At 53.0% G+C, this 273768-nt stretch overlaps 2 protein-coding genes across 2 annotated transcripts; both read left to right on the top strand.

Moving 5' to 3' along the window:
* The first annotated feature begins 80550 nt into the window (after positions 1-80550).
* IGF1R (insulin like growth factor 1 receptor) lies at positions 80551-225952 on the top strand. Its single transcript, XM_055143455.1, has 21 exons — positions 80551-81208; positions 105594-106139; positions 192133-192445; positions 193450-193598; positions 195560-195704; positions 197235-197449; positions 198286-198412; positions 199017-199255; positions 201320-201488; positions 201711-201923; positions 203502-203779; positions 204945-205081; positions 205973-206132; positions 206899-207001; positions 207841-207902; positions 210386-210615; positions 210864-210974; positions 211895-212054; positions 212660-212789; positions 213919-214053; positions 218813-225952. Exons 1-21 carry the CDS (start codon positions 81118-81120, stop codon positions 219294-219296), a joined length of 4197 nt encoding a protein of 1398 aa, XP_054999430.1. The 5' UTR covers positions 80551-81117; the 3' UTR covers positions 219297-225952.
* A 4874-nt stretch (positions 225953-230826) lies between these two features.
* Positions 230827-262403, top strand: FAM169BP (Protein FAM169B). Its single transcript, XM_055143539.1, has 9 exons — positions 230827-230862; positions 242967-243097; positions 252766-252865; positions 253350-253435; positions 256299-256482; positions 258322-258504; positions 259004-259135; positions 261108-261193; positions 262287-262403. Exons 1-9 carry the CDS (start codon positions 230832-230834, stop codon positions 262401-262403), a joined length of 1050 nt encoding a protein of 349 aa, XP_054999514.1. The 5' UTR covers positions 230827-230831.
* Positions 262404-273768: the final 11365 nt, after the last annotated feature.

The raw sequence follows: 273768 nt of genomic DNA, 5'->3' as shown, positions 1-273768 counted from the left end.
CAGTGGGGAGGGGGCTTCCCTTGCACGCAGACGACCCAGGTTCGATTCCCGGCATCCCACAGGGTCTCCTGAGTCTGCCAGAAGTGATCCCTGAGTGCAGAGCCAGGAGTACTGACTCCTGAGCATTGCCGGGTGTGGCCCCCAAACCAGAACTAAATAAAAATTTAAAAAATAGAATAAAATAAAAACCCATGCTCAAAGCGTCTGAACCCCTGCCTGAGAGTCGGTCTGGTGACCTGTGAAGCTATTTTTGCTCTTTCCCCCTTTCACCACTAGAGGGAGGATTGTTCAAGAGGCACCAATTCATCACCCTGGTTTTTGCAGGATTTGTAGGTGACTGAAGGAGGAAACTGAAGAAGCAGGAGTTAGTGGAATGGTCTGGGACCATCTGGGGCTCGTCCAGGACCATCTGGAATCATCCCAGGGCCCATCCAGGACCATCCAGGAGCCATCCCACTGCACTTATCGGCCAACCTACAACCTTATGTCCCAACAAGATGGTTTTCTGCTCTTTGATGCCCGATTCAGATCACAGAGGCACAATCCTGATTATTTCCCCCTGGCGATGTCTTCTCTTGGACATGAAAGTGCAGGACTGTGTTCTTTGTGGAAAGGCGCTGCTGTTTGGGTGCAGGTTAAGCTGGCTGGAGACTCTTTGGAAGTCTCTTTATTGAAAGTACATGACCAAGGGCTGGGGCGATAGTTCAGTGGGGAGGGCACTCGCCCTGCACAGAGCTGACCCAGCACCCCATAACGTCCCCGAGAACCACCAGGAGTGACCCCCACACAAAGCCAGGAGTCAGCCCTTGCCCCCCCCCCACTGTGTACTCCCAGACAAAAACACCAAAAAGTACATTATCAGCTGTGTCTTAAGTAGACTGAGACCTATTTATAGATTCAGAATAGTGCTGGGAGGAAATAGGACAATGCGGAGGAAAATGTGACACCAAGGAGACTCTTGTCCTCTTAAACACTGTGTGACCCCCCCCCTACACACCCCACCGCACAAGTACCTCCGGCTTCATTTTTCTCCCTTTGATCTCAAAATAAACAACAGCCTCCGCACTTCTTGGTCATGCCCTGTTGTTGATTCATTAGAGAACCATATGCTAATTTCCTGCAAGCGCCGAGCTGGTAATGATTCTGGGCAAAGTCAAAAACATGGTTTAAGGGAGAAAAAAATTGCAATAAAATTAGCCTCTGAACAAGGGTAATTACTGTATCACTGTTTCTACTATTTGGACTTTTCCCCCTCCAGTTCTGTAAACAATGTTTGTAGTGAATGGGTAATTTACATGTTTCCTGGAGCCAAGAGCCCAATTCTGGAGAAAGAACTTGGTGGCTAGATCCCAAAGAAAGGAGGTATGGGTGGGGGGGATAGATTCAGGCTGGGGGTCCCCGCTACTGATCCGGAAATAAATGTAGTCCTGACAAAAATTTGCTGTCAGGGGCCGGAGCGATAGGACACTGGGTAGGGTGTTGTGCCTTGTACATAGTCAGCCGACCTGGGTTCGAGCCCCGGAAGCCCATAGGATCCCCCAAACAAGACCAGGAGTAGTTCATGAGCCAGGAATAACCCCTAAGCATCACTGCATGTGACCCAAAAAGTCAAAGAAAAAAAAAGAATGAAAAAGGAGATGGAAGGACAAGACAGAATCTACTTACCCTGGTGACATCTGGGCGTCGGGGGATGGGGGAGGGTGTGCTCGGGCCGCTGCCCTCCCTGTCACGCTCTTGGCCAGCCCTTCCCTCTATTCGACTTCATTTCTACCCGATTTCCAAGCCTCCTTCTGGGGGTCTTCAAGTCTATTCACTTCAGAGGTGTCTGCTGTGAAGAATCAAGAATCCTCTCTCTCTCCCCTCTGTCCCTCTCTCTCCCTCTCCCTCTCTTCCTCCCTCCCTCCCTCCCTCCCTCCCTCCCTCTCTCTCTCTCTCTCTCTCTCTCTCTCTCTCTCTCTCTCTCTCTTATTGGTGGGGCTGGAGCAATAGGACTGCAGATTGGGTGTTTGCCTTGCACACGACTGACCCTGGTCCAATCCCTGGCACCCCAAAGTGTCCCCTGATCACTGCTAGGAGTGATCCCCAAGTGCAGAGCCAGGGGTAAGCCCTGAGCACCGCCGGGTGTGGCCCTAAAACAGAACAAAGCAAAAGTCTCTCTTGCTGGCTTCTTAAGTGTAAAAATCACTTGAGCTAGAACAACCCTGAGCCTTGTCCCTGCACTGTGGGCGCCTCTCACCGTGCGGGGCAGGACCAGGAGCTGACACGCCCCGTCTTTATCCCGCGTGATTCCTTCTCCCGGATCCATCCTTTCCTGTGGATTTACACCCGCCCCTGGGCACGCGCTGGGTCTCTGTGCTCCTTAGTCTGCTGTACAAGACGCGTGGCGAGAAGGACGAATTCCTCACTTAGCGCGTGGCCTCGGGAGGTGCTCCCGGGGCTGAGTGCCCTGTCTGACACAAGTTCTCACTCGCCGCCCGGAGAGAGGGCACCGCACGAGTGCTGCAGACCCCCTGCAAAGACGGCCAGGACCTTCCCCGGGCCGCTTCCTGTCTCATAATTGCTAACTCTGATTGTTGGTTTTGGGTCACACCCAGAGATGCTCGGAGCTTACGCCGGGCTCTGCACTCAGGAGTCACTCCTGGCGTGCTCAGGGACCATATGGGATGCCGGGGGAAGGGACCCCGCCACGTGAAAGGCACACGCCCTCCCCCCTGTCCTATAGCTCAGGCATAATCGCTATTTTTAAAGTTAGAAAGCAGTGTATAGGGGCTGGAGCGATAGCACAGCGGGGAGGGCATTTGCCTTGTACGCGGCCCACCCGGGTTCGGTTCCCAGCATCCCATATGGTCCCCTGAGCACCGCCAGAGGTGATTCCTGAGTGCAGAGCCAGGAGTGACCCCTATGCATCACCCGGTGTGACCCAGAAAGTTTTTTTAAAAAAAAGAAAGCAATGTATAGCGCTAGCCACTCCCAGAAGGGTTTTCAGTCAATAAGAGAGCAAAGAATACCTAGTGACCCCCACCCCCACCCCCACCCACCAGGGCAGGCTTAGAGATGCCCCCAGCCAGCTCCAGGGGGTTGTAAACGCAGTGTCTGGAACCCCCCTATGAGCAGAGATTCAGGTTGTGGGGCGGGGAGGGCTGCCCGTGGAAACCCCATCAGTGTAGGGGTGAGTGATGCCAAGTCTGACGCCGCTGGAGGCCGGGTCTCTCTCACATGCCGGGGCCCCTGTCTAGCACGCGTCCTTCTGTCTAAAGAGACGTTGGCCTCGCAGGGGGAAAGTGAGGCGCAGGCTGCGAAAGGGCAAAGGGCATGGAGAGGTGAAACCCTCCTCATGTCCCCGTTTACTCTCCTGAGATTCTGGGGTGCAGGGGGACGGGTTGCCCGTAACTGGAAGGACCTCAGGGGTGGTCCCCAAATACAGCAGTGTGGGAGGTGGCTGGGGGGCTCCTTCTGGGGGGCATCTCGACCCTGAGGTGTGAAGAGATGGAGAGCACCCCCAGACTCCGGTTTGGGGCTCCATGTCCCGTCCGAGACCCCCTGGACTGGCAGGCCTCAGCACCACACCCGGGTTCCCAGTTAGAGCCCGGTTAGATCCTCCGGCTGGGCGCATGCGCCTGGCCCTGCAGCTTTGGGAAGGTGCTGCACGGAGGGATATGGGTGCAAGGTTGTGGGGGCGCGCTCGCTGCCCCAAGGGCTCTGCATGGGGGGGGGGGCGCAGCACCAGGGGCTCAGCATGGGGGGTCGTGGGCTGGAGTGCTGCACCAGGGCACAGCGTGGGAGGGTGTTGGGGGCTCTGCACCAAGGTGCAGCACGCAGGGGCGCAGGCTGGGGGGGGCTGCAGAGGGTACAGGTGCGGGGTTGCATAAGGGCGTTGCAGGGAGGGGTGCTGCAGCGATGTGAGGCAAGGGAGGGGTTGCGGTGCGTGGTGCTGGGGTGCTGCACCGGGCCGGACCTGGGCACCCCACTCTCTACTCCCTGCGTGGGGGACAGATAGCAGCTCTGCCTCAGGGGTGGGCACTGGGCAGGGTGAGCTCCAGGGGCCGTGCCCAGCCCGACCTGGGAGGCGGCGGCCGCCCGCGCTCAACAATGCGGTCGCTTGTTTGGGCCTGGCTCGCGGCTGCCCCTCGCCTCCCCCAGGCCGGGCCCGCGGAGCCCCCTTATTTGGTCTTGGAAAGAGACGCGAGAGGTCACCCAGATGCCTGCAGCCTTGGCTCATCCCGCCCGGCCCGCACGCGGCGCACCGCCGCCAGGCGCCACCAGGTGGCAGCACCGAGCCGCGGCGCCCCCGCACCGCCACCACCCGCCACCAGATGGCAGCACTGCGTCGCGGCGCTCCCAGGACCTGGCCGCCCGCGGCCACACACGCACGCACGCACGGGACCTGGTGGGCGCGCGTGACTTTCCCTGGTCGCGGTCCCTAGCGGCCCGTGGCCAGTCCTCGCTTAGGGAGAATACATTCCAGCGCGGGGATGGCGGGGGGGGGGATAGTGGGAAACGGGGGTCTCTGGCCCCCTTCCTCTCTGCCAGGTGGGCTAGCAGCTTGTCCTGGCAGTGGGGTTCGAGGCCACCCCCCCGTGAAGGTCCAGGTGGGGACCCAACCCCGCGGCTCACGAGAGCAGGTACCGAGAAATAGACCCGGCCCCCATGCACTTGTGTGGCCCCAGCTGGGCGGCAGGTTTGCTCAACCCTAACGGGGCAGCTGCTGGCCCTCGCGTTTCTTTACCACCCTCCTGACCCCCCGAGCCAGGCTGGCATCCGAGCCCCCATCCTGCACCCAGTTCTTGTTTGTTTGTTTGGAGGTCACACCTGGCGATGCTCAGGGCTTACTCCTGGCTCTGCACTCAGGAATCACTCCTGGCGGTGCTCAGGGGACCCCGTGGGATGCCAGGGATTGTACCTGGGTCAGCCACCAGCAAGGCAGACGCCCACCCCGCTGTCCTATCACTCCACGCCCCCCTGTGCCCACTCCAAGGCCTAAAATAGACAAACAACCCCAGCCCACCCCCATTATCAATGTGATTTGAGTTAGCAGAACAGAGTAAAGCTTTACATTACAAGGCAGGCGCCTTCCCCACCGCCCCCTCCCTCTGGCCCCAGAGCAAAGCTTCATTATTGCGGGGAGAGTCTGACAGTCCACATGCTCCCCAGAGGAGGGATCTACCTTAGGAAAGGTTTCGCCAGAATCTCCTCTAAGACGGTCTTCCTGGCAGGGACCGTCCTCATTTATTTTCTGCCTTAGGTTAAGTTACATGCAGCCCCTTCGCCAGCCTGGGCACCCCCGCCCCCACCCACCCTCACCCCCCCACCACCCTTATTCCATCTACATTCTGGGGGCAGGATCGGTGAGGGGGGGGTCTTGGTGATTTTCACCCAGCAGACATCTTTCCAATTTCTTCATCTGGGTGGAAACTAGTCTTCCAAGATGCACAATTTTACGGCCCTTTGACAAGAGTTTCCGAGATGACAGTTTCATGCACGGATGAAACGGAGCCAACTTTTCCTGTGGAGGTTTGTGTGAACAAAGTCACATCCAAGAAATGTGGCTTTTCTCTCCTGCGTGAAAAAGAAGGTTCTTTAAAAGCTGCTTATTCCACCAGTTTTAGGGAAGGCGGGGGGGGGGGTCTCTTGGTTTCTGGGAATGAATTCACTTGCTACTGTAGCAGAAATCTGGACAGGGTTGGATTTGTCTTTGTGTTTGGGTTGCAGGGACTGTCAGCTTCCAGCCATTGTTTTATTAGCTCCTGGCTCCCCTGCTCCATGCCCCGGGTCGGCCCTGGCGCCCCCAGCCCAGGGTCTCCCTCTCCGGGCGCCCGAGAAGAGCACTGTGAGTGGGATGGGACAGTGGCCACCACGGCCATTTCTCTGTCTCTTCCAGGCAAGTCCTAAGTTCTTACTTGACGTTGTGTTTCTCCCCACTGAACCCGGTGTATCCTGCACCCAGGGGACCAGGGTTGGCCCCTGTGAGCAGAGGGCCTGCCCGCCCAGGGAACTCCATGCCCAGAGCAGAGCCACCCGCCTGGCCGTGAATGAACCCACCAACAAGAAGGACTTAAGCTAGTGGACTCAACCCCTTGCCCAGCGTTCCAGGACCCCAGGAAGCAACGCCTGTAAAAGCCTTTGAAGGGCGCCTGGTACCCCCCAGGGCTGATAAATGTCTGCTGAGAAGTAGAATCAATGTCTGCCTCTTTCATTGGTGCGGGGGAGTTTGAGTCTCACCGGCCCTGCTCCAGGCTCCTCCTGGCTGTGCGGGTGCAGCCGGCCGTCGGGCGGGCAGCATCAGCCGCTGCCTGTTGAGCGTTGGCTCGGCCCAGAGCACCCAAGTCCAGAGGGGAAAGGGGGCCGGAGGGAGAGTGCTGGGGAGAGGCGCCGCCCGGGTACACGGCTGGCCCTGGTTTGATCCCCAGGCTTATGTCTGGTCCCCGGAGCACCACCAGCGGTGAGCACTGAGTCAGAACCGCCCCAGGTGTGGCCACAGCCTCGGGCTGCTTCAGCTATTGGGTCACGCTGGTGTGTTTGTGTCTGGGACTCTGTCTGGCTCCCCGGGGGCGTCTGTCCTGACTCTGGCCACCACATTGAGTGCCCCACCCCCCATCCCCGGCCTCTGGCTCTTATTGATCAGACCTGGGTGTCCTGCTGAAGTCCTGGGTGCGGGGGGGGGGGGGCGCGGGATATACATGGGGCTCCCGGGAGGGGCAGACCAGGCTAGAACCTGCCATGGGTCAACTCAGAGCCACGTGTCACCCATTGCTTCTAATTAGGTCCCACGTGGACCGTTGCATTGTGCAGACTCCTGTAATGGGTGAGTTTCTGCTGACTCCTGGATCGAGCCATGCCTGAAGGGTCTTCTTGACCCCAAGAGCAGACTGGAGGGCCACTCAGGAGAGAGAGAGAGAGAGAGAGAGAGAGAGAGAGAGAGAGAGAGAGAGAGAGAGAGAGAGAGAGAGAGAGAGAGAGAGAGAGAGAGAGAGAGAGAGAGAGAGAGAGAGAGAGAGAGAGAGAGGGAGAGGAATGTGGAGCTGAGAGGGGCAAGGAAGCCATGGGAAACTACATAACCTTGACCCTGAGGACTGGAGCCCTGAGGTCAGGGAGGGCATGGTCCCACCCCCAGGATGCTCTCAGAAGGGATGTGGGGGTCCGGCACCTCCAGCCTGCACCCACCCTCACCTGCACGTGGCACATGTTTTTGTCTGTTCAACTTTGGGTCACACCGGGTGATGCTCAGGGCTGACTCCTGGTGGTGCCCGGGGGCCCCTATGGGATGCTGGGGGCTGAGCCCGGGTCGGCCGTATGCGAGGCAAGCGCCCTCCCCGCTGTGCTGTTGCCTCGTCCCCGTCTACTGCCCTTCGCAGGCAGGTGCTACAGACTTTCCCACCAACCTTTCCTCCATTCGGAGTCCGGAGTGGCTCCTCAGACACTCACCATCAAGAGGGTGCCGAGGTGAGAAGCACAGCCCCTGGATAGCCAGGGTGGTGGTGGGGGATCCCTCGGGTGCTGAGCGGCTGGGTGTGGTGGGGTCCAGAGTGAGAGCCCAGTGGGCCCGGGTTTGTCCCCAGCATCCCATAGGTCCCTCGAGTGACCCCCAAGCACAGAGCCAGGAGCAAGCCCTGAGCACCGTCGGGTGTGGCCCCAACACTGAAAAAAGGGAAGGCAAGGCTTGGGGTGCCCTGGGCTGCAGCAGGGAGAAGACTCCCCTCCAGGGAGAGTGTGGGAGGGGACGAAGCTGTCCGGGAGAGAGGGGGCCCTCTTGACTTGGGGGATGCTGAAAGTTGGTGGACTCTCCCCCAGTAATCTCTTCATACGCATCTCCAGTGTGTTGTGACCATTTGTGTCTTTTTTGGCTGGGTAACAAAATCAAAATCACAACATGTTGGAGACCTTTAAAAATATCTGTTTGGGCAGGATCTGTCTTCCAGAAAAGCAGCTCACCTCTCACTCACCGTTCTCTGCCGCTTCTTCCCCAGGAGGGGCAGGTGAAAGTGTTTATTTCATCTGTTTTAAAAGTATAACCCCATGGGCCGGAGGGATAGCACAGCGGGAAGGGCGTTTGCCTTGCACGCGGCCGACCCAGGTTCCATCCCTGGTATCCCATATGGTCCCTGAGCACCACTAGGAGTAATTCCTGAGTGCAGAACCAGGAGTAACTCCCGAGTATCGCCAGGTAGGACCCAAAGAGCCAAAATAAATAAACAAATAACCCCATGATTTACCAAGTGGTTCATAATACAGTTGTTTCAGGCATTCGATGTTCTAACATCATCCCACCACCAGTGTGGCCTTCCCTCCCCCCATGTCCCCAGGTTCCGCCCCCCCCCGCCCCGCCCCTTCAGCCTGCACCCTGCAGGCACGGACAAATTCACTTCGTAGGGTTACAACACAAAGGCAAATGGAGTTATCAAAACTTAGCCTATGAAAGCTCATTTGTGGGGCCGGAGAGATAGGACAGTGGCGAGGGCATTTGCCTTGCATGCAGCTGACCAGCTCCATCCCTGGCATCCCATAGGGTCCCCCAAGCACCACCAGGAGTGATTCCTGAGTGCAGAGTCAGGAGGAATGCCTGAGTATTGCCAGGTGTGGCCAAAATTTTTTTTTACATCAATTTGTTATAATTGTTATTATATCTCACAGTGGGGTTACTGAAGCCTTTGTCTGAGGTTTGCTGGCTGGCTAGTGGGCACCGTGTGGCTGTTTTTACTCACTGAGCTTGGGGGTCTTCTACGCAGATTTCCCCTCAGATTTGCTGTGGTCCTCCGGGGCTAACAGTACTTGGAAATTTGGAAACACAATGCAAACAATTCTACTGCACAATAATGTCCCATGATACATGTTTCTCTAATATGCCCTGTCTTTTGGCAGTGTTTGCTGAGAAGAGGCATTTGTGTTTGGCTTTATCTTTTTCTTCTCTCTTTTTCTCCCTGGGAGTGGGGTACTCAGGGCTCACTCCTGGTTCTGTCCTCTGGGATCACTCCTAGCCGACTCAGGGGACCCTACGTGGTTCTGGGGGTGAAACCTGGGTCAGCCAAGTGCAAGACAAATGCCCTCACACTACTGTTGCTTCACTCTGGTCCTTCCCCCGCCCCTTTGCATTGTTTTGAGTTTGCCCACCCTCCACAAATTCATAAAACATGAAGAAACAAATGTCCAGGGTCTATGAGTTTAGTCACTTGCTCCAAAAGTCTCCCAAGGGATTTCTAGACATTATTAATCAATGCCGAGAGCAACATTTAACATCTGGATTAAGTGTTTTGTTGCAGGTGGCTGGGGAAATGGTGGAGGACCCTCAGGTTCTAGATGTTTGTTCTCTAACCTACAAGTCTGATGTACACGGGACGAGAGTTTTCTCCTTCTGCCTCCACGCATGTAAACAGATCAAGGTATCAAATATTTAGTGAGTCTCAAACGGCTCCTGTTTCCAGCGTGAAGCCACAATTCCGACCTTCGTCATGAGGGATTTGTTTTTCCTGACTTTTTTGTTTGTGTGTGTATGTTTGGGAGGGCTGAGGGTTCCTTTACTTTCAGATCACTGACAGATTAAGAAATTATCCTTTTGGGGGGCAATGGGAGTGATAGTCCACCCAGAGTCCGTCCCCTGAGCATCTCCAGGAGTGATCTCCAAGCACGAAGTCAGGAGTCAGCCGTGAGCTTTGCTGGGTGGCCTGAAAATTAAAAATATAAAAGGCAGTATCCCTGGGGTTGGAGCAATAGCACAGTGGGTAGGGCGTTTGCCGACCCAGGTTCGATTCCCAGCATCCCATATGGTCCCCTGAGCACTGCCAGGAGTAATTCCTGAGTGCAGAGTCAGGAGTAACCCCTGTGCATCGCCAGGTGTGACCCACAAAGCAAAAAAAAAGGCAGTATCCCTTTGAAGCTCTGGTTTATTTGAGAGAGGATTTGTTTTTGTTTTTAATCTTTAATTATTTTTTGGTTTGGGGGCCCCACCTAGTAGTACTCAGGGTGGACTGATTGTGCTCAGGGCTGACTCCTGGCTCTGTGCTCAGGGCTGACTCCTGGCTCTGTGCTCATCATTCACTCCTGGTTCTGTGCTCAGGGCTCACTCCTGGCTCTGTGGTCAGGGTTCACTCCTGGCTCTGTGCTCAGGTCTGACTCCTGGCTCTGTGCTCAGGGCTGACTCCTGGCTCTGTGCTCAGCATTCACTCCTGGCTCTGTGCTCAGGGCTCACTCCTGGCCCGCTGGGTTGATGCAAGAGCCCAGGGATGTGGTCCTTTGGGTCCTGCGGGGCCAGGGGTTAGCCAGGTCGCCCCACCAGGGCCTGGAGAGCTCTGAGGGTGCCCCCGGGAAGCTCAGGAGACCGCATGTGCTGAGGCTCCAATGACACCTGGGCACGTGCTGCCCCGGCCCTGGCCACTATTCCGGGGTCTCGACGGAGCAGCCCCAGGCCACCTCTTGGCCGAGCACTGGCCCCTGCCCATGGTGACTTGCAGACCCCCCTGGGTACTGGGTCCACCTCTGAAACCCGAGGGGAGCGGCCGGCCAGAGGCTTTGGAGGACTCCAGCCCGACAGCAGCGCTGGGTTCCGAACCCCCCTTCTCTGCTGCCCGCTGAGGGTCTCTGGAGGCCCGAGGTGGGCGGGAACTGCAGCGCCCGACAGCATCTCCCAGGCCGTCGCCTTCCCGGCAGACTGTACGTGATCCAGACAGAAACCTGTCAGCGGCTGACGGCGGAGGCCGCTCCCCGGGGACAGGGGACAGAGACATCACGTCTCACGTCTAGTCGAGGGGAAGAGGCTGTCAGCGCGCCCAGGCTAGACCCAGCCACCCTGGATTTACTCGTTTTGAGTTTCAGAAATTTGGAATCATTTAGCCCACATGGCGGTGAGGCCATCTTTATGCTTAGCCGCCCGGAGTGACCCTTTAAGGTTTAAGCTATTTCCTTCTCTCCCAAAAAGATAGCCACATTTTGGGGGGGTATACTCCCAAACGGTGCTCAGAAGACCTCCCCGGCTACTCCTGACAGTTCTGGGTCAAGCGGGCCTATGGTTCAGTGTGAGGGTCCGAGGGTTCGGGGGGCTACTCAGGACCTGTGAAACTGGGGGGTCTCTGGGGTAACCTGGTAGAATTCTGAGACCGCAGGGCCGCACCCAGTGATGCTCAGGGCGGGGCGGGGGGGTGGCTCAGGGTTCCAGGCATGAGAATCAGGGTCTTTCATTTGCACTGCATCTGCCCTAACCACTGGGCTATCTCTCTGGCCCCTGTAAGTGTCTTCTCCTCTCCACCTGATTTCAACTGAGACACTGAGACACTGTCTCTTACGATGTGGTGGAATTTCCTTTGATTCCCCCAGATTTTATTTTATGAAAGCCCTGGGATTTACAAAATTATTCCCAGCTGGTTTTTAGGCATCCAATGCTCCAACCCATCCCGCCAACAGTGCTCCCAGGCCCCGCCCCTTCCCCACCCCTGCCTGGCCCCAGGCTGCCGCACCAACAGGCACCTTTTTACGTTTGGCTGTTCGAGTGTGGGTGCCATGACTCAGTGTTGCTGGCTCTGTGTGTTGGACATTGGGCTCTGCTGAGGCACTGACCCCGTGGCTGCCTCTTCCCCGCCTCCACTCACTGTCAGCTTCTCCCCATACTCTGGGGCCTTCGGTGATCTGGGCACCCCCTTCTAGGCCCCGGCCTTTCCTCACCCAGTCACTCCCGATACCGCGTGTCAGCGAGGTCCTCCTGCTGGCCCTTCTTCCGCAGTGAAATTCCTGCTTTCTAGTTTTGTCCTGGGAACACACCTCACAACGCTCAGGGCTTACTCCTGGCTCTGCACTCAGGAATCAGGCCTGGTGGTGCTCAGGGGAGTGTACGGGATGCTGAGGACCAAACGTAGGTCAGTCGTGTGTAAGGCAAATACCCTTCCTGTTGTCCTCTGGTTCTGGCCCTCCGGGATGGAATTTCTTTTCTTCTTCTTCTTTTTTTTTAATTCTTAAAATTTTTTTTTTGGGGGGGTCATTCCCGGTGATGCTCAGGGGTTACTTCTGGCTCTGATTAACTCCTGGTGGTGCACTGGTGGGCCAAATGGGATGCATGCAAGGCAAATGCCCTTCCTACTGTACTATCACTCTGGCCCCCAGGATGGAATTTCTTTTTTTTTTTTGAATAAGAAATAAAAATATGTATATCCTTGATTTGCACCAATCTCACAGGGAACATTTTCAGCTTTTCAAAATTTAGAATGATATTGCCTTTGGGCTGGAGCGATAGCACAGTGGTTGGGCATTCGCCTTTCACAAGGCCGACCCAAGTTTGATTCCTCCGCCCCTCTCGGAGAGCCCGGCAAGCTACCGAGAGTATTGAGCCCGCTCAGCAGAGCCTGGAAACCTACCCGTGCATATTGGATATGCCAAAAATAGTAAAAATAAGTCTCTCAATGAGAGACGTTACTGGTGCCCGCTCGAACAAATCGATGACCAATGGGGATTGCCTTTGGATTTGTTGTACATGGCCATTACAATCTTTTTATTTTTAAATTTTTTTTATTGAATCACCATGTGGAAAGTTACAAAGCTTTCAGGTTTAAGTCCCAGTTATACAATGCTTGAACACCCATCCCTTCACCAGTGCACATATTCCACCACCAAGAATCACAGTATACCTCCCCGCTAAGGATGGAATTTCTTTCTTTTTTTTTTTTTTTTTTTTTGCTTTTCAGGTCACACCCAGCGATGCACAGGGCTTACTCCTGGCTCTACAGTCAGGAATTACTCCTGGCGGTGCTGGGGGACCATATGGAATGCTGGGAATCGAACCCGGGTCGGCCACGTGCAAGGCAAACGCCCTACCCGCTGTGCTATCGCTCCAGTCCCAAGGATGGAATTTCTTAAGCTCTGGCACCACACCGACTGTCAGCTCCCTCGGTGCTGTCCCATGGTCCCCTCCCACCCACCCCATCCTTGGAGGGAAACCAGTTCCCCCATTCTGTGGTCCTTGGCCATGCATGTTACCTTACTCCATTTCTAAGAGATGGTTGGGTTCGAGTTCTTCCTCCTCCCCCTCCTCCCTCTCCTTTTTCTTTCTCTTTCCTTTAATACGTCCTATGAAGGAGCCAGGAAGAAAGTGCCTTTCTTCATTTTCAGAAACTCTAGGTCTGGAGTGTGCCAGGATCTCAAAAACAAGTAAGGGCAGGGGCTGGAGAGATAGTACCGGGGGTGGTCACTGGCCTTGCATGGGGCCGACCTGGGTTCGATCCCAGCAACCCACAAGGACCCCTGAGGCCCCCTTCCCCGAGTGATCCTTGAGCACAGAGTAGGAGTCAGCCCCGAGCCATGCCGGGTACAAAAACAATCAAGATGTCAGGGCCCGTGTTGCCTCAGTTTCCATTCCCAGCCTGAGTGTTCATTCCCCATTTCCCATCCGGCTCTCCCCGCTGCTGCCTCCACTCGGAACCTGGACAGAATCCTATCACTCCACAGCACCCTGGGAATCCTGGGGACAGGCCCGCACTCTGCCACCCGCTGTGGGCCCAAGGGTGGGGACAGCAGCCCACACACGCTCGGGAGAGTCTCCCCTTTCATACCTCAGCGAGCAAACTGGTGGGTTTCCAGGCCCCCGAGAAAGGTGTCGGCCACCGTCTGTCCTGTTGCTTTGCGGCTTGGGAGCACGAGGACTTCTGCGCAGTGACAGCAGAAAAGGGCGGGGCCCCACTCAGTGTGTCCCTGGCCTGTGTCCTCCTCTCTTGGGCTGTGTCCTCTGAGGTGGCCAGGAGATCTGCACCTCCCCCCACTGGAGAAAAATAGTGCATGTGTTTGTGTGTGTATGCATGCATGTATGTGTGTGCATGTATGTAGGATTGTGTGATCATGTGTGGATTGTGAGTGTGTGTATGTGTGCACAAGTACATACGTGCTTGTGCGTATATGTATATGCATGTGTGTATAACTATATGAGTGTGCGTGGTTGTGTGTGTGCATAAGTGAGCATGTGTGTGTATGTGTGCTTATATGACTATGTGCATAAGTGTGCATATGTCATGTACATGAATATATGCATGTGTGTGCATGTGTGTGCACGTGTGTCTGAGTCTGTGTGTATGCTTGTGTGTGCACTCACGTGCTCATCCAGTGAGTCCCTTGACTGGCCAGAGCTTTGCCCTCAAGCTCCTCTGAGTGTGTTTGTGAAGTGCTTTCTGCTTGGTTCCTGGTTTCAGAGGTCACCCTGGCGGTGTTTGGGGACCCCTGCGCGGTGCTGGGGGTCAGGCTTGGGGGTGCAGACAAGGCAAGAGTAGAGACCCTGTTCTTTGCAGCCCCCGTGAGGCTCTTTCTGGGCCCAACCAACCCCAGAGGCCCGAGTGAGACAGGACAGCGGGGAGGGACCCGGCCCTGCACGTAGCCAGCCCTGGTTCCATCCGGCACCTACAGAGTCCCCTGAGTATTACCAGGAGTGATCCCCGAGCACTGCCAGGTGCTTTGGCGTGGGGAGGCCAAAGGAAGCACACAGCCCCACCACCCAGAGTGGGGCGGGACCCAGTCGGGCCTTGGAAGGCTTGTACAGAACAAACCCTCAAACCCTGAGCACTGCCAAGTAGGTTCTCGCGCTGAACCACCATCCGGGTCGGCCAGGAATTGCCAAGAAGGGGAAGCTCCTCAGGACTGCCTGGGAGCCCCCCAAACAGGTGCGCATCAGCGCCCCCTGCTGGGAGCAGCGGGGAATTCTCCCCGGAGCTGTTCCTGGTGCTTCCCCAGCCCTGGGTCCATCAAAGCATCGCCCTTGCTGTACTGGACCCACACTGTCACCGAGTCTCCGGGGTGGGCACTGGGCATCTGGCATGCATCAGCTTCATCTCCTATGATCCACTCCCTTATCACACGCACACACGTGTGAGATCAGGCCACATATACACAGATATTTAACATAGCCATACACATGCATTTTGTAGGCCCATGTTTCTGGAGAGACTTGGAAACATGCCAAGAATCTTGCGTGTTTCAGAGGTTTGGAACCCTTCCCCGGCATGGGCCACGCACAGATATACAGTGCTCTGTAGTATTGCACGCTTAGGGGCATGGGGGACCTTAGGGGCCTCGTAGAACAGGTACCCGGGGTGCTGGAAGCCTTTGGAGGTGTTGCTGGGTGTGGCCACGAGCTCAGAGATGTACAGGTCCAGCTCAGGGGAGGGCAGGTAGGACGTGAGCTGCTCTGGCAGTACTGTACAGTGGGCAGGGTGCTTGCCTTACACACAGCCGACTTGGATTCGATCCCCAGCACCACAGAGGGCCCCCATGCACTGCTAGGAGGGACACCTGAGTACAGAGCCAGGAGTGAGCTCTGAGCACCGCCAGGTGTGGCCTCAAAGCAGAAAAGAATCAACAATGCAACTTCCTGGGTGAAAGGGCGCATATCCCAGAAGCCCTTTCTTTGGTGGTGGTGGGTTGCTGGGCTCTATCGGCAGTGCTTGGGGGGACTGTGGCCAACTCTGTGATCAGTCCCAGATGCTTCTTGGGGTCCTAATGGTCTTGGGGATCAACCACACACAAGGCAAATGCCTTAACTTCTGTACTAAGTCTCTGACCTATCATGTAGGTCTTTTGTTTTTATTTTGTCCCCCTGGTGGTGGGACCTTGACACGGCAGCCGACTGGGGACCCCTGGTGGTGTAACTTTGTCATGGACGCTGACTGCAGACCCCCCCCACCCCAATGGTGGGACCTTATCATGGCATCTGAGGACCCCTGGTGGGGGGGCATTGAGATGGCAGCTGGCTGAGGACCCCTGGTGGTGAGACCTTGACATGGCAGTTGACTGAGGACCCCTAGTGGTGGAATCTTGACATGGCAGTTGACTGAGGACCCGGGTGGTAGAACCTTGTCATGGCAGCCTGAACAGAGGCGTTACACTGTCCTGGTTCCTACTCCCCAAGTCCTGTTCCTGTCTAAATCTGAGCCTCTTTCCCTGGTCCCAGCCCTGGGCCCCATTTCCTACTTGGCTCCCCCCACTGCAGGCTCCACTGGGCTCACCTCCCACCCATGCACCTGCCACCCTCGTGAAATCCTGTCTCTGCCACACACTTCACCTCCCTCAAAACTGCCCACAACCGGTGCCAGAGGAAACTCACCTCCCGCGCGGTCTGTCTGCAACACATAATGAAAGCGGCTGGAGTGTGGCCTGGTGCCCTCAGCAGGCGGGAGACCTGGGTGCCATGCCTGGTACCGCATGGTCCCCTGAGCACTAAGGGGGAAGGAGCCACCGAACATCGCCGGGTTTGGGTGAAAAACCAGTGACCAAAGAAAAAAGGATGCCATACAGGAAATGCGAAAAGTTCCAAAGGTCGGGCACCAGGGGACAGTGGCTATGAGTGCCTCACTCTGCTGCTAAGTGTATGTGGGAGAACCCCCAGGTCAGGGAGAACAGGTCAGCAGGAACAGCGAGGGCGGGCCTGGGGGATAAGGTGATGGCTCTGGGGACAGGCCCTGACTGTCTCCTGGCCTGACCCTGCTGTGGGAAGCAGAGAAAGACCCCCTAGACCAGGGACTGCATCATCCTGATCTGCCCCAGCCTGGGTTCCCCAGGAATCCCCCAGATTCCCAGGTGATCTCGGAGCGTGTGGAGACCAGGGTGCATAGAGCAGGGGGCCCGACTGAGGTGGAGGAAATCCAGTTCATGCTGTCTGCCGTTGGTGTCTTGTGGAGGGTTTTTTTTTTGGTTGTTTTTAATTTCCAGATGAATAATTCAGTGGCTATGCCAAGGTTGCAATATTTTTCTGTTTTCAGTAAGACGCGAGAAAAGGAAATGAATTTTAATGAAATGTTTGGGTTTACGTTATCGGAGCCTTGCAGTGCGGGGGATTCCCACGGCCTGAACAGATCAATGTCAGCTGTTTGCCTCGCCTGGCCTGGAAAAGGCACTGGGGGACTACCGCCTCCCCTGCCCCCACCAGTTTCTATTTTATCTTTTTGTTCTGGGGCCATCCATGGCTGTGCTCAGGGCTTACTCTTGGCTCTGCACCCAGAAATCCTGGTGGGGCTCAGGAGACTGTGTGTATGCGAGGGATCAAACCTGGGTTAGCGGCATGCAAGGCAAGCACCCTCCCCACTTCAGCCCTACTCACCACCCACCCCCAATTTCTGGAACAGGTAAAAGCACACAGGACCCCGAACACTACAGAACTTAAAAGCTAGAGTGACATAAACTTCCAAAAACTCAAATTCCAAGTGCTTATTCTAGCCTCTCTCTTCACACAATAACAGACCTTCCTGGGGGCAGAGCTAGGCACCTGTCCCCTTCTAAGGTCTGTGTGTCCCTGAGCCCCGGGCTGGCCCCTGGCAGCTGGCCTAGCCTCTCCTGGGGAGGCCCTCAGCATCACCTGATTCTGAAAATGGGAGGCAGAGAGACATAGCAAGGCCTGTGAGGCAGAGGCGAGGTCACAGACAGCTAAGAAAATGCCAGAACATGAGCTAACCTCTCGCTGCAGACGATGGACACGGCAGATGCCCTCGGCCGCTGTTTCTGAGTTAAATCAACAAGGAACAGATGCACGTCTCCTCCTGGCTCAAAGACACCTGGGTATCAGGACGCATCTCAGGAAGATGGGCTGGCTTGCAGGGCCCCCAGCAGGGGCTGCTTTGGGGAGCGGTGGGGCCGCTGCATCCTGCCGCACGGGCTTATGAGAACAGGCTTGTCCAGGCAACGCTGATGGCAGAAACAGAAGAATGCAAAGCTACGTTTGTAACCAAATCTCTGTGCTCCTGTGCTCATTCTCACCTGCCACCCACCCTGGGGTGGGCCTGATCTGCAGAGACCCAAGTGGAGAGCTAAAGAGAGGAGAAGAGGGGGTGCTGGGGTGCACGGCCAGACAAACAGCCGTTGCCAAAAGGATCTGACCGTTTTCCCCCCGGGCCCACGAGTGGTGGCGCCCGGGGGACCCTCCTAGGGATTGGTGTTGTTGGGGTGGAGAAATCCCAGCAGAGTGAAGATCAAACTTGGGGGTCCCCACATGCACGTGCTCAAGCCTGTGAGATTCTGGAACACAGACTCTTTTGTTTGTTTGGGGGCCACACCCGGCGGTGCTCAGGGCTGACTCCGGGCTCTGTGCTCAGGGGTCATTCCTGGCGGGGCCCTTCGGCCTCTGTGGGACGGCAGGGACTGATGTAAGCGAGGCAACAGCTTCTCTGCAGTACTTCTCCTCTGCCCTGCGGATTCTGTATCTTATTTGGGGGCCACACTTGCTGGTGCCCAGGGCTCTGTGCTCAGGGGTCGCTCCTGGCAGGGTGTGATGCGAGTCCCTCTGCTGTACTCTCTCTCCAGGGCCCACAGAATCTTCTCAGGATTCCCAGGCACGTTCTGAGCCTGGGCAGCTGTGCCCCCAGGACAGGGTGGGGGGAACTGGGAGGCCTGGGGATCGAGCAGGCTGCTGGAATTGGAATGTTCTTGTTGGGATTTAGGGGGACCCTGGGCTTCACAATGCCCTTGCTCTGGCCACCTACTTCGGGGTGCAGGAAGACAGTGTTTTCTAGAAGGCACAGAGCTGAATGAGCCGCTGCTATTGGATGCCAGGTCACAGGCTACTTTTCTCTCGCTTTCTGCCCAGGTCAGGCTCCCCGAAAGAGGAAAGCGCCCGAGACCCATGAGGGGAACGTGCCCTCATCCTCGCCTTCCTCTTCTTGGGCCACACGCCTCAGCAGCTTATAGTTTCCTCCACCGTGAACCTCAAGTGCAGCAACAGACTCTGTGCAGGAGATCAAGACTCAGTGCCCGAGTCCGAGGGAGCAGCCGTCGCCGTGTCCCCTCCCGACCGGAGGCCGACAGCTCCCCAGTGGATGCAGGAAGCTTAAGAGGGTCAGTTCCCGTGACCCGCAGGCTCTGCAGAAAGCCTGGAGTGTGATCTGAGCTTAGCTGGAGTTTCAGAACCACGTCAACAACGGACAAGACGCAGGGGCGGCTGGCCAGAGGTCGGTCACAGCGTGCGTCGCTCTGAGCCCCAGCCAACGCCAGCCAGCGCCAGAGGGGGTGAAGTTCTCACCATCCCAGACGCCAGGATTCAATGAGAATGCTAGAAACAAAGTTAGTTGCGTCTGGTTTTTCATTTTGTTTTGGTCCGATTATTTTAGCCACACCAAGTTGTGCTCAGGGCTGACTCCTGGCTCTGCACTCAGGGATCACTCCTGGCGGTGCTCAGGGGACCGATTGGGATGCCGGGGATCAAACCCGAGTTGGCTGTGCGCAGGCAGATGCTCTTCCCGTCGTGCTATCACTTTGGCAGCATGAATTCATTGGGAAGAAAGAAAGGGGCAATGATCATTCTGTCTCTGCGCCTCTAGTCACTCTTGGCGGGGACTGGAAGAGCATAAGCAGTCGCAGGGATCGAACCCTAGTTAGCTGGGTGCGAGGCAAGCATCTGGCCTCCTGTACACGCACACTCTCTCTCTGTCTCTCTGTTTCTCTCTGTCTGTCTCTCTCTCTCTTTCTCACTCATATTGAGTCTGTTGAGTCACAGAGGAACAAGGAACTGGTATGGGTCCAGCTCAAGGACTAAATTTGGGGGCCAGAGACATAGATCAGTGCATCAGTGCTTGCCTTGCCCGCGGTAGACACTGGCTGTATCTCCTGCAGAGCATAGAGGGACCCCTGAGGACTGAGCAGCTCTGCCTTTCTGGCCTGCCTCTGTAAATGATGGTTCCTGAGATGTACACACAGCAAAAATTGTCACAAAAAAAAATCAAAACTTCCCTTGTAGCCCTCCCCCCCCAAAAAAATAAAAGAACAACTAAACCTAAGAAACCCAAAGAAAGGGCAGAGTGATAGGACAGCAGGGAGGGCACTTGCCTTACAAATGGCCAACCAGGGTTCCATCCCTGGCATCCCATATGGTTCCCTGAGCACTGCCAGGAGTAATTCCTGAGCACAGAGCCAGGACTAAGCCCTGAGCAATGCTAGGTGTGACCCCCCCCAAAAGAAACCCCCCAAAACCAAATCAACCAAAAACTTCCCTTGCAATATGAAAAAATAAAAAGTTTGATAGAGAAAAATCTTTCTGACAAAGAACCTAAAGAAATACACAAAGGTAATCAACCAGTGACCCAGAGGAAGAGGGTCATCAACCAGTGACCCAGAGTGACAAGAGGAAGAAGCCATGGCCAGGCTGGACACACAACACTTTAAAATAAATAAATAATAAAGAGACAGAGTCAAAACACACAAAATAAATTACAGAGGGCAAGAAAGCTGGCTCAAAAATCTAGTGTGCATGTGGGAGCCCCAGGTTAATCCCTGATACCACATGTTTCCTTGAGCACTGAGCCAGGAGATGCTTTCAAATAACACTGGTCTTAATTTGGGAGCATGAAACCAGACCAAAGTTAAAAGGTTCCAGAAAGGACTCTCTCAGGAATTGAAGTGATAGTATAGCAAGTGGGCGCTTGCCTTGCATGCGTCTGACCCGGTTTTGATCCCCAGCACCCTATAGGGTCCCCCGAGCACTATCAAGAATGATTCCTAAGTGCAGAGCCAGGAGCAACCCTGAGTATCACCTATCTATGTCAAAAGACTAATAAGAAACGGGGGGAAAATGCTTACATTTATGCCACTGGTTTGAAGGCTGAGTTCCAAAAGATGAAAGAAGGATCTTCTGGTGTTCTGAAAAGGGGATAAGATCTGAGAGTTAACACATTCACACACACACTATCATACCAATACACACTCACACACTCACACACATACACTTACACGTGCTCACACATTCCCACACACTACACACACACACACCACACACACATGCTCACACACACGATCATACCAACACACACTCACACACACCACACACACTCACACATACTCATACACAACAGTCTTTCCCTCATACACACACACTACAAACGGCTCTTGTGTGAGACGCAGAGAAGCTGTCTAAAGAAGGAACCGAGGGACACAGCCCCACTGACACAGCTCGTTCCACTTGGCATCAGTTTGGAAAAACCTCAAGTCTGAGAATCTCACAGTCTTAGTGTGGGACATGGTGCAAACAGGCCAGACTGTGGGGGCCGACAGAGGCCAGGTTCCACTCTGCACGCCATCAGGGAATGCCTCATGGAGAGGATGGCAGTCTTTGTTTTGTTTCGTTTCAATTTTGGGGCCACACCTGGCGGTGCTCAGGGCTGACTCTTGGCTCTGTGCTCAGGGATCACTCCTGGTGGGGGCCGGGGGACCATACGTGGTGCTGGAAATTGACCGTGTGCAAGGCCAGTGTCCTGTCCACTGTACCAGCCAGCCCGGGTTGAAACCTGTTTACATCTGCGACTGGTGAAAACAGGACAGAGATATTGTGGACAACTAAGGCAGGAAAGCACACAGACACACACACACATCACTTACACACATACACACAGACACACATATGTACACATACACACATGTACACACATACATACCCACGTATACACATGTACACACATATATACACACATCACACGCACACACACATATACATCACATTACTTAATTGGGCCAGAGACAGTATGGTGCTATCCTTGCACACACCTGACCCAGGTTCCGTCCTTGGCATCCCAATATAATTCCCCAAGTCCACCCAGGAAGTGATCCCCGAGTACAGCCAGGAGTCAGCCCTGACACACCTGCTGGGTGTGGCCCCCAAACCAAAACAACAATAAAACCAAAGTTGTCAGAGTATTTCTAGATCGCAGGGGCCTAAGAGCAAGGGTCAGGAGTGTGCCTTGGACCCCTGCTGCTGCGTGACCCCTGTGTGTGTGGGTCACTCTGAAGGTCCCCAAGTACCTCCGGAGGTGACCCTGCTGATCCCCAATGCCACAGGGCCTGAGCATCCAACTGTCCAGCCTGGCTGGTGAGAATTACCCTGAGCAGGGGTGGAGTGTGAGAGCAGCAGGTGAGGCATTTGCCCTCACGCAACCAGCTTGGGATCTGCTCAATCCCTGGCACCCCATAGGGTCCCTCGAGCACACCAGGTATTGGTGTTGGTGTGACCCCTGAGTGCAGAGCCAGGAGTCAGCCCTGAGCACTGCTGGGTGTGGCCCAAACAGACAAAAAGAATTACCTGGAATATGACAATGATGGAAATGATCACTCTGGACAAGAACTGAGTGTTGAAAGTAGGTAAAGGGATGTAAGTAAAGGGATATACAAGATAATCTTTCAGTATCTGTGCTGCAAACCATAATGCCCAATGCCCAAAAGCGGGGAGGGGGGGGAGAGGGAGAGGGAGAGAGAGAGAGGGAGAGGGGGAGAAGGAGAGGGAGAGAGAGAGGGAGAGGGAGAGGGAGGAGAGAGGTAGGTGCTCCTTGGGGCTTCCTTTTATCTGCTCCCAAATTCCTCCCCCCCCCCCATCCTGCTATCTATTCTGATTGGCCACCTGTGCCATAGGTGGAGATTTAAAGTGTCCTAGTGCTCCACACCTGTGCTCCTGCTGTATCACTGGGAAGGAATGGGCTCTGGGGGTGCCCACCCCTCTCAAATGAGGGGTGGCTACACCCTCCCAGGGGAACTCAAACAATGACCCCATTTCTTGGTCCACAGGAAGGAAATGGAATGAAGGAACTTGCCTGAAATCTCCACCCACTCCCCATCTTCCGTCTGGGTGCCCCCTAGGCTCTGTCCAAACCCCAGCAAGCCCAAGTTGAGTTGGCTTGAGAAGGGAGGTTAGAGCCAGTTTCCCAGAAGTTGATGAGATGCTGCAATTTTTTTCCCCCTTTTTAAGTCACACTCCGTGATGCTCAGGGGTTATTCCTGGTTCTGCACTCAGGAATTACTGCTGGCGGGGTTCAGGGAGGACAATGGGACAATGGAGATCGAACCTGGGTCAGCCACATGCAAGGCAGAAACAACCCAGAGAGATACTTGGCTCTTGTCATTCTGCAGAACCCTTGAGTTTTTATTTGTTTTGAAATTTAAAAAACGAAGCGAGGAAGTACTAGATGTAACTTTCCCTTTGGGAAAATTGTGTACAGGATGTAATATTTTTCACTGGGGGAATCCCTCTGTGCAAATTTGAGTTCATATGTGAAATACTTTACCAAATCTGCATTAAAATATATTCTTCTGGGGCTGGAGAGATAGCACAGCGGGTAGGGTGTTTGTTTGCCTTGCGTGCGGCCAGCCCAGGTTCAATTCCCAGCATGCCATATGGTCCCCTGAGCACCACCGGGAGTAATTCCTGAATGTATGAACCAGGAGAAACCCCTGTGCAATGCCGGGTGTGATCCAAAGAGCAAATAATAATAATAATAATAATAATAATAATAATAATATATAATATATATTCTTCTTTTCTAATGTTTGTTTGAAACCCAAGAATAAACCAACATGGATTTCCATGGTTCCAAAGATAGGTGTCTAATTATTACTTTTACAGACATTTTAGTCTTATTAAAACTTGTGACTCGAAAAATACTTGACATAAAATAATGTTACATGAGCACAGAACCAAAAGATCAAAGTTTAACCTGAAATCTCACAAATATTCATATCTCATTTTTCCCTCTCTTGCATAGTAAGATCTACTTTTTATTTTTTATTGGCAAGGTTTCATAAATAATAACTCAATACAAAGAAATTTTCCATTTGCACTTTTTTTCTGCCCATTTACTTATTGATTTCAATTTGCAATTATTGCTTAAAATCAATGTCATGTAGTGAATTTGTTCTCAAATCCTCCCTCCTCTGATTCAATTAAAGTCATCTTCACGAATAATGTGTTTGTGGCAAGTGTTTTCTTCAATAGATTTTTAATATTTTGAATGCAAACTGAATATTTCATAAGGATGCAAATTTCTGATTCACATTCAATCCATTGTAAATATTCTGTAAAAGTATTCCTCAAGGGCTGGAGTGATAGCACAGGGGGTAGGGCGTTTGCCTTGCACATGGCCAACCCAGGTTCGATTCCCAGCATACCGTATGGTCCCCTGAGCACTGCCAGGGGTGATTCCTGAATGCATGAGCCAGGAGTAACCCCTGTGCAACACCAGGTGTGACTCCAAAAAGGAAAAAAAAAAAAGCATTCCTCGATGAGTTTGGTGTTTCCTCACAGTGCTTGTGCTTTTCACTTTACTAGATTAAGAAAGGTTTGTTTAGGACCTGGTGCCTTAGGACAGTGGGGAGAGTGCTGGCCTTGCATGTGGCCAACTGGGATTCCATCCCCGATATCCCATAGGGTCCCCCAAGTTCTGCCAGTAGTAACTCCTGAGAGCAGAGCCGGGGTAAGCCCTGAGCATTGCTGGGTTGTAGCCCCAAAACCAAGAAAGAAAACAAAGAGTTTGCTCATATAGTGCTAAGGGATTTTAAATATCCTCAATAACAAACCAGCAATTCATTCAATATGTAATATTTAACAACATCCAGTATGTAATATTGGGGGCTGGAGTGATAGCACAGCGGGTAGGGCATTTGCCTTGCACATGGCCAACCCGGGTTCGAATCCCAGCATCCCATATGGTCTCCTGAGCACTGCCAGGAGTAATTCCTGAGTACAGAGCCAGGAATAACCCCTGTGCATCGCCGGGTGTGACCCCCCCAAAAAAAAGCAAAAAAAAAAAACAGTATGTAATATTGAATGTTACATATCTGATCAGTTTTTTCGGTGAATGTCCACAGATACTTTTAATACAATCTTTTACTTATTAATGCAGACACTTGAGCAGTATGTATAATATTTTCTAACATAAATCCAATATTTCTTTTCTTTCTTTTTGCTTTTTGGGTCACACCCAGCAATGCTCAGGGGTTACTCCTGGCTCTGCACTCAGGAATTACTCCTGAAGGTGCTCGGGGGACCATATGGGACGTTGGGGATCGAACCCGGGTCAGTGTGTGCAAGGCCTACCCGCTGTGCTATTGCTCCAGCCCCAAATCCAATATTTCTCAGGATAAAACACAATATTACATTTCTATAGGCCTGTTCAGAGTCTCCCATAAAATTTTCCTCAAACCTCCTCACTCTTACTAAATTTTACATTTGTAGGGATTTCTTTTGCATGTAAATGTGTAGGGATTGACTATTGCACATAAATCTTAAAATGTATTAGCCCAGAATTAATATTGACTAAAATACTGATATACCCAGGGGCTAGCGTGATAGCAGAGTGGGTAGGGAATTTGCTTTGCAGGCGGCTTACTTGAGTTCAATCTCTGGCACCCCATCTGGGTCCCGGGTCCTGCCAAGAGTGATACCTGAGGGCAGAGCCAGGAGTAAGCCCTGAGCATAGCTGGGTGTGGCCCCAAATTTAAAAACATAAATATGTATAAAACACATATACCATATGTATAAACCATGTATCTGTATAAAAATATATTACCTATATCTGTATAAAAACAATAGTGTTTTCAGAAAAATTTTACTTTATCAATTTATCATTGATCTATAATTTTTTGGAATTCCAGATTAACTCCATTTAAGCAAATATCAACCACCTCCATAAAAAGAAAAAAAATCAATGTGAGGTTTTAGTTAATTGTGACATTTGGAGATTATCTGGTGACAGTCCCTTCACCCCTGCTCCATTTCTTTTTTCTTTCTTTTTTTTTTTTTTTGCCCCATTTCTTGATCTGGCTGGGGAAACCAAGGTGGTCATTGATCTGTCCATGTCAGAGCTGGGAGCTGAACCAGATCCCGTAGAGAGCACTGTCCCCTGAGTCTTCATTCTCTGCCATTGCTTACACTCACACACACACACACACACACACACACACACTCAATCCCAAAGCTGCCTGTGGGGTGCTATCTGACTGTGCTGGATACCCAGTAGAAATACTCCCCCCATTGCCCAGAGTTTCAAGACCTGAGTTTAGACCCCGGTGAAGCCAACACTTTTCAGCTCAAGATCAACCTGCAAAAAGGCAGCGCCTCCAAGTCAAAGGATTTGTTTTCAGGTGAGCTTTAGCGTCCAACACCTGCCCAGGATCCTTGCCCTGATTTTGCTCAGGGCTGGCTCCTAGCTCTGTGCTCAGGGATCACTACCGGTGAGGCTCAAGGGACCCTGTATGGTGCTAGGGATCGAACCTGGACGGGCCACATTCAAGGTATGTGCCATCCTCGCTGTCCTGTCTCTCAGGCCTGTCCACCAGCAAACAAAGGACAACTCGATGAAGGCTCCGAGTGTGGCCAGCGTTTTTCAGCAATCAAGCCTTGCTCCAGGGCTGGCGAGAGCACAGTGGGAAAGGCTCTTGCCTTGCACGGGGCTGGGTTCAAGACTTGGCACCACATACGGTCCCCCTTGAAGCCCTGCTAGGAGTCAGCCCTGAGCACGTTAGGTATAGGCCCCCCCCCCCCAATCAAAAAAAGAATCTTAACCAAGGTAGACACTGGAATATTTAAAAGCCATCAGCCCTCACATATTGAATAGACTATAAGCTCAGTTTAAATATCATTCAGAAAGCAAAAAAAAAAAAAGTGAGGCTGGAGTGATAGTACAGTGGGTAGGGTGTTTGCCTTGCAGGCAACCAACCCAGGTTCGATTCCCAGCATCCCATGTGGTCCCCTGAGCACCGCCAGGAGTGATTCCTGAGTGCAGAGCCAGGAGTAACCCCTGTGCATCACCAGGTGTGACCCAAAAAGCAAAAACACAAAACAAAACAAAACAAAATAACCATATAAATATCATTGAGGGGGCTACTCCCAGCTCTCTGTGGAGGGCAGGGGTCATTCTCGGTGCTCAGGGGACCCTGGGGTTCTGCTCAGCCACAGACAAGGTGGGCAACTCTGTCCCTGTCCGTGACCTCTGGTGGCCGAGGAAGTGGAATTTCCTGTGCCGGCGGCTTCTTGAGGGGTGTGTGAAAGACCCGCAGACAGAACTGGGCGGGTGAGAAGCTCGAGTTTATCGCCCATGTAAGCCGATGGGCCTGGGTGCCTCCCCAGCGTCCAGGCCCTCTCGTTCGACCCACAGATGACGTTCACTCCTCCTGTCCCTCCTCCGGGCAGCCACGGCCCGGCCCTGTGCCCGGCGCTGTTCCCTATCTGCCGTGCCCTTTCCTGGTCTGGAATCTTATCGCTGGGCTTCTCTGGGGCCACTGTCCCAGCTGATCGTGATGTCCTGTCCGGCCTCCCTAAGTCTCCAGCCTGCGGACATCTCGGCAAAGGCGCCTGCTGGCTCCTGCCCCTATGTGGGTGGACCACCCCTGGGTGAAGAGAGGAAAGAGGGAGAGAGAGGAAAAAAAGGGGGGCTTCCTTTTATCTGCTCTCACCTCCCACCTCCAGCCACCCCATCATCTATTTTGATTGGAGACCTCCTCACTGGACCAGATTTTAAGTGACCCAATTCACCTCTCTCTCTCTTTCTCTCCTGCTCTCTTGCTCTCTCTCGCTCGCTCGCTCTCTCTCGCTCTTGTTCTCCTGTCCTTAACCCTAATTTGTGCGTGCCCTGGGAACCTGGGAACCCCCCAACTCGCCAATTGTGGAACTCACTTTATTGTGGTTCTCGCCTTACCCCGGTGGCTTGGAATCCATCCACAAAGGATTTACAAAGGTCATTGGGGGAACCCAAGGGGGAAAGCCAAGAGGGAAAGTGACATGATATTGGCAGGATATTGACATCCTGTCTATCCAGGGGCTGCAGCCCTGGGAACCAACACACACCTCCAAAGAGGCCGGAGGAGCTGGTGCACTTCCTGGGCACCCAACCAGGGGCTAGAGCACAGAATTCTCTCTTTCTCTGGACGCAGACAGTGGGTCCACGCGTGGGGAACACGGGGGCCCTCCTGGCGCTCTTGGCAAGTGGCTTTGAAGGGGATTGGAGAGCAAGCGAGTGCCACCAGCCCTGGAGCACGGAAGGACGGTGGACGCTGGTCGAGTGGCACCGCCTGGTTCAGCTGGTGAAGGGCCAACCCGGTTTGCTTCTCAGCTTCCGACGGGGCGGGAGGCTCCCAGGGCTCAGGGTTCAGCAAGAAACGGCTTCCGGGTGTGCCCAGCCAGAGGCTCCCTGCGCGAGACTCAGGGGACGGGAGAAACTGGCTTCCTCGTCATTAGCCCGACTGACACCAACAGGCTTTATCAAAAAATCGTGTTCCCTAAGTGGCGATACAGAATCATTATCTCAGCAGGCCATCAGCAGGCAATGATCTTCTTCAAAGCAATTTGTGGTGAGGATATGCATTTTTTAAAAATAGATTAAACTTTCAAAAGCTGGCCTTTCAAACCTGGTCAGAATGTACTTACAACTCACCCCGGTGAGTTGATACATATCTCCAAGGTGGAATTTTCTTTCATGAGGCCTGGCTTAATTGAATCAAGCAAAGTCATTTTGGGACTGCCCCCACAGAAAACCTTTTATCTCCAGGCAAATGTGTCCTTACAAGGGCCCTCCAGGTAAATAATGCCAGATCTCCTCGCAGAGACCTCTCCCGACTTCATTAGGAAATGGCTTTTATGGAGTTAACTGCTGCCAAGGAAAACAACCCCCCCTCACTTTCCCTTTCTTTTGACTAGTAAGACGCAGCTGCCTTCTCCCTTCCTTCCTTCCTTCCTTCCTTCCTTCCTTCCTTCCTTCCTTCCTTCCTTCCTTCCTTCCTTCCTTCCTTCCTTCCTTCCTTCCTTCCTTCCTTCCTTCCTTCCTTCCTTCCTTCCTTCCTTCCTTCCTTCCTTCCTTCCTTCCTTCCTTCCTTCCTTCCTTCCTTCCTTCCCAGCTCAGGAGTCCTGCAGAATGGAAGGTGCGTTTTGTCCTTTGCAGGACTGTCAGATTAAGCTCCCGAGGGCTGGATTTTCTCTGCTTGGTTAGGGCGGCCCAGGAGGAGAGATTTGGAGAAAACCCCATCGAATTTAAAGAAACGGCCAGGGGTCTGGAGTGATAGCACAGTGGATAGGGCGTTTCCTTGCACGCAGCCAACCCGGGTTCGATTCCCAGCATCCCATATGGTCCCCCAGCACTGCCAGGAATAATTCCTGAGTGCAGAGCCAGGAGTAACCCCTGAACAACGCCAGGTGTGACCCCCCCCACAAAAAAAATGAAGAAAGAACCAGCCAAGGGCAGGACTCAGCTCCCCCACCCGGCCATGGCTTGAAGGAGCAATGAGCTACACCCTCTGATGGGTGCCAATTCTGCAGGCCTGTCCCAGCCCCACCCCTAGCTGCCGGAAGTCAGGAGGGACAGTGAGGACAGTGACAGGACATTGACAGGGGCTACAGCGGGGACACCAACACTCCTTTCCAGAGGCTGGAGGGGTCGGCCCTGAACCCCAGGATCACCTTCTCCTGGTCTCTCGGCACCCCCTTGCCCAGAAGATTCTAGAATGTCTGGAGCGGGGCACTGGCTCTGACCCTAGGATCCCTTGGGTGGGGAGGAGCAGCCCGCAGAGGGTGGTGACAGCCCCCTCAACCTGCACACTTAGGCCAGTCCCCACCCCCCCAGTCAGCGGGGGTCCCTAAACCCTCTACTGCCATCCCAGACCCCACAGCCTGAGTGTGCCGACCCCCAACACCTCCACCCTTGCAGACTCACAGGCCCCGAGAGACGCCCCACCCCGCCCCAGGGGTCCAAGAATTGTCTCCTGCTGGAGGATGGTCCAGGCAGAATTTTTCCGACACCACCCGGAGCCCTCAGGAACAAAGTTTCAGGGAAGAATCTCACAAACCCCAAGAACCGGGCGGATGCAAGACACCACACGCATTTTGGGGTAATACATACGTGCAGTCTCAAGCAATTGTCAGAGATTTCAATTGTCAGAGGTGTTGGGGAAATGACCCTGCACCCAGCAACCGTTCCCCATCCCTAGAGCAAAAGTACCCCTAGAAGGGATGTGCCTTTGAGGGGGTCCCGGGCCATGGGACAGTGGGGAGAGCGTTTGCCTTGCACAAGGCCGACCTGGAACCCCATAAGTTCCCCCAAGTCTGCCAGGAGTGACCCTGAGCACTGCCAGGGATGGTCTGAATCCCTCCCCCACAAAAAATGAGCCTTTGAGAAAGTCAGCCTGGAACTTGATATTGTTCCTCCTGGACCCCTGAATAGGGCACATTTGTCCCTCTGTCCCTGCTATATTTCTGAGTGTCTTCCCCCACCACCCACTTTGGGGAGGGTGTAACCTGCTTCAGTGATGGGGTGGGGGGGGTTGGAAACCCAAAACCACAGCCCTCAATCCTTGTGTGCAAGTAGGTGGGATTCCCAGCCTCCTGGGAGAGCTGAGAAGTCAGATTGTCAACAGCCCCCCTAAGGGGTTCAGTTCCTGCCCATTCATCCAAGTTCAAATGCATTAAGAGGTCTCAGGACAGCAGAGGGTGTTTGCCTTGCATGCATCCCACCGGGGTTCCATCAGCCGTATCCTATAGGGTTCCCCCCACACCCCATCCCACCAGGAGTGATCCCTGAGCACAGAGCCAGGAGTCAGTCCTGAGCACTGCCAGATGTCACCCTCAAACAAAGAGACAGACAGAGATCAACTAAGTCAAACATGCTAATTGGAATATTTATTCTGAGTTTTCCCATGTTTCTGCCCTGGAGAAGTCACTATTAAATCTCTCCCTTTTTGGTGGGGGTGGACACACACACCTGCTCCTGCTGCAGGAGTTACTCCTAGCTCCGTGCTCAGGGATCATTCATGGTGGTGTTTAAGGGGACCCTATGCAGTGCCAGGGATCAAACTGGGTTATGTGCCTGCAAGGCAAGTGCATCACCTATATGACTGTCTGTGTATCTGTCTGGCCCTTCATTTCCCGTGTGTAGCTTAGGAACCCGAATAGAAAGATTTTGATGAATGGAGCTTTTGTTTTCCCCTCCCACAAGTTCAATAGCAGGGCTCATGTTTCTTTATGTTGCAAGAAAAGTTTAAATTGTTTTCGTGACCATTCTAGCTGTGTGTAAAGTCTACCTAGACCCATCATTTGTTTCCCGATGCCACAGAAAAGGGGGGCGGGGCTGTCAGGAAATAGGGGGGAAAATGACTTTGGCTTCATTTCAAAGGTTAAGCTCCTGTGGGCTTCCTCCTCCGGCAGGCACGGTGCAAACCTATTGTGCCAAACCCAGTGCTCCCTGGGGGAACCCTGGAGAGTGGCCAGATGAGAAAAAATGTGGTTGACTGCCAGGGTGCGGAGTACTGCCAGGAGCTCAGCAATCCCCAGCAGGGCATCCGACCCACCTTGGGGAGGGCAAACGGTTGCCAAGGAGAGGTGGCGGCTCAGCTGAATGGTACAGGAAATCAGCAGTTTGACTTTTTTTCTGTAAAAAAATCAGACACCCCTTCCCCACAGAAAAAGAAGTGGTTGAAATAAGGCAGAACTTCGTTTCTCTCACCACCCCCCCCAAACAGAGGTGACTTGGGAGTTCTCTGGATGACCTCCTGGTCCCAAACAGCTGCAGGAGCTCCAGCCATACCAACTTCATTCCAGCAGGGCATTAAAGAAGAGGTAGAAGGGAATTCCTTTTATTTTATTTTATTTTATTTATTTTATTTCATTTTATTTTTTTAATGAGGGGCCCACACCAAGTGTGGCTCAGGCTCTGCACTTGAAGGTTCGGCGGACCAACATGGGGTGCCAGGGATGATGAAACTGGGAACAGCAGTATGCAAGACTCACCCCACCCACTGTGCCATGTGTAGAGGATGGAAGGGAATTCTGTAAAAGCAGCACTGGCCCATGCTTTCGTCAGTGATCCAGCACGTGGCAAGGCTCCTTAGGAGCTGAGGGGACGGCGGGATCTATCCGGTAACTGGCCCAGTAAAATGAGGCTTGGGATTAAGGAAGAAGGGACGCTGGTGATAGGGAAGCAGCCAGCTTCCTCTGCCCTCGGGTGATGGCTTCTGTGAAGAAGGAGCTTATCTTGTTTCGGGGAACAGATAAAGATAAGTAGGCCAGGGACTCTCAGCGCAGAGATAAGGCTTCGGGGGCTAAGCAGATGCTAGGTTCTGGGAGACCTTGTGAGCTCGGCCTGTGGCAAGAGATGCAGATTCTCCAGAGGGTCTTGGCGAGCCTTTTCCTGGAGCTCAGAGAAGCTCAGAAGGCATATGCGGACCAGAGCCAGAGGCCGCCGATCCTGGAGATGGGTCAACACAGAGGCAACTGGGCACATCTGACCCTGCTCTCCAGAGAGCAGGGATGCAGTGAGAGCTCCATTTGGACATTTTTGTTTAAGTTAACAGTAACGATATGTCTCTCAATGAGAGATGTTACTGGCGCCCGCTCGAACAAATCGATGAGCAACGGGATGACAGTGATGTGATACACCCAGCCAGTGCTCAGGGTGACTCCTGGCCCTGCTCTCAGGGATCAGTACTGGCAGGGCTCAAGGGACAAATAGGATGCCGGGGCTCAAACCCAGGTGGGCTGCGTGCAAGGCCAGCACCCAACAGCAGGGGTGTCTCTCTGGCCCCTCCTTCCCTGGTTGTGAGGGTGGTGGTGGAGCCACACCTGGCAGTGCTCAGGGTTTACCCTCCGGGGCCAAGTGATAGCACTTGGCTTTGCACACAGACTATGGGGTTGGATCCCGGCCTCTCACTGGGTCTCCCCAACCCCGCCAGGAGGAGGCCCTGAGCAACACCGGGTATGGTTCCAAAACAAATAAAGACAGACTCAGGCTCTGAGGCGGGGAGGACAGAGGGAGGGGTGGGGACGGAGGGCACAGGACACAGGTTCAGGAGAGGCACCAGGAAGGCCTTCGGGGGAGGTAGGATTGATGCTGAGCTCCAAAGGGCGCAGAGGGGTGGGCTGTGGGGAGAGAGACAGTAGATTTGCCTCCAGGAGCAGCCAGGAACAACGGGGTGCCCCAGGGGGCCGGACATCGGCAGAGATGGGGCGACTTCCCAGTTAATAAGCTCCCCGGGATTCACTGTGTGAGGTCGCGGGGTTGCGGCTTAGGTTTGAGGTGGGTGAGCAGCTCTGTCTGTGCGTTTGGGAAGGCAGGAGGTGAGGTTTGGGCCACCTTTATTTTGGGGGGAGCACACCCAGTGATGCTCTGCTCTCAGGATCACTCCTGGTGATGCTCGGGGTATGGATGCTGGGATTGAGCAGGGGTCAGCCATGTTCAAGGCTGTCAGCCTCCCCACTGTCCTGCTGCTCCTCTCTGGGGCCACAGCTTTGCAGCCCCGGGACAGAGAGGTTATGTGGGGTGGGCAGGGAGGAGAGGAATCTATTGACTTGGACCTTACTTCTGGGGAGGGGAGGAGGGTCATGGCCTTTGGAGGGGGTGGGGGTTGAGAGAAGTTGGCATCTGTTGACCACAAGTGTTGATTCACCCACTCATTCATTCAGTCATCCACCCACTCATTCATCCATTCACACACTTTTGGGGTAACAGACACTGGGTTCTGGGCACCGCATACCTGGTTGAGGATCATGAAGATCTCACCAGGCCCCAGTTGGCTTCCGGAAGCAGACCGGGTCACACGGGGCAGGGGTTAAGGATCCTTAGCACCCCACAAAGGCAAGATAGAGTCTCTTGGGGTCGGGGGAGGACGCAGGAGGGTTCGATGGGAGCACTTTGAACTGAGTCTTGAGGGAACAATGCCAGCAGCTGGTACTTCGTGGGCACCAGGCATCGCTCAGCCCTCCCAACCCTGCAGAGAGGAGTGGGAAAGAGCATCAGCCCCAAGAAAAGCCACAGGCTCAGAGTTAGCACAGAGGCTAAGGCCTAGCCCTCAGCAGAACCCAGTCTCATCCCCACCACCGCATCTGCTCCTTCAAGCACCACCAGGAGTGAGTGACCCCTGAGCACCGAGCCAGGAAGACGCCTTGAGCACCACTGGGTGTGCACCCCCTGCCCCAGCCAGAGAAAAAAATCCAAACCAAAAAACAAAGAGGTTGAAACTGGATAGTTAGTGCTGTGGATAAGACACTTACCTTACACCTGGCTGACCTGGGTTTGATCTCTGGCACCCCATACAGCCCCCCCCCCCCAAAGCCCCTCCAGGAGTTCTCCCTGAGCGGAGTCGGAAGTGAGCCCTAAGCACAGCGGGGTGTGGCCCAGAACAAACAAAAAAGGAAGCAGTTCCATTGTGAAGGGTTCAATGAACGTATTTGCGCAGAAAGAAATCAATGTAACTTATTCTTGTACCTCTAGCTTCAAAGTCATCCAATTTTATCTCTAGCTAACCTCTAATTTTGGACCCAATATTTGATAATCTAGGCCTTTTAAAAATTTCTATCAATAGTCTAAGATGACTTAAAATCTTTCATTCCATGCCTAGAAGAACTGCTGATTCTTAGTAAAAGTTGCTCAGGGGACCAAATGGGATGCCAGGAACTGAACCCTGGTCGGCCAAGTGCAATGCAAGCGCCCTACCTGCTATACTATAACTCCAGCCCCGCCATGGTTCTCTTGAGGATGAAAAGAACTGGTAGCAATGATGATTATTATTTTTATTGTTTTTTGCGGGGAGAGGGGTCATAGCTGGAAGTGCTCAGGGCTTATTCCTGACTCTGCCCTCAGGAATCACTCCTGGTGGTTCTCAGGGGGCTGATGGGATGCCAGGAATGAAACCAGGTTAGCTGCATGCAAGGCAGATGCCTTAACCCTTGACCTCTCTCTTTAGCCCCTATACTGATATTGTCACAAATCCAAATAAGTTCAACATTGAAGGCAAAATTATTTGTTTTTTACAATGATAATAGGATTATAAATTTTAGTGGTATGTAAAAATAAAGTTAAAATATAGCATCCCTAGAGCGATAGTACAATATGTAAGGCACTTGCCTTACACTCGGTCAATGGGGTTCGATCCTCAGTATCCCATATGGTTCCCCCAGCACCACTAGGAGTGATTCCTGACTGCAGAGCCAGGAGTAACCCCCAAGCACTGCCGGGTATGGCCCCAAAGAAAAACAAACAAAATATCATATCCCTAATGAATGTTATGGCTCAGAAATACATTTGGCATTGGTTGTGATAGGCAGATAATTTATAATCTGAACAAGGTTTTCATTTCTCAAATAGAAGTGTTGGTTTTCTATTTACCTGTCTATTAGAAATTGAACTACAAAATGTTTGCAAGTGAGATAATGTTGGGTACAATAGCAGATCTTAATATGGTAACGTGGATTTAGGCTTTTTGTTTTGTTTGTGCTGGTTAGTCATGAATAAAAATTTTAGACATGCGAGAGCCTTTAAAGAAATGTTTTCTAAATCAACCAAAATATCCTGTGATAGAATTAAGCTTTTTTATTTTATTTTTTTAGAGATGAGTCATCGAAACATTGGTTGGATTTCGGTTACAGTTTGTTCCAAACAAATGATTCCAGCAAATCCGTCGGAAACATTCAACCAAGTAAGTATTTGACAAATGGAGCTAAAGTGGCAACCTCAAAAAAAGGATATATTAATTACAAATCAGCTTTTGAAGCTTTTTCAGTGAATGGGAAGGATGGAAAAATCTCGCCACTTTGTATGCTCTAGGAAAATTACAATAATAAGCAAAGAAATGCATGGCAAATTGGCCTTAGTGAGAACATGAGACAGTCACACACTTTCCTGGTGCTTCTGCTCAGTGGAAAAACAGTTGGCCACTTTCTTGAAAGGTAGCTAGAGAATTAACACATGATGCGGAAGGCCTGGTCTTAGATGAACCAAATTGAAACCAGGTGCCCCCAACACACACTGGCACAAAAATATTCTGAGAGCATTGTGCACCTGTGCCCAGCAGTAGACCAGGAAGGTCAAAGGCAGCTGGATCTGTAAACTGGAATAGTATGCAGCCAGGAGAAAGGATCTCAGTCCATAGGCATGCAGCCGCTTGGATAAATCTTGAAGAGATGGTCGCAGGGCACACGTTTCTGTTCTGCAAAATAGTCAACCCATGGAGATGGGAAAGAGCCTCTGTCTGCCTCTGCTGCACTCTCTCTTCTTCAGCTTTGCTGTTGGTGGCCTCAGGTGGAGAGTGAAGGAGAAGCGAGGAAGGGAACCTAGTTTGTCTGGAATCTGTGCCTCCCTGGTGTTGTAATCATTCTCCTGTGGGTTCTTCAACTCATTCATCCTCGAGCTCTGTGGATGGGTCCAATAAGGGGGGAATCAGAAGTCCCGGAAAGGACCCCACTGCTCCCTACCCCTACCCACTACTGTTGGAGCCGTGCCAGCTCCTTGTGGGCTCACTGGATTGAGGACAGGACTAAAATGGTCCCAGAAATAATACAGATACTCGCCCCGCCTCGCCTACTCCTCTCCCTAGTAGGATCCATGGTAGAGTGTAAAGAAGGAGATGGCCGTGCGGAGACGCTTGGATGTGACCTGGCCCTTGAAAAATAACAGCCTTGGGCTTCATCGCACACCACTAGCCAGACAAAGCCAGGACTCTGCTCCAGAGCCTTGGCGGCAGGGAACGGGGTGAATATCAGCAGTGTTACCATCAGAGCATGACTGGCAAAAACCATTAAATGGGGGCCAGGGACTCCCCAAGAGTCAACGGACAGAACCACAGATGCAGCAATTGTGGTCCGGCAGGTGAACTAACCCTGGGATGTCATGTAGCTTGAACAGGGAAGGAAACTTGTTTTGTTTGGAGGCCACACCTAAGTGGCCCTCAGAACTGACTCCTGGCAGTGTGCTCAGGGGTCACTCCAGGAGGCACCTGTGGGGACCCTGTGTGCTGCTGGGAATGGACCTGTGGTTGGCCACGTGTACGACAAGCACCTTCACCCCTGTATTATCTCTCTGGTCCAGGCAGGAAGTTCCTTTATTCCCCCCCTTTAGCTTTCGGGCCATACCTGGTGGTGCACAGAGGTTATTCCTAGCCCTGGCTGTGTTCAGGGTACCTATGTGGTGCTGAGGGTCGAGTCTGGACCCCACGAGGCGAGTGCTCTGCTCACTGCGCTTTCCCTCTGGCCCCAAGGAGGGAAATTTCTAGATTGGTTAAGATGTGGAGAAACTGTCTGATTATATCTTGTCAAGTAAAACAAACATCCCCAACAGAGAGATCTTGCCTATTGCCACAAATAGGAAGTTTGTAGATCCCTGCCCAGATTCACAAATATTCAAACGAAGAGTCATTGCCTTGGTTTGAGAGCAAGAAATAAGGGGGATTAACGTATATATACATCATCATCATCATCATCATCATCATCATCATGACTGTCATCCCATTGTTCGTTCATTTACTTGAGCGGGCACCAGTAACATCTCTATTACACTCAGCCCTGAGATTTTAGCAGCCTCTCCTTACTCGTCTTTCCCAGTGATTGGAGGCTCTTTCAGGGTCAAGAAATGAGACCTATTGTTACTGTTTTTGGCATATCAAATACACCATAGGTAGCTTGCCAGGTTCTGCCTGTGCGGGTGGGATACTCTTGGTAGCTTGCCAGGATCTCTGAGAGGTATGTATGTATGTATGTATGTATATATATGTATATATGCATATATATACATATATATATGTATGACTCTCTATGATTTGTTGCCTACTGTCTGAACTCCATCAAATATGCTGTGGTAATTTTGGAAAATGGGTAGGAAGTGTCTTATAATGTGTCCGGAAAGCGGCCTGGAGCGTGGTGGTGGTTGGGTAGTGGAGGTCGGCTGCCGGGGCTGGGTCCCTTGGGGCAGGGAGGGCTCTCACCTGCCCCCCTCTGGGGTGACTCGAGTGAAAACAGCCTGGCACAGAGTCTATATATACATATATATATATACATATATATCAACATATATATATATATATCAACATCACATACAACTTTCAGTGTTTTTTTATTTGATACATCTGGGGGAAAAAAACTGCTCCCAAAGAATAAAACCTCCAAACCTGGGGCAATAGTACAGTGGGTAGGGTGTTTGCCTTGCACGCCGCTGACCCAGGCTCAATCCCTGGCATCCCTTAAGGGGTCTGGGGCCAACAATCTGTGTATCAAAGAGACACCAGGATGCCACGGCAGCACAGGGGAAGCCTGAGGCGCCCTGGGTGTTCTCCCAAGTCTGAAGCTCAGTCACTTCAGCCCTAACCGTCAGTCTGCAGGAAGTCCAGGGGCCAGGACATGCAGCAGCTGAGAAGCACTCCACCAGTCAAGTCCCCGAGAAAGATTGACCAACTGATAGTGGCGACTGGCGCCAAGGGAGAGAGGATTAGAGGAGAATAAGCACGTGCTTAAGAGACTTGGAGATGGAAAACATCCAAGGGGCCTGTGGAGCTCATGTGGGATGCGGGACTTGTCTGGCTCCTGATAGAACAACCCTCACGAGAGCTAACAGGGGCCTGAGGGAGAAGCGCGGGGTGGGCGCCTGCCTGTCTCGCCCTGATGAGGTTCCATCCCAGCACCCGCCCTTTTGGGCTGAGCCTCCGAGTAATTTTCTCAGGGAATCCCAAGAATGGATGGACAGGGGGACACATTACTTGCGAGTACCCTACCCATCCCCACCCCTTCCAACACCTCCCCTCAAGAGAGCAAGCTCTGTAAGGGTGGGGTCATGAGGTCAGTGGAGAGGGGAGAGAGTCCAGGAGGTAAGGCTCTTGCCTTGCATGTGGCAACTCGAGTTTGATTCTTGAACCCTGCCAGGAGTGAGCCCCGAGCACAGAGCCAGGAGTGAGCCCCGAGCACAGAGCCAGGAGTGATCCCCGAGCACAGAGTCAGGAGTGATCCCCGAGCACAGAGCCAGGAGTGAACCCCGAGCACAGAGCCAGGAGTGATCCCCGAGCACAGAGCCAGGAGTGAGCCCTGAGCACAGAGCCAGGAGTGATCCCCGAGCACAGAGCCAGGAGTAAGCCCTGAGCACAGAGCCAGGAGTGATCCCCGAGCACAGAGCCAGGAGTGAGCCCCGAGCACAGAGCCAGGAGTGATCCCCAAGCACAGAGCCAGGAGTGATCCCCGAGCACAGAGGCAGGAGTGAGCTCTGAGCACAGAGTCAGGAGTGAGCCCCGAGCACAGAGTCAGGAGTGATCCCGAGCACAGAGCCAGGAGTGAGTCCTGAGCACAGAGTCAGGAGTGATCCCGAGCACAGAGCCAGGAGTGAGTCCTGAGCACAGAGCCGGGAGTGATCCCCGAGCACAGAGCCAGGAGTGAGCCCGAGCACAGAGCCAGGAGTGAGCCCTGAGCACAGAGTCAGGAGTGAGTCCTGAGCACAGCTGGATGTGCCCCCCCCCCACCAAAATACCTTACTTTGTCACCATTCTGCTTGATGCTTTATTTCTGCTCCAATTCTGCCTCTTTCACCCCATTCTTGTGCTATCTCCTTAATGCACTGGGGGCGTTTGGAGGACGGGGAGACAGCTGATGTGGGGTTAGTGGAATATTCCACGGAGCAGGTTTCGGACACCTCCACGTGTATGCAGTTACAGGCCAGTGTTCTGACAGAGGAGTGTCCTCTCCCCTCCCTGACCCCCTGCCTCATTACAGAGCAGGGTGAGAGGTCAGGGTGACAGTCAGGGCCTGCAATATCCAGTATCGAAGATGCTTTGGTAGGACAAGAGCAGAAAGGTCGGAAGAAGTCTAGTTCTAATCCCGAACCTTTGGGATTTGATGGCCCATTCCCTGAGGTCGCCATTCGGCATACCCTAAAGAGAGCTATAAAGCCAACGGAAACGTTTCACAACTCCCAGGGATGCCAACTGGTTGTCAACGCCAGAATAACATCGTGAGAGTAATGGCCGTGTTCTTTCAAGGTCTGTTGGAAAAGATGTCCCTCGATTATTCCTGTCTGAGATTATGATTAAGGGCTGTGATAGAAAGGGGAGGGTGTTTGCCTCGAACATGGCTGACCTGGATTTGAGCCCTGGTATCCCATAGGGTCCCCCAAGCACAGGACTAATTCCACCGGGGGTGGCCCCTGAGTCCTAGAGCCAAAAATAACCACTGACCATCGCAGGATGTGGCCCCCAAACAAATACAAAATTATGATTAAGGAAGAGACAAAGGTGTGATAAAGGGGGCCAGAGTGGGCACAGCTGGGAGGGCACTCGCCTTGCATGCAGCAAGACCTGGGTTTAATCCCTGGCATCCTATAGAACCACCAGGAGGGGTTCTACAACAACCACCCAAGAACCCAAGAACCACCAGGAATAAGCCCCGAATGCCACTGAGTGTGGCCCAAAACCAAACCATTCCAAAATAAAGGTGTTTTAGAGGCAGGTCAGGAAGGAAGTTAATAAAACTAAGCGTTTTATGTTTATTTTTCCGAGAGGGGAGATGTTATATTACAGCATTTGTAGTTTTTTTTTAAAAAAAAGTATAATTGCGGGGGCTGGAGCGATAGCACAGTGGGTAGGGCATTTGCCTTGCATGCGGTCGACCCGGGTTCAATTCCCAGCATCCCATATGGTCCCCTGAGCACCAGCAGGAGTAATTCCTGAGTGCAGAGCCAAGAATAACCCCTGTGCATTGCCAGGTGTGACCCAAAAAGCAAATAAAAAGAATTGTATAATTGTGGTCCAGAGAGATAATTCAATGCTCAGGGCACTTGCCTTGCACACACACACCATCTGGGTTTAACCCTTAGTTTCCCATGTTGTCCCCTGAACACCGCCAGGAGTAATTCCTGAGTGCATAGCCAGGAGTGAAGCAACTAAACAATAAACAAATAAATAAAATTTTAAATGTATACTTTGGACTGGAGCAATAGCACAGTGGGTAGGATGTCTGCCTTGCATGCAGCCGATCCAGGTTCGATCCTCGACAGGTCCCCTGAGCACTGCCAGGAGTAATCCTGAGCGCAGAGTCAGAAGTCAGCCCTGAGCACTATCTGGTGGGTGATCCAAAATCCAGTGGGGGGGGGAAGCATAATTTATGGGGCTGAACAAAAATACAGTGGGGAAGGTGCTTACCTTGCATATGGCCAATGCAGGGGTCCCTGACACCCCATAAAATCCCTGGGGATCCCTGGTGCCCTCAGGGGTCCCCTGAGCACAAGCCCTGAGGGTCTCTGGGAGTGGCCCCCCCAAAAATATAAGGGTTTAATTAGTGACATTTCCTTTCCCTTCACGTTAGCACTAGTGCTCTCTGGAGCCCCACTTTTCCTTGTGTTCCAGTACTTTTTCAGCCCTTGGTCACGCATCTCCCCGAGTGAGGCTGGTTGCTGAAGTGTGAATATTTCACAGTCTCCTGTTTTTCTCAGGAATAAGGCACACAGAGGAAGAATTCACATTTCTCATCAATCCCCAAATTAAAACGACTACAAACCGCATCCCAGGCATGGCGACTGCCCATTGGAGCATCAGCCTCTTCAGGCTTAGTTTTCCAAGCACGTAGATAAATAATAGTTACCATTTTCAGATGGGTCGCCGGTCTGACTTGTCTCTGCTTTCCTCCTACACTTTGCAAGTGGTATTACATGTCTTTAAATAATATCTGAAACATGATGTTTATTATTATTATTATTTAGTTGTGGGGGCCATATCCAACAGTGCTTAGGGCTTATTCCTGGCTCTGTGCTCAGGAATCACTTTTTTCCCCCTCCTGTTTTCTTTCTGTTTGTTTTGGGACCAAACCCAGCTCTGCGTGAAGGAATTACTCGTGGTTGTGCTCAGGGGACTATATGGTATGTTGGGGATCGAACCCAGGTTGACTGCATGCAAAGCATGTGCCCTCCCCGCTATACTATCTCTCTAGATTCTGTGATCACTCTGGATGTGTTTGGAAGGACCCTATGTGGTGCTGGAGCTCAAACTGGGGGGTCTTCCTCATGCCTTAACCCTATAGTATCTCTCTGGCCCCTGAAACACCATGTTTTAAGCCACTTCTTTTTCTCTCTGGTGCTGGGGATTGGACCCAGGGTCTCCGATGTGGGCGACCATGAAGCTGGTATCTGGAGGTTTTTGTATAAAATTGCAAACAAAGGTTTTCCTGTACTCGGGCTACGTTCTAAGAGCAGAATTTCCAGAACAAAGACTGGCTGTGTTTTGAAAAGCCTTTTTGGAAATCATTTTTTAAATACTTCCTAGAAAACATCAAATCATTTAAAATCCTGATGGCCTTGCCAGCATTTCTGGTATTAAAGAGACAGACTGGAAGACAAGGATATTAAGCCATTCACTTAACTTGCCTGTTTGGATATGAGTGGGTTTTGATTTTTAAAATATGTTGAGGGGTCAGAGTGATAGGACAGCAGGGAGGGCATTTGTCTTGCACATGGCTGATCCGAGTTCGACCCTCTGCATCCCATAGGGTGCCCTGAGCACCACCAGGAGTAATTTCTGAGCACAGAGCCAGGACTAACCCCTGAGCATCACCAGGTGTGGCCCCCCAAAACTGACATATATATACATATATATGTATAATGTATTTATTGATGCCATTACAGTGTGTTTGTGTGAGTACATGTGTGCATGTCTGTTTATGTGCATTTATGCATATAGATGTGTGTGTGCATGTATGTTTAAGGGTATAGATGTGTGTGTTTGTGTATGTAGATATTTCTGTGCACAGATGTGGATATGTGTGCGTGTTTATGTGTACATGACTGCGTGTGTGTTTGTGTTTGTAGATGTACGTGTATGTGTGTTTCTGTGCATATTGATTTTGTTTTGCTTTGGGGGCCACACCCAGCTGTGCTCGGGGCTTACTCCTAGCTCTGCCTCAGGAATCACTCCTGGTGGTGCTGGGGGTGCAGGAGGACCCTCTGTGATGCTGGGGATCGAAACCGGGCTGGTCTTGTGCAATGTTTGTGCCCTCCCTGCTCTGCTACCCTCCAGCCCTGCCATGGGTGTCTTTGCTAGTCCTCTGGAGCATTTTGCAGTGAGCCACCACTCAGAGGCTGAGGGGCACAGTGCTTAGCGGCTGATCCAGCTGCCTCCTGCTGCAGGCCTCGCTGTTCTCAGTCCAGAGCCATCCTTCCGGCTGCAGAGGCAGGATGGCTCAGCAGCTGCTCGGGGGCTGGCCAGCGTTGATGCCAAGTCCAAAGGCCAGCATGCCCTCCTCTTCCACTTTGTTTGTTTGTTTGCTGTGGGGTACAACCCAGTGATGCGCGAGTCTCACTCCTGTCTCTGCACTCAGGAGTCACTCCTGGTGGTGCTCGGGGCGACCCTGTGGGATGCCAGGAATTGAATCCGACTTGGCTGTGTGCAAGGCAAGTAGCTTACCCTCTGTACTCCAGCCCCTTCTGTTTCCTTTTGGGGGGCGGGGTGAGGGGTGAGGAGCCACACCTGACTCTGTTCAAGGCTTAATACTGGCTCTGTGCTCAAGGATAACTCTGGGTGGGGGGTTCAGGGGAGCCTGTGGAGTGTTGGGGACAAGCTGTGGCTGTCCTATTATTGCTCCAGCCCTGTCCTTTCTCATGCGATGTTCCCCAAGGGCTCGGGGAGAAAGCTCGAAGGAGAGGCCCACATGCCTGGCATGTTTGGTGCCACATGGCACTGTTTGGCTTCCAGAGCACTACCAGGGGAAGCCCTGGTGCCCCAGCACTACCGAGAAGATCACCCCCCTGAAATCACTCCCGAAGGGGCTGGAGAGATAGTGCCGTAGACCGGGAGCTTGCCTTGCATGCAGCAGACGCAGACCAGGTTGATCCCCAGCACCCGAGGTGGTCCCCGAACCCCCGCTATGAATCACACCTGGGCACAAAGCGCTCAACCCAGCTTGATGTGGCCCCCAAACCACACACACACACACACACACACACACACAGAGCATAAAAGGCATTGTTGAATTCTATTACTGTGGACAGGGCTGGCAGGGAAGGAAGGAGAGAGAGGAGGGTTAGCCAGGAGAAGGGGCTAAGACCTGGGTCTCCGGAAGCACCATTTTGGCTCAGCTATGGGGGTGATACCGTCACAACCCCCTTCCCCCTCGCCCCCCCCCCGCCTCCCCCACAACTACCCAGGCCACCTCCACTGAGATGGAAAACGCCCAGAAGCCTGTTTCCTAAGTAATCTGAGTGATTGCAACCTCCACCACGGGCCCCCAAAGCTCTGTTCCTTGTGTCCTGCACACTGTTGCCCCATGGCCACACCACAGGGGACAGAGGAGCTGGAGGCCACATCCGCCGCCACAATGCAGCAGCCCTCCAGCCAGGCAGAAGCCTGTTGGCTTTGAGAGACCCAAGTTTCTCTGAGGAGTGGAAGGAATTTGGAGGGTTCTGGGCTTTTGGTCTTCCAGGCACTGATGTCCCCTTGTCCTGGCCTGTCTCGACGATGATGCTACGTGGTCGGCCCCTCCCCAGTGCACCCGACAACACTAATAAAAATAGAGAACGTATTTTTAAAACCGACAGCAGATTGTCATGGCAATAAATCATTGAATCAGGGGGTTGGCGTAGCAACGGGACCCGTGTCAGAGCGGCACATCGAGTCTATATGGGGCGTTTTCTAAACGGGGGTGTTTGAAAGGAGTTAAGTTCTGAAATTTCATGGGAAGAAAATAATCCTTCTTGGAAAATTGGATTGCTTGTGTTATCTTGTTCCATTTGATTCTAATGATAAACTCAACTTCTCTTATCATGTGTACATACATATTTTGGTTTTTTTTTTTTTTTTGCCACATCCTGTGTGCTCAGGGATCATTCCTGGCGAGCTTGGAGGACCATGTGGGATTCCAAGGAATGAAACCTGGTCAGTGGTGTGCAAGGCAAAACTCTACCTGCTGTACTATTGCGCCAGCCCTTCATCGTGTATATTATGGAAGAATCTATATTTAGATATATTTTTGCATTCTGTTTTCAAATTTGATTTGGGGGTTGCATATGGCAGTGCTCAGGGCATACTCCTAGCTCTGCAATCTGGGATCACTCCTGGTGGTTCTTGGGGGAACTTACGGGGTACTGGGTTGGCCATATTCAAGGCAAGCATTCTGCCCATTTTATTAATGCATTCTTAAGAGTTTTCATGGACAGTTGAAAATAGAATTCTGTCTGTCTGTCTCTCTTCTTGCAAAATACAAGGGCAGAACAGCCTAATTCTTGTACTTTTCCCTAGCAGTGAATGGCACAGTAGTAATGGAGTAACAAGTGACATTAACTAAAGCATGCTAATTTTTCATTAGCAGCTACTTTCCATACTCCTGACTCCAGCTTTTAAAACATTTATTACTACGTGTTATCCAGCATGTATTAACAGTTGCAGACTCGGGGCCAGAGCAATAGTACAAAGGAGAAGGCATTTGCCTTGCAAGCGGCCAACCCAGGTTCGACACCCGGCATCCATTGGGTCCCCTGTGCACTTTCAGGAGTGATTCCTGAGTGCAGAACAAGGAGTAAGACTGGGCATGGCCCCCAAACAGCAACAAAATAAAGAATTTCAGGCTGAAACACTATCACTGCTTGCTCCTCTACAGAAACTTCCTCTCATAATTTCACCAAAGTGCTGCTGAAATGACAAATGGGTGACATTTTCCCAGAAGGGAAACAGCATTTTCCCTACAGATATGTAATTATTGGGCCATTAAGAGCAATTGCCTAGTTACAAGGAGGGGAAAAAATTGTTGGAGTGTTGGTTTTAGGGCAAAACACGAGCCCCGTGAGCTGGAGTTCTTGCCTCTCGTTTCGGTGGAGTATAAAAAGCTTCTTGCTCTTGAGGCTGCAACGAAAGTACAGTGGGGAGGGAGGGCATTAGCCTTGCACAAGGCTGACCCAGGTTCAATCCCCGGCACCCCACAGGGTCCCCTGAACCTACCAGGAGTGATCCCTGAGTACTGGCTGGTGTGATCCCAGCTCCACACCCATCTCAAAGAGAGTTCTTTCTCTTCTTTTCAGAGGGCACCCACACCCAGTGGTGCTCAAGACTTGCACCTGGCTCTGTGCTCAGGGATCACTCCTGATGGGGCCTGTGGGACCCAATGGGGTTCTGGGAGTGGAACCCAGGTCAGCTGCATGTGGGGCAAACATTGTATCCCCAGGACTATCTTTGTGGCCCTGAAAGTGTCTTTATTTGCAAGCTGCCTCTCTCTCTCTCTCTCTCTCTCTCTCTCTCTCTGCTTGTTTTTGTTGCCCAGGCCGTGTAATCTCTCTTTTTAAAAACCAAAATAGGAAATAGAAAAACACTAACAGTTGGCGTCCCCGAGGAGAGCTCTTTCTTCCTGTGTTGAGGGTTGAGGGTCCGGAACTGAAGCCCCTGCTTCCTCGACTCGAGGCCATCGCCAATCCCATCGCTGCATTCTGTTCCCTTCAGGTTACCTGGGGTGTTAGTGCTTTGACATTTTGTCTTGAAGTGACTCAGAAGTAAGTAGGCCCCAACACTGAAAATAAACACACAAAGAAAAGGGTTTGGTTACCAAAACAGAACACGCAAATGGTTCTTTCATGAAGACATAAACAAGCCCGAGTATAGAAAATACGAAAATCCAACTTTTGCCTCCGCCCAATCCTGTACCCAAGAGGTAACTCAGGTTTGGCCTTTTCATGTCCATGAATGGACAAACTTTTATTTTTCTTTCAAAAAAAGGAGAAAGACACTGCAACATTGGTGTTTAATACTGAGTTTATCACAGCCACGGGTGCAAATAGCATGGACGAGGGCCAGAAAGATAGCGGGGCACGTGCATGCAACTGACTCGGGTTCGAGGCCTGGAGACTCATATGATCCCCCCAGGCCTGTTAGGAGTGATTCCTGATCACAGAGGCAGGGGTCAGCCCTAAAACATAGCTGGGTGCGGTGTGGCCCAAAAGCAAAATCAAAAGTAGCATTTATGGGCGCTGGTATGAAACTAGGGGTCAACCAGTAGGATGTGGGGGTATGGGAAGGAAACCAGCTGGGTCTTCCCATGTGGGAAGGGGCACAGATGGTTTCTGGGGTGGGTTGGGAAGGAGCTACTAGATTCGGGAACGCTTTCCCCGTTCATTTGCAAGCCACAGTTGTATTACTTGAACCCTTGAACACTCATCCATGGAAGTTGGAGCATAGCGCAGTGGGGAGGGCATTTACCTTGCATACAGTGGGCCCCGTTTCAATCCCTGGCATCGCTTATGGTCCCCCAAGCACCACCAGGAGTAATTCCTGAGTGCAGAGCCAGGAGTAATTCTTGAGCATCGCTGGATGTGACCCAAAAACCAAAAAAGAAAAACAAAACCCCAAACCCCTCATCTGTGCTTCTTATAACAGGGGCCAGGAGGACTGGTCAGTGGTTGGAAGCTTTTCACATATGTGTGTGTGTTGGGGGGAGGGAAGGTTGAAGGACAAAGAAGGGACCAGTATGACAAAAATTGTTGGAAATGATCACTCTGGACAAGAACCAAGTGTTGCAGGGCTGGAGTGATAGCACAGCGGGTAGGGCGTTTGCCTTGCACGCGGCCGACCTGGGTTCAATTCCCAGCATCCCATATGGTCCTCTGAGCACCACCAGGAGTAATTCCTGAGTGCAAATTCCTGAGTGCAAAGTCGGGAGTAAGCCCTGTGCATTGCTGGGGTTTTTCTTTTTTTCCAAAAAGAAAAAAAAAAAAGCAACAACAACAACAAAAAGACAAGTGTTGCAAGTAGGTAAAGGAATATACAAGATAACCTTTCAGTATCTGTATTGCAAACCATAATACAGAGAGAGAGAGAGAGAGAGAGAGAGAGAGAGAGAGAGAGAGAGAGAGAGAGAGAGAGAGAGAGAGAGAGAGAGAGAGAGAGAGAGAGAGAGAGGTGTCTGTCATAGAGGCGGGGGGCTGGAGGGAATCTGGGGACATCATTGGTTGGAAGTGTACCCTGGGGAAGGGGATGGGTGTTGGAACATTGTATGACTAAAACCCAATCATGACAACTTTGTAACTGTGTATTTCACTGATTCAATTTAAAAATAAACTTGTTTCTGGTTTTGACCCACAGGCCCCCCACCTGCTGTAGTGCACATGCCAACCGGGAGATCTCGCTGGAGAAACTAAGAATTCTCTGAACAGAGACTGACCTGGAACTTCTGCTGAGTTTGGACACGGATGGGGATAGGGCTGACCACAGTGGGATAAAGTGCTCCAAGGATTGTTCTTAATCCTGTTTGCACTACGAGACATGCGGAAGGCTCGGCCTCTCAGTTTATAAACCCTCTCTCCTCTGATCTTACAATCACTCAGGAGATAGCAAGCTTTCCCCCAATTTCCTGGTTCCAGAGACCAGCATGAAGCTCTCCCAAACCCACACCGCTCCTAAGGGCCTTGGGTAGGTGGATGATTTGCTTTTTGCGTCCCCACTGGAGAAAAATCAATGAATCTCTTGTTTGTTGTATGTTGACGGAGCTGGGACTCCAACCCAACACTACAAGGCAAGTGCCCTTATCTCTAGTTTTAGCCCTGGCCAGTAACTCTATGATTCTATTCTGGTTCTGTGGTGACACTTTTTTTTTTTAAGAGTTTTATTTTATTGAATCACCATATGGAAAATTACAATGCTTTCAGGCTTAAGTCTCAGTTATACAATGCTGAAGCAACCATCCCTTCACCAGTGCCCATATTCCACCACCAAAAAAAAAAAAAAACACAAAAATAGTACACGTCCCATCCTGTCCCCCCCTCCCGCCTAGTAACTGATAAACTTCACTTTACTTTCTATTTACTTTGGTTACATTCAATATTTCAACACAAACCTCACTATTATTGTTAGGAGCACCCCACTAGAGTCAGACCTGTTGTGAAGAGATATGAGTTTTGGATTTCTGTACTTTAGCAACTAAGTCCAGGGAGATTTCTTCCAGATATTGGATCATTGCAAGCTTGTAAACCCCATCTGTGGTCATCATAATATGGCGGTCACCATGCCCTTCACCCCACCCCCACCCCGCCCCCGGCAAGGAAGAGGAGAGAGAGAGAGAGAGAGAGAGAGAGAGAGAGAGAGAGAGAGAGAGAGAGAGAGAGAGAGAGAGAGAGAGAGAGAGAGAAATACCTTTCCCCTCCTGGGCGGGCATGGGGCCGCAGCTTAGTTCTCAGTCTGGAGACATTCTACGAGGAGCTGCCCATGCCGAAAAATTTAGCTGGCGTCTGGAGTCATGCTCATGCAGCTGCAGAGAGGCCGCACACACGTGCGGCCCCCAGGATCACACCTTGGTGGCAGGCTGTGGTGACACTTTTTGCGGGGACCACAGCCACATCTGGCTGTACCCAGGTATCGTCCTAGCTCTGTGCTCGGAAAACTGTATGCCATGCTGGGAACTGAACCCTGTTCTGACGTTGCAAGACAAACGCCTTAACCCCATACAATCTCACCAGCCTTCTCAGTGACTCTTTAAAGTTCATGGTGCCCTAGACAGGGGAGCTGGGGTGGGTTCTTTAGATATATTCCCACCCAGATGATGCTGGAGGAGGTAACTGGTATTCAGGTGCATGGTTTCTGGCATCTTATAGACGGTGCGTGTGTGTGTGTATGTGTGTGTGTGTGTGTGTGTGTATGTGTGTGTGTGTGTGTGAGTGTGTGTGGTGGGGGTGGGGGGTGATGAAATCTCCTTATGCTACATCCTGAGGGTGCTTGTACAATTGTGAATCCATCACCGCACTGAACTGTGCCCCTCCAATGGCTGAGTTCTCCACTGTGCAAATTTTATTTCAATAAATACGTCTAAAACATAAAGTTAATTCCATGTTAACATTTTGTAGCGCGGTGCTAAACACCTTAATTCATCATACTGTTCACCACACACCTTAGCACACCTGTCAGACTATTTCTATCCCACGTGGGGGAAAAATTACATGTTTTGACATTAACATTTGAAAGAAATGACAATGGTTAGGAGCGAAACCTTTCCACTCTTCCCAGTGTCAGAAGCAGGAAATGCGATCTTCCGAGAGAAGAATTCGTTTCCACGGGTTAGCAACAAAAGGTGAAAACATCAAGGTCTCCCCCATGGAAGAGGCTACGTTTTTTTGTTTTGAAGACCATTGTTTTGAAAATTACAAACGCCACCGGGGTGTTTCCCCACAGGTTTCAAATAAATGCACCCTATTGATGATGTTGTTTTCGCAGACATCTGGGGAAAATCTTCAGTGGGGGTGTCATTTATACTAGTTCCCACCCTTGAGTCAATTCCTGAGCCCTTCTGGAACCCTCTCTTGGGACCAGCCTGTCCACTTCGAGAAACACTGATTGGCCAAATTTGGGGGCAATTGTGGTCTTTGTTTACCTTATTTGTGGGGGCAGGGAGATTGGGCCACACTCAACTGTGCTCAGGGCTTTCTCCTGGCTCTGTGCGCAGGGATCACTACTGGCGGTGCCCGTGAGGGTGGTTGCTAGGGTTGGCCACATGCGAGACAAACTATCTGTTGGTCCAGGAGGTGTTTAGATGGTGCCTGGTGCAGTCTTGCGGGCAGACCAAAGATCACGTTCTAGTCATTTGAATGCCCACAGCCTCCCTGTGAGTCACAGGTTATGGTCGTTAATGCTCCCATCACACAGGGAAATATTTATGGGAGTGAATAGCTCTGATCATACGTGTGAATGAACCAAAATGAGATGCATTGAAATATTTACATGCCACGCGGGCTCTATTTCTAGATTCTCCATTTACAAGGTGAGACCGTCAGAAACGCCCGTTCTCTCAGCATTCCGTGAGAACGCCTGTGTATTGCAGGCTGCAAACCGGGACAGTGGAGGTGTTGAGCAGTGGCTTCCGGTGCTGGCTGAAGGCTGAGTTTTGGGTGTCACATGCAAATGATCGATGACAGACCTCCCAAGGGGGCGTTTCCCTCTGTCTCCAACATAGTGAGTGGTGTCCACAGAAATAGTGACAGTCTGGGGCCACTTTTCTCCAGTAATGATGCACACGCTTTGCATGCCTGCAGGAGAGGGGTTTGGAGAACTCTGAGTTCCAAAGGATGGAGATTTCATTCTCCTTTCTGTCCCCAGCCTGTTTATTTAAGGCTCAAAGAGGCCACTTGGGGTCTTCAGGGGAATTGGAAGTGTCACCGGTACAATTGCACTAAGCAGGAAATCCTGCCACACTCTCTACACACAGTTAGGAAGGGACCCCACCATCCGTTCGTGGGAAGGAGGTAGAGAGCCCCATCAGAGGTCTGGGCCAAAGGCATGGACAGAGGGAAGGTCATCCAGTCAAATCCATTTCCAAGTTCACTGTTCAAGTGAGATACTGCTCTGTTCTGGTGGTGGTTGGTAGTTTCCCCCCATCACACCCTCCGGTCCCCCAATACTAGATTTTGGAATGATCTTTCTGTTGAAAGATTCTAAGAAGCTCTATAAAAGAGAGAGTTCGCCCCTGGATGGAGCTGTGTTTTATTTTATTTGTTTGGGGGCCACATTTTGCGGTGCTCGGGGCTTATTCTGGTTCTGCGTCCAGGGATCACTCCTGGTGGGCTCAGGGACTGGGTGTGCTGTGTTGCAAGGCAACGCACCCCGTCCCCCCCAGACTGTGCTATCACAGGGCCCACTTATTTCATTCTTTGACCCCTGTGATCTTGGCATTGGCCAAAGAAACCCAATTTTGGTCTGAGATGTGTCGGATTTTTGAAGTTTGACCTTCTATGACTAATTATTCAAACACAATTTTGGGGGAATAGTACAGCAGATGGGGTGTTTGCCTTGTAATACCCAGCACCCCACATGGCCCCTGGCTCCTCCAGGAGTAATCCCTGAGCACCACCAGATGTGGCACGCTCCCAAGGAAAAAAGAATGAAATAAGTTCTCACATCTATCCACCCTTGTAATAACTAAGAATGTTTAGTTGTGTTTATAGTCAAGGTTGTTCACTGTCATCCCACTGCTCACCCATTTGCTCGAGCAGGCACCAGTAACATCTCCATTGTGAGACTTATTGTTACTGTTTTTGGCATATCAAATACACCATGGGTAGCTTGCCAGGCTCTGCTGTGCGGGTGGGATACTCTAGGTAGCTTGCCGGGCTCTCCGAGGAATCGAACCCAGATTCGAGTCAAGGTTGTTACAGTGATAAAATTTGTTATTTGTTGACTGATCATTTTACCCCCACCCCAAGCCTGTTGGCAAAATTGAATCATTTTCAGAGAGCACTGTTCTCGGCAGATGATTGAACAGGACATTCTATAGTAACCTCTGTCTGTTAAGAATAGCGATAGTACAGCAGGTAGGGAGTTTGCCTTGCACACGGCTGACCCGGGTTCGATTTCTCCATCCTTCTCGGAGAGCCTGGCAAGCTACTGAGAGTATCCCGCCTACACGCCAGAGCCTGGCAAGCTACCTGTGGCGTATTCAATACGCCAAAAACAGTAACAACAAGTCTCACAATGGAGATGTTACTGGTGCTTGCTCGAGCAAATCGATAAACAACAGGACAACAGTGTTACAGTGTAACAATTACAATAAAAATATAATAAATATAGGCCAGGGAGCTAACTCAAAGAGGCAAAGCATGTGTTTTACATGTGGGAGTTCTGGGTTCAATCCTTATAACCACATGGTCTCCTGAGCACTGTCGGGAGTGACCCCCTGGCCAAAGGCTCTGAGAACCTTCGGGTGTTGCTCAATCCCCCTCTACTGTCCAAAATATAATAACTCTAGAAATTCTCCAGTGAATCCATAAAAGCCTGAGAGAGCTAAAGAAATGAGTCTTTCACTCTATGAAAGGAAACATAAATGCTTGAAAAGTGAGAGCCTTATTTAATATACCAATATTACCAGAAAAACAAGGTTGTCGTTCCTTCTAAACAGAACCAAAAGAATCAAGACATAAATGATTTTCTGGGACTGGAGTGATAGTAGAGCAGGTAAGTTCTTGCCTTGCACACAGTTGACCTGGATTCAACCCCTTGCATCCCATAGGGTGTCCAGAGCAATGCCAAGAGAGAACCCTGAGCCAGGAATAATCCTTGAGCACTGGCATATGTGCCCCCAGAGAGAGAGAGAGAGAGAGAGAGAGAGAGAGAGAGAGAGAGAGAGAGAGAGATGATTTAGGTGATTTTCTTTAAAACAAAAAATGGACGGGCTGAGCAACTTACAAATCTGCTGGAATTTTTAAAACATAAATAAATATAGGGACTGCTGAAGCAGATGAATCTAGAACAAACTAGAAGAACTAGAAGAGACAGAAGCAACATTTAAGATCAGGGCATCAAGGAGGATTGCCCCACAGCTGGAAGACTGCTTCATGAGCAGAGGGGAGAAGGCAGATGGAATAGACAAGGGATCGCTAAGAAAATGATGACTGGAAGAATCAGGCGGGATGGGAGATGCATGCCGAAAGTAGATAACGGACCAAACATGATGACCTCTCAGTGTCTGTGTTGCAAGCCATAATGCCCAAAAGTAGAGAGAGAGTATGGGGAATATTGTCTGCCATGGAGGCAGGGGGAGGGTGGGAAAGGGGAGGGTATACCGGGGACATTGGTGGTGGGGAATATGCACTGGTGGAGATACGGGTGTTTGATCATTGTGTGATAGTAACCCAAACATAAAAGCTTGTAACTATCTCATGGTGATTCAATAAAATTAAAAAAAAAAAGATTAGGACATCATTAAAATAAAGGAAAAAATGATTTTTTTTCTTTTTGGCTTCTTGGGTCACACCTGGTGATGCTCAGAGGTTAATCCTGGCTCTGCACTCAGGAATCACCCCTGACAGTGCTCAGGGGATGGCACGGAAATGAACGTGGGTCAGTCGTGTGCAAGGCAAACGCCCTCCCCGCTGTACTGTCACTCCAGCCCTAGCAAGGACATCTTAAGCCTCATGAAAGAAAAGCAAATTCCAAGACACAAGCAGTGTTTTAAAGACCAGAGTGAAAGGCCACTTCCAGCTAGGAAAACTCAGGGTGGGGACTGACTACCCCTTAAAACACCATTGGTGCTCCTAGAGCACTAAAGTGTCAGAAGTGGAATTTCCAGAACTGATTCAAGAGCCTAGGTGGGCAGCTGAAATGGATGATGGTGGGGCTGGAGCAATAGCACAGCGGGTAGGGCGTTTGCCTTGTACGTGGCCCTCCCAAGTTCGATTCCCAGCATCCCATATGGTCCCCTGAGCACCTCAAGGAGTAATTCTTGAGTGCAGAGCCAGGAGTAGTCCCTGCACATCACTGGGTGTGACCAAAAAACAAGCAAACAAAGAAAGGACAATGACGAAAAATGCCCTTGATTTTGAGAGGGATTTTCAATTTTTACACGTCATTCCAAAAAAGAACCTTCAAGGTGTGGGGTCGTAACGTTGCAGAAAGGAGATCACTGGGTTGTGTAAGCACAGGAACGGGCGTCCCAGACAACAGAAGTCTCCGACCTACCCAGCAGTGGCCTTCGGGCGACTCCCAGCCAGTGGCTGGATTCTGTGTGAATGAGGCCACCGGACACGCACTCCCTGGGCTCTGGGGAGCTGAATAGGAGCCTTTGGCCCGGTTCTGCCTGTCCTATTCACGTTCTTATTTAAGGTGGAATAAAGACGGGTCATGTTCTGCTTCGAAAAAAGTACTTTAGACCAGGAGGAGATGAAACAAAACCCCTGCCTGTGGCCCTGGGAAACTCGTGTTTTCAAAAGGAGAGCAGAGACGTGGGGGAGGAGAAGGAGTTAAGGGTGTTCCTTGGGATTGTAGCACTGCACACCCCCTTTACCCCCCGGAATAGATGCCCTGACTATGCACCTTGCATCCCATTAACGTTTCTGGAGTCAGTACAATAAGACAAGGTACCCCAAAATGCTTACGAATGATTGACCTCAGATAATACAAGGCTTGAAGTCTGCAAGAGGAATCAAAACTGGAGAAGAAATGGTTCGGTAAGAGTGCAAAATTCCAGGGGCTGGAGCGATAGCACAGTGGGTAGGGCGTCCGCCTTGCACGCGGTCAAGCTGGGTTCGATCCCCAACATCCCATATAGTCCCCTGAACACTGCCAGGAGTAATTCCTGAGTGCAAAGCCAGGAGTAACCCCTGTGCGTCGCAAGGTGTGACCCAAAAAAGGCAAGAAAAAAAGAAGTGCAACATTGTAAGTGATTTTTTTTCAACAGTTACAACTATGCATTTATGTAACCAACTACAGGCATTCATTTTCCAATGCTATTTAGAATTCCGTGTAAGAAAAGAAATTTCAATGAAAATCCTTTTCAAGAAACAGAAAAGAAATGGAGGGGAAACCTCCCTCACCCAGAGAATAATAGAAATGAATAAGGAAGAATAAAAGTGGGGGAAAAAACAAAAAAAACAAAAGGATAATAAAAGTAAAATATGGTCACAGTGCTTTAAATATAATAATAAATTTTAATTAATAATTAAATTTTAAATAATAATTGTTAAGAATATTAAGTTAAATGATTAAATGCTCCTGTTTAAAAAATTGCAGATTATATTTAAGAAAAGAGAGACCCCAAAATACTCAACTTCAAAGAAAAAAACAAGTATTAAAAAAACAAGTAAAAATAATTGGTTATGTCAGGAAATATCAGTTAAACATATTGTGATACCAAAGCAGAATTTAAAGCTAAAAGAGAGAAGCATAAATATTGTTTATGTGACAATAAAAGGCAAACATCATTCAAAGCAAAAAAGTATTAGATTTAAATAACTGTTTTGCAACAAAGTGCAAAAAAAAATAAAACTTAAGTCAAAATTGAAAGAAACAAAATTGTGGCAGAAATTCTCATCTCATTCTAAAAATCCAATAGACAAAGCAGGGGAAAAATCTTAATTTGCAAAACTGAAAATTACTAGTAAGGTTGAAGGAATAGTTATTTTGGAGTAGATTTAAAGGTAAAACAACCTTATTGAAAACTTGCACAGAAAAAAATTTAATAAAAATTGCCAATAAAGACAAAAATACCCAAAATTATTTATACACAGAATGGAAGGTGATTGAAAAAAGTTGCTATTCTATTTCTTTTTTTATTTTTAATTAATTTTATTATTTTATTTTTTTGCTATTCTATTTAAAATCTCAGCACATGACTAATAGTGAAACAAAGACTCCAGCTATCACTGGTCAGGGAAGAAATGAAAACATCCAATAAAAATATTTTAAAATATGTAAAACAAAATTATAATAACAATCATCAAAATTTGAGTTCAAAGAAAAGTTGGAGTGAAAATGTACTGTAACAGAAAATTTCCCCAAAATTTATTTGAGAAGAATTGCAATTATTGGGGCTAGAGAGATAGCACATTGAAGAGGGCACTTACCTTGCACATGGCCACCCCGAGTTTGATCCCCAGCATTCCATAGGATTCCCTGAGCATCACCAGGGTGATCCCTGAGTGCAGAGTCAGGAGTAACTCCTAAGCATAAAGGACGTGGCCCCACATCCAAAAAGTCAATTCTAGAAAAATAACCCGGTTAAAATCTTCTTTTGGTGGAAAGGATAATATGCAGAAGAAAACAATGAGGAAGAACAAGACAGATTTTTGCAAGTGGAAAGCAGAGATCTCTTCAAAAAGTAACCACAAAAGAAGCTCAGCTTATAGGAAAGTTAATGAGAAAAACAAAATTAAAGCAGAAAAAAAAGGAACGAATTGAAATGAACTAGAAATCATGAGGAAATATGCACTTCACTATGCAGTGACTTCTTTGGAGTGGAGTATAAGGGTTGATTTGTGATTTATGAAATATTTAAAATATAGGAATGGGAACCAAGTGGAAGGGAAGGATAGAAGCTGGTTAAGAAGTTGTTTTCCTTGCCACAATGAGGTGTTTTCTTTTTGGGTCACACCTGGCAATGCTCAGGAGTTGTTCCAGACTCTGCACTCAGGAATTACTTCTGATGGTGCTCAGGGGACCATATGGGATGCTGGGTATCCATCCCAGGTCAGCTGCATGCAAAGCAAGTGCCCTCCCCGATATATTATCACTCTAGCCCCTTAACTGGATTTTTTTCTTCAATTGAATAAAAATTGAATAAAAAATTTAATTTTTATTGAATTTTTAATTGAAATTTTTAATTTTAATTTTTTAAAAAAATACTTTAAATTTTTTAAAATTTTTAAATTTAAAAAAAAATTTAAAAAAATTTAATTTAAATTTAAATTTTTTAAATTGAATTACAACCAGAAAAGAAAAAAGTTAGACATTTCCTAGAATACAAAGGAAAAATGAGTCTGGTCCTAAATCTGGTTCAAGAAAAAAAAAATCTATAAAAATCTCTCAAAAAAGTTTTTCTGGGCCGGAGCAATAGGACAGCAGGGAGGGTGTTTGCCTTCCTCGTGGCCAACCTGGGTTGGATCTCCAGCATCCCATAGGGTCCCCAGAGCACCACCAGGAGTGATTCCTGAGTGCAGACCCTAGAGTAACTACTGAGCACTGCCAAGTGTGACCCAAAAAAGAAAAAGAAAGGGAAAATAGTGCTTTTATAAAACTGAAAAATCCAATTATAGAAAATGACCCTACTTATAAATATATTGTTTCCTGTGAACAAGTAGAGTTAATCATCACAACATATTTGCTACAAATAAAACATGGGAAGCACAAAATTTAAGTAAATTCAGCAATTACATTTATAGGATAATATGAAAATATTAAATTCGTTGATAAAATTCAATATTCACTTTTGTTAAAAATTTACAAATAAAAATAGGAAAATAGTTTTTATGAAATTGATAAAATCTGCCTGTCTGTAATAGAGAAACTTTGAACTATTGTTAAAGAAAAAAAAAAGGAGAAGAAGAATTTGAAGTTACATTATTTAGCATTTACTTGGCCATTCTTAGGTTAACAATACTTCAAAAATGTAATAATCAGTATTATAAAATAAAAAACAGAATGATTGCTTTAACTTGAACCTGAAAAAACAGAATTTCAATTAAAAAAGTATTAGCAGAAAAATGTGTCCAGAGAAAGGGGAAGTGCACAAAACTCTAAACATTTCTTGTGGAAACCAGCAAATAATGGGTAATTGGTTTGAGACAGTTTACCTTAGAATATCAACAACAACAACAAAAATATTGTAGGATTGTCCCATTTCAAGATGTAGAAATAAAACTAGAAAATTCTAAACTTTAACAGGAGCAAATGTCAGTAGGAAATGAAGTAGAAACAAGAATATCATTTTCTACATATTAATTTGTAAATCAGATTTATTTTCCATTTAATGTCTAAAACCCTGATACTTACAAAATCCTGATAAAATTATTTCAACAGGATGTTTTCAGAATAACCATGTAGGAATGGTAAACACAATTTGCAAAGATTTTCCCTAAGAAGAAAGTGCCCAAAATTAATTAGATCAAACACATGCTTATTAAGCTTTTTCAAAAACTAAGAACAGTGTAAATTTAAAAAATTACAAATGTTATAGTTTGTTTGAAAAACTGCAACAAATATAAACACAATTGAGAACGCAAAAGTCAACAAATTTAGAAAACCTCAAAAAGTGACAAATACCATACAACAAACAGGTGGGTAATTGTTAATCCATGAATGATATGAAAAGTTAGAAATCAAAATAAACAAAAAAGTTAGCTTAGATACAGACTTCAACTTTACTAACATAATAAACAAAGAGAGGACTAAATGACAAATAATAATAATGATATTAGGGAAACTAGGAAAAATAAATCTATGTTTGAAGTAGATCACTGGAATACAATTTCTAAAAGTCATAGGCAAAAATAAAATATTTGAAATAAATATGTTTATTTTCTAGATGATTATTATCCAGCTTTGTTAATTAAGTGTTCATTTTTAAAAACAAAGGATTTTTACATATTCCTTAGAAAGGAAACAAATATCAGTGCCGAAGAAACGAATGTTTAAAAAAGATAAATACGACAGTAGTCTGAAATAAACCTGATAAGACAATCATCTTTCCTAAAACTTCAAAAAATTCAAATTGAATTAGTGCTTCATGCCATAAAATAAAAGTTTAGTGACAGCAAATTCGAAGCTAGCTGAGCTTTAGGTTAATAAAGGGCTCATTTGTCCTTTGCAATGAACACCGCTTTATTTTTTCTGGAAAGAAATATTGCAATATACACTGTCACTGTCACTGTCATCCCGTTGCTCATCAATTTGTTCGAGCGGGCACCAGTAACGTCTCTCATTGAGAGACTTATTGTTACTGTTTTTGGCATATCCAATACGCACGGGTAGCTTGCCAGGCTCTGCCGTGCGGGCTCCATACTCTCGGTAGCTTGCCGGGCTCTCCGAGAGGGGCGGAGGAATCGAACACGGGTCGGCCGCGTGAAAGGCGAAAGCCCAACCGCCGCTCCAGCCCTGCAATATACAATGCAAGAAAATAAAAAAATTTCACTCAGAAAAATCTGCATCTCAGAATCTGTCCTAGTGAAATTCATTTTAAAATTATGTGCAAAAGGGGGCTTGAGAGATAGTACTCAGGTAGTGAGTGAGTGCTCTTGCCTTGCACACGGCTGACCTGGGTTTGATTCCCCAGCACCCGATATAGGGTCCCCGGAGCCTGCCAGGGGTGATCTCTGAGAGCAGAGCTGGAAGTAAGCCCTGAGACCACCAGATGTAGCCCCAAAACAAAACAACTTTAAAAATAATAAAAATTAAAAATTACATGCAAAAATACTTATTACAGCATTGTTTAAAAGGTCAAAGATTGAAAAACCATTTTAATTGTATCAGGGAGAGGAAATGTTGAATTATTCTGTTAGTCCTAACTAGGCTGCATGACAGAAAATTTATTGATGAAAATTGTACTAATATGATTTTAAAAACTACGTCTTTTCAAGGGGCTGGAGCAATAGCACAGCGGGTAGGGTGTTTGCCTTGCACGTGGCTGACTTGGTTTCGAGTCCCAGCATCTCATATGGTCCCCTGAGCACCGCCAGGGGTAATTCCTGAGTTCAGAGCCAAGAGTAACTTCTGAGCATCGCCCAGTGTGACCCCCCAAAAGCAAAAAAAAAAAAAAAAAAAAAAAAAACCCAAACAAACAAAAACAAAAAAATCTACTTCTTTTCAGGGGAAGTAGGTTTTAGAATGTTGCAGATATATTGGGAAAAAAAGTGGGGGGCAGAAAGAAAGGACAATCTGGGTTCAATCCGTAGCACCCTCTATGGTCCCCAAGTGAGACAGGAGTGATCCCCTGAGAGCAGAGCCAGGAGTAAGCCCTGAGCACAACCAGGTATGGCTCAAAAACAAACAAAAGTGTAAAAAAATTCATTTTTACTGAATTTTTAATTGAAAGTTTTAAATTTAAAATTTAAAAAAAATTTTAAATTTAAAAAAATATTTAAATTTAAAAAATTTTTAAATTTAATTTAAATTTAAATTTTTCAAATCGAATTACAACCAGAAAAAAAAAGTTAGACATTTCCTAGAATACAAAGGAAAAATGAGTCTAGAATACAAACAAAAATGTAGAAAAGTGCATAATAGTATAGATGAAACGGATAGGAAATTCACTAATATATGGAAAAACCAAAGGCTTCAAATCATATCTATTGATGCTTTAATTCAAGAATACAATATTTGCTTAGAAGCAAATAAATGAAAATCCCAAACTAAAAAATAGGTAAGAATCAGTGTCCCCTTCAAGGCAGATATTATGTGCTCTTTGGTTTTGGGTGGTGGTGGTTTTTGGTTTGTTTTATTTAGCTCTTTCAGTCACACCTAGTGGTGCTAAGTGAGTACTCCTGATGGGATTTGGGTTGGCTTTGTGCAAGGCAAGTGCCATTCATGCTGTACTATCCCTCCAGCTCCTCCTGTATTTTTTTTTGCGGGGGAGGGGTGTATGCATTTCTTAAAACACACCTGCCAGAACCACCCGCTGAAAAAAGAAATTAATTGACTTCACTTCAGGAAGCAAAAGAGAGGGCAATGTGTGTGGAGCAAGTCACCTTTGACCTCTTCTCACATCCATTTCCTAAAGATATTTTTCTCTTGGACAATGGAAACACTCAGCAGAAAAGTACATGTCTCAAGTACATGAGCTCTGGCTTTGATCCATGGCACCAGGAAAAAAAATACAACTTTTTTTTTTTTATCAAAACACTTCGACAGTGTCCAGTCTATCTATGAGTCACTCGTGAGTCCCAAATCTTTGAGCACAGAACACGAATTTTTAAGCACTATTCCTATTATTAAATGCGGGGAAAGGCTACACCAAGCAGTGCTCAGGAGTTACTCTTGACTTAGTGCTCAGGAACTACTCTTGACTCAGTGTTCAGGGGGTCATACAAAGCCAGGGATTAGTCCAGGCTTCCTGCATGCAAAGCCCTTGGAACAAATTCCCTGTTCTCAGGTATTTTTTCTGGCTTGAGGGCCACACCTAATGGTGCTTGGGGGCTACTCAGAGATGCTTAAGGGACCCTGTGGTGCTGAGGATTGAACTCAAGTCTCCTGCATACAAAGCATGTGTTTAACCCGCTGAGCTCCTGGAAAAAAATTTTTTTTAAAGAAAGAAAAAGTGACTTTCCCTTTGAACAAAATTTTTCAGTTTTTCAAGTAAAGGAAGACCAAATCTATGCATTAAAGAATACTAGAGCTTGAAAACACTTTAAAAAAATCTCAATTTATTTAAAAAATTTATTTCTGCAGCTGTTTGTTTATGTTTGGGGCCACACCCAGTATGCTCATGAGTTACTCCTGGCTCTGTATTCAGGAATCACTTCTGACGGTGCTCAGGGGACCAATTGCAATACTGGGGCTCCAACCTGAATCCACTGCATACAAGGAGAGCACCCTACCTTCTGTGCTATCTCTCCAGCCCCTTGAAAACATAATTTTCAGTTTTAAAAGGTGAAATACACAGCTGGGGATATAACTCAGTGGTAGAGGATATGCTTCTCATGAGTGAGGAAGACAGGGTTTGGTCCTGGGCTCCTTTTTCTGCCCCAAAAGACATAAAATGGGAAAAGGAAGAAAGAAGAAGGAGAAGGAGAAGGAGAGGAAGAAGAGGAAGGAGGAGGAGGAGAGAGGAAGAAGAGGAAGGGGAGGAGGAGAGAGGAAGAAGAGGAAGGGGAGGAGGAGGAGGGAGGGAAAGAAGGAAGAAGAGAAAAGGAAAGAAAAAGGAAGAAAGAAAAGGAAGGATCGAGGTACAGAATATACAGAATTTATTAAATTAGGTAAAAGTACTAAGAATTAACTATAATTAACCATAATAAACATGAATAACTACAGATAGAGCACATTAGTGAACATAGTTTGCTCTGCCATGTGCAGGAGGGGAAAGCAGAGAATCAAGCCATCTGTAAATTTTTTTTCTGCAAAAATCTAAGGGAGAGAGAGAGAGAGAGAGAGAGAGAGAGAGGGAGGGAGGGAGGGAGAGGGAGAGGGAGAGAGGAGATATTGCTGTCCTTTGCTAAGTCTGGCTCATCTTTAATGTAATGTGTCTCATCAATACTTTTTCCTTCTTTTCTCAGCATTAAAATTTCCTTCAATTACCAAAGGAGGAATATGACACCATTTCACAGACACAGGAAGCTTGAGAGGCGAAGTCTGCTATTAAGGACAGCTGGGAAAAGAAGTGACCTGGCTTTATTTTTTCCTTTAAGACATCATTTTCAGTGGGTGCAGATGGACCAAAGGGGTGTGCGGGAATGGAAAAGAAAATGATGACTCCTTCTTGGAAACCATGGCTGTTCCCTTCTTTGCTCAGAGCAAGCTACGTGGAGCAAAAGAGGATACAGTGTCCAATGGGGAAGTTATCTTTGAGGTCTAACAATGTGCAGGAATCCAAGGGTTGTTGAGTTTTCATTTTCTTCCTCTACTTCTCCCCCCCCCCACACACACACCCTTTTCGCTGTACTATCTCTCTAGACTTAAAAGTCTCTTATTTTGAATGAGACTGAATTCAAGCTCAATAAACATTGGTAAATAAATGCTTCAGGTAAACAACATGGACTGGAGTGATGGCTCAGTGGGTAGAGCATTTGCCTTGCATGAGGCCGACCTGGGTTTGATTCCTCTGTCCCTCTCAGAGAGCCCGGCAATCTCGGTATCTCAGGATACCGAGAGTATTCTGCCTGCACAGCAGAGCCTGGCAAGCTCCCTGTGGCGTATTCGATATGCCAAAAACAGTAAGAACAAATCTCACAATGGAGACATTACTGGTGCCCGCTCAAGCAAATCGATGAGCAACGGGACAACAGTGCTACAGTGCTACAGGTAAACAACATAAAAATGTTCTGTGGGATGTTGGAGAGAGTATAGAGGGTAGGGCACTTGCCTTGCAAGCGACCCACCGGAGTTCGATCCCCAGCATCCCATCTGGTCCCCTGAACACCTCCAGGAATGATCCCTGGGTGTAGAGCTAGGAGTAGCTCCTGAGCACTGCCAGGTATGACCCTCCCAAACCAAAACAATGTTGTCTCTGTGTTGAAGGCAGTTTTCACATGGTCCCTGAAAGTGTCCGTGTGGTCATCTCTGACCATTGAGGTGAGCAGAGGAGCACAGGTGCTGTGTCTGGTGAGCTTTCCCTCACCTGGCAGACCCTCCAGACAAGCAGGCAGTGAGTGGGATCCTACTTACACTGTTGACCAATAATCATTGCCTGTTCTTCAATGCAGACCCTCTCTTCCACTGCTATTGGCTGTTCTAGTAAGACTTGTTTCTATACTTTTTTTAAAAAGGTACAAGGTACCAGGTATGTGAAGAGTATTCTTTCCCTTTCTCGTGCTTTTCTTAGAATAAGGGACAATCACCCTGGGGTTCAGAGAAAGTTCATGGGAAGCTGTAGGATACCCTTTTTGTTTAGAGGCAACACCCAGCAGTGCTCAGGGCTTAGTCCTGGCTCTGCACTCAGAAATTTCTTCTGGCATGCTCAGAGGACCATGGGGGCTGCCAGGGATTGAACCTGGGTGTCAGCCGCATGCAAGGCAAACCCCCTCCCCGCCCCATTCTATCTCTCTGACCCATCTTCATGGATACTTGAATCCTGGAAATTGTTTGCAAAATTGTGTATCTGAACAAAGTCTGATTTTGGGTGGGTGGGGCACAGTTGGGTCACATGATCTCCCCGCCCCCCCCCCAGCACCAACAAGACAAACTTCCATTGTGTGTCTTTTGCTATAACCTAGTTTTAAAATTAAAACAAAATTTAAAATCCCTGTCCACCTTTGTAAAAACTAAAAATAAAAAAATGGAGGGGAGTGGAAATGCGGCCAGGAAAGAAAAGAAAGAAATCAGCAGGAGATGCGCTGGGCAGAGATTTGAAATTGTTACTTGTGACTCATAGAAAGCAGGATGACACGGATGACACGGCCTTCATTGCAGCTGAACTGTGATCAACAGGTGAGCGGGGCATTCCTTGTTTTTTTTGGAAGTGGGCTTGTTTGTTAGGGGGGGTGCCACATAGTAGATTTTAACAATAATAGGGTTCTAGAAAGGATCACATGTTATCTAAGACCATCTCTTTTATTTGGACTCATTTTTCCCCCCAATTTTTATTTTATTAAAGTACCCCGAGTTACTGCATCACTACCCGTGGCATATTCGATATGCCAAAAACAGTAACAACAAGTCTCACAATGAAGACGTTACTGGTGCTGCTCGAACAAATCGATGAACAATGGGAGGACAGTGCTACAGTGCTACAGTGCTACCGCGAATTACAAAATTATTAATAGTTGGGCTTTTGACATACAATGTTCCATCACCCATCCCATCGCAGTGTTAGCTTCCCTCCACCAGTGCTCCCGGGTTCCCTCTCCTAGACTCCGCCCCAGCCCAGCCAGCCTTTAAATAGGAACCTTTCAAGTTTGGTTATTAAATTTTGGGTCTTGCGATCTCAGTGCTGTTGGCTCTGTGATTTGGATGTTTAGGTCTATCATTCCTCAACACCATCGATGTACCTGAGCCCCCTTGGCCCCTGTCCCCATTGCTTCTCATCTGTTTTTTCTCCGTCCCCTTCACTCTGTTTCTTTCCTTCTCCCTATACTTTGAGGCCACGGGTCATGTGGATTATCCACCCTTTAAACCACTGCACATCCTCATCCTGTTTTTTGTCCTTCTTCTGGGTGACTTTATTTAACATGGTAAAAATAAATGGTAAAATTCCAGTTCCATCCATGTTGCTGCAAATTGCATTATTTCATCCTTCCTTATAGCTGCCTAGTACTCCATTGTGCGTATCTACTACATCTTCATGACCCATTGACCTTTGTTGGACATCGAGGGTGATTCCAGATCTTAGCTAGGATACTGAGTACTGCAGTGAATAACGGTGTGTGCATGTCCTTATGTGCTGAAGATCTACGATTAGACCATCTAGACTATTATTTCGAGATCTAGAAAAGTTCAGGGACTACTCCCGACTTGGTCCGTGGAGGCTGGTTGGGAATCGTGCAGTTCCAGGGGTTGAACCCGGGGCTCCAACATGCAACGCTCATCTACAGCCTTTGCTCTGGAGCACTTTGCATGTGGCCTCAAGTGTTTTTTGTAAGACTTAGCGTGGCGGGGCTAGAGAGATAGTACAGTGGGGAGAGGCACTGGCTTTGCACATGGCTGACCTGGATTTAATTCCCAGTGTCCCCTAGGCCCTGTTGGGAATGATCTCTGAGCACAGGGCCAGGAGGAAGCCCGAGCTCAGCTGAGTAACTCCAAAATGGCTCCAAAATAAAACAAAGATATAAAAAAAATTCATGTGTAATATCTGATTGGGGAAACATGTCAGTCCATTTGCTTTTATTTGACACCTGGGTCATATGCACAGAGCGTGAGCTACTTGGTATACGATCCAAACAGGACTAAATGTTTTATTTCTTCCCACCGTGAGGGGAAACAACCAGGACAAGGTTATTGGGTTTTCTGTCATCCCCACTCTAGCTAGGCTTCAGCCCAACTCCATGGAGGGGACACTCCCCCTGAGGCTGCTGGCTGGTCCATGTCGCTTTGTCATGGCTCTGGTCCCTATTTTAGTGGATGCGCTGATTCGGCTTGGACAAGTCATGTCAACACAATTGTCAGTTCTGAGACTGGAGGACTGTTCCCCCTAGATCCCAGTCTTCTGTGGTCACTGAAGAGCTTCTTTAAAGATCTTTCCAGAATCTTCTTCACCACTTTTCCCCCCCCTTCTACTTGTGAGTCAAGAGGAAATAGTGAATGGAAATGGAATATCTCTATTGCAGTTGTCAGTGGGGAGCGAGGGAACATCGCCAGCTCTACGTTCCAAGGGCTGCTGACTGCAGGGCGGCTGGGGGTCCCACGGAAGGGTTGAGATCTCTATCTTTAGCTTCACCCCGACTCCCAGGTGCTCTGAGTCTAAGGAAAGCCCCGGGTGCCTTTCCTACCCTTAGGTCCTTTGGTAATTATTTCGGTTCTGTTTTCTCGGCTCAGTTCTTGGGGTCTTCTCCAGACATTCCTACTTCCTGCCTTCCCCAGGAGGCTTTTCGAGGTGCCGCCCGGGGCCAGCCTCTTCAGCCCGCCCTTTTCCCCTTTCTCCCTTCTTCCACGTGGTCCTGGGTAGTCATTTCTGGAGCGAGCAGATGGTGATGTTTCAGAGGCTGGGAAGTGGAGGCAAGGGGGGCAGCAAGGGTTTTGCTTCTGTAATGAGGGTCTTGACTGCCCACCTTCAGGGACCTTTACAGGTGGTCTCACCCCTCCTGAATGCAACCTTGCCGAGGCTCCTTGCTCTCCCCACCACCAGGGTGCCTTATAACATGTAGGTTTTTAAACTAAAACCAAAAATCTGAATGAATGAAGAAAACAGGGATTGGGGCTGGAGTGATAGCATAGTGGGTAGGGCGTTTGCCTTGCACGTGGCCAACCCGGGTTCAAATCACAGCATCCCATATGGTCCCCTGAGCACCGCCAGGAGTAATTCCTGAGTGCAGAGCCAGGAGTAACCCCTGTGCATCGCCAGGTGTGACCCAAAAACCAAAAAAAGAAAAAAAAAGAAAGCAAACAGGGATTCAACAGGGTTGTAGAGACCTCAAAGAAAGATAGAGTCAGACTCAGGAAAAGGGTGCGATGGGGCCAGAGAGGGAGTCCAGTCAGCAGTGCGTTTGCCTTGCTTGCAGCTGAGCTGGTTCAATCTCCGACACCACATAGGAGCCCCTGAACCCTCCTAGGAATGATTTGAGTGCAGAACCAGGGGGATGCCCTGAGCACTGCCAGGTGTGGCCCCAAATCCAAAAAGATAAAAGAAAAGGGAGGTGAGGGGCTGGGGAGTGGCTCATGGGATTGGATGCATGCTTGGCATGTAGGAAGCCAGGTTTGATCCCTAGATCTTGCTGGTTCCTTGAGTACTGTTGGGGATTGAAGAAGGAAGGAAGGAAGGAAGGAAGGAAGGAAGGAAGGAAGGAAGGAAGGAAGGAAGGAAGGAAGGAAGGAAGGAAGGAAAGGAGGAAGGGAGGGAGGGAGGGAGGGAGGGAGGGAGGAAGGGAAGGAAGGAAGGAAGGAAGGAAGGAAGGGAGGGAGGGAGGGAGGGAGGGAGGGAGGAAGGAAGGGAGGAGAGAGGGAGGGAGGGAGGGAGGGAGGAAGGGAGAGAAAGGCCAGAGAGAAGTAGGTAGGTGCTTGCCCTGCACACAGCTAGCCTGGATTCAATTCCCTGCACACACAGTGTCCCTCAAACACTGCCGGAATTGATCTCTCCGTGAAGAGAAAGGGATATGTTCTGAGCACCTCCAGGTATGGCCCTGGCACCCCCCTCCCCACCTCAAAAAAAATAAAGAGAAAAGGTAAGAAGTGAATGAGAGAAGATGGGAGGGAAGAACGGAAGGAGGAGAGAAGGTGAGAAGAAGGAAGGAAGGAAGGAAGGAAGGAAGGAAGGAAGGAAGGAAGGAAGGAAGGAAGGAAGGAAGGAAGGAAGGAAGGAAGGAAGGAAGTGCTGATTACCCAATGAGTGCAGTGTACAACCTTCACAACTGTCCAGGGCAGCCCTCAGCAGGCCACCCCTCCCAAAGGAGGAGTTGCTCCAGTCTGGGAGACCTGAATGACATTGCCCTTTCTGTGCAAATCCACAGATCATCGGACTCATCCCTGGGGCTCCTTGCTAACAGGCACTGCTCAGCTTTGGCAATGATTGTCCCTGATGATGACCCTGTTCCGGGTGGTGGTCTGGACATGGCATTTCATCGGCTCCCCCACCACTCGCCATGGGGGTGGTGCAGGAAACTTGCCCAGGAAATTTAACACATTTAACACAGCCCGTAAAGCCACATTGCATTAGTGACATTTAACAGACGGCAAGGCTGTGTTTGCCCAAGAGCATGCGGCTGGCAGTCGGCAAAGAAGGGTTTCAATCTAGCCTTCTGGGGTCCATAGCTGCACACACACCCCCACCCCCATCCCGGAAGCATCTCTTTGTACCTGCTTTGGCTCGTCAGCTCCCCGCCATCCCACATGTCACTTCATCTGCTTCTTCAACGGACTGTCTTAAAAATAGCTTCTTTGAAGAGAAGACATTGTTTATGGTTTCCGGAAATAGAACGCCAGGGCCATTCACTTCTCCCTCTCAATGGAAGGTGATTCCAGAACACAGAGAGGCAGCTTCGGACTCATACTCTGAGACAGGAACGGATTCGGACCCATACCTGAAAAGCAGTTTGCTCATCCTGCAAATGAGGAGAGGCACATAGCAGCCTGAGGCTGGCCACACCTGAGGTCAGCATTGAGTGGACTCTGAGGAGACCCCCAAACAATAACCATTTTTTCACTTTCTGCCATCTGCGGGATTATGTTCTGGGCTGGGGGTGTGCCCTCTGACTCTCACCTGGGTGGGGGTTTTGGGGGGTGGGCGGGGGAGGGGTAGTGTTGGCTCACACCTGGCTGTGCTCAGGGCTCTCCTGGTGGGGCTCAGGAGGGCATAGGTGGTGCCAGAGATCAAACTGGCGTCTTTGACATGCAAAATAAGTGTCTTACCGGCTGTCAGTTGATCTCTCTAGCCCATCTCATCTGGGTCTTTGTTTGTTTGGGGGTCACACAGTGGTGCTAGTGGTGCTCAGGCCTTTCTCCTGGCTCTGTGCTCAGAGATCACTTCTAGTGGGGCTTGGGGCACCCTAAGTTGTGCCGGAGATTGAACTGGGGTCTTCCAAATGGTAGACAAGTGCCTTCACCTCTGTTCTATCTCCCCAGAACATCTCTGCTCTTAACTGGTCCTGTCCTTGCCAAGTAGCTAAGAGTTGCTACTAGGGATGGATGTGACCCAATTCAGCTTTCTCTCTAGCTCCCAGAACTATCTCTTCCCTTCAGGGCTGCAGTGCTCATTCTCCTCATTCCCACCTGGATCACAGACTCCCCGGGAGAGCATTTGGCCCCTGTTTTGTGAATGGCTGCAGGTAGAGGGGCCAGATGTCCTGGTTCCCAAGAAGGGTGCCCGCATTCTGACCAGTACCATGTCCTCCCTTCAGTGACTGCTCTGTCAAGAGTCCACACTTTTGGTCCAGAAGCTGCCATCGGTTCAGATATCTCCCTCTAGTTTGTTTTCCCTTCTTACAAAACGATAAATGGAGCAAGAAATTATGAGATGGCACGTGGTAAGAATCAGCGTCTTCCTGCTGGAGTTGGGGAGGTGGGGAGTTCCTGGGACCCTGGGGTGGGGACTGTGAGCTATTTTGTGGAGCAGGCACTTCAGTCAGAGAGTCAGCATGAGCCCATGTTTAGTTAAATCTAGGTGAGTGTATTTAATTTTTTTTTTGCCTTTTGGGTCACACCTGGTGATGCTCAGGGCTTACTCCTGGCTCTGCACTCAGGAATTACTCTTAGTGGTGCTCAGGGGACCAAATGCAATCCAGGGATCAAACCTGGTTGGCCGCTTGCAAGACTAACACCATATCCACTTTACTATGCTCCAACCCCAAATCTAGGTGAGTTTAACCTGTGTGAGTATCTTTTTTTTTATTTTTGGGTCACACCTGGTAATGCACAGGGGTTATTCCTGGCTTTGCACTCGGGATCAGGAATTACTCCTGGTGGTGCTCAGGGACCATATGGGATGCTGGGAATCGAACCCAGGTCGGCCGCGTGCAAGGCAAACTCCCTACCCGCTGTGCTATCGCTCAGCCCTTGTGTGAGTATCTGAGCACACACACACACACACACACACAAACACACACACACCCATGCACTCACCGCTCTCCCTCCCCGCCATGCACACTTCCTTAACAGGTGAGAAAGTCTGCAAGTGAGAACATTTCAGAGACAACAAACACATACACCTTAATACTCAGATTTGGTTGGTTGATTGTTTTTTATTTGGGGACCACACCTGGCAGTGCTCCAGGCTTACTCCTGGCTGGGACCATTCCTGTTGGGGTTCAGGGAACCCTATTAGGTACCAGGGATCAAACTCAGGTCAGGCATCTGCAAGTCAAGTGCCCTACCTTCTGTTCTATCTATCAGGACCTAATCTATCAGTCGCTAATCAAACTTTTCAGTAGAAGGGACCATGGAAAAAATACTTTATTTTACTCTGTCATCATTGTAGATTTTATACCCATTTTCTTTCCTGCAAAAAAGTAGAATGTGCATCTTAAAAATATTGTGCTTTGGGGGGCTGAAGAGATACTACAGGGGTAGGGCACTTACCTTGCCCATGACTGACCCGTATTCCATCCCTGGTATCCCATATGGTTCCCTGAGCATTGCCAGGGGTGGATTCCCAGAGTCCAGTGCCAGGAGTAAGCCCTGAGCACAGCCAGGTGTGGCCTAAAAACAAAACAAAACAAAATTTGTGCTTTCCTTACTGGGATGTTACTGTAGGGAAAACTGGATCTGTAGAAACCCTCTGAATTGCTGACTGTTTTTGCAATAAATCTGTAACTCTTCAACTGTTCCAAATTAAAAGTCAATTCCAAAGATACAAAAATTATAGAATAGCCCAAACATACGAAGAAAAGGAACAGAAAAGAATTGCAGATACATATATCAATGATGAGGCAGTAAAATACAGTAATTTTCCCATGGTTCCTTCTACAGATACATTATAACTGGTCTAATAGATACTTACGCTTTGCTTCTTTTGTTTCTAAAGTAAGTATCTTTTTGTGTCTAAAACACAATTAAATGTTACCTGCAAGGTTCAAAAGATGCCTTATTTCTTTCTCCTCCTTTCACTCCAGAGATAGTATCTGACTTTGTTTATCATGTCCACAGTATTTTATACTTGGGTTCCACAAGGGTGTTTCCATGAATAATATGGGCTCGTTGCTTTTGTGTTGAACACCAACTGTAGAGTGTAGTCAGACAACATTGCAAATTGCTTCTTCATATAATACAGCTCGTTAAATTTATCTACATTGATTCACTTAGATCTTGTTCATTCAGTTTAACCTCTGGATATTTTCTACTCTATGAACAACGTGACTGTTATTCATCCTTCCACTGAGGGACAAATAGATTATTTCCAGTTGCTGTTGTGTTTTTAATGGTTGAGAACGATGTTCCGATTAGCACTCTTGTGCTAATGTGCACACATGTGCACTGTCTTCCTGGTGCACATATCAAGAGCGTTTAGCTGTCTGAGTGGAATTGGGCGGTGGGGCATCTGTAATCCAACAGACAGTGTTAGGTGCTTTTCCAAAGCAGGTAATCTATCTTCTCAGTGCCCGTGAATAAGCATTCAGTTCCCTCAGTCAGCCCGTGAAAAGTTGGTGCTCTTAATTTTGCTGAGTATAGGGCATGCCATTCTTATGAGCTGTCTTGGATTTTTCTTTTGCAGCTCACCTGCTTGTGACTACGAATATTTTCTGAACCGAGGTGTGCATGCATCTCTGCCTGAATCGCTATTTCAATGGGTTACAGACACCTCCAGGTTCTTCTACATGAAGATTAGGAATCCAGGATGGAGAGGGGAGAATCCTCTGGGTGTAGCCTAATGGACATCTCTCCAGAACTATTTCCAGAACCCTGGGCCAACTCCTATCGGCAGTCTGAACAGGTCGCTGGGGAAATATTTACACCAGGGAAATTAGCCAGTCACGCAAATCTACTCTTACCCCATTGCCTGTAATCAAGCATTTACCAGCTCCTATTCTCTGAACCACCAGTAGAGACCTCTTGATTTTTTTTTTTAACTCCACAGCCAGAAATACTTAGGAATTACTCCTGGTTCTGTGCTCTTGGCAGTGCTCAGGGGACCCTCTTGGAAAGCCAGGGATCAAACCTGGGTCAGCCACATGCAAGACAAGTGCCCTGTATGCTGGAATCTCACTCCACACCCTCCTCCTACCCCCAATATGGTTGCTTTAAAGCATTCCTGACCTCCAGCCTCAACTCTTCAGTCTTGGAACTTTCCACCTCGGACTGCCTGCAATCCATTTCATCAGGGGTTCGATCCTGTAAATGTTTTTCCCTACTCGATTACTGCATCTTGGACATGGAAACCACTCACTATTCATTTCACGCCATGCCAGTTTCTTCCCTGCAGACCCAGCAATCTGGGAGAGAAGTGGTTCAAGCATGGTGGCAGAATGGAAATGTGCAGTCACACCATCTTCCTAGTCCATCCTGTGCTCCTTGGCTCCACTTCTGCTGCCTGAAGACAATCCCAGTGTTTTGGAGTGGGAGGAAGCACAGGAGGGAAGGAAGTTGCATTGCATGCGGCTGACCTGGGTTTGATCCTCAGTACCACACAGGGGCCCTGGGGGGCGTGGAGTACCACCAGGAGTGAGCCTTAGCACAGAGCCAGGAGTGAGTCTTAAGCACCAATGGATATTGCCCCCTATCCCTCAAATATTAACTAAAGAAACATATGGTGTTTCCATTAAATTTATTTTTTATTTTTTTAATTATTTTTTTGGTTTTTGGGTCACACCCGGCGATGCACAGGGGTTACTCCTGGCTCTTCACTCAGGAATTACCCCTGGCGGTGCTCAGGGAACCATATGGGATGCTGGGATTAGAACCCGGGTCGGCTGCGTGCAAGGCAAACGCCCTACCCGCTGTGCTATCGCTCCAGCCCCAGTAAATTTATTTTTTGAGGTGGGGGTGTGTTTGGGCCAGCCCTGGTGGTGCTCAGGGCTTATTCCTGGCTCTGAGCTCAGAGATTATTCCTGGTACACTCAGGAGACCATATGGGATGCTGGGGGTAGAACTCAGGTTAACTGCATGCCCTCCCCACTGTCCTATCACTCCAGCCCACCAAGAACTCTTGCGGAAATGTTCTCAATGTTTAGGGGAGTGGGGGAGCTGCCATTCCTTAAGTGATGACTTCTTTTTTTTTTCTTTTTGGTCACACCCGGCGATGCACAGGGGTTACTCCTGACTCTGCACTCAGGAATAATTCCTGGCAGTGCTCAGGGGACCATATAGGATGCTGGGAATCGAACCTGGGTCAGCCGCATGCAAGGCAAACACCTTACTCGCTGTGCTATCACTCCAGCCCCAACTGATCACTTCTTTCATCTACTCTTTAGTAAGAGAACAGGGGTGCAAAGGGTGCGACCTCACCACAGGCTTGTGAAGACTTTGAGGGTTTTCTGAGCAGTGGTAGCTGGGGAGTCTTCTGTGTCACTGTTTTTGTTGGGTAAGTTTAGTTGGCTTCTATGTTACTTTCCCCTCTAAGTTGGGGTGTTCCTACTGGAATTTCCAAGGAAACTTTTTTTTATTTCCAGAAGCAGCGTGGCTCCCAGAAGAATCAAGAAGGTGGTCGCATCTCAGAGACTGGCCTCTGTATGCCCATGCAGAGGTGGAGGCTCCAGCGGGCTGGGCTGGGCTGGGCTGGGCTGGGGTCCTTTCTCCCAATGAGATGCCCCCCAAGGCCCCCTAGTCAGGGCTCAGTTTGGGAAAGGCTGAGCTCAGGGCACTGGCCCCTTCCCACTCTGCCTCTATGACCATTCCCGTGGGGCTGTCTGTCCTGCCTCAGGCCTGGATTTTCTAGAAACTTTTCATATTGACATTCCGCCCCAACATAGTTCTCTAGGCAGGCAAAACTAGCAATCAACAGTCTGTTCTGATGCTCTTGAAAATCCCCCTTAAGCATTTTTTTTTTGCAAGGGAAGAGGATTGGGTCACACCTGGCAGTGTGTAGGGCTTACTCCTGGCTCTATGCTCAGGTGTCACACAGGGCAGTGCTTGGGGGAACCCCGTGTGGTGTTGGGTATCAAACCAAGTTTGGCTGCATGCAAGGCCAGGGTCTTCACCCCTCTGCTACCTCTTGGATTCTCCATGGGGCTGTTGTTTTATTTACATATTTTGATTTGGGGGGGTCACACCTGGCTGTAAGATCAGGGCTTCCTCTTGGATCTGTACACAGGGATCACTCCTGGTGAAAGGCTTGGGGGACCCTGTAGGATGCTGGGGATCAAACCCAGGTCAGCTGCGTGCAAGACAAGTGCCTTCCCTGCTGTCTGATCTCTCTGGCCCTCCACATGGCTTTTAACATGTCATGGATTCTCTACTGCCCTTTCTGTTTTTTTTTCTTTTAAAAAATTATTTTTATTAAAACAAAAAACAACAACTGTGTGATTTACAAAGTTGTTCATGATACAGCTGTCTCAAGCATGTAGTGTTCCAGTATCAGTGTGACCTTCCCTCTGCCAATGTCCCCAGTTTCCTTCTCATCCCCAACCTGCCCCCTTAGGCATATAAAAATTTTACATTATATTACCTGTTCCAATAAAACTTTAAGAAATAGCAAATCAAATGATCAGAAACTAAATCAGTAAGAGCCAAGTTGAGATTGATATATGATTTTAATCTATGTCAACCAGGAAAATAAAACCCTTTAAAACAATATAATATAATGCTTCTACTCATTTACAGAAGTAAGTTTTCAACTCTGGAATTTAAGATACGTTGCATCAAATTTTATTTTGTATTTGGATCTCATTATGGTAACAATCATGCCTTATCTGTCATTTATGGATTTTTTTTGGGGGGGGTTAATATCTGGCAATGCTCAAGGGTTACTCTTGGCTCTGTACCCAAGAATTACTCCTGGCAGTGCTCGAGGGACCATATGAGATTGAATTTGGCTGCATAAGAGGCAAAAGTCCTCCCCACTGTACTGGCACTTCAGCCTCAGAACTTTTAATTATGTACTCATATACTTTGGAGTTTACAAGAAATACATAAGGCCTTTTCATATAATGGTCTGCTCTTTGGAGATGCCCCTTCCAAGCAAAAACTCCATGCAAGGAGTGAGGGGGCTTGGCATAAGTAATCAAAATTACATTATTTATTTATTATTATTCATCTGTCAAGGTGAGTCTGGGCATGGGATTAGAGTTCATCACCTCTCCTCAGTTCCTAATAGCCAACATGGCAAGCATCATTCTGACCTTCCTGAGAGCAGCGGTCAATGTTGACATGACATAATACTTACCTTTATTTACTCTTTAATATTTATCACAATGTCAGATGTGACTCCACACAACAAGACACCCCCCTGGGCAGACTGTTACAAAGGCTGATCTTACCATAGCCAGTTCCCTCATCAAGATCCAGAAAGTTCTGGGTGTCACTCCAGGAAGTTCTGGGTGCTTCTCCCTAGTCCCCGACATGAGTGGAATTGAGTATCTTTTTTGGGTTGGTTTTGTTTGTGTGTGGGGGAGGCATGTCCAGCAGTGCTCAGGTTTTTCTCTTGGCTCTGAGCTCTGGGATCACTCCTGGTGGGCTTGGGGAACCTTGTATGGTGCCAGGGATTGAACCTGGGTCAGCCACATGCAAGTCCAGCGCTCTCCTCTACTATTCTCTCTCCGGACCGTGATTGTGATCTCTAACTCAAGGGGCTTCATTCAACATTCTACTTTTGAGATTCAGCTGTTTTTGTTTGCATTAACTCCCTGTTCCCTGCTTATCCATCCCCCTTCTGATGTATCTCTGAGTGGTTTCCATCACTCGATATTATTAATAAAGTCACACAACCAACATTTTCAGAAGGTCTTGGAGGAAACACATCTTTTTCATTGCTTTTTCTTTAGCAATTTCTAGCAACAAATTGCTAAATTCAAACCCTGATTGGAAGCATAAACTTTTCGTCATCTACCAGTTTCCTTAATCAAGCTGATTACTTAGGAAGTGATTTCTTTTATTGTTTGTTCTAAGATTCATGTCTTCAGTTGCATTGACCTGATATAGGGTATCTGTTCTGAAATGCAGTGTATGTTGAAGTAGTTCTTTAGTGCTGAGTTGTTTATACACTTGGAATCAGAAAAATCTTTCGAAAACTGGAATGAGCACTTTTGTGGAGCGCTCCCTTATTTTTCTTTCTCTTCTCTCATTAATATTTTATACATACAAAGTATAACATGTTATTACACAGTGGAATTCTAGATAATATTCATATATCCACCGCCTTTTATTTCACCACCTTTTTTAAAATGCACAAAAAGGATTATAACCAATTCATTGCAGTATCCAGTCCTAATTTTTAATTTTTATTATTAAAGCGTTCAGTTTGGGGGGATTATCCCCAGCAGTGCTGAGGGGGCGCACTTTCACCAATAATCAGAGCAAAGGGCCCAATTATTCTGCCTGGGGCCTGAGTGGATGTGATTCAGGTACAGCTTTCCTGGGTGCCACTTCTGCAGTAGCATGCAGTGCTTGGCACCGCCCTTTTTGTGAAGGTTCCTTCTGTCCACGAACAATGCCTGGACCTCGCTCCTTCTAGAGGCAACCCAGATCTTGTTGGTTCTTCTTTGGTTCTTCTTTGAACTTCTTTAAAAGTGCTTTTTAAAAATCCCTACACTAAAGCAACATTTTGTGCACTTCAGTTTCTTGCTTTAAAAGAATCTGCCACTGTTTTGGTTTTTCCTTGCTTTTCAGAGTTTTATCAAAGTGGTATGGAGTTAACTTGTTTGCTTTTTTCCCCCCTCTTTTCCTGAAATTGTATTTTTAAAGCTGCTTGCTGTGTTTTAAAGATTGGAGAGAAAGAGAGAGAGAAGGGAAGAGAAAGAGACAGAGACAGAGACAAAGACTGAGAAGAAAGCATCTGGTATAACGACAGGCTGGGGTCGGAGTTGGCAGGAGGACAACTGAAGACATTGGTGGTCGGAAATGTACTGATGTTGAAACATTGCATGACTAAAACTTAATCATGAACAATTCTGTAACTGTGTATCTCACAGTGATTCAATTAAAGAATTTTTTTTTTAAAGTTCAACATGCCAACAAAAAGATTTGTATTAAAATTGCTACAGAAAAATGTGACATTTTCTGCTGACACCCTGACTCGAAGAAGCAGAAACTGTTTTTTTATGATTTATGGAATTTCACAGGCATTTGTGCTACACCAGTGGTACTCAGAAGCTACTCAGGGTAGCCCACTGCGCCTGGGTCTCGCCCTGCATCATTCAGGGAAACATGTAGCGCTGGAGAGAGGGCCTGTGCCTGGCAGGACCTGAGCTAGGGTCACAGAGTCGCTTCTCTGACCCACCTCTATTTTAACATTGGATTTGTACAGAAAACACATACATGTGAAGATATATGTATGCTAAACTATGCAGCAAGATATAGAAGGCATGCTAAAATTATTTAAACATACATGTATTTCAATAAATTTATGCAATAAAAAGAAAGAGAAAGATTGGCTCCTTTCAACTAGGGTATAAAGATGGTCATTCCTTTTCACTCTCTGATGTCCTTCCTTGCTGGGAATTTATCCCCACATGTTGTAATGTGACAATTAGCTTTAAAAAAATTTTTTTTACCTTTTATCTATTTCATTTGGGGTGGCAGGGGAATTTAGTGCATTAAATGGAGTACTTTGAGAGAGCACTGTTCTCAAGCAAACTTAAGCACACACACACACACACACACACACACACACACACACACCCCACATGACCAGTAAACTTCTTCCAAAGAAGGGAATTTAATAAACTACCTGGGGAAAATTGCAAAAAACAAAACAAAAAAACCCCTTATGGTTTACAAAGAGTGAGTTTGTAAAACAAAGATTCGGATTAATGTCTTATTACATGGTCTTAATTCCCATGTTGAGAAAGTAAGCCTGGCTTTGGTGTGTAGCATGTAATAAGGCAAATAAATAAAAACCACTGTTTTCCATGTGATCAAGGCAAGGGTGTACAGTTAAGTTTTGAGTTTGTTTCCTAAATTTGAACTACACAGTCAGAAATAATCTAATCATGTGGAGAATCTTAGTGGTATGCACTCTTTTCAAGAAAAGATACTTAAAAATTTCCTAAATGAAAAACCACCGCAGCAACTCTCTCCAAAGGAAACAATTGTAAGCATTTCTGTGTTCTCTTTAACCCCCTGTGTTCTCAGGAACAATGGAATGGACATTTAGTATGGTTGGGACTGAAAGTACATTGTGCAGTATCTAAACATCTTTAGATTAGCATTTGCCTTTTAAAATCAGATCTAAAAGTTTGCCTTCATTTACAAGTACGTATCAAAAACAAAACTGTGAACACTAAAACACGTGAAAATTTAACTTGAAAATCTCTTAGATGTTCCTGAAGAATCGACCTGTCCTAATAAGACCAGCCCCTAGGTCTTTTTAAAGAACCCCTTTCTGATCAGTGACACAACGTACTTATTTCCACGAAGTGCCTAATTTTTCAGTGAGAAGATGCAAAATTCTGCCGAGATTCTTCTCCTACCACCCCCCTTGCTAACGTCCAGTCCAGTAGTAGCTAAAAAAAAAAAAATGCTAGTTTGGATGGTACATTCTGAATTTCAGTTCAACAAAAGCGCGGAGAACACGCCTCTTAAGTTAAATAAAAATAATTTTCCTTCTGGACAACTGACTCGGGGAACTATGCTACGTATTTCCAAGGGTGGGGGTAAACGATGGTTAGGAGTCAGTGTAGGGGGTGGGGTGGGAGGCGCGGTTTCCATTATGATAGCGTGGAATTTGCTTGCAGCTCTCCATTTGAAAAACTAAAGATTGACGAAGGACGATACGGTTCGGCATGGAGACCTTTTACACTCGGACGGCAGCGAAAGCAAAAAGCAAGCGACCCGCGGCACCGGTCCGCCAGCCGCGCGCGGCCCGCAGTGTAACTCATTAGCATCTTCTTATTTATTATTGACATCAATTAGCCTGAGTCATGAGCCCGGGCCCCATTAAAGGCGACACGTGGCCCAATCGCTATTTTTAAAAGTCCACGTCTTGCGGGCTCCTCTCCCGGCCGTGGCGCGGCTGCTGGCTGCGTCGGGAAAGGGGGTGCGCGCAGCCCGGCTTCTGAGCCGAGCCCTCCGGGCAGCCCGGATCGGGGGAAGCCTCCCTGGCGGCATGTTTAAGAAAAGCCGAGGCGGCGATTTGGGGTGCGCGCGGGTTTCTGGACACTTACGTAGCCGGCGGAGCGGGAGGAACGTGCCCGGGGGAGCCCGAGGCAGGTGCGGGCGCGACAGTGGCGCAGTCTCCGCCGAGCCCGCGTCGACGCGGCGCGTTCCCAGGCTCCCCGCCCCCCACCCCGCCCCCCGCCTCACGGAGCTAGGACCTGCATGGGTGCGCTCTACGCCTTGCACCGGAGCCCCCTCGGACACCTCGTCGGCGCCCCTTCCACTCCTACCCAGCTCCCCGATTCTGGGCCCGACCAAGTGCGCGCGCCCCGGCCGCATCCCGCAGCCGCCCACGTGGTGGGCTCCGGGGCTCTGGGGCGCGCTCGGCGCCGGCCGAGGGTCGCCCCTTGGAGGCCCCCACGGCCGCACCCCACCGGCCCCTCGACCGGGCCCCCAGGTTTCCTCTCGGGAGGGAGGCGGCCCCCGACCGGCTGGCCAGTCCTCCCGGCGCCTTCCGCGCCCTCTGGCGGCCGTCGCGGGACGGCGCCCTGGGCACCGGGGCCGCCAGCCCTGGCCCCTCTTTCCCAAGCGGCAGGCGGTCTTCCCTCGGACCCCCCACCTCCCTGGCCGGCCGCTCCCTGCTGCCTCGGCTTCCCCACGAGCCCCGCAGCTCCTCCATGGCGCCCCGAGAGGGCGTGCAAGTGGCCGTTTCGGATGCCGGGGTGCGGTGGGCGGGGACGGTGCGCGCACGCGCGCGCGCGCGTGTGTTTGTGTGTATGTGTGTTTGTGTGTGTATGGGGGGGTGGTGGGTGCAGGTCGCCTTTCTCCCAGGTGCGCCCCTCTCGGTGGCCACGTTCCGGCCCGCCGGCGCGCGGCGGAGAAAACGCCGCCTGCGTACCCTTATTTCTTTATTTTGCAACAACTGCTGCCAGAAACAATGAAGCTTTTCAAGAACCCGGGAAGCGTGCGGCCCAGCCCGGCCGTGGTTGTTTGCAATGAAGCTCCCCGGGTCCCCGGCCGCTCGGGGTCCCCGCCCTCTCCCCGCTGTCCCACTCTCCCCCACCCTCCGCCCCCCGTCCGTGCACCCGCGCGCGGCCCGGCGCCGCCGGGGGCATTGTTTTTGGAGTCTTTTGCGGGCGGCCGCGGCGCGCGCAGGGCGGCCGGCGCAGTGCGGGTGGGGGCGCGAGCGTGGGGGTGCGCGTGGGGGGCGGTGCCTGTGCACCCTCGCGCTCCACGCTGGAGCTCCCGCTCCGTACGTCCCTGCGATCCGGGGCTCCGGCTCTTAGCGCGCTCCGGCTGGGCCGGGCTCCGGGCGCGCGGCGGCGGCGGCGGCGGCGGCGGCGGCGGGGGGCGCGCGGGGGTGCGCGGAGCGCGCGCGCGCACGGCCGCGCCAGCCCCCGATGTGTGGCAGCGGCGGCGGCGAGGCTCTTGTTTACCAGCCTGAACTCCACTGAGCGGAGAAAGGGAAAAAAAAAAAAAAGGGAACCCCCCCCTCCTTTCCCCCCCTCTCCTCCCGGAGGAGCTCGGGAGCGCACCGGGCGAAGTCGGGAGAGGCCAGCGAGCGCCAGGGACGCTGCCAACCTGCCTGCCCTCGGCGGCGCGCCCGTGCCCGGCGCTGGCAGCCCCTCGGCCCCGCTGCCCCGGCCCTCCACGCCCCAGCCGTGCGGGGGTCGCCCCCCGACGCGCCGCGCGCCCCGACTTTGACCTTCAGCCGAGCCCCCGCGCGCGGAGCCGGCGCGGGACGGCGGGAGTGCGGGGCGGCCCGGAGCTTTGTGTGTGTCCTGGATTCGGGAAGGAGCTCACGGCGGCGGCGGTGAGGGAGTCCGAGGAGGAGGAGGAGGAGGAGGAGGAGGAGGAGGAGGAGGAGGAGGAGGAGGAGGAGGAGGTGGAGGTGGAGGTGGAGGAGGAGGAGGAGGAGGAGGAGGAGGAGGAGGAGGAGGAGGAGGAGGAGGAGGAGTAGCCGCTCATTCATTTCTACTCCGCATTCCGGCCCCTCGCCGGCCTCGCCCGCCACCCGGACTTCGGGGGCCGACCGTGCCAACTGCGTCGCGCCCTCCCGCCGCCGGGGTTGGGGCGTCGCATTGCCGCCCCCCGCCCCCCCCCCCCCCGCTCCCTCCTCCTCCTCGACCCGGGAGCGGCTTGCTCGTCCCTTCGCTGGACGGGGCTGGGCTGGCCCACCCACCACCCCCTTTTTGGGGCCGCCCCCCACCCCCCCCCCTCTCTGGGCTTGAAAATGGAGGCCGACGACGCTGACAGCCCGCCCCGACGCGCCTCGGGTGCCCCAGTCCGCCGAGCTCTGCGCAGCGGCTGCCGGAGCTGAGCGGCCGCCCCGCGCCCCTCCCGCCGTCCGCGCCGCCTTCGGAGCCGCGGCGCCGGCGCCCTGGGTCTGGCTGGAGGGCGGACCCCGGACTGAGTGCGAGACTTTTTTTTTTTACCCCCCCTTCTTTTTCCTATTATTTTTGATTTTTCGGAGAAAGGGCAGTTGCGTCCCAAAGCAAAGGAATGAAGTCTGGCTTCGGAGTGCCCTGGACCTCGGCGTGGGGGCTCCTGTTTCTCTGCGCCGCGCTCTCGCTCTGGCCGACGACGGGAGAAAGTGAGTGTGGTGCCCGCGGCCTCTGCGGGAACTTTTCTTCCGAGGGGGGCTTCGCCCGGGGTGCGCCACCCGAAGGGGCCCTCGACGCTCGGGACCTGCGGAGCCGCCCAGGCCCTGGGGAGGTGGAAGGCTCTCGGGGTGGGTTGGTTCGGAGCCCCGCGGACCGGGGTACCCCCACACCTCGGTGCGCGCGGGGAGGTTCGGAGGAGGGGGGGCTGTTTGTCGCCGTCTCTCCTTGGCGGTCTGGGGCCACCGTCGGGGAAGTTTGCACCCGGCGGGGCCCCGCGCCTTCTCTCTCCCGGGGCGCGGGACTCCTGTCTAGGCAGAGACGGCGGGGACAGTTCCCCGCGGCCGCGCGCAGCCTTCGCAGCTCTTGGGGCTGTTTAGGTGCGGGGTGGTGAGGCGCCTCGAGGCCTGAGGTGCGAATTGTCTTCGAAGGGGCGGCGCCCGGCCTCGAGGCCCCGAGCCCCAGGACACGTTTACAGTCCCCCCCCACCCCCCCCACCCCGCGGGCGCGCGCCGCTCTGGCCGCCCTACTGGCGTCGCGCGCCCCCCACCCCCACCTCCGCGCGCCACAGGACTTTTGGGGTGCTTGGCATTGCCCTCTTCGCTTTTGCCGAGTTACCTTGCCTGGGACTCTGGAGCTGCTTTGTGTGGCCTGGGGAATCCGGAGAGCGCACCTTTTGGCATCAACCGAGGGCCCTCCCTTGTCCCGAAGTCTGTGGGAAAGTGCAGGGCTAGGGGGCCAGACTTGGGTTTCCCCAGTTTAGAGGGTCTTGGGAACCTTCCCCCAGTTGCTACCCTGTCTCGGGCCGTCTGCCTGACCAGTGCGGACCGGGGATGGGGGGCCGCCTGCGAGGGTGCGGGCGTGGGTGCGCGGTGGGCGCCCTAGGTGCCCGGCCACGCACGTGCTCCCGACTCGGGAGTGTCGCCGCCGCTGCCCGGTCGCTCTGGGACCCCCATCGCTGGCTCGGGGGGTCGTGCGCCCGGGGCTGCGGCGACGCGGAGTGAGAAAGGAGGGTGCTTGGCGAGCGCACAGTCGGGTCCCGGGACCCGCGGCCGAGCTGGGGCGCGCGCGCGCTCTTCTCACCGGCCCGCACCTCTTTGGTACCCCGTCCAGAAGAGACGTCGCCCTGAGCGCGTCTCCCCCCCCCCCCCCACAGTCTGATCGCTTTTGTTTTGTTCTTGTTGGATTCGGGCCCCGGGGTGGGGGTGCCACGAGGGAGCGCGCACTCCCCGCCCCGGGGCGTCGGGAGGGAGGAGGCGCTGAACAGGGGTGCCCCGCGTCTCCCCAAAACACCCCAATGTGCCCCCCCTCGTGTGTTCGCACTGGGAGGATAATGGGAACCCACGAAAGTTTGGAGGCAGCCGGAGACCCGGGGCGGGAACGGGGAGGGCGGACCGTGAGTAACGTTTGCCCGGGGTGTGCGGGCAGGTGGTGCCAACTCACTCGGAAAAATCACGACGGAGCCTGGAGTGGGGGCCCGTCCCCGGGGCGCTGCAGAAAGACCGTGTACAGAAGCAAATCTTTTCATAATGATAAAAAAAATTTCTTTGGGGCCCCCGCGTGCCCGACGGATCGGGTTGGAATGCGCGTGTAGCGGCGCGCGTCCCCCACCTCGGAGCCGTCCTGTTCTTTGTGTGTTGAACTTGGAGAGCGCTGGGCTGGGAGAGAGGAAGGTTGTTTTGTTTTGTTATGGTTTTCTCCCCCCCCTCCCTTCGCTTCTCTTCTGGGCTTACCCAAACTAATGTCTGGGGCCAAGGGGATGGTGGGGGGTGGCACACTAACAGGATTTGCAGCCCCCACCCCAACTAAACCTAGTTTGGAAGACAACTCCTAGTTGAGGAGTGTTCAGCCACTTGATGGCCGCAAGCGACTCCAGTCCTGTTGTTCCTCTTGATTTTACTCTTTTCCATTAAGTGCTGGTGGGCTCCAGAACTGTGGGGTTGATGAGAGCAGGGAGGGAGTCAGACATTTAAGAAAAAAAAAAGTGGGGGGTGCCTTCTTGTTGGGGCCCCCTGGGAAAACTTTCTGGCCAAATGGGGCATGACCAGCCAGCTTACTCTTAACTGCACTGTCTTTTGGGACTGGCGGGTTCCTGAAAAGCTGGTGGCCATGCAGAATTTGCCCCACTCCCTGGCGCTGGTCAAGTCTGACTGTAATGGCCGCCCCGCCCTGATGAAGTTCTCAGTTGCAAATGGTGTCTCCTTCGTGGACGTGGCCAAGACCACTTGGCTGGGATGGCGGCCTCAATCCCATCCCACATTTTCTTCCTGCCTGAGGAACTCTGGGGCGGTGTTGGGACCCGGCTGTGTTTGCGTGGCAGTTGTGGGGGGGGCTGGCGGTGGATTCCCCCCCCCTTCTTTCTCTCTTTCCAATTTTTTTGCCTAGAAAATGTTGAAGCTTGGTTCTCCCGAGGTCAGAGAGTGAGGAGCTGGAGGAAAAGTGTCGAGGGCTTTGTTTTGCTTCTCCTCGGGCTCTGAAAGCCTCCCTCTAGGGCTGGAGAGATAGCAGAGATAGGGAAGGCGTTTGCCTTACTGGAGGCCACCCTGGCTTCCATCCCCAGCACCCCCTGGTCTACCAGCACAGCCAGGAGTGAACTCGGGGTGCAGGGTTGGGAGTAAGCCCTGAGCACCCCAAAGTGTTCCTCAACACCCCTTAAGTCCCTTAAGGGACTCCCCCCTCCTCAAAAAAAAAAAACCAACAACCCAAAAAACTTCTCTTTGTTCTACCAACATAGCCAGGAGTGATCCCAGAGTGTGGGGCTGGAAGAAGCCCTGAACAGCCCTCACCCCCTCCCACCAAAAACAAAAAAACAAAAAAACAACCAAAAAACAAAAAGCAACAGAAGCCCCCTCCCTTCTGGTTATCTGGGGGTCAAAGAACCTTCCATTTTCCCCTCCACACACAATCTTGCTCTATTTTACAGCAGGGAAAAGAGTAGGTACTTGTCTTACTTCCAGTGGCTTGGGAAGCACCAAGAGATAAAATTTGAGTTGTTTTCTAGACGCTGGGAGTTGGTGAGGGGAGCCAGAGGCCCTCGGAGAGGGCCTGGGCGTGGGTCAGCATGCAAAGTCGAGAGGCCTGTGTTCTGGACTCCGGGGAGGAGGTGATGTGTCCATTTTGAAGCAGGCGGCGTAAAACTCCATGAGTCTGTGAGGGGCCGGGAGGGAGACGGTTTTTTTTTGTAAGGGTGGTTGAGAAGGAGGGGTAAAGTTTCTGTTAGTGGGTACCCGTTTCTTTCTAAAAGTAGAGCGTACTGCTTGGTGGCACACGGTGGACAGTATACATTAGGGTTGCCTGTCTGCTATCCCCAGAAAAGTGGCTTTGGTTTTGGGGTGTTGGAGACTTTTTTTTTCTTTTATGCATGAAACTTGGAAAGAATGCTCTCTGTCGCCTTGAACTTAGAAATCAGTTTGTACCCATGCCTCAGTCTCTCTGGAGTCTGTCGGGTGACTTCCGAAACCACAGCCAGACACAGGGAGGCGTAAACACGGGGCGTGGAAGGGACACGCGGTCTGCCACGAGGGCAGTGCAGGGAGACAGATGGGGGCTGCGGAAACAGTTCCCGGGGCTGGATTTAAAAAAAAAAAAACAACCAAAAAACGCAAATTCTGGAACAGGTCGGTTGGTGACAGGCTTATAGCCCACCGAATCTTTCCGAGATTAAAGTCTAGATGAGTTTTTGTATTTCCATTTCCCCTTATGTACATTTTCCAGAAAAGAAAGTCTTAAGATGGTAAAGAATTTTCACTCTCCCTTAAAAAAAAAATTAAGGGGCACACACACACACACACACACACACACACTCACTCACTCACTCACACATGATGTGCCGTATTAGTCCTTCATGGAGAATGTGTTGTTCATTTTAATTTTGCCTCTGCTAACTATTCTCTTTTTTCACTTGCTCTAGGACAAATAACAGTTTGCTCTGTGGAATATTGTGGTATTTTCGGGGCTTGACTTTTAATTTTTTTGGTTGTTTGTTTAATAATTAAAGTTGGGGGTCAGAAGAGCTCTGAATCCAGCAGAGATGTATTTGTTTTAACCCGTTGGGCCTTTATCTGCATTTACCTGAGCCTCTTCCATGCCTCTCACTTGGAAAAGGCAGAAAGGAGGTGCAATTTACATGCATTTCAGATTTTTTGGGTGCAAGGCCTCCAAATAAAACTGTTCTGTCCCCTGCCGGTGGTCTGATAACGCAGAGACAGGAGTCACATCGGTATCACTTTTCCTGGTCCCAGCCGAGTTTTCCCGAGTCCTCAGACCCTGATTTCCTTTTCGGTCTGGTTGGTTTTGTAAGAATGTGTGAGAGACGCCACCAGGGCTTGCCAGCACCTTGGGGCCACCTGCTGGATCCAGCGCCCGGGTCACGTGCCTTCCCTGCCCAGAGGAATTTGCTTTTGTCCCTGGGGCCCATCAGAGCCTCCTGACCGCCAGAGACAGAGGGGCTTGAAAATGCTGATCCTTCCCAGACAACCTTTCCTTTAAAGGGCTGGGCCGGGCGGGGAGAGGCAGCTGCCCGGGTCAGCGACTGTCTGCAGGTCCCAGCAGACCATCACCTGCCGTCTCCATGGTCCAGGGCTCTTTGGGTTGTTGTTTCGGGGAGCACCCCCTGTGTTGTTCAAGGACCAGTCCTGGTGGGGTGCAGGAATCACTCCTGAGGGTGCTCAGGGATCACTCCCGGTGGGGCTCAGGTGGGACTCAGGGGACCGTAGGAGCGGATCTTCACATGTGTCCTGTCTCCAAAGCCCCTAACACTCTTATCAATTGTGATCCAGTCGTGCACGCATGGGAAGCCGTTCTCAGCTCCCAAACTTGGGGTCCTTGTCCTGTATGGGTGCCAGGAGGTCGCTGCCCCCCCCCTTTCCGCAAGGCTGTGCAGCCGACTCCTGTCTCGGTCTCTGCACTTCCCCCGTGCTAGAAACTCCCAGGAGCCTTCCCCGGCCTTCATGCTGAGCGCCGCAAAAGGTGGCCTGTGTCAAGTGTGAGGGCGAGAGGGAGAGGAGGGAAGGATCAGGGGTGACCTTTTATCTGATGGCAAAACAGACAGGTCCCAAAGGGGTGGTGGTGGCAGCGCGATGGGCGCCCCTTGACACCTCCCAGCTCCATGGGATTTTGCCGGCCAGCTCCTGGCAAGTGCTCTGAGCACCCCTCCATGCCTTGCCTGCTCTCTGCCCCACCATGTGAGACCCCTACAGCACCTCCACAGTTTTTTTGGGGGGAGCTTGCAGAATGAGTCAGCAGACCCTTCCCCTGGAAAACGGGGTGTGGTCCCAGATAGACAGGATGTGTAAAACTTGGGTCTGGCATACATGAAGGGCTGGGGAGGGGCCAGCTGTCCCAGGGTGAGTGATGTGACAGGCATCCCAGGGGACCTAGGGACATGATGGTGTGGGGGAGATCTCCAGGTGTTTTCCAAACAGAGGGTGGGGGGGGGAGGGTGTCACTATCCCAGGGGGTGAGCTTTCTCCTCACCTCTCTTTGGTGTTGGGGAGGCCAGGTTGGGGGAGGGGTGCTCTAGCTCGGAGCAGGGGCTTTGATTTTTAAGGTGCCACTTAGGAAATGCATTTTCACCCTGGGGAGGAAATAATGAAAATGGTCCTGCAGTGAGAATTCTTTGACTTACCTCACCTCCTCCCCAACACCCCTTGTAGCCCCCCCCCCCAGTTTTTCCTCTCACCTCAATAAATACAACCTAGGAAGGAGCTGGGCTTGAGTCTTAGGAAGCTCACGTTGGGGGAGGGCCAGAGAGAGAGTGCAGGGCTCCGAGCACTTGCCTTGCAAGCGCTTGGCTCACCCAGGTTGGGGCCCCAGCATGGCCGGGAGTGAGCCCGGAGCACAGCCCTGTGTGGCCCCAAAGCAAAGGAAACTAAAGCAACCCACTGGTGCTCCTTATCAAAGGGCTCAAAGGAAGACACCAATTAGCAGTGTTTTCCTGGCCTTTTCCTGCCGCGTGTTAGCTGCTTGGAGGTCCTTCGCAGGCTGGGACATCACATCGCTGTGGCTTTTCTGCTCCTGCTGTGGCGACTTGCACTTGTCTCATGCTCTTCTTCATTTACGTATGGGAAGAGAGGGTGGGGGCGCTCAGGACCCTAGTGCGTGTTGAGGGACATCTCTGGGTGAGCGCTGGCCCTTGAGGGAGGGCTGGGAGGTTTTGAGGCCTCTGATGGTTTCTCTGAAACAGTTTGGGGACCAGCCTTCTGGGGATCAGACAGTCTAGGCAGTCCTTCGTCCCAGAGTCTCCTGCCTTTATTTACCCACAGTACATGAGCTTGAAAGTTTTTTAGTGGTGTTAAAGGGCCAGAGAGCAGCCCAGAGGATTAAGGCACATCGGTGGGTTTGGTCCCTGGCAATGCAACAATGCAAGGACTTGGATCTGCTTAGTGTGACACTCCCCCGCCCTGAACAAGTACACCCCCACCCCCACCAAATTCTCTTACCAGGCTAGAAAGTTATTTGGGGGAAATTATTTTTGTTTGGAGTTTTGGGGCCACACCTGGCAGTGCTCAGGACTCATTCCTGGCTCTGCACTCAGGGGTCACTCTGGTGGGGCTTTGGAAACCGTATGGAGAGCCAGGGATCAAACCTGTGCTGGCCCCATGCAAGGCAAGCACCTTCCCCCCGAACTCTCTCTCCAACCTGGGGAATCGAAATGTTCTTTTCTCTCTTTTTCCCTTAATAAGAAGGGCATCTACTTCAGCAATAAAATATAATTACGCAGGCTGGGGAGATGGTCTAGTGGGGAGGACACTGGTCTTGCACACAGCCAGCCGGGTTCAATCCCTCGTGCCCTGTATGGCCTCCTAGACCCGTGCTCCCTGACACAGAGCCAGGAGTAAGCCCTGAGCATTGCTGGGTGTGGCCTCCCAAATTAAAAACAAAAACCCAAAGCAATTAGGTAACAAAATGTGTTAATGATGAGGAAATGTAAGATGCCATTTTCTCAGCATTAGGGGGTGTGGAGGATCCTTCAGGGGATCAGCCAAACTTGGGGTTTTTCAGCACCTGCAGGCTTGGGTGTCGACTGTGTACTTGGGGTGATTTTTTTCATCAGCTTTGGGGTGACTGGTGCTCACACTTGTGTGGGTAGCCCTTGGGATATGCCAGTTTTCTAGAGCTGGACTGGAGAGAGTGGCCCAGGGTATTGACCCCTGCAAGCTCCTGCGACCTGCTGGGGGCGGGGGTTGCTGAGGGGAGGGGAGGATTGGGCATTCTGAAGCAGGGAACTGCAGGGGTGAGTTGGAGTCGCTTCTCTCAGCTGGCCCAGCTGCAGTGAACTCACCTGTGGCCACCCACAGCCAAGGAGCGAGCCGGTGTCTGCGCTTCCCCCAGATTGGAACCAGGTGGGTAAGCGGCGTTCTGGGTTGCAAAACACGCAGGAGGAAGCAGAGGAAAAAGCCCGGCCGGAGAGCAGAGAGGGAGGTCTGGGGCCCCCGACGCTGCAGCCGGTAAGTGATTTCCTTAAACCTAGCTGTGCCTCACGGTTGCGCCCTGTGTGTGGTTCATGTGCTGCCACGGCCCCGTGTCCCTGGCCCCTTGGCCCTCTCCCCACTCTGGGGCACCCAGAAACACACCACGCTTGCAGGGCTTTGGACGTGGAAGTCCCAGATCTGAGTCCTATCACCTGCTTGATTTATTGATTGAACTTTGGGGCGCCAAGGGCTTGAACCAGGCCTAGCAGTGCTTCTGCCCGTGTCTGGTCATTTGCCAGGGAGCAAAGCGGGGTATGCCATGTGCAAGGCAAATGCCCTCCATGCTATCCTATTGCTATGGTCCCATTTTTTTTTGGGGGGGGGGAGGCCCACATCTGGTGGTGTTCAGGGCTTACTCTTGGCTCTGCACTCAGGCATTACCCCTGGCTGTGCTCAGGGGACCATATGGGACATCAGGAATTTTTTTTTTTGGGTCATACCTGGTGATGCACAGGGGCTACTCCTGGCTTATGCACTCAGGAATTACTCCTGGCAGTGCTTGGAGGACCATATGGGACATCAGGAATTGAACCCTGGTCACAAGTGCAAAGCAAACATCCTACTTGCTGTACTATCTCTCCTCCCCTGCCAGCCCATTTGCCATATTTTGGACCCGTACGGAGGTCCTGTAAGGAGGCCCTGGAGATCTGTGGCAACAGAGACCCAGCTGTGCCCACCAGGTTCCCAATCTCAACACCTTCTGGGAAGAACTGTGCCCTGGTTTCCTCCCCTGGCCATTCCCATGTTCACACATTGACCCCTGTGCTACTGGTGACTCACTTTGGCATGTTTAGCAAATTACTACAAATGGCCAAGTCAATGCCAGCATCTTAGAGACTCTCCTTCTTTCCAGAAAGAGGACATGAGTGACTTCTGCTGGGCATCAACTTCTCACAGCAGAGACTGGCATGGACTGTGCGTCAGCTTGTGTTGACTGCTAAGGGTCTCGCAGCCTTGAATGAGATGGTTCTTGGGGCAGGATCAGACTTGGAGAACGCGCTTGTCGTATACATGCACCCCAGAGCCAGCACGTAGTAGGTGCTCAGTAAATGCGCTCTGGTAACGCTGCCCTTTGCTCAGTGCTTATTTCATACCGGGTTGCATCTTGTGGCACACAGCGGGCGTGATTTCACCTTGACTCCAGTCAACAGCGGCCAGCCCCTGCAGTTTACCTTCCATTTCAGACGTGTTTGCTCTGCGTTCTGCCCCAGTCTGGTCATTTGTCAGTTGTTGAGCCCCCAGGGTGTGCGTTGCCTGATGCATTAAAGCCGAAGTGCCCTCTAGTGGCCGACGGGGAACTGCAGTCCCTTCTGTGAGACTCCCAAGATGCCGGGAACACCGCCCCCCCCCAAACACACACACACACACACACACACACACACACACACACACACACACACACACACACACACACACACACACACACACACACACACACACACACACACACACACACACACACACACACACACACACACACACACACACACACACACACACACACACACACACACACACACACACACACACACACACACACACACACCCCCCTTTACACCTGCCCCTTGATTTTGCTTTCTGACTTGGCTCCTGGAAATCGATTGCAGGAAAACCTTGACTGCAGGCTTCTGTGGACACACAGGGCGGGCAGGGGTGGGATTAAGGCTCTGCTGTGTCAGGCAGCCTCGTCCCGTCCTTAGTGGAGGGATTTCTGGCGTGTTTGCCTGGTAGAGTGAAGGAATGCAGGTTCCTTTTTCTTCTCTTTTAAAGAAATATAACTATGAATGAGAATCTCTCCTGTATTTCTTTTGAGATAAGCATTTCAGAAATTACCCATTTGTTTTTTTTAAATTGCTTTTTATTAAAAACACTGATTTACAAGGTTGTTCATGGACAGTTGTCTCAGACATTAAGTGTTCTAACACCCTCCTGTGGACTTTCCCTCCACCAGTGTGCCCGGTTTCCCTCCCAGTCCCAACCTGCCCCCTTTGATACGTCAAAAATTTACTTTCTATTGCTTATTCCAACAAAACTTTAAGAACTGACAAATAGAATTATTACCATTATGAGATCCAAGTGTAAAATAAAATTTGATGTAATTTATTTTATTTATTTATTTAAATTTTTTTTTTTTTTTGCTTTTTGGGTCACACCCTGTGATGCACAGAGGTTACTCCTGGCTCATGCACTCAGGAATTACTCCTGGCGATGCTCAGGGGACCATATGGGATGCTGGGAATCGAACCCAGGTTGGCCGTGTGCAAGGCAAACGCCCTCCCCTCTGTGCCATTGCTCCAGCCCCCGATGTAATTTATTTTAGATTCTGGGCTGGGGCCATTGCGCAGCGGGCAAGGCGTTCACCTTGCACACGGCCAACCTGGCTTCAATCCTCCACCCCTCTCGGAGAGCCCGGCAAGCTACCGAGAGTATCCCCCCACATGGCAGAGTCTGGCAAGCTACCCATGGCGTATTCATATACCAAAAACAGTAACAACAAGTCTCACAATGGAGACGTTACTGATGCCCACTCGAGCAAATCGATGAGCAATGGGATGACAGTGATACTTTAGATTCCAGAGTTGAAACGTATGTATGTAAATGAGAATAGGCATTTAAAAAAATTTTTTTAAAAATTTTATAAACCATTCATGTAAATGATTTTAATTTTCTTATTTATATAGGCCAAAATCACATAGTACTTACTAATTGCCCTTGCTGATTTAGTTTTTTCATCATTCTATATACCCATTTATTTCGAAGAGCAAAGTAAGCTAGGCTTCCTCTGCCTGATTTTAATCGATTCTGATGCTGTTTGTTGCCCTGTGTAGCCCCCAGGCAGGGGTGCATGGTTAAGAGGTTAAGACAGGGGTCCCCTCACTCCCCCCGAGCCCTCTCCTGCATTGTTTTCATCCTTGTCTATGTCTTACACGTTTCCCTTAGTTTTCCAGCAGAAATGCTAACACTTGCACCTCTCTTAGCTAGGAGGTGGGGGGTTCACGGGCATGGGAGATTGGGGTCTCCCTTCATCTTTTCTTATCCACCCCTGGTGGCTCCAGTGATAGAACAGCAGGGAGGGCACTTGCCTCACCCACGGCTGACCCAAATTCGACCCTGGTGCCCCATTTAGGGTCCCCTAAGTCTCCCCCCGCTCCCTCGGGAGTGATCCCTGAGCACAGAACCAGTAAGCCAGAGCACTGCTGGGTGTGGCCCCCAAATAAAGACTCAGCGATGTTGTGTTGGGTATGGCATTGGGCCACAGCTCTGCAGCCACAGGTGAGACTATCTGTGTAGGTAGAGGCCACTGTGGGGCTTCCCCTTTTGGAACGGCGAGGGACGGGGGCTCTCCAAGAGCCTGTGTCACTGACCCGCAGGGAGCCTCATTCTGCCCCTCTCTGCCTTGCTGTCCCCTGTTGGACCCCAAGTCTGGGCTTTGTTTGGGAAGGGGGGGTACCCACGCCCGGCCGTGCTCAGAGTGGACTCCTGGCTCTGTGCTCAGGAATCACTGCTGCCAGGGCTCTGTCCCCCGCCTTCCCACCCTGTACCATACCTCTAGCCCTGGAACCCAAATCTGGCACCCACAGAACATTGGGGACCCGGCATGTACGGAGGCTGGGGTGGGGACAGGACACTTGGGTCTGGCATCTGGGGTCAAGACAAGGGAGGGTGAAGTTGAGCCACCTGCTTGCACCCCCCCTCCCAGTACCTGGAGCGGGCGGCGGGTAAACACTGGCGGTGGAGCCTGGCACGGTGCCGTGGGGCAGAGCAGTGAGTGCCCGGGGGTGGGTGTGCAGGCACCGACAGGCCAGCACTGCACCCTTTCATCTGCCCTGGGCCAGGCCAGCCTGTGCTTCCTTACCCTTTGAAGCCCCTGTCTCTCACCCTCCCCCTCACTCCCCCAGATGGGGGCGGGTGGGAGGGAGGGGCAGGGCAGTGTCCCCCCCCCCCGGAGGTGTGTAGTTCCGAGGCAGACAGCATAGAGCCAGGTTGGAGGGGGACTCTGAGGTTTTTTTTTTGGGGGGGGGCCTTGCTCCTGTCCTGCTGGTCTCTCTCTGGCAGTACCAGGAGCCCCTTACGTAAAGGTGACCCCCCCCCCCCGTCCCAAAGGAAAGATGGCCAGTTATGGGGTTATGGCTCTGGCTGCTTCTGGTGATGGGGACTCCCAGGTTCTTGGGGGGAGGGAGACAAGCCCATGTCTAGTCCCTCTCGATGGAGTTATGTGCCCCGAGAGGCTCCTCATCACCAGGATGCTGTTGATGGTCGGTGGGAGAAGAAAGGTTCGATCAGGGATTACATGGCAAAGATAGGAGCAGAAACAGACTTATTGATCTGGGTTCCATCACGGTGGCCAATCAGCTCTGTGTCTAGATCCTATTAACAACGATCAGTTATTTGTCTAGATACCAGAGGTGTCAACCTCCCACATTCCAAACCCGGCCATGGTGGTTGCCAATTATTAATTTATCTGGGAAATGCCAGCCACGCCCCCTCCCCCCTCTCCCCTCCCCCCTCCCCCCCTCCGGGTTCCACTCCGTCACCCCTTGTGCGTTCTCTCACCTACTTTAAGAAAAAATCCTGGGGCTGGAGTGATAGCACAGTGGGTAGGGCGTTTGCCTTGCACTCGGCCGACCCGGGTTCAAATCCCAGCATCCCATATGGTCCCCTGAGCACCACCGGGGTGATTCCTGAGTGCATGAGCCAGGAGTGACCCCTGTGCATCGCCAGGTGTGACCCAAAAAGAAAAAAAAAAAAAAGAAAAAAGAAAAAAAGTCCTGAAGAGACTCAGTTCCCACTTGGTTCTGGGGCTTTGCCAGCAGGGACTCCAACACCCTGGGCCCATTTTTAAGATCTGATTCCCTGTCGGTTTGGAGCACTGTTGGTATCACCAAACCTGGCCACTCTGGTTCCCCCGCAGCCTCGGGCTGGGAAATGGGTCTCTTCGGGACTTTTTCTTAAAGTCGGTGCAGGGTGGAGGACAGCAGCTAGGGGGGCCTGTGCCAGTGGACCCAGGAGGTGCTTTTCAGTTTGGTGTGCGTGATCACCCAGGGCAGCTTAGAGGACGGGATGGAGGAAGTGGGGGCATCCCCAGGATGGAGTCCGTTCAGCTCTAGGCAAGATGGAAGGGGGTCCGGTGAAGCGAATCAGGTCACGTGGAGCAAGACCAGAGGGACTGAGAGAAATCATCTAAGACCAAAAAGCTGTTTGACCACAAGGAAAACCAGCCCGCTGATGCAATTTCGGAAGTTGAATAATACTAAAGTGGAAATTCGCCAGTGTTCATTCAGGGTTTTTTTTTTTTTTAATTGCATCACGCATATTACAAAGCCATTCACGTTTGGGTTTTAGACACACAATGTTCCAACGCCAGTCTCTTTACCAGTGTCCACTTCCCGCCACCAGTGTCCCCAGCCTGTCTTTGTGGTGGGCACGTTTTTCCTTTTCTTTTTCTTTTTCCTTCAGTGTTTTAATTTGGGGGCATTTGGTGGAGGAAGGAAAAATAACTTGTTTCCCTTCTCCCAATCTGAGCTGAACGTAGATCACAGAAAGTGTCTTCTTGTTTTTGTCATGCCCTCAAAAGTCAGTTAACAAAACACAAAATTTGTTTAAACAAGTGAGAGAAAGAAAAGTATTGGCCAGTTGCACCAACATGGGTGATAGGACAGTGGGGAGGGTGTTTGCCTTGCATGAGGCAGACCTGGGTTCAATCCCCAGCATCCCATAGAGCCCCCCAAGCACTGCCAGGAGTAATCCCTGAGCGTTGCTGGGTGTGACACCACAACCTAAACAGCACATGATGAGACCGTAGAAAAATCAATGGGCATCAAGTCAGGAAGGGGAGAAGAGAGTGGGACATGGGCAAGGTGGGTGGGAGGGGATTGAGTAGTGCTGGGGGGTGACAAGGAGAGACGTCTAGGGCTGAGGGCAGAGCTGGAAAATGGAGTTTAATACACTGAACAACTCGGCTCAAAACTCAGATGATGGAATGAAAAAAAAAAAGAATAAAATGAAAAAATAACCTGTAGCCACTTCCCACTCGGGAACTCCCGGAAATTCTCATTGCTCTTTGCTCAGCCCTGCACGAGGGCTCGGAGCTGGGGGCTTCAGTGCAGAAACCCTCTTTGTAAACCTTCAAGGTGGCCACTATTCTGGGCCACGGGAAGCTGGGGAGACTGAGGCCCCTTTGGGTTTAATAAGGAGACGGCAGGAGATAGCCAGAGTGTGGGAGGGGATGGACAGCGGGTGGACAGCATTCGCCCCTTCTCCCGAGCAGCCTGGTCTGTGGATCCCTGGGTGCAGGGGTGAAACCTGGTTTTCGGGGTGGGAGGCAGGGAATCCTCATTTGCAGGGCTGAGTGCCCATGGAACTCCCAGGGCTCAGTGCTCCCAGTGGACGGGGTGGAGGGTGGGGCGTGGGGGCAGGCGGGGCCCAGGGCTTTGGGTCATGGCGACTCTTTCAAAGTTCAGAAAATCATGTAGAATGCTGAGATTTCTGAAATTCCTGGCCTTGGAGACAGGCTTGGAAGAGCCGGCATTGCAGGCTGGCTGTGAGTGCAGGGCTGGTAGGCACTGCCCCCCTCTCTCTCTCCTCTCTCTCCCGCCCCCGCCCCCTCTCTCTCCTCTCCCTCTCTTCTCTTTCCTTCTCCTCCTTTCTCCTCTCTCCCTCATCCTCTCTTCCCCCTTTTTCTCTTCTCTTCCTCTCTCCCTCCCCCTTTCTCTTTTCCTTCCTCCTCTACTCTTTTCTCCCTTTCTCTTCTCTCTCCTCTCCTTCTCCCTCTTTCTTCTCTCTCCCTCCCTCTCTCCTTCTCTTTCTCTTTTCTCTCTCTATCCTCATTCTCCCTCCCCCTCTCTTTCTCCTCTCTCCCTGTCCCTCTCTCCCTCTCTCTCTTTCCCTCTCCTCTCCTGTCCTCCCTTCCTATCTCCCTTTTCTCCTTCCCTCCCTCTCCCCTCCTCTCCTTCCTCCTTTCCTCTCTTCTTCCCTTCTTTCCTTCCTTCCTTCCCTTGCCCCTTTTTCCTTTGCCTTCCTCCCTCTTTCCGTCCTTTTCTTGCCCTCCCTCTCTCCTCTCTTTCTCCTTTCTCCACTGTCCCTCTTCTCTCTCCTCCCCCCCATCCCTCTTTCTTCAGAGGAGTTCTGGGCCCAATGAAGATGGTGCAAGGAAAAGGAACTTCCATTGACGTGTAGCTGTGATGGTGACAGTGCGCTCCGGGTCGTCACGCCCAGTAACTGACCTAGGAGTGGGAATAGTTCTGCCTTAGCTCCCCAGAGTTAGAGGAAGAGAATGTGGGGGCCAGAGAGATGGTACAGGAGGTAGTGCTCACCTTGCGTGTGGCTGACCCTGGTCTGATCCCTAGTCCCACCAGGTGTGACTTGACTACCTTTTTCTAGCTGAGGAGAGTTATCAGTGACCTCTGAGTGTCCAGAAGCCCGAAATGTCAATGCGATCTACAGGTTTGAGCAAGTCTGGATGTTCAAAAGGATCCACGGTGGCTAAGAGGGCAGCACTGGGCCTTTTATCCTCAAGGCCCTGCGTTGGGTTCCCAGGCACCTCCTGGCCCCAGCAGCCCCTGTCCTCGCCTTGAACTGCTGGGGTGATCTGTGTTGGAGAGCCCTCCCCAGCACCCCCGATGGAGCAATAAGCAAGCAGTAGCTTTCTGAACTTCTTATTTCTTAGGGCACAGAGTGGATTTGAGATGTGCTTGCGAATCATTCCTGGAGAATGCCTCGCGTTCTGTCACAGATCTGGGATTCCCCACGGTCCCCTGAACATGGGTTGGAGGGGGTGGGTGGTCTCCCCTCTGCCCCCCCCCCAAAAGACCCAGAGTTGCAGGAAAGTTCTGGATCGTGGTGAGGCTCATTTTAGCTCCTGCACCTCTCTGCCTTTGACGGCAGGGGGGGGGGGAATAGATGGGCCTGGGGTGCTGTGTGGAACTTGGGGCTGAGCTGAACCCAGGCCAAACCTGAACTGTGTCTGGGGATCTTGGCTTTGATATGCAGATGGCAGGAGCCGGCTCTGGTGGGGGTGGGGGCAGCCTTCTGAGGGGCCAGCAAGGCTCAGCCAGCAGCACTTCCTGGCGGTAGGAGTGGGGGTGGGGCGGGGAGGGAATGGGAAATCAAAAGCACCCTAGGTCTTCTATCTGGTGGGTGGGTGGGTGTGGCTTTGGTTTTGGGGCCACACCCGCAGGGCTGTCTCCTGGGTCTGATCACTCCTGGCGCTTGGGAACCCTATAGGGTGCCTGGGATTAAACCCTGGATGGGCACATGCAAGGGAAGAGTGCTGCCCATTGTACTCTCTGGCCAGTCTGTTAGATCTTTTTTTTTTTTTTTTTTTTTTGGCCAGGGACCGGGGCAGTGGGCACACCTGGCAATGCTCAGGGCTTACTCCTGGCGGTGCTCAAGGGATCCTATGAAATGCCGGGGACTGAACCCAGGTCATCCATGTGCAGGGAAATGCCCTCCCCACTATACTATCACTCCGGCCCCCATTGGATCTGAAGGCAGCCTGTGTTATATTTTTGTTGGTTGTTTTATTTGGGGGTGGAGGAGCCACCTCTGGCATTGCTCAGGGTTCCTCTAGAGTCTGAGCTCAGGAATCGCTCCTGGTGGGGCTCGAGGGACCATACGGGGTGATGGGGATCAAACTAGGTGGGCTGTGTGCAAGGCAACCCCTTCCCCCGTACTCCCCTGCCCCACACACCCTGTGCTCCGCTTTTGCATTTTCCCTAGGTCTCTTTCCACTGTGCCCCACCATGTAAGCGCGTTATCTACACACAGTTGAAAATGAACTAACTGGGTGTCACACTCTGGATACTGGTAGTTTTCTCCTGTTTCTTTCTTATGTTCACCCTTTTACTTTCACAGTGAGAACTGCGGTCTCAGATATTTCCATCAACTGGTGATTCCCAGTATTGTGCGATGGCTGCTAAATGTAATAAGCATTTTGGCCATGGTTTGTGGCAAAAATCATACTCTAAAAAGATAACGACAGAGTTGCTAACCAATCTGGATGTTGCCCTGCTCCCAAGGTTTCTTTGGGTGAGAAATAGGAAGTTTAGGGGGCCCGAGAGATAGCACAGTGGGTGGGGCACTTGCCTTGCACACAGCTGACCTGGGGCCAGTCCCTGGTATCCCAGCCGGTCCCCTGAGCCCTGCCAGGAGCATCACGGGGTATGGTCCAGTCCCCGAACCGCCAGAGAAAAGACGGGTTCTTTATTTCTCCCCATTTTCACTGTAGTTAAAGGGCCCTGGTGGGTCTTAACAGATGAATGCAGATGTTTCTAGTTAGAGGCATTTTCTCTGCCCTGTGATCTCCGAGTTGCAACTGTTTCTTCTGGTTGCTCCTTTGCTGCTTTGGTGGAGAGAGGCGATATTTCATTCTGCTCTAGAGTAACAGTCTCCGGCCTTTTTTCTTTTTTGGTTTTTGGGCCACCCTGGCTTCAGGACTTACTCCTGGCTCTGTAGTCAGGAATCACTCCTGACGGTGCTCCGGGACCATCTGGGATGCGGGAATTGAGCCTGGGTTGGCCTTGTGCAAGGCAAATGCCTTACCCACTCTCTTTGGTTCTTTTTTTTTTTTCCTTTCCCCCCTTTCCTTGCTCTCCTCTCCCCTTTTCCCCCCTCCCTTCCCTTCCCCTTTTCTGTTTTTTGGGTCATGTCTGGTGATGCTCAGGCATTGCTCCTTTCTATGTGCTCAGAAATTACTCCTGGCAGTGCTTGGGGGACGATAAATGTGATAACAGGGATTGAACTCGGGGTATGCAAGGCTATTGCTTTTGCTCTGGTTTTCACTTATTTATTTTTTCCTTTCAAATCCTTACTGCTCCCAGGATTTATTCTGTATTTCAAGTGAAATTCCCTCCCTCGTTATTCACATTTCTCTACATGGTGCTGTTTCATTTTCGTTTTTTTTCTTCATTGGGGTTTCTGTTATATTTTATATTCCACACACCACTTAGAGTTCTTTTCCTCCACTGATCCACCCATTTGCGGCCAAGAATCACGCCATCTTAGCCCCGAGTAACTTCCTTGCATGTATTAGCATCTATCAGGATGGACCAACTTCTCCCAGTTCAAACCTTTTGAAGACACAGTCTTCGAAATTCAGTTTTGCCCGTGTATCTTATTTTTATACATCTTCTATACCACTCTCCAAAAAAAAGAAAAAAGAAAGAAAACCGTTTTTATTTTTAAAACCATGATCATTAATTAATTTGGGAGAAAATCAGATTCCTCAATATTTCAATTTCTCACTCAAGGACTGCTTGTCTCTGTTAGTCAACTTTGATGCATGATGGTTCAGTCAGTTTTGAGACCCCTTCCTGGCAGTACCCGGGACGTGCTCCTGTCTCTGGGCTCTGGGATGGCTCTTTGGGGGAGGGGACCACATGGGGTCAGCCTAGCAAGACCAGTGCCCTCCCTGCTGTACTGTCTTTCTGGTCCCCACTTAAAAAAAAAATTTTTTTTTTAAAAAAGGCCAGGCAGTGATATCCCTCAGAGATAACCTGGGCTTAAAACAAATGTTCAAGCAAATTCACTCCACCAGCCCATGTTTGTGAGTACGGCAGATTCCAGCGCTGCAGGCACTGGTGGGTCTTAAGTGTTGGTCACCACTGGAATCATTGTTATCCTGGGCAGTCACCTCCCCCAGAGGTGTTGTCCCGCTCTAGCTCTGCATGTCTTACCTTTCTATTGGTGGGGTGCAAAGGGCTGGCTGGCTGGAAATGGAAGCAGACAGGGGGCCAGCCTGGGTGCCTTTAGGGGTGACAGAAAAGTCTGTTGGGGTTCTTGGAATCACACGTATGGCCCATCGCACCCCTGGGGAAGGGCTTTTATGGGACAGCGAGTCAGGCACTTACGTTACAACATGAGGGCTGGATTTCTCTAACATTGCTGAGGTTTTGGTTTTCTGGGTTTTTTTTTATTTGTTTGTTTTGCCTTTTGGGTCATACCTGGTGGTGCACAGGGGTCCCTCCTGGCTCTGCACTCAGGAATTACCCCTGGCGGTGCTCAGGGGACCATATAGGATGCTGGGAATCGAACCCAGCCTCAGTGTTGCAGCTGCAGACCCACGTGAAGTGAAGCCTGAGCCCAGTGCTCTGTCTGCCCACGTGGCAGCCCCGTTCCAGGCCTTTGGGGGTGTGGGGGACAGGTAGATTCATCCCTGGGGTGCTGTCTGTTTCTCCAAAACCTCGGCTCACCCACCTCTGGAAGTTCCTTGTCACCGTGTTTCCCTGCCTCAATGTCCCCAGAATTCCAGGCCTAGGCTCCTGAGCTCATGCCTTACGGTGTGAAGCGTTCTCAGAGCTATGGGCATTGGGGCAGCAGCGGGTCACATTCCGTCTCTGTGCACCAGCCCCGAGTCCTTCTGGTTGCCGTGGGTTACGGAATGTGTGAGGTGGCAGGGCGCGAGATCAGTGTACATACCCAATGTCAACATGGCCTCATCCACACGGGAACACACAAAGCTTCACACGCCTTGTGTGTTTGCACTGACACGGAAAATGCCCCTTCAGTGAACGGCGATCTGTCGTGTTCCTTAGAACATTGTTTTCCTCTCAGCCCCTTTTTGGGGGGATGCTCTCCAGTCTGGGGGATGTTGACGGGAAGGTGTCTGTGTCTCCCCACTCAGCACCCAGGGAGGTTGTGACTCAGGTCTTACACCACACAGGGTAAGGAGCTAAAAGCTCAGCCACTGGAGAACCATGAGGGGGCTCCCTGGTAAGGGGGGAATCAAATTGAGAAAGGACGGGGCATCCAGAGGGGACTGTTGTGTAATCCAAGAAACCCTGTGCTAGTTGATGAGATGGAGGTTCCCGTATGACATTATGTCGGAATTGGGTTTTGAGGAGCAAATAGGAGTCAGCCAGAAAAGTAGAGGGAAGGTGTGGATGGAAGGAAGAAATAAACACCAGGGAAGCCTGTGAGAACATGGGTTTCTACTTCCAGACGTATTAACATTTGAACTCTTCCAAAACCACTCAAAAAAGAGGAAAAATCAGAGAACCCCAAAACTTCCAGGGACAGATATGAGAGAATGTTCCTCAGGGGGCAATGCTGAGGGTCTGTTATCGCCCACTCTCAAAGTCATCATGGGGTCTCGTTAAGGCCGGGGGTAGCCCAGACCCTGTGTGAGCCCCCAGATTCCTTCCTGTCTTGTGGCTCAAACTTGTTCTTCAATTAGTCTCTCTCCCTTTCTCCCTCCCCAGCCCGGGGAAACCTCTCTCTCTCTCTCTCTCTCTCTCTCTCTCTCTCTTTCTCCCTCCCTCTCTCACTAACCTTCCCTCTCTCTATCTGTCTTCCTCCTTTCCCCCTCTCTCTTTTTCTCACTCTCCTCTCTCTCTTTTCTTGCCTTCTTTTTCTCCTCTCTCTTTCGGTCCCCCCTCCCCACTCTCTCCCCTTTCTCCCTCTCTCTTTCTCTCTTTTCTCTCTCTCTTTCTCCCTCTCTCCCTCCCCTCTCCCTACCACTCTCTCTCTTTCTCACTTGTTTTATGTGTTTAGCTTTGCCGTTTAAAACTTGTCTTTAAAGTGTTTATGGAAGGGGCCTGAGCGATAGGACAGCAAGGAGGGCGTTTGCCTTGCATGTGGTCATCCTGGGTTCAATCCCCAGATGCCCCCCCCCAGCACTACCAGTAATAATCCCTGAACACAGAGCCAGGAGTCAGCCCTGAGCATTGCTGAATATGACCCAGAACAACACCTTCTCCCCGAAAAAAAAACCCGTCTTTATGGAAGGAGCATCGAGTGTGAAACTGTACCTGTGCATACCCTGACAAGTCATCGTCCTGCGGGCTGCCCTCGGTCCCCGCAGTCAGCCTCAGGCATACTCTTGCTCCTCCCTTTGGCCCGACCCCTCCTCCCCATCCCTTTCTCATTTGTTCTCCTGCTCTCCAGGCCTTTTTTTTTTTTGGTTTCTTTCTGTTGATCCCCCCCGCCCCCCCACACACACATGTTACCCAAGAGCGAATCCTCGTGGCGTCTGGTCTGTCTGGCTAACTGGCTTATTTCACAGGCAGGGACCCCCCCCCCCCCCCCCGCAATAGGCCCGTGTACTCGCAGGTGGCAGGATTTCATCTTCCAGAGCTCCCGAGGCCTGGGGACCCCTCTGAATGGTCGCCGACCAGCTGGGCCGACAGTTCAATGCCCAGTCCAAGGTGTGGTTCCGCTCAGGCCTGGTGGTGCCAGGGACTAGCCAGGCAACCCCCATGGTGCTCAAGCCCTGTCCTATCTCTGCGGCCCCGAGACCACATTTTTATCCGCTCATCATCTATGGACATTTCGGTGCTTTCCAGTTCTCGGCTGTAGTAGATAAAGCTGCCGGGCACAGCCGTGCGCGTCCCATCTTTCCGGAGGAGTGGGGTTTGGTTTAGTTCTGTTGTCTGGTCCAACCCCCAGGCAGTGAGATCCTTTAATATTCCGCAGACTCTCTGTCCTCCCTTATTTCCGTAATAGCTCGGCCAAGTGCGCCCCTACCTTCAAGGCACAAATGTCCCCTCCCCTCCACGTCCTCCCCACGTGCTGCGGTCTGGTCTGTGGATAACAGTCACGCTCCCCGTGCGGGAGGGGGATAGTATCTCCTGGCAGTTTGGACTCGCATCTTGAGTTTATCAGTGAGACCACCCAGTTGTCCTTTATCTCCCTATCGGTGAGCACGGTGGGCCAGAGTCTGCACTGCCCCACTCAGCGTGGGGGAGAGTTGGGAATGGCTTTTGCTTCTTGAATGGTTGTTGACGTGAGTCCTTCATGGGAGTGACCATGAACAAGAGGTAGAAGCCGTGGGCGGGTGGGGGGGACAGGAAGGGATTGTCAGACAGATGGTGATATGGCGTGGAGAGGTGCCAGTGACATACTTTCAAGACTCTTCCAGGGTGGGGGCCGGAGTGATAGCACAGTGGGTAGGGCGTTTGCCTTGCACGTGGCCGACCCGGGTTCGATCCCCGGCATCCCATATAGTCCCCCAAGCACTGCCAGGAGTAATTCCTGAGTGCAAAGCCAGGAGTAACCCCTGAGCATCGCTGGGTGTGACCCAAAAACCAAAAAAAAAGAAAAGACTCTTCCAGGGTGGTGGGAGGGAAACTGGGAACACCGGTGCTAGGAAATGTCCATTGGTGGAGGGATGAGTGTTGGAGCACTGTGTGACTGAAGCCCAATCATGAGCAGCTTTGTAATGGGCTATCTCATGGTCATTCAATTAAAAAATTTAGAAAACAATAAGAAATGATATTATTAGATGGCCACATGGCTTTGTATATGAGGAAGACTCCTCCGTGTGTGGCTCAGGAGGACAGAGGACAGATGGACAGGGGCCAGCACTCAGCGGTCAAGTGGAAGAGGAAGGACTGTCCGGATCCACTGCTTTGGGTCCTGAGAGGCCCCGAGAAGAAGGCCGTGTCCTGACGAGCTAGGGGTCAAGTCATAAGAGGGCCAGGAATTGTCATAAACTTGTACTGTGTCCCTGGGGACTTGGCTAAGAGCTCTTGCATTAGGCTGGTCAGCAGGAGCTGGTTAGAGGTCCCGGCTGGTGGGGGGATGGTGCTGTGAGCTGAGTGACCCCACAAAGCCTTGAAGGTGCGACTCGATGGGGGACTGTCCCTCCCCTGCAGCCAGGTGGCAGGTCAGTGGTGGAGTGTCTGATGAGAGGGCACGGGAAGGAGCCAGGGTGCAGGCAGAGGTCCTGCAAGGCCGGGAATTCCAGTCTGATCTGCCTTTCTCATTAGTGAAAGGAGGAATTGGGCCCACTTGATGCTCCGTGTTCTAGATTCTCAGGCTCTGCCGACCCTCAGCCCTGGTCCCCACACCCGCTCTCCCGGCCACTGTGTATCTCCCCAACCCCAAGAGGCTTCTCTCACCCTTTCTTCTCTCATCTGCTCTTCTGCTTCAATTCTCTTGTCCTGGGCCACCCTGTTTATCCTGCTCAAGGCCTTGATGGCCTCCCAAGCCCCCGAGTTTTGAAAGAGGCTCCATCCCAACATGCATGTCCTACTCTCTCCCAGCAGCCCCTTGGGCTTCTTGGTCCCCGACGGCCAGATCGGTGGCCTGGCCCTGGCTTACTCCTGCTTCTGCTGTGAGACTTCAGAGTTTCTAGAATGTTCCACCATGGTTTAAAGCCCTTCTACTCCTGGCGCAGCAGTAGAGCGGTACTTCTCTGCAGGCCCTTCTGTACCTTCCTCTGGTTTGCCCAGCTTGGTTGAGGGCACCTCTGGACAAGCTGACCACATGCGTGCTTGCCACTGGTCACCTCCTGACCTTTGACTTCTGCACAACTACCTTGCCTGCTCTTTCTGGGGCCCAAGCGACTGGACAGTGGGGAGGGCATTTGCCTTGCACCTGGCCTACCTTGCACATCCTCCCCTGAGCACCACCAGGAGTGATTCCTGAGTGCAGAGCCAGGACCAAGCCCTGAATATTGCTGGGTGTGGCTCAAAAACAAACCAAAAGGAACAACAAAAGTAAATGTCTCAAATCTCTGCTCTTTCTGAGAGACTTGCAGGCTGGTATAGGGATTATCTGACCCGAAGAAACCCCATTAGCTAAGGGGTTGATCTGTGAGTGTCAAGTCTAGAATTTTTTTTTTTTGAGCCACATCCAGCTGTGCTCAGGTCTGACTCCTGGCTCTGAGCTCAGGGATCACTCCTGGCAGGCTTGGGGGACCCTATGGGATGCCAGGGATCAAACTTGGGTTGGCTTCATGCAAGGCAAAATGCCCTACCCACTGCACTATCACTCTGGCACCAAGATTTTAATTTTATTTCATTTGGGGGCCACACCTGGCTCTCCTTGAGGCTGCCTTCTGGCCCTGTGCTAAGGGATCACTCCTAGCAGTGCTTAGGAGTACCAGGAATTGAACCTGGGTCAGCTGCATGCAAGACAAGTGCCTTCCCTGCTGTCTGTCTCTCAGAATGTTAAAACGGAAACTTCCAATCTTGAGTCCCTTGGAAATCTGCACATGCCTTGGCCCAGCAAATCCTACTTAATAGGAATGCCGCCCCCGCCCCAGCCATTCCCCTGATCAGATCGTCTTGGTTCTCTGCTGAGATGAAACAGTGGGTTCTCATGTAGGATCTGACAAACTAGAAACACCCCAGGTGTCTAACCCAAGATGACTGGAGGCAAAAACCAAATCCAAAGGGTGCCGTTCTTTGGAATTCTTGCGCCAGAACACTTAGCATGATGCGGAGCTCAGGGACGCACGGTAGCCGCGTCTGCTACACGCAGGAAGTGAGTGCCTTTGAAAGCATTGAGCTGGAAGTCGGATTTCCTGTAGCTTAATTGCTTCCCGAGAGAGGCCCCGGTGGCTGTTGCTGACTGCTGTCCGTGGCTCTCGGCACTTAACTGCTCGCGCCGTCCTGACCCTCTGACCGAAGGCTCTCAGGCTTCAGTCCTGCTCTGAAGTTGGACTTGGACACGTGGGGGTTCACGGGAGCTGCCGGCCCTCACCTTGCCATTAGTTTTGAATTGATCCATACAGCGCATTCCCTCAGCATTGGGGAGATGATGGGACCCCCCCCCAGCCCGGGTGTGGGGGAAGAATGGGCACCGTCTTCTCTGGGCTGGACACAGACCAAGGTTGGCACCGCCAGTTGGACATTCCAGAAAGGATGTGGGGGATTGAATGGTGTCCAGGTGGGCTCTGGACTCGCCTGTGTTTCTGCCTGTGGGATCCCGTGTACCAGTGGCGGGGTGGGGGGGGTGCTTCCTGCTCACCTGTGACAGAGCAGGTGGCACTTTCCCTCCTGCCCTGAGTTCTGCCTCACACACTGCTGGTGAAGAATCCTGTCTCGGGGCCGGGGAGCTGGTACAACAGGGAGTACCTCTCACAGCTTCTGGGGGAAAGGGCCACGGCGGCTGGGTGGGTGGGAGAGACCGTGTGCATGCCGGGTCCCCAGTGCTGACGGCTGACACCTCTTGTCCCCCACAGTCTGCGGGCCGGGCATCGACATCCGCAATGACTACCAGCAGCTGCGGCGCCTGGAGAACTGCACGGTCATCGAGGGCTACCTGCACATCCTGCTCATCTCCAAGGCCGAAGACTACCGCAGCTACCGCTTCCCCAAGCTCACCGTCATCACCGAGTACCTGCTGCTCTTCCGCGTGGCCGGCCTCGAGAGCCTGGGCGACCTCTTCCCGAACCTGACGGTCATCCGCGGCTGGAAGCTCTTCTACAACTATGCGCTGGTCATCTTCGAGATGACCAACCTCAAGGACATTGGCCTGCACAATCTGCGGAACATCACGCGCGGCGCCATCCGCATCGAGAAGAACGCGGACCTCTGCTACCTGTCCACGGTCGACTGGTCCCTCATCCTGGATGCCGTGTCCAACAACTACATCGTGGGCAACAAGCCGCCCAAGGAGTGTGGCGACCTGTGTCCACGCACGGCCGAGGAGAAGCCGCTGTGTGAGAAAACGAGCATCAACAACGAGTACAACTACCGCTGCTGGACCCCCACGAGCTGCCAAAAAAGTAAGGGGCGCGGGGCGGGCGCGCTGCTGGTCCCCGCTTCAGGGAACCCTGGGGCGGGAATGGGGGGCTTCACGTTCAGGCTCTGGGCTGCCTGCCACTTTGAAGTGGGGGAGGGGGGCTGGTCTTAGGAAGTTTTCTGCTCTGGCTGGGGTGCAGGACATGGTGGGGGGTCGGCTCAGCGGGTGGGGGGAGGCTCGGCTGGCTGCTCTGCTTGGCTGCGCGGGTTGGGGTGATGTTGGCTGAAGAGCTCTGGTCCTTTGCATGGGGAGGGGTTTGGGGGTCCGACGGGCCATCATCATCTTTTGTGTGGATTCACGTGGAGACGGCCGAGCCTGAGGACAGGCACCAGGTTGTTCTGGGCTGACGACCTCCCTGCTTTGAGTGACACACCACCGTGTCCCCGAGGAGGGGGCCCAGGCCGGGTGGCCAGGCATCCACGTTCATGCTGGCCTGGGAGCTCCCTGCGTAGTGGGGTGCACGTGGGTCTGAAAATGGAGCCCCGGCGGTATTTGGGTTCCACTGGCCCCCACACACTTGTAGCTCGTATGGCAGATCGAGCCCCAAACCATCAGCACTGGCTGGTCAGGAAGAACCAAGGGATCCCTGTGGAGGCCCCAGGGGAGCCCCAAGACCTGAGACCCAGTGCGCCCTTCCGTGAGGACCTGGGTTTGATCAGTCGATCACGTAGTCCTTCCCTTCCTCCAGGCTGGCCTCAGGCGGGCCAGGGCCTCTACCCACCACTCCCTTTGGAGCTGGACTCTGCCTGCCACTGGAGTTCCCCGTGGACCTGGCTGGGAGCCCCCGTTTCTGCCCTCTGCTGATTCTACCCCCTGGGGTGGGGGTGGGGGGTCATAGAGCAGAACACAATTTTGGTGCTCACGACACACCCAGTTTTGCCCCCTTTTTCTTTGGTGGTGGTGGGGGGAGATAGTGTTGGGATCGAACCCAGGACCTCACCGAAGGAGAGCAGCATTCTGCTGCTGGGCCACCCCAGGTCCGTCCTTTCACTCTCCTGATTCTGAGGTCACTCTGAGTGAAGCTTTGGGACCGCCTGGTACTCAGGATTGCACCCAGAACCTTACACATGCAAATATCCTGGGGCCTGCCACTGTTTCTCCAGAACCTTCTATAGCCCTCTCATGTTTTTCCTCCCTGGTGCCCAGAGCACTGCCAGGAGTAATTCCTGAGTGCAGAGCCAGGAGTCAGCCCTGAGCACTGCCAGGTGTGGTAACAGTCTCTCCTCCCCCAAAGGCCATGACTGAGACTCCTGTCTTTGGGGTCCAGCTCTGGGACTTAGGCCCCCTGAAGCTGCATCTTTGAGCCTCATTGGAGGCTAGGTTCCCTCCCCGCCCCAGGCAAGGGCAGCGGGGTGTTTCCAGAAGCCTGGTGGGCAGGGAATACCACCCTGCACAGTGGACAGAGCCGGCTCGTCTCCTTGGGGTGTTTGGGCTTGTGTTTAAGCAGGGATTGCTGTTTGCTGTGGGAGGAAAACCCCCAGGTGGAACTGTGTTGTTTACACCCCGACTCCTGAGCACTGTCCAGTGACCCCTTATAACTGAACGGTGGGGTATGTGTGTGAGAGAGAAAACTTCGGTGTCAATAGAAAGTTTCTGTCTGTGAGGCCGGAGAGAAAGCACAGTGGTCAGGGCACTCGCTTTATGAGCGGCCAATCTGGGATCAATCCCCAGTTAACCCTAAGCTCTGCCAGGGGTGATCCCTGAGCACAGAGTCAGGAGTAAGCCCTGAGCACTGCTGGGCACGCCGTTTGGGTTCTGCTAAAAGCCAAAAGGAAAGAAAAGTTTCTGAACGTGCCACAGTGAGAAGTTCATCCTGTGCCCACCACATCTGGGATGGGAGGTGTTCCCTGAGTTTCTGGGCAGGAGTGAGGGCTGAGGTTGGCGTGTAGGAAGCCGGGCACCGAGGGACCTCAGAGCCCTGTTCTGAGAACTGTCAGATTCTGACCCTTGGGCACGATGGGTTATGGATTTGCCACCCTCTCTGGGCAGCTGTTTCCAGATCGCAAACATCTAGGGCTCAGAAGTGATCTGCCTTCCCCGAGGGGCGGTCCTGGGCGGCCTCACACGGGCAGTCCAGATAAGCCGTATCTTAGAGGACCTTTCTGCACGGCCCTACCCCTTTGTTCCCTGTGGGGCACGCCCCCGGGAGGTCAGGCCCACCACAGCCGGACGATCGGAAGATTGTAAGGCAGTAGCCACACCCTAGCCCAGTGGTGTTCTCCGGACGAGACTGGATGGGTACACTTGTGCCACTTGGTGACAAGCAAAGGACAAGGAAGCCATCCCACCTGGTCACAGTCTTGTTTGATGTGTGTGTGTCTAGCCTGTGAAGTGTGTGTGTGTGTGTGTGTGTGTGTGTGTGTGTGTGTGTGTGTGTGTGTCTAGGTGTGTGTATCTATGTGAAGGCGCACTCACGGCCCCCTTGCAGCCTGGCTGCACATTTTGGCTGCTGGTTTGTCTCGTCCCGAGGCAGGCAGGAGCCTGTGCCTCTCCTCCCATCTGGGACTTCAGGCCGGCGGGAGAATGTTAGCCCGGGGATGTTGGGTCATGCTGTCTCAGGAGGGAACAGAAGTTGCTTTTTGCTCCTTGTCCCTAGCCAAGCCCCTTTCCCCCCACTTTGTCTGTCTCCTCTCTCAGTCCAGTTTTACTGGGCATAGGGGCACACCCAGTGGTGCTCCAGGGGTCACTCCTGGCTCTGCAGCCCAGAATCAGGCGGTACTCAGGGAACCATATGAGGGCTCCAGGGATTGAACCCGGGTTGTTTGTGTGCAAGGCCTCCCCGCTGCCCTGTTGCTCTGGCCTCTTGGTGGTGCAGTTTTTGACGAAGTCCGCAGGGATGGGGGAGTGGACAGCTTGTTGGGGCTGTTCTCTCGCAGCCAAGCTGGCAGGCACCCCTTGGTCCTGCAGTTACCCTGGATCTGTCTCCCCAGGTCCCAAAGTAAAGTCTGAGAGGTGCAGGCACAGGTGCCCCCTACCCCAACTGTCTGTGTGTGGGGGAGGTGGTGGAGATGTGCATATTGCCCCAGGGGGCAGGTCTGGACCCATTTTCCAGGTGAAAGAGTTGCGTACACGCCCCCAGATGCCCTGAAAAAAAGTGCTTGGATGCTTTGGAACAGTCACAAAGACCAGAATGTGCTGATGTCCTAGGGAAAAGAGAGAAAAGCCCTGAATTCTGCCCCCCCCAGCCCAGGGACAGAGAGGCAGTTTCATTAAGGGGGGGTGGGCAGGTGGTTTGATTATTTCCAAAGAGAAGTCAGTCAGGAAACGGGGGAAGGGAGGGGAGCGGGTTAGCACTTCTGCCGCCAACACGGATCCTTTCGAGTGTTCGTGAGCAGAGGCCACCGGCTTCCAGACAGGGCTCCCCTGGGTCATCTCGTCCCCCAGTCGGCCCTCCCGGACAGGCCCCCAAGAGAGGGACTCTTTCCTGCAAGAGCACGAGGTGGAGTTGAGCGCCACCCTTTCAGAAATGCATGCCCGTGGTTTGGAGCGATAGCACAGCAGGGAGGGAGGGTGCTTGCCCTGCTTGTGGGGACCCGAGTTCAATCCCCATGTGGTTGAATTTGGATTTGCTGCCATGTCCAAATATGGGCACTGCCAAGGGTGATCGCCGAGCACAGAGCCAGGAGTAACCCCTGAGCATCACCAGGTGTGGCTCAAAAAAAAAATTAGAATGCATGCTAGGGGCTGGAGTGATAGGATAGCAGGGAGGGTGCTGGCCTGGCCTGCGACTCACCCGGTTCCACTCCCAGCACCCCGCAGGGTTCCCCAAGCCCTGCCAGAAGTGATCCCTGACTACAGAGTCAGGAGTGAGCCGTGAACACGGCTGGGTGTGGCCCCCAAACAAAAACAAACGGAGAAATGCTGTGAGGGGAGCAAATCCACGAGAGCGGCGCGTGGAGGGGGGGGCGGGGGGAGCCTTTTCCGGGGCTGACTCCTCGCCGCCGCTGCGGCTCCCAAAGTGAATTATTCATCAGGACTCGGAGAAACACCCGTGTAATGCGATTATGTTGAGTGCGTCTGAATCATCGACATCCTTCTCCGTCCCGCTTCCCGGGAGCCGGAGCCAGCTCCTACCCAGCTGGGAGATTCCTGCGGACGAGGCCAACACCGGGTGTCCACCAGGACGTGCCGTGGAGGGCCGCGGTGTGGGGACGTCTGACCAGAGGGTCATTGCGGTTCTTCCTCGAGAGCCAGAGGGTGGAGTTTGTAGGACTCTGGGGTCCCAGCCACACCACCTGCCCTGGGAGTGGGGGGTCTGGAAGGGGGGGGCTTGCCCAGCTGGGGGTTCGGCAGTTGGAATAACAATTCCTCTCCCCAGGCTCTCCAGCTTTCTCTCCTGAACCTCTGTCCCCTCCAGAGAGGTGTCTTCTCGGAAATTCCCTGCAGTCTCCCTATGGAGGGATTGGGCCACACTTTGGGTTGGCCATAGGCCTTCCTCAAGGCCCATGGCTTGTCCCTCCCTCCATGACCATGACAACCTAACCCACGCAGGTCAGGCCCCATGGTCTGGCTTTCACTTGCTTCCCCCCTGCCCCTGCCCCAGGTCCTCCTGGGGAGATGCTGTATGGAAATCACCTCCTCTCCCCCCCGCCCCCCGAATTTGACCTGATATTAGGGCCACCCCTGAGCCTCGGCTCACAGGACAAGGGCAGAGGCTGGCCCTCGCAGCTGGGACATGCGTGTTTGCGCACCCCAGGCAGTGCCGGGGGAGCACCCCTCAGCCCAACCCTGGGCCCTCATCACACCTCCGGCCCCCGGAGGGACCCCAGTGGCTGGGACCCAGTGTCCCCTTCACCAAGGAATGCAGATGGCAGTCACGGGCAGTGGGGATGTGCAAACCCGAACCTTCCGCGGTTCCGCAGGGTTTGAAGTGTGCTCAAATGAGGGCGTTGGAGAAAGTGCGTCCACTCTCAGGGGCTGTGCCTCTGGCGAGCTCTCAGGTCCTTGGGGTGTCTAGCAACCCCCCACCCTTGAGGACACAGATGGGGGGGGCGGCACTTGCCTTGCATGTGGCCCACCCTGGTTCGATCCCCGGTCCCTCTGTAGTAGTCATATTATTCCGCCTGAACCCCAGGAAGCCCCTGAGCATGCCCAGGTGTGACCCCCAAGCACCCCTCCAAATAAGAGCATTAACCAGGCTCCTGACTGCTTGGGCAGGAGGCGATACTGTGGGAGGGCCCTGCCAGGCCCACAGGGATGCTCAGAAGGGTCAGCTTTGCCAGGAGATGAGAACAGCCACTCTTCTGATGGGACCCTCACTGCACAGGCAGCCCTGGGGGGTCTAGAGTTTCCAGCAGGGGGTTCCTTCCTTGGACTCGGGTGGGACCTATTGGTTGGACTCGTGTGAGATTGAGGCCTCTGGGGGACCCTTGTTCCACTCTGCCCAGGGCCGGAGAGATGGGACAGCAGGTCGTGTGCGCTTGCCTTGCACATGACCAATCTGGGTTCGAGCCCCAGTACCCCTCTAGTCCTGCCCATCGGAGCGATCCCTGAGTCCAGAGTCAGGAGTATGACCTGAGCGCCACTGGGTGTCACCCCCACTGCCCCAGACGAGCCAGACTGACCAGCCAGCTCTCGCCCTCATCTCCTGAACCTGGGTCCTCCTGTTCTATTGACAGATGTCCGGGAGGGAGGGACTTGAGGGCTGAAGCAGCAGCCCCTGTCGTGTCCACACCTGCAGGAGGGAGGGGGACTCAGACCTGGCGAGGGCCTGGCGGGGTTTGTATGTGATGTCCGTCTGGATTCCTGACTCAAGGCAGAGATGTTTTTTTTTTTGGAGGGGTGACACCCAGGGATGCCCGGGGCTAATTCCGAACTCTGCACTCAGAAGTCACTTCTGGCGGCGCTCGGGGGACCCTATGGGATGCTGGGGCTGAAAGCCAGGTTGGCCGCGTGCAAGGCAAGAAGGCAGAGGTTTTGCAAGGCACGGGCCTGGCGAGACCCAGAGTGTCCCACGGTAGCTGGCAGCAGCGTGCCCCCGTCCCACTCTCCCCTGAGCTGGGGTGGGGAAGGAAGGAGGCGCCCTGGATGGTTGGCGCTTTTTATAACTTGTCCGATTGAGAATTGTTCTCCGGCATGGTGCGCGGAGACAAAGGGATTCCACACGCCGTCTCCTCGGCGCTTTTGTCTTCCATGCCGAGCCCGGCTTCCCAAGTGATCTTTGGCCCAGAGAACTATGAGGTCTATGTTAAGTATGCGGGCATGAATGGGCAAAGGAGGGATTAGCAGGCAAGGAGGACCTGCTGGAACAGACAAGTCGTGGAAACGGGCAGACGGGAAGATACAGGATGGGCATTGCATCTTGCCCGTGCCCCAAACGTGCTGCCGAGAACCAGGCGGAGGGAGAGACACAGGCAGACGCGTGCCTGGAAGACACTCGCAGGCCGACTGGGGGGACTCTGGTTAGGGGCCATACAAGGGGGTTCTGAGGGGCATCAGGTCGTGGAAGAAGCTAAAATCCCCCCTCCCATTCCCCAGAAGATCTCATTTCTTTTTTTTTTTGGCTTTTTGGGTCACACAGCAATGGCCAGGGGTTACTCCTGGCTCTGCACTCAGGAATCACTCCTGGCAGTGCTTGGAGGACCATATGGGATGCCTGGAATCAAACCTGGCTTGGCGGCGTGCAGGGCAAATGCCCTACCTGCTGTACTATCGCTCTGGCCCCCAAGGTCTCATTTTATTAGTTCTGGTGCCCAAGTCTTTAGTCTTTTTGGTTGGGGGGTGGGGGCACACCCTGCTGTGCTCTGGGATCACTCCTAGCAGGGTTCAGGGGGACCCCAGGCGGTGCTGAGGACTGATCCTGGGTCAGCCTCGTGCCACAGCCACCTGTCCTGCCTCTCCAGGCCTACTTCGCTCTGCGTCTGCAGGAGGAACTCATTCAGGTGAGTTCCTCACACAGGGCCCAACTTTGTGTGTGGGGGGGTGGTCTGATTGGATTTCTTTGTCCCCACCTGTGTCCTCGTACCCTGGGCAGCCCAGAGTTCTCAATTCAGGATGTAAAAACAGGTGGGGTTAGCAGGAGAGCAGTGGGGAGGTCGGTGTCAACCATGTTCATGATGACAGTTTTGAGAAAAGGAAAAGAAACAACGGAGTATTCCTTTTGATTTGGCTTTTTTGGGTCACACCCAGCAGTATGGTTACTACCTCAGGGGTCACTCCTGGCTCTGTCCTGGGGAATCACTCCTGGTGGTGCCTGGGGGACCGCATGGGGTGCCGGGGATTGAACCTGGATTGGTCATGTGCAAGGCAAACGCCCTCCCTGCAGTCCTGTCACTCCAGCCCCTGGCTTCCCCCCCCCCCTGGCCACACCCAGCAGTGCTCAAGGCTGACTCCTGGATCTGTGCTCAGGGATCACCCCTAGCACCTTGGTGCTCTGCAGGGTGTACCCGTGCCCCACCACCGTGTAACTCACAGCCTGGCTTTTGTCATTGAAGGTTAAAGTCACTGTGTGACTTTCACGAACTTCATTAGCTGGATCACCTCAGTGTTCACCCTTACTGCCCACATCCCCCACCAAAAAAAAAAACAACCTCACATCCTTCTATCGCCTCTGAACCCAGAACCCAGGCACTTAGGAGATACATTTATCTCAGATTGTGAGGGGGGTCTTGCGGTGGGTAGGGGCAGGAGCTCGTCCGCCAGGCAGTGCTGGCTCTACAGCTCGTAGAGCCCAGGGCGGGACCCCCCTGCCACATCCCTGGAACCACATTCCCCAGCCCAGGAGATTGACTTTTTGGGGACATCCAGCGTTCTAAACTCTGCTGTGAAGGATATTCAGGGCTTGGTGGCACCCAGAAATGGCTTTCCCAGAGGGGACAGCGCCCTGCTCGCCCAGTGGGCTCAGGATCAGAGAGCCCCTCTTCTTGGAGTGACGTTGGCAGTTTAGGGGGTACCTGTGTGTCCCTGAGATCTGCCAGCAGAAGGCCAGCTGAGGTGAGTCCCGTGGTCCGAACCCCTGCTGCCCATGGGTCCCCCAGACTCTACTGTAGGGGGTCAGGGACAGCTCCTCCCTACACCCCTCTGGGCACACAGCTTCCTCAACCAGGACATTCCTGGACATTGGTGCTTTTATGTAGATTTCTGGCCTTTGTCCCCAAGCTCATGAGCGAAGGCAGGATGATGTGGAGGTTCCTGCCGGGGAAATACTTAATATTTTATTACATTTTTGTTGTTGTTGCGGTGGGGGAGGGCACATTTGGTGGTGCTCAGGGCTGACTTTAGGCTCTGCACTCTGGGCTCATTCCTGGTGGCACTTGGGGGACCCTGTGGGCTGCTGGGATTGAACTCCAGCCAGCCACAGGCAAGGCAGGTGCCCTACTTGTTGGACTCTCACCTCACGCCATAGGGTCAGGGGTGATGGAATCAGGCTGCCCCCTCCTCCCCCACCCCGTTCCTGGACATGCTGTTGGACTATAGCCCCAGGGTCCTTTCTCCCTCTGTTCCTTTATTGGACCCAACAGCCCCGTGGCCATCTCCATGGAGTTGAATTTGACCTTGGAGGAGCCAATGGCCAGGAGAAAGTCTCTCTGGGAGAGAAAGGAACACCCCAAAATGAGCAAAGCGGGATCCAGGGCTGGAGGGTCTGGTGTGCTTCTTAAGTTCTGGGGGACAGCAGCTGGGGGGGATCACCTACCTGCAGGGGACCCCTCTTCCCTCCAAAGTCACCGTCCCCCCCACCTGCCCTGAGCCAGCAGGCCGAGCTGAGGTTTTCTTTCCGGGTCAGCCTGCCTTTCATGGGGTGGCCCAGTGATGGGGGTGCTTTTCTTTCCGGGTCAGCCTGCCTTTCCTGGGGTGGCATTCCTTTGAGCTTAGTCATCCAGCTGCACTGGGGTGGCGGTGGAGGATGGGGAAATGCATGCAGGGCTGGGTGCTGCTGTGTCACCCCGAAAGAATGCTGGCCGGGCCAGAGAAGGGCACCCAGGGCCAGTGCAACAGGGGCACCCCCACATTTTCCCAGCACATCAGGACCATCTCTAGGGCTGCTTGGGAGTCTCAGAACCAGAAACCCTCACAGCCCTCTTTCCCTGTGCCTTGTGTGTTGGGGACTGTCCTTTCGATTGAGACCTGGTGGGCGTCTTGGAGGCTCCCTGGATACACAGCGGGAGATGGCCCAGTGTGAACTGGCCCTTCTCCAGGAAACGTCTGCACCGCCCCTGCCCCGCCCCCACTACTTCCAACCTCTGCAAAAGCCCACACAGTTGCCCTGGGGAGATCTAGAACGTTCTGGGTAGGAGTGTACGCATTATTGTTGTCAGGTGCTTTGAGGCAGGCTCCGGTCACACTTACCCTGCCCAGCCCTCACAGAGCACATCTGCCACTTGTCCTGCGCTGCTTCCTCAGGTCCACCATTGGCTGAGTTTTGCCTGGAAGGGCTCGGGCCCATTTTGGAGCTAGATGGGATGTGGGCAGTGGGCCCCCAGGGTACCTGGGAACACTGCCTGCCTGATGATCGGCCTGATGGTCGGGTGTCGGTGAAGGAGGCGAGGCTCATGCAGCTCGGGGGAAAATCAGCATAGGGTGGCCAGGGAGATGGTTCGTGTCGAGCCTGTGGGAGCCCCAGGTTTGGTCCTTGGCCCTGTATGGCCCCCCGTACCCTGAGCACCCAGCTGGAGTAGCTCCAGAGCACTGCAGGGTGTGGGTCAACCTCTAAACAGAAGAAAGAGGGCCAGAGAGATAGGAGGGAGGTGCTTGCCTTGCACATGGTCGGCTTGGGTTCGATGCCCGGCCTCCCAAGTGGTCCCCTGATCACTGCGAGGAGTGATCCCTGAGGGCAGAGCCAGGAATCAGCCCTGAGCACTGCTGGGAGTGGCCCCAAAACCAAATAAATAAAAATAAAAAAAGAGAAAGCAGTGGGCAAGCAAGACTTGAGTTCCATTTTCCTAGTGTCCCCTTGTGGCTCTGACACCTTGCCAGGGTGCGTCATGCTGAGTCTCTTGGCACAGACGCTGAGGTGGTCCATCAGTGGCTTTATCATCTCCCAACTTCCAGGGAGGCAGGAGTGGGGCTCCCCAGGTGCCCTGTTCCTCCCCCAGGTGAAGACATGGCCCATGGATCTTGACTTGGAGGGCTGTGAGTTGAGAACCCCAAATTAATGAACCAGAATTTGGCCTTTCAGGTGGAGCCTCCGTATTCTCAAGATAAGGAGACCCCAAGTCTTTGCAGTCTTTGGAGGCTGTGGGATGTGCATGTGTGTGTGTGTATGTGCATATATGTATGTATATGCATATGTGTGTCTCTGTGTGTGCATGTGTATATGTATTTGTGTACATATGTGAATGTTTGTATAGGCGTGCATGTATGTGTGTATATGTTTATATATGACTGTGTATGAGTGTATATATGTGTATTTCTGTATGTATGGATGTATAAATGTATGTGTTTATATATATGTGTATGTCTATTTATGCATTTTTATATGTATGTGTGTTTGTGTGTGTATGTGTATGTATGTGTGTTTCAAATGTGAGTGTGTCTTCCTAGGCCCCTGAGAAGCAAAAGCATCCACCTGCAAGCCTGTCTTGGCTAACTTGTTTCAATTCCTGTTTTGCAAAAGAATCTAAGGTCGGTTGTTGAAATAGCAGAAGTGGCGGCCAACTGTACCCTCAGACTTCCATCTGTATAGAAACTTAAAGGAGTTAGTATATTCCCCGTCAGTGTGATCAGCTTTGGGTTTTTTTCTTTTTTTCCGTCATTTTTGGGAGAGATGGGGGCCACATCCAGCAGTGCTCAGGGCTTACTCCTGCTCTGCAGTGAGAAATCACCCCTGGCAGTGCCTGGGAGACCCTAGGGGATGCCAGGGATTGAACCTGGGCTGGCTGCATGCAAAGCAAACACCTACTCTGCTGTACTATTGCTCCAGCCGCAAATGAGTTTAATTTTTAATCCCGCTTTCTTCCCTCTTTCTCTGCTGTTTGACGGGAGAGCCACCCCACTGTTGGAGGTGCCCGCACACCCTGACCATGGACGGACACTCATGCTCAGTGGCTGTTCCAGGCTCCCAGCGGAGCTGTTGAGACATGCTCGTGGCATATGGGCGGCACCGGGGATGGAACTCGAGGCTTCCCGCCCGCAGGGCCCGCATTCGGCGCCACCGAGTCCTCCCTCGGCCTGTCGGTGAATCATCTTATGCTCCAGATTTCTATTTTTTTTTTATTAGAAAAGCATTTGATTCCATGTTCCCAGATAATACCCGCATGCTTATGTTCCTCTGGGTGCGCTTTCTCTGAACTCAGATTTGTGAATAACCCCATTAGCTAAATTCTAGTCTGGCTTTGTCGGCCTCGTGGACTCATTAGATGAATTTTGAAAATAAATTGGTCTGTTCTGAAAGACCTTCCTAGATCCAAACCGTGGTGGACGGGTGCCCGGGAGCTGCAAGGGCCATTTTGAAATGTTACCATAGCAATGATTCCTGTGGAATCTCCAGTCATTACAAGCGATCGGGCTTAACTCGGGGCCGTGTGCTGCAGAAATAGAAGTTGGGGTGAGCAGAACCTCGTCTCTGTGGTGGGCTTTCTGCTCACGGAAGGAACACTCGCCCTCCCCTCCGCCCCCCATTGCGTCAGAATACTTAGGAAGGGTCCCTGTCCTCAACCCGCTGGGCTGCACCTGCCCTGTGAGTGGATATATGAATGTCCTTGGGAACTGGCTCCAGTTCCAGATCCCACACTTTCAGTTACTGCCTGGTAGTGTGTGTGTGTGTGTGTGTGTGTGTGTGTGTGTGTGTGTGTAAGATTTTTTTCTGGGGGGCATGCTCAGGGGTTACTCCTGACTCTGCTTTCAGGAATCACTCCTGGATGTGCACTCAGGAATCACTCCTGGTGGTGCTCAGGGGACCCAATGGGATGCCAGGGATCAAACCTGGATAGGTTGCATGCAAGGCAACCTTTCTGCTGTCCTAGCACTCTGACCCCTGTTTTTTAACTCTGTATATGTAGGGTCTCATCAGCGTTTCTGGGGCAGAGAGGGATTGTGGGTGGATCAGGGGTGGGATGTTCTTGAGCCTCGGGACCACCATGCCGGGTGTCTGGGGCACAGACTCTTCTGCAGGGCCATGAGTCAGAGAGCTGGAAAAACTCCATGGTCCAGAGGAGCCCCAAGAACCTCACCTGGGGACACTCATCCCTGAGCAGCCACAAGGCCCCAACCTTCCGCCCAGCTGAGTCCCTCTGGGAACTGCTCCCAGTGAAAGCCAGTAACTGTATTATAATGTCCTGATAAAGAGGACAGGTGGGGACCCATAAAGAGGAGAAAAAGGGACACCAAAAAAAAAAAAAGAAGAAGAAAAAGAAAAAGCGCCAGCTTGCAGCCACACAGACCTACTTGCGTAGTTCTTGCATTTTCAGAATCCCATGTTGGGTGCTCAGGTGGGGCCTGAGAGCGTTCAGGGACCCCAGAGTCAAGGTCATGACCTGGTGATCATCTCCCCTTCCCATGCAGCATCCAACATTGCAATTGTCGGATCTGCCCAGACAGGGTGCTGGGGACCAGATAGATACCCAACTCCCTGGGGACTGGGCCACCCAGCACTGGCCTGCTTGTGGCCGTCGAGTGTGTGCGTACTTGTGTGTGTATGTGTGTGTGTACACACATATGCATGTGTGTTGGTGTGCATGCATGTGTGGGTGCATGTGTGCACATGACTGCATGTGTGTACATATGTGCATGTGGCCATGTGCATGTGTGTACATGTGCATGCACATGTGTGCAAGCGTGCGTTCATGTGAATATTTTCGTGTGTGCACGGATCTGTCCATGTGACTGTGTACATATGCGTGTATTTACTTGTGTTTGTGTGTGCATGTGAGTGCAAATGAGGCACTTACACATGTATGCATGTGAGTGTGTGTGAGTGCCATGTGTGTGCAGGTATGTGTGCATGTGGGCGCAGTTCTTAGATGTGAGCCAGTGTGCATCCAGGTTATTTCCGGGTTTGCTTGTACTGAATGCCCTTTGGACTCGGTATTCTCCCTAATGGGGTACCTTAGGCTCGTTCGGTAGGAGGAGACCCCACCTTCCTTGCTGTGGAGGGGCCAAGAAGAGCGCACTTTGATCTTGCTCCCCGGAAGCGTGAGGGAGAGCTGCAGGCTTTCGGGTGGGGAGCCAGCTCCTGCCTGCCATGCCCCTGATTGCGCAGAGCCCTGATCCATCACAGACACCAGGCGGGCAGCCAGGCCCCAACCCAGTCTGAGGGCCTCCCTGACTTCAAGTTCAGCACATTCCTCCCCCCCCCCAGTTCCCACCCACACACACCTAGTGAGCAGCCCAGGAGGTCAGCTCTGGTTTCTACATGTTCATGAGTTCAGGCGGGGCGTGGGAGAGACGCCTCATCTTCCCCATCCCCGCCCAGCCCTGGGAGCCCCCTGGTACCATTGCTCTGTTGCCAGAATGTAATCAAACAGACCCATCAAATGAAGAACTTCAGGGATCACTCGCCAAAATGGTTTCCTGCACCGTTACCCCTGATGGGCAATCTGGTGTCCTTGTCCATCCAGTTCATGGATCTGTCATTTTTATAAGGAAGAAGAGAAGGAGGGAGGGAAAAGGAAGGAGGGAAAGGAAGGAAGGAGAAAGAAAGAGAAGAAGGAAAGGAAGGAGGGAATGAATGAATCAACAAGAAGGAAGGAAGGCGGAAGAAAGGAGGGAGGGGGCCGGGCGGACCCACCAGTACTGCCGCTGCTCCGCTGCCTTGTCTGTGGAGCAGGGCTGTCACTGTCTTGATGACACAGGCCCATCATCCTGCTCACTTTGCTTCCGTCCCTGCCACCAACTCACTAATGCGGACAGATTTTGCTGGCTTCAAACAGCCAGTGTTTGTGAGGCAGCCCCATGAGGCAGGTTAATCTGATCAACGAAACAGCGCGAAGGAAACCTTGTCTGAGCCACGTTCAGCGTGGTTCCACTGTCCCACAAGCATGGCTCAGAACAGAACCAGTGACCTCTTGGTGACTCCCGGGAGCAGCTAGCCCTCTTTGAGGCGAGGCTGCACTTTACTTTTCTCCTCTACAAGTTCCTGAGGGTTTGAGTCCAATGCTCTGGGCATCCCAGGAACCTGGGCCATCCTGGGCTGACAAGATAACATGGCAAGTGTTGATATTTTAAAAGAAAGAACAGCGGGGAGGGTGATAGCCTTGCATGTGGCCGACCCAGGTTCAATCCCCAGCATCCCATAGAGTCCCTGGTGCACTGCCAGGGGTCATCCCTGAGCGCCATTGGCTGTGGCCCCTAAACTAAAACAAAAAGACAAAAACCAACTCTTCTCTCAGCCTTGCTTCCCGATTTTCTTCTCTTCTCTGGTTTTTGCTGTTGGAAGAACGTGCAGTCGTGCAAAACATGTATTGTTTAGATGCTCTGTCAAGCGTCTGGTTTGCTGGGCCATTTGTAGGTGAATTTTAAGTGAATCAAAAGCTGTCCAGTCCAGAGCAATGGGACAGCAGGGAGGGCACTTGCTTTGCTCGTGGCTGATCTGGGTTTGATTCCTGGCATCCACTTTGGTCCCCAGAGCACAAACAGGGGGTGATTCCTGAGCACAGAGCCAGGAGTCATCCCCGAGCACCTCCAGGTGTGGCCCCAAACCCAAACAAAAGCAACCAAAAGCTCTCTATGAATGTGGCGGTTGGGGGACAGTGCCCTGAGCTTTAGTGTCACTCAAGGGGCCACCAGTGGCCCTGGAGGAGAATGACCCCCATAGTTTCCTAAGCATTGCTTGGGCCTCATTTTTTTTTTAAAGACTCAGAACAGTCACCGCCTTCCCCCCTGCTCACGGCCCCTTTCTTCCTCCCACTATATTTCACTTTCTAATTATTGTAGGTTTTATGCCAGATTTTTTTTTTTGAGGGGGCCAAAAAGTGGTGTAGAACCCTCTGTTCCTCTCATCCCCTGGGCCATGGATGCCATTTATGTGAAGCTTTTCTTTTGGTATGTGGGTGGGGGGAGGTCATGCCTAGTGGTGTCAGGACTTACTCTTCTGGGATGCCAGATATTCAATCCAGGCTGGCCATGTGCAAGACAAGCGTCATTCTGCTATACTATCTCTCCTTCCGGCCCCTGTAAAGCTTTTTTGAAAAAATAAAATAAAATCCCAGTGTTGCTTAAGTGTGGTGACTTGGGACAGTGGCACACCCGCAAAGAAATAGGGTAGGTTTAATTTGAATTGGGCTTTATTTTGGCACTGTGGCTTACAGTACAATTACTGATAGGGTTCGGGCACGGCATTTCAGGGTGACGATGTTTACCAGAGTGTCCGATTCTCTCCAGAATGCGTAAGCAGTGTGCCAGCCTTTTGAGATGTTGGGGATTTGTCATGATGGAACCAGCCCGAATGCTGCACGCGGCGAGCTGAGGTTTCTCTCTGGAACCTGCTCAGCCCTTTGGAGATTCTGCGTGCTCCTTGGGGGTTTGTGGGGGACGGCTGTGGCAGATCCTTGCCCCTAGTGGAAGGAGCAGAATTACTATCATTGTTGTTTGTTTGGGGTCCACACCCAGCTGTGCTCAGGGCTTTCTCCGGACTCCGCATTAAAGACTTGGGAGACCCTCTGCGGTGCAGGGGGATGGAACCCAGCTTGGCCATGTGCAAGGCAAGCGTCCTCCAGCTCCCCAAGCATGGTGGCCCGGGTGAAGGGGGTGTTGTTCACTCCTATTTGCTGGACACTGTGAGGCAAGCCTCTGTTCCTCTCATCCCCTGGGCCATGGATGTGCCATGTCCCGGAAAGTTCCAGAGAGTTCTAGAGAGTTCTATAAAGTTCCAGGAAGTGGGCTCCATGCTAAAGAGTCAGCTGGTTGGAATCTTAGTACTGACTCAGGTGTTCTTAGGAATCAGCTGTTTTGGAGGTTCCATCATGTACCTGGCCAGGGGTTCGCCCCCCATTTGGGATTTCCATAGCTCTGAGTCCATTTCATTTTTCGACAGGCTTTGTCACTTCAAGTTCTGCACGACAGTGCCTGGAAATTCTCCTTGAACGCTGGTCTCACTGCGCCCCCACTGGCATGACAAGTTTCCGGTTGCCGGCTGCCCGGGGACCAGGGGCAGAGCAGAGGGAAGGTCAGCAGTGTGGACAGATCCTTGGAGCTCAGGGTCTCTGGCCAAGGCCGCTCTGCTAACCTTGAGCCTTCCCAATCTCCCGACTCTGGGACTATCTTTTATCCCTCAAAGCCAGAGGCCAAACAAAAGCTGCGGCGCTGCTGCCCTTGGTGGCCAAGCCCGAGGGCGGGAAGGACACTCACTGTTTATCTTTGCTGCCTGCACCCTGGCCTCCTGCTGGCCCCACTGAGGTGCGGAGCTGAGCTCCCCTGCCCACCAGCCCGTTTCTCTGGGACCCCTACCCATTTCTCTTTCTGTCGCTCCAGGCGACATGGGGACTTTTTCAAAGCCAGACTGTCACTCAGGGCTTTTCTGGACCAGTCTGGGCATGGAATGACAACTCCTCCCTTGAAAACATGTGTCTCGGGGACTGGAAAGTTGTTTGCAGGCAGTCAGCAGGCCGAGGGTAGGTGGGTTTTGCGTGAGGCCCAGGTTCAGTCCTCAGCACCTCATAGTTCCTGAAACGCCGTGGCGGGAATAGTCTCTGAGCAGCGCCAGCTGTGCCCGCCACACAGCAAAGAAGTGCCCATGGGGGCTGGAGAGGTGCTCCAAAGGGGTGGCGTGCATGGCTGCCTGGGTCCCCAGCACTGCAAGACTCTCTGAGCACTGACAAATGTAGGCCCTGAGCCGTACCACCAAGTGTGACCTCCCCCAAAAGAAATTGTTTTAGAAAAGAAAGAAATGTGTCTTTTTCCTGCTCACGCCCACAAGGGGATTATTAGGACGGTGGGGATAGTCTGAGGGCTGGTGCCTTTTGCTACAGCAGGTATCAGCCTCCAGACAGAGAGGATGGATGGGCTCTCGGGAATGGCGTGATGTTTGTCATGCGTGTGACCAACTCAGGTTCCATCCTCATTACCCCCAGTGATGTTTCCTGCAAGCCCCACCAGGAGTAGTTCCTGAGCACAGAGCCAGGAGTAAGCCCTGAGCACTGCTGGGTATGGTCCCAAATCTCCTAACCCCACAAAGAAGGTTCTTGAAAAGTTAAGACCTGTTTTGGGGGGTGGGGGGAGTGCTAGGAAGAATGCACCACCAGGGAATGTTTTGTTTTGCAGTGTTTGATTTACTGTAAATACACAGGTGAGGTGACCCTCTGTGGAGGCCCGAGGTGACCCTAGTGCTCTGAGTTGGGGTGTAAGGAGAACACATTTCTCATCTCTTTGCCATATGGGAGCAAGCGGGCATGATCTGAATTGAATTGGAGCCATTGAGGCAGGTGTAGATACACTTTTAATTGATTCACCGTGAGATGGACCCTCACAAAGCTATTCATGATTGGGTTTCAGTCATACAGTGTTCCAACACCCATCCCTCCCCCAGTGTACATTTTCCACCACCATTGACCCCAGTTTCCCTCCCCCCACCCCACCCCCAGCCCCCATCGAGGCAGGAAGTACTTTTCCCCACTCTTTGACATACTCAAGGTGTCTCCCATTCCAGGTAGTACTGGAGATGCTTAGGTGAAATGTAATTTATCTTGGGAAACCCTACTTTTCTTTAGGCTCAAATATTCTCTCAGGTGGGTAGACCTCAGTGGGATGTATCTCAGGTACAAAGAACCCTTCCCTTGAGAGAACAGTATTTAATAACAACTCTGGTGGGGGGGCGAATGTGAGGTTTTGTAACTTTCAGTTGAACTTCACCTGGAAGAAATTGTGTGTGTGTGTGTGTGTGTGTGTGTGTGTGTGTGTTGTTTGGGGCCACACCTGTGGTGCTCAAGGACTCCTTCTGGCTCAGTGCTCAGGAGACCAGATGGTGCCAGGGTTGGAATGAGCCTCAGCTATAAGCAAAGCAAACATTGCAGCCCTGTTCTGTCTCCAGCCCTATTTTGGAGGCAGCCCTTGAGAAGTTTCAACTGTCGTATTTCCAGGCATCCCCGCTCCTAGACCTTTGGGTCTGCCTTCAAGGGAATTTTCTTGAGCATTTGGGGTGTGTTGACATGGCTTCAGCCTGATTTCCTCTCGCTACTGAGACCTTTTGGACCAGGGATTCCCCGAGTGTCTGATGCTCCTTCCTGACCTTGGAATGGGAATGAGCATCCACAGCGTAACCTCCCATGCACTTTGCTCCCTTAAGGAAGGTCCATTTCCAGGGGGTGCTGAGTGCTTTTGTTGTTCTGCTCTGGGGACCACACCGATTGTGCTCAGGGTTAACTCCTAGCTCTGTGCTCAGGGATCCCCCGAGGGAACGAACCCCATCTGTGCCTGCCCTGCCTCTCGGGGCCGGGGTTTGTGCTTTGCAGTGCTGGGAGCACCCCTGATTTGGAGACTGCACCTGGGAACACACACAGTGCTCCTGCATGGGACACTGTAGCTGTCTGGCTGCCCAATACACTCAGTTTTGCCTTTGCCAAGGGGAGCCAGTCTCTTGCTTTCGACCAGGTGTCCCTGTTGAGAATAAGTCACCGGCCATCATGGGCCTCTTGAGAACAGCCCTTCCTTCCTTTCCCCCTTCTGTAGCACCCCCGCTTTTAAATCTACAGCAGCATTATTTTCTGGGGTACAGGGCGGGCACTGGAACCATCCAGGGTGGCAGCTGTAGCCCCAGATTTTTTTTTTACAGGGGAGCACTTGTTATTTTTGGTTTGCAAAGGGGGTGGTGGGTCAAATCAGTTTCGGACCCCTCCAACCCAGAGGGTCTGGTTTTTGGTTTTCTAGTGGCTGCTGTGAAGGATCATTATAAAGGCACCAGTGATTTGGGGCAGGGGTTAAGGTGCTGGCCTTGCACACAGCAGACTCGACTTCAAATCCCACCATCATCCTGGGTCCCCTGATTCCTGTCAGGAGTCAGAACGCAGAGTCGGGAGGAAGCCTTGAGCATCATTGGGTATCCCTCCCCCCCAGAAAAAAAAAAACTACAAAAACTGTAAAGTAAGAAGAGGACCTCTCTCCCCTGCCTCATCCCCCCAAAAACTTAGTTATTCTGCATGAACTGGAGCGATAATAGGACAGCGGGGAGGGTGCTTGCTTTGCACACAGTTGACTAGGGCTCCATCTGTGGAATCTCACAGGGTCCCCCAAGTACCTCCAGGAGTGATTCCTAAATGCAGAGCCAGGAGTTACCCCTGAGCTGGGTGTGGCCTAAAAAGCAAAAAAAAAAAAAAAAAAAAAAAGAAAAGAAAGAAATGGGGGTATGTCTGTGCCCATTTTTCATTTTTATGGGGGCCACTATTCCTGTAGGGAAGAACAGTGCAGGAAGGGGGACAGCTCCAGGGGAGGACAGAGCCCCCAAGAACGGAGCCCGAGCCTAGAGGGCAGAGCTGGCGTCAGAGGCACGGACCCCCGAGAGGACAGGACTGCCTGTGGCTGACCCCTGGAGTAGCAGCTGCAGTTCTGGAGAGAACCGAGCCAAGCCCTGGTCGGGTTCCCGAACCCCTGGACGCTCCCTCTCCTGGCCCTGTGGCTGGACTTTGTCCCCTCCCCAGCAGCTTCTGCACCTGTCCGAGGGCTCAGTGCCCGGTCAGGTGTAACGTGGCTTTAGTGCACGGGGCTGGCCGCGTGTCCTTTAATGATTACTGCCTTTTCGGGTAACATTAACCAGTGCAGAGAGCGGAAGCTGAGAGCTCTGCCAGCAAAACAGGTCGTTCCCCCCTACCAGCGCGCTGCTCAGTGAAGGGGTTAATTGACCCTTCACTAATTTTTTGTTTTTCTTTTGGGGGCCACACCTGGCGGTGCTTAGGGCTGACTCCTGGCTCTGCGCTCAGGTATCAATGCTGGTAGTGCTCGGGGAGCCCTCTGGGGTGCCAGGACTTGAACCCAGGTCGCTACATGCAAGGCAAATGCCCAAACCGCTGCCCCATCGCTCCAGCCCCTGGTTTTATGAAATGTCCTTTATCTAAGACGACTTGTGGTACTCTTGCTCAGAGTGAAGGCATAGTGGCTTTTCGGGACCTCCTTCCAGTTGATCCCCCACCCCGTCTGCCCCATTGGTTGAAAAAGTCGGGAGGTGCAGAGATGGAAAGAGAGGGTCCCGACTCGGGGTGGTGCTCCCCGCCCTCCCGCGGGTGGCTTTACTCTTCCCTGAAATGAGAGAGGATATTGGGGCTTTCTTGGCACAAATAAAACCGAGATGCCTTTGCTCCAAACAAGGGTACCACAAGTCACTGTAGGAACTTTGTTTGGGTGGGGTTGGAGGGGTGTGCTTTGCTCAGGGCTCTTGTCTCTGTGCTCAAGGATCATTCCTGGTGGAGCTCAGCTGACCACTGAACCCCAGTTGGCTTCTTGCCTGCTGTGCCTTCTTCTTGTGCCTCCTTTAAGTGCCCATTGGCATTGTAATGTGGCTCATTGCCTTAAAGTAGATAGATTTTGAGGGGGGTGTGCTCCTGAGAGAATATTTTTCAGAAAGGGGGTGCTGATAGACCCAGTGAGTTTGGGAAACTGGTCCCGATCACTCGCATCCAGCTTATAAAACTTCTCTGCATCGGATCTTTGCTCCCCGCATCCTGCTGGTGTGTTTATAGAGAAACAGGAACATTGGTTGTCGTTCCTGGGCCTGTCCGCAGATTGGGTCCCATCTTCGTTCTCTGGGAAGGACACCCCTCACTAATTTATTGAGTTGAGTCCCACACTCCTGGCTCCCTGCTCTTTGGCTGCTGAGCTACCCCCACGAGGCACAGCTCCCCCCGGGGCTGGCTCAGACGTTTCCCGTCTGCTGCTTGGGCACACTCATTGCCAGCAGAGGGGCCGTATTTCTCTTTTTTAATGACGCATTAAAGCTGCTTTGCACAGCCATCAAGTGGCCACCAGGGTCTTTGCCAAAGCTTCTCGAACTTGGAGTGCAGTCTTTCTACCGGCCCCATAATAGTCTGTGGAAGCGTCACCCGTGTTCGTAATGGTCCCTGGGAACCCAGGGCCCTCCTTTTTGACCAGGAGGCGTCACTCATTTGGCACCATTTGGCCACTTCTGTGGGCTTGGGCCAGTCTCCCACGGAGCACAGCCTCGGACCCTGGACTCTGCACTCCGGGGAAGCAGAGCTGGCTGGAGTGTGCCCATGGCGGCTTTGAGCAGTCAGACAGCAACTTTGCTGAGTTTTTCTTCTTTATTTCTTTTGGTCTTTTTGGGCCACACCCGGCAGTGCTCGGGGCTGACTCCTGGCTCTGAGGTCAGGGGTCACCACTAGCGAGGATCACACCCAGGTCTGCTGTGTGCAAAGCAAGCACCCTCCACCGTCCTATCGCCATGGCCTCTCTTTTTTTCATGTTTCTTCTGCTGCTTCTTCCTGTTCCTCCTCCTCTCCGGTCTCCTCTTTCCACCCCCTTTCTCCTCCTCCTCCTCCTCCTCTTCTTCTTCCTCCTCTCCCCCCCCCCCCACCCTCCAGCAGTGCTTTGTTTGGATGACTGCACAGTGCTGGGACTCAAATCTGGGTCTCCCCCGTGCAATGCAGGTGCTTGCACCTTTGCAGCCTCTCCGTGCCCTTTGCCCTGGGCGTCTAACAGAGCTCTGCACCCCGCCCAGCTCAGTGGTGCCCCCACTCACAGGGGAGCTCTCAGGAGTTGGGGGGCTTGATTTTAGAATATTTTTTATTGGGGTGCTCGGGTACAGGCCTTGCCTGGGACCAAGACCAAGTAGGAGGATGCACACTGGGGCTTCTTGATTCTTTTTGGTGTTTTTTTTTTTTTTTTTTTTTTTGCTTTTTGGGGTCACACCCAGCAATGCACAGGGGTTACTCCTGGCTCTGCACAGGAATTACTCCTGGCACTGCTCAGGGGACCATATGGGATGCTGGGAATCGAACCCGGGTCGGCTGTGTGCAAAAGCAAATGCCCTACCCACTGTGCTATCGCTCCAACCCCGGGGCTTCTTGATTCTTGGGGGGAGAATATTGCTGGGGTAAACCCTTGGCATCGCTTCTGATTTGTTCTTGCGGCTGCTGTGGTAGCAGTAAGTAGCTCCTCTGGGTGCATAATGAACCCCCATCTCCACGCAGCCCCCACCCCCCCACTTTTACCACCTGCTGCAACTGTTCATTACTCTAGAATTTTGCATCTTAATTGGAACCTTTCCCCCTTATTAATCAGACAGAGTTCTCGCGGAATACCTGGAGGCTTGTGACCCCCACGAGTGTACCTTCCTCATTCCCACTGCCCGGTTCTGCACTTCATTCCTGACAATTCAGGAAGCTCTGGGAAGTGGAAATAAATTATTCATTTGCAAAAAAATAGAAAAAAGAAAGAAATCATCCACCTCCATAAGTTTAACACTTAATAAAATACTGGGCCCGTGTTTGCGGCAAGCAATTATATCCCTTAGAACACCGGGACCTTGTACTAAATAAAGGAAATTAGATTTTATTACAAATAGAGACTCTTAGCCCTCAGCAAGGGAGCTGGTGCATGCTGTGAAGTTTGCCTTTGCCAAGAGGGTGGAAGGACGGGGTGGGTGGGGGACACGAAGCCGCTCCCACGCTCTAATACCGGCTTTCCCTGTTCCGGTTCCGCTGGGGCTCCCATGCCCAGCCTGCTAGCTCCTCGAAGTCCCCAGCCTCCTTTTTCTTATCACTGGCAACGAACCTGTTGAGCATCTCCTGAGTTCTAGTGCACTCACGCAGCTATTGATTGAATTGTGCATTTTTAGATTTTTATTTGATTATCATTATTATTGGGCTGGAATGATAGCACAGCAGGTAGGGCGTTTGCCTTGCATGTGGCTGACCTGGGTTTGATTCCTCTGTCCCTCTTGGAGAGCCCGACAAGCTACCAAGAGTATCCCGCCTGCACGGCAGAGCCTGCCATATCATCCGCATAACTAAAGCCCTGATGTCTGTTCACCAATTACTTCCCATTCTTCTCCCCTTGATTTCTTTCCCTTTCTGTCCATCTCCTTTCTAAGTTCTGGGGTCAAGGGTGATCTAGGCATTCCCATCTCCCCTTTACTATAATCCATGTCTTCACCCATAGTCTGTATTCCCCAGGTAAGTGAGATCATCCTGTGTTTGTCTTTCTTCTTCTGGCTTACTTCACTCAACATGAGGTCTTCTAGTTCCAACCAAGTTGCAGCCAATTGCATGATTTCATCATTCTTTGCAGCTGCATAGTATTCCATTGTGCCTATATCCCACCTCTTCATAATCCCATTCATCTGTCATTGGAGACATAGGTTGATTCCGTAACCTCTGCCCACCTGCCAAGGATACAGGACTGTGGGTGAGGGAAGCTAACTTACTGATTTATTCTGGGGACATCAAAAGTCGCCCCACTTTCCACTACTTGGTGGGACCATCTTGTGCCTCCCTTCCTGTGCCCAAGTCCCTCCGTTTATAAATTCCAGTTCCTCTGGAGATCTCAGTGGGAGGTTTCTTCAACCAGTGGCACAGTTCTGATTCTGTTTGTAGCCAAACTCTGGCTGCCTGGCTGTTTATCATTGGTGTTTCTATGGGTCTCTGAGATGCTTACCAGTAGCATTGAAATATTGTATTCACGTCTTCAGATCACCCAGAACAACAGTTTTATGATTAACAAGCTCCAGTAGTCAAGTCTGGTCTTGGTGGGGTTTATCTTGAGGTGTTTTTCCAAAGTGATGGAAAAGGATATATTAGAAAATGTGTTATTTTTTTCTTTTTTTTGTGTGTGTAGAGGTGGGGGAGGTCACACCTGGTGATGCTTAGGGGGTCATGCCTAGCTCTCCACTCAGGAATTACTCCTGGTGGTATTCAGGAGACCATATTATGCCAGGGATTGAACCCGGGTCAGCCACATGAAAGGCAAACGCCCTCCCCGCTGTATGCTCCAGCCCCAAATATGTTTTTCAATGGAAGGTATGGAATGAGGAAATTGTGCAGTTTGCAAGCGACATGGATAGAACCAGAAGATAGCATGTTAAATGAAGTCAGCCAGAAGAAGGACAAACAATGGATGAGGAAGTGCAGTGGCTTAAAGGCGGGGGTGCCGAGATCACCCTTGGCCCCAGAGTGTAGGGAGAAGAAAGAAAGAAATAGGCAGCAAAAAAGACAGCAGCAATGGACACCCCTGGTCTCACCTTTGGGGATCTACTTCCTTTTGCCCTTTACTCTGTGGCCACCTGGAGCTGGATATCCAACTAGCCTATTCTCAGATCTTACTCCTGGCCCTGTACTCAGGGATCACAGCTGGTGGGGCGTGGGGGTGGGAGAAAACCCTTAATGGTACCAGGGATCTGGTTGGCCACATGCAAGGCAAGTCCCCTACTCACTGTCTGAGATAAAATTCTCAGTGACTCTTGCTGCTGTGGGTTCTGTTGTGTGAAATAAATGGCATAGAAACCGTCTGTGTTCAGGAAGGGTTTCTGAAAGGTCAGAAGGAAGGAAAACTTCAAAAGATTCTGATAGACCGGAGGAAGGAAATGGGGGAATAGGAGCACCTTTGGGGTGACCTGCGTTCTTCTTTTGCCCTGGCCAACAAATAAAGATCAAACTACCTGTTGGTTCCTGGCTAAGTTTGCTTTGGAGTCAGGGCATGTCAGAGGTCTGGGGTCAGAGTCTTTGTCCTTCCCCCTTGGCGCAGAGCCAGCCAGGTCACCCCAGGGCATTCAGTTACCAATAAATACTCCATGTGGGCTTTGTTTGTTTACATTGTTTAATATCTTAATTTCTTTTTAATCGAATCACTGCAAGACACACAGTTACAAAGTTGTTCATGATCAGGTCCAGCCAGGGTCTCTCTTGAACTAAGAGCAGGATGGGCATCCCCGTGGCCACTGGTCACTGTCCCCCTTGGACCAGACCAGCTCTGTAAGGCTTATCCAGGCAGTCTTGGGCACCTTGCGACTAGGGTCAGCCAGAGGAAGAAGCCTTGGGCTGGACCAGCGTAGTCATTGCTGGCTGCTTGTGGGCACTGAAACCTGGTGGGCACCAACTCCCCACCCCCTTGCCGGACTTCCTGCTGGACGGCAGGAAGGACTCACTCCAGGGGCATTAGGGGAACGGGACCACCAGGGCAGTGCGTCGGCATGGTCCCGCCCCTCCTCCCACCCCATCTGTCGCTCTGATGGTGCAGGAGGGAAAGGGGGTCCTTTCTGCTCCCTTTGGGCATCATTTGTGTCCCCTGCCTTAGCAACCAGGCCTCTGGTGGCCTTGCCACAGGGGCCACGTGCGTGCTCTCGCTGTGACCTTTGCCTCACGTGGTTCCTGGGGCCGGCGGCTGCAGCGTCTCCCAGGAGGCCACCCTGTGGGCTGTGCTGTGTCTTTAGACAACAATGGGGTCCCACCCGCAGCCCCCCGGCCCAGCTGTCTTTTCTGCTGATGCCGCCGCCAAGCCCTCAGCACCCGAGAGAGTGGCTGCTCGTCCCTGCGCCGGGAGCACAGAATCCATTTCAAATGAGATTAAAAATTAGCTATTCTTCTCGCGCGCTGGCACGGCCAGTGTCGGAGAACAGAGCGTGAGAGCGACGCGTGCTCGCAGGGACGGGCCGCGCAGTCCCCGCAGCGCCGGCTGTGGCACATCCACTTTGTTCAAGTTCAGGAACAATGTTTGCAATTTTCAAGGTCAGTGTATCTTGGCTGCACAAGAGGGCTCTGGAAATTCCCAAGAGAATCAGAAGGGGGAGTGTGTGTGTGTGTTTGTGTGTGTGTGTGTGTGTGTGTGTGTGTGTGTGTGTGTGTGTGTGATCGATCCTGCTGCAGTGAATGAGAACTACCTGTTTTCATCTTCACTTTGTTTATTTCTTTGGTTTTGGGGCCACGCCCAGCAGTGCTCTGGGCTTATTCCTGGCTCTGAGCTCTGGGATCCGCCCCACCAACCCCCACCCCACCCTGCACCGCAGTGCTCTGAGGACCCTACGAAAGGCTGGGGATTGAACCTGCATCCCAGGTTCAAGCCTGCCAGGTCAGCACCCTCCTCCTGTCCCCGCTGTGCTATCCCTCCGGCCCCTCAGACTCACTTTAAAGCTGCCGTTGCTTCTTACAATGTTGCCAGTTAAAAATAAAGCCTCCAGCTAATCTTTTTTGTTGATGGTATGGGTTCAAAAGTTGCTTCATGTGCCGGGCCTGGGCCTCAGAGCGTGGTCATCAACTTGACCTCCCAGGTCAGCTGCGCCCACCTCAAAAATGTGGAGACTGAGCCGCCCTCGACATTCAGGGAGGTGGGTAGGTGGGTTGTCCTGTGAGCCAGTGAGGTGGAGGGGTCTGGGCTGGGATTCCCCAGAGCTCTGCAGCCCAGAATCATTTCCGACAGCCACGTGGCCACAGAGCAGCCACACTTCTCGCTGGGGTGGCCTGTGATAATAGCTCCTCATTTCACAGACTGAAGGTGAAGGCCTCCCCTGGGTCTCAGCTTGTAGAGAAACTGCAGGGGCAGCCCTCCTGCGGGGGGACCACCCTGAGCACTGCTGCGCTCCCAGGCCCCTCCTCCTTCTCCCCGTGACTGCTACAGAACTCTGGGGTCCTGGGGGTGTCACGCAGGCGAGCAGCCTGCATGCGTGGGACTTTGGGGGGAGGGCCTCCGGGACAGGTGGGGTGTGGCCAGGTTGGTCCTGCACATGTGTCTCTACTCTGCTTTGAGGCCATCCTGTGCAAGTTCACAGCCAAGGACGCCAGCAGAGTTTTGTTTATTTGTTTGTCCGTCTGGGGAGTGACAGTAGATATTTACGGGGCTGGACTCTGGGCATCCACTTTGCTGTGTGTTACCCGATTTGCTAGTCCTGCATGGTGGAAATTAATACCATAAATAAGATTAAAAGGTGACTGTGGCTGACTGGCTAGGATTCTTTTAAGTACCTTGAAGAGTTTTCGCCATTTCCCATTTACAGGTGAAATTACCATGCTAATTACCAGCCTTCCTCACTGCTCACTCGGGCAGGCTGAGCCCTGAAGAGTCCCCTTAAGGTTTAGATGGATAACTTAATTGAATCACTTAATATATTTGGAAAGCAGTAACAGTGCGTTTCTTTTTAATTATATAACCCAGATAACAAGGAACAACTCTAATCGGAAGTGTACTGGACCTATTTATGGAAAACCTACACAATCTTCCGGAGAAAAGATGGTGTAAAAAATGCAGAATGGTGGGGACAGAGGGATAAGTCCATAGAGGAGGGCGTTTGCCTTGCATGTGGCCAACCTGGGTTTGATCCCCAGCACCCCATATGGTCCCCCAAGCTCTGTCAGGAGTGATTCCTGAGTGCAGAGCCAAAAGTAACCCCTGAGCATTGCCAGGTGCGACCCCCAAAAAGCAAAACTAAATAAATAAATGCAAAATGGCATTGTTCTAAGGAGGGAACTTGGAGTATCACTAATAATTACTCCTTCCCATGTTGATTTTGATCATTTGAAGACAATTCCGTGGCCAGAACAATAGTAGAGTGGGGAGGGTGCTGGCCTTGCATGTTGCCAACCCAGGTTCGATCCCTGGAACTTCATAGGGTCCCCCTAACCCTGCCAGAAGTGAAATCTGAGCACAGAGCCAGGAATAAGGCCTAAGCACTCCTAGGTGTGGCCCCTCTACTCCCCCCATGAAAGAAAAAAACTCAATTTATTTCACTGCTGCTAAACTTGAAGTTTGACCAAGTGATTTTCAAGTTTATCTTGAAGTTTTAGTTGGTGACACACATGTACTAGTTGCAAAACAAAAGAAAATAATTCAGTGGGGTTGGGGTTTGGATAAGTTAGCATAGCACTTTTGCTAGGATTGAATCCCCCCCACCTCCCAGTGCCGAGTGTCGCATATCAGATTATATTTAGTCCCATGGGAAGACCTTCCATTTGCAGGGCATCTCCCAGGTAACCAGAGAAAACCACTTCTCATATCCTTGGAACTCCTGGAGCCCACCTTTCAGCTAGGATTGATGAGCCCCGCCCTGCTCCCCCACCCCCTCATCCTTGGCTGTATTTGTATAACTTTATCAGATGCTGCCAGCATGCAGACACTGAGCTATGGCACTGGACCTGCCTTGGACAGTGAACAGTATAAACGATGGGGCCGGAGTGATAGTACAGTGGGCAGGGCGTTAGCCTTGCACGTGACCGACCTGGGTTCCATCCCTGGCATCCTATAGGGTTCCCTGAGCACCTCCAGGGGGTAATTCCTGAGTGCAGAGCCAGGAGTGACCCCTGAGCATCGCTGGGTATGAACCAAAAAGCAAAAAAAAAACCAACAAAAACACCTAAAAGACAAAAAAAAATTCCCCAACCCCCCCCAAATCAAACCAGTATAAACATGACCAGAGGGCAGTGAGGTGAACCTCTGGGGGCCTGGCAGACACTCTGGGGCCGGTGCTTCTCCTAGGGGGCTGTGCCCTGCCGTGGCTGTGCGGCTGGTGCCAGCCTGAACCCCCTCCCTGTGGTCTCCCCGACGGCACAGTAAGAGCAGCACTGGTGAGGTCAGGGCTGAGGCTTCAGGCTTTGCATCTTCCCGCACCTTTTCACGGCCCCGGTGACTTTGTTTTCCTTCTTGTTTCTTCTCTGTGACCGCTTCTCTCCGCTCTGTGCAGGCAAACCACATTTCTGAGATACATCGTGCTCCCTCAGACGCCTTCATGAGTCCTGGGTCTAGACTGTTGCCAAGAAGGAACAAGGCAGTAGCAGATGGGGTTAGTGAAAACCCGGATCTTGGCACCGGGGGAGGAGGTAGTAGGAAGGGAAACGCCTTCCCAAGGCACGGGCGGGGGGGGTGTAGAAAATACCACTCTGCTAACACGAGAGTGGAGGGAGGTCAAAATGTGCACCGTCTGGTTGATTTCTTTGCACTCAGAAGACCTTTTTTTTAAAAAAAAGTTTGGTACTAAGCAGTGCCCAGGACTTGCTCCTGGCTCTGTGCTCAGGGATCACGCCTGGTGGGACTCAGAGGACTGTATGTGGTTATGGGGATTGAACCTGTGTTGGTTGAATGCTAGGGACTCCTTGAATTCTTTCTTATTTCCTTCCCTTTTTTTCCCCTCCCGTTCCTTCCCCTTCCCTTTCCTCTCCCCTCCTCTCCTCTCCCCTCCTCTCCCCTCCCCTCCCCTCCCCTTCCCTCACTCCCTCTTTCTCCCTCCTTTTTCCTCCCTCCCTCCCTCCCTTTCTTCCTCTCTCTCTTACCCTCCCTCTCTCTCCTCCTCTCTCCCGTTCTTTATTTTCCCTATTTTGGCTCCATATTCAGCTGTGATCAGGGATCACTCCTGGCAAGGTTCAAGGCACCATAGTGGATTAAACTTGGGTCAGTTACATGCAAGAAAAATGCCCCTTCCCCCCCCCCACCCCCCCACCCCCCCCCCCCCCCCCCCGCACTGGACTATGATTTCGGTCCCTCTTTCTTATTTAGTTTCTTGCTCACACTCCATAGTGCTCAGGGCCGCTCCCGGCTCCAGGCAGTGCCAGGAGTTGAATCAGGGTTCCCACTTGCAAAACAGTGTCCCAGCCCTTTGGGCCAGATTGACATTTTCATGAGTCAAAAGCCTCATCTTCTGCCTTTACCCATCCAGCACCCCTCTCCTGCCTCAGACTTCATTGTTTGCGAACAATAGGTTTCACTGAGTCACATCATAGATTCCTACCAAATATATCACTTTCAGGAGTGAAATGGACTCTCCTTTGGCATAATTCTGCACATTCTCTTAGCTTAATCATTTACCTTGATTATCACTCACTGTTATTTTTAATCACTGCCCAATTCCGGACCGATGGGGCAACAGTTTTCCTTAATCTCTCCAATTAGGCACTTCATGTTGTTTCCAGTTTAGGGGCATTACAAATAACCCTGCAATAAACATGTCTTGGATCTGCATTCCTTTCCCTGTAAATAGATGCTTTCCTTCAGAAAGTTGCTGGGTCATCCCCCAGGGAATTCTTTGGTGCTAATGACTAGGATTGTTTCTTCCTGTTCTGAATTGTTTTCATCATATAGAACCCTAAACTATGACAACAGGAGGTGTTCCTTTGGCTTAGACCGCACTTTCACTTCTAGAGATTTCGAAGTAGAGCCTGCAGGTGACCTCCTTAGAGTTTCGACTTCCTGATGAGGTGGGAATGCAGGAGGCGGGGATGTTTGCTGTGTCTCCAGCCCCTAGGAAGCACCTTGCGGGACTTGCAAAAGCTGTTTGCCTGCCAGAGGCCAAGTTTGCAGACTTGTTGCTGAGATTTTCTCCACTGATGGTTCTTTTTTTTTTTTTTCCATTTGTGATCGGTGTACCTTCCCAGAGTTTCGAGAGCTAGTACGGCAGGTGAAGCACTACTTGCCTTACAGGCTGCCAACAATACAGTTGCTGGCACCATATAGGATACCTTGAGTGCAAAGCAGACCTGGTGTGACCCAAAAAAAAGACAAAACTATTTTTTTTTCTTTCTTTCGGTTTTTGAGCCACACCTGGTGATGCTCAGGGCTTTCTCCTGGCTCTGCACTAAGGAATCACTCCTGGTGGTGCTCAGGGGACTCCACTAGATGCCGGGGATCAAACCCATGCAAGGCAAACACCCTCCCTGCTGTGCCACTGCTCTGGTCTCAGACACTTGATGCTATTCAGCATCTTCTCCTCTGTGCCTTTGTCTATAATTTGCTCTCTACGCAAAGCATCTTTTGGACCCTTGGTTCCTTTTTAAAATAGACTTTTTGTCTTCCTGATGTTGCATTTTTCAGGGTCGCTTTCAAATTCCAGGTACTTTCCACACCTTTCTTGGAAATGGTTGCCCTGGCCTTCTTCCCAACCCGCAGCTTGTCTCTTCATCTTTGTTGCCAGCCAAGAGCTTTACATCTTGTTGACATCTTATCCATCTTGCCTCAGACGGTGTGTACAATTGTGATTCCGTCTAAGAACTCTTAACTAGAGCTGGCTCCTGAGGGTTTTCCCTCTATTTTTTTCTCCCCCTACAAGCTTTGTAGCTGGCTGCTTGACACATCGAGTTCATGATCCACAAAGAAGAAGCTGCTCTCCTTACCACGGAAGTGCATATTTGCCCTGGTGTCACAATGGGTCATGTGTACGTCAGGGCCAGAGCAACAATACAGCAAACTCAGCACCCCCCCCACCCCACCCCACCCCGGCATCCCGTAGGGTCCCCCGAGCACCACCAGGAGTAACTGTTTCTGAGCACTTCTGGGTGTGCCCCCTCCCCCCAAAAAAAATTAAGAATGAGTCGTGCATGTTAGCGTGAATCTATTCCTGGCTTCTGGCTTCTTTCCCATTGATTGGGGCTTCTATTCCTCCACCAGCTTTGATTAGCATAGCTCGCGAGTAAGTTTTGAAATAGAGAAAACCAATCCTTCTCCACTTCTTTTTCCAAATTATTTTAGCTGTTCACGTCTCTCGCTTTTCAACATTCATTTCAGACAGGGCATTGCTCATATACCACTTGTGAGGAACCGCAGGGTCTGTTGCCTCACCTGGGCTTCCGTCGCAATCCCGTGAGCCTGCTGTATCGCCCCATTTATTTCCCATTTTATTTTCATCTCCCTTTGATTGCTCCCATTCACTTTTTCCATGATTTTGATACGCAAGTCTTGCGCATTTCAGTTGGAGCTGTACCTGTTCTTTTTGTCGTTGACTCAACAACAGTAGAGTCACTGGTACCCAACTTGCTTTTTGTTTTCTTGCTTTATTGTAAAGGCTGAAGAGAAGGAAAATTTGCTTGCCTGTTTTTGACCTTTTTTCTTTTTTTTCTTTTACGACTTTTTAAGTAAGGGTTTCCAAAAGTTTTCTTTTTGAACTTCTAATTCAAATGGCTGGGATGCTTGTACCGTGGGGAAGGTGTTTGCCTTGCATGGATTCAAGCCCCAGCATGCCTTAAAGTCCCCTGAACACTTCTAGGAGTGATCCCAGAGTACAGGGCCAGGAGTAATCCCTGAGCACTGCAGGATATGGCCACCCCCAAAAAACAAAGAAAAAAAATACCCACTTGAAATTCAAACAAAACCAGGCTTGAAGGTATGGTTGGGCACTTGGCTTATATGTGGCCAATTTAGGTTCTGTACCCAGCACCCCGTAGAATCTTGAGCACAGAGCCAGGAGTTAGCCCCAAGCACCGCTGGGTGTTGCCCCCCAACAGCAACAACAAAAAGTTTAAATTAAAGTTAAACTTCCATAAAATGAGAGTGACTCAATGGCTGACTAAATAGGAGTACTCCTACATTTTTTTTTAAAAAAAGGAGTGATTCTTTTTTGGGGGGGAGGGTGGGGGCACATCTAGCAGTGCTCAGGGCTCTGCACTCAGGAATCACTCATGGTGGGACTCAGGGGACCCTATGCAGTGTCAGGGATCAAAACCGGGTCAGCTTTGTGCAAGGCCAGCACCTTATCCGCTCTACCATCTCCAGCCTTTAGAGTAAGTGTTTTCATTTCACAACTTTTTCTTGGACTCACAACTACCCCATTACCATGCCATAGGTTTTAATTTTCATGTCCTCTTAGAGGTTGGTCTGTGAACATGTGTGAACTATTAGTTTTATTAGCAACCACTTGATAAATTTTATGGCACAGGCTCCATGGAAGTTCCCAGAAATCGCTTTTGTCACGAAGTGCGTTTACATGTGTTTGAAACTGTTCTCTAAATAGAGAAGAACCCGTCCTTCTTTGAGGGACTGCTCAGAAGTTATTTATGTTCTGTGGGTACGTTTAGCTACTGATTGATCTACTATAGATCTTGGGGCACTCAGGTTCCATTTTTAGGCTTGGAAAGGTTGTCTCCACCCAGGGCTGATTCTCAGGGAAGCTGGTAAAGTAGCTGAGGACGCTCTGCTTTGTTGGGGAATATCTGAGAAACATTTTTTGGGGCAGTTTAGGGGGTTGGGCTTTTTGGGTCACACCCAGTGATGCTCAGGGGTTACTCCTCTTTCTGCTCTCAGGAATGACTCCTGGTGGTGCTCAGGAGACCATATGGAATGCCGGGGATCGAACCTCAGTCTGCTGTGTGCAAGGCAAATGCCCTCCCCTCTGTGCTATCGCTCCAGCCCCTGAGAAGCATTTTTGCTTTGACTCTTCACAAGAATTCTGTCAGGATAAGGAGGCAGCCCTAATGCGCGTTTGCTGCTGTGGAATTGAGGCCAGATGAACTCACACTTGACTCCGCTTCCCAGCGGAAGAGCCACTGTGTAGGCACCTTGACCTGATTCTCATGCGCTGCATGTAGACGTCTTTCTACCTGACGGGGCAGGGGTACTGGCAGCCTCTTGAGTCAGGAGCTGAGGCCAGGGAGGTCAAGGGGAGGAAGAAGGGCCCCTCCTTGTTCTCTGAGCCCTGTCATGAACCGGTGCTTTTGTCTCTGCATGGGGTCAGGGTCAGTTGCACACTCATGCACACGCACAGAGGTGGGTGAATCAGGCAAGTGTCTGGTGTCTGCCAGCAAAGGGGCAGGAAGGTGGGGGGGAGGGGTTGGGTTTTTTGTTTGTTTTTGGGTCACACCTGGTGATGCACAGGGGTCACTCCTGGCTCTGCACTCAGGAATTACTCCTGGTGGTGCTCAGGGGACCATATGGGGTGCTGGGAATCGAACCCGGGTCGGCTGCGTGCAAGGCAAACACCCTACCCGCTGTGCTATTGCTCCAGCCTCAGTGGTGTGTGTTTTCGATTTTTTTTTTTTGAGTGTGTGTGGTGTGTGTTTTGTTTTTGTGTTGAGGCCACGCCTGGCCATGTGCTCAGGAATCACTCCTGGTGGTGCTTGGGAGACCATCTGGGATGCTGGGATGGAACCCGGGTTGGCCACGTGCAAGGCAAACACTTCCCTGCTGTACCTTTGCTCGGGGCCCAAGGACAGGAAGGTGCTGATGAAATGCCAGGTGCCCTCCAGGACTTTGCCCCGTCACGTGCAAACAGCGCTCTCCACGTGGCCTGTGTGGTGCTTCCAGCGCTCTGCTGGCCGCGGGCCCTCCTCCTTGGGCACCCCGGCTTGTGGAACTCACCTTAAAGGCACCCCTCCCTTCGCTGAGCTCCTCTTTTCTCTCCTTTTTGTCTTTCTCTTTCCTTCCCCCCATCTCCTGGCTGTTGTCTGCACATCTCTGCCGAGTTGATTCCTTGCAGCTTCTCCGAGGTTATTTCTAGCAGCTCCCAGAATGGATGGGAGCGATGAAAGGAGCTTTGTGAGCTCCGGGAGCAGCTGAATATTCATTTCTCCAACCTGGGGCTCCGGAGCTGGCTGTCCGGGGCCTGCTGCTGCTTCCTGGGCATCTGGAAGGGCGGAGCTGGACCCAGCCAGGCCCTGCCTTTGTGCGTCAGGAGGAGTTCAGTGACTCGGAGGCTCCCGCCGCCGTCTTTATTTGTTCTTTGAAAAGCAAAAAAAGAAAACAACCGCCCCTTGGTGCTGTTGACAGGAACGCATTGTTCTCCCCGGGGAGGTGGCAGGCAGGGACATTTTTTTCCCAGTTGGCACCTCAAGGACGATGAGGTGGAGGAAGTCTGGGGGTGTCTGAAGACTGGAAGCCCAGCACCCTCATGCCGAATCGCTCCATCCTGGTCACGCTCTGCATGTCACGGTGCCCTACTCTGGGACTGGGTCTCATGTGAAAAGAAACTGGGGGGCTGCAATCCAGCACTGCTGGGGTGTGGGGCTGGCCACTTCCCGTGATACTTTGCCTGTCAGACCGGCTGGTTCTATACTTGGGCGCAGTGAGGTCATACATATATCTGGGGTTGGGTGCTGGGGTCCGCCCTGCCACCCCTGCCCCCTCCTCCCTCCCTCGGTGCTCATGGCAAGGCCCGGCAGGGCTGTTACCCAGTGTGGTGTCTGGTGCGTGTCAGGTGTTGCTTTCGCCCCTCCCCCACCCCAAGCTCTCTCCGCAGCCTGTTTGTTTAATTTGGGGGCCACACTGAGTAGTGCTCAGGGCTCTCTCCCGGCTATGCTCGGGGGACCCTATGCGAGGCCCTATCCGCTTTCCTATTGTTCCTGTCTGGGGTCTTGGTTTGGCTGCCTTCTGCTCACACCCCCATTTCTTTTGACAGTGGAAAGTCCTTTCTCTCAGATGAGGGGCGCTTTTCAGAATGTTCGTCGCATCTGTGACCCCAACCACGAGACCCTGGCCTTGGAGATGCTGTGGGCCCATTTCTTTGGGGCCACCCCCAGGGCTACTCAGGGCCTGCTCCTGGCTCTGTGCTCAGGGATCACTCCTTGCAGTGCTCAGGGGTCTACTGCGGGACGCCAGGGATTGAACCCAGGTCGGGCACATGCAAGGCGGGCACCTTACCCTTGTAAGATCTCTCCTAAGACTCCAGTATTTTCTTTTCTTTCTTTTTGTTTTTGGTTTTTGGGCCACATCCTATGGTGTTCAGGGGTTACTCCCGACTCTGCACTCAGGAATCACTCCTGGTCATGCTTGGGGGACCCTGTGGGATGCTGGGGATCGAATTTGGGTCGGCTGCATGCAAGGTAAATGCCCTACCCGCTGTACTCTCACTCCAGCCTCTAAGCCCCCAACATTTTCAACACATTTTCCTCCTCTTGACGCTGAGATGTTTCTCTCTGGGAAAGGCTGAAAACTTCACCGTAGAAATATCTTGCGCACATATTTCCCAACGAAACAAAAAAACAATTGTTTTGCCACCATGAGTAGATATTTTGTTTGGAGTTGGGGTGGGGGGGGTTGCTTCCTGTTGAAGCCTCCAAATACAGATTTCAGTCCAGCAGGCTTTGGAAGCGGATGTTTCTGTGTTTAGACTCAGTAAACACGCATAGCTTGTCTCCCATTGTGTACGACTGTATTGATTTTTTTTTACCACCCCCCCCCCCTTGAAAAGCTCCAGCGTGTCTGTTCTGCGCTGATACAAAAGCTGGCTTGTTTCTCAAGGGGGAGATGGTGCTCTCTGGGGAGCCGCCCCAAATGCTCCTGCTTGTCAGCTGCTGTGGGACTTTGTGTCTGACTGAAGTTTCTAGGTCCCAGAGTTTGGCCCCTTAACCCATGCCATTCCCGTCTATTTAAATTCACAAACACCCCAAGACTAAAGTCTTCGGGGGGCGGGGCGTGGGGCTGGGAAAGGTTGAGGCCAGCCATGTTTTAGAAATCCCAAATGCCCCGAGCAAGTGATGCTGTTTGAAATGTTGGGCGTTGGTCTCACAGGTGGCCCAGGGAGCACCCGTCTGTCTGTGACCAGGAACTCCTGTCACTGTCATCAGCTGCGTTCTTCGCTCCATCCTTTTAGCCCCTGACTTTGTCTCCAGGCAAAAATAAGATTCTTGGGCCCAGAGTGATTGTGCAGTGGGTAAGGGGATTGTGTTGCACATGGCCCACCTGGGTGCAATCCCCAGCATCCCATAGGATCCTGAGCATCACCAGGGGTGATTCCTGAGTGCAGAGCCAGAAGTAATCCCTGGGCACTGCTAGGTGTGACCCCAAACAAAAGCCCAATAAAATCTTTCTTGTAAAACCAGCCACTTGGGGATCATCTATTTTTATCTTGGGTGACTGGAACTCTAGACTTCGGGGGGGGGGTCCTTTTCTACCAGGTATGGGGGGTTGTGGAGATTGTTTTGAGCTTGGTATCAGGAGGTAAGCACTGTGTGGGTGAGGTGAGGAGGATTGTTTTTGACCCGTTTCTGACTTTGAACCACTTCTGCAGCCTTGCTCTGTTTCTCCACTCTTCTTGGTCTTCCACAAGTCGGACCTTCTCCGACTGTTCCTTCCCGTTAAGTCCTTTTTCCTCCTCACCTGCTCTGTCGATGTTTTCCCAGCCAGAAATTCTGACTGAAAGCAAACAGGATTGGTCCTGTCTGTGGGTCAGTGCTTCCGTTCTCGCTGGACCGTGCACTCATGCTTTTTTTCATTGAACCCCACTGAGAAGGCCGGCTTCCTGCCGCGTCCGTGTTTGAGTAGTTAGGAACGGGGTGGGCCTGGTAATGGGTTTCTGTTGCCTGTTCACAGGTTAGCCAAGCGGAACCCGCATCAGATGGCCGGATGGCATGTAGGAGGGGGTAGGGGTGGGGGGCTGGAGAGATAGCCCAACAGGGAAGGTGCTTGCCTGGCACACGGCCAGCTGGGTTTAATCCCCAGCCCTGTAGGGGGTACCCCAAATACATAGCCAGAAGCAAACTTTGAGCATCATCAGCTGTTATCCAAACCCCTTCCCCACTGCCCCCGCCAACAAAAAGGGCTCCACCAACCCTCCCCTTCCCTTTGTTATAGTTGTGATGATCTGGGGTCACACGCTTGGTTGTGAGACACCAGACATGCCGCCCTTGGTGGTGCCGGGGATCGAATTTGACACCTTGGGGCTGTCAGGGCCAACACCTCTGGGGTCCCTCAGATAGGCCAAATCTTGGGCACCGAATCAGTTCCCCTCGTTGTTCCAGGTGAGATGTCAGCTGCTTTGCGGGTCCGGGCCCTGCTGGTGTTCGCACCCAGCTGTCTCTCTCTGTGAGTTTTGTTATTTATGCATCCCGGCTGCCTCTGAGGGCTGCAGGTCGGGTCTGTGGATAAAGAGCCGAGAATCAAGAGGCCCAGATAGCAGCCACACCTGACTCTCGATGGTGACGGGCTCTGGTGCCCCCGGACTGGGTCGTTCCAGCACCCATGGCACTGGGTGACTTTAGAAGCATCGGGAGGTGCTGAATTTGGGCCTTGAGTTTGGGTTCTGAGCATTGGTTCGTTTCAATGTGTTCCTTGAAAGGGCACAGAAGCCCAAACCCACCAACGTTGCTGTTTGGGGTGCCCTCCCGACTCCTCCATAGCTACCTCAGTGCCTCAGTTTCCCCCTGCCAGGGTCCCAGGACTGCTGTGCTGGGCGCTGTATGTGAGATGCTCCTGGGAGGAGCAGAGGTTGCTGGTGGGGTCTGGAGCTTTGGTAGATACTCTGCCCTTAAGCTTTCTTTTTTCCTTTTCTTTTTTTTTGGGGGGGTGGGGGGGTGGGAAGGGGATCACACCCGGTGATGCTCAGGTGTTACTCCTGGCTCTGCATTCAGGATTTACTCCTGGTGGTGCTCAGGGGGATGCCAGGGATCAAACCCGGGTCGACTGCGTGCAAGGCAAATGCACTACCCAGTGGACAGTCATTTCAGCCCAGCCCTTGAGCTTTCTCCTTCATCCCAGCCAGGTTTTTCTCCAGCTAAAGAAAGTCTCTGTAGGGCGAGAGCAATGGTGCAGCAGGGAGGGCATTTGCCTTGCATGCACTGGACCAGGCTTCGATCCCTGGCATTGCCAAGAGGGATTCCTGAGCACAGCTGGATATGTGCCCCCTCGTCGCCCCCCCCTAAAAAAGAGAGAAAATTTAGAAATTCAAAAGAATAAAACATCTATGGGTGGTGGAGGCAGCCCTTCCACAGCAGTGCTCAGAAGTCCAGGGATCTCTTGAAAGGGGACATGACCAATGCTTCCTAGCTCTGGCCAGGCGCCGCCATGTTGTCGGAGACCCCAGGGTCACACCTGGCCATGCCTAGGGGACCATGCAGTTCTCGAGTTTTGATTGATGGCCGCCAAGGCTGTGAGGACACTCAGGTGTCAGGGAGCAGTGCTGGGAAACAGGGTGACCCAGGTCGCAAGCGGAGGTTCTGTGGTGTTCCTGGTGTCTGGTCCTGACCACCCCTGTCAGTCACACTCATACTTGGATTAGCCTCTTTCAGGGCAGCCCACCGGCCTCCCTCCTTCCCCCAGGATCTGGGGTGCTGCTTCTGCTAAGGGGAGTCTGGGGGTCGCTGGGAGCACTGCACGGAGGTTGGCAGGGAACATGAGCCACTCTTTTTGACAGCTTCTTTCACACAGAAAACTGCCCTGTATTTTGGCCCAGTGAACACTCGATTATCAGTCCAGCACAGTTTTTGAGCTCCTGGGTTCCACCCCAGAGAAAGCCTCGCATGGGTTTTTGAGGAATATGGGAAGAAACGTCAGCTTAGTTTCAAGTTCCAGTGCTCAGAGAGCTGAGGGGTGAAGGCAAGAGAACACTTGGCTTGGCACATGTGAGCTTCCATCCTCGGCACCGGTGGGCAGACCTGCAGACCTGCATGTGTGTCTGAGCATACGTACACACGTCAACAGAGCTGGGGGCAGAAGCCGGTGTAAGCCAAGAGCCCACCTTGCATCCTAGCTGCTGACTGTGCGCTGGGACAACCTTCCGTGTAGGAGAGTGGTCTGATTTAAGTGTTCAATTTAAGTACCTTCAGGAAGGCACTGGAATCCTCTCCGGTTGATCTCCAGACAACCCTCTTGAGGCCCAGATAGCCGGCTTCCTGCCTTGTCTTCCTATTTTATATTGTGTACTTGGGGCCACATCCATCAGTGCTGAGAGCTGACTCCTGCTCTGTGCTCAGGGAGCACTCCTGGCGGGTTCCGAGTACCCTATGGGGTACCAGGGATCAAACCTGGGTCAGTTGTGTACAGATGAGAGGATCATATGATCATCATGTGATCATTGTCTGATCTGCTGTTGGAAGAGCCGAGTGCAGTGCCCAGGGAGGCAAATGCCTTTCTAGAGTTTGAATGGAGGCATGACATGCCCCCAGCCCAGCCTGGGAAGAAGGAAACCCAGCCTTGCAGGGACTGGCCTTGTCTGCATCCCTTAGAGCCCACTCTAGGCTGGGAACAGCCTAGGGACACACACCTGGACCGCACAGGGCAAGTTGGATACTCATCACAGCAGGGACCCCAAGCCCTGCTGGCTGTGGCCCCGCAGTTCCCCGGCAGTGCTGGGCTGGGTTTGAGCACTGGCCAAGTGGGCTAGTTATCACACCTCCTCCAAAAAAAATTAAAAAAGGAAAACCTTCTTCATCCCACATACTGGTAAGTGAGATGCCAATTTTTTTTACATGACATTAATTAATTAATTATTATTTATAATTGAATCACAGTGAGATCCATAGTTACAAAGTTGTTCACGTTGGGTTTCAGTCATACAATGTTCCAACACCCATTCCTTCATCCTTCACTAATGTACATTTTCCACCACAAATGTCCCCAATTTGCCTCCCAACGCTCCCCCTACCCACCCAGTTGTCTTTGTGGCAGGTACGTCTCTTTCTCTCTCCCCCTCCACTGCCCTCCCTCCTTCCCCCCACCCCTCCACTTCTATCCCCTCCAGCTTTGGGCCTTATGGTTTGAAATACTGATCCTCAAAAGCTACGGTGAGATGCCAAATTTTCCAACTTCTTCTCCTTGGCTAAACTGCAGGGAAATCTGCTTTGACGGACTCGTCATGTGCATATCCTACACCCCACGTTATGTTTTTTATAGGTGAGCTCTTGCGAAGAGCAAAGGTTTAAAAGAGATTTCCCTAAGGGCTTGCGCCTTCCAGTCCCCACGGCCACATCTGGTCTCGGTGCCTTTTTCCTTTTTGTAAACGAAGTTTTATTGGCACCCACTCTAAGACCGTGTAGTTGACCTGTTGCTCAGGGCTGGCTTTGTTTGAACAACAGCACAGACCCACAAACCTGGCCAATCCTTTTCACTGGCACGCAGTCGCTGGAGACCAGATTACTGTGGGCCGGAAGGATTTGCTTCTCCTGGAACACCACCGTGCCCAAGAATCGCATTATCTGATGAGACACCGTGTTCCACTGCAGACGACTTCTGTGTTTTGAAAAGGAAGAGTTTTCCAGCACACGAGGGCTGGCTTCCTTCTGACGTAACCACGCGGTTGTGATTGGTGTCCCGTGAAGGCAGACATGATCAGATATCCCTGCAGGATCATTTCCCCATCCAGTACAGCCCACACCTTCGGGGACCTCCTTCTTCAAATAAACAGTGCCCCTGGCACCTGCCCAAGGGTGCTTGCTCCCCATCGAACAGTCTGGAACCCCTTTTTCGGAGAACTAGTCATAATGGAGAGTTGTGGCCAACAGGAACCATCTTCCCTTAACTCTGGGGGTCGGCCCTCTGGACCTCGCTGGTCACAGGATCTTGGACCCTCCAGCTCTCTGCCTTCTTTTCCCCAGCATTCCTCATTTTTTTTTTTTTTTTTTTTTTTTTTGCTTTTTGGGTCACACCTGGCGATGCACAGGGGTTACTCCTGGCTCTGCACTCAGGAATTACCCCTGGCGCTGCTCAGGGGACCATATGGGATGCTGGGATTTGAACCTGGGTCGGCCGCGTGCAAGGCAAACGCCCTACCCGCTGTGCTATCTCTCCAGCCCCTCCTCATTTTTTTTAACATATATTTTATGTATTTATTTATCTTTTTGGGTTACACCTGGCAATGCTCAAGAGGTTACTCCTGGCTCTGTGCTCAGAATTACTCTTGGCATTGCTCGGGGGCCCTGTGGGATGCTGGGGATCAAACCTAGGTCAGCCGTGTGAAAGGCAAACCCTACACCTCTGTCCTACAAGGATGCGCCGGCCCTCAGAATTCTTTATCAAGCTTTGGAAAACCCAGAGATTTGGACCATCTCTCCAGACTCCATCTCCTCATCTCCAGCGTTCACTGATTTTTTCCTTGCTTTCTTCACCCTCAGCTTTGGATTCTCTGTGTATGTTATCAGGAAGTGCCTTCAGGAGGGCGCCTGAAGCCTCTGTTGATCTCCACACAATCCTCTTAAATCCCACAGATAACCCCCAGCTTCCAGCCTTTTTTTCTTCCTGTTTTTATTTATTTTGGATTTGGGGCCTCGTCCAGCAGTGCTGAGAGCTTACTCCTGGTTCTGTGCTCAGGGATCACTGGGGGTGGGAGAGGGGCTTCTAAGGACCCTATAGGGTGCCAGGGAATCGAATCCCGGTCAGCCATGTGCAAAGCAAGTGCCCTCCCCTCTGTCCTATATCTTGGTCCTCTCTCTTTGTTTTTTCTGCTGCCCCCCCCCCCCCACTGGAATACTGGTTTCTCTGGCATTTCCAGGTATGTGGGAACACTGGAAGATTCTCCCATACTCTTGCCACCCCTCTTTACTTGACTAAGGAGCTCCCTGGGACCTGGAAGCTTCGATTGGGCCGACTTGCCTTCCCTTCCGCTATCTTGAGGCCTTTGCTCTTCACTGGATTCTGGGACTTCGGCGTCTTGGGGTCTTGCTGCATCTTGCACAGTTCTCCTCCCCGCCCCCTACAGGAACTCAGAACCCCTTTTATGTTCAGAAACACTCATTCAGTGCCCCCTACCTCCTCTTCCATCTGGCTCTTATGGTCAGGCTAGGAACCCCCCAACCCAACCCTTGTGACTCTAGGGTCAGCTCTGACACCCCGAGTCTGCTGAGAAATAGGCCATAGAGGCGGTTCCTGAGCCACGTGCAGAGTCCCAGTAAAGTCATTGCCCAGAAGAAGCAGGAGTGATAGGACAGCGCGGAGGACGTTTGATTTGCATGCAGCCAACCCAGATTCAATCCCTGGCACCCCATCTGGTCCCCTGAGCCCACCAGGAGTGATTCCTGAGTGCATAGCCAGGAGTAAGCCCTAAGCACCCAAACAAACAGATTATCAAATAGCTCTTTTCTAGAGTGACCCCCACTCCTCCTTCTCCAGTGACCCTGGGCCTGCATGGTGTGGGGTAACCACTCCTCTCTCATCAGCCCTATGCAGTAGCCCATAGTCTACCCGTCCTCTGCTCTCACCTTCTCTGAAGCATAAGAAACCCAGTATTTGAAACCCTTGGTGATAGCCACATGCTGTGGGCTGGGTGGACTTCAGGGCCGTGTCTGGGATGCTGAGACTCCATGTAATGCTTGCTCGGAGCTTGGGGGAGGCTGAGCTTAGACACAGCACCCCTGCCCCTCCCAGTGGCTCTGGGCGTTGGATGTTGTGAGTTTGAACCCCATAAACCCGAGCCTGGGCTAGTTCTTGGTGCCAAAGCCCCATCAGGCACAGCAGTGCTTCTTTTTTATTGGGGGGAGGGGGGACACACCTGGCAATGCTCAGGGCTTCCTTCTGGTTCTGAGCCCAGGTCTCACTGCTGGTGGGGCGCAGGGGGTCACATGGGATGCCAGGGATCAAACCCATGTTGGCCACATGCAAGGCAAAACACCCTCCGCACAGTGCTACGACTCCTGCCCCACAACAACCTCTCTTGAGTGTCTTGATCAGTGGTAAGACCATCGGAGGTGGCGAGCTGGTGGCCAGCCAGTGTCTCTTAACAAATGGTTCCCCGTGGTGGGGGGCCTTGCACCTCTAGATCCAAATGAGAAGCTGAGATCAAATCTTACAGTGCAGTTTTATTTCCATGACTCATCCTGGCCAAGACGGAAGACAGAAATCACTTTGCCCTGCAAGCAGGGGGCCAGCCCCCCACCCCTTCCTCACCCTCCCCACCCCCCCATCCCTTCCTCACCCTCCCCACCCCCCCAGCTCCCATGAGGTTTGTTATTTTGCTCCCTGGTAGCCTGGATCTCTGGAACCTTCTATGGGTGGTTTCCTGAGGGTTGAAGAGAAAAGCTGGGTCAGAAGAGCAGTTGTTCTAGTGGCCATTGAAAGGACATTCGAAAAGGCAAGAGGGAAAATGTTTGTGTCCACTGTCATCCCTGAGTTGAATGGAGGAGGGGCCTTCTGAATTATCAGGATTTTTAAGGTATTTCAATTTGCTCAATGGAAATTGGATAAGAGGCAAGTAAGGGTGTTTCTGGCCAACCTTTGAACCCATAGTGTGTGTGTGTGTGTGTGTGTGTGTGTGTGTGTGTGTGTGTGTGTGTGTGTTTGTGTGTTGTGTTTGTGTGTGGGGGGGTGTTCAAATGAGGCTTAAAGGGGCTGGAGCGATAGCACAGCAGGTAGGGCATTTGCCTTGCATGCGGCCAACCTGGGTTCGAATCCCAGCATCCCATATGGTACCCTGAGCACTGCCAAGAGTTAATTCCTGAGTGCAGAGCCAGGAGTAACCCCTGTGCATCGCTGGGTATGACCCAAAAAGAAAAAAAAATCAAGCTTAAAATCTAGAAAAAAAATACTTGCCTCATTTTTCAGAATCTTATTTTAGGCACCATGGTTTATGGTCCCGTTAATGGTTTCATGCATGAAACATCCTGGCACCTCATTTTTCTCTGCCAGTGTCCCTTTCTCTGCCATTGGACCTATAGCCAGCAACCCCTGTCCCCCACATTTCTAAGTTTCCTACTGAAGACCCGTTCTCAATTGTTTTATATTTGGGCTTTTGTTCGTCACTACTGTTTTTTGGTTGTTGTTGTTCCACATCTGAGAGAAATTGTTTTATTTTAACCCTCAAGATGCATTTTACAAGTGACAGCCAGTAAACAATGCACTTGAGTCTGAAGGTTCACAGTGTTTGTTTTTTAGCCAAGAAATAGTCATTAGCAGTAAACAGACACTCGCTTCAACTTTGTTCCCGAAACGGGTAGGAAGATGGGAAAATGAAGCGTTGAATGTGTGTCGAAAGTTGTGACTTACTACAGTTTAAAATCTCGGCCGACGTTTTATGAACTGGGTTTGGAAGACACTCTGCCAGAGCTACAGACCCAGGCCGACAGTTAGCATCTTGCATTTTTTTTGACCCTGGTTCGATTCTCAACACCGTATCTCGATTTGGCTCAAAAACAGAACAAACAAGCAGGAAATTCACCAGCCAAGACTAGCAATCATGGCATAAACAGTACAAAAAGAGCTTTTCTGGGGGGGGGGGTGTGCAAAGTCTCCGAATATGGGGAAACGGTGGCTGTTCTCTTTCCTCGATGGTGTCCGCTCCATCCTGCCCGTTGGTGCCACCTCCCCTGGCTCCTGTCCCAGCTGGTGGCTGTGGGATCTGGAGAGTTGGGGGTCACTGGGTGAACCAGACCTACTGGGCAGCTGCTGTTTCAGGGAATGGCCATGGCATCTTAGGGCAGTGACTGATGGAGAGAAAAATGAAACGTTTTGAGGAGATGCTTGGGTGTGGGAGACATTCGGGAGAGAGGGTGGGAGATGCCGCCCCCCCCCCCATGACATCCATTCTAAATCTCAGCCTGTGTAGGAAGGAATGTTTGGGGTTGCCTTGAAGTGGGAGGGGATGGAATTCGAAGCATCCCCATGTGAGAAGTACCTGAGGGTCCACCCTGAGGCCTATGGAGGCAGCTTGTCCCCGCTTCATGAGGTCCTTGTTGAGCCGCTTCCTTTGTGGGTTTATCAGAACCGCCTCCCCTCAGGTTGAGGCCTGGACCCATTGGTTCAGCTCAGTTTTTGTGAATTCTTTTTGGTTTTGTGCCACACCCAACCATGCTAAGGGCTGACACCTGGCTCTGCACTCAGGCATCACTCCTGGTGGTGCTCAGGAGACCCTGTGGGATGCTGGGGATCAAACCCTGGTTGGGCAGGTGCAAGGCGAACGCCCTCCCCGCTGTCATACTGCTCATTCTCTGATAACTTGCATTCCCGTGTCCTGTTAACTCCATGCATCAGAGATCGGGGTGGGGGGTGTCACCAGGTATTTGTCCTCGCCTCCTAACTGACATCACTGAAGAGCTTATTCTGCACTGCCACCCGGGGCACAGCAAAGGACTTGGTTTGATCATTGTCTTCAGCTACGTTGTACCCACACCTTCATGCTCACCTGTCCGGGGACTCCCGGTTGATTCCATGTCTTGCTGTTGTGCTCAGTGCTGCAATGAATAGCGATGTCTGTGTGGCCTTTCAGATGAATGTTTTTGTGTCTTGGGGATGGATACCAAGAAGTTCGAACTTAAAAGATATGCCTGCAGGAGGACCGGTCAGTGGTTGGAAGTTACCACAAGTGTGTGTGGGGTGGAGGGTAATTAAGATAGAGAAGGGACCACTATGACAATAATAGTTGGAAATGATCACACTGGACAAAAACTAAGTGTTGAAAGTAGGTAAAGGGATATGCATGATAATCTTTCAGTGACTGTACTGCAAACCATAATGCCCAACAGTGGGGAGGGAGGGAGAGGGGGGTGGGGAGAGAGGAGGGAGGTACCTCCCATAGAGGCAGGTTGGGGGGGCAGTGGGGAGGGAAACTGGGGACATTGGTGGTGGGAAATATATACTGCTGGAATGATGGGTGTTGGAACTTTGTATGACTGAAACAGTCATGAACAGCTTTATAATTCTCTACCTCACGGTGGTTCGATTAAAAAAGAAATAATAAAGTCCCTATTGAGACAGGCTGGGGGTGGGGTGGGAGAGAATCTGGGGACATTGGTGGAGGCAAGTTGACACTGTGGGTGGTGTTGGGATATTGTCAGCCTGAAACTGTTCTGAATATCTTTGTAAATCATGATGCTCAGGGGTTACTCCTGGCTCTGCACTCAGGAATCACTCTTAGCGGGGTTCGGGGGACAAGCTGGGATGCCCAGGAATGAACCCAGGTCGGGTGCATGCCAGGCAAGCGCCCCTACCCGCTGTCCTATCACTTCAGCTCCAACTCTGCAAGATTCTTGTGTCCTCCCTCGGGCCTTCATCTGGCACTCTGCCCCGAGGTTGGAAAGCATCCCACATGTTGGCGGACAGTTGTCCTCTTCAGTCCACTAAGACTCATCATGCCCTGGTGCTTCGCTGCCTTGCCATACTCGGCGTGACCAAGTATGGTCATGTTAAGTATGGTGCTTCGCGCACTGGCCATGATGCATTTGTCGGCTGACTCGGTGGACTGTGGAAAGCTCCCGAGTTCTCAGTACTACTCTCCATGCTTGCCCGAATGGTGTGATCCTTCCTCTGGTGAGGAAGGTCTTGGGGTGACCTAGATGCGTAGTGAACCCGCAGAGTTCGTGGGGGTGGGGGTGCTGGCTCCCTCCCTCTTCTGAATTACCACGATCCAGAATTCAGTACACCCGACCTGAAGAGAGGTGTACTGGAGAGAGGAGGGGGTGCGCTGAAATCACCTCACTATTGTAGCCCGAGAATGTCTAGCCCTTGCACCGGGATTTCATCGTGCTCAGCGTCGGAAACAACACATCAGAGAGAATATGCCAACAGTCTCTTCCAGGGGCACGTGCCCACCCTTGTTGTCACTTAAAAGATTTTGGGGAAAGCCAGGCGCCAGTGATTTAGTGTCGGATAATTGGTTTCCTGAACAGGGGGGATATTTATGTGAGCGACGACGCCAGGAGCCCCGACAGCCATTTATCGTTGGTGGCGCGTTTTCCAAGGGTGGAGAGTGAGAGGCTTAAGTGTATTAAATATTCCCGGGGAAGACAGCCTGCACGATAAATCCATAGAAATGCTTGGGAATGTGTTTTCCTTCTCCTCTGCCTGGTGGACGAAGAGCCCCAGTCCTTGGGCTCCGGGGGTGGGGGGGAAGGAAGATTTAAAGTTCAGGGACTCCGTTTATATCTCTTGCCATTTTTCTATTGTTTGTTCATGGCACATAGAGTTGTTTTAGGGATGTGTTCAATCTGACGTTTACTGCGTGAGTTGGGGGCAGTGGTCGAGCGACCAGGTGCTAAAGAAGGCGGGAAGGGCTGGATGCTGCAGTGGTTCAGCTAAGGTGCTGGACGTCGGAATAAACAAGAGGGGCTCCGGGAGCTGCGTGCACTGTGACATCTGGAGGGCTGTGCAGGGGGTCAGCGCCCCCAGGGGCTTCTTCACATTCTGTTTCTTGTTAGTCTCAGTCTTTGTTTTAGGGTACTCTTCTTACCCTAGAAAAACTTCATTAATTTAGAAATAATCTCCAGGGGCCAGCGCGGCCATACAGCGGGGAGGGCATTTGTCTTACATGTGGCCAACCCAGACTGGATCCCCGGCATGCCCTAGGGACCGTCAAGTACCACTACTAAGAGTGATTCCAGAACACAGCCAGAAGTACCCCATGAGTGTCTTGGGTGTAGCCTCAAAACAAAACAAAGAAATAATCTCCATTTCAGAGTTCTATTCAATTGAGTCATTTTACTCAGAGTTTTTTTTAAAAAAAAATAAATAACTCGAGGCCGGGATGATACTCCAGCAGGTTGGACGTTTGCCACGGCTGTAGAGTGTCATTGACCTCCCAGACGTCAATCCCCATCGAGTGAGAAAACTCCAGGGGGGTTCTGGACTCCAGTGTGGCTGACCCACTCCCCAAGGGGTCAGTGGGACCCGTCTCGTTCCTTCTCTTCTCTCCTATGCCGTAATTTCAGACACACCGAGAAGAGTTGGGAGAACATCACAGAGCTCCCTGGATGGGTCACTCCACTTCACCTCATGTTCAGCAGCTTACATGAGCCCAGTCTGGAGCTCAGAACCCACAGATGCATCATCATGGTGCCATGAACACAGTCCGTTGTTGGATTCCATCTTTCTTGTCTCTCTCTCTCTCTCTTTTTTTTTTTTCTGTTTTGAGGCTATTTGCTTAGGGCTTACTCCTGGCTCTGTGCTCAAAGGACCATAGGCAGTGCTGGGAATCAGACTGGGGTCAGCTGCATGCAAAGCAAGCACCTTAACCCCAGTGCTGTCTTACCAGCTCTTCATCCATATTTTCTCCCCACACATTTCCCCCCATGCCCCTCAAGTCCCCAAATGGCATTTCTCTGCTGTCTATGTGTCTTCTCCCCACCCCAAAATTTCCTTGTCCTTCACTATCTCAGGTTTTTTTTTTTGTTGTTATCTTGTTTTGAGGTCACACCTGACAGTGCTTAGGGGTTACTCCTGGCTCTGCACTCAGGAATCACTCCTGATGGTGCTGGAGCGGGGGCGGGGGGCCTGAGGGGGAACCATATGGTAACGGTGCTTATGTGGGGGAGGGACTCCATGGGATGCCAGGAATTGAATCTGGGTCTGCAGCATGCAAGGCAAGCGCCCTCCCCTATGTCCTATCACTCCAGCACCTACCTTCTCTGTTCTTTGGAAGATTCTTCCTCTTTCTGTGCTCATTCCCTCTATGCAGACAGGCCCTGGATCATACACAGATCAGAACCCTACAGGGATCAGAAGTGGAGCAGCCCAGCACAGGGAAATACCCATTCATGGGGAGGGGCTGGGGGGGAGGGGAAGCAACCCTGTTAATTGACTCCAGGTCTACTGAGTGATCTGCAGGGTGGTCGGACTTATGTTGCCCCAAGTCATCCTCTGTTGGATGAGCCATCACGTCTGTAGGCCGTCCAGTTTCCACATAGCCATGCAAACCGCAACCCGAAAACCCAGTCCCCAGCCCGTTCTCCCAAGCGACCCAACCACCAGTGCCGGAGAGATTCCTGTGAACCGTGGGAGCCGCCGTTTCCTTTTGTTTGTTTGTTTTTCCGAGCAGATGGGGCTTGTTTGCTTTTTGCTTAAACATTAATCAAAAATCAATTTATGGCGATGGAAGTGGCATTCGATAATTCTCGTTCTGACTACAGTAAATAATATCTATTTGTTCATGTGCGATAAGTCTGGGGGAGCCGTGCAATGTGAAATAGAATTCCACGAGACGGGGACATATGGCTATGTGTTTTATAAATTAGTGCCTCTCTGCCGATGGGAGGAGAAGTGATGGAGCTGACTGACAAAAGGAAAGAAAAGCAGAGGAAATTCCAGAGAAGGAGTGGGGTGGTGAGTCTAAATAAATTTGGAAGATGAAGAGGCTTGGAGAGTTCATTTACATCTTCTTAATGTATCGTTGCAATTTCTATGTTGGAAGCTCTAAGAAGAGATGGAAATGGTAGTATTGTATATAGGGCTACACGCAGCCCACCTGGGTTTAGTCCCTGTCACCTCAGATGGTCCCCCAAGTCCGGCCAGGAAGGATTCCTGAGTGCAGAGCCAGGAGTTAGCCCTGAGCACCACTGGGTATGGTCCCCAAACTCAAGAAGGAAGGCAGGAAGGAAGGGACCATGAAGGGGTAGTACAGTCTGCCGAAGCTTCCCTCGCTTCGTCCCTCCTTCCTTCCCTTCCTTTGTAAATCACATTTCTTTAATAAAAGTATAAAATATCCGGGGCCAGAGCGATAGTACAGCAGGTAGGGCACTTGCCTTGCACACGGTTGCCCTGGGTTCAATCCTCGGTATCCCATATGGTCCCAATGTACCATCGGAACTGATTCTTGAGTGCAGAGCCAGGAGTAAGCTCTCAGCATTGCTGGGGTGGGAATGGCAGGGCAGGAGGGAGCCTGGGAACCCTGGTGGAGGGGCGTGGACACTGGTGGTGGGATTGGTGCTGGAATAGAGTCTGTCTCGTCCTTTCTCCTGGTTGCTGTTGTAATGGCCGGAGTAGCACACCCTTGATGGGGTACTTACTCCTGCCTCTGCACTCAGGGGCCACCTGGGGTGCCTGGGATCAAACCTGGCAAGGCTTTTTGCTCTTGATGCTTCTAACCCAGGTTGTCAAAAGTATTGTTGGGGGCCAGAGAGAATGTACAGGAGATAAGGGCTGTAACTTTTCCTTGAATGCAACCGACCTCAGTTGGATTCCCAGCACCGCATCTCATTGCCAGAAATAACCCCTGAGCTGTACAAAAGGCCCTTCATCCCCCGCTCCCCACCCAAAGTATCTTGATTGGAGTGGAGGGCATGTTACATCATACACAGAACGCGGGCATGTCACTTCATACACAGAATGCATCTCTCCCCTCCTCGTCTAGTCAGCTTGCAAATAAGTTGTTTGAGCTGGTCATGTCTGTACTCAAGTAACTGACATTACCTTATCTGAGAACCCAGGAAGTTCTGCTTTGCTGAGTAATGCGAGAGCTTGACTCTTTTGTGTTTAAAATACCTAGAGACGGATGATTGCCATGACTTCTTCCCATAGCTCTCTGGAGGTGCCGAGCAAGGAGGCTGCTTTTTTTTTTTTGAAAGTTCATCCACAGGCTTTTTTTCCCCCCTTGCTTGCCTCTGATTTCGTCTCGCCCTGAAAAGGCCAAAAGTTGAACACGGCTTCTATGTGCCAATCTTCCCTTCCTTCTGCGCAAGACGCCGCTTCACCTATAATTACACTGGCATTGTTTGAAATATTAGGAATTCTACCGCCAGACCGCTGATCTCTCTCTCTCTCGGAGGAATGGGGGGAAACTTTGAGACATCATCCCAGATCCTGGCGCCAGCTCACAGTGGGTAGAGCACGTGCTTTGATTCTGCTCTTCAAAAGAAAGCAGACAGCACATGTCCCATGCATATCCACCTCCTTTCCTGGAGCTTTATTTGGGCTTCCTTAAGGCAGGGGAACAAGAGGCTGTCTCTTGAGAGGTGTCTCAATCTGCATGTGAATTGTCAAGCCCTGATCCCTGCAGGGAAGCCGATTAGCGTGCTCCTTGCTACTCCTGGCTCTGTGCTCAGGATTGAACCCTAGCGGTGCCATGGAGAACCATGCAGTGCTGGCAGTAGAACCAGGGTGGGCCCCGTGCCTTAGCCCCGTCCCGTCTCTCTGGCCCTTACTTCCACCGTGTAAAACTTGGCAGTGCAAGTGCAAAATCTTGCACCTAGCAGGTGCTCGGAAACTTAGAGGAGGGGGCGGGGGGGACAGGAATAAATAAGTTTCTGCATTCTCCTTCCAGCACCTTTTTGCTTTGTTTCAGGGTCCATACTGGCCATGCTCAGGAACTATTCCCAACTGAGAGAATTCAGAGTGGGAGAATTGCTCCTGGCAGAGCTCTGGGGACCTCCTGGGGCCCCCATGCTATAACCACCATGCTTGGTTTGGTCCGTGGCATGACCAGACTCAACATTTTGACGTTGCCTGTGAATTTGTGCCTGGAATTCCTTTTCCTCGTTGGCCAAGATTTAGGATCACACATGCTTGTGTCCTGTGCTGTGGATGCAGAGTCCATTTGCATCAATTGGCAACTTTCTGTTCTTCTACTGAGTCATCACTTGCCTCCCTCAATCTTCCCTAAGCGTCCCTCACCTCCTGATCGTGATCGTGGGGGGAGATTACTGTGATTAGCGCCTCTGCTCATGTTTGTCCTCAATCTTCCGGAGCAGTCTTGGAAGGGGCGAAGAAAAGGCATCTGTGATGTTTGCTTCTCTCATAGTAGATGCAGTGAATATTAAATACCCCCTCATTTGGAATTTTTGTACGGTAAAACTGGGCCTGCAACTTTGTCCATTAAAAGGGTAGAAGTCCAAGTGAGATTCCCAGAGATACTCACAGCCTTGGGATGGTTGCTTACTTCTTCCTTCTCCTCCTCGTCTCCTTTCTCCTTCTTTTCCTCTCCTCTTTCTCCTCCTTTCTCTTCGTCCTCCTCCTCTTCCTCTTTTTTCTTCTTTCTTCTCTTCTTCCTCTTTTTTCTTCTTCCTCCTCCTCCTCCTCCTGTCCTAGGACAACTGACTATGGTGGGGGGTCTGGGGGGCTCATCTTTGTTTCACCAACCGATTAATGAATCATTGTCCTCTTAACTTTTGTCATGGCCAAGGGAAGGTCCCTCTCTGCTTCCTTGTCCATTTCATCCCCATCCGCTCACCACTGATAGATGTGCAAGTTATAAAGAGTCTTTTTGCACATAACAGAATCATTTCTTTTCAGGGCCACACCCTGCAGTGCTGGGCTTGGAGGGGATGAAACTTGGGGCCCTCACATGCTAGCATGTGTCTGACCACTGGTTGAGGGCCACTCCCCAGCCCTGATCACAGTTGTTTGGTTTTGGGGGAGCTACACTGGGTGGTGCCCCGAAGCTGGGAGCTCATTCCTGACGGTGCTTGGGAGGGACCTGCAAAGCCCTGAAAACGTCTCCCCAGCCCTGCAAATAATAATTATGAATGTCAGGGCTACACGAGTAGAGTCCAGTGGGTGTTTTAGAAGCTGGACCATTTTTTTTGTTTAGGTTTTTGAGCTAGATTCGGTGCTCAGGACTTACTCCAGACTCTGCACTCAGGGATCATTCCTGGCAGTGCTCAGAGGACTGTAGGGGATGCTGGGGATAGAACTCAGGTCAGCTGCGTACAAGGCATGCACCATCCCCGCTCAGCCCTACAGAATCTCACTGTATGAATGATTTTGTTCATTCCTTGGTACTCTGTGAGTTGGATTTCCCACTGCCCAGGTGTGCCTGGTTGCATTCAGACTTCCCAGGGGTGGGGGTAGGGTGTGTGGGGTGGGATTAGAGCTTCAGGAAATGTGGCACTATTGTGTGAGTCCGGAGAGAATGGAAGGGTAACACGTATATGTGCTGGGGCTGTCATTCTCTGTGCTAGCAGTGGTAAGAGATCAGGAAAGACACGTTCTTCTGCTCTGGGGAAGGGGAGGGGAGAGAGTGAGAGAGAGAGAGAGAGGGAGAGAGAGAGAGAGTTCTTTGAGCACCCTGAGGTGATGATTCTAGAAGCAATATAGATAACTCCAAAGGGTTTCTCTTAAAGTCTCTATATGAACTAGAAAGTCATATTTCTGGACTTGGAGACTGTTTCTTCGGCAAGTCTGTGATGCTACACTTAATCTGCCTTAAAAAATGTTTAGGTGGGGCTGGACAGCTGTTAGGGTGCTTGCTCTGCAACTGGCCAGCTTGGTTTTGATCCTTGGCACCTGCCAGGAGTAAGCCCTGAGCACTGCCCGTGTGGCCCACCCCCCAAATTAACGGTCAGAGAAGTAGCACAGGAGTAAAAGTTTGTGCATCAACAATCAACACAAACACAACCCCCAAAGAACCCACATTTTAAAAAATTGTTTTAATTTTATTGAATCACCGTGAGATAGTTACAAGCTTTCATGTTTAGAGTCTCACAATGATCAAACACCCATCCCTCCACCAGTGCACATTCCCCACCACCAATACCCAGGTATACCCCCCTTCCCCACCCTCCTTCACCCTCCCCCTGCCTCTAAGGCAGACAATATTCCCCATACTCTCTCTAGAACCCACATTTGATTGAGTGCGAGCCACTGGTGGTACACGCTGGTGTCTAATGAAAATTCAGGCTACACTGAAGCCTGAGGCAGCTGCTCGCTCAAATGACAGAACACTGACAGCTCGTGTGAGCCTCTGAATTCACCTCTAGCACCAAGCATCACCCCTACCAGGTGTGGCCCTAGCTCCTCAGCACCGCTGGTGGTAACCCCTATTTGAAAGAAACTATCTACAGTCAGAGGCCCCTCCCCTACCCCCCCCCCACTTTCCCACTGGAAAATAGATACCGGAAATGTTGGCTAACATCCAGCTGGCAACCCTTTGGGGGGAAGTGTTGCTGAGAAGATCGACATGGCCCTGACATTGTTGTGGGAGGTGGGGAGACGGCAATGCCTCACAAGCCATCAGCAGTCACCCCTCACTTATCCTCGGGGTCTGGCCAACAGCTGTGTTACAGAACTGACTTCCAGGGGGACTGGAGCAATAGCACAGCAGGGAGGGCGTTCGTGTTGCTTTCGGCTGACCGAGGTTCAATTTCCAGCATCCCATAAGGGTCCCCTGGGCACTGCCAGGAATAATTCCTGAATACGGAGCAGGAAGTAATTCCTGAACATCGCTGGGTGTGGCTCCAAAACAAAACAAAACAGAAGCGGCTTTCAAGGATGCTGGCGCTCTGTCCCAGCCTGTCTTTTAGGGCCACTGAGATGGAGTTTTGATCACTTACGTGTTAACCAAGTAACCTTGAATAGAGTGGTGTTACGGGACAGTGATTATGCTTAGCCTACAGACACCCAGTGAAGCATCTCTGCAGTGAGGCGGGAGAAATAATACAGCCAGTGAGACTTGCATGTGGCCAGACCAGGTATTATCCACAGCACCACAGATGGTCCCTCAGAACCACCAGGAGTGACCCCTGAGCACAGAGCCAGGGGTAAACCCTGAACACTGCAGGGTGTGGCCCCAAACCAGGGAGTGTGGGGGCAGGAGGAGCAGTACAGGGCGGAGACATTGAGCCCTAGAGACAAGGCCAGATGGGACTTAAGCATGCTGTCGCTCCTGAGACAAGAATCTGGAAGTTCCACCCTGGGAAATTAAACATCAGAAAGCAAGGCAGTGACCCTTAAGAGGGGCAGGACTTGGGAGGACCCTAACTTGTCCGCTCAGTAGAATTGCCTGGGATATCTATTTTGTTAGACTTCCAAGCTCAGGCCATGGAAGCAGTTTCTGCAAGGTGGAACACCCAACTCCTTTAGTCTTACTTGGCAGCTGCCACCTGCTACCCACCCCTTAAAATTTCTGGGTACAGATGAGTTTGTAGAACTGTAGATCTAGGGGCCACCCTGTTGTGGAATATTCCATAGCTGTTCCAGCACAACGGAGTTCTTTCCATCAGTTACTTTAGGCAGTTCTCCCGATATATTAAGTCAACAGAGTAATGCATGGGATAGTGGGTATAGAAGGTTATTCCCTCGGACCAGAGTGATAGTACAATTAGTAGGACACCTGCCTTGCATGTGGCTGGCCTGGGTTCAATCACGGGCATTCCATGTAGTACTGAAACTGCTAGGTATAGCCCCCAAACAAACAAAAAAACCCGAACAAGCAAAAAACAAGGGGGCGGAGCGATAGTACAGTGGGTAGGGCATTTGCCTTGCACATGGCCAACCCGGGTTCGATCCCCGGCATCCCATGTGGTCCCCCAAGCACCGCCAGGACTAATTCCTGAGTGCAGAACCAAGAGTAACCCCTGAGCATCACTGGGTGTGTCCCCCCCAAAAAAAAGGTTACTCTCCATGTGAAAAGGGGGAAATGAAACAATTTTTTCTCGTTTGCCAAATCCTCAAAGCAAAATACGGAACAGAGAGCCTGTGCGCTGTCTCATATTGATTTTTTTCATTTGTGCACCTATGAGATATTAACTCCCACAAAATAATTTTAGTCAGGGCTAGAGAGAAAAGTATAGTGGGTAGGGTGTTTGCCTTGCAGGCCGACACAGGTTTGATTCCTGGCACCCTGTGTGATCCACTGAGCCCCATCAAGTGTGACCTCTGACTACTCAAGCAAGTAGGCCTTGAGCACTATAGGGTGAGGCCCACAAACAAACAAAAAACTGTAAGAATTTCAGTTGAGTTAGTAGTTCCAATAAAACAGCTTCCAGTGGCCTTAGTGAAGGTGTTGAGATCCTCCCTGTCAGATTCTCCTCATCTGTATAATGCCTTTGTGATGGTCCACAGCCTCTTATCTTCACACAGCCCAGCAAGGGACCCGAGATGATCTCCAGACCCAGTAAAAGCTTGATTTTGGAATCAGAAGGGGAGGGCAGGGAAGTTGCAGTGTGGGGGTCTGCTGATGAGCAGAAGTCCGTTGAGGCTTGGGAAATTGCAGAATGTTTCACAGGAATTCTCTTGCATGTCCTGGGCCTATTCTAGTTCCAAGAAGCAATTTAGGACAACTGGTCTACCACTTCCAAACCTGGGGATTTCTTTCTTTAGGACTGTTCTGTTTACTCTCTCCCTATTTCCCTCTGGACTGTCCCTGTGTCATTCTTTTGTTGCTGTGACGCAGAAGGACGTGAGTCTGAGATCCTACCCAGAGTGTGGGCACAGGGGCACTCCCACAGGGGCACCCCATAACTCTCAAGATGGGGATCCCCAGGCTTGTCTGCCCTGACCTACCCTAGGTCCCTGTGGAACTTTTGGTACATACCTGCCTGCCACAGGTGATTGCAGATGCATGCAAAGGAGAACACTAAAGCCTGTACCGAGAAGGGGCTGTGAAGGACTCTAGTTAGACCCTGCAAAGGAAGAAACAGTGGCAGTAGGTGGACAGCATGGGTGGTGTCCTGTTGGCACCCTGAGTGTTGAGAACAATCTCCACCCCACAGTGGGGGGAGGAGAGCTCAGAGAGAGGGCAGGAGGGCCCAGAGATCTGGGGGCTCCCCTGGCAGAGCCTGCTGAGAGCAGGGGTGCATGTGACAGCAGCAGTGGGAGGTGGGAAAACTGTCGTGGGCTGAGGGCACCTTGTTCCACAGACTGCAGTATCTCCCAGGAACCTGAGGTCGCTGGCCCTTAGGGCAGTGTTTGACTGGACTAGAGAGCTGGCTTTCCCCAATACGCTGGAGGAGCATCAGAGTCTGAAGAGAAGCCCCAGGTAGACCAGTTGTCCTAAATGGTTTCCTGTGAGAAGATTCCATTTTTCCTCTGTTCAAACTACTCACTGGCTAGCTCTCTGCAGTAGTGACGAGGTATTTTAGCAATGCAATGGAATCACTGACCAGTCTAAATAAAAGGCTCCCTCTGGAATTGAGACCCTTCCCTGTTCCCTACAAAAGAGAGGGACTGTCCTCAGCCCTGGCCCCCTCAAGGCAGTTCCAGCTCCCCACCAGCCTGTTTCCCTAATCCCCTTCTGGAAAAACAGCTTAGCCAGACCTGTGAGTGCACCTAAGGAAAGCTCCCAGAAACCACCTGATGTGGGGAGAGCACATCCACCGGATGTGTGTGTGAGGGGGGGGCTGCCTCTGGAGGAATGTATTGTGCCCAGCAGGCTAGCTGGGAGTCAGGATGGTGGGGGGCTTGGGGGGAGAGAAGCAGTGTTTTTGAAAACCCTACCTACCCCGCTCTATGGAAGTCAGGTATATATATTGTCTAGGAAGCACAGATCCACCCTCCCGGCTTCTTTTTAGATTTGCTTCAAGTATAATGAGTGGATGGATCTCACAGCCCCAGGCAACCTGCCTTGGAAAGAGAAAAGGACAACCAGAGCCATTCATTTAGCACTGGCATTTCAGACAGTACCCCCACCCACCCACCCACCCCCCAAAAAGCAGAATTAATCTCTCAGGGCTGCAGGAAGGAGGACCCACAAAAGGGTCTCCCGAGCTTATCTGAGAGTCAGGGAAGTCCCCGGAAAGAGGGCGGAGAAAGGTGAGCACACAACCTCTTTCATCCCTGCAGAACAAAAAAACTAGGTCTTGCCCAAGGCAGCCTCCAGAAATCCACCACCACCCCCCCCCACCACCACTCGACTGCATCACGGGGTGCCTCCCTGCAGGATCCCCTCTCTGGCGGTGGGTTCCTTTTGTCTCCATTCCATGCATATCCCCACCAGCCCCCCCAAAAAAGATATTTTTCCTTTGCATGAGAGGACGAGCCAGTGGGCACCCGCGCCCTCTGCGCACCGGGGACCAAGGTTGTTTACTACTTTCTACTCCGAGTAGCACGCCAATCACTAGGGCCCGCCTTCACTGCCGCCCAATCAGCTTGCGGGGGCCAGGCCACCTGGGTGCGGGGCCGGGTAGTGACTGGCTGGAGAGGCTGTCAGTCAAGCGGGCATCCCGCAAGGATGCCGCAGGAGTATTAGGGAGGCGGTGAGAGGCGCTGGGGAGGAGTCACCTCCCCATAAACAAGATGGGGCTCCCCCCAATAAGGAGGGGGCGCACTCGCCAGCCCTGGGGGCCCCACCGGGCTGTCGGGGAATCCCTCCCTCTCCCTCCCGCCTGCTGCTGCGGTTGTAAACACGTCCCCTCCATGGCTGCTCGCCCTTGTCCACCTTAGTGGCCATCGCAGGCTGCTGTTTCCCCGTGTCCCGCCACCCCCATCACCCTCTGCCTCCACTCTCCCTCTGCTCTGCAGCATCAGCGGCGGCTGCGATGTGGTCATATGATGGGGCTTGTTTTTCTTTTATTCCCACCCATGTGGGACCGGCAGTGCTTGATCAGCACGTCGTGTCCCCTGCCGCACCCCCCCCCCCCACACACACACCCCAGCTCCCAGGTCTTCTGGGGGGACCTCCCTCTTCCCCATGCCCCGTACTCAGCATGCCTGGGCTGATTTGGGTCGGTCGGGTTGCTCGCTCTGCTGCACCCGCAGAAACTGGTGCCGCTTTTTCACACGGCTGGGAGGTGGGGGCGTGGACGCTGCCGCTGGGAAAGGCGATTTTCCGAGGTGGCTTTAGAATCCTACCCCAGGGTATGTTTGCTGTACGCGCACCTGCCCCCACTTAAAAAACAAAAAAAACAAAAACCCAACTGTGTGGCACCAAATGCTTTTGTACCTTCCTGGGAGCTGTGAATCCTCCAGGTTCTCTTTCCTATTGCTGCACAATGTGGTCGCCTTCAGTGCGGGAGCGAGGGGCGTAGTGGACCAGAATTATTTGGGGCAGGACTGCCTAGAAGATGCGGAGCGGAGTTTGCGTGGCCCGGAGCTGCATCGCGCTGCGCCCGACACACGGAGCGCTTCGGTTCCCGTGCGGGCTCCGAGCGTGCGACTCTGCGGAAGAGCCCAGCGGCGCGTGGCGTGGCTGTCTTTCCACGGCCCAAACCGTGCTGCCATCCATGGCATTTCTGGTCCAGAGAGGGCAAAAATGGCATCTGTGAAGATAACGTGTCGCCACTTTGCTGAGCAGACTGGTCCAAATGCATTTGCATTTGCACGAGGCAAAAGATGATTTGGAGGTTCTGGTTTGCCCGGTGGAGGCGAGACCTTGTTCAGTAGAATGACAGTCTCTGAGGTGTGCAGGGGACTACCTAGGGGTGGAGGGGATCCCCGGCCTTGCAGCCCCAGCCATTTGCATAAGCGGATCCTTGAGGGACTATCAGGGGAGCAGGTACTTTGCAAATAGGAATGTACTTGGGGGAAATTGCTGAAAAGCAAATTTTCAGAGGCCTCTCTCCCAAACCCAGCCCTCTGAAACTCATCACCCCGTTCCTACTCTCTCTTTCCACCCTCCCTCTTCCAGGTGTCTGTACCCTCTTCCCTCCTTAGGAATTTTTTTCCCTCACAATGTAATGAACCGAATGGACGAAAGGTATATTGGATTTGTCAGTATATTGTAATGAACCTAGACTGGAAATGAACATAGATTGGAATTAACATAGACTGGAATTAGTGGAGCAAGGATTAATGTACACTGGGATTTACATATTGTCAGAAAAGCTTCAGCCTTCACTGCGTGGCTTCAGAGAAAAGGCCCTTGGGAGTCCCTAGTGGCTGCAGGTGAAGAGGGTGTCCCCCGCTAGCTACCAGGTACCTGGAGGCACCCCACTGCCACCTCTTGAGGGAAGCAACCCCCAACTGGGCAACTGATGGAAGGCGAGGGGGGCGCTATAATGAGTTCCTTGCAGGCAACTAATTGCACCCATGTGCGACTCCAGTCCCCCTGCAGCAGACAGGGGAGGTCCCTGCCGAGTTCTGGGGCGCAGAGGAAGCAGCTGCTCGCGTGCCTGGCACCCTGTTCTGAGCGCAGGGCTGCCCAAGGCCCCAGCGGGCCCTCTCTTTGGGAGCCGTCGCCCTGCTGTGGGGATCCAGGGTACTGGCGGGCATCTGCGTCACCTTCACCTGGTCAGCCTGCGTGCTCCGCTCTGCCAGCAACCCTGTGTGCCAGTGAGTACGTCTGAATAATCAGAGCCTGGCAGGCCGGGCCCCCTGCGGAGCGGGAGTTGCTCTCCGGTGGCTGCCAGCACTCACCATGTGGCTGTCGCTCTCTGTTCTACCTGGGATCCCCACCCCGGGGAGCCCTCCCTTTTCTCTCGCACATGACTTGGCCTCTTGGGCTGACCTCAGCCTGCCTTTGCCTCTAGCTTCTCCCCACCTCACCCTCCCCACTCCACCCCGCCCCCCTGCCCCAGCATGTGACTTTCCCTGGAGACCTTTGCGGCTGTCTTTCACTTCCTTGGCTGCACCTGCCCCCAGGCCCCGCCCCTGCCCCGCCACACACACACACACACACACACCACCAGGCCATGCCCCCTGAACTATTTCCTTCTTTGGTCTTAAACGTTTCTTTTGGGGGCCACACTGGGAACAGCTCTTGGCCCGGCTCGGGGAACTTGGTGGTGGAGGGCATCGAACCCTGGGCTCTATGCTCCAGACCACTGAGCTGTCTCCCTGGCGCTTGTCCTCCTGGTGTGCCCCCTGCTCCCCTCCCCGGCTGTGAAATGTAGCCGGCCTCTGCTGCAGGCACAGGGTGACACGTACCATCATTGTCACTCAGCGTCCCCTTGTCCCCGGGGAGAGCCGGCTCAGAGGTATCCGAGCCATGGAACTAAACATGGTGTCCCCCGGAGAGGTGACATACCCACTGAATTGGTGGGAAAAGGGGTAATGTTCTCTGTCCCTCAGTCGGCTAAGGAGGATGGGTGTAGCATTGGTGCGTTTCCTTGGCTTTGGTGGTTTCATTGGCTCCTTGCTGGTTTCAGATAACACCTTTTCCGACTTTCACTTCTGTGTGTGTGCATCCTGCTCTCATTCCTCCCACGAAATTCCTCCCAGCACCATCCCAGCGCTGAACTGACTCCTCTGCCTATTCCCCACACCACACCCTCTTCCCTTCCCACTGGCACCCCATTTTTGCTGAGTCTCATGGCTAATTCAGTGGTTTCTGATCCACTACTATGCCTATAGCAGTTTGTGATCCACTGAAGGAAAACTCTCCCATTGTCGTCCCCCTTCCTGACTCCACTCAGCATCATTCTCTCCAGGCACTTTTTTGTCCTCACACATTTCACCATTTGTTCTTTCTGATGGCAGAGTAATATTCCGCTGAGTACAGATGCCTTATCCCATTTGCCTATGGGCCCGTAGGTGGGTCCTGTGTTTTGGAGAGTACAGTAATGCTACCATGAATAATGGCATAAATAGTGTTTTAAATGAGTCTCTTCATGTCCTTTGGAGAAAGACCTCAGTGTGCAATTGCTGAATCCCATCGAATGTTTTTGGTTTGGGGGGTTTGTCTGTTTGTTCTGCTGGGAGGTTGCTCCTGGAGGTGTTCGGGGAGGATTGAACCCAGTCTTCCCACATGCAAGCACTCACCCTATTGGCTGGTCTTCCTGGCCTTGTGTTCTTGTTTTTGTAAGGTCTTTTGCTGCCACCTCCATTGATGCTGTCCCGATTCTGTGTTTCATCAGCAGTGGACGAGGGTGTCATCCCTCACAGGACAGCAGGATGGGGAAGCCAGCTGAGTCACATTCAGGGCTCTGAGGAGCATGGGTTCACCTGCCCTGAAGGGACCCACATGCTCTTCTGTTTCTCCAGCCTTTTCTGTTCCCCCCATTGCCCGGCAAGTCCCCGATACACATTTACCACACAAGTATCCATCTCATCTTTGGTAGATGCTTTCTCAGTGCTCACAGGGTCCTATGCTGATCACTGTCTGCAGGTTGACCTTCTCAGCACCCTAATCCAAGAGTTGGATCAATCGGGAAAGTTTGGGATCCCCTTGAAGGCCATGTCAGCCAGGGGTACTGTGGGGGTCCGTAGTCAAGTATCGCCGAGAAGGTCACTGCCACGGGCACTTGCCAAATCATCCTCAAATGTATTTACCAAATCATCACTGGGGGTCTTCACCAAATCACTGCCACATTTTTGCCAAGGGAATTGACCAACCATTGTCAAGAGTAAAGTACCACCTGGACAATGGATGGTCCAGTGTCTTTGCTAAGACACAATCAAGGGTCTTGTTGTCTTCCAGGACGATCAGGGCTTAGTGGATGTTTTGACTCTGATCACTTGCACTGCAATAAAAAGTGTGTGTGTGTTGGGGTGCCTTTAATGGAAGTTTCTGTTTTGAGCAAGATGATTCCACTGCTTTGCCACTGGCTCCCCCTGGTACCATACAACCACCCATCCATAGGACGCCCATGGAACCAGGTAGGGCAGCCTCAGTTTGAGCCCCCGAAGGGTGGCCCTACCCATACCCCATTGTCTGAGAAGTGCCCACTAGGCTCTGCCACTCCTGTGTCCATGGTCTACCTCCTGAGTGCCACGTAGAGCCACGCCTTTCCTCTCAGGAGGAGCACCAGGCCCATATTCTGTGCCTGACCATGCCGGACTCACACAGCCATGGACACGGGCCACTCTTGTCACCAGTGGGGCTTCTTCAGCAATCCTGGGTTGAACTTGGTGACCTAAAGTCAGTCACTGCATTTCCCTTTGGTATTCTCCACCCGGCAGGTACCTTAGCACAGACCAGATGCCTTGCAATGGGGCCCGGCTTGTGTGAGCTGTTGTCTCGCTGTTACAGAGATGTCGGGCCAGGTAGCGGTCAGTGGCCAGTGGTATGTCTGCTTGTCCAATACCAGTCTGCTGAGCTATTTTGAGTGTGCATCTGAAAATAAAGGGTGCCTCACTGTCCAAATAGAAGAGAATTGGAGCCAGGCTCTCCAAGGGTGTTTGCTGTTCTGTAGCAAAATGCCATTCTTCTTAAGTTTCATTCAATCACTCCACAAAAATCCGAGCATCTGTTTGGTCCCGGGCACTGTGCTTGCAATGGGCGTAGAGCAGCAACAGAACACTTGTTTGCAGCTCGCCTGGGCTGACAGTTGGACAGGGAATGCAGACATTAAATAAATACAAGAGCGCGGATGGCCATATAGGGGGAAGCCGGCGATGTGTTTGAATATTGAACACCTGCTGTGTGTTTCCACTTTGAAATGGAACTCGGGGAGCTTTTTCCACCTCGAAGGAAAGTGGCAGCCTTTCACTTGCGTGACTTCTTTACTTGGGAGGTCATCGGAATCTTGTTCAGGGTTGGAGGTGAGAAGGGGGAGAGGAGAGAGGAGAGAAGAGCAGAGAGAAGAGGAGAGGAGAGCAATAGCATCCTGTTTCATCCATGAGGGATCGAACCCAGGGCTCCTACGTTCCAGGCTGAAATGGTGAATCACTTAGCTGTACTTACAGTAAAAAAGCCACTTTCTTGGAAGTCCGGAATGGGAGTATGGGTTCTCAGTGATATGACTGGTGGAATTACGCTGTGAATATCTGGTTCGATTTTGGGTTCCAGGGACATCTGCAGAGCCACACGTGGCTGGTTGTGGGTAGACAGAGCAGATCTTGGACACACGGTCATTAATACATTCCTTTCCTTCTCTAGGGTTTGATGTATATGTGTTCCCCCCCACCCCCCTAATCAAGATAGCTCTTTCCGTAGTGCGGGTTGATGGGCAAGGGTGCAGATGGTTAGAAGTGCAGACCAGGACATGGGACCAACTGTTGCAGTACACGTTTCTCTCGAGCTGGTCATGTGGGTCACTGGTAAATTCCAGATACTAATAACCAGTGAACCCCCAAATAATCTGAACACCCTCTCTTGATTGATAAGAAAACAGCCAAGTCCAAGACTCTGTGGTTGTCAAACTTAGAGGTTTTAGGGGCCAGAGCAATAGTACAGCATGGAGGGTGCTTGCCTTGCATGCGGCTGACCCTATTCTCGTCCCAGGATCCGATATGGTCCCTTAAGCACTACCAGTAGTAATTCCTGAGTGCCAGAGCCAGGAGTAACCCCTAAGCACTGCAGGGTGTCATTTCCCTCCCCACACTCCCCCCCACCCCAAAACAAAACAAAACAAAACAAAATCTGGGTTTGGGTTTGTTTTTAGGAGGAGACGGGACATACCCAGAGTTGCTTGGGGATCTTCCTGGCTCTGTGCTTGGGGAACCATATGTGGCATCAAAGACTGAATCAGGGCTGGCTGAAACACCCACATGCAAAGCAAGTTTCTTACCTCTAGTACTATATCCATAGCCCCAGATGAGTTTCTTGTAGATTTTTGACTTGTTTGGTTGATTCAGGGAACCCTAGTTATTGCTGGGAATCGAACCTAGGTCAGCTGCATGCAAGTCAAATGCCTTCCCCACTATACTATCCAGTTCCCCAACTGGTGTTTTTTATTTCTTTTTTAAATTTTGAATGATAGTAGAGCAAGGAAGGCACTTGCCTTTCATGCGATCGACCGAGGTTTGATCCTTGGCACCCCGTATGATCCCCTGAGCCCCTCCAGGAGTAATTCCTAAGTGTAGAGCCAGGAATAACCCCTGAGCATTACCGGGTGTGGCCCAAAAATTAAAAAATAAAAATCATTATTTTTTTTTAAAGGCAGGTCCGATCCCCTACACCCCTTAGGGTCCTTTGAGCACCTCCAGGAATGATCGTAGAGCACAGAGCCAGCAGTAAGTGCTGAGCACCACCAGGTGTGCCCCGGCAGGGAAAAAAACAACAAAAGACCTGTTACTTTTCCTTTGAGCTTGCCATTTCAGCAAAGCTAATTTGTCGTTGTGTTAGTTCATCTGTGGTTTGGGTTCTGGCTTTGTTGGTTTGTCTGGTGAGCAGGACAGCTCGGCTGGGCAATTTGGAATTTGATTTCATTTCATCTGCATTCTGACCCCCTGGAGTCCTCCACGTGACTTCAGGCCTTAAGAGTGCTCCGGGAAACACGGAAATAGATTAAAAACATTTCCATGAAAACATATCCACTTCGATTTCATTTTCTTTCTTACTACAAGTCTCACAATGGAGACGTTACTGGTGCCAGCTCGAGCAAATCGATGAACAACGGGATGACGGTGACAGTGGTGGCAGTGACTACAATATTTCCAAGCCAACCCTCCCTCTCTCCCCTCATGAAAAGAAGCTTCAGAAATAGCATCACCCACCCAGACAGCAGATCCATCTCTGCTGTGGAAGGGACATGCTAAGGGCTCCAAGAATGGTGGGGTTTAGGGGCAGAGCCTGCCCTTCCGGAAGTTCATGGAGATGGGGTGTACTAGCCTGGGTCCCCGGAACTCCAGAACAACCATTTCTGGAACTCTCTGGATATATTCCTCACTCCTTTGTGAACCCTTATGATCACGGTCCACTTTGATTTTGTTTTAGGGCCACAACCAACTATGCTCAGGGATCACTCTTGCCGGGGCTCAGGAGACCCTCTGTGGCACCGGGAATTCCAATCGGGGATGGCCATGTCTCAACACAAGCACCTCTGTTCTCTCTCTCTGGTACCGGTCCTTCCGGTTTTGTTTTGATTTTTGTTTGTTTGTTTGAGCCACGCCCAGGGCTTACTCCTGTTTCTGTGCTCAGGGATCACTCCTGGTGACCTTGGGGGAAGGGGACCATATGGGGTGCTGTGAATCGAACCAGCCCCCCCCCCCCAACCAAACAGAACAACAAACCCAGCAGCGTGTTCAAAACTCAATAGATCTCTGGTCAGGCACATTTTAGGCAGCGGGTGGATTCTACCAGTGGGTTTTAACAGGGAACAGAGACCTGGACAAAGGCCAGAGCCCCTGGTCACACAAAGTGTAGGTGTGAAAGACAAAATTTGAACCAGGACATACCCAGCTCTGAGCTGAGCCCTTGGGCGAAACACTGACATAGAAAAACTTGGTTCTGCACCATCAGACATTCAGACAACAGGGAACATTCGCTGTTATATCTCCTCCCCCCATGTCAAGCCCTCCGAGAAAGAATCCAGGAAAAAAATCTCTCAAGTTTTTGATTTTTGTCTTGAGAAGGGTGGCTGCTGAGGACCTTCTAAAGCCATAAGAAAATGAAAACTAGTTTGATTGTATCTGGGTTCTTTTGAGGAGGGAGGGAGAAAGCTAGGAAGGGAAAGAGGGAGAGAGAGAGAGAGAGAGAGAGAGAGAGAGAGAGAGAGGGAGAGAGAGAGAGAGAGAGAGAGAGAGAGAGAGAGAGAGAGAGAGAGAGAGAGAGAGAGAGAGAGATCCTGTTATGTTTTCTCGCATCAAGCTTAGTTTTTTTCCTTTAAAAGCAGGAGTCATTTCTTTGGTTTGTTTTGTGTTTGGGGGCCACGCCTGGCGATGCTCAGGGGTTACTCCTGGCCCTGCACTCAGGAATCACTGTTAGCAGTGTTCAGGGGGCCATATGGGATTCGGGGGATGATTCTAAGGTTTTGTGGTTTTTTTGGGGGGTTGTTTTTATGGGGGAAGCCACACAAGGTAGTTCTCAGGGTTTACTCTTGGCTCTGTTTTCAGGGATCAGGCCTGACGTGGCCCCTAGGGCCATGTGCGGAGCAGGCGATCAAACCCCAGGTTGGCCACAGGCAAGGTGGGCAAATCCTTCTCCGAGCTGCTCTCTCTGTTCCCCTGAGGGGTCTGTTGCGGGCGCCCAGATGTCAGCATGCATCTGACACACTGCCTCAGTTCCTTCGGCGAGGAACGAGTGGTTCAGAAGTCTCGCTGTTGAGATTTTGCGCAGGCCAGAGCCACAGCATGGGGCCTGCTGTGTGCGGCCGGGCGTCTTCATCCTTACCCAAGGCCGAGCTCATGTCCTGGAAGAAGCCAGCCCTTCTTGGGGACTCGGTACATGGCATTCAGAACACACGTGTGCGTCTTTGTGCCAGCCACAGGGGGCCATTTGATGCTGGCTGGAAGGTTTCAGAACAGTTTCTCCCATGTACTCAGGGAGTATTTGTTGGACAAAAGAAAAGCAGAAACTTAAGAGAGAGGGTCGGGGCCGGAGACATAGATAGGACAGTGGGGAGGGCGCTTGCCTGCACTCAGCCAGCCTGAGTTGGATCTCCGGCACCCATATAGTGCCCCCTCCCGCCCCCAAGAAATGCCAGAAGTGATTCTTGAGCACAGAGCCAGGAGTCCGCCCTGAGCATCGCTGGGTGTAGCTTAAAACAAACAAGTCCAGGCCTCCTTGTCCACGATCACCCTGGCTCACACGTCTTTCTGTGCTTCTTACTGTAGTAAACAGGATTTGCTCATTTTCTGGCCAACTCTGAACACAGTGGACAAAAACTGTTACATCAAGCTGAACCCACAGAGCCCCTCCAGGCCTCAGCTGGGAGGGGAGATTATTTTTTTTTCCCTGCTTATTGTGTTTGAGGGCCAGGCCTCGTCATTTTGCTGTCTCTTTGCTGTTTAATAGACTCAGGGCAGTTAGAAGGGAGAACCGCGTCCATCAGCCTCGCTGGAGGTAATTATCTGTTGCTGTGGGTAGTTTGAAAACTGATTTCCAAGCTTATTAGAACTCGGTGTCAAAAGAGTGAGTCGACAGGCGGGGAAATGGAGCCGCTCTGCTCCTTGGCCATATGCCACTCGGATCCTTCGCTCCCCCGCACCCCCCTTCTCTCTTCCCTCTCGCTTTCCCCCTTCCGATCTGATAGTCTCTTTGTTTGCCTCTAGTCCTACAGGACAGTCGCTGAAATCATTCAAGTGCACAGAACACATTTGTGCATGCTGAAATCTAATCCCGCCCTCCCTCGTAGCTCGGATCTGCATGGTGCCTTTCCCCAGCACTCAGCAAGGCCTGGTCACATAAAGGGGACCCCCCCCCCCACATCCCTGCCACGTTGTTGCTCCCACCAGTGGCTCTGTCCTTGCCCATGTGGATTTGGGAAGGAAGGAGGGGCCCCCTCCCCCAGTCCTCGGGCCCAGCGTGCTCCTGGGGTTCTCCAGCAGACCCTCCCGGGGATCTCGGTCTCCCACTCTCCTCTGCCTCGTGTAGGTGGGTGACTTGGTCCCGAGAGTCAGGAGGAGTGAGGCCAACCTCGGTTCACCATGACCAAGTCACTAACTCAGCTCGGGACCCCAAGAAGTCATTCCTGCCCTATGTGTCCGGCTTGTGTCCTGGAAGGGAGCTGGATCCACAGATCCATGTACCCTTATACACGTGCGTGTGCGCACACACACATTTATATACATACACATGCACACACACACACATGCACATACACACCTACACACATGCGAGCGCACACACACATACACACAGAGGCAAGGAACACCAGAGGAAAAAGGAGGTTTGTGTAAATTCCAGATTGACCCCCATCTCCCGTAATTCCCCAGTGAGGATCGTTTCTTAAGTCCAGTCTCTGAGTGAAGCCATTGTCTTCTCTCGTACTCACTAGGGATCCAGCAAGTTGGGGGTCTTGGCTCTGCTGGGTAAGTCAGTAACACTCAGGAAGTGGAGGTGCTTGTTGGGGAGATAATTGTGTGTCTCTCTCCCTCTCTTTTAAGGAATTTTCATTGCATTTTTGTTTGGGGGCCACCCACAGCGGAGCAGATTCCTAGGCAGGGGGTGGAGGAGGGTATGACCACGTGGGGCTCCAGAGATCAAACCTGGGTTGGCTGCAAGACTCTCTCCGCCCCTGAGAATTTGGGTATTGCGCTGAATAGTTCAAAGGGAGCCCAAGTCTGAGAATCTAAGGGTACCTGTGTTTTTTAGGCGCTTTGTTGATTGTTTCCATGGGCCCCTACTGCCATCAAAGCAAAGATTGAAGACGTGCTTCGTGATACGTGGGAAAGGAAAGAATGCTGGCAGCCAGCCCGGGCGTGGGCCCTTCCTGCCTCAGTGTCCCCAGCGTCTGGGTAGTAAAGGAATGTCCTGTTCCTTGCAAATCTGTGTTTTACCTTGTGTAGGAAAGTGTAGCCAAGGAAGGGGTGATGAGGGCTTGTTAATAACCTTGGTTCCTAGGGGCCCAGGGCAGATGGCACAACGCAGTCAAACTTCCAAAGCTAGATCTTGTAGCTTACCTATTCTCAAGAATCTAGACTCCTGAGCTTTGAATTAAACTGGTCATCTTGCACATAAGTGACTTTTTTTCCTTATGCCCCTTTGTAAAAAAAAACAAACACACACAAAGTAGGGGCCAGAGCGACAGTAAAGCTGGTAGGGTGTTTGCCTTGTACGCGGCTGACCGCGGGTTCAATCCCTGGCATCCCATAGGGTCCCCTGAGCACAGAACCAGAAAGAAGCCCTGAGCACTGCTGGGTGTGGCCCCCAAACTAAATTCCAACAAAATAAAAATTATTGAAAAAATACCAAACCCACCCACCATTCCTTTTCAACTTAAAATAATCTCAGTGCTATAGAACAGTCAGGAACACCAGTGTACCCTTGCCTCAACTTCCCCAAACGGCTGTTGTCCTCTTCCATAAAGGGAATGAGGTGCCCCTTCCTCTCTCCCCCGCAAAAAAACGCCCTCTTTGTTGTTTGCTTTGGGACCACAAAGCAAAGGCAGTGGTGTTGGATAACCAGAGGCAGTTCATGAATTTGAACCTTGCATCAGGCCAGGGCATAGTAGAACCTTTGTACCATCTCTGGCCCGGGGAATGCTGTGATCCACAACCGGAGGCCGACACAGGGCAGATTCCATCCATAGCCAGCTGCTTCCAGCCCACCTGCTGTCCCAAGAGGGCCAGCCGGGGAGGGTGGGGGACGGGGGTGTGGGGGGGGGCACATTCCCTCTGGCCACAAAGGAATGCAGGACATGTTCCTCCATCTTAGCTGCTCGCTCTTGCCCGCTTTGGACGAGTCCCGACTCTTTCCGTCTGGGAGCCATTTTCTGATGCTTCTTCCCCCTGGGTTCAGGGTACATGAATCTTCAGGGCCCGAGGGGTCCGAACTCTGGAAACTCACCCCCAGGTTCTTCCTTGGAACTTTAGCTTAGATCACTAGATAAAGGTGGGGTCCGCCGTCCCACACCGATTTTCTTTGTAATGAAAAGAAAGGGGGGGGGAGGCTTATAAACTAATGGGGCTCCTAACTATTCCATCGACTAATTTCCATATCCACTCTGGCACCAGTTTGTGAAATCATGGTGCTCGCCCAGTGGAGAAAACCCCTGTTTGCTACATTACATATACCTATTTGTTGAAATTTTTCTGTTTCTAAACGAGGGACATCAGACTTTAAAAAAAAAAAAAAACAGTGGTAGTTACTCTACTCTTTTTATTTTTTGGAGGGGAGTGGGTGGGAATGATGGATGATACCGAAAGAAGAAATATAGGGGAAAAGTAAATCCTAACTGGGAAGGTGATTTAAAATGTCGCCCCTACTGTGCCGCCTTCCCTGGGGGTGAGCAAAAAGGGAGATGAGCATTACCAAAAAAAAAAAAGCAACTTTTGTCTGGGTTTTGGCTTCTAACGTCTGGCTTTCGATGACACCGAACAATGGCGGGGTTCAGCAAGGAACCCCGAATGTTCTGGTCGGGCTGCAAAGGTTTCTGCCGCGCCACGGAATGGAATGACTGCTGAAAGTTGTTTTTCTCCAGGCAAGCTGTAATTGGGGGCGGGGGAAAGTTCATGGTCTTGTTCTCTTCTTCGACAACGCTCACTGTTGGAAAGCGCCCTCCCCCCGCCCCCCCCCCATTTTAAGTATGTGTGAAATCATTAGAATTCACAATCATTAAGAAGGTTAAAATTGCTTTTACGTTTAAGGGGTGGGTTGGGGTGGGGTACCGAAATGTATTTTTTCAGTGATCTTTTGTGCTCTTAACTCAGCCCTTAAGAGAACGGGAAAAAAAAAAGTATTCCACCACACCCCGATAATATTTCATAAAAGCTCTTAGTTTGAGAGAACGATGAAAGCTACACTTTTTAATAATCCCGCAATCCTGTTTCTGGACTTGCGTTTTATTATCACCCTCAGAAAAGATCAGGAGAGGCACACTGGTATTTTTGCGGGGAGTGCTGGGAGCGGCGGCTCTCCCTTGCACCCACCCCTGACGATGGAGGGGTGCATTTTTAGGAATTTGAAATGGAACAGTTGCCTTCGGGCAGGGGGGAAGGGAGAGAAGGGGAAAAAAAAAGGGAGCGAGACAGAAAAACAACCCGAGACCGCGCCAACCTCAGATGCTCTAGCGCTGACGACTCCAAATTCCTTTGGACGCGCAGGACCAGGGTTTTTTTTTTTTTTAACTGTGTGTGTGTGTGTGTGTGCGCGCGCGCGTGTTTTCATGCAAGGCGTGGCTGCGCCGAACTCGTGACACCACGCACTGAGGTTCTTTTGTGTGTGCGATTTCCCGGAGAGTGAAAGTTGGCCGCCGAGCCGGGCCCCCGAGACGGCGGAACTTGATGGGCTTGTTAGTTCCAGCCCCGGAGCACCGGGGCGGGAGCCAGCGGGAACCCGGCTGTTCCGATGACTTCATAGGCCCTCAGGGACGGGGCTCGGCCAAGCCGTCGCCCACCCGTTGGGGCCCAGCTGCCCCCCTCCATCATGCGCCCCGCCGCTCCCCACCCCCATGGCGCCCCGCGCGCGCTCCCGCCGCTGCAGGCGGGGCTGGGCAGGGCCCGGCTGGGGTGGCCACGTGGCTGCGCGCCCCGCCCGGCGCCGCCACCGCGCGCCCGCGCGCCACGTGGTCCTCGGCCCCGCTGTGCGCGTGAGCGCGGCGCAGGGAGCCGCCCCGCAGGCCGATTTGGGAAAAACAGGCCCCCGGATGTCTTTCCACCCCCCTCCCCCATCGCGTCTGCGTAAACACGGCCCGGGTCTCTCCCTTCCTTCCCCACCGCCCCCCCTCCGGATTCTCGGAGACCCTCGTGGTCGCGATCGTACCTGGCGGAACCCCTAGTTTTAGTTTGCAGCGGCGGGTGGGGGGGTTTGCCCGTCCCGGCCACGCGGCGCCACGTTGCTTCCCTGGGGATGGGGAGGGGGAGAAGGGGAGGGGCGGCTCTGGCGGCTGAGTACGGAGGAGCCGTGTCCATGGCGGACAAAAATGCGATTCAAAAAAAAAAAGCTTCGGGACGAACCTTTTGTGCCGAAGGATCATCGAGGGTTTTTAGATTGGGATTTTGCTAGAAAGCGATTTTCTAAAGTTGTCAGGACGCCCCGACTTTTATGTTTGTGTGTGTGTGTGTGTGGCTTCCTGGACACGTTGTGCGCTGGGAAAAACAAGGTTCCTGGAGCGCCTCCTCCTCCTCCTCCTCCTCCTCCTCCTCCTCCTCCCCACTCGGCGCGGGTCACCCACGGTCTCAGTGTTTTGAATTTTAAAAAGCCCCTTTGGGAGAGGTTCCCGGTTCGAGGTGAACGTCAAAGCTGAGAATTGGGTTGCAGAAGTGGCCCCGGAAGCACGGCAAGGCGGCACGGGCGGGCGCGGTCGGCATGCAGAAACCTACCCCGGCTTTTCGGACCACGCGAGTATCCTGGGGTGCCACCATGTCCGAACTCTGCAGCTCGGCTGAGCCACCAGCCGCCCCCCAAGACACACACTGTTCCCCTTGCACGTCCCTGCACCCCACTTTTCAATCTCCTGCGCATTCCGTTGCGCGCGCCGCAAGTTGGGGTTCTCTTTGGCACATTTTGCTGCCGCCGTCATTAAAATTCAATCTGAGGGGGGTTTATTCACCGGGAGGCCAGTGTGTGTAGCGCAATGATTTATGGAAAACCAGGGTGGGGGAATACACAGAATGGGACCACCGTGCATCCCCCCCTAAATCAGAAATAAAAGTTGTTACGAACAACTTGGCTACGGGAGCGCTCAACTTTGGAACAACTGTTCCGAGGGTGTCCTGCTGGGGATCAGACTTTGGGTGGGGGCACGGGGGGCTCTGATCCTCACCTGGGTGCCAGAAAATAGGAGTTTTCATGCGAGAAGAAAGCGCTGGTGGCTGAACGAAACCCCGAAACGGATATAGCCGAAACTGCGGGGCGCAATCGGCCAGGTCCCCGCTATGCATTTTGTGTTTGTTTTTTTGGAGAGGAGGATTGGTTAAAAAAAAAAAGTTGCACTGTGACTTTTAAAAATAATAAAAAGGCTTAATACCCCAAAGCGTGATCGTTTGTGAATTCGCGGGCTAGGGCGGACCCTAGGGCGGGGGTGATTTATTTGCTGCGAGTTTGTGCAGACAAACCCGAGACGGGGGTTTTTGTTTTCGGCTCCGTCCAGCCGAGCAGGAATTGCGACATTAATTCCGATTTTTCGATGTGGATTCCGATTCCGGCGACCCTTCGCCACGGGAGGCGGTTGCCTCCTTCCCTTTTGTGATGGGAATACGGGAGCCAGACACCCATGGCGCCGCTCACAACGGAGGTTGATTTTATTTTATTTTAATTAATGGCGAGATTGTCGGTGGCTCACCATTTCCTTGTGCCAGGAGAGGGAGCATAATCGGCCCATTCTGAAACCACCCCAAGCGAGTAGATGATATCGGGCGCCCCCCAACCCCCCCAACAAAAGCCTCTTTCTGCACCTCCCCTTGCCACGTTGTCAACAAATTAGTTTTGTTGCCTTCAGCCCAGTCGGCCCGGCGGAAAAACAACACCGAGCTGATTTGGAGAATTGTAAGCCAACGATTCATAAGGAGGGTGATGGGGACGGGGCTGTTGTTGTTGCAACGGTCAAGCGCACGCTTGGCACGCACCAAACGTGGCCTCCATCTCTGTCTCGCTCTCTCTCTCCTCCCCCCCCTCAAAAAAAAAAAAAGAGAAAAAAAAATGACCCTTGATACTTTTTTGTTGTTGTTCAAGTATGCAGCGCCCCTCCCCCAGCGCCTCCGGAAATCCCAGCCTGGGCCCCGCATTCCACCCTGGGCCTCCGGATGCGCCTTTGAGGACCCGAATCTTTGTCTGCAGTTGCTGCCCGCGTGGCCGACTGGGCGCCCCGCGGGGGGACGTGCCCGCTCTAGGGGGAGGGGCGCCCAGACGGGCAGCGACAGGCGGAGCCTTGCCGAAGAACTTGGAAGAGAGGCCACCCGTTCTTTGACTTTGTTTTGTTTTGTTTTCTTTAATTAAAAAAAAAAATTTTTTTTTTTTACTCTTTTGTTACTTAAGCCGTGATTAGGAGTGATCCTGATTTTCTTTCTCTGTGCCACTCTTTTGCGTGCTGATCCGGTTAGGAAATGGTTTTTTTTTGTTCGTTGTTTCTGGTTTAATTTATACTTTTAAAATTGGATCACCGTGAGATACACAGTTACAAAGTAGTTCCTGATTGGGTTTCAGTCTTACGAGTTTCCAACACCCAACACCCCTGCCTTCACCAGTGCTTTTTTCCCACCACCAATGTCCCCTGTTTCCCTCCTGCTACCCCCAGCCTGGGAGGGGGAGGTGGTGGGAGGGAAAAGACAAGACAAAGAAAAGACATTTTTCTTCCCTCTTTTTTTCCTTTTGTGCATTATGGTTTGCGATACAGGTAGAGAAAGGGTATCATGTACATCCCTTTACCTTGGGAAATGTTTTGAAGTGATGTTAAAACATTGTTTGGGGTGGGGGGGCTATCGGATGGCTCAAAGGGCTGGAGTTCAAGTTGGGGAACCCAGGTGGAATCCCTGACCCCTTAGGGTTCCTCAGACTCGCCCCAGTAAAATTCCCACCCAAATGATTCTGTAAAAGATAATCTTTCTGATAATCTTCAGAAATGAGAGGCACCTTCCTAGCACGCCCCTCCCCCACTCCCCTAACCTTCGGTTTTGACGTCCATCAGGACCTTTAGTAGCCGTCAGGGTCAAGGATGACATGAGTTTTCTGAGAAGAAGTGTAGATGGGCTGGGGTGGTGCCTCTGGCCTAGAACTTTTGATGGCAGAGGCCTGAGTTGAACCCCTGGAACCCCAACCCCCCAAATTTGTCCTTCCCCCCTTCCATAAAAAGGGGGGAGGATGAGACTTCCTCTCATTTTTTCATCACCCAGTGTCCCTTATATTCTGGTTGGATTTAAAAGTTGTATTTTAGGCCGTACTTGGAGGTGCTCAGGCCTGACTCTGGCTCTGTGCTTGGGGATCGCTGCCTGGTACGGCTGTGTGCGGTGCTGGGAATTGAACCAGGCTCAGCCGTGTGCCAGGCAAGCACCTTAAACCGGGGGACCCCCAAAGCCTTTGACTTGAGATAGAAGGCAGCAGAGAGAGAAGGTTCTCCCAGAGTTCTGGGTGTCCATTCCTCATTCCATCACAGTTCCGTGCCCAAAGAGGAGAAAGGTGCGCGTGCTCTCCTGTGCCTGGCTTCTCTGCTTTCCCATACCTGCTTTGTCTCCGAGGAGGAGGAGTAGAAGCCACACTTCTGTTTGGGGTTTTCGAATTTTCTTGGTTGGTTTGCTTGAGGGCCACACCCGGCAGAATTTAGGACTTCCTCCTGGCTTGGTGCTCAGGGATCACTCCTGGTGGCTTCCAGGAACCAAGTGGGACGCTGGGGATCAAACATGGCTCTGATGCATATAAGGCAAATTGCTCCATGCACTGGACTCTCCCCTCTCCGGCCCCTGGGGGTTTTGTTGTTGATGTGGCTAGTTTAGGGCCTGGCTGTCTGGCCTGTACGAGTTCCCAACTGGGTTAGGGGAAAGAGAATTCTTCCTGGAATCAGTTCCTCTGGAGCCCTGCCAGCCCCTGGGTCTGTTGATGCACATGCCCTGCACATACATGCGTGATCTCCAAGGCAGCCATATATGGGCTGCTGGGGATAGAACCTGAACCGACCTCATGCCAGGCAAGTGCCGTAACCATTGTGCTTACTCCCGTTTTCTTTTTTTGATTTGGGGATTCTGTTTGGGGGGGGGGGGGAAGCCACACCCAGCAGAGCCAAAGATACTCATGGCTCTCTCCTGGCTAAGTTCAGAAACCACCTATATGGGAGGCCCTGGGTCGAATCTGGATCAGCTCAAACTCAAGATTGTTCTGGGTTAACTCCTGGGCATGGAGCTGCTGAGAAGCGATTTAAAATTCCGTTCCAGGCACCTAAGACAGCACCCAGCCAGCCGACACCATTTTACTGTAAAAGACCCTGATTCTGATCCTCTGTTTTGCCCCGAGTGACTCCTGAGCATGCCCAAATGTGGCCCCCTCAAACCCACTCTCTGAGTCTGGGAGGGAGAGCACAGCCCCACGTATTCGAGGCCCAGAGTGTGATTCCCAGAGAACCACCAGGCGTGGTTGCTGCAAAAGAGAAAAAAGATGGGCCTGAGAGAGCACAGCAGGGCGGGTGTTTGTCTTGCTGGCCTGGATTTGATCCATGGCACCCCAGATGGTCCCCCCAGCACTGCCAGGAGTGATTGCTGAGCGCAGAGCCAGGAGTAAGTCCTGAGCTCTCTGGGTGTGGCCCCAAAACAAAAGAGTTCCTGGAAATTGGAATTTGAATACGCAGCAAATCTAAAATGTGGGATTTTTTTTTTTTTTTTACATTGGGGCAGGGATGAATTTGGTATGTTTTAGAATCTTTGTCCTTCGTTCCTCTTAATAATATAAAATGAAAATCTATGGGGTCCCCCCCCCTTTCCCTAATATGTAAAACCCAGAGCCAGAGAGATAGTCCGGGGTGTAAGGAGCTTTTTTTGCACATAACAAACACGGGTTTTATCCCTGGCACCCCGTAGCATACCAGGAGCCCCTCCAAAAGTGTTCCCTGAGCACAGAGCCAGGAATCCGCCCAGAGCACCACTGGACATGGTCCCCACCCTGAAACCAATATACAGAATTGACCCTGCTGTTTTTCCGGGCGGCCCCTCTGCCCATTGGCGCCCCCATAGGTCCCTGAGACCCTCAGGGGATTACCGATTTGTGAGTCCCACCCTGGGTCTGTGAGTCCTGTGTTACCTGGGAGAGAAGCAGCAGAACAGAACCCAGGACCTTCAAATTCCATCTGGGGGTACATGGTAACAGTGGCCCCGATTCATGGAGCGCGCAGATCATGCCAGGAGAAATACTCAAATGCTACGTGGCTGGCCACGTTCAGCCCTGCACCAATAATGCACGATTTATGTAGCCAGTGTATCACGCGCCTTGCTCTTGGGCTTCAGGGTGAGCAGAGGCTGCCCCCTAGAGGTGGAGTGGCCACATTGCAACATGTTAAACAGACATCCCCAGATACCCTGCCCAGAAAGCAAGGACCCCGGAGGACAGACATGACTTGGCCCCTTAAAAATGTGGCCAGGCTGGCACCTACCTGGGCGTGGGCTGCCTCTAAATTGTGGCTTTCCCTTCTGCCCGCAGAGCTCCAGGACTGGTTGTGGTATTTGCTCTTTGAATATATTTTTGACCCCATGTGCAAAGAAAATGCCCCTCTCCTCCTTCCTGAGGAATAAGCCTCCTCCCATGTTGAGGGGCCACATGAGGGGTGGGGGTGGGCACCCAGAAGATGAAGCAGGCCTGGGGTTGCGGGGTTTGGAGAAAGGACAGCATGGGGGAGGTGCCTCGTGGGTTGATCATTTGAAGGACCCACAAATACCTGAATGGAGACAAATTGCCTTTCCCCACTTTTTTCCTCACACCCCATTCTGTTTCCTCGTTTTCACCAATCCTTCTTGCAAAAAAAAAAAAAAAGGAAGAAGAAGAAGAAAAAGGAAAAAAAAATCTCCAAGCATGTCAGGACCTGTGAGATTCGGGGGTTATAACCAGTGACACCCCCCCCTCAGGCAGACAGGAAGCCCTGGGTGGAAAAAAATGGCGCCACCCGACCCCCCCCCCACACACACACATACACACACACTAATGTGAAGGGCATTAATATGCAAAACTCTTCATCAGAAAGAAACAACAGATCTTTTATTTATTTATTTTTGGTGGTGGGGGCAGAGGGTACCTGGGCTTCTAATCTGGGGATCCTCTGCACAAAGCAGCATTTCAGCCCTTTGAGATACCCCTTTTCCCCCTGAAAAAAGGGGGAGAGCCCAAATTGGAGCAAGGAGTGGGCAGCATGTCCCTGGCCCTCTCTCCCCACATGTTCTGTGTAACTGGGAGAACCACCAGGATCTCCAGTGATGGGACTCAGCCGGTGGTACTTACTATCCCCTGATGGTGGGAAATCCCTGGAGGTCTGGAGGTGCTAAGAGTTTTCTTGTGTTTTGCAAGTCCCAGAGAAGGAGAATTGTGGTCAGTGGGGTAAGACCAAAAGGGATGTGTTTTTGGAGGGTGGGGAGGGAGTTGGGTCACACCCAGCAATGCTCAGGGGTTACTGCTGGCTCTGCACGCAGGAATCAGTCCTGGTGGTGCTCCGGGGACCCTATAGGACGCCAGGGATAGAATCAGAGTCAGCCGTGTGCAAGGCAAATGTCCTATTGCTTCAGCCCAAAAAGGATATTTCTTAATCCCCAGTCCTGACGCTGGGGTGTGGGTGGGTAATGGAGTTGGAGGGGTGTTCTTTGCACCCCCATCTTGGCTCACAGGCCCTGGACTGAAAAGCAGTCTGAAAGGGCTGTTTTAGGAACCCTGAAACTTGAGGCTCAAGGAACTGGCATTGAGACTGGCCCCCGCCCCGGCTCCCCCAGTTTCCCCAGATGTGTGGCTGCCACAACTGCTGCCGCCTGGCGCCTGGGCGAGGGATCTTTGCAGCCTGAATGAGCCTATTAAGAGCCCGAGAAACGTCCTCCTTCAGGGTGCAGGGTGGTTTAGACACTTCAAAGCTGTGGGTTTGGGGGAGGCGGGGACCCCCAGGCAGGAGGATGGAAGGGTGGAAACCACAGGTTCAAAATGCATCGTCTGTGGGACTGGAGCCATGGGACAGTGGGGAGGGAGCTTGCCTTGTATATGGCTGACCTGGGTTCGATCCCCGGCACTCCCTGAGACTGCCAGAGTGCTGGGAGTGATCCCTGAGTGCAGAGCCAGGGGTCAGCCCTGAGCACCACCGGGGTGGCGCCAAACCCTAAAACAAAAACTTAAAAAAATGTGTAGTCCTTTGTTCAAGCAGTGCTCCAGCACAAGCTATGAGAGGAGCCCTAGAAAGATCTGTGAAGCAGGAAAAAATCAAGTTGGGGTGGGGGAACACAGTGAAGGGGAGTTGGTGGGGGGGGCGCATACTTGCCTGCGTACTGGAGGAGAGGTGAGGTGGGGAGTTACTGGGGGGAGCACAGTTGGAGGGGTGCATTTAATAGGTGTGTCTAGAGCTCGGGTGCGAGAGTGCTTGGGTGAAGGATCAATCAAACCTCGGCAACTGTGCTGAGCCTGAGCCCTTGGGGACCCTGGCTCGTATCCCTGGTAATATATATGGGCACTGTGATGGGAGCAGCCCCAGAGCACCAAGCTAGAAGTCACTCCCAGCATCACCTGGTGTGTCCCAAAACCCTGCAGATGGATTGGGGCGATAGGACAGAGAGTGAGGTGCTTGCCTTGCATGGGCCAACCCAGGTTTGATCCTGTACCCCGTATGTTCCTCCTAAATTCACCAGGAGTGGCTCCTGAATGCAGAGCCAGAAGTCAGCCTGAGCACCGCTGGGTACAGCCTCCAAAAAACAACATCTCCCTCCCCCTCCCCCCCCAACAACAGGGAAGTAACTGGATAAACAGGTTCAGGATGATAAAAGTGGGACGCTTGGGGTATCTGTTTCCAGATTTCTAAGTGTTGTGGGGGGGGGTGGTGCCTGATGTGCATTTCTTGGCCTCTTTGGGATGTACTGGCTCTCTGGGCCCCAGGATTTTTTCAGCTGCTGGACAGACAACCAGATGACCAGTTCTGGGGTGCTTTCAGGTCCCGGGAAATAAAGAAAAAGATCCCTCTGTCCATAGAACTCTGGCTTTATTTTCTGGAGTGTGGTCTGGGGCAAGAGGGGGGGAACTTCAGGGGGCTGCCAAGTGCTCCTCATCTTCAGGCAGGCTGATTCCAAAGGTCCCCAACAAACAGATGCCGATTTGAGTCTTTTCCCTGGGTTTTAGGTCACTCGGATTGTTTGCAAAACATGTTCTTTTTTTTGTCACTTGCCAGGACTTGTTCTTTCTGCGAGTAAAACACAAACAGGTCCCGAGGGACGCCGGAACCGCTTCCGCGCACCAGGCCCCTGGCCCCTCACTTGCCGCTGCCCCGGAACTGGGGACACAACAGTTGTTTTGAATCTCAAGGATGTCGCTTTCAGAGCTTTGTTTCCAGTTGATTCAAGCCTGGGACTGGGGATCCAAGTTTTCTTTGAGGGTTTATTTTGTGTGTGTGGTTCGGGGGCAATTCCTGGCGTGCTGGGGATCAAACCCCAGGCTGCCCACATGCTGGTCAAGTGATTAGTTTCTGGAGCTCTCTGGTAAGATGCGGGGGGCCCTCCCGGCAGTGCTCAGCACTTACTCGTGTCCCTGTGCTCAGATAGCACTTTTGGCAATACTTAGAGGTGCCCAGAATTGACCCTGGTCGGCCACCTGCAAGGGAAGTGCCCCTCCTGACCTCTGGCCCTCACGTTTTCCTTTTTTTAAAGCTCCTTCTCAATTGGGATTTTCTCCAGAGTCAGGGGAGAGGCTTAAGTACAGTTGGGATCTGGCATACAGCAGTTAGGGTTGGTGCCAGGGTGATCCAGGACCCCATGGGTTCCCTTGAGTCCTGCCAGGAGTAGTCCCTGAGCACAGAGCCAGGAGTAAGCCTGAGCATCGCCAGGTGTGACCCAAAAATCAAGGGGGGAAATAATCATCAGCAGCATGGCTGAAAGCTACTGTCTGTCTCTCCACTGGCAGGTAAGTGGGACCTTTGCTCTGGTCTCAGCACTAAGGAGCACGAGCCTCTTTCTGGGGACCAACTCGCCATGCAAGTGACTTCACCCTGGGCCTCAAGGCGTGAAGGAAGGAATGGAAACTATCCCAGGCGGGGTGTGATGTCAAAGTTTGGGGACCTTTTTTTTTTTTTTTTTTTTTTTTTGGTGGCTTTGCCCAGTTTGCTCTCGGTCAGACTCGGCAAATAGCTTGCAGTTCCCGGAATACTCAGAGCAAGATCCTTTGCTCTTCAGAGAGTCTTTGAGATGGGGCAAAACAGGTTTGGGGACAGTGGAAAGATGAGGTGGAGGACTGGGCGTGTGGGGGAGGATCCCACCTCATGGCCTCCCAGCGTATCCCGGCTTCTCTTGCGCCTGGACCTGCTGGCCCCTCTCCACCCAAGTTACTGGAGAGTGACATCTGCCTGCAGGCTTCCCCCCTGGGGCAGGTTTTGCCTCATTAGAACCTCAAGTGATGGTGAGGAGGCCCTAAGGCACTGTCGTTTGGGTAACAGTCTGAAAAAAAAAGAAAAGAAAGAGCCAGATAGTACAGTGGGTAGAGCACTTGCCTTGCACACAGCTGACCTGGCACCCCATAGGGTTCCCCTGAGAACTGCCAGGAGTACCTCCTGAGTGCAGAGCCAGAAGTTACCCCTGAGTATTGCCAGGTGTGGCCCAAAAAGCAAAACAAACAAACAAACAAAAAACATCCCCAAACCATGTATTTAAAAAAAACCAACAGTGATTCCCTGAAATCAGCGATAAGAGTAGGTATTTCAGAGAGCAAGAAAAACTTGGCTCTCGGATGTTTTGTGATCCTGTGGACAAGGCGGGGGGCAGTGGAGGAGGCACTGGCCCGAGAGCCAAGACAGGTGCCCTTTCCCGGAGAGCATTTTCCACCTGGGTGACTGGGTTGGCCTGGAAGTTGAACCCAATTTTACCTGTGATTTATCCAAAAGAAAATCACTAAGTCTCTAGGGTGAAAAACTAGTGGGGTCTTTCTCATCGTCTCCTGCCCCCTTGGGCTACTGTTGGTGTGAATGTGCTTCTGGCAGGGAGCACACACAAGGTCACAGCACTCTGACACTTCAGAGAGCACTTTTTTTTTTACTCTTTGAACCACACCTGGCTGTGCTCAAGGCTTACTCCTGGCTCTGTGCTCAGAAAACACTCCTGGTGGGGCTTGGAGGACCCTGTGGGGTGCTGGAGATGGAACCAGTTGGCCATATATAAGGCCAGTGCCGTATCTATCTCTCTGGCTTCTGCACCACGTTCTTCCTTGAGGCTGGGGGTCTCAAACAGCAGAAGTGCAGAGAGCCTCAGGCTTGTGGGTGGTGCTGGAGATCGAGCTTTCGGGGTGGTGTTCGTCTGAGAAGGTACCAGTGCCCACCTGCCTCTGCCCCCCCACCCCCGCCCCCTAAAGTGAAGCAACTTTGAAATCTTTTTGCCTTTTCTTTCCAAAGGCCAGAGGCAAGATTTCCCCTGGGTGAGAGTGAAGAAATGTTTTGTTTCAAGTATGATCAAAATGATTCCTCCACCCTTCTTGGAGAGCCCGGCAAACTACCGAGAGTATCTCGCCTGCACGGCCGAGCCTGGCAAGCTACCCATGGCGTATTCGATATGCCCAAGACAGTAACAACAAGTCTCACAATGGAGACATTACGGGTACACCTGTTAGGGAGCGGTTAGCTTGAGGGTTCAGTGTTCAAGGGCTACTCCTGGCTCAGTCCTCAGGGCCCCCTGCAGTGCCAGGGCTCTAACTCAGTACTCGCCTGTTAAGGCTGGCGCGCCACCTCCCTGGGCGTTAGTGCTATTCGTGCTTTCTGGGAATGTTGGTGGCGTTTCTATGCAGCGTGCTGCCTCACCCCGCACAAAAATAACAAAGTGAAACTAAATATGAACCCACTGAAATCTGGGGCCACAGCAAGGCTTTTCGTAGTAAACTTTGCAAGGGCAATACAGCACTGTCCACAGGAGAGCTTTTCTCAGCGCCCTTTGAGACCTCGGGGAGATCCCACTCGATTCCGTGGAGTTCTAGGGGTGAGGGTGGTTCGTGGCCACGTCTCCAGGCTGGCTCTCCAAGGGGCAGCGTGCAAATCCCACTAGCCAGAATGGGCGGTCAGCGTGGACACCCTTCCCCTTCGCTGTCCTCTGATCGCCTACTTGATCTTTAGTGGTTTCTCCCTTGTAGTAAAAATACTTGAACTTCAGGAAATGGGGCCGGCCTTGGAGGTGGGATCACGGGATGTGAATACTGTGGCACTGTCACCCAAGAGAGACTCCAGGGAGAGGCTTACATGTCTAAAAGTGTGCCGTCGGGAGCCAGGAGCTAAGACACTGGAAAAGTAACAAATGAGGCACCTGCAGGTTGCTTAGCTGGAGCTGCCCCCACCCACAGCCCACAGAAAGAAAAGCGGGTGTGAGGGAGGTTGGGAAACTATTCTCCCGCAGATCATCTGAAACCAAAAATTTTAAAAGCTTATAACACTGTTGTTAAAAAATCTGGTTGTTGGGGTGGCTGACCTGGGTTCGATCCCTGGCATTCCGGCTCTCCCAGTTCAGTTTTTTTTTTTCTTTTTGGGTCACACCCAGCTCAGGCGTTACTCTTGGCTCTGCACTCAGGAATTACCCCTGGCGGTGCTGGGGATCGAACCTGGGTCGGCCTCATGCAAGGCAAATGCCCTCCCTGCTCTCCTACCACTCAGGCCCCTCCCAATTCATTTTTAAGGGCTCAAACAAATGTGAACAGAGTGAACATGTAAGGACCCACCCCATCCCCAGTAGTAAGTGAACCAAAGATTTCTAGGAGATAGTGGACTCAAGAGACAGTCAGATCACCCAGAAATTTGGGGCATTTCGGGATCCTAGAAAGAAAAATGGCTGTAGGCCCAACCAATTTTGAGCCTCATCAGAGAATGGACTTTGCTCTCTGGAAACATTTTCCAAATGAGGACTCTGAAGGGGCTCTGCAGAGAGGCGGGAGGAAGCTATTCCTTCAGCCCTTCTCTGAAGCATTGCTCAGGCCTGATCTGTGCAGACAAACCAGCCTGGTGTTATCTACCCAATGTATAGGATGGAGCTGAACAAGGATACTCTGTAGCCAGTCAGTAGTCTGGATGCTTTGTTCAGTTCCATAGCCAATCAGTAGGCTGGAAACTTTGCTCAGATACCCTGTATCCAGTCAGGAACTTCGGATACTTTGGTACCCACCAGGATGGCATGCACTTGACCAGAACTGGACCCTCCAGACAATTTTAAAAGATGCTGCCGACCCCTAGGCTTCTCTGTCTGCAGTTGGCCTTCACCGGACAAAACAGCTCCCACTTTGTCCCTCTGGGACACAGGCCTTCCTTGTTTGGAAATCAGGGAAATGTAGGTCCCATAACTGGGTACAGTAACAGGGTGTGGAAGTAGGTCTGGACTCGCAGACGAGTGATAAATATAGACCACACTCTCAATGCCACTGCAGTTAGTCATGGCGGGACAGTGTGAGTTTCATAAACTTATAAGGAATATGCAAACAGTTCCAGATTTAAAATAACTGGGAGTAATTTTTAAGTGTGTGAGAGGACCATCTCCCCCCACCCTGTCCATGGGAGCCTCCGTGAGGTGGCAGTGGTGTGAGTGACGGGCACTGTTAATCCCAGGGGCCGCCTGGGGGAGTTTCCACAGCAGCCCCTGTTCCGCAGGGATTGTTTCCCTTCGGTTTTTCTGCACTTTATAAAACAACAGGGGCCCAGAACCACAGTACAGTGGGTAGGGCACTTGCCTTGCATGCACGTAGTTGACCTGAGTTCAATCCCTGGCGCCCCATATAATCCCTTGGCAGTTCCAGGTGTGATTCCTGAGTGCAGAGTCAGGAGGAACACCTGAGCATTTCTGGATGTGGCCCCTCGAAAACAAAACAAAACAGTGGAGGCAGGGGTATGAGTTGTGAGTTGGGGAGACACTCAGTGCCCTAGTGTGGTTTGGGTCTGGGGACCACACCAGGCGGTGCTCGGGGCTTACACCTGGCTCTGCATTCAGGAATCATTCCTGGTGTGCTTAGTGCCAGGAATCAAACCCAGGTCAGCGGCGTGAAAGGCATGTGCCCCCGGCCACTGTACCAGCTTTCTGGTCCCCTCCAAGTGTTTCTTCTTTTTGTCTGTGATCGGAGTCAGTGGCACGTGTGTTTTTATGATCAGGACAGCAAGAACAGGCTCTCGCTGAACAACATGGCAGAGGCAATAATGCACATTTTTATCCAGCGCCGTGTTCCAGCTCTGAGGGAAAAAGTTGGAAACAGATCGTGGGAAGCAGACTTGAGATCTTGGTTGGTTTTGACTTGATTTCCATTGAGCGTGATCACTTCCGTGCTCCTGGGAGTCTCTTGGGGACAGGAGCTGGTGGGGGGTCTCTGATATTTCGAGGCTGCTCTGAGGAAACTTCAGCATGGAAGGGGCTCTGAGGGAGTGATGACCAATGTCCCAGCAATTTCCTACATTCCGGCATTTTGCAATTCCTCCTGCCCACCCACTTACATCACTTTTTTGGGGGGTGAGACCATCGATAGAACCTGCCAGCCCATATCTCAGGCCATTGCGTAAAATCTCCACGGACTCATTTTTATTCCGCTGTCATTGATTGCAGCCCCCACTGGGTGTTCCCACACACGAAGGCTTTGCGAGACTGTGGAGCCAGTCCAACGTGCAGACCGCCTTTCCGTGCTGTTCTGTGGGGACTCCACCCAGTGGTGCTTGGGCCTTACTTGGGCGCTGCACTCGGGGATCATTCTCCCTGACAGGGCTCTGGGCACCCTTTGTGGTGCCAGGAGATCCACTGTGGGTCAGGCACATTCAAGGCAGGTGCCCTACCCACTGAGCTGTCTCTCTGGCCCATAGCCTGCCCTTGGGGGGGCAGAGTTTCGACAGGCAACTTTCAGGTGGGCGTGTAGCCCACTTCAGAGATGCAAAAAGAGAGGACCAAGGGCAGTGGAGTTGGCGAGACTCCAGGGAAACAGCTCAACACCCTGGGTTGCCAAAAAAGCCCCCCAAAAAAGCCCCTCCAAAACCAAAACATACTATTGGATCCCCCAAGAGCACGCAGGCACTCACTGAAGGAAGGGGGGCAGCCCCCTACCTGCCTGACTCCATTGAGTGGATTTTCTCCTGCACCGGGAAGCTCTGGACTCGTTATTCGTACTCACTATGGTGGGCTCATGTGGGGGGCGTATGGGGGGGGATGCTGGGGTGGGAGATGGGTTGGTGTTTGTTCCTTGCTCCTTAGCCCTGACCCCTGATTCGCCCAAGAGAGTTTTACTGCCCTGTTTTCTGGGCTCCCTAAAGGGCTGCAAAGTGGAACTGTGGGTGATGGCGCCCCCAGGGGTGCATTGGGGGACTGCCTCTCTTGGGAAGGACTTGGTATTCCCCCCACCTTGGTTCTCTGCTTGGTTCTCTGGTCACTCCCCCCCCCACCCCACATGCCACCGCCTCAGCAGCTGCTGCCCTCTCCTGCCATTCCACGCCTCAAGGCTCAGTCCTTTGTCCCCACAGCGCCCTGAGCTCCTGTGTGCAGGGAGGGTGCTGGCGCCCCCCCCACCCCCGGGGGCTGGGAGGGTGTTTTTCCATGCTTGGGGAAGTGATACTGGCCGGCTTAAGTCCCTGTCCCCCTTGTCTCCACAGCATGCCCGAGCTCATGTGGGAAGCGGGCTTGCACGGATGACGACCAGTGCTGTCACCCCGAGTGTCTGGGCGGCTGCACCGCACCCGACAACGACACGGCCTGCATTGCCTGCCGCCACTATTACTTCAACGGCCTGTGCGTGGTCCAGTGCCCACCCAACACCTACCGCTTTGAGGGATGGCGCTGCGTGGACCGCGACTTCTGCGCCAGCATCCCCAACGCCGACGCCAGTGAAATAGAGGGCTTCGTCATCCACCAGGGCGAGTGCATGCAGGAGTGCCCCTCTGGCTTCATTCGCAACAGCACCCAGAGGTCAGTGACACCCCCGCCCTCCGACAGGACCCTGTTGAATGACCCCCCGCCCCCCACATACGCACACACTTCCTGTGCATTTACAACCTCATACTTGGGTGTGCTGGAGAGATAGTACAGCAGAGAGGGTGTTCTCCTTGCATGCCACTGACCTGGGTTCAATCCCCACTTTCCCTCCGAGCCTCCAAGCCTTCCAAGCTCCTCCAAGCCCTCTCCAGGAGTCAGCCCTGAAAGCAGAGCCAGGAGTCAGCCCTGAGCATCACTGGGTGTGGCCCCAATACTTCCTCCCTCCAAATAAAAATCCTAGAGGCAGGAGCAGTCTGGGGGCGTCAGAGTTCAAGAAAAGGACTTGGTGGGATGGGAGCCATGCAAGAGTGCCCCTGGGGATTCATCCCAAATAGCACCCAGAGAGTGACCACAGAGCTTCGTGTCCCTTGATTGGGGAACACAGTAAGTCCCCCCACCCAACCACCACACACACACACACACACACACACACACACACACACACACACACACACACACACACACACACACACACACACACATCCACGCACCCCTCCAGCACTGAGAAGAGGCTCTGGTAGGGTCCCTGCGTCCTTGTCTGGGTTTGGGCACTGCACCAGCTTCCTGATAGAGGGTCCCTCTCGTTTTTCTCATGTGCTTGCATTTCCTCTGTCTCTGGTGACCGCGCAGCCAGAATGATCACAGATCAGAAGCACTAGAGACCAAAAGCCCAGAAGAGCAGGAACTTACCGATTGGGCTGGGGGTGGCTGGGGGGACCAGGCTGTGTGCTTGGGCGACCTACGGGATGCCCGGGAACCAACCTGAGATGTCGCAGGCAAGGCAGGCACCCTCCCCTCTGTCCTATCTCTCCAACCCCCCTCAACTGCCTTGGGTCACGTGCCACTGAGTTCATTCCCATGCAGAGAGCACCCCACACATACATGTGGGTGAGGGGGACCCCCTCTCTGACCCCTGGAGGCCTTGCTCTTGCCAACAGCATGTTCTGCGTCCCCTGTGAGGGCCCTTGCCCCAAAGTCTGTGAGGAAGAGAAGAGGACAAAGACCATCGACTCGGTGACCTCCGCCCAGATGCTGCAGGGATGCACCATTTTCAAGGGGAACCTGCTGATTAATATCCGTCGAGGCAGTAAGTTTCCAGCCCCCGAGCCCCCCAGGGAGTGCGGGCCCACCTCCCCTTCCTGCACGCATCCTGAAATCACCAGCTCGAGGCCCTGCTGGTCTTGACAATTTGAATTTCTCTAGAAGGTGGCTCTTGTGGAGGGATCAAGCCAGGGCGTGTTGTGTCGGGAGACCCTGATTTTCCAGCCCTTTTCCTTATCAACTCAAGGCAGACTCTAGCCCCCGGGTGCAAAGTCCCTCATGAACGGTGCCAGATAGTACAGCAGGGCGGGTGCTTCCCTGGCCGGCAGCTGACCTAGGTTTGATCACCGGGTGTGATCCCTGAGCAGGAGCCAGGCGTAAGCCCCCTGCACCGCCGGGTGTGGGCCCCCCCCCCCCCCCCCGAACAAAACAAACAAAAATCCACTGGCAGAACCACACCCAACTCATTTGATGTGTTTCTTGTTTTTGATTTTGTGTCACACCCAGCAGTGCTCCAGGTGAAATATTGCTCTGTGCTCAGGGATGATTCCTGGTTGGGCTGGGGGACCCAGTGAGGTGCCGGGAACCGCACTCCTGGGTCGGGTCCACGTGTCTAGTAGCTAAGAGGCAGGGATCTGTTTTTCCCTGTGCCTTCCCCACTGAACCTGTGCCCAGTTCGTTTGAATGCTGAGACCATTTTGGCATATGCTGAAGCCAAGTTCCTGCTTTTTCATGAACTCGAAGCGACTGAGTGGGTGGAAAGAAAGGTGCTGTGTATACACATATGTGGCATTTCCTTAGGTACCAGTGGCTTTTTTCCATGGCTGGCTACTTTGGAAACCAAAGATGTTTATTTATGAGACTCAGAAACACAGAAATGCAGTTTTTAAATCATCTCCACAGCCAGAAAGATGGTTTCTGTGGGTAGGGCGCCGGCCTTGCATGCGGCACACCCAGGTTCAGTACCAACACTGGAGAGGGTCCTGAGTCCTGCGGTGTGGTCCCCAAACCAAAGAAATAACATAAAACAAAAATCACCCCCAGAGCTAGGAACAAAGTTCGAACAATGGAACATAGACCAGACTTGAGTTCCATCATCAGCACCACATGCCATTCCCTCGCAGCGCCACCAGGGGGAGCCCCGGTGGTTCCCCAGACACCACCTCCTGGTGGACCACCAGGGCTGGCCCCCTCTCCCGAAAACTTCCCTGGCAGACAGCCCTCGTGTTCCTGTTCAGTCTTTGTGAGATGCCATCTTGGAAAAACAGATCCTGGCCTCTTAGCTACTAGACATGCGGTCACGGCCGCTCGTAATGAGGCAGAGACAGTGGGGTTTCTTTCGTCCTTGTGTTTCGGAAGCTGGGCTATGAACTGCACATATTAAAAGACACTCCCGAGGCGTCAGAGCGCTGGGACGGTGGGCACTTGGCTGGCATGTGGCCAACCTGGGGTTGAGACCCGGCACCCTTTAGGGCTCCCCAGAGCACTGCCAGGAGTAATCCTCCATCACAGAGCCAGGGGTCAGCCCTGAGCACTGCCAGGTGTGGCCCCAGAACAAACGAATCCCCCACTGACAGCAGAGGGCGCCCTGCTGGTACTGCTGGGAATTAAGGAACGGAGGGAGCACTGCAGGCACCAGAGGGTTCTGGTTGGAAATCTTCAAGGAGAGGCCCGAGCGATAGGACAGAGCTTGCTTGCACCTGGCTGACCCGGGTTCGGGCCTCGGCCCTCCACATATGGTCCCCCGAGCCCACTGGGAGTGGGCCTTGAATGCGTGGTCCATCAGTAAGTGCTAAACTGACGTTCCAGAGTCAGCCCGGAGTCTTCAGCCTTCTAGAAGCTTCCCACCGCTTGGGGGGCAAAGTTTGTTATAATCTGAGCCTCGTTGCTGTCGAGGGACCCGGCTGGGGCTGTGGCGGGCGGCCCTGAGCTGCCCCCACTGCACGGGGATCTCCGCTGTTGACCGTGTGTCCGTGCGCGCAGTCACTCGCTCTTCCGTCCCCGCAGACAACATCGCCTCGGAGCTGGAGAACTTCATGGGGCTCATCGAGGTGGTGACGGGCTACGTGAAGATCCGCCACTCACACGCGCTGGTGTCGCTGTCCTTCCTGAAGAGCCTCCGCCAGATCGGGGGCGAGGAGCAGCTGGAGGGGTGAGTGCGCCCCTTGGGGTCGCGGCCGGCTCCGAGGGTCCCGTGTCCCAGGGCTGCGATGACATGGGCCTCCTGCACGGGAACCTGGAGGGCAGGGTGCAGCCCAGAGGTCCCCGGATGCCAAGGTGTCCCTTCAGGCCCCCCCCAAACCACCAAAGTCCACATGCCATACGGTCTTTCTGGTCACTCAGACCCTCATGTCGGGGCCCTGCTTGAGCACTGCCCCCCTCCCCCAAATAAATAAAATTTCCACCTTGGGGGCTGGAGCGATAGCATAGCAACAGCTGACCCCGTCCCACCAGGAGTGATCCATGAGCACAGAGCCAGGAGTCAGCCCTGAGCACCACCAGGTGGGGCCCGCCCTAACCTAATACTGATAATAAGTAAATACAGCTCCTGGGGGCCGGGAGAGAGAGTTCGGTGATCAGAACATGTGGTCCCCAGTACCACGTGCCCCCCCACATCTCTGGGTGCCGCCCAGAGGCCCCCAGTACTGCAGGTGGGGCCCAGCTCCTCCCAGCCTCCGACTACTGCACTGGGCGGATGGCCTGGTTTGTTTTTAGCTTTTTGGGTCACACCTGGTGATGCTCAGGGGTTACTCCTGGCGGTGCCCGGGGGACCCAGCAGGATACCGGGGATGGAACCCGGGTCAGCCGTGTGCAAGGCAAATGCACAGTAGGCCGGGCGATTGCTCTGGCCCCAAGAAAAGCTGCTTTCTCTGCCCAGTTCCTGCACCAGCCTCAACAGTGCGTCATGTTGACTGTTTTCCCACGGTGCACTCCAGAGGGTGCTGACTCCTGCGTACTGTGTTCGATCTTTTTTGTGTATGTGTAGTTTGGGGGCCCCATGAAGCGATGCTCTGGGCTTACTCCTGGCTCTGCTCTCAGTAATCATTCCCGTCAGTGCTCATGAATGCCAGGGATGGAACCCGAGCTGGCCTCGTGCACAGCAGGTGCCCTCCCCCCTGTCTCCTCTCCCCAGCCCCCTGTGATGGTAGAGATTTGGTTTTGTTTTTTTCTTTGGGGGCCACATCTGGCGGTGCTCAGGGCTGACTCCTGGCTCTGCACTCAGGAGTCACTCCTGGCAGGGCTCAGGGGACCCTGTGGGATGCCAGGGGTCAAACTGGGTGGGCCACGTGCAAGGCCAGCGCCCTCCCCGCTGTGCTACCGCTCCAGCCCCAACAAGTGCTTTTAGCTTTACGCTCCATGGCCGGTCCCTGCCCACCTGGCCTTCTGGGTTGTAAAACAGTCTTCATCTGTTTCCGTTTACTGTGAAAAAGCTCATCTTGCGCCCTGATGAATCCCATACCGGGCCCTCCCTCTGCCTCTCCTGCACTGGTCAGATTTCTGCTTCCCTCTTCCTCGGGGCTGGTGCCAGGCGCAGAGGGATTTCTGGGTGTGGTTCTGTTCCCCGCCCATGAAATTATTCTCCGGCGACAAACGTGAGTGGGAACGGTTGGCCCAGCCAGCCCGGCCCGGGGTCTCAGCACCCTCCATGGGAAAGGGGCTCATGGCGGTGCCTGTTTTCCAGGAACTACTCCTTCTACGTGCTGGACAACCAGAACCTGCAGCAGCTGTGGGACTGGGAGCACCGCAACCTGACCATCAAGGCCGGCAAGATGTACTTCGCCTTCAACCCCAAGCTGTGTGTCTCGGAGATTTACCGCATGGAGGAGGTGACGGGCACCAAGGGGCGCCAGAGCAAAGGGGACATCAACACCAGGAACAACGGGGAGAGAGCCTCCTGTGAGTGGAATCCCCCTCCCTCCCTGCCCGGGCCAGTCTCCTTGCTCCAGGAGCGGAGAGCTGACACCTGCTGAGAAGCAGATGGGAAACGGACAGGCGGGCTGCACCCATGCCCACACAGTCAGGGAGGGGTGCAGACAGTGCAAGGGCGCTTGCCTAGCATGGAGCTAGCTCGAGTTGGATCCCTGAGCACAGAGGCAGGAGCAAGTTCTGAGCATAACTGGGCATAAAAATGAAAATCTGTAGCACTTAGCACTGTCGTTCATTGATTTGCTCGAGCGGGCACCAGTAACATCTCCATTGTGAGACTTGTTACTGTTTTTGGCATATCAAATACGCCACGGGGAGCTTGCCAGGCTCTGCCATGCGGGTGGGATACTCTCGGTAGCTTGACAAGCTCTCCGAGAGGGTTGGAGGAATCGAACCTGGGTCAGCCGCGTGCAAGGCAGAATTAAAATAATAATGATAATAATGATAATGATGTTAATAATAGTAATAATAATAATGCCAGGAGAGAGCTTGAGGGAAGCTCCAGGTTGGCTCCCGGAGCACCACATGATCTGCTGAGCTGGGGGTAGGAAGGAAAGCCTGGGGCGAGGGGTGGGGGGCAGAGAGATAGCTCAGTGGGTAGGGCTTTTGCCTTGCATGCTGCAAACCTGGGTCCCATCCCTGGAACCACAGAGGGGTCCCCTGAGCTCTGTGGGAGTGATCCCTGAGCACAGTTGGGTGTGACAGTGCCATTCTGCTGGCGGGGCTGGGGAGGGGGTGGGAGCTCACACACTCGGGCAGGAGGCCCAGAGTCTGCCAGTGCTCACGGAGGTGCCCCTGTGTCCTAGGTGAGAGCGACGTCCTGCACTTCACCTCCACCAGCACCTGGAAGAACCGGATCATCATCACATGGCACCGGTACCGCCCTCCAGATTACCGGGACCTCATCAGCTTCACCGTCTACTACAAGGAAGCGTGAGTCGGGGCTGGGGGTTGCTGGGCTCAGCCTCGCCCTCTGCCCCACTGCCGGGCTGGGAAACCCCTCGTGTTGTAGAGGATCATTCAACCCCCAGGGGACGGAGGGATGGCACAGCAGTTCGGGAGCTAGGGAGGGCTGGAGAGACAGGACGGACAGCGGGAAAGGTTCTGGCCTTGCACACAGCTGAGCTGACACTGGTTCAGTCCCCAACACCGTGGAGGGTCTTTTCAGCCCTGAGCACAGAGCTCCACACAGCCCCCGAGCCTTGCTGGTCATGGCCCAGAACAACCCACTTAATAATAATAATAATAATAATAAGGCCCAGGAGAGAGCTTGAGGGAAGCCCCATGTTGGCCCCCAGTGTGTCACGTGATCTGCTAAGCTCGGGGTACAAAGGAAACCCCGGGGGGACCAGAGAGATAGCTCAGTGGGGTGGGTAGGGCGCTTGCCTTGAGTACTGCAGACCCAGGTTCTGAAGAACCCGATGCCGTCTGATGTGGCCCTCTTGCCCCCCACAAGGGGTGCTGGGCTGGGTCTCGGAGCGGGGTGGCCCTGAGCCTGACGTCCGAGCGCACTGACCCCCTTGCGCTGACCACACAGGCCCTTCAAGAATGTGACCGAGTACGATGGCCAGGACGCCTGCGGCTCCAACAGCTGGAACATGGTGGACGTGGACCTGCCGCCCAACAAGGATGTGCAGCCGGGGATCCTGCTGCACGGCCTGAAGCCCTGGACGCAGTACGCCGTGTACGTCAAGGCCGTGACCCTCACCATGGTGGAGAATGACCACATCCGGGGCGCCAAGAGCGAGATCCTGTACATCCGCACCAACGCCTCAGGTCGGTCCCGTGGCTGGCACTGGCCGTCAGCCTTCTGGCTCTTTCTGGCCAGCAGAAAGCCGGGCCTCCCCCCGTCTTGACACCCCGGGCTTCTCCTGCCCCCCTCCATGGCTTGACCCCTATCTCTTTAAACTTATTTTTCAGTATATGTTGTTGAATCACCGTGAGATACACAGTTACAAAGTTGCTCTTGGTTGGGTTTCAATCATACAATGTTCCAACACCCATCCCTTCGCCAGTGCCACGGTGCACATTTCCCACCACCACTGTGCCCAGTTTCCCTCCTCCTCTGTCTGTCTGTCTGTCTGTCTGTCTGTCTCTCTTATTCTCTCTCATTCTCTCTCACTTCTTCTTTTTCTCTATCATTCCCTCTCTTTTCTCTTCCTCACTCTAACTCTCTGTTGCTCACTCTCTTTCCTTTTGCGCATTATGGTTTGCAATATATATGGTTTGAAAAGTTTTCATACTTGATCCCGAGTTTCTGCTTCTCAGAGCTCGGGGGCCCTGAGCCCCATGGCCTGGTCACTGTGATGGGTTCTCTGACGGCCCAGCCTGGGCTCAGCCAGCTCTGGCTCATTTCTGACAACTTTCCAACCTTCAGCGATGGAAAATTACTCCGGAGGCTGTCAGTCACCTACTCAGCTTCCTCCTATGGCCAAGAGGGTTGCAAGGAGGTAGAAGTCGGGGGACCAGAGTATATTGCTGAACTCAAGAAAATATCCCTCAGTGCCAGCAAGATTCTAGAGTGGGCCTTGCCTGGGGCTAGCCCGAGTTCCATCCCTGGCAGCCCATAGGCTCCCCAAGCCCGTCAGGAGTGATCCCTGAGCACAGAGCCAGGAGTAAGCCCTGAGAACCTCTGGGTATGCCCCCCCCCAAAAAAAAAACAAAGAAAAAATTGTGGCTCAGGGCTGGATTGATAGCACAGCGGGTAGGGCGTTTGCCTTGCACGCAGTCGACCCGGGTTCGATTCCCAGCATCCCATACGGTCCCCCGAGCACCGCCAGGAGTAATTCCTGAGTGCAGAGCCAGGAATAACCCTTGTGCATAGCTGGGTGTGACACAAAAAGCAAAAAAAAAGAAAAATCGTGGCTCATCTTCGAGTTTGGAAGCAGGTTGTGGTTATCAGTTTGTGGAGGAAAGGGTCCATCCCTGACTCCAGCAGGTCAACACTAGCACTGGACTCAGGGTACTGGGGCTGGCGGTCACTGCTTGCCCTGGACATCCACATTCTTTTGCTGGTGACAGAGGCTGGAGAAGCAGGCTTGGTTGCTCTCAGGCTCCAGCCCTGTAACCCAGAGCAATATCGGACCCAGTAAGTTGTTGGCCCTTGATCTTGCTTTTTCCCTTTTCCCCACCTTTTTCTGCCCTTGCCACCCCTGTGCATCCCTGTACCCCATCACTCTGGCATCAGGGTTTCTGGCCATTTTTCACAGAAATTCTAGATATCTGCTGAAATTGCAGTGAGTCTGTCTTGTCATGTGGCAGAAACTGCTGAGGTCACCCTTTTCCCAGGATGTCCACTGTCATCCATGACAAGGGGCCACCTGGAGGGGCTGGAACGCCTCGTGCTCCTCCCCACACCACAGGGTCCCTTGCGTACCTCCAGAGTGAACCCCCAGTTGGATGTGGCCCCTATCCGAACCCTTCCCTACCTTGGCCTGGTAGCACTGGGGCTACATCCTGCCAGGCGTAGGTAGTGCTTAGTGTTGGTGCTTTTTAAATACGGGTCATGAAACAAAAAGTAAAATCAAAGGGTGCTGGAATGATAGTACAGCGGCTGGGGCATTTGTGCATCATGTGGCCGACCTGGGTTCGATCCCTGGCACCCCACAGGGTCCCTGGAGCTCCTCTGGGAGTGAGCCCTGAGCACAGCCCGGTGTGGTCGCAATACAAACATCAGGGAAACACAACGAGTGGGCAGTGTGTCAGGGCTCTGCGCGCCCAGGGCAGATGCTGAGGGGTCGGCAGCAGAGAATGATGTTAAACTCATGAGTGTCGCTGAAACTTGCCAAGTGGCTCCTCCATCTGCCCTTCTGTTGCTGAAACGCCTTTGCCCCTCTGCAGTGCCCTCCATCCCCCTGGACATCCTGTCGGCTTCCAACTCCTCGTCACAGCTCATTGTCAAGTGGAACCCGCCCTCACTGCCCAACGGCAACCTGAGCTACTACATCGTGCGGTGGCAGCGCCAGCCCCAGGACAGCTACCTGGCCCGGCACAACTACTGCTCCAAAGGTGAGGCTCGGGAGGGGACGCCCGCCCACCTGTCCGCCCGCCCGCCGCAGCAGCTCGGCCCTTCCTGGGGGACCAGCACCCCTGGGCCGGGCACAAGCTCGCCCCGAGACCCAGCCCAACCCCAGCGCCCTTGGTCAGGCACCTCCTTCCCCTTCCCCCTCCCCCATCCCCGTTTCTTTGCCCCCCTGGGGTGCGTAAGTCGCTTTTGTTTTCCCCTCACTGGCCGGGCCGACAAAATCCCTGTCCGGAAATATGCTGATGGCACCATCGACATCGAGGAGGTGACGGAGAACCCCAAGACCGAGGTGTGCGGTAACGAGAAAGGACCGTGCTGCGCCTGCCCCAAGACGGAGGCCGAGAAGCAGGCCGAGAAGGAGGAGGCCGAGTATCGCAAAGTCTTCGAGAACTTCCTGCACAACTCCATCTTCGTGCCCAGGTGCCGTGTCCTGGCGCCGGGAGGGATCGGGCTGCCCTTCCCTCTGTGCACGGGGAGCTGGCGGGGGGGGGGGGGGGCCTGGTGGGCATCACTCCGGTTGGGTTCCAGGTTCCCCTGTTAGGCAGAGGTGGGGGGCAGTTCTCTGGGCCCTCTGGGTCCCCGTTTGGGTTCATGTGCTATCCAGAGGTTGCGGTTTATCCACGTTGGCTGGAAGGTTCTGGAACTCTCTCTCAAGGCTGGGTGGGGGTGGATGCTGGGAACCTCTGGGGTACAGCCTGCAACATCGAGGCATTTTAGATGCTGTTGCCTCTCGGCTGCACCCCTGAAGAGGGAGGGGGACGTGCCTTGGACGGGGTGGGACTGAGATTCAGATCACCGACATCTCTGGCCTGGGTCAGGTGCCTGGTAACTGGGGTGATCACGTGTGACACCCCCACCCCTACCCCTGTTCAGTGACATCTCCAGGCCCCTCATGTGACCCGGGCCACCTTGGAGGACAGCAGATGGCCTTGGGGTGTGGACAGACCCCAGACCCTGGCTCATGTTTAGTGACTTGCTCAGTCTGAGGGGTGGGGAGCTCTCACTGGGTGCTCCAGAATCCAGAGGTGTTCAGCCCAGCCTTGCAGCCCTGCCTGCCGCCTGCTTAGACCCCACTGGTGACCACCAGGGCAGCGCCTAGTGGGGGCCTGTGAGTCTAAGGCAGGGGTGGGGGCATGTGGTGGCAGAGATGGGCCCTGAGTCACGGGGTCCCAGCCCTTGCTGCCATGTCGCCAGCCTTGGGCTTATTTCTGGATTTTGTGTTTTGTCCTTCGGCCTCCTGCCGTGTGGTACTGGTTCCTGGCCTGCTGGGACACGGCCTTGGCCCCAGACAGAGTCTTTGCTGCCGCCGGGTCACTAGCCCAGAGCCGGCAGATGGTGGGACAGGAAGTGCCCTGTCACAGCCCCGCCCCAACCGCACCCTGGGTTTCTTTTATTTTGATGTTTGGGCCACAGCCGGCTGTGCTCAGGGGTCACTCCTGGCAGGACTCAGGGGACCATCTGGGGGGTCGAGCATCGAGCCTGGGTCAGCCGCCTGCAGGGCAAATGTCCTCTCCATTGTCCTGTCGCTCCGGCTGCTCCTGACCCAGTTCTCACAAATTACTTGTAATGGGCACAGTGGACTGTAATGGGTGCTGGGGCCCAAACAGGTCAGCCGCCTCCAAGGTCAGAGCCCGGCTGCTGCCTATAGCTTGGCCCCCGACTCATTCTTCACCCCGCCCTCCCCCCCAGCCCTCCTTTCACTGTTGCTGGTGTGACCTGAGTATTGGGGGTCACTGAGTGACCTCCCTGGCATTGGGGTCACGAGTGACCTCTGTCATTGAGTGGCCTCTCCAGGGACTGGTAGGGTTGACCCTGCCAGAGACAAGCTGTTTGGGGCTCGATTCTGAGGCCTACAGATTGGAGAGAGCAAAGTTGATCTTGAAGGAGACCCCCTCCTCCTGTTTTGCTGATTGTCACCCCCTGGAGGCTGCCCCAGGCCTTCCTCGTGTCTGTGTGCCTTGTGATGGCCACCCCTAGCCAGCCTGCTCTTGCCTGCAGACCCGAGCGGAAGCGGCGAGATGTGTCTTCAGGCACCAATGTCACCCTGCCCATCCGGGCCCGGAACAGCTCGGCCGATGGCTATATCATCTCAGATGACGACGATGACACGGAATTCCCATTCTACGAGAGCCGGGTGGATAACAAGGAGCGCACGGTCATCTCGAACCTGCGGCCCTTCACGCTCTACCGCATCGACATCCACAGCTGCAACCATGAGGCCGAGAAGTTGGGCTGCAGCGCCTCCAACTTCGTCTTTGCCAGGACCATGCCTGCAGGTAAGGCGTGATCCAGCTGCCTCCGGCACCCTCTCACGGCCCCACGGAGACCAAGCAACCCAAGAGCTCCCCATCCCCTTCCTAAGGAGCAGGTGGGTGGGCAGAGGCAGCCTAGAGGACCAGCACCCCCACCCAGTGGCCATTTTCAGGCCTGGGCAAGGTGGGCTGTTGTGACCAATCCAGGAAGACCAGGTCTCCCCTTCACGGCCGCTTCCGGTGGGGGCCACGGGGACAGGCGGCTCCTGCTTTCCCAGTGCGAGCTGCCTGTGGCCCAGAAAGGCATGTCTTCATCTTGGGGCTGCAGGAGCCCCCAGCAGACAGCAGCAGGTCATACTGAGAACACTGAGAGGGTTCCTGGGTCCCATGCGAGGACCCCGGCAGCACCCTACCCCCAGCGTGAAGGGCCCCACACCCTGGGCCCCTGTATGTGGCTCTGAGCCTGCCCCCCATTGTCCCGTGCACTGGTAAGTGCTGCCAGCTGCCTGCACATCTCTTCTCCTGGGGAGCAGGAGAAGACACCCCAGCCCTCGGCAGAGATGGGGCGTGGGGTCACCCAGCAGCTGCCTCCGGCTTGTCTGTGCAGACCCCATGCTTACCATGTGCAAATGCAGGGCGCAGAGGAAGCTGGCAAGGCCTGGAATCCTCACCACCTCCTCCCCGTTTCCCTCTGCTCTTCCTCCTCCCACCCCCTGGGGCTTGGGGTCCCAGGTGTTACCTGCTCTGTTGCTCAGACCGTAAGAGCAGACCACCAAAATAAGGCCCGTGGCTTGCTGAGATGTCCCTGCTCTGTGGTTTTTGTGGGGTTTTTTGGGGGGTAAAGGGTGCAGGCAGGGGAGCAGGATCCACACCTTTTGGTGCTCAGGGCTGACTCTGTGCTCAGGGCTCACTCCTGGCTCTGTGCTCAGGGATCTGGTGGGGCTCAGGGACACTGAGGGGTGCTGGAGATGGACCCTAGGGGTCGACCGTGAGCAGGGCTAGTGCCTGACCCCACCGACACTTCCCTTCTATGCGGCAGTGGCCAGGCAGGCAGAGGGGCTCTATGGAATGTGGAGCAGTTTGTGAGGGGGTCTCATCCTGCATGCTCAGAGCGGGCTGTGTGTGTGTGGGGCGGGGGGTGGCAGACTCCGAGGTAACTCACCCCGTGCCCTGTCTCCGTCATGTGCAGAAGGAGCAGATGACATCCCTGGCCATGTGACCTGGGAGTCGAGGCCTGAGAACTCCGTCTTCCTAAAGTGGAACGAACCCGAGAACCCCAATGGCTTGATCTTGATGTATGAGATCAAGTATGGGTCCCAGACAGAGGTGAGGCCAGAGCTGGGAGTTGTGGGGTGGGGGTCGGGGGTTCCCAGATGGAGGTGAGGCTGGGGGGCTGGGGGTTGAAAACTAGGATGAGCTGGGGACTGGGGGGGTGCAGTGCAGCCCCTGTATGTGTCTGGCCGCCCTGGCTCCCGTCCCCTGCAGAAGGAGGAAGAGGTGGGAGGGCGGGGGGAGGCCAGGGAGAAGGGAAGAAAGCAGACGGCCCCTAACAACGCGGGTCTGAATTGTGCGGGTCCACTGGAGAGAAGCCAGTGTGCCCCCTAGGGGCGGGGCTCTGACTGATACTCAGCCCTGCCCTGTGGCCCGAGCTTCACTGTCCTGGGGCCAGTGCGGGGCCAGGCTCAGGACCTCGGGCCTGCAAAACCCACGCCAGCCCCGTCAGCTGTGCACAGTGGGTTCCCTCTCCCACCAGGGGCTGGGTGCTCAGATCCACAGAGGTGGCCCTGGAGAGGCTCGGGGGGCTCCACCCTGTCTCCGGGGCCGGCCCTCCAGGTGTAGAGCAGGGGGCCAGAGTGACGTCCCTACCCAGCTCCTCCTGCCGCCCCCGTCTTGATTAAAACCCAGATGAGCTGAGGGTCCCAGCGCTGCAGCTAGGCCCCTGGGAAATGGGTGGGAAATGGTGGGAAATGGACAGGAAGTGGATGGGAAGTTGTCGGGCCACAGGAAGTTGGTGGGAAGTTGTCGGGCCACAGGAAGTTGATGGGAAATCAGCGGGCCACAGGGAGTTGGTGGGAAATCGGCGGGCCACAGGGAGTTGGTGGGAAATCGGCGGGCCACAGGGAGTTGGTGGGAAATCGGCGGGCCACAGGAAATTGATGGGAAATCTATGTGCCACAGGAAGTTGATGGAAAATTGTCGGCCCGTGTCTTCTCCCAGGACCAGCGGGAGTGCGTGTCCCGCCAGGAGTACAGGAAGTACGGAGGGGCCAAGCTCAGCCGCCTGAACCCTGGGAACTACACTGCTCGCATCCAGGCCACTTCCCTCTCTGGGAATGGGTCGTGGACAGAGCCTGTGTTCTTTTACGTCCCAGCCAAAAGTAAGGCCCCTGTGCAGATTCTGCCAATGGGAGAGGGTGTGGGGGGGGGTGCTCGGGTTTCCCCAGCCAAGTTTCAGGGCCAGGCCTTCCCCACTGAGAGCTTCCCACTCTCCACCCGTTACCAAAGTTCCTGTGTGATTGTTTTTGTTTTGTTTTTGAGGCTAACGCTGGGTGACCAGAGCCAGGTCTCCTCCTCCAGACAGTCCCTCAGTGCATCTCCTGGGTGCATGAGTCTGAGTCCCTGGGAGGACTGGCTCCTTTCTTTGGTGGTCTGGTTGGGTTGGGTTGGGGGGAGCCACACCCAGCCGTGCTCAGGACTTCCTCCTGGTTCTCTGTGCAGGGTTCACTCCAGACAGGGTTTGGGGAACTCTGTGTTGCTGGGGACCAAACCAGGGTGAGGTACATGCAGGGCAAACCCTGGACCCATGTCCTCTCTCTCCGGCCCCTACTGGGCCGATTTACTCTCCGTCGTCGTGCTTCAGGTTCATATTAGGCTTCTTCAGGTCGGAGCCTGGCATGTCTCAAGAGGGCAGTCAAGAATTTCCGGGCTCTTTCCCGCCTTTCCTTCCCTTGGTTGTTGCTGAGGTGTCAGGGAAGGTCTGCACATGGAAGTGCTCCTGGGATCACCAGTGCGGGTCGTGCTTGGCGGTACTGGACAGGCTGGCTAGACGAGCTGCCTCAACCTGGCCGTCCTGTTGGCCCGGGTGGCCATAAGGCGGCCAGATGGTTCCCCTGGTAACTGGGTGTCCCCGGCTTGTGTCTGCAGAAACCTACGAGAGTTTCTTCCAGCTGATCATCGCGCTGCCCGTGGCCGTCCTGCTCATCGTCGGGGGCCTGGTGATCATGCTGTACATCTTCCACAGGAAGCGGTGAGTGGCCCCTACCCCTGCAGGGCACAGACACCCCTGTGGACCCGAGTGCGGGTCATCGTCCAGAGACGTGCCCTTTGCTGCGGGGTTCTGGAGAGTCTAGGAGAGACTGGCCTACAAGGCTCGGAAGATTGAAAGTTTATTATATAGACACAGTAGGTGGGGCCAGGTCCCCCCCGCCAGATGTCCAGGCCTCTGCTTGACTTGGTCTGTGAATGGCCTCCCTGGCTCATTCCACGCGGTCTACTCATGTCCCGTGGACAACAGTCAGGCTGTCCTGGCGTGGCTCTCTCTCTGTCCCGGGCACACTTCCCCCAGTCTCCGGGCACGACCACGGACGTGCTCCTGGGTGAGAGCCCTGTGCTCTGTGCCTTTCGCTGGGCCTCCCCACTGTACCCCGGCAGTCCCTGTCATCTGTGCTCAGCACCTGGTCCCTGCCCGGGCGTCCGAGCCCTGCCTGTAGCAGAGAGAGAGAGGGAGAGGGAGAGGGAGAGGGAGAAGGAGAGGGGGAGGGGGAGGGGGGAAAAAAAGAAAGAGAGCAGGGTGGGGGGTGGCAGGAGGAGAGAGACGGGGAGACTGAGAGACTTTGCATCCCAGAGGCTTCTCTCCAGACCCAGCGCCAACGCTGAGAGTAGCTGCAGAGAGCACAGCTGGATGTGGCCCCCAGATAAAACAAAACGGGGTCCAGTCCATGTCGCTGGGAGCACCACCGTGGTCGGGTTAGCCTGTGCCCCCCCCTCTCGGGAGGAGCCTGGACAGGGTGCAGAAGTGCTGTGGGCTTTTCCTCTTTAACTCAGAATCCCCTCCCCCTCTTTCTCATCCCCTCTTATTGACCGCAGCCGCCTGGGCAATGGGGTCTTGTACGCCTCTGTGAATCCTGAGTACTTCAGTGCTGCTGACGGTAAGTCTGAGTGGGGGGCGAAGACACTCGGGGCACCCGGGGCCCCTTTATTAGCACTTCCTGTTTTCTGAGGGTCCGAACCAGGCTGTCGGCCTGTCGTATGCTCCCCTCACTCCCAGATGGGAGGGGTTCCCAGCAAGGTGTGCTCAGGACCCCTCCCCCAGCATCCATCTAGTTACTTCATATTTCACGCTGGATTTAAAAGTGGAGGGAGGGGGGTTGCAGGGGCTGGGGAAACGGTACAGTGGGGAGGGCGCTTGCCTTGCATGTGGCCAACCTGGTCGGTCCCAGGCACCACATCTGGTTCCCTGGGACCCTCGAGGAGTAATTCCTGGGTGCAGAGCCATGAATAATCCCTGAGCATCACTGGGTGTGGCCCAAAAGCCAAAAATAAATAAACAAATAATAAGGGTGTGTGTGTGCAGAGAGTGGTGCTACTAAGACCTTGTACCCAGCCAACCGAACTCAATCCCCAACACCCCCTATGGTCTCCCAAACCCACCAGGAGTGGTTTCTGAGTACAGAGCAGGAATAAGCCCTGAGCACTGTTAGGTGGAGTCCCCAAACAAAAGATATTTGGCACAGAGATAACGCCAGGGGTTAAGACACTTGCTGTGCACGCAGCTAACCTGGATTGCACCCCGGCAGCCCATAGGGTCCCCCAGCACCCCCAGGAGTAATCCGGAGTGCAGAGCCGGTAGTCCCCTCTCCCCCAACTCCCATACTGGCCTGGGTCACCCCAATTCTGTTATCATTTTGTTTTCTCTGGCCACTGTCTGTTCCCTTTCTTCAGTTCTTGAAACCCCACACAAGAGAACGTCCAGCGTTGATTTATCCTCCTCCCTCTAACTTCTGCGCCTTTAGCGTGACTTCCTGTCAGGCTTCAGTCTAGATTGTAACAGAAGGCACCAGTTCCTAATGCCTTTTAGTACAGCTTGGTTGGGCTGGAGCAATAGCACAGTGGGTAGGGCATTTGCCTTGCATGCAGCCAACCCAGGTTTGATTCCTCCTGCCCACACAGCAGAGCCTGGCATGCTACCTGTGGCGCGTTCGACATGCCAAAAACAGTAACAAGTCTCACAGTGGAGACGTTACTGGTGTCCGCTTGAGCAAATCAATGAACAATGGGACGACAGTGCTACAGTGCTATAGTACAACTTGGTTATAGAAAAGTTATTGGTTTGATACTAACACGGGACCTTGAGGATGGAATGGAGCCCCAGGTTCCCACATGCCTCCCAGCCCTTTGAGTCACCTACCCAGTCATGATGTATTTAATTTTTCACTTGAGCGTATATATATTTTTAATAAGAATTTTATTTTATTGAATCACCATGTGGAAAATTACAATGCTTTCGGGCTTAAGTCTCAGTTATACAATGCTGAAACAACCATCCCTTCACCAGTGCCCATATCCCACCACCAAAAAAAAAAAAAAGCCCACACAGTACACCTCCCCCCCTGTACCCTGTAACTGATAAGTTTCACTTTACTTTCTGTTTACTTAGGTTACATTCAATATTTCAACACAAACCTCACTATTATTGTTAGGAGTACCCCACTGGAGTCAGACCTGTTGTGAAGAGAAATAAGGTCTCCTCTTTACCGCAGCCTGCCTGCCTTCCTTCCTTCCTTCCTTCCTTCCTTCCTTCCTTCCTTCCTTCCTTCCTTCCTTCCTTCCTTCCTTCCTTCCTTCCTTCCTTCCTTTTCTTCCTTTCCCCCTCCCTCCCTCTGTCCCTCTCTCCCTCTGGTCTGTTTTAGGGTTCTTGGCTTCTTTCCTTTTTCTCTTTCTCTCTCCTTTTCTTTTCTTTCTCTTCATGATTTACAGAGTTCTGTGTAATTGAGTTTCTGCCATACGATGTTCCAGCAACACAAATCCCTCCTCAGCTCCCCTGCACCAGTGTCCCCAGGTTCCTTCTACCCCCCCACTGCCCCAGTCTGCTTCCTTAACAGGCACATTTTTAAGTTTGGTTGTTGTAGTTTGGGTCTCGTGTAGTGTTATCAGTGCTGTGGTTTGAACATAGCACTCTACACCCCCCCCATGTACCCAGGGCCCCTGCCCCCTGCCCACCTTGTTAATGCCTGCCCACCCCTCAACTTCTTTCCATCACTGTCCTTCTCCTTCTGGGCTCTGTGCTACTCTCTGGGTTGGAGATGCTCTTAGTATCTTCAGAAAACCTTGGGAGGCAGGTCCCATCCCCTCTGCCCCACAGCACTTCTGGGAGTAAGCCCTGAGCACTCAGCAGGAGTATTCCCTGAGCACAGAGCTGGGAGTAGCCCCTGCATGCTGCTGGGCAGGACCCAGAAACAAAGGTTTTCTGGGTATTGGGTGTTAGATGTGTTGGTGTTGGGCCCCCTGCTGGACCCCCTTGTGCCCGTCTCAGAGCCCAGGGGTCCTTTGCCCCTGAGGCGAGCCTTAAGTGGTCTGGGCAGGCCGTGCCCTCGCCCCCGACTCTCTGGCTCAGCTGCCGCCCTCTCTGCAGTGTATGTGCCTGACGAGTGGGAGGTGGCCCGGGAGAAGATCACCATGAACCGTGAGCTGGGCCAGGGCTCCTTCGGGATGGTCTACGAGGGTGTGGCCAAGGGTGTGGTGAAGGACGAGGCGGAGACCCGGGTGGCCATCAAGACCGTGAACGAGGCGGCCAGCATGCGGGAGAGGATCGAGTTTCTCAATGAGGCCTCAGTGATGAAGGAGTTCAACTGCCATCATGTGGTAAGAGGCCACGTCCCAGCCCAGAGTCCTGCAAGTCGAGGGGGGGGGTTAGGGCGCGAGTGGCCACAGCTGTGGCTTTGAGACCTACCCCCACCCATCTCCCTGTAGCTTATGGGTATGGCGCAGGGTCCAGGTTCGTTTCCTGGCCATCAGGCCTGGCATCCCTTTCATAGTCCATGTGTGTCTCAGGGACAGCTCTTGGTGGCCTCCCCTCTAACTCTGACTCTCTCTCATGAATTTCCCCCCAGGTGCGACTGCTGGGCGTGGTGTCCCAGGGCCAGCCCACACTGGTCATCATGGAGCTGATGACCCGAGGGGACCTCAAAAGCTACCTCCGCTCTCTGAGACCGGAAATGGAGGTCAGTGAGTGTGGCCAGCGGCCAGCACATGCTCCTCTCCCTCTTCCTCCTCATCCTCCTCTTCCTCCTCCTCCCCTTCTTCCTCCTCCCCTGTTTTCTCCTCTGCTGGGCATCACGTTCTTTTGCGGTGCCCAAAAAGGGATGGAAATGCACTGTGGAGTAAGCTGAAGAAGAAGAAAAGGATCAATTATTATTTTTCTTTCCATTTTGGTTTGGGAGCCACACCCAGCAGTGCTCAAGGCTCTGTGCCTGGGGCCACTCCTGGGGAGAGTCAATCCAGCCTCAGCCATGTGCAAGGCAAGCATCCCCCACCCTCTGCTGCCCAGCCTCTTGTGGGGGTGGAGACCTCCCAACTATGCTCGGGGGCAAGGCGACCCTTCCTTGTGAGTCCCAAGCAACTGGGCCAAAGATGGGTTGTTGCATGAACATTCGTGCAGTCGGAGGCGCTGAGACAAGGAACGCGGAAGAAATGTATGTCATGGAGGGTCCAGGTTCTCTCTGACGCTGTGATGTTACAGAATTGCCTATCACCCTTTTTTTTTCCCTCTAATCTGCCTAGAGTCTATGCAAGCTCAGTGTGTTTTCCCTCTCGGTTTCTTCCATACCAGTCCTTACTGTCAGGTCCCACGTTGGGCGCCAGATGTTGCATGAATGTTCCTTGTCTCAGCGTCTCCGACTGCACGAATATTCACACAACAATGGGTCTGGACCCAGAGATGTGCTGTGCTGCCGTGGGGTGTCCCTGGTGACTGTGAGGACTGTGTGGCGCCTGGGATCAGCTCAGGGCTGGCTGTGTGGGAGGCCTTCCCCACTGTGCTGTCTTCCCCGCCCATCTTGGTTTCTTAGCAGGAGCCTGGGGCCAAGCAAGAACCAGAAGACTCCTGGGAATTATTTACCCCTCTTTTCCCACCCTCCCACAGAATAACCCCGTGCTGGCGCCCCCTAGTCTGAGCAAGATGATCCAGATGGCCGGTGAGATCGCTGATGGCATGGCTTACCTCAATGCCAACAAGTTCGTCCACCGTGACCTGGCTGCCCGCAACTGCATGGTGGCTGAAGATTTCACTGTCAAGATCGGAGGTGGGTGACCTAGCTTTTCCCGGCTGCACTAGTGTGTTTGAGAAGTTTCCGGCACATCTGAGGGAGGCGGGGCTGGGGCGGCACACACAGGCTGGCCTCAGGGGTGACACACTCAGCCCAGGGAGTGGGCTCCACTCCAGAGAGCCTGGGGCGGGAAGCAATTCAGGCCTGGCCAGACTGGAGGGAGCACAGATCACACTCCACTCATGGTCCTTGCCTGCCTTGCAAGGATTAGGTGCAGAGACCAGTTTTCTTTTCTTCTCGGTTTTGGGGGCCACATCTGGTAGTACTGAGCACCAGCCCGTGGGGGGTGGGACCTGTGTGCAGTATGGGTGCTCCAGCCCCCAGCAGTCTCACCGCCCGCCCCCCTTCCTGTTCTCTGAGTAAGATGTGGACCCAGTGATGGGTCAGCCGTGTTGTTTCAAACGCCAGAAGGAAATCAAAGAACCAGGCTTTGCCTTCTCCGGTCCCGCCTGTTTGGGGTCTTTGCAAAGCGGAGGCCGGGAGGCCATCTCGGAGTAGGGTGCCCTGGAATTCCAGCAGGGCCTCCGTGGGCTGTGCTGCTCTTGGGAGCGGCCTGACGCAGACCTTCTCGTCCCTGGCAGATTTCGGAATGACCAGAGACATCTATGAGACTGACTATTACCGCAAAGGAGGGAAGGGGCTGCTGCCGGTGCGCTGGATGTCCCCCGAGTCGCTCAAGGACGGCGTTTTCACCACTCACTCTGATGTCTGGTACAGACACACCCTGCACCCCCCTACATACCTCCCCCCTACACAGCTCCACCCAGCCCTGCCCTCCAATGCCCCGCCCCTCCAGTCCCCGCCCCCCCAAGGTCCCACCCCCCCACGAAACCCATTTCCCCGGCCCCATCCCCCGTCCCAAGTGGCCCCACCCTGTCAAGCCCCACCTGAGTCGGCCCTTTAAGGCCCACCCACCTGACCCTGCCCACCATGACCCTGCCAGGCTGAGTCCCCACCCCAGGGGACCTTAGCCCTGGCTTTTCGGTGTCTCTTCACCCCTGCATTCCTAGCCTCAGCTCTGTGTGCTGTGAACCCCCTCCATGGTTTTATTTGGCTATGGAGTTGGTGTGGGTTTGTTTCCCCCCCTCAAGTTCTGGGGCCACACCTGTGGGTGCTTAGGGTGAAGCCTGGGTTGGTGGATTGCAAGGCAAGCCTTCCCACCCACTGCACCGGGGCTGTGGTCTCTGGTGGGGTCCTTATGCTTGTCATCTCAGTTTCCGCTCCTTCTCTTCCCTTGTTGCTGCTGAGGGGGGTGGTTGTTCTTGGGTGCAGTGCTCACACCCCTATTTGCAGTGCTGGGGGGTGGGGGTGGGGCGCCTCGTACTTGGTTGGGGTACCGGGATTCACAAAGGCAGTGCCACATGGATCACACCAGGGCTCCTGTGCTGTTGGTTCCCGTTCCCAGGTTCCTCAGCCACAGGCTGGGCTGAGCCGGGCCCCCAGTGGGAATTGCTGATTCAGACCCCGGCTTGGGCACTCTGAGGGCTAATTCAGTAGCGATTAACATCAGCTGGCCTGAGCCCCGAGAACATCGCACCTTCAGGGGCATCTTGGAGCTTACGGGGACAGATAGGTGTCAACTGGAAATAGCACGTGGCTGATCTGGGTTCGATCCCTGGCACCACCTAGGGTCCCTGGTCCCGTCCACGAGTGAATCCTGAGCTCTGCCAGGGGGGCTTCAAACTACGCTTCTTTCCTCCACAAACCAGAAACAAGGTGCCTCAAGGACCTTTTGCAGACAGGGACTGGCCGGAGAGGCTTGACACGAGGACAGCCATCCCCAGAGTGCAGTGTGTACCTGGCACTCACCTTTCTTTCTCTCCCCCCGCCGCCCCCGCAGGTCCTTCGGTGTGGTCCTCTGGGAGATAGCTACTCTGGCCGAGCAACCGTACCAGGGCCTGTCCAACGAGCAGGTGCTGCGTTTTGTCATGGAAGGTGGCCTCCTGGACAAGCCGGACAACTGCCCCGACATGCTGTAAGTCTAACAGCCTCGCGGCTCGGGCCCTGTTTATACCTTCTTGAAAAGTTTCTCCCATGCACCAGTGTCCTGGGAGTCCCAGGGGTGCAGGGCCGTGTGGCTGGGAGCGAGCAGGTTAAGAAGGAACTGGCCTCCGGACAGTGTCTGAATCCCACCCCAGTGCCCCTAAACTTTTGCCTTTTGCACCCATGACTTGCTGTGAGCTATCTCAGGCCGAATATCTTGGTGGTTGCAGCAGACTCTTCAGCTGGGCACCCTGCACAGTCCCCACCCGCCCACCCCCACTTAGAAAAGGCATCAGGGAGCTGGGAGGCAGCGGCTCTGCATGTGGGAGCCTGGGTTCCATCACTGACGTAGTCCTCCAGGCACCGCCAGGAGCAAACCCCGAGACCAAAATAAGGCACCAGGGGACTGGAGCGGGGAGGGTGTTTGCCTCACATGCAGCCAGCTTGGATTTGATCCCCAGCATCCCATATGGGCTCCTGAGCATCACCAGGTATGCTGCAAAAACAAAAACTAAAACCAAATGCAACATCTGGCTGGGGGAGCTGACCTAGCCTTGGCAGGCTTCGAGGGACAGAGCCCCAGGGTCAGTCCCTGGCACCATGTGGTTCCTTGAGCACAATGGGCAATGGGCCCAGAGCACTTTGTTAGGAGTCCAACCCCACAACAGAAATGGGACCATCCCAACATTGATGGTTCACAAGCTGAGTCACGGAGCCTGTGCCCACCATGGGTAGGCCCAGGAGAACCTGGATCAAGCCTGTATAAGTCAGATCGGGGTTCCTGTTAGCATGGAAGTGGACTTTCCCATGCTGGTGGGTTCTGGAGAATCATACTAAAGATTTGCATACAGAATTCGAAAGATTTGGGGCCAGAGTGATAGTGGATATGGTGTTTGCCTTGCACGCGGCCAACCCCGGTTCAATCCCCAGCATCCCATATGGTTCCCTGAGCATTGTCAGAAGTGGCCCAAAAACCAAGGGGAAAAAAAAAACCTTGGAAGAGTCAAGGTTCAAGTTTCCTGTACAGTTAAAATAGATGGATACGGGTCCTTCCCAGGCGTTCAGCCCTCTCCTTTACCTGTGAATGATGTCATACATCCTGTCTCAGCAATACGTTATGCCCATGTTCAACCTCCCAGATCCATCCCATGGGGCCCACTCGCCTCCAGTGTACGGTGGCCAGGCCCCCGCCCTGCGTCTCTGTCCCCCGTATGCATTCCTTGTTTAAGTTGTGTTCCTGGGCCTTTCCCGGACTGTACCCCAGTGATTCCCTGGTGGCTTGTCCTGGTCTTTCCCAGTCCCCAGCCACTGCCCTGGCCTGTGGGTGTGACCCCTGTGCTCTGCACACGTCAGTGGGCGTCCCTGCTTGCCCCAGCAGTTCCTGTCACCTTAGTCCTGGATTTCCTTGATCTCCAGCCACGGCCACCTGTGCACGGCTCAGACGCCTGTGCTCGGTATTCCAGCCTGGGCATCAAAGCCCTGCCTGAATCAGAACTTTCTGGGTGTCTGAGCCTGGCCCGAGTTCTGTCCCTGACTGGCCCTACAAGGCCGGCCTGTTCATGGCCATCTGTCCGGACGTCGAGTCTGGCCATCTACCTGATCTGGGTGTAAGTGAAGAGAGAGTAGGGGGCTGTCTGGGGGCTACACCAGGCAGTGTTCAGGGGTAACTTTAGGTTCTGCACTCAGGAACTCCTCCTAGCAGTGCTCAGGGGGCCATATGGGATGTGGGGCATTGAACGCCCTCCCCGCTGTGCTGTATCTCCGCCCCACCCCCTGTTGGTGAACCCAATGCCCTTGATTAGAAACTGGCTCCCTGGAATGTTGGCAGCCCCTGCTGAGGAAGCGTGCTTGTGGTCTGGGGCCCTGACCGGGTGTGGCAGCTCTGGCCAGCTCCGGAGCTGCCGGGAATGCAGGTGTGTGATTGGTTCCCACGGCTTAGAGGCCGTGGGAGGAAGGGGAGCATTGTTTGGGGGACTTTCTCTCTTGGGGAGAAGCTCATTGCTGAGAACCACGCAGGGTCTTTAAAGCTGATCCCCCACCTTCCCAGGGGCCTGGCGTGTTTTTCTGAAAGAGGCCTGCCCGGGAGGGTCCCTTCCCATTTCCCACCTGCCTGGGGAAAGGCATCCCGGTTCCTGTTCCCGGCCTAGAGTGACAGGGAAGGTTTGCAGGTGGCACCCTCACACCCTGCTGAGGAATGTGGAATCCAGGAAGCCTTCCTGCCCTGCTGGGTTGTGGATAGGAATCCAGGGGGTTCCTCCCCCACCCCACCCCCCTCCACTGCAGAGACACAAAGGAGAGAGGCTGGAGGGTTTCCTGGGTGGGTGCTAAGAAATGTGAGCTGCTGGGGCTCTGTGTAAGAAGGAAGCTGCTTGCTCTCTGCACCCAAATAGGTACCAGAGTGGGGACCAGTGGTTGTGGATGACACCCCAGAGACAGACAGCACAGCCCCCACCCCGGGTGCACAGTACTCAGACTCAAGAGAAGTATAACCCGAGTTCAAGGCCCCAGGCCATGCCCAAGGGGTCCCAGCACCCTAACTGGTGTTCTTGGAGTTAGAGCCTACACCTCAGGATCAGACAGCAGAGGGGACTTCTCTACCAGGTCCTACTGCAGAACTTTCTGGAATCTTTTTTATTTTTTCTTTTTTGGGTCACACCCGGCGATGCACAGGGGTTACTCCTGGCTCTGCACTCAGGAATTACCCCTGGTGGTGCTCAGGGAGCCATATGGGATGCTGGGAATTGAACCCGGGTTGGCCGAGTGCAAGGCAAATGCCCTACCCACTGTGTTATTGCTCCAGCCCCTAGAATCTTATCTCTTTGTAGTGATGGTCTGCCAGTAGAGGGAGGGGTCCTGTATGTATACAGGGTGAAAAGGGTGCCATGTGCTTCCTCCTCACCAGCCATGGTTCAGCCTGGCTCTTTTCCAGGTCTTTTACAGTGTGCACACCCTCCCCCACTACCCCACCTACCAGTTTAAAAAAAAATGCATTTAAATCTTTCAAAAATTTGTTTACTTATTTATTTATTGCTTTTTGGGTCACACCTGGCGATGCACAGGGGTTACTCCTGGCTCTGCACTCAGGAACCACTCCTGGCAGTGCTCGGGGGACCATATGGGATGCTGGGAATCGAACCCAGGTTGGCCGCGTGCAAGGCAAACGCCCTGCCCGCTATGCTACCGCTCCAGCCCCTAAAAATTTATTTCTTAATGCGCTTTTTAAATTAAAAAAATTTTAAAATTTTTAATATTTTGGTTTTGGGCCATACCCAACAATGCTCAAAGTTGGCTCCTGGCTCTGTGCTCAGAAATTATTCCTGGTGGGGCTCAGGGAACCTTTTGAGATGCCAGGGATGGAACCCTGGTCAGCAGCATGCAAGGCAAACGCTCTCCCTGCTGTGTTATGTTCTGGCCCCTAATGCATTTTTTTTTTTTAAGGAGGAATTTTGTCAGCTCATAAATCCTGGTGGCAGCCACTGGGATGTTCCCTGGCTGGGAGGTGTTGGGGGTGGGGGGTGGGGGTGATATACACAAGACTCCCAAATCTGCAGAGGACATCCGGCTGCCATTCACGGGTGGCCTTGGAAAGGTTCCCTGGTGCTGCCCAGTGGTCAGGCCTGCCTCGTGTGTACCTGGCACCTCCACTCTGGGGCGTCACATTCTCCTCCCCCAGCCTCTTTGCACTAGGGGGCACCCACAGTCTGCCCAGTGGGTAACTGTATCATCCAGTAGCCCTGCCCAGTGGCTAACTGTATCATCCAGTAGCCCTGCCCAGTGGGTAACTGTATCATCCAGTCTCCCCTTGTTTTACTTATCTGCCTTTCCCCCCCCAGGGGGTCGTTTCTCTTATAAAGCAGTCCGTGTGTGCAGTGGTGGCACCCCTCGTCCCCCCACTCCTGCTGCTTGCCACCAGGCGCTTTCTCAGCCACTATGGGGCCTCAGGCATCCTGGGCAGGACACAGACCCTGGCAACATCCTGTTGTGTCAGATGCCTTCGTTCTGATTTTTTTGGCTGTCCCTTTGTTTTTGTTTTGGGGGCCACACCCGATGGCTTCGGAAGACCATCTGGGGTGCCGCATGCAAACCTTTGCTGCTTGCTGGCCTCTCGTTCTGTCCCCTAATTCTGAGCTGGGCTGGCCTGACCTGTGTGACCCACCTTCCAGTTCTCTCTCATCCCTCCCCTTCCCTTGTCCAGACTGGGGATTTTTTTTTTCTTTAAATGGCAAGCAGTAAATATTTGGGCTGTGCTGATCCAGATTCCAGTGACTTGACCTGAGTGGGAGGTTGGGGGGTGGTGAACACACAGGCCAACTCTCTCCTTAGAGACTGGATTTGTGAAAACAGCATCTGAGCATGGCCGGGGCTCTGCACTCAGGAACAACTCCTGGAGGTGCTCGGGACCACCTGGGGTGCTGGGGGTTGAAGCTGGCTCTGCCACTGTGCTGTTCCAGGCAATAGACACCCCCACACCCCTCTCCCCCTCCAGTGAGAGGCAGCAGGAAAAACACTGGGGGTTCAGGTGCATGGAGAAAACCCTGGGGGTGGGGGAGCGTGCATCCCTCAGGACGCCAGCCCCCCGTCCCCCCACTCTGCTCCTCCAGAGGGTCTCCCTGCGTTAGGGGTTCACGATAAGCAACCCCTATCGCCGGAAGGGAGCTCAAAGGGCCCACACGCGAGAGGCCGGGGTCCAGCTGTGTCCCCTGGGTGGGGCCCTCACCAGCCCGTGTCCCCCTTCCTCCACCCCCACACAGGTTCGAGCTCATGCGCATCTGCTGGCAGTACAACCCCAAGATGCGGCCCTCCTTCCTGGAGATCATCTGCAGCATCAAGGACGAGCTGGAGCCCGGCTTCCGCGAGGTCTCCTTCTACTACAGCGACGACAACAAGCCGCCCGAGGCCGAGGAGCTGGAGCTGGAGCTGGAGCCCGAGAACATGGAGAACGTGCCCCTGGACCCCGACGCCGAGGCGGGCGCCGCCGCCCCCGTGGCCGCCTCCGCCGCCGCCGCTGTCGCCGCCCTCGCCGCGCCCCCAGCCGCCTCGGCCGCCACCGGCTCGACCCTGTCGCTGCCGCTGCCCGAGCGCCCGTCGGCGGCCGCGGCGCTCAAGGAGAACGGCCCGGGCCCCAGCGTGCTGCTGCTGCGCGCCAGCTTCGACGAGCGCCAGCCCTACGCGCACATGAACGGCGGCCGCCGCAACGAGCGCCCGCTGCCGCTGCCCCAGTCCTCCACCTGCTGAGCCCGCCCGCCTCCTGTACCTCGGCGGCGCGCCAGCTGCCCACGGGAGATGAGCTCCCCGCCCGCGGCGGCGCCGGGGCAGGGGGGTGTTCCTTTTCTCGATATGCAGCTTTTTTTATTTCCTACCCAAACCCTTAACTGACACGGGCCTTCACAACCTTAATGACTAACAATAGCAACAGAACACTCGCGAATCCAGTGTCTCTCTCTCTCTCTCTCTCTCTCTCTCTCTCTCTCTCTCTCTTCTCTCTCTCTGCCTCTCTCTCTCTCTCTTTCTCTCTTTCCTCTCTCTCTTTCCTCTCTTCTCTCCCCCCTCTCCCCACTCTCTTTCTCTCTCTCTGCTTCAGAACTGAGAAGCCCTTGGCGCCAGCCCCAACAGGGACCCCCCTCTGATCAGATCAAGGATGTGGCTGCCCCTTGCGCCCCTGGGAACCCCCCCCCACCCCACTGCTCCCTGCACAGCCCTCCCTGTCTTCACTGTCTTTTATGAGACCCTCATGGGGTAGGAACTTCCCTCCCTCCCCCATGTCTGTCTCCTCCCGGGGGTCCCTGCTCCCCAGATTCTGCCTGAATTTCTGCTCAGGCTCCGCCCCTGCCCCGCCCATCTGTAGGCACCCGTGCAGGGTTGCAGGGAAAGGGACCCGGGAGAGGGACACTTGGTATCTGGGCATCCCCGCTCGGGTCCCCATGGCCCCCCTCCAGGCGGCTGCTTGTCCTGGACCTTTCCAGATGTTCAGAACGAAGCTCCTGTCGGCGGCGGGGGGGGGGCGGGGATTATGGGCCAAATGCACCCTTCTCTCAGCAGAGGTGGGCACTACCCACGTCAGCCTTTCTCACCACGCCCCCCCACCCGAAATTGGGGACACACAGCCCCCCACCCCTTTATGGAAAACCAGGAATACTTGCTGGAAGGAAAGGGGCCAGGACCCAGTGGAAAAGGTCGCAGGGACACTCTGGCCCATGTAGGTTTGCCGGGAAAGGAATCCACACCCTCCGTGCAGCGAGGAGAAACGGGAAGCACCCAGGCTTCCTCCCCCCACCCTCTTTGGCATTTTCTCTCCCCCACCCCTTGAACTCTGTCACGGGTCTCTCAGTTCTATGTTGGACCCAGAGACTCGGGCGTCTACAATGTCTTCAGCCTCACTTTGATAACTTTTTTACGGTTCAGATACTCATCTATACATCTGTACAGAAAAAGGAAAAAAAAAGCTATTTTTTTGGGGGGGTTCTTTATCTTTGTGGATTCAATCTATGAAAACTTTCAGGTCTGTCGCTTTTCTGCTTGCTCCAAGAAACTTCTCGAAGCCCCCCCAACCCCTCCCAGCCAGCTGGACTTCTCGAACCCCATTTGCCTTTTTTTATAAATCTGTCCCCGCCCCCTCCCCCCCTTCCCCAGGGCTGTGTGGATAGAGGAGAGTGGGGGCCCGGCACCCCACTCTTCTTGGCCTGTTCTCACCTGGCTTCAGGTCAAAGAAGGAGACATGGTTGAAACTCAGGTCAGAAAACAACATAAAATTCCACGACCCTTGTCCGAGGCCTCTGGTCCCCCCCCCCCCCCCGGGCCGGAAGTGGGACCCCAATGCTCTCCAGCCTCTGTGAGGGGTGTAAGACCTAAGCCGGACAGGTCAGTGTTTGTATCCTGGGGTCCCACTGCAGCTTGCTCTGCAGCAGGCACGGTTGGGGGGTGCTAGTTTTAGGGTTTGCCTTGTTGGTTTCACCTGCCCCCCTCCCTGAAAGGCAGCCAGAGTCCAAAGCCGGGGGGGCCGGGGTGGGGCTGGGGGTGCTATTCTTCCATGACCACGCTCCCACCCCCTCCCCAACTGGCTCCTTGGTCCAGGGTGTGACCCCCCATCCCTGGGGCTTTGGAGGTGCAGTCCTACCACTCGGGCCGCAGGGATGGCAGATGCAGACCACGGGTGTGGGGTGCAGGTCATAGCTCGTGTGTCTTTTCCCCAGAGGTGGGGGTTCTCCTCAGAACTTTGAACACCCCCTCCCCCCCACACCAGTTTCCTCTAGCCTTTGTCCCATAGAGGGGGGAACTATTCTCTAATGTGTGAAAAAGATAAGTGAACCCAGAAGGGAAGGGATTTTCCTTTGCGATCCCTGTTCTGAAACCCCTGTCGGGAATTTAGATGCTGAGAAAAAGGGCGTCAGCGTGGGGCGGCGGCTCCGCCAGCTCTCGCTTTTGCTTTTCAGACATTTATCTACCTCGCTCTTTTTTTTTTTTAAATGTGTTTCTCCATCTCAATGTGGCCCAGCTCTGGCAATAGACCGTTGATAACCGGGCACCTCATGGGCACCTCATGGGCACCTCATGGGCACCCCAGGCCGGCCACCTCGTCCTCCTGCTTCCCACGTCCACCTGCCCGCTGTTTCTGGACTGTCTCTGAGCTGTCTCTGTCTCCTGTCTTCTCACTGGCTTTCAAGAGGTGTCAGAACTCAGGCGCCCCTCCCGGCCTGGCCCAGGCCCCCCCTCCCCACCTCCCCGCTTCCGCAGAGCCAGGAGAGGGAGTTGTGGGGGGGATCCCAGCTCTGGGGAGGCAGTCGCGATGCCAAACTTTCTCTATTGGGGGACTGGCTGGGGGAGGGACTGGGGGCCACTAAAATGCTCCTGCAGGGGGTCCTTCTGGTCAGTTCACCCTGCCCAGCACCAGAAGTGCTGGGGAGGCTGAGCAGAGCCGTGGCCCACAGCCAGGCCAGCCCCGGTGCCCTGCAGGCTGGAGGGCTGATGGCAGGCCCCAAGCCCCCCACCCATCCCCCTGCTGCTACCGTTCACGGGGAGGGAGGCGCCTTTTACAGGTCTGAGCCGCTGGGCGTGAGGTTTTCTCCAAAGCGAGGGTGGGGTGGGGGCTCCGCTACCCTCCTCGTCCCTCAGATCCACTCCCTCTGGGCCTGTGACTCCCCGACCCCTCCAGAGCAGCGAGTCTCTCGTGTGCACCCCCTTCACCCCCCAATTTCCATAACTGGATTTCTACAGCGCATTTAGCCGATCCCAGGGTTCCTGAGACTCGTCCGTTGCGGGTCGGGTATCGGTTTATGCGTGTCTTGAGCCGGTGGTGTTCCTTGCAGTAGAAAGGAAGGAATCACCGGGCAGGCGTCGTGCCCCGATGGGAACAGACGCTTTGGGAACCCTAAGGCAGAAATGTGTGCGCACCTGATCGGGCTTTGGTGCGGGGCGGGCCTGAACCCCGCCATGGCCACGCAGTGTGGCCCAGCCCAAGTGTGCTGGTGCTGCCTCTCCCATGCCAGCCCGCATGCTCGCCTCAGTCTCCTCCAAAAAGGGGCTGGAGCTGAGTTGGCTGCCTGGTCCAGCCCAGCGGGATGGGGAATGGGTGCAGGCACAGTCGCCACCCAGGGGCTCTTCTCCCCGCATGCCGTGTGCTGCCAGTGGGGTTCAGCCTCCATGGTGGGAGTGAGACCTGCCCCGGGGTCTTGTCCAGGCGATGCCAAAACGTGAGACATAGTCAGTGGGCGCGGGGCAACCCACGGCTCTGGGGTCTCCCCTTCCCATCCCACTTGGTGACTTAGAATAACACTTGTGGGGTGGAAGTGGCTTAGAGACCGGGGCGCGAGGGGTGGAGGTGATTTTGGCTCTGGTGGTCCAACGCTGGGCACTAGCCTGTGTGCTGGTGTGGACAGCGGATGGCCGTATCCGGGGCTGGGAGCCAGGGGCTGGGTCCGGGTTCCCCAACCAAACCTCTCTCTCGCTAGTGCATCTCCGGGGACCGGTGGCTGAGCGTGTCGCTGGGCACAGTGATGGTTCCCAAAGCGCCAACGGGTGCCAAGCCCAGGGCACTGGGTCCGGTGGGTCCTGCCAGCATGGAAGAAGATTCCCCGATGCAGGCGTGTGTGTCCCCCCTAACCCCCAATGACAGCTACCGCCCCACACCTGCCTCAGCCAGGCCCCCAAACGTGCTCAAACTTGGGGGATAGACTTGGCGTCCACGATGCATTTCTGAGTCGGCCGTGTTCTCGTGTCCTGGGCTCAGCGGCAAGAGCAAGCTGGAAACCCCAGTTTTCAGGACCAGTGAGGAAAACCCCACTGCCTTAAGCCCCTTGGAAGGAGTTGAGGCGCAGACGAGAACTTGGAGAACGGCTGTTTCTGGGAGGTGGCTCGGATGCGAGCGATGCTGAAGATCCCAGCCTGGGCGGCCCAGAGGGTTTCCAGGGGGCGTCCAGCGAATGGGACCGGTGGAGGAAGAACAACGGATCAAGGTTCCTCTGGAAGTCACCAGCGGCGTCTTCGTCGTGAAGGGGACGGGGTTGACAGCGGCGTGGCTGCCTCTGGCATGCAACGGTTTGACGGGCTCAGGCCAGCATCCAGGCTCCACCTCTGTCCATGGCTGTTTGGTTCCAGCCAACAAACCCAACCTCCACCTTGGAAAACGTGCCTCAGTCAGCACGGAGGCCGACCGTCCACCCATCCGACATGGGGGTGCTGGGGCGGGTTTATTTTGGTTTTGTTTTTTATTGCTTGGTTTGGTTTTTTGTTTGTTTGGGTTTCTTTGTTTTTGTTTTTTTTTTTTACTATGATGCGAGAACATAATGCTGACCCATCTGTGCGTCCACGTTAGTCCGTCCACATTCTCCCGGCAAACATCCGTTCCTCAAACATCCATTACTCACTCATTAGCATTTTCACTAGGGCTCTGTCCAGTAGATTACGGGTAGTCAGTTGACGAAGATCTGGTTTACAAGAACTAATTCAATGTTCCATCGCATTTTTTTCTTCTTTTTTTTTGTAAGAACTTAGGGTAATTTTATAAGACATCTATAGTAGGTAATCGCCGAACATAATTTAAAGACACTTTTTTTTCCTCTCTGCGTGTGCAAGTGTGTGTTTGTGATCCATATATAAATATATATTATTTTTTTTAGGATGCCTGTTTACTAGCTAGCTTTACAGTATGCCAAAAATAATAATAAAGGATTTTTCCCTTCACCTCCATCCCACCCTCTCCCCTCATCTCACCATCTCTGCCACTACTTGTGTGTGTAGTAAAGGACTGAGGATGAATTAAGAAGCATACTCTGGGGCCAAAGAGATAGGACAGTGGGAGGGCACCTGCCTTGCATGTAGCCCACGCGGGTTCATACCCAGCATCCCACCTGGTCCCCAAACCCTGCCAGGAGTAACCCTCCTTGAATGCAGAGCTAGGAGTAAGCTCTGAGCACAGCCAGGTGTGGCCCCTAAACCCTCCCTCACCCACCCCCGTTTTTTTTTAATAAAAAAAAGTATACTTCTGTATCTTCAGTATCGTGATCTTCCAGAACCTTCTGCTTGGAAGGGGATCTGCTTCCCCTGGCCCTTTTGCTTTCGAGGCTCGGCCCTCGTCGGCCAAGGAAACAGGCAGAGATGTTGCCGTGCCAGGCCAGCTGGGCAGCGGGTCATCCCCCGCCCCGGTCAGCATGTGGGGGGGTTTTCTTTGTGACATAGTAGCACTGAGGGGTGGGCCCGGTTCCCTCCCTCATCCCGCCAGGAAGATGTAGTAGGAACAAAGACCGTTAAGAGACCCTTAAGCCACTGGCCTCCAAGCCTGCCTTGGGTGACGAAGGCCTTGCTAGAGCAAGAAAGGAGGCCAGGGAGGTGGCTCTGAGGGTCTGCGAGTCTGCTTTGAATGCAGGACACCCAGGTTTGATCTCTGGCAAAGTCTGGTCCCCCCCAGCATAGCCGGGAGCGACCCCTACCCCCACCCCAAGCACCAAGCCAGGGACCCATAACCTGGTACGCTCAAAAACCAAAAAAGCAAAAAAAAAGATTAAAACTTTAAAAAATAAAGGAGCAAGGAAGAGACCCCGTTTATCTCTCTGTAAGGCTGAAAGACCTCATTCGATCCCAGAAAACATTTTTTCCCCCTACCAAAAACCTTGTAATCATTTTGGTGATGTGTACTTAATTTGGTTCTTCAGTTTGGCCGCGTTTCCCAAGTGATCACTTTCTGTTCACCTTCCCCAAGGGGCCACTAGCCGCATGGCTCCATCCCATCACTGCGATCCTCTCTGTGGATTTGCCCTCAGTGGGAGAAAGGTCCACAGAGAATTTGGGCTTTGTTTTCAATTTTTTAATTTGGATGCTTGTTGCATAGACACATCCTCCAATGCTTGGCAAAAAAAAACACAAAAAAACCTGGCTGCTTTCTAAGGTTGAGGTGAGCTGTTTGCCAGAGTTTGTCTACCTCTGGGACAAAAAAAAAATGAAAAAAAGAAAAACCCACAAAAAACTAAAAATCAAGCCACCGAAGGCCCATTGGACCGAATGCATCGCATATAATGCATTTTCTGAGTTTTCTTGTTGAGAAATAAAAGTTTTTTTAAAAAAAGTTCCAAAAAACCCCACAAAAATTGTCATCACGTGGCCAATTTGTTACATGCTATGACTTTCTCTGTATAAATTATTCCTAAAAAAAAATAAAATTTTTTTCCTGTTTCTATAAAAAAAAATTCAGTAGGTAAAAAAAATTTCAAAATGGTTTTGTATATTCTGTTGTATGACTTTATTCCTGTTATTGCATTATACTCTGAATTCTTTATGGGAAAAAAAAACTTTGTCTATTTTGAATGGCTAAAGCGACGGCTACTTTGGTTTCTCTTACTCTGCTTTTTTCTAGTAGTTAAAGTACTACATGCTTTAAGTTAAATAAAAGTATTCTGTATGCATTTTTTGGGTCTCTGAGGTTGATCCTTCTTGTCTTCTAGAACGTTCTCTCTGCTTCTGGGCTCACTGTGTTCTCTGGGAGGTTCTGTGTGAAGGTTTTGCTGAATTTCTGACCTATGGATATCTAGGAAACCATTCTGCTACTCACATCATTTAACCTAGGAGAGAGGGAGGGAACCCTGAGCACCATTCCCAGTCCATCCTCTTTTCATGTACCTTCTGACACGTCTGGGTCAAAGCAGATGTGATACGGGCTCAGGGCTCAGGACATCACTTCGCTGGCACGCATAGAAAATCACAGCTAATTCAGCCTGTCCAGGAGGTTTGACAAGCCAGGCAACATCATTGTCATGGTCATGGCTGTCGTCATCATGGGCATTTTTACCCAAGGAAGGAGGGCTGGCAGGAACTGCCAATGAATTCAAAGACAATCACAAGGAAGTTTCTCGAATCAGGTCAGAAAGATGGGCCTCACCCCCTCCCTACTCTGATCAAGGGAAACGAGATGCCAGGCACAAACCCAACCCCCCAGGTAAAGGGCTGAGGCTTGAGACACACTGGTTAGTGTTTGTCACTGTACAGTTGTCACCACCACAGTGGAGGTGGGGGTGGGGGGGACTCCCAGTGATACTCAGGAGTTACTCCTGGCTCTGCACTCAGAAATTACTCGTGGTGGTGCTCAGGAGACCATGTGGGATCCTGGGGATCAAACCTAGGTTGTCACAAGGCAGCCAATTACCATATGTTAATTTAATTCCCTACCACCATAGGGGCCCCTAATTCTGAGGAGGAGACCCTCAGCAACGCAGGGGGTGGCCCCCAAACAAATGGGAACAATTTCAAGAGTGGAAACAGTTGACTATGAAAAGACTTCTAGGAACTGGGCTGAGGTGATGCTCGATTCTCAAGTCCTTGTTCAGTTGCTGTTCTTTTGGGGGCGAGTGTGGGGTTACACCAGGAGATGCTCAGAGCTTACTCTTGGGGGTGCTCAAGGGTCCGTGGCCAGGAACAAGTCAGGCTCAGCGGCTTCAACAGCCTCCTCTAACAGACCCTTGTCTTGCGCTCTGGAGGAGAAAACAAGGATTCTGGGCCAAAGAGCAAAGTCACATTTGCTAAAAGCAAGAAGGGCCCCTCTAATGTTACATGTTCAACTATTTCAATAAAAACTGTCACTGTCATCCCGTTGCTCATTGATTTGCTCGAGTGAGTACCAGTAATGTCTCCATTGTGAGACTTGTTACTGTTTTTGGCATATCGAATACGCCACGGGTAGCTTGCCAGGCTCTGCCGTGCGGGTGGGATACTCGGTAACTTGCCAGGCTCTCCGAGAGAGACTGAGGAATCGAACCTGGGTTGGCCACGTGCAAGGCAACTGTCGTTTCTTTTTCTTTATTATTATTTTTTATTGAGTCACTTGAGATAGACCCTTATAAAGCTGCTCACGATTAGGTTTCAATCATACAGTATTCCAACACCCATCTCTCCACCAGTGTACATTTCCCAGCACCAGTGTCCCCAAGTTCCCTCCCATCACCCCCCACACCTCAGCCTGCCTCCTCTATGGCAGATGCTCTCTCTCTCTCTCTCTCTCTCTCTCTCTCTCTCTCTCTCTCTCTCTCTCCACCTCCCCCTTTTAGGCATTGTTGTTTGCAATACAGGTTCTGAAAGGTTATCAGGAATATTCCTTTAGCTACTTTTAGCAGTCAATTCTTGGTCAGCATATCATTTCTTAACAAATGGTGATGGTGACCACGTTAGCGATGCATGTGAGGCAGCAGCAGTGGTGGCAGGTCTGTGTTCATGCATGATTCCAGGTTCTTTGATATTTGAAAGAATGAAAATATGGAGTAATAAAGATGCTCAGACTCAGAATTGGGAAATAGAAAAGTGAAAGCAAGTAAAAATTTCACTATTTTTATCCCATTAAAAAAAAGTTAATTTTAGGGGCTTGAGTGATAGAAGAGTGGATAGAGCACTGGCCTTGCATGCAGCCAGTCTGGATTTGATTCCTGGCCCCCGAGCACTGCCAGGAGTACTCCCTGAGTGCAAAGCCAGGAGTCACCCCTGAGCATCGCCAGCTGTGGCCCCAAATTTTTTTTATTAAAAAATACTAGATTTAGGGGCTGGAGTGATAGCACGCCTTGCACACGGCTGACCCGGGTTCAAATCCCAGCATCCCATAATCCCATATGGTCCCCTGAGCACCATCAGGGGTGATTCCTGAGTGCATGACCCAGGAGTGACCCCTGTGCATTGCTGGGTGTGAGCCAAAAAGAAAAAAAAACCTAGATTTAGTGAAGGATTTTATTATGCATCTGCTGATGATACTAACATTATTCTACAAGCATACTACTCATTCGTTTCTTCAATAATGGAAGCCATCAATAAGTGTGAAATAAAAGCAGTTGACAGAAAACTGCTGGCTAAAGTCCTCCAGGGCCACCTCCTGCACTGCTTTCACAGACCTGCTCCCGTTTTTGAGCACGTTCCCTTTCCTCCTACCCACCTTCTCCCCTGCCTGCCCAGCCCCTCTGCTCCCCAAAAGCCTTGCCCTGGCACTTGATTGCGGTTCAGGCTTGCCTGCCACTAGGGGGCGCTGAAAGCGCGCAAGTACAGCCTCCTCCCTCAGCAGGTCAAAGGCATAGACTTAAATATCCCTGGGAACCTGGTTCCTCTAGGAATTGGTGGTGATCTAGCACCGCCAAAGTATCAAGGAGGGTCTGGAGTAATACTACCTTGCTTGTAGTGGACCCGGGTTCTATTCCAGCCATCTCATATAGACCCCGAGCACTGCCTTTTGTAGGCCTTTTTAATTTGCTTTTTTTGGGGGGTGGGGGGTCACACCCGGCAATGCTCAGGGGTTCCTCCTGGCCCTGCACTCAAGACTTACTCCTAGCGGTGCTCGGGAGACCATATGGAGTTCTGAGTGTTGAATCTGAGTCAGCTACGTGCAAGGCAAACACCCTACCCGCTGTACTATCACTCCGATCCTTTTTTTTTTTTTTTTGCTTTTTGGGTCACACCCAGTGACGCACACCCTGGCTCATGCACTCAGGAATAACTCCTGGCAGTGCTCGGGGGATCATATGGGATGCTGGGAATCGAACCTGGGTCGGCCGTGTGCAAGGCAAACGCCCTACCTGCTGTGCTATCGATCCAGCCTCACTCCGGCCCTTTTGTAGGCCTTTTTAAGGGCTTCTGGCATTCCTTTTTGGCAAGTGTTTACAAAAGATGCCAGAAGGTTACAGTGATGTCTAGCTGGTCTAAATCTGTCTGAACATTCTTGCCCCTTAGTCTCCTTGTCCACCTAGGCTCCAGGGCAGAGTTTTATGGTCCTGGGAATCTCTATGAATGCTGGGGCAGGACTCTGGGAATAAAATATGTGTCAGGTTGATGGGGGAAAGGTGGGAGGGGGAAAACTGGCGTTCTTCTTCACTGGCAAGATGAAGTCAATCTTCCAGACCTAATTGCCAATTAGCTTAGTTTCCGTCGGCCTAAACTCCAGGATTGCCAGTTATCTTAGTTTCCCTGTCAGCCTACAGTCTGGGGCAGAGTTTTATTATTGTGCTGGCGTGAGCTGCGAATGAACAGAGAGAGAGAGAGACAGCTCAGGATAGGACAGTGAGTTTATTAGAAGCTCAATGCTGAGGACCCCAACTCAGAAGAGAAAGAGACTTGGAACCCTGTTTGCTGAGAGGGTCTCTCTTTTATCCCTTAGAGGTGGGCTACAATCTATGTACATTCTTATCAGTGAAACAGGGGATACAGAGGTACTAAGTAAAAGAAAAACAATCAGAGCCCTTTCCCCGCATGGGACGGCCTTCAGGTGCTCGAAAGGAAAACAGTCAGCGTCCATCTCTTGCCCATTTTTGGTGCGGCCTTCAGGTGCCATCTCCCCGGCACTCGCATAAATCTGTCGGGCTCAGCGTACTCCCATCAATCTGGTGGGCTGGTGGGCCCTTCACTGGGTTAATTGGGGCCATAAAAGGAATGCTTCTCCCTCCCTTCTCTTGTTTAACTTAGGGGGTCAGTCACAGTTTCCCAGTCCCCATCACATCTTCTTAATTTTCATGACAGTTCCATAATTCTCATTACATGCAGCTTCTTATTTGTCATAACATTATGTTCCTGAGACGCCCCAGGAATGCTGAGACAGAACCCTGGGGGTGGACTGTGTGTCAGGCTGATGGGGAAGAGATGGAACATCTGGAGAGAGGAAACTGGGTTTCTCTCACTGGCAAAGGGAAACTTTCAGAGGGACCCGGCCACACTCTGTTGTGCTGAGGGATTAGGAGGAAATCGCCTCACGGAATGAACCACCCACCCTAGCGCCCCCCCACCCCATTTCTGAACTATGTAAACTATCCAGAAAGGAGTATACATAAAAGTCTCGTCCACCGAAATAGAAAACAGAAGTGGAAGGGGGCACAGAGAGGGGCTCTGGCGAGGAATGTGTGTGTGTGTGTGGGGGGGGTGGTTGGAGGGGATGGGGGGGTGTGGTCGGCGGGGATGGGGGCTAGGCGTTAGCCTCGGATCGGGGTGGGGTGGAGAAAGGGCTGGCATCCCAGGGGGAGGGGACAAGGAGCAGAAATGAGAGAGTGGGGGAAGCCAGAGTTCCACGAGGGCAATCCCAGGAACCCAGGACTGGCCCGACCTGGAGGCGGGGCGGCCGGCACACGGGCGCGTGGTCAAAAGGTGAGGTCAGGCAGTGGCGGGACGATCAGGGGCGAGGACTGAGGCGGCCCGGGGACTGGCTAAGCAGGGGGCTGGGCAGGGGCGGGGCGGGCTGCCCGGCGCGTGCTATAGAGGCGGGGCGGCCCGGCAGGGGCGTGGCCGTGGAGCGGCGCTGGGCGGGGCGGGCTGTGCGGCGCGCCGCGGGACATGCAGGCGGAGGCGGCGGGCCGAGCCGCAGGTGAGGGGACCGCGCGCCGTCGGGCGAGCTGCCGCACAGCCCCTCCCCGTGAGTCGGTCTCGGTGGCTGGGCCGGCTGACAGTTCCAGGCGGCGCGCGGCCAAGGACAAGGCCCGCAGCTCGCGGAGCAACGGAGACCGGCTAGGGCAATCCCAAGTGACACAGGACTGGGCCGCCCCGGGGCGGGGCAGCCGACGGGGGAGCGTGGCCAAGGAGGTGGGGCTAGGGGGCGGTCCGGGGCGGAGCCAAGGGGGTCCGGGGCGGGACAGATGCGCTCCGGGGGCGTGGCTAAGGCGGTGGGCGGGGCCCGCAGCGCGCCGGGGTCTTGCAGGTGGAGGTCCCGGGCGGAGCCTCAGGTTGGGGGACCGCGGGCCGCCGGGCAGAGCTGTGCGACGGCTCTCCCCGAAGTCGGGTTTCCGTGGCCGGGTCGGCCCGGACTCTCAGGCCCGCGCGGCCCTGGACTAGCCGGGCAGCGAGCGGAGCCGGGAAACCCGGCGGGAGAGGACGCAGCCGCGTGCACCTGTCGCGCGAGCGGGCAGCAGGCTTGGGCTCGCGTCTCGGCGCTGGGGCTGCCCTGGGGTCCCGCTCTAAAGTTGGGAGCAGCCCCTGGAGGTCTGTCGGGCCGCTCCGGTTCAGGGGCGCCCCTGTCGCCCCCGTGCTGCACCGCCGGCCAGCTGGGTTTCGCGCCCGGGAGCCCCGCGGAGCCGATACGCGCGCGGGGCCGGGGCCAGGGCCAGGACCGAGCATTTGTTATTGGGGGCCCAAAGCCGGCGGTGTTCAGGGGTGGTCACTCCCGGAGGGGGAGAATATGGTACCTGTCCGAGTGTTCGGATCGGAGCCTTTGGATGCGCGTCGGATGTTCTCAGAGCAGCATTGTAGCTTCTGCCTCTTGCACCGCTTGCCCGAAGGGGATGCGAGGCACCAGGGGTCCCCGCTGCCCAGCACGTGTAGTTGGGCCCGCTAGGCCGAAGGTTCCGGGTGGGCGGCCGACCTGCGTCCCCGCCCCTCCCACCGCACCTAGCCTCCCAATACGGGCTGTGACCAGAGAACATGTTCCTAGCGACAACAGCAAGGATGACCAGCTTTTAGGACCTGCCTGGAAAAGCTGGAACTTTTCTCCCTCTTTGCACTGAATGGAGTTTAGGGGAGAGGGTTGGTCCAGGGATGACGATAGACAAAATTTTGTCTTTATATTTTTGGAGGTGGGAGGAGGGCAGTGGAAGATAAGATTTGTTTTGTTTGTATGGGAGCCACCCCAGGGGATCCGCAGGCTGTCTGCTCCCAGGGGTAGTTAATTAGTGTGTGTGTGTGTGTGTGTGTGTGTGTGTGTGTGTGTGTGTGTGCTTAAGTCTTTCTGGGAAGTTGGTGATAGATGTTGTGTTAACTCTTCACACTAGTTAGAACAAAGGGAGAGAAAACAGGCTAGCTTATGCTAGCTTAATCAGAAAGGGAGAAAAAAATGGGCATTTGGGCCCACTTAGCGATATGTGTGGTAGAGTCTGCTCTTGTATTTATTAGTTTTTGTTTTTAACTTTTAAAAAATGACTATTTTAGGGGCTGGAGTGATAGTACAGCGGGTAGGGTATTTGCTTTGCACACAGCAGAGCCAGGTTCGATTCCCAGCATTCCATATGGCCCCCCCACGTACCACCAGGAGTAATTCCTGAGTGCAAAGCCAGGAATAACCCCTGTGCATCGCTGGGTGTGATCCAAAAAGCAAAAAAAAAAAAAAAAAAAAAATTTAGGGCTTGTAAGAGCATCAGGGAAGGCGCTTGCTTGGGCATCCCGTAGGGTCCTCCACACATCTCCAGGAGTAACCCCTTAGGGTACCACCACATGTGGCCCTAAAGCAAACAAAATTAAAAATTAAAATTACTATGAGTTTTAAGTTTTAAAACACTGTGAGTTGCAGTTATTCATAGTTGAGTTTTAGGCATACTGTGTTCCAGCACCAGTCCACTACTAGTGTCAACTTTCCCACCAGTGTCCCCAGCTTCCCTGACTCCCCCCCACACACACACCATCTCCCAAACTCCCATCAGGCCTCTTGAACAATACCTTTTGAAATCCAAAACACCTCATGGTTCGGATCTCCTGCTTTCATTGTGGTAAGGTGGCCACAAGCCTGAGCTCAAGACACACGGAAACAGGACAGATATTTCAAGCTTTTATTCATGCACCAAAACACTCATTGAAGGGACTCAGTGCTCAGGGTTCACAAGCTGGGAGCCCTCCCTGGGCTCTGAACTCTGAGCTCTGCAGACTCCGGTTGGCAAGTCTAGGAGAGTTGGACCCTGCTCCCTCCCCTCCTCCCCCCCAACATACACACACACCCATGCCATCTTTTTGTTTCGTTTTTTTTTTTTCTTTTTGGGTCACACCCGGTGATGCACAGGGGTTACTCCTGGCTCATGCACTCAGGAATTCCTCCTGGCGGTGCTCGGGGGACCACATGGGATGCTGGGAATTGAACCCCGGTCGGCCGCATGCAAGGCAAGCGCCCTACCCGCTATGCTATTGCTCCAGCCCCAGCCATCTTAAGCCTTATGCCCTCCCTATGCCTGTATTTGGATTCGGATTCAGATTTGGGTGTCCCCTGCCAGGTGCATTTTCACCCTTGAGCAAGCAAGGTGAACAGAGCAGTAAACACATTTTGTTACATTTACTTGAATGCAACAAATGTAATACATTTCGTTACATTTCCTTAAATGTCCTTTTTGTTACATTTCCTTGACTGTCCTTGTTTTCCTAAGATGTCTGGGTTTATGTCCATGCCTTTGGGGTCTTGCATATTTTGGCTGCTAGGTTGTCTACTCACTCATGACCCTGAGGCACAGAATGGAATCTGGCTTCCCAGAGTGGTGTCACAGTGTTTCTTACAGGTGTGACTGGCTGCGGTTTAGCTATTTAGCTGTGCCACCTCTGCGCCCGAAGCCCTTGTTCAAGGCACCCCCCCCCCCATACACACACCCCGCTTCAATGCCCAGCCTAAAGCTGGGTCTCCAGCTCTGGGGCCTGCATGAAGGTCAAAGTGAAGTCGGTGGGCACCCACGGGTGACTTAATGTGAGGCGGAGAGGGAAAGACTGTCACATTCTCCCCATCCGCCTCTGCCACCCCGGGAATGGCTGGGAAGGTTAGGACTGGCAGAAGCCTGAAAAGCCAGCCCGAGGCCTTACCCAGGGTTTCCAGGTTCTTTGTCTTTCTCACAGAAAGGAATTTCAGGAGTAGATGAGCAGTGAAGTAAAACACTTTTTTTTAAGAGGTTTTTAGGGAGGGGAAGGAGGGGGGAGAGAGAGTTATGCATTCCAGGAGAACGTGGGCTTCTCCAGAGATGGAGAGAGCCTGAGTACACAGATAGAGTACATAGATAGGTCTGGAAGTACTCACCTCTGGCGGGCAGGTGCGGGCTCCACATGGGCTCAGGCAGCATCTGTGCTCCCTTCCTCTGCTCAAGATGGCTTTTAGAGGATTTTCCCCAAGGTTCCCCACCTAGGGCTTTCGAGCTAGGTAAGAGCCCCTTGCGAGGGCGGTTGCTGAGGGGGTAGAGTTAGGAAGCATCAATTCCCAACTCTCTTTGAGATTCCTTTGAAATTTCTCTTTGAAATTCCTTTCCCGACCTTTTCCTGCTGGAGCTTCCCTGGGAGGAGGGGTCCAGCCTTCTCTGGTCGGCTACTGGCACCAGGTGAAAATCTTACCAGGGTCACTTAGTTTCTGTGCTCACAAGGTGGGTCCTGATGACCTTCAGGCTAGGTGGTCTTATTGTATCCTAGGAATTCCATTGCCATGCCTTCTCTGTCTGTTTGCCTACGTCAAAAGATGTGTGTATGGGGGGGAGCTAGGGGTGGGTTCTGCTGTTGGAGACCATAGAAATTCATCCCTGGGGCAGAGCAGGTACAAAGTTAGGGTTGGTGGGGGCAGGAAGAGGGGTTGGGCTCTAGTGAAGTGACAACAACAGGTCCTGAGTGAGCACTGTGCAGCGGGCACTTCCCCTCCACACTGCTGGGTTTGGTCCCTGGCACTCCGTATTGCCCTCCAAGCACCGCTGGCAGTGAAATCTGAGCACAGAGCAAGGGGTAATCCCAGAGTACTGCCAGGGTAGGCTGCCCCCCTCCCTGCACCCAGAGCGGGGCTTTCTTGGGTGGATGTTCAGGGGGTCCTAACAGCGGTGCTTTGGAAGCCCCGAGCCTTTCGCTGTGCCTGTTCCATTAGGTCCTTTCCCGGGACAGGGATCAGCACACTGAGGGGGGGGGACTGGGCCCTAAGGCTGCCCACCCACCATCTGGGATGGGGGCATGTTGCCTTCTCCCTCTCTCTGCGCCCCAGCCTTGCAGGTCTGTGTTCTCTTTCCCGCTGGAACCATGCCTGAGCGTGATCCCAGCACTGAAGTCTTACCTGCAGGGTTCTTTGATCTTCCCCTAAGGCTGAAGACAGGGGGGCCGCCTTAGGTTAGGCTGGGGTTGGGGGGGAGTTGTTTCCACATCTCTCGGCTCTTAAAAACAATGCTGTGTTGAACATACATGCGTGGAGATCTTTTTGGGTGAATGTTTTTGTGTTCTTGAGGGAGATGCCCTGGGGTAGAATTGTGGGGTAGTACCTATGGAAGCCCTCATCCTAAAAGTTTGAGAAGTTTCCAGACTTTTTTCCAGAGTCTGAGCTAGACTTTTAGCAGTCCGACCGGCAGTGAATGAGTGCCCCTTTCTCTCCACCGAGCTCAGATTGTCCCTGGACTCTTGGCTACACCTGGTTTATCATTCATGCTGGCTGCTTTCTCAGTGCCATGCGAATTTGCATTTATTTCCCTGGTAAGAAATGAATATATTTTATAGGCAGCGGAGGTAGTCAAGTGGGTAGGGCGCTTGCCTTGTAGGCATCTGACCCAAGTTCGATTCCCAAGCAACTTCCAGGTCCCAAAGCCTCACCAGGAGTGAAGTGATTCCTGACCCCAGAGCAAGGAGTGATCCCCGAGCACCACCAGGTGTGGCCCATACCACCCCCAATAAAAGCTCCTAATCTGCTTTAAAACCTTTCTCTGGAGCCATGTTGGGGCCCAAGAATGCTTGCAGCCCAGTTACCCACCTCATTAATTGGCTGCTATCAATCTCTTGCATCTGAGTTCTGTTGTGTTTTATTTGGGTCTGGTTATATTTCTTTCCAGAATTCCTGTAGCTGTAGTATTCAGATGAGCTTGCTATAGGTGATCAGAGATTCCAGAAATAGGTGTCAGACCTCTGCGCGTGGATGAAGGTTCTCTCCTCTGCACCCCCCCCCCCCATAATACACACCTTTAGTTTGGGGGCCACAGGCAGCCTTGCTCAGGCTATTTCTGGCTCGATGCTGGAAGGACCACATTGTCCTGGGGGTTGAACCCCGGGTTTCCGCTTGCAAAGCCTACACTCCAGCCCTTAAGAAAAATTAGAGTTGTTGGGGCCGGAGCGATAGCACAGCGGGGAGGGCGTTTCCCTTGCACGCGGCCGACCCGGGTTCGATCCCCGGCATCCCATATGGTCCCCCAAGCACTGCCAGGAGCAATTCCTGAGTGCAAAGCCAGGAGTAACCCCTGAGCATCGCTGGGTGTGACCCAAAAAGCAAAAAAAAAAAAAAAGAAAGATTTTCTTTCTTTCTTTTTTTCTTTTTGGGTCACGCCCAGCAATGCACAGGGGTTACTCCTGCCTCATGCACTCAAGAATCACTCCTGGCTGTGCTCGGGGAACCATATGGGATGTGGGAATCGAACCTGGGTCGACGGTCGACTCGGGTTTGCAAGGCAAATGCCCTACCCACTGTGCTATCACTCCAGCCCACTTAGAGAGATTTTCAACCCTGCTTTGTGTCTCCGTGGCCCACCTGACCCCTGTCCTGGGCAGAGAGATGAGGACCTTGAGTACGAGGGGAGCTGGTGAAGGCGTGCGGGGAATCTCAGTGTCTGGGTTGTCACCCCCACCTCAGACACTTCCGGAATATGAACTTCTGGTGCCACCTTTGAAATCAGGACGTTCTTGCTTGATGTTTTTGGGCCTCTGACATGACACATTGAATCACAGGAAGTGCCAGGGACAGGTGTAAACAGGTGTCACAATGCAGCCCCCACAGGGCATTTTATCACTCTTCTCTACCACCGTTTCTCCCGGCTGGTAGCCCAGAGACTTTGTCCGCAGAGGGTGGATGATTAACTTTGATTCTTTTTCTTTTTCTTTTTTTTTTTTTTTTTGCTTTTTGGGTCACACCTGGCGATGCACAGGGGTTCCTCCTGGCTCTGCACTCAGGAATTACCCTGGCGGTGCTCAGGGAACCATATGGGATGCTGGGAATCGAACCCGGGTTGGCCGCGTGCAAGGCAAACGCCCTACCCGCTGTGCTATCGCTCCAGCCCTGATTCTTTTTCTGGAACCGAAGTGAGCCTGGCTGCCAGCAGTGTGACAGATCGAGGGCAGCGCCCCTACTCGAGGTAGCCTCTGCCATCCGTCTCCAGCTCGGGGAGGTGGCATTTTCTCTACGTGCGTCCTGGTCTGGGTGGACAGCCTGCCTGAGTCTCCCTCCAGTCTCCCACGAGTGTCACCATGAACACCTCAGCACTGGGCACTGGCGGGATTTGGAACTTGGCCCTGGCGATCAGAACCCGCTGGGCCGTGAACAACTGGCCTTTCGTAAACAGCTGCTCACACGGTGTGGAAACTGTTCTGCCCTCAGTAGAGCGAACGTCTAACATGGTGGGCAGTAGAGGAGGCTGAGGGCGTGGGAGTGGGGGTGGGGGGCACGTTGCTGGCCAGCCGCGTGAGGGTTAGCCACAACCACAGCCTCTGAGTTCTGAGAAAGTGACTCTGTGGCTAATGGGCCAGATAGGCTCCTGGTGCTGGGGACCCTTCTCTCTCGACTTGTGTGACCTAATGAGGCTCGGGTTCCAGGCTTCCATGTAGGACCTGACGTCCTGGGCCCACCCCAGTGCCTTCTTAGGGACTTGAGGCTGACCCAGGGTTTTACAAAGCGTGACTTTGTGTTCTGGTCATGTGCCTTGTTGCTTCCCGGTAAAGGTCGGAGAAATGGGACCACAAGGGAGGTGGGGCTCAGGGCCACGTGAAAGATGGGATTCAGGGCCACCTGGTATGGGCTCGGGCCCACGTTGGTGGGGGGGGGTCAGGGGGCCACGTGGGAGGGCGGGCTTGGGCTCCACGTGGGAGGGCAAGACCTGAGTCCAGGGCCAGGGAAGGGCTGAGTTTGTGAAGTTACTGCACTCGCATGCACACACACACACACACACACACACACACACACACACACAGAGCTTCACATTTGTCTGGAGATGTGACACCTTTTTGAGTCTCTTTCAGCCCCACCTCGCGTCCTTGGGTGGGGTGGGAAGCATTTTCCCCGGGCAGCGCTGTGTTCCAGCCAGAGACCCCTGTGCTAAGGGCGGTAAGGACGTGACGCTCTGTGGGTGGCACACGGCCCCGTTTGGGGCTCAGGAAGACTGAGTCACATCAGGGACGGGGACCCGCCGACCTTGCTCTGCTCTGGGTCCCTGTGGCTCAGCCGCAGGGAGCATCTGACAGTCTCCCTTACCTCTTCCCCACTAGGGTCTCTGCTAAGAACATGATGGCAGTCGGACACTCTTTGAAAACCATCAAATTCACCCAAGAGTGTATTTGCTTTTTCTTATGTTCCCGGCTCCGTAATCTGGGGTCCCCTCCTTCCATGTTCCTCAATCTCCAAATTATTTGCCCGTTTGCATTCTGAGTGGATAAATCGTCCAGCCCAGTGTTATCCAAAGATACTTCTTTAAGCTGGAGCGATAGCACAGTGGTTGGGCTTTCGCCTTTCACTTGGCCAACCCAAGTTTGATTCCTCCGCCCCTCTCGGAGAGCCCAGCAAGCTACCAAGAGTATGGAGCCCGCACGGCAGAGCCTGGCAAGCTACCCGTGCATATTAGATATACCAAAAACAGTAACAATAAGTCTTTCCATGAGAGACGTTACTGGTGCCCACTCGAACAAATCGATGAGCAACGGGATGACAGACTCTGACAGACAGACTTCTCTAAGGGCTGTCTTGGGACATGGGGGGAAGACTGGGCCACACTGGCAGTGCTCAGGGCTGACTCCTGGCTCTGCACCCAGGGATCACTTCTGGAGGACCTTGGGGGATGACATTGGGTGCCGGAGGGTCAAACCGGGTTGTATGCAAAGCAAAACCCCTTATCCCCGTCCTGACTCTCTCCGGCCCTGATGTTTGTCTTTCACCTGCCCCGGGCTGTTCTGGGTCGGGGGTCCCTCATGAAATAAGCAGTGTAATCAAAGGCTGGATTTGATCTGTTGCTCTTAAAACCGTGCTCAGATTGCTGAGAGGCATGTGGCATCCCCAGCCTGCAGCTCTGAGTGCCCTGCAGGGCACCCTTTTTGAAATTGGCTGCCCTGACCCCTCTGGCCGCCTGGTTCTCTGGGAGGCCCTGGGGGGAAAAGGGCACCGGCATTTGGTTCCCTACCTCTGCGCCCCGCCGCACAGGTTCTGTAGGCTAGGAAGGCTGCTCAGACACAAAGGAACAGGCCACAGACATACACAGGGACTCGCCAAGATTTAGCGTCCCTTTGGCAGCCACGAGGGGTCTCACAGACTGGTCATTTGTTCTATACCACATCTCTCCCCAACCAGGGCTGACACTGTTTAAGTTGACATAGACTTAAACATACATGAAGATCAGAAGCCTGGATGTTTCACAGGGCTGATCAGTGGGCACCCTTAAAAGTAGAGCAGGGGCTGGGGTGATAGGACACCAGGGAGGGCATTTGCCTTGCTGTGGGCAACCTGGGTTTGATCCCCAGCAGCATCACATAGGGTCCCCTATGCACCACCAGGAGTCATTCCTGAGTGCAGAGCTAGGAGTAACCCCTGAGCAGTGCCGGGTGACCCAAGAAGCCAAGAATTGCTTTTCTTTTTCTTTTTGGGTCACACCTTGTGTGTAAACACAAAAAAGGGGGCACAAGGCAGCAGCGCTCTATCTCTCTCCTGCCGCCCTGCATTCGGCACTCTCATGCCACTTCCCCCACCCCAGGGAGGTCGATGAAGATGGGCAGGCGAAGGAAGGAACGGGAGCCAGGGTGGTTGGTGTCAGTTGCAGTTTATTCCATTCCCATCTCCATTCTCCTCTTGATGTCGGTGGGCCCGACGGGTGACTTACGTGAAGTGGGGAGGAGAAAGATGGTCACTTTCTCTCCAACCGCCTCTACCACCCGGGACCCAGGGTTACTGGGTTCTTTTTTTTTTTTTTTTTGCTTTTTGGGTCACACCTGGCGATGCACAGGGGTTACTCCTGGCTCTGCACTCAGGAATTACCCCTGGCCGTGCTCAGGGGACCATATGGGATGCTGGGATTTGAACCCGGGTCGGCCGCGTGCAAGGCAAACGCCCTACCCACTGTGCTATCTCTCCAGCCCCAGGTTACTGGGTTCTTGTCTCGCTCTCAGGAAAGAATTTCAGGAGTAGACAAGCAGTGAAGTAACAGATTTTATTCAGAAGTTTCTGAGGGAAGGAGGAAGGGATAAGTGCGAGAGGGAATAGTAAGAATAACGCGCTCAAAAGAGAACGAGAGCTTCTCCAAGGGTGGAGAGAGCTCTACGCACATCCTAGCACTGGACACGAAAGTATGAGAGTACACATCTCAAGGGGGGAGATGCGGGCGACACATGTGCTTGGGGACCGCATGTGCTCGGCCACATGGGCACAAGCAGCACATGGGCTCAGGCAGCATATGCGCGCACTTCCTTTGTTCAAGGTGGCTTTTATAGGGTTTCTTCAACCTGCCCCCACTTGGGGCTTCTTTCCAGGTAAAAGTCCGTTGCTAAGGAGGTTACCAGGGAGGTTGGGAGTGGTGATGGTCTTCTTTAGGCTGGATCACATTTTAATCAGATTAAGGGAGAGGTTGTGGGAATTCAGGAACTTCATGGGGAGGGGTCCAACCTCCTCAGGGTCTGCTGAAGGGCTTATCAGGTCCATTTTCTGTATCCACAGCGTGGGTCAGTCTCAGGTTTCTCCTTCCCAGAGACTTTGTTAATCTAAGTTTTATTGCCAAGGGCCTTTCCCTGTCTACCTGCCTACATCACTCTGATTCTCCTCCTGCTTCTTCCTCCCCCATGCTACTTCATTCTCCTTCTCCCTCTGGATCTGGATCTGGACCCCCAGCCCACTCTTACAGCCTAGTTAAATCCCCCAGCATGAGGGGTTGGGGCTTAGACATAGGTGTGGTCACAATCAATAGGGGTAAAGTTCTTTCCCTCCCGGGATGCTTCTCCAAGGATAGATTCTCTTTCAGCAGGACTACCCCGCCCAAGAGCAGAATCCCATGGGTGTGTTTCTCCTCTCCTTGTCCAACTAACATACAAGCATTCATAATATTAATCATTTTGTATGCACATAGTAAGAGATACACTAAGCTTATAGAATTGCTCTCCTGGGGTCATCTTGATCTTAGACTACAGTGCTCAGGCCAGATTAGTCTTTCCTATCCCTAGCAGGGTCCTAGTCTCATCATTAATTTTGGATCATGAGAGCATTTGTCCATGATCAAGCTCTTAACTTATGGTTAAGAATTGTGGTGCTTTTGGGGCTGGAGTGATAGCACAGCGGGGAGGGCGTTTGCCTTGCATGAGGTCGACCCGGGTTCGAATCCCAGCATCCCATATGGTCCCCTGAGCACCGCCAGGGGTAATTCCTGAGTGCATTAGCCAGGAATGACCCCTGTGCATTGCCAGGTGTGACCCAAAAAGCAAAAAAAAAAAAAAAAATTGTGGTGCTTTGGCCTGGCCCATATCGATGCCAGGGTTAGCTCACAGCTCACCCTGGGTCCCTTCAATCCCTAGTCGGGACCCTGCTTTTGGGGTGCTAGAACTAAGGGCAAGTGAGGCTTAAGTCGAGAAAGCAGATGCCTGGGAATGAATAATATTCGAAGCCAACTAAATCCCAAGTTACGAAAGCATAATTTAACTTTCTTTCTTTGTCCATACAAAAAAGGACATTGCTTTAAAGTAAACTATTCAGAAGACATAAGGAGAGGAGAAAGGCAATATTACAATACAAGTTCAGTGTCCAAGAAAGATCTGACCTTACAAATTAACAGACTCTGATTAGGGGGGAAAGCTGATTAACTGCTTGGGGAAGAGAGCATAGAGAAGTGGTTACAGATAGACAAAGGAATGGGATCGACTCAGGAGCACTGTGATGAGTGTGACCTGATAAACCCAAGTTCCTTGTGGCAAGGGGGAAAGGACAAACCAATGATACCCTATACCTTGCAGTTAGCAGGGGCTTACTCCTGGCAGTGGTCAGGGGACCCTGTGTGGGGTCGGTCCATGCAAGGAAGGGCCTTGCCTGCTGCCCCGTGTCTCCAGCCTAGCAATAACCTTGACACAAACACAATAAAATAGAGGCTGGGACCTGCCCAACGGGTGGAATCTCTGGGCTTATCCCTGGCATCTTAGGGTCCTTTGAACACGATGTGATCACACTTGAAGTCAAAAGTAACTGTGTGGGTGCCCCCTGCCCCAGGGATAGCATAGCTTTGCACGGGTTGTGTGACTTTTAAATTATTATTAGTAAAGAACTGTGATTTACAAAGGTGTTGGTAGTTGAGTTTTAGACATGTACTGCTACAACAGCAGTCGCTGCACCAGTGTCAGCTTCCCTCCACCCGTCCCCCCCATATTCCCTCCTCACCCCAGCCCACACCCCTACCTGTCAGCTTGACAGGCGCAGAACAAAGTTCCAGGGGTTCTCCTTATTTGATTTGATATTTGCTTTTTGGGTCACACCTGGCGATGCTCAGGGGTTTCTCCTGGCTCTGCCCGCAGGAATCATTCTTGGCAGTGCTCAGGGGACCCTTTGGGATGCCAAAGATAGGACCTGGGTCCGCCATGTGCAAGGAAGCACCCTCCCTGCTAGACTATCACTCCGGATGCTCTTGTTGAGTTCTTTGTTAAGTTTTTGTGTTTGTTGTGTTGAGTTTTGGAGTCCCGGTTACCTTCAGTGTTTGCTCAGCTATTTCCAGATGGAACACTGGAAACCTGAGCTGAAAGGGCTCGGTCCAAAGTGCTCACCTCCTGCTTCCGTTACCCTCACAGGTGGGTACCCAGTGGATATTCTGGAGGATGACCCAGAAGCGTTTCGAGAATCCGCCCTGGCTTACCTGGAGGCTCTCAGGGAGGGTTCCCGGCCCCCCGAGGAGGTGGTGTCTCTCCCCACTGGGGAACAGGTGAGTGGGATGTGGACCGGGGGAGCAGAGGGGAGACAAACTTTCTTTCCCACTTCCCAGTTCCTTGGTTGCCCCATAAGCTGGTTGTTGGGGGACAAAGGAAGCAGGAGAGGGAACCCCGGATGGGCTGTCACAGGCTCGGAGGACTGGAGAAGTGAACCACACACAGTTTGCTTTTCATGTCCTTCCCTTTCTAATTCCATAAGCCACCTGCAAGATTTATTATTTCTTTCAATCAACACTTTCTTTTCAAATGAAAGCATCGTGACTTACAAAGTTATTCATAGTTAAGTATTAGACATACAACATTGCAGCACAGATCCCACCACCAGTGTCGACTTCCCTCCACCAGCGTCCTCAGGTCCCCTCCCATATCTCCCCCCACCCCCCTACCCCCGCCTGCCCTCTCGACAGGCACCTTTCTAAGTTTGGTTGTTGAAGTTCAGGTCTCATGATTTCAGCGTTGTTGACTCTATGGTTTGGGTATTTGGCTCCATCATTCCTTATCACCACCTTTGTGCCTTAAATCCCCCTTAAAGCTTCTTATCTGTCCCTTCTCCCCATCCCCTCCACTCTTGCTTTTCTTCTCTCCCCTGTACTCTGGGGCCAAGATTGATCAGGGCATTCCTCCTTTAAAACACTGTATTTTCTCATCCAGTTATTCTAGATACCACTTTAAAGTGATACCATCATGTGTTTCTCCTTCTTCTGGCTGGCTTCATTTAACATGGTATCTTCTAGTTCCATCCCTGTTGCCTTGCCTTGCATAATTCCATCCTTCTTTACAGCTGTGTAGTATTCCTATTGTGTATAGACCCCCCCCCCCCACCTCTACACGATCCATGGATCTGCTGTTGGACATCGAGGATGATTCCCAGGTCTTTCTTAGATGAAAGAGAATTGAGGCGGGATCAAGATTCAGGGTAGTGCCAGAGCGGTAATAATGGGGTTAGGTCACATGCCTTGCAGGCGTCCAACTGAGGTTGATCCCCAACACCCCTTAGCCCCTGGATGTGACCCCAGAGGCCCCAAGCATTGCTGAGGTGACCTGGATAAACCCCGGCACCGCAGGGTCCAGTAGCATTGTCTTCCCAGACCCTTACAAAGTTCCCCCACCCCCAGGGTTTTTTTTGTTTTGTTTTGTTTTGTTTTTTTGTGGGCCGGCACACCTGATGGAACATTTGGCTGTGTGCTCGGGAACCAGAGGTGGTGCTGGTATTGGAAAACCCTTCTTTCGGCTGCAGCCTTGCGGGAGGCCAGTGCCTTTACCTCATCACTCCCTCTCCTCCCTACACCTCTGATTTTGTATTTGTTTGGTTGTTTATGGGTGACACCTGAGGGTGCTCAGGGATCACTCCTGTAGGGCTCGGGGCACCTACCGCCAATTTTTTACTTTTTTTAAAAAAAGTAAATTTTGAAAAGATTCGGGCTTTTCGATTAGTGAAAAGGTAAAACTGTCTGTTTCTTGCACTTTCATGGTCCTACGTTCCCTGTCTCTGGTGCTCAGGACAGGGGAAAGCTAGGCCACTGGATTTATTTCGCCTACAGGACACCGAAGGGGGCAGCCTTCTTGCCGCTGCTCAGGCTGTATCTTTGGTACTTGGATCAAAATCACCCACATGCTAGGGTTGAGCAGTAGCACAGCAGTCAGGGCATTTGACTTGCACATGGCCAACTGGGGACAATCCTGGCACCCCAGACGGTCCCCTGAACCCCGTCAGGAGCAACTCCTGAGTGCAGAGCCAGGAGTAACCCGGGTATGGCTCCAAAACAAAAGCTTCCACAGGCCAAAATGGGCACAGCAGGGGGCAGTGTGCTCAGAACCCCGCTGGTAGAATGTTCCTGAAAGAGTCCCAGCGGTTAACTCAAACCTAGAGGCTGGCCGGGGAGGTGGGCCAGCAGCAGAGCATTGGGGGTGCATGTGGGAAGCCGTGGGTTTGATCCCGGCCCTGCCCAAACAAAATGAAGTGAATCACCAACCCCTTCCCGAGTTGAGTGGGGGAGCAATACCTCCTGAGAAGCAGAAGGGAGCCTGAATTGGGGTGCGAGGCCTCAGAGCCTGGCGTGTTCATCTAGGTCTGCCACAGCAACAGCTGGTATGGAGCCCACAGCCAGGCTGTGTGAGCTGGGGCGGGCGTGTGCACCTCTCTGGTCTCCATCTCTCATCTCGGAGATTCGGGCGGCTGCAGGAGAAGGGCAGATGAGATTCGAGGGAAGCCCTTGGCTCAAGCCTGGAGGGACCAGGCCTGACTCCCTGGAGAAGGAGGGGGGCAGCTGACCTTTGGTCTCTGTGACTTGGGCCACCAACAATGTGTGGACTGGAATGAGGTTATACCAGCGACCATCACAGCCCTGATCTGTGTTTTTACTCTCTCCCGATTCTGTGTAACCCTGGGGACATAACATAGTTCCTACAAGAACCTGTTTTGAGACAGATGACCTTGGTAAAACTTCTGTTACTGAACAGTGGTGTAACTGTTCTGTTTACTATGTTTTTGTTCATCTGTGACTGTGCCTCATGTATACATGAAATTTTATCATTGGTGTTTCTGTCTAGGAAAAACACTGCGTGTGTGTGTGTGTGTGTGTGTGTGTGTGTGTGTGTGTGTAGTTAGTACTCTGTGTAGTTTCAAGATCTTTTGGGGGATATTGTGGTTTATCTGCATAAGAGGAGGACTGTAGTTAGTGCCACTTAAAAGCATTTTTTTTTAGCACCGATAACATTGCATTTTGGACTAGAGGAGAACAGAGAAATACTCATTTGTTGGTGTCTGGAGCAATACTGCAGTGGGGAGGGCATTTTCCTTGCATGTGACAAACCCCGGTTCGATCCCCCGGGGTCCCATATGGTCCTTCGAGCACTATTGGGAGTGATTCCTAAGTGTAGAGCCAGGGGTAACCCTGAGCATCGAAGGAGCAGCCCCCAAAACAATAAATAAATAAAGGACTATATAAAAGGTTTGTTAAGAGGTGTGGGTTTGTGGAGGAATTTCTGTTGCTTTTATTTATTTATTTATTTTACCCCCTCTGTTGTAGTAAACTGAAAGAGCATGGCTTTTGGGATCAACCCAGCCATTATCTTTCCTTTAGCTGTGAAGCCTCAAATATTAATATATGTTGAAAGAGAACGATTTCCTTCCTTCCTTCCCCAGCACCCCCCCACCCCAACCTCACCTTGACATTGTAGCTTGCACCTTATATCAGAAATGGTTGATGGCAGACCTCGAGGTAGAGGAAAATTTTTATTTCCCTGTGCCTACATTGTAATTAGAGCAGTGGCTTCTGGTTTCTATGGTGTGGCCTCCTTGATACTTTGGCGGTGCTAGATCACCACCAATTCCTAGAGGAACCAGGTTCCCAGGGATATTTAAATCTATGCTATACTTGCGTGCCTTCAGCGCCCCCTAGTGGCAGGCAAGCCTGAACCACAATCAAGTGCCAGGGCAAGGCTTTTGGGGAGCAGAGGGGCTGGGCAGGCACGGGAGAGGGTGGGTGGGAAGAAGGGGAACGTCCTCAGGAACGGGAGCAGGTCTGTGAAAGCAGTGCAGGAGGTGGCCCTGGAGGACTTTAGCCAGCAATTTTCTGTCATCTGCTTTTATTTCACACTTATTGATGGCTTCCATTATTGAAGAAACTAATGAGTAGTATGCTTGTAGAATAATGTTAGTATCATTGACAGATGCACAATAAAGGAAGTCCATCACTAAAATTAAGTATTTTTTTAATAAAAAATGTTGACCACAGGGGCTGGAGTGATAGCACAGCGGGTAGGCGTTTGCCTTGCATGCGGCCGACCCGGGTTCGATTCCCAGCATCCCATATGGTCCCCTGAGCACCGCCAGAGGTGATTCCTCTGCAGAGGCAGGAGTGACTCCTGTGCATCGCTGGGTGTGACCCCCCCCAAAAAAAACCAAAAAAAATGTTGACCACAGCCAGTGATGCTCAGGAGTGACTCCTGGCTCTGCGCTCAGGGATTATTCCTGGCAGTGCGTGGGGGACCATAATGGGTACTGGGGGGTCAAACCCAGATTGGCTGCATGCGAGTCAAGTGTTGTACCTGCTGTACTATCACCCCGGCCCCTAAAATTAATATTTTTTAATTTATCTTATTTATTTTTAATTTTTTGGCTTTTTGGGTCATACCCAGGAATGCTCAGGGGTTATTCCTGGCTCTGCACTCAGAAATAACTCCTGGTAGTGCTGGGGACCATATGGGGTGCCAGGGATTGAACCCAGGTCAGCCATATGCAAGGCAAATGTCCTACCCACTGTATTATCACTCCAGACCCTAAAAGTTAAGTTTTTAATGGGATAAACATGGTGAAAGTTTTATTTGCTTTCTTCTCCATCTGAAAAACAAAATAAAAAAAGACTCCACACATAGTCATTTGGTTTCCTACCATTGTCACCATTTGTTAAGATAGACAGTGGTGGTTTACTGAAAGAGTTGCACGTGTGAGCGCTCTTGCTCTGAGCACTTCTCTTGCTTTTAGCAAACGTGACCTTCCTCTTTGGACCCAGAGCCCTTGTTTTCTCCTCCAGAGTGCAAGACAAGGGTCTAGAGCATGCTGCAGATGTGAAGGCACTTGCCTTGTGTGCAACGGAGCCTGGGTTGTTCCAGGCCCCTCAGATGGTCCCTTGTGCACCCCTGGGAAGCCCTGAGCACCTCTGGTGTGACGCCCCATGCTGCCCCCAAAAGAACAGCAGCTAAACAAAACAAGGAGGCATTATGAGAATCAAGCCTCACCTTAGCCGGGTTCCTAGAAGTCATTTCATGGCAGACTGTTTCCAGCCCTGAAATGGTTCCCCTCTGTTTGGGGGCCACCTGCTGTGCTACCGAGGGTCTCCTCCTTGGACCTCCAGGGCCCCTATGGTGGTGGGGATCAGCCCTGGGCTCCCATGTCCACAGCACGTGCTCTGGGCCTTGAAGCCATATCCTAGGCCTGAAGTGGTTCCCATTTCAGTTGCCATCCCGGGGACTGATTTTCGGGATCTGGAGGGGTGCCTGCTCCTTGGGTGGTACTTGAGCCAGGGGGAGAGGATGAACCACCCAGTTTCCTGTGCTTAGCACCCGTGTGCTTCTGTCCAGTGGCTCAGCCCTGCGCATTTGTCTTTCACATTCAGATCACACTCTGGGAACTGCCTTAGCTATAATAAGCTTCTTTCCACGTCAGACACAATGCTCTAGTTATTTATTTTTGTTTTCGAGTCACACCCGACTGTGCTCAGGGCTCCAGATGGGGTGATGGGGATGGACGGGGATGGAGCAAGGCCATTACCCCGCCTGCTCATCTATGGCAAGGCCCAGACCCAATGCTTTAGACCCCTGTTTTTGCTTTGTTTTGTTTTGCTTTATGGGTCACACCTGGTGATGCTCAGGGGTTATTCCTGGCTCCTGCACTCAGGAATTACTCCTGGCGGTGCTCAGGGGACCATATGGGATGCTGAGAATCGAACCCGGGTCGGTCACATGCAAGGCAGATGCCCTACCCGTTGTGCTATCGCTCCAGCCCCCAACATCTGGTTTTTAATGGTATTGTCAGGACTGCCTGATGTGTGTGTGTATTTGCGTGCATGCATCACTTACCTGTGTATGGGCAGGGCAGATCGGGTGTCTTCATTAAGTGATTAAATTTTTTTTTTTGCTTTTTGGGTCACACCCAGCAATGCTCAGGGGTTACTCCTGGCTTTGCACTCAGGAATTACTCCTGGCAGTGCTTGGGGGACCATATGGGATGCCGGGGATCGAACCCAGGTCGGCCGCGTGCAAGGCAAATGCCCTACCCGCTGTGCTATCGCTCCGGCCCCAAGTGATTAAATTTTTAATTATTTGGGGTGGTCACTCCCAGCAGTGCTCAGGGACCTTACAGGACTGGGACTTTATTCTTGTTCTGCCATAGGACAAAGTCTGACTTCAGGTCCCTGGTGACAGTCAAAGCCTGTGGCATTGTTCATTTGATTTTTCCTTTTAAAAATATACTTGTCTGGGGCTGGAGCGATAGCACAGTGGGTAGGGCGTTTGCCTTGCACGCGGCCGACCCAGGTTCGATTCCCAGCATCCCATATGGTCCCCTGAGCAGCGCCAGGGGTAATTCCTGAGTGCAGAGCCAGGAGTAACCCCTGTGCATTGCCAAGTGTGACCTAAAAAGCAATATATATATATATGTATATATACATATATATACACATATACATATATATATATATATATACCTGTCTGTCTCCCCATGAAAAGGGAGCATAAAAATATAAACTGTATTATTTTACATTCAAGTCCAACTTCCCTTTGGGCGGTGTTGTATACGAGGCTCCAGACTTTTGGGGCGCTCTTCTCATTTTTTCACCTTCCCTGGAAGGTTTTCCTTTACTTTTCTCTTTTGAGGAGATTTGGGGGCCACACCCGGTGGTGCTCAGGGCTTCCTCCTTTGTCTGCTCAGGGGTGACTCCTGGTGGGCTGGGGGACCATGTGCAGTGCCAGGCATGGAACCAGGGTTGGCCGCGTGCAAGGCAAGCGCCCTCCCCGCTGTCCTGTGGCCCTAGTCACTCCGGGTCGGTTTTTAGACCCTCCTTGGCTATGGAGCGGGTCGACTACTGCTTTGGTGCCTGGGAGGGTGGGGCTGGGGGCATAGAGAGCGCTCGGGTCGTCAGCATGTGAGGCTGAAGTGGAGCCGTGACAGGCTCCCCTTTAAGACCGAAATCAGAAAGTCCCGACTTCTCAGAAAACAATTATCATCCTGGGAAGGTAGACCGACCCCTGGCAGCAGCCTATCAGCATAGAGCGCATGGGCAGTGGCGCCCAGCCAGGTGGAGGCGGCCAATGAAGACGAGTCATGGGACAGGACTGGGACCAAGAACTGGGAACATACTGTCAGTTCCTGGGAAAATGCTGACAATTATATAACCGATTTTTATAAAATTTTGGTTTATATAACCAAAATGATAAAGTTCTATAACCAAACCCTGTCTAAGCTGCTCAGATCTCGGAGTCGGGATCCTTGTCAGGACTCCTCTGCGTTGGATGAGACTCGGACCCTAGCTCGAGCTAGCAATGAAGGGTGCCTTGTGTTTGCATCCTCCACTGGTCTGGTCAACGTGCGAGCGAAACTCCCCTCCCCGGACATAACAGGCACCTGGAGCAGGTTCTCAGGCAGTTGAGTGTCGAAGACCCCCCTCCCTGCTCGGTGGTCCCCGCCCCCAGCAGCCGGCCCACACCCACGGAGGCTGGCTGGAGACACAGTGGTTCACCAGGCCGTTTCCTGCAGTGTCCTGGGAAAACCAGCAGGGCTGCTTGGTGGGCGTGGCTTCGGGCGGGGCATGTCCCCACGAGGGGCGTGGCCTCCTGTGGGGGCGTGGTCCTGGGTTTTGTAGGCGGAGTCTCCCACCAGAGACTGGAGTTAGGGGGATGGACATAGATGGAAATAGGGGACCCCAAAGGCTCTTACCACTTAGGGGTTATCAATGCTGGGACGGAGGAATACACCGGTGAGCAGATATTTCCTGGGATGACAGTGAGGGGCAGTTGTCTCCCTACGTTTCACTCACTATTGGCTCATTTCCCATTTTCTCTGATTTGGCCACACCTGACGGTGCTTTTGCAGGCTCTGCTGGGGACCAACGGGGGCAAGCCATGTGTGAGGCAAGCACCATGCCTCCTGTCCCTAATGTACTCTAATTCCAGCTCAGATTTACATTTTTAAAAAAATTTATTGAATCACCATGAGATAGTTACAAGCTTTTATGTTTGGGTTACAATCACACAATGATCAAATACCCATCCCTCCACCAGTGCACATTCCCACCACCAATATCCCGGGTATTTCCCCCCTTAACCACCCACCCGCTGCCTCCATGGCAGACAATATTCCCCATACTCTCTCTACTTTGGGGGCATTATAGCTTGCAACACAGACACTGAGAGGTCATCATGTTTGGTCCATTACCTACTTTCGGCACACAACTTCCATCCTGACTGATTCCTCCAGCCATCATTTTCTTAGTGATCCCCTCCCTATTCCGTCTGCCTTCTCGCCTTCGCTCATGAAGCAGTCTTCCAGCTATGGGGCAATCCCCCTGGCCCTTGTATCTACTGTCCTTGGGTGTCAGCCTCATGTGATGTTACTCTATACTCCACAAATGAGTGCAGTCCTTCTATGTCTGTCCCTCTCTTTCTGACTCATTTCACTTAGCATGATACTTTCCATGTCTATCCACTTATAAGCAAATTTCATGGCTTCATCTCTCCTAACAACTACATAGTATTCCACTGTGTAGATGTACCAAAGTTTCTTTAACCAGTCATCTGTTCTAGGGCACTTGGGTTGTTTCCAGATTTTGGCTATCGTGAACAGTGCTGCAATGAACATATAGGTACAGATGTCATTTCTACTGTGCTTTTTTGCATCCTCAGGATATATTCCCAGAAGTGGTATTGCGGGGTCATATGGAAGCTCAATTTCTAGTTTTTGAAGGACTGTCCATATTGTTTTTCAGAAAGGCTGGACCAGTCGTCATTCCCACCAACAGTGAAGGAGCATCCCTTTTTCCCCACATCCACGCTAGCACTGGTTGATATTATTCTTTTGAATGTGTGCCAGTCTCTGTGGTGTGAGATGATATCTCATTGTTGTTTTAATTTGCATCTCCCTGATGACTAGCTATATGGAGCATTTTTTCATGTGACTTTTGGCCATTTGTATTTCTTTTTTGAGGAAACTTCTGTTCATTTCTTCTCCCCATTTTTTGATGGGGTTGGGTTTATTTTTTTTATACAATTGTACTAGTATCTTGTATATCCTGGATATTAATCCCTTATCAGATGGGTATTGGGTAAATATTCTTTCCCATTCTGTGGACTCTTTCTGTATTTTGGTCACAGTTTCTTTTGAAATGCAGAAGCTTCTTAGTTTGATGTAGTCCCATTTGTTTATGTTTGCTTCCACTTGCGTGGTCAGTGCTGTTTCGTCCTTGAAGATGCTTTTAGCTTCAATGTCATGGAGAGTTCTGCCTACATTTTCCTCTAAGTACCTTATAGATTCATGTCTGATATTGAGGTCTTTAATCCACTTTGATCTGATTTTTGTGCCTGGCATTAGCCAGAGGTCAGAGTTCCATTGTTTTGCAGGTAGCTATCCAGTTTTCCCAGCACCACTTGTTGAAGAGTGGAACAGCTTCCCTTGTTCCACTTCACATTTCTTGCTTCTTTCTAGACTTATATTTAAAAACAAATAGGATTTATTGAATCACTGTGAATTACAAAGTTATACTGAATTTCAGGCAAACGATGTTTCAACAGTGGTTTCCTCAGTGTCTGCTTCCCTCCATCAGTGCCCTCCGTTTCCCTCCTGGCCCCCAGCGTGCCTCTGGATGGGCACTTTCCCCACACCTTAGTTGTGGTATGCTCTCCCCTGCCTACCCCCACTCCAGTGGCAAGTTTGCTCCTGAAGCCCAGTGCTCCTGCATTTGGCTCCTGCCATTCTCCTGCCAGACTTCTTCCCATGCCACACGGAGATCATTCTCTTTGGTTTCCATTCTGACTGGCCAGTATGCTCTCCAGGGAACTGCTGTGTCCTGCTGCCCTTTCAGTGACTGCCAGATCCTTGTATCCTTTGGCAACTGCCATGACCTGGATGGTCATGAAATCACCAAGTACCAATATTTCTCTCTCCTAGGTTCATCCGGAGTTGGCGTCCGTACGCTTCTGCCCGCTGCACCGGGACCAACCCCAAGACACCGTGCTGGTCCTGGTGACCCCTCGGGACACAAAGACAGGTGTGCAGCTGTTTGTGGCTGCTTCCTATTTGGGGGTCTCTGTAGCTCGGGGGCTGGGTCATGCCCTGTAGGCTAGTGACTGTGGGGCAGACTTGGGGTTGGTGAAACCCAGAGACAGTTCAGCACCCAGTGGTGCTCAGAACTTCCTCCTGCATCTGCTCAAGGATCACTCCTAGCAGGGCTCTGGGACCAAGTGCAGTACCAGGCATGGAACCTGGGTTGGCTGCATGCAAGGCCAGCGCCCTCCCTGCTGTCCTGTGGCTCTAGCCGCTCCTGGTCAGTTTTCAAACCCTTCTTGGTTTTGGAGCAAGTCAGCTTTGGTGGCTGGGAGGGTGGGTTTGGTGGACATAGAGAGCACTTGGGTAATGGGCACATGGAGAAGGTTCTCCGGCAGTTGAGTGTCGGGGAACCCCCTGCTGGGTAGTCCCCTCCCCCACCAGCGTCGAGCGAGCTTGGGCCCCCATTTTCTCTGCTCTGTCTCCAGTGGTGGCTGTTTACATCAAGGAGCGTTGGTGGCCCATGGAAGAGACGCTCCGAACCTCCAGCCCCACGAGAGAAGGTCTGATAGAGGTGAGGCTGGTGCGTGTGGGGAGACTGCCCCGCGGCTGGCTCTCTTTCCAGGGGCGGGGGCTCCCCAGCAGTGCTCAGGAGGCTTGGGGAGGCACCAGTAGCTGTCCAACACCTGGGCTGGCGCTTCATCGTCACACCTAAGACTGGGGTGCTGTGTGGGCCCCAGAATGACACAGGCCAGTCCTGCGGGGCAGGGGGCTGCATTCCTGCCCCTGGCAGAGTTCAGGGGACCGTGTGGCGTTGGGGTCGGATTCAAGACACACAGCTCAGCCCTGGCCCCGGCCGTGACCCAGACTCTCAGCCCCATCAGTGTTCCTTCATGCTGGCTCGCTTGGTGTTTTTTTTTTTCTATTTTGGGGTCACACCTGGCGATGCACAGGGGTTACTCCTGGCTCTACACTCAGGAATTACTCCTGGAGGTGCTCAGGGGACCATATGGGATGCTGGGAATCGAACCCGGGTTGGCCACGTGCAAGGCAAACGCCCTACCTGCTGTGTTATCACTCCAGCCCCTCCTGTCGGTTTTGTTACTGAATATTTCCTGCTGCCGGATGCACTCTGCCTTTTCTCATCTGGTTTTTGCTGTGAACTCTCTGGTCATACAAGTCAAAAAACACAGCCCCTGACCATCACACCCTCAGGTCAGGGGGCCAGACGATGATTCTTGAAGTCTGACCTTGTTTTGGACACCACTGACAGAGCAACAAAGTTGGGGTGACTTCTTGTGTCAGATGGCTCCAGAGGGAGGAATCGGAGACATTCGGGGCCAGTTAATAAGTTTATTGCTACTGGAGTCGATACAACTTGCTAAGATTCTGGAAGTTTCCTTCTGTTTCGTAACTAGGCTTGTTGTTGTTGTTGTTGTTGTTGGTTTGTTTTTGGTTTGGGGGCCACACTTGGCAGTACTCTTGGCTCTCTGCACTCAGGGATGACTCCTGGCATTGCTGGGGGGATTATCTGGGGTGCCAGGGATTGAACCCTGGCAGCCGCATTCAGGGAAAATGCCCTCTGTGCAGTACTCTCTCCCTGCTCCCTATCATCCGAGATTTTAAACCACACCTGCATGTAGGGACCACTCGGTGAGCTCCTTTGTCCCGCAGAGGAAACGGAATCACAGACAGTTTGTGGGGAGAGAGACCCACAAGCCCCAGCCAAAAATGGGGATAGTGATAACGGTGCTGGGTAGTGTTGGCTGTGATGAAGATGGCAGAGAGTGGTGGTGCTGATGGTGCTGCTATGGTGACCGTGGTGATCACTGTGATGATGCTGATGGTGATGATGCTAATAATGCGTAGGAGGGAGTTCTAGGGTCTGGTATACAAACATGGGGGTTCCTGAACTTATTCCCAGTGTGTGACAGCAGCAGGATACCCGGGAATTGAACTCAGCCCTGACACTTTCTCTGAGAGAGTGTCTGAGTCCCTGTGAGTGAAGGATTGTCTGCCAAGCCGCCTTCAGACACAGCCTCCAGCCGCACTGTGATCTGTGCTGCCCATGGGCTGCATCTAAACCCCAGGTGCCCAGCATTCGTCCTCTGGTTAGATTGATTTGCCCAATGGCTTATTGACTTACCAGGTCACCTGTGGACATGTGGACACGGAGCACGTCTGCTCTGCATGTAGATTCTCTGCAGGTGCGCCCAAGTCCCTCAGCCAGGGAGCACTCAGCCAGGGAGCACTCAGGGAATTGTCCTTCCTGGGGCTTAGGGGGCTCCAAATAGGTCACCCCCTTGACTGTCGCATTGGCCATTGGCGGTGATGCTCCTCTCCAGCTTCTCAGCCCTCTGTGGAGGTCTCAAGGTGATGCTGGGGGTTTCCACCCTCTAACTACACACCTGGACCCTCCTTAGGCGCCTGCCAAGTCACCTTCGCAGAACAGAGGTACCAAGAACCACTCAACACTCAGGAACTTTAAGACTTTGGAAGTTCCGGGACAGGCACTATGCATGGGCATGGGCCAGGGAAGATGGATGGCTCAGAGGGCTGGAGGATGGGTCTTGTATGTGGGGATCCCGGGCTCCATCCCCAGGACCACACAGTGCTCTGAGCACTGCCAGGTGTGCCCTCAAAAGCAAACAGGAAACCGAAACCCAGAACTGGGGCAATAATAGAGCAGGTAAGACGTTCTCCTTGCATGCTGCCGAACCAGGTTCTATCCCCGGGACCTAGTATGACCCCAAGTTTGGTGGGAGCAATTCCTGAGCACAGAGCCAGGGGTAAGTCCTTTATGCCCCTGGGTGTTACCCCTCCCCCCCAAAAAAATGCAAACCAAATCAGAGAAACCCAAACCCAGATCTCGGTGGGAAATAGCTTTTGGTCTTGGAAGTGGCCACAGAGATTTTGTCACTGCTCTTCCTGCAGGTGCTTGCTCTGAACCCGTGTTCCATGCGACCTTCCCCTTCCACAAGTTCCTGTTGGAGGGGGATGAGGGTCCAGAGGGACCGTTGATGGGGCATGATCTGGGCCTGGGGGGTGGGGTGGGGGAATCAGCAGTGCTGGGAGCTTGCCAGCCCCTCCTGGAGTTCCTGTCCAGCCCTCCTGGGACTGAAATTGGGATCCACACTCAAAATCTGGTGGAAGCCACTGGAAAGGCTGTTTGCGGGTAGCGTGGTCACCTGATCCTTCTCCCGGGATTCTCCTTGGGGATGGGTGGGGCCTCTGCCCACCTCCAGGCAGGGCGGCGTGGACATTCCTGTCTGTGGCCCTGGCCCTATCCCTTGCACCCAGTCCAGTTGCCTTTAGAGGCCCGGGAGTGGGAGACCCTTGGGGAGCAGTGGGGTTGCCATGGCGCCGGCTTCCTAAGCCAGGGTCCCTCCCGCCTGCTTCCCCTCTCTCAGACCCAGGGCCGCGTCTTCTCTTCCCAGGTTCAGTCATTCGGAGAAAGGCTTGTGCTGTTCCTCCTCAACGTCGTGGTGTTTGGGAGACTGGAGCGGAATTGGGACGACAACGACCACGACATGTTTTTCCTGCCTCATGCGGGGAATGAGCAGGCGAAGATCCTGTGGCGGGACGGGGCCGCGGTGGGATTTTATACCCTAAAAAGAAGAGGTGAGGGGACCCCCAGGGGCGGGACCACCAACTTTCTGCTCAGAGGGAGGCACGTCCAGCCTCTGAGCCCTTCTCTGTCCCCCCTCTGAGCCCTGCTCTGTCCCCCATGCCTGTAGCCGAAATGGAAAGAACCTTCTAGAGTCCTCTAGAATCCTCTAGAACAGGAAGCGATGTCATTCCACTGTGTCCCTCAGAACACGGGGGAGGTTGCCCAGCACTGTGCTTGGCTCTAGCAGTGCTCTCCGGAGACGCACTGCCCTCACGGCTGCCATGTGGAGCCAGACAGCCTGGATGCCACGCGGTGGGACGCTACCTCAGGGATGTGGGGTGGGGTGGGGGGGGGTTGGGCGGTCACGACGAACGCCAAGACTGACAGACATGACCTCAGGGGCGAGGGGGACGGCCAGGACGGCATGTGGGGCCCTGGACCTTCTTTTCAGGGCTGGGATGGGCAGGGGACCATTCTGGTGAAAGGAAAGAGCCCTCCTTTGGCATGGCCCTTAATTTTCATTTAGAAAATTTAAAATGTTGTTGTTATTATTATGCTTTTTTTTTGGCCACTCCCAGTGATGCTCAGGGGTCATGCCTGGCACTGAGCTCAGGAATCACTCCTGGTGGTGCTCGAGGGACCCTATGGGATGTCGGGGATCGAACCCTTGTTGGCTGCATGCAAGGCAAGCACCTTCCCCACTGGACTGTCACTTAGGCCTCCTTAAAATGGTCTTCTTCCTCTATTAGTATTAGAATTTTGAATTTTGTCCAAGCCCAGTTCTCAGCCCTGCCCTGGGGGGTGGCCCCTGGGCGGCCCAGCAGTCCCTGTGTGGTGCTTGGGGTGGGACCCGGGTCAGCTGCAAAGGAGCCAAGCACGGAGTCACTGGAGTTTATTCCCTCTGTGCTTCATGCCTTCGGCTTTCCTGTTCTGGTCACTCTCAGGTTTTCAAGACTTTCCTTTATGTCCTGTTGGTGTTCTCTACTCTGTTCATTTCCAGCCTTCATGTCTTCTTCTTCTTCTTTTTTTTTTAATTGAGATTGGTGTGTGTGCGCGCATGTCTTTGTGTCTCTGTATGGCTGTGCATGGCTGTGTCTGTGCATCTGTGTCTGTGTGACCCTGTGTACGTCTCTGAGTCTCTACGTGGCTCTGTGGCTGTGTGTGTGTGTGTGTGTGTGTGTGTCTGTACGTGTCTCTGCAGCTGTGTGTTCTGTGTGTATGTATCTCTGTGGCTGTGTGCATTTGTGTGTCTGTTTGCATCTATATTGTGTATCTTGAGTGTGTGTGTGTGTGAGCGTGAGTGTGAGAGACAGACAGACAGACAGACAGACAGACTCAGGGCCTCACGCATGTACCACTGGGTTACAGCCTTGCTTCTCCCCTTTGCCCTTGGCGTTTTCTTTGGGCCTTTAGGAAAGGTTTGGGCTGGGTCACGGAAGGGAAGAAACAGTGTCAAAGGAGCAGTAGGTGGCACCCCCCCGGCTAGGGGGTGATGAAGCCAGGCTGGCCCGTGTTCGAGGGTGGGCCTTATGGAAGACAGGAGGCCTGGGGCGGGGCGGGCTGCTCGGTTCACTCCCAACCAGGTTCCAGTTCTGCCTGGCTGGGGCCAGTGGGTCCCAGGGTCTCAGGTGGGGCCCCTGGGGTGGTGGAACTGCTTCAGGGTCCCCAGCGCCGGCCGCCCCCACTGCTTTGGTCTGCCACCCTGTTCCCAGCACCCTCCTCGGGCCCTCGCCGGCCCGTGGCTGACCCTGGAGCCCTCCTGCCCGCGGAGGCGTCCCTGAGCACTGCGGGGCGTGGCACGCCGCCGGCCTAGGTCCGCGTCCGCTGGCCTAGCCTCTTGCCTCCCGCAGGCAGCCTGTGTGGGGCTGGCACGGGCGCCTGCTACCTGCTGCCTGTCTTTGACACCGTGTTCGTCAGGACGACGCACCGGCGCCAGGGCCTGGCCCTGGCCATGCTCCGGGACTTCTGTGCAACCTTCCCGGAGGACGAAGCCCTGGGGATCAGCTGCCCGATTTCTCCTGCCATGCTGCGAGGTAAACCTCCCCGGCGTCCAGGCAGAGCACCAGGCCATGGTAGTGCCTGCAATCCAGGTGGCTTCCAGGGGGAGGTGAGGCGGATAGGAGCTTTCTCTTCCTGTGGGTGCTTTTGCTCATATTCAGGGTCTAGCACAGTGGTAGTCAGCGGCTGTTGCAGGGGACATGCGGTGCCCAGACTTGCATCCAGGTCTCCGATGTGCAGAGCCTGGACGTGACCCGAGGAGCCGTGTCCCCACACATTGGGCAGACCCCCCCTCCCCCGCCAGCCCAGCAGGGGCGAGGGTCTACATTCCATAGCCGACATGTGGCCTTGGCATGACCCCGGGCCTGCGTCCCGTGTTCAGAGGAGGGAAGGGGTCAGTGTCCGGGTTCCGGTTGCCCCCCTCTGGGGGTGCTGCTTCACCCCTGAACCTGGGAGCTAGGATGGAGGCACGTGGGCTTTCAGGGTCCCCAGGGAGCGGGTCTAACGGATCCTTCCTGCCCTGCCCGTGCCCAGTCTGCAGGAAGTTCCTGCTGGCCCAGCCGGAGGAGCAGGGGCGCCTGTGGGCGGTGGAGCCCCCTGGAGACTGGGGCCAGCGAGAGAACATCTGGTTGAAGATCCAGCTCAGCTGCGCAGGAGGTCCAGGCCGTGAGTCCCAGGGAGGCTGTTGGGGGCCCGTCCGGGTGGGCAGAGCTGCTAAGGCCCCGCCCGCGCCCTCCTGCCCTTACTGGAACCCTACCGGCCACCTCCATTGCTAGATCTTGACTCAGTGCTCCCGGGGTGTGGGCACCCCGTTTGCTAACGAGGCGTCAGTGGGTGTTAGTGGAAGGATCAATCTTGGAGAGCTGCTGGCAGAGCCCTCCCCAGGATGCACAGGGCTGTCCCTCCCAGGGGACGGCCACGCCCACTGGCCCTGTGGGGGGGGGACAGCCACGCCTCCTGGCCCCAGCAGCTCCAGCCTGCCCTGAACCTGCCTGCATTTGTGGGATCGTTCCCGGACATGTGGCCTGTTAGGATTCGCATGTTTCTGAGGATGGCACACACGCATGTCCGAGTGTGCGGCACTGTTGGGAAGGACGAGTGAAGAGAGGCTGCTAAAATCTCAGGGATAGGACGAATGGAGACATTACTAGACCGCTCGAGAAAATCGACGATCAACGGGATGATGATGATGACGATGATGAGGATGAGGATGATGAGGATGATGAGGATGATGATGACGATGATGAGGATGAGGATGATGAGGATGATGAGGATGATGATGCTGGTCGGTGGTGGTCAGCAGCCTGGCGGGGGTCCATTAGCAATTCTCAGCAGTTGGGATCCGCAGGTGCTGGGCATTTTCCAGGCTGCACCCAGGGGTGCTGGGGGCCTCCCGCATGTGCCCTCACTGCCATGCTACCCGGGCCAGGGATTCAGGTAGCTGAAGTGCCGAGGAGAGAGCCCGGAGCACGGCCCTGCAAGCATGCGCTGGACCACCGAACCCCACCCCAAACCCTGAACTTTCTGAGGTTTAAACAACCACAAGGCGCCTCTTCCTCCTGGAAACTGGGTCTGTCTGTACTGACAGTTCCGGGGGGGGGGGGAACGGAGTCTTTCCCCCGAGGGGTCTGAGCAGCCCCATGATGGGTTTGGGGCGGGGGAGGCAGTGAGAGCAAACAGGCCCACCTTTCCAGCACCTCTGAGGCTCTGGGAGAAGGGTTGCTGGGTGCTGCGTGGCTCGGGACTTGCGTGCGAGTGAAAATGCTCATGAGCTCATGAGAGGGGAATATCCAGGGCCAGAGAGTGAGACAGCGGGTCAGTCCCCGGCACTGCACAGTGTCTCTGAGCACTGTAGAGCGAGCCCTGACTCAGAACCAGGAGTAGTTCTGGGGTACTCCCGGGGTGGCCCCAAAGACAAATTTTTTGGTTTTTGTTTGGCTTTTTGGGTCACACCTGGTGATGCTTAGGGGTTACTCTGACTCTGTACTCAGGAATTATTCCTGGGATGCTGTGGGACCCTCTGGGATGCCGGGGACCGAACCCAGGTCGGCCGTGTACAAGGCAGACTCCCTACCCGCTGTACTATCGCTCCAGCCCCTCAGATAGAATCAGGAACCGGCTCCACTCACTGCCCGAGGAGTGATCCCAGTTCCTGTCAGCCGTGCCAGCCTCGGACCTGCCTCCTCGTCCCCCTCTCGCTGGGGCTCTGTCCTGACCCTGGGCTGGGGGAGCCCAGCCCTAGCAGTGCTGTGGGCAGAGTCTGTGCCCCGCCCTCTGGGCCCCCAGACCCTGTGGCACTTCCTTTGGGGGCAGGGGGCAGTACTGCGGATTGAGCCTGGGGCCTCCCAGGGAAAGGTCGAAACCCACTGCCCAGCCCCCGCCCTGCCCGGTCAGCTCGGGGGTCAGCGAGAAGGTCGAGAGAGGGGAGTGGAACCATTTGGGTTTGATGGGGGCATGCCTGGCGGTGCTCAGGGGGCTGCTCCTGGCTCTGTGCTCAGGGACCCAGTGTGGTGCCGGACTGCCCGCGGGGGGGGGGGGGGGCGGGGAATCCTGTCCTGTGCGTCCCCTCCGGGCGGTCTCCGGGCCCCGCGGGTTCCCTGGGGAGGCAGGCCCTGCTCATCTGCTCTCTCGTTCCCAGAGGCAGCTCGCCCCAGAGACACCCAGGAGGAGGGGACACCTCAAGGGCGAGGGCCTGGACGGTGCCACCGTGGACAAGGCTTCAAGGTACGTCCCTGGTCCTGTGATCACCTGAGCTGAGCCCTCGGTGGGTCTGTCTCCAGGCCTCGTCTGGGGGCGTCTCAGTCTGTGCTTCCATTCTGGGCTTGCCCTTTGCCCTCCACCGACATTCTCTCTCTCTCTCTCTCTCTCTTTTTTTTTTTTTTTTGCTTTTTGGGACACACCTGGTGATACACAGGGATTACTCCTGGCTCTGCACTCAGGAATTACCCCTGGCAGTGCTCAGGGGACCTATGGGATGCTGGGAATTGAATCCGGGTTGGCTGTGTGCAAGGCAAACACCCTACCCGCTGTGCTATCACTCCAGCCCCTCCACTGACATTCTTCCCTCCGCTCTCAATCCCTCTCTCTCCATCTCTCCTTCTCCTCCCTCTCTCCCTTTCTCTCTGTTTCCTCCCTTCCTCCCTCCTTCACTTCCCTCCCTCCCTCCCTCCCTCCCTCCCTCCCTCCCTCCCTCCTTCCTTCCTTCCTTCCTTCCTTCCTTCCTTCCTTCCTTCCTTCCTTCCTTCCTTCCTTCCTTCCTTCCTTCCTTCCTTCCTTCCTTCCTTCCTCCCTCCCTTCCTCCCTCCCTCCTTTCTTCCATCCCTCCTTCCTTCCTTCCCTCCCTCCTCCTGGCCCGTCCTCCCTCTCTCTCGTACCCCTGCCAGTGCCCAGCGATCACTCGGGATGTGCTCAGGGAACATCTGAGGTCAGCCCCAGAGTGGCTGGTTGCAGCACCAGTGCCCTGCGCCCTGTGCTGTCTCCCCATCCTGCTCCCCGTGTTCTTTCGGGGGAAGGTGCTGCCCCCAGCACTCGGGAGCCCCTCCTCGGGGCCACTCCTGGAGCCTCTGGAAGGGCAGCTGATGGCCCAGGGTTCCGCCCCAGAGGTGCCAGGCCTGGGGACCAGCCTCGGCCTCGCGCCTGCCACGCAGCCCATCCTCCTCGGCTGTTTTCCTCACTCTCTCCCACCTCCCCAGGCCAGGCCATGCTGGCCCCCAGGCCTCTCCTCCGCACGGGTGGTCCGCAGGGCGCCGTGTCCACAGGATGGCCTGAGCTCGGCCTCCCGCGTGGCCTCCACTCACTCCGACCTCTCTGCTTTCAGGGGACGACCCGCAGAAACGCCCTGGACCAGGCCAGGCACGCAGCCGACTCGAGGGGCACAGAGGCAGCGGGCGGCCTGCTGGAGGGGGAGGAGGGCCGGCGGCCGCCCCGCTCCTGACTCCCAGGGGCTTCCAGGAGCCCAGGGCCAGGGTGGGGCACACAGCAGCCTCGGGCCCTCTGGGCTTCCCGTGTCAGCTCAGCAGGCGCCCAGCCCAGCAGCCCCTCCGTGAAGCGCTGTGGTCGAAAAGGCCGGGGGGTGGGGGGGGGGACAGCTGGGCCCAGCCTGAGGGCGAGACCCAAGTGTCCTCTCCTACCCGCTTTCCCCAGGAGTCCCCATACCTGCTGGCGTGGGGCGGGGGGCGCATGTGCCTTTCCCGGGAAAGCCTGGCTGTGTCCATGAAGCTGAAGGTGTCACCTGGTCTGTGCCCAGGAGGGCGCCGGCTGGGCGAGGTGCCCTGGACCTGCCCTCTCCAGTGCCTGCAGCCCCCCGGGGGTCGCGCTGAGCCCGGCTGCCCTCTGTCCCGGTGAGCACGGGTGAGGCTGCGGGTGGGCTCCCTGGGCCCTGGGGCGAGGCTTCCACCCTTCAGCCTCCCCGACACTGTCGTCGAGTCTCCTGGACCAAGCTGGCAGGCGCCCTGAGCCACCTGTGCAGATCACCTGTGCCTGCTGTTTTGGGGTGACAGGCCTGTCCTGGGGACCCAGCTAGCCGCTGGGCTCTGGGCTCCCGCTTTCTCCCGAGGCCGGGCCTTCTCACCTACCCAGCACCGTGGTGGCTTCAGGTTAGCACCCACAGGCTCACCCTAGGGCCATCCCTCTCCCTCCCTCCACAGACACTCAGGAGTGCACACACACACAAGTCACTTCCCTGCACATGTGTATGCACATGTCTGCACATCGACACAGTGGAATCTGTCCGCACACATGCATCCACATAAGCACACACATGTTCACATGCACACATGCATTGGCACATACGCACACCTGTGCCTGTGCACACAGGCCCACATATGCACTCACCTGTGTGCATGCACAGATACATGCACCTTCACAAATGCACACACATGTCCACCCTCTAACACATGGATACACATATATGCTGGTATGTATACACATTCACCTGTCCATCCATTGATCCACCCCCACACCCATCCATCTGTCCATTTTATTCACCCACACACCCATCCATCTGTCCATCTACCCATTTATTCATCTCTCCGTCCCCCCATCTGTACATCAACCGTCTGTTCATCTGTCTGCCCACCCATCTGTCTGTCTGTCCATCTGTCCACCCACCCGTCTCTCCATCGTCCATCCATCCGTCTGTATGTCACACACCCACTCATCTGACCGCCAACCCATCTGTCGTTCCATCTGTCTGTACATCTGTCCGTTCACTTGTCCTCCCATCTGTCCCTCTCCACACCACCCATCTCTCTAGCACAGTCACACCACCCGTCGCATTGTGCTACACACACACATTGTGCTCAGGGCCAGGCTCTGAGTCGGGCACATCCACACCACCGAGATGTGGTCACTGGGCTCAGGGACACGCTCCTCAGGAAGGGTCTCTCCTGGGCTGTCCCCTGGACTTGTGTCTCTCCGCCCACTGGGAAGTGGGAAGAGTGATGGGGGGGGGGGCATAGCATCACACCTGGAGTGGCCCCTGGGCAAGACTCAAGGTGGGGCCAGAGAGAGCAGTGAAGCCCAGTGTGCAGCGCAGGGGTGTCCCGGGAACCTCAGGTGGGGCCTGTCTGTGCCGGCTGCCCTGTGTCGGCCTGTACGGGGATGGATGGAAACAGCCCAGGGGCTCGGGAAAAGAACCCTCCAAGGGGGAGAACCGCGTGTTTGCCACTCACTGAAGGAGGGATGTGTGTGCCAGTGTGAAGACCTGTGCCATGTGGTGTCCACATGTGTGTGCCAGTGTGAAGACCTGTGCCGCGTGGTTCTTTAAACCAGCGTTTAATGTGTTGTCTTAAAATCCTCCTTAAAAAACACATCATTTTGTGGGCGCTGGAGTGAAAGCACAGTGGGTAGGGCATTTGCCTTGCACTCGGCCGACCCGGGTTCAATTCCCAGCATCCCATATGGTCCCCTGAGCACCGCCAGGGGTAATTCCTGAGTGCAGAACCAGCTGTGACCCCTGTGCATCGCTGCATGTGACCCAAAAAGGAAAATAAATAAAAAAGTCTCATTTAAAAATCATTCTTGTTTCGGGGTCACCCCCAGGGGTGCTTTGGGGCTACCCCTGGCAGTGCTCAGGGGACATTGGTGTGCAGGTCTCTGCGTCCACTGCCTCCAGGAGACCACGGGCAGTGCTGTGGATCAAACCTGGCTTGCACCCTGCCCGCTGTCCTGTCCGCCCAGCCAGCGCCCTGTGCGGGGGCTGAGACCCAGATGTCTGGGCTTCAGTGGGAGCCTTGTTGCCTCAGAAGCTGGGGCGCCGCGCACTGAGTCCTGCTGAGCGTTTCTCTGCTGCGGCCAGCCCCCCACAGGAGGTGCCAGCGCCGAGGCTATGCCGGGCACTGCAGGCTGGCCCTGCAGGGGGGCCAGGCTCGTGCCCTCAGCCGCCCCGAGTGGTGAATCTCCGTCCTTTGCGGGGACCGCCTTGAGCCCGCAGCCGAGCCTGAGCCGGCAGGAGACGCCCTGGTGAACCTGGGGCCAGGTGGCCACATTTGGCCTATTTCTGTCTTGAGCGCCCCCTTCTGGCAGCTGGCAGAAAGCCGGTCTCAAAACTGGGCAAGTGCCGGGCAACTGGGCGCATTTTCCAGGGAAATACCCTCCAGGGCCACACGGTGGCAGCCTTGCACAAACCAAAGCTGGGCACCTAAACCCTTAGGGGGGCGGTTTACTCACTAGGACAGGGTAAGGCACTGCTTTGCACGCGGGGTACCCGGGTTCAAGCCCCACCACCCCTGGAGTGATTCCTGAGGGCAGAGCCAGGAGTTACCCCTGGACATTGCCAGGAGTGGCTCAAAATAGAGTAACAAACACAGGAGAGTGCTCCGTGGCCCGCACTGTGCACCAGCTGATGAGCTGACTTAATTCCTGCTTATAAACAAGTCACTTACCACTGGGCCACTTCCCTGGCCCTGAGTCTTAGTCCTGGACTTAGAACAACAGACATAGGCAACGTTGTGGATTCTGTTGGGCCTTGAGCTTTGAATTCTTCTGAGTTGACTGCATTAGGAGTAATTGGTCTGGTATCAGGTGGGTGGGCTCAGGGCATTGTGCATGTGATTGGCTGGGACGCGCACGATCTCATTGGTCAGAGTCTGATAGCTCTGAAAGCTCTGCTCACTTCTGATTGGCTGGATGCAGATCTGCAGGGCATTACTCTGATTGGCAGAATGCACGCATGGTCTAATTGCTTGGGATCTGGCAGCACTGAAAGTCATGTGCCCTCTGATAGGCTGGTGGGTACGTGAGTGTGTGTGTGTGCGCGATTGGCATGGACCACCGTGTTTGGACTCATGCTGATAACTGCCCCATTTTGTGAAAGGATTTATAGCATGAAACCCCACCCCACACAGGTATTTTGGTAAAGATTCTGCAACACCCTTCAGTTGCGGTAGTGGCCTTAATGGGCAGTGGGCATCTGCCTGCTGGCCGTGGAAACTGCATGCAGCCCTTCAGTGTGGTCTGACTTTGCGTCCTGGGGGGCCTCAGTCCAGAAGAGTCGGGGGTGGGGAAGAGCCCCATCACTGGTCCGTCTCACTTCCCATGCCCCTCCCCCCACCGGTTCCCCAATGCCTGGGATCTCTTCCCCAGCCCAAGAACATAGGATCCACTTTGCAGGTGGGAGGGGACTTTTCCACGAGGGCTGGGAGGCAAGCGCAGAGCCCCCCCCCCCCCCCCAGCCTGGACCCGCGGGAACCCTGCTCAGTACCCACTTTGGCTCCATTGACACCCACGTGAACAAGTAGAACCATCCCAACGTTTGGACTCGATTCTTAGATGGATGACGAATTCAGGGGGCGGGAAGGGAGTATGGGAGCGCGGGTGGGGGGAGGTTGGCACTGGTGGTGGGGGGCTGAAATAGTACACGCCTGAAACACAACTATTGCTAACTTTGTAAATAATAGTTCTTGAACTAAAAAATTATATTAAAAGAATGCCTCCTAATTCTTAAACTCAATTCTCAGACGAGTACTTTTAGTACTAAGCACTGTTGGTTCTTGATGGCACCGTCACCCCTGTGGCTTCCCAAGACGCTCCGGAGGCCGGCTTGCAGTGCCGGCGCCCATCCCGCAGCTGCGCGCAGCGGCCACGAGATGGCGATGTTGCACTTCTCTGCGGGCGCAGCCGAGTTCCTCGTCTTGGGCTGGAACCTTTAGCCCTAATGCGAGGAGCCACCGGGAGTTCAGTTTCCCTTTGATCAGGATGTCCAGGCAATGATCTTTGATGACCAGCAGGAACGAGGACTCCCGGGGGTCGCGGGGAAGGCCTGTTGGGGCGTCCCAGGTCTCCCTCCCACAGCATTCACCTAAGGGTGGCTTAATTCAGGGCCTCCCGACGGGGGCCAGGCCCTAAAATCTATCAGCAGGTACAAGCTCTTTCTTTCCCTCCTTAATATTTTATTTATTTATTTTTTGGGTGGAGGCACAGCCCGCGGTGCTCCTCAGGGATCACTCCTGGTGGGGTTCACCTACGTGAGGTGCCAGAAATTGAACCCCGGGTGGGCCACGTCCTGCCTGTCGCACTATCGTTCTGGCCCTAAAACATTCTTTTTATTTTGACTTGCAGTATGGTATTATTTGGTTTGCTTCTCAGGTTTCTTTGTATTTCCTTTTTTAATTTTAAAGGACACCCCACCTTTCCCTTGTGTTTTCCAATGCTTTCACGTTCACGCTGCTTATGACTGTATAAGAGGTAATAAAACCCAACATGTCAAACTTGGTAAATAGAAGGTAACACTCATGTTCGGAGCTACATATGAGTAGTTAAGGAAGCCGGGACTTCAGAACCAGGTTTTAAGAAGAAAAACGGAGGCCCAGAGCCATAGTACACGGGGGAGGGTGCTTGCCTTGCACGCAGCTGAGTGGAATTTGATGCCCTATCCTCGGCCTCCCATAGGGTCCCCCTGAGCACTGCCAGGAGTGACCCCTGAGCATCGCTGGTGTGGCCCCCAAACAAACAAGAAAGAAAAAGAAAGGGATGTGCTCGCGGGCAAGCAGGAGGCCCTGGCTGAGGCTGGATACAGCCCCAGAATAGAAGCCCCGGGTTTAAGAACCGGCTCTGCCGGTGGTGTGCGCGCCCCCTGGCGGCGCTCTCCTGTACTTGCTGCACTTCCTCCTGGGCGGGGGAAGAGGGGCGCCAAGGCCATTCCTTCGAGCTGCTCCACTCCCATCTCGCTCTCATCCGGCCCCCGACTCCCTGTCCCCGTGCTCCTGACTCCGTTTTCCGTGCTCCCATCTCCGTGCCCTGTGCTCCTGACTCCTGTCCCGTGCACCTGACTCCGTGTCCCGTGCTCCTGACTCCATGCCCTGTGCTCCCGACCCCGTGTCCCACAGCACTTTCTAATTCAGGTCCCCAGTACTGCTTTCTCCCGGCCTCTCATCCCCCTTTCCCCAACTCCCCCCTCAGAGCTGGCCGCTTCACTTCGGGACCACCTGCATAGTCTTGGACTTGTCCACCTCCTTTTTTTAATTAAAACATTAGTTTTTAAAATTATTTTTATCAAGGCCCTGTGAGTTACAGAGTTCTTCACTGCTGAGTCTCAGGCGTGCAGCGTTTCAGCAGCGACCCCTCACCAGTGTCCTCTTGTCCCCAACAACGTCCCAGTTTCCCCCCACGCCCAGCCTGCCTCCTGCACTGGCACATTTATTTGTTTTGTTTTGGGGGCCACACCTGGCAATGTTCAGGGGACCCTGTGGGATGCTGGGGATCGAACCCGGGTCTCCATGTGCCAGGCCAGCACCCTCCCCGCTGGACTGTGGCTCTGGCTGCTTCTTGCTCTGTGGCTGCATCTCTCCGTGGCTGCATCTCCCAGTGGCTGCATCTCTCTGTGGCTGCATCTCTCCGTGGCTGCCTCTCTCCATGGCTGCATCTCCCAGTGGCTGCATCTCTCCGTGGCTGCCTCTCTCCGTGGCTGCATCTCCCAGTGGCTGCATCTCTCCGTGGCTGCATCTCTCCGTGGCTGCATCTCCCAGTGGCTGCATCTCTCCATGGCTGCATCTCTCCGTGGCTGCATCTCTCCGTGGCTGCATCTCCCAGTGGCTGCATCTCTCTGTGGCTGCATCTCTCCGTGGCTGCATCTCCCCGTGGCTGCATCTCTCTGTGGCTGCATCTCCCCATGACTGCATCTCTCTGTGGCTGCATCTCTCCGTGGCTGCGTCTCTCCATGTGGCTGCATCTTTCTGTGGCTGCTTCTTGCTCCGTGGCTGCATCTGTCTGTGGCTGCATCTCTCAGTGGCTGCATCTCTCCGTGGCTGCATCTCTCTGTTGCTGCATCTCCCTGTGGCTGCATCTCTCTGTGGCTGCATCTCCCCATGACTGCATCTCTCTGTGGCTGCATCTATCTGTGGCTGCTTCTCACTCTGTGGCTGCGTGTGTGGTTGCTTCTCCCTGCAGATCCCTCACTTTCCACCCTGAGTCCTGTGCTCCGGGGATCGCTGAAGTTGAGTGCCCCCAGGCGACCGGGATTGTGTGAGCTGGACACTGAATGGACCTTCAGTGGCCGAGGTCAGGCTGTCCAGGATGCTCTTTCTCCCTGCCACTTTTGTCCAGGAAACCTCGTTGACCTGCCGAGGCCCTGTGGTGTGCTCACCCAGATGGGGGTGCTCGTTCTCACCATGCACCCTGGAAGGCTGGTCCTGAGGCCCAGAGGCGGCACCTGGGCAGCTTCTGGCCATCACTGTGTTGACGCTGAGGTGGGATCTGATTTAAAAAATTAAAAAAATCAATTTTCATTCCTTGAGAGCCCTTTCATTGGGCTCCTCTTCAAGAGTTCAGGGAGAGGGAAAGATGGGGTGTACGGGGCAGAGTTTCCAGTGCTTTTGTAGCTTTTAGGGGGGGACACACCCAGCTGTGCTCAGGGCTTACTCGTGATTTTTTGGTTGGTTTGTTTGTTTTGTTTGGGGACCACACCCGGGCGGGGGTTGCTCTGCATGCATGCGCTCAACTCCCGAGAGGCTTGGGGTGGTGGGTCCCGGGCTGATGTGTGGGAGGCAAGCGAGCCCTCCCCGCTCTGCTCTCTGTGGCCCCTCGGAGCTGCCTCGCGGGGGGCCTTGAGGGGCCCTGTGGGCTGCAGAGAATCAAACCCCGGCCAGCCACGTGCCCAGCAGGCTCCTTACCAGCGGTATCTTCATCCACCCCATAAAGGCTCAGCTCATCTTGTCGCCTAGATTGTCCCAAAATTCGGGCCTGAGTGTCCCCTGCTTCTCGGGGCCGGGACTGGCTGCAGAGTCTGCCGCCGAGACGTGGAGCCGCCGCCCTCTGATTAGGCGTGTCTGCCGGGGCTGGGGGCTGTGAGCAGAAAGCACAGCGCGGCTCCTCCTGGGGAAAAATGTAATTCTTGTGTAGGAGAAGCGGCAGCCAGCGTGGCCGTGTCCCGGCTTGTTTTGAAAGCCCCACAGGCCAAGTCACATATGGAGGTCACCGGGGCCATCGATTACCTGCCAGGGCCTGAGGGTGTGATCAATAACACTAACCGACCAGAAAAGGGGGTGTTGAGCGCGAAAATGCCATCAGGTTGGCCATCCGCTTCTTCTGGGCTGTACGCACTTGAGGGGGAGACAACAGTTTCTAAGCTGGGACCACCGACACCCAAATCCCGATGACATTTCTGAGCCAAGGCTCTGGGGTTATACCCCTCCCCATCGACCCGTGTCTGGGTCTTTACTGCTGGGTCCCAGTGACAGCAATCGCCCCTGTGGGTGTCTGCCAGCCTGTCCTTCCCTTCCGGTCCTATCCCCTCCCTCCCTCCCTCCCTCCCTCCTTCCTCCTTCCTTCCTTCCTTCCTTCCTTCCTTCCTTCCTTCCTTCCTTCCTTCCTTCCTTCCTTCCTTCCTTCCTTCCTTCCTTCCTTCCTCCCTCCCTCCCTCCCTCCCTCCCTCCCTCCCTCCCTCCCTCCCTCTCTTCCTCCCTCCCTCCCTCCCTCCCTCCCTCTCTCCTTCCCTCCCTCCCTCCCTTGTTCTGGCCCGCATCTGAAGGTGCTCAGGGGCGGTGCTGGACTCACACCAGGGTTGGCCTTTGCTCTCGGCTCTCTCTGGCCCAGCGTCTTCTTCCTCTGTCCCCTGTGCCCTCAGTGGGTTCGATGAACCGAGGTGCCTAATAGCATTGCTGCGGCGGGCACACGGGCCCCTTCTTCCTTTGCACAGTCCATTGCCCTGGGACGGGCCTCTGGGCAGGATCCCGCCAGGGCAGTAAAGAAGCCCACGGAAACTTTATGGTCATGTTCCCCGTCGTTCCAGCTTCCTCCTCCCCGCCCCATCTCCGCCTCGTTGCTTCCAGGTTCGCCCCCTCGGACAGCTGTGGGTGCTGCTCGGAGGCCCCGGATCTTCACGGGGGGGGGGGCAGTCATGTTTGCTTCCAGGATAATTGAATCTTGAGGGAACACAGAGAGCTTTGGGCCGTTTAACGAGCACTTGCAGGGAGGAAGGAGAAACTGGGGATGTGTGGGCTGTTTGGGCAAGTGGCGTTGCAGGGGCTGGCACGGGGACAGAAATGCCAAGCCGGTGTCTGACCCTACCTGGTGGTTTAACTCAGTGTTAAATATTTCCAGGGGGGTCAGGGGCTCAAGATCCACGTGTATGTCTTTTGTCCTTTGAGTGAGACAAGCTAAACTCCGGAGGAGATAAGCAGTAGCCCCAATCTGGGAGCCAGTTCAGCGGAGGAAGGGTCAGAGGCCCCAATTTCACAGGAAACCGTGTTCCCGTTCTGGGGCTCTGGGACACGCCTCTGAAACATGGGCAATTTCATTATGTCAGAGGCTGCTTGGAAAATCCAGGTGGCTGGATAATTGATGCTTTAGTTAAGGTTGACTAAATGGGAAAGTCTTGCAGCAAAACATTGGTCTGTCTGCAGTCATTCCAGTCTGGACAATCTGACGAGGGAACCATCAGAGCATCTTCTAGAAGTTTCTAGAAGCTTCTAGAAGTTTCTAGAAGCTTGCCAAGGTTTTATAGCCCTTGTGTTCATTGTTAGACAGTGGCAGGGAGGCGGGGGGTGGGGTGCGAGGTGGGTTTTCATAAAAGGGAGTAAAGGGTTCATCTCCAGGGATAATTCTAGCCCCGGGGGAATCCATCTGTTCGCACTATAGAACTGGCACCTCGAAGTTTCTTTCCTATTAGAAATAGGATGAGCAATAGGGTTGAACCGGAGCTTTCCTGCAGAGATCCCATTGGGGCTATTCTCAGGCACGCACAGCGGGTTCTTCCCGCAAAATTAAGCCTTTAAACAGAAGAGAAATCTTCCTCACCACGACAAGCCAAAATGCCTTCATTTTTATTAAGCCACATTGGAATAGGAAGGATTTAGAGAATCATAATTTTATGTCCAACTTCCCTCCTCTGCTAGTTACGACATCCAAAGGTAGCTGGAAAGGATTCTATTAGAGGGAACTCTTTATTAACTCCATTAAACACACACGTAAGCACGCGCGCGCGCGCGCGGGCACACACACACACACACACACACACACACACACACACACACATGAATCAGTTCTAGTGCCCACACAGCTTGAAAATCAGCGATGCAATTAAAAGAAGATTTAAATAACTTCTTCCTTTATTTACTCATAGTGCCCAGGGACCAAAGTAGAAAGAAAAAGATGAAGCGCGCTCAGAGAAGAGCAGAACAGGAGAACGAAATAAGAAAAAAAGAAGAAAATGCGCTCATCCTGGAAAGTGCAGTGGGACCGGGCTTTCCGAATAGAACTTATTTTATTTTTGCGTTTGGGGTCACACCTGTCGGAGCTCAGGGGTCACTCCTCGTGGTGCTTGGGGAGATTCTATGGGATGCTGGGGATCGGACCTGGGTGCAGAGCAAACACCCTCCCCGCTGTCCTATTGCTCCAGCCCCTCTGGACAGAATTTTGCAGTGATTCTCCTGGGTCTGCCGGACCTGAGGTGCTGTGCATTTCCATTGCCGGGAAACATCTGCCTCCCAATTCGGTCTAAGAAAGTGGCCCCTGAGAGGGTTCGAGTGCGTGATAAAGTCTAGAGCTCCCAGAGGAACAGCCGGAGAGGTCCCATACAGGGCGGCCCTTGGGGCTTCTTTCAGGGATGCAGGACTCCCTGCATCCCTGGGTGGCCCCGGGAACACCCTGTACGGCAGCACCTCCCCACTCTGCAGCCTTCCACTCCGGCACTGAATCGCAGATTCTTGGCACGGGGTGAGCCTGAGACTCCTGAGCACTGCTTGGAGGCCGCCCCCTCCCTCGCCCCCATGATCATGATCACAATCACAAAATCCTGTTAAATCATCGATATCTCGAGCGGGCTCAGTAACCTCTCATTTTGTCCTTTCCCTGAGATCTTAGAAGTCCCTCTCGGCTCGGCCCTCCCAACGATGTTGCGCTGGAGGCTCTTTCAGGGTCAGGGGAATGAGACCCAGCTTGTTACTGGATTTTGCATATGAATACACCATGGGAAGCTTGCAAGGTTGTCCCATGTGGGCAGGAAACTCTCAGAAGCTTGCCAGCTTCTCCCAGAGGGAGAAGTAGGCTAAAGCTTTGCGGCCGCACGCTTCTGGGAGCTTGCTTTTAAGTCTCTCTCTGGATGTTGGCTGTTGATGGGATTACACACTCCTGGGCTCCTCTGCCGGTACCTTCATGCATGAGGCCTGTCCGATCGTGTGGAGAGGGGCCTCCAGCATGGCTGCAGCTAGGTTCCGGTGGTCTTCGGCTGCCGGGAGCTCCGCTAGGGGTGGGGAGGGAAGCTGGAGCCCATCCCCTCCGAGGGGCCCCGGGGAAGGTACAGTTGAATAAGAATCGAGTTAAACCAGGAACTCTGGCGTTCGGGAAGCAGGTGTCCTCGCCCTCACGGCAGCCCCCTTCCGCTCTGGGTGTCTGCTTCCCAGGAGCCCCCACAGGCACTTCTGTTTCCACAGCCTGCAAAGTTGGGGCTGGAGCTATAGGCCCGTGGGGAGGGCGCTTGCCTCGCACATGGCTGGCCCAGGTTCGGTTCTGAGACCTCACAGGGTCTCCTGAGCCCCACCCGGGAGTGCAGAGCCAGTAGTCAGCCCTGAGCACTGCAAGGGTGGCCAAGAAACAAACCAACAAATACATAAAATGGAAAACCTACAGAGTAGCCGAACTGCAGAGGGAAAGTTCCCAACAGGGTGTTTTGGTGAGAGAGCCCATGGCACGTGAGCCAGGCCCTGTGGGGGCAGCCCTCCTCCCCCGCCACCACTCTGCCATCTGCGGTGACTTCTTTCTTGGTGGTGGTGGGGTCGACACCTGGCTAGGCGCAGAGCTTACTCCTGGCTCCGGGATCTCTCCTGCTGGGCCTTGGGGTGTGGTGTCAGAACTAGGTCAGCCCC

This window comes from Sorex araneus, chromosome 6 (assembly GCF_027595985.1).
Source record: "Sorex araneus isolate mSorAra2 chromosome 6, mSorAra2.pri, whole genome shotgun sequence".
NCBI classification, from domain to species: Eukaryota; Metazoa; Chordata; class Mammalia; order Eulipotyphla; family Soricidae; genus Sorex; species Sorex araneus.
The sequence above is the reverse complement of the archived record's forward strand: the minus strand, read 5'-3'. Positions and strand labels throughout refer to the sequence as shown.

Excerpts from the sequence above, each read along its gene's own strand:
- IGF1R (XM_055143455.1), top strand. The coding sequence starts at position 81,118 with ATGAAGTCTGGCTTCGGAGTGCCCTGGACCTCGGCGTGGGGGCTCCTG. Across the intron at positions 192,446-193,449 it reads ATTCGCAACAGCACCCAGAG|CATGTTCTGCGTCCCCTGTG; the intron begins GTCAGTGACACC and ends TCTTGCCAACAG. Across the intron at positions 212,055-212,659 it reads TTTCACTGTCAAGATCGGAG|ATTTCGGAATGACCAGAGAC; the intron begins GTGGGTGACCTA and ends CGTCCCTGGCAG.
- FAM169BP (XM_055143539.1), top strand. The coding sequence starts at position 230,832 with ATGCAGGCGGAGGCGGCGGGCCGAGCCGCAG. Across the intron at positions 253,436-256,298 it reads CGAGAGAAGGTCTGATAGAG|GTTCAGTCATTCGGAGAAAG; the intron begins GTGAGGCTGGTG and ends TTCTCTTCCCAG. Across the intron at positions 256,483-258,321 it reads TTATACCCTAAAAAGAAGAG|GCAGCCTGTGTGGGGCTGGC; the intron begins GTGAGGGGACCC and ends TGCCTCCCGCAG.